At 47.9% G+C, this 275,411-nt stretch overlaps 17 protein-coding genes and 3 non-coding genes across 54 annotated transcripts; 4 read left to right on the forward strand and 16 right to left on the reverse strand.

The window, feature by feature from the left end:
* Window positions 1-783: 783 nt before the first annotated feature.
* On the reverse strand, window positions 784-21,370 carry CS (citrate synthase). The gene is made up of 11 exons (XM_037514994.2): window positions 21,169-21,370; window positions 9,489-9,539; window positions 8,573-8,680; window positions 7,781-7,846; window positions 7,322-7,453; window positions 6,884-7,072; window positions 4,252-4,451; window positions 3,596-3,725; window positions 3,371-3,472; window positions 3,037-3,246; window positions 784-2,436 (listed from the first exon to the last, which is right to left on the reverse strand). Exons 1-11 carry the CDS (start codon window positions 21,208-21,210, stop codon window positions 2,266-2,268), a joined length of 1,401 nt encoding a protein of 466 aa, XP_037370891.1. The 5' UTR covers window positions 21,211-21,370; the 3' UTR covers window positions 784-2,265.
* Window positions 21,371-26,442: 5,072 nt separating this feature from the next.
* CNPY2 (canopy FGF signaling regulator 2) lies at window positions 26,443-30,093 on the reverse strand. Of its 4 annotated transcripts, none has more exons than XM_037514996.1 (6): window positions 29,985-30,093; window positions 29,066-29,178; window positions 28,792-28,907; window positions 27,211-27,414; window positions 26,960-27,056; window positions 26,443-26,613 (listed from the first exon to the last, which is right to left on the reverse strand). In XM_037514996.1, the coding sequence occupies exons 2-6, from the start codon at window positions 29,151-29,153 to the stop codon at window positions 26,570-26,572; spliced, it is 549 nt and encodes a 182-aa protein (XP_037370893.1). In that variant the 5' UTR covers window positions 29,154-29,178; window positions 29,985-30,093; the 3' UTR covers window positions 26,443-26,569. The 4 variants fall into 4 exon arrangements, with proteins under 4 accessions (XP_037370893.1, XP_037370895.1, XP_037370892.1 ...); XM_037514998.2 differs by lacking the exon at window positions 29,985-30,093 and adding an exon at window positions 29,820-29,842; XM_037514995.1 differs by lacking the exon at window positions 29,985-30,093 and adding an exon at window positions 29,744-29,812.
* Window positions 30,094-30,603: 510 nt separating this feature from the next.
* Window positions 30,604-45,588, reverse strand: PAN2 (poly(A) specific ribonuclease subunit PAN2). 8 transcript variants are annotated; one of them, XM_037515004.2, is made up of 26 exons: window positions 45,420-45,588; window positions 44,355-44,754; window positions 41,073-41,242; window positions 40,851-40,971; window positions 40,648-40,725; window positions 40,042-40,309; window positions 39,334-39,676; window positions 39,057-39,153; window positions 38,272-38,391; window positions 37,949-38,068; window positions 37,567-37,695; window positions 36,681-36,880; window positions 36,437-36,570; window positions 36,185-36,291; window positions 35,898-35,996; window positions 35,722-35,795; window positions 35,468-35,615; window positions 35,044-35,187; window positions 34,851-34,910; window positions 34,549-34,639; window positions 33,250-33,407; window positions 33,012-33,155; window positions 32,703-32,882; window positions 32,485-32,578; window positions 31,586-31,783; window positions 30,604-31,237 (listed from the first exon to the last, which is right to left on the reverse strand). In XM_037515004.2, exons 2-26 carry the CDS (start codon window positions 44,634-44,636, stop codon window positions 31,203-31,205), a joined length of 3,594 nt encoding a protein of 1,197 aa, XP_037370901.1. In that variant the 5' UTR covers window positions 44,637-44,754; window positions 45,420-45,588; the 3' UTR covers window positions 30,604-31,202. The 8 variants fall into 8 exon arrangements, with proteins under 8 accessions (XP_037370901.1, XP_054552683.1, XP_037370896.1 ...); XM_054696708.1 differs by having other exon boundaries at window positions 36,425-36,570; XM_037514999.2 differs by having other exon boundaries at window positions 36,437-36,573.
* A 3,973-nt stretch (window positions 45,589-49,561) lies between these two features.
* Window positions 49,562-51,901, forward strand: IL23A (interleukin 23 subunit alpha). The gene is made up of 4 exons (XM_037515444.2): window positions 49,562-50,378; window positions 50,599-50,700; window positions 51,202-51,348; window positions 51,447-51,901. Exons 1-4 carry the CDS (start codon window positions 50,214-50,216, stop codon window positions 51,609-51,611), a joined length of 579 nt encoding a protein of 192 aa, XP_037371341.1. The 5' UTR covers window positions 49,562-50,213; the 3' UTR covers window positions 51,612-51,901.
* A 782-nt stretch (window positions 51,902-52,683) lies between these two features.
* On the reverse strand, window positions 52,684-67,154 carry STAT2 (signal transducer and activator of transcription 2). Of its 2 annotated transcripts, XM_037515005.2 has the most exons (25): window positions 66,959-67,154; window positions 66,623-66,677; window positions 64,358-64,521; window positions 64,048-64,201; window positions 63,623-63,712; window positions 63,365-63,454; window positions 63,211-63,280; window positions 62,696-62,781; window positions 62,414-62,571; window positions 60,704-60,859; window positions 60,504-60,596; window positions 59,981-60,040; window positions 59,024-59,041; window positions 58,723-58,816; window positions 58,540-58,587; window positions 58,374-58,457; window positions 58,113-58,211; window positions 57,882-58,017; window positions 57,708-57,760; window positions 57,518-57,612; window positions 56,771-56,907; window positions 56,443-56,625; window positions 56,162-56,219; window positions 54,505-55,031; window positions 52,684-54,221 (listed from the first exon to the last, which is right to left on the reverse strand). In XM_037515005.2, the coding sequence occupies exons 3-25, from the start codon at window positions 64,486-64,488 to the stop codon at window positions 54,079-54,081; spliced, it is 2,763 nt and encodes a 920-aa protein (XP_037370902.1). In that variant the 5' UTR covers window positions 64,489-64,521; window positions 66,623-66,677; window positions 66,959-67,154; the 3' UTR covers window positions 52,684-54,078. The 2 variants fall into 2 exon arrangements, with proteins under 2 accessions (XP_037370902.1, XP_037370903.1); XM_037515006.2 differs by lacking the exon at window positions 66,623-66,677.
* Window positions 67,155-68,268: 1,114 nt separating this feature from the next.
* On the reverse strand, window positions 68,269-69,490 carry APOF (apolipoprotein F). Its single transcript, XM_037513317.1, has 2 exons — window positions 69,457-69,490; window positions 68,269-69,050 (listed from the first exon to the last, which is right to left on the reverse strand). Exons 1-2 carry the CDS (start codon window positions 69,488-69,490, stop codon window positions 68,269-68,271), a joined length of 816 nt encoding a protein of 271 aa, XP_037369214.1.
* A 4,030-nt stretch (window positions 69,491-73,520) lies between these two features.
* LOC119248487 (apolipoprotein F-like) lies at window positions 73,521-76,061 on the reverse strand. Of its 2 annotated transcripts, none has more exons than XM_054696826.1 (2): window positions 76,044-76,061; window positions 73,521-75,031 (listed from the first exon to the last, which is right to left on the reverse strand). In XM_054696826.1, exon 2 carries the CDS (start codon window positions 75,008-75,010, stop codon window positions 74,246-74,248), a length of 765 nt encoding a protein of 254 aa, XP_054552801.1. In that variant the 5' UTR covers window positions 75,011-75,031; window positions 76,044-76,061; the 3' UTR covers window positions 73,521-74,245. The 2 variants fall into 2 exon arrangements, with proteins under 2 accessions (XP_054552801.1, XP_037371342.1); XM_037515445.2 differs by lacking the exon at window positions 76,044-76,061 and adding an exon at window positions 75,187-75,704.
* Window positions 76,062-76,630: 569 nt separating this feature from the next.
* TIMELESS (timeless circadian regulator) lies at window positions 76,631-95,455 on the reverse strand. Of its 6 annotated transcripts, XM_054696710.1 has the most exons (30): window positions 95,340-95,455; window positions 93,703-93,938; window positions 90,168-90,321; window positions 89,536-89,689; window positions 89,308-89,422; window positions 89,151-89,213; window positions 88,771-88,872; window positions 88,427-88,582; window positions 88,058-88,191; window positions 87,781-87,868; window positions 87,307-87,483; window positions 86,754-86,971; window positions 86,403-86,506; window positions 86,092-86,261; window positions 84,269-84,403; window positions 84,026-84,177; window positions 82,653-82,750; window positions 82,446-82,572; window positions 82,135-82,336; window positions 81,728-81,873; window positions 80,710-80,795; window positions 80,499-80,616; window positions 80,332-80,414; window positions 79,672-79,814; window positions 79,307-79,481; window positions 79,155-79,223; window positions 78,917-79,035; window positions 77,837-78,041; window positions 77,616-77,729; window positions 76,631-77,489 (listed from the first exon to the last, which is right to left on the reverse strand). In XM_054696710.1, the coding sequence occupies exons 3-30, from the start codon at window positions 90,250-90,252 to the stop codon at window positions 77,419-77,421; spliced, it is 3,609 nt and encodes a 1,202-aa protein (XP_054552685.1). In that variant the 5' UTR covers window positions 90,253-90,321; window positions 93,703-93,938; window positions 95,340-95,455; the 3' UTR covers window positions 76,631-77,418. The 6 variants fall into 6 exon arrangements, with proteins under 6 accessions (XP_054552685.1, XP_037370904.1, XP_054552686.1 ...); XM_037515007.2 differs by lacking the exon at window positions 93,703-93,938; XM_054696711.1 differs by lacking the exons at window positions 93,703-93,938; window positions 95,340-95,455 and adding an exon at window positions 94,926-95,154.
* Window positions 95,456-95,913: 458 nt separating this feature from the next.
* On the forward strand, window positions 95,914-96,016 carry LOC119248557 (U6 spliceosomal RNA). The gene has a single exon (XR_005125974.1). It is a non-coding gene; the product is annotated as a U6 spliceosomal RNA (small nuclear RNA).
* Window positions 96,017-101,171: 5,155 nt separating this feature from the next.
* Window positions 101,172-105,461, forward strand: SPRYD4 (SPRY domain containing 4). Its single transcript, XM_037515012.2, has 2 exons — window positions 101,172-101,308; window positions 101,653-105,461. The coding sequence occupies exons 1-2, from the start codon at window positions 101,224-101,226 to the stop codon at window positions 102,189-102,191; spliced, it is 624 nt and encodes a 207-aa protein (XP_037370909.1). The 5' UTR covers window positions 101,172-101,223; the 3' UTR covers window positions 102,192-105,461.
* GLS2 (glutaminase 2) lies at window positions 103,203-118,073 on the reverse strand. Its single transcript, XM_037515010.2, is given in 19 exon segments — window positions 103,203-103,879; window positions 104,018-104,081; window positions 104,657-104,733; window positions 105,218-105,279; window positions 105,991-106,083; window positions 106,930-107,061; window positions 107,703-107,879; window positions 108,090-108,140; window positions 108,287-108,353; window positions 108,826-108,884; window positions 109,154-109,186; window positions 110,763-110,821; window positions 111,042-111,205; window positions 111,291-111,370; window positions 111,885-112,014; window positions 112,582-112,703; window positions 113,140-113,239; window positions 117,893-117,989; window positions 117,992-118,073. Coding segments are annotated over 19 exon segments (1,806 nt in total). The 3' UTR covers window positions 103,203-103,722.
* Window positions 118,074-118,895: 822 nt separating this feature from the next.
* RBMS2 (RNA binding motif single stranded interacting protein 2) lies at window positions 118,896-159,915 on the forward strand. 8 transcript variants are annotated; one of them, XM_037515016.2, is made up of 14 exons: window positions 118,896-119,231; window positions 126,838-126,904; window positions 136,291-136,457; window positions 140,806-140,864; window positions 142,408-142,499; window positions 143,870-144,027; window positions 145,752-145,831; window positions 145,967-146,076; window positions 147,750-147,796; window positions 147,971-148,064; window positions 153,006-153,083; window positions 153,296-153,406; window positions 154,349-154,429; window positions 157,018-159,915. In XM_037515016.2, exons 3-14 carry the CDS (start codon window positions 136,315-136,317, stop codon window positions 157,132-157,134), a joined length of 1,170 nt encoding a protein of 389 aa, XP_037370913.1. In that variant the 5' UTR covers window positions 118,896-119,231; window positions 126,838-126,904; window positions 136,291-136,314; the 3' UTR covers window positions 157,135-159,915. The 8 variants fall into 8 exon arrangements, with proteins under 8 accessions (XP_037370913.1, XP_037370912.1, XP_037370914.1 ...); XM_037515015.2 differs by lacking the exon at window positions 118,896-119,231 and adding an exon at window positions 126,359-126,710; XM_037515017.2 differs by lacking the exon at window positions 118,896-119,231 and adding an exon at window positions 126,359-126,474.
* A 1,894-nt stretch (window positions 159,916-161,809) lies between these two features.
* Window positions 161,810-195,760, reverse strand: BAZ2A (bromodomain adjacent to zinc finger domain 2A). 7 transcript variants are annotated; one of them, XM_037515025.2, is made up of 31 exons: window positions 195,180-195,228; window positions 190,843-190,915; window positions 179,183-179,320; window positions 177,058-177,651; window positions 176,010-176,195; window positions 174,871-175,089; window positions 173,927-174,409; window positions 173,737-173,797; window positions 172,677-172,785; window positions 172,405-172,506; window positions 172,035-172,242; window positions 170,834-170,934; window positions 170,464-170,529; window positions 170,048-170,278; window positions 169,669-169,923; window positions 169,102-169,316; window positions 168,738-168,812; window positions 168,355-168,538; window positions 168,206-168,265; window positions 167,866-168,010; window positions 166,211-166,866; window positions 165,883-166,105; window positions 165,620-165,775; window positions 165,359-165,510; window positions 164,913-165,199; window positions 164,670-164,802; window positions 164,416-164,562; window positions 163,849-164,075; window positions 163,615-163,758; window positions 163,429-163,510; window positions 161,810-162,243 (listed from the first exon to the last, which is right to left on the reverse strand). In XM_037515025.2, the coding sequence occupies exons 3-31, from the start codon at window positions 179,316-179,318 to the stop codon at window positions 162,094-162,096; spliced, it is 5,787 nt and encodes a 1,928-aa protein (XP_037370922.2). In that variant the 5' UTR covers window positions 179,319-179,320; window positions 190,843-190,915; window positions 195,180-195,228; the 3' UTR covers window positions 161,810-162,093. The 7 variants fall into 7 exon arrangements, with proteins under 7 accessions (XP_037370922.2, XP_037370924.2, XP_037370920.2 ...); XM_037515027.2 differs by lacking the exon at window positions 195,180-195,228 and adding an exon at window positions 194,005-194,031; XM_037515023.2 differs by lacking the exon at window positions 190,843-190,915 and having other exon boundaries at window positions 195,180-195,760.
* Window positions 195,761-196,890: 1,130 nt separating this feature from the next.
* On the reverse strand, window positions 196,891-203,020 carry ATP5F1B (ATP synthase F1 subunit beta). The gene is made up of 10 exons (XM_037515028.1): window positions 202,807-203,020; window positions 202,154-202,336; window positions 201,736-201,910; window positions 201,114-201,235; window positions 200,693-200,877; window positions 200,015-200,173; window positions 199,782-199,904; window positions 198,632-198,844; window positions 197,730-197,931; window positions 196,891-197,156 (listed from the first exon to the last, which is right to left on the reverse strand). Exons 1-10 carry the CDS (start codon window positions 202,931-202,933, stop codon window positions 197,059-197,061), a joined length of 1,587 nt encoding a protein of 528 aa, XP_037370925.1. The 5' UTR covers window positions 202,934-203,020; the 3' UTR covers window positions 196,891-197,058.
* On the reverse strand, window positions 200,969-201,039 carry LOC119248505 (small nucleolar RNA SNORD59). Its single transcript, XR_005125937.1, has one exon. It is a non-coding gene; the product is annotated as a small nucleolar RNA SNORD59 (small nucleolar RNA).
* Window positions 202,010-202,083, reverse strand: LOC119248506 (small nucleolar RNA SNORD59). The gene has a single exon (XR_005125938.1). It is a non-coding gene; the product is annotated as a small nucleolar RNA SNORD59 (small nucleolar RNA).
* A 5,799-nt stretch (window positions 203,021-208,819) lies between the features above and the next one.
* On the reverse strand, window positions 208,820-230,631 carry PTGES3 (prostaglandin E synthase 3). 4 transcript variants are annotated; one of them, XM_054696716.1, is made up of 9 exons: window positions 229,542-229,584; window positions 221,125-221,169; window positions 215,482-215,595; window positions 215,267-215,336; window positions 214,702-214,800; window positions 213,283-213,372; window positions 211,078-211,140; window positions 210,011-210,035; window positions 208,820-209,724 (listed from the first exon to the last, which is right to left on the reverse strand). In XM_054696716.1, the coding sequence occupies exons 1-9, from the start codon at window positions 229,550-229,552 to the stop codon at window positions 209,705-209,707; spliced, it is 537 nt and encodes a 178-aa protein (XP_054552691.1). In that variant the 5' UTR covers window positions 229,553-229,584; the 3' UTR covers window positions 208,820-209,704. The 4 variants fall into 4 exon arrangements, with proteins under 4 accessions (XP_054552691.1, XP_037370926.1, XP_054552693.1 ...); XM_037515029.2 differs by lacking the exon at window positions 229,542-229,584 and adding an exon at window positions 222,757-223,633; XM_054696718.1 differs by lacking the exons at window positions 221,125-221,169; window positions 229,542-229,584 and adding an exon at window positions 230,353-230,631.
* A 14,294-nt stretch (window positions 230,632-244,925) lies between these two features.
* Window positions 244,926-256,755, reverse strand: NACA (nascent polypeptide associated complex subunit alpha). The gene is made up of 8 exons (XM_037515032.2): window positions 256,675-256,755; window positions 255,865-255,936; window positions 246,932-247,017; window positions 246,682-246,759; window positions 246,381-246,527; window positions 245,587-245,715; window positions 245,273-245,395; window positions 244,926-245,094 (listed from the first exon to the last, which is right to left on the reverse strand). Exons 2-8 carry the CDS (start codon window positions 255,932-255,934, stop codon window positions 245,080-245,082), a joined length of 648 nt encoding a protein of 215 aa, XP_037370929.1. The 5' UTR covers window positions 255,935-255,936; window positions 256,675-256,755; the 3' UTR covers window positions 244,926-245,079.
* On the reverse strand, window positions 249,184-253,595 carry LOC119248155 (nascent polypeptide-associated complex subunit alpha, muscle-specific form-like; the record flags this gene model as incomplete). Its single annotated transcript, XM_054696832.1, has 3 exons — window positions 249,184-249,235; window positions 249,347-249,485; window positions 250,655-253,595. Coding segments are annotated over 3 exons (3,132 nt in total), but the record flags the coding sequence as incomplete, so codon positions are not given.
* A 3,255-nt stretch (window positions 256,756-260,010) lies between the features above and the next one.
* PRIM1 (DNA primase subunit 1) lies at window positions 260,011-274,931 on the reverse strand. 2 transcript variants are annotated; one of them, XM_037515030.2, is made up of 13 exons: window positions 274,776-274,931; window positions 274,124-274,281; window positions 272,350-272,456; window positions 272,205-272,278; window positions 271,277-271,413; window positions 270,143-270,201; window positions 269,108-269,217; window positions 268,552-268,637; window positions 267,815-267,944; window positions 265,645-265,714; window positions 264,882-264,970; window positions 263,323-263,421; window positions 260,011-261,387 (listed from the first exon to the last, which is right to left on the reverse strand). In XM_037515030.2, exons 1-13 carry the CDS (start codon window positions 274,876-274,878, stop codon window positions 261,368-261,370), a joined length of 1,242 nt encoding a protein of 413 aa, XP_037370927.1. In that variant the 5' UTR covers window positions 274,879-274,931; the 3' UTR covers window positions 260,011-261,367. The 2 variants fall into 2 exon arrangements, with proteins under 2 accessions (XP_037370927.1, XP_037370928.1); XM_037515031.1 differs by lacking the exon at window positions 260,011-261,387 and having other exon boundaries at window positions 263,337-263,374.
* Between the last annotated feature and the right edge of the window lie 480 nt (window positions 274,932-275,411).

Below are 275,411 nucleotides of genomic sequence, written 5' to 3' on the forward strand. Positions count from 1 at the left end.
TGCCAAAGGGGCAAGGAGAAAAGCACTGAACAGAGTTGTACTCTTGGGTTGCACCTTACTCTTCCATTTGGCCTAACTTTTTATAAAATGTCTATAAATTTTGACGATGGCTTAGTATTGTTTCTCTAGGGAGTAATGTAGCAGAGTAGAAGAAAATCATGGCTTCCTTTCCTAGGGGAGCAAGAAAGCCTCTTGGACACAGTGTCCGTGCTAACTATAGTAGCACATTCTGAAAGCCAGGATCTAGTACCCGCTCCCTTGCCTATTTATAGACTTTTTCAGAAGGTCAGTTGGAGCAGAAATCTCAGGATAAAACAATCTGGTGTCAGATCTTCCATATTACTGATGCCCTTAGAATCACCTCTTACTTGGGGGATCTCTTTGTGGGAGGTGCTCCATGAAATACCAGAGCCCTCTGATGGCTCAGCTCCTGAGCTAGCGGTCCTATCCTTTTTGTCCTTGGTATTAAGTTTGTTCCTTTCACCCAGTGGGCTGGACCAGGTTCCTTGGGTTTGTCACATGAACAGTTGTGAGGCCTCAGCTACAGTCTGAGTGTTCTAAGAACAAAATTAGGAAGAATGGGGAGTAAAGGTCAAGGACTTTAAACTTTGAGAAAAGACAAATTTCCGTGGCCAATCTCACAGGGAACCTATCTTCTGAGCAGGGGAAACGAAAGCTAAACCTGCCTGAAGGGATGCAGAAGATTAATTTATACCCACCAAGTCCAGGATCTTGCTATTCAGATTCCTCACCTCGTAACAGAGATTCTTCCAGGTCTTATTTAATAATAGCAAGCCCAACCATTGTTAATAAAAACATTTATTTTGCATTTTATACAGAACAACCTGAAGTCTGCATCATGACTTGACAGTTATCCAGGGGTTTACAGTGTGTCCATCTCAACAGCGTGGTTCTGGGTATTGGGGATCCACACAAACACAGGCAGGGGTTGCGAGGGAGGAAGGGGCACAGCAGGAGTGTATTTCAATCCTTTCTTAAAGAAAAGGCAATAGAGCATTCTGAGTCACTGAAAACCTGTGCAAATTGGGCTTCTAGAACAGACTCTGTACTGTGAGCTCTTGGGGAAGGGTCAGGACAAGGAATTTGCCTTGATAAATAAAGGGACAATTTCTTGTGGCAGGGGATGAAAAGGGAGGTTTATGATTTTTAATGCCCTCAACCCCAGGACCTGCTATTCAAAGGAGACTATGTCTAATCTTAAATTATTTCCCTGCTCAAAAAGAGGTGCAGGTATCCTGGGGCCAGACCGTGAAGATACCATGTTGGTCATTTACCACGTTGGTCATTTCCAAGTCCCTATTCTGTGGCCCACAACATATTAAAAGCGGAAAAGAAAACCAAAAATACACCAGGTCAGAGGGTAGTGGTTTGTGTTCTGTGATGTAAAAAGCTTAGTTCACATTAAGCACTGATAAAGTGATAAAGTCAAGTGACTGGGAAAGATCAAAGGCCAGACAGTGGTATGTACAACCTGCTGAAAGAGGTCTCTGTAGGAACCAAAAGGGGAAAGTCCAGAGCATCCTCAGCTTGAGGTACAGCAGGTATAGATAATCACTAAATGTGTGAGTACTAAAGTAATGAGGAATAGAACACTCCCAGACCTTAACTTGCAGGAAGGATTTAAAAAAGACAAACATTAGGTGCCAATCACAGCAAATGCCATGGCCTTTATGATCACCTGGTAGCATAAAAAGAAAAAGCCAAAGCATGTCCAGCTAATCAACAGGTCTCGATAGGAAGTGTGTGCGCCTGGGAGACGGCAAAGGGGCTTGGTATACAGCTGGCAATCCAACATGATTCCTATGGAAACAAAGGGCAGAATCCCGATTTGCTGACCTATTAAGGGTTGGGCAGAGTAGAACCAAAAGCTCTGACACGACTGCAGATTCTCTGCAACCGGCTTTGACTCAGGGGAGGAAGAGTCAGATTCTCACCCTAGGATGGCGGCGGTGGTGGGGGCGAAGGGGGGGGCCAAACCTAACTCATACCACATGCATTAATTAGTCCTGATCATCCTACAGTTGATGGACAACTCTTACCAGGCAGAGGAAAGGAGCTAGTTAGGGAAGAAGGGGTCAACTTTTTATCTTTTAAGGTCTTAATTTATATTTTAACCTCAAACTTATTATCAGTGCCTCAGATACAATTTAATCTTAAGTATTTAAAGGCCCCATGAAACAAAAAAAGTATTCATTTTTAAGTTCCCTCACTTTCTAGTAGTTAGTTTCCCCTCATTCTCCATTTTTATCCTGACTTAGAGTCCACAAACTTCATCAGCCCCTCTGTGCTCATGGATTTGGGCCTCTCTAGAGGGAAGCCCAGGGCTCGGCTCCAAATGAGCTGCGCCAGGACACCCAGTGCCCGTGACACTCCAAACAGGACTGTGTAGTAATTCATCTCCTTCATGCCATAGTACTGTAAGGTAAGAGAAAAATACTTTGTTAAAGGTCCAAAGGCAGTGGCAGGTCCAAGTCCAGGGCAACAACAACCTTAATTTCAGTTGCCTTAAATAGAAAAGACGGGCCTCCCTGGTGGCGCAGTGGTTGAGCGCTGGGTTGCGAAGCTGCCCACAGCCTCTGCAGTGCCGGTTCGATCCCCGGCTGCTCCCCGGCCACCAGAGGAGGGTCCCACATGGTGCGCAGACCTCTCCTGCCGCCCGCTGCTCCCCTCAGCAGTGTACTTCGGTCCCTCTGCCTGCTCTGCTCCCTGCTCTGGCTCTGGTGAATTCTCTAACCCTCCCGCGCTTCTGACTGTACCCAGTGCTTGTATAAATAAACAAATAAATAAATAAATCTTAAAAAAAAAAAATAGAAAAGACACTGGGAAAAGTATAGCAATTGGGATTCTGAAAAGAGAGCACCTCTTTCTCCCTATCCCCTGGCCCCCCACCATCTAAAAGGTAAGGGAGGAGGTAAGAGAGTTCTTACTGTGACTGGGGAGTTAATTTTGTAAATAGCAGCAGAAAACAACAAGGTTTGAGACAAATTAGAGTGAAAGCATAAAAGGAAGACTCACCTGGAGCAACACCCCACTGTGAGCATCTACATTGGGCCAAGGATTCTTGGCCTTGCCCTGCTCTAAGAGGACATTGGGCACAATCTTGTACAGCTGAGCAACCAGCTTGAACATGGGGTCCTGAGGCAGGTGTTTCAGAGCAAACTCTCGCTGACAGGTGTATCGTGGATCAGTCTTCCTTAACACTGCATGGCCATAGCCTGGGACAACCTGCAAAGAGAGGGGAAAGGTCTGCTGAATCTGCAAGTAAAATTTCTTGTCTCTAAAAATTTTCAGGGTAGAAAAATATTTTGGGTGTTGGCCTTTTGCCTAGTTGCTAAACATTTTTGCTCACCCGTCCTGAGTTAAGTGTGTTCCAGATGTAGTCTCGTAACTTCTCATCTGACACATCTTTGCCAACTTCCTTCTGTAGCTGTGTCAGCCAAACAAGCACTTCCTATGGGTAAGATTTGGGGAATAAAAAGAGTATCGATAAATACACCAGAGGAGAATCCCAAGATCAGAAACAAAGCATAGGAATAAGGAAAACATGGAGCAAGTAAAGGAAAAGTAGTCTTACTTGATTTGCCAGTCCATGTAGGGGCCCTGCCAATCCATTCATGGATGCTGCAAAGGACAGGTAGGGGTCCGAAAGGGCACTGCCTACCAAGTGACTGGTATGGGCACTCACATTGCCACCCTCATGGTCACTGTGGGAGAGTAAGAAAGAGTGAGGGCTACAGGGGGCAGATGATTTGTCACATACTTGCCTAGTTTTGAGCTCATACCAGCCTACAGCCAGTCAGTTATATCTAAGCTTTACAAGAGATGTTCCAATCTCATGACCAGTCCTTGCCACTAATCCACTGAGCTGAAGAGGCTACCGAGCGATGATTCCTGGGGGCCAAGCTCCCTCACGCTCAGCCCAGCTGTAACATTAATGGCCAGAAGAGGGAGCTCCTGGAAAACTGAAGGCCCACCCAATGGAACAACTATCAATAGTACCCTTTTTTCCCCATTTAGAAGCACTATCTTGTTCTTAGTGTGGTTATAGTAACTCGCTAGATCCAACCTCTACTAGATCTCTTTCTTGTGTTATATCATCCCTTACGTTATGTTCCCATCTCCTTGCTGCCTACCACTTGTTCTCAGAAAATGATAACATTACACAGCTTTTCCTAAAATTTCCCACCAAATCTAGTCACTTGGTGGCTATGGTTGTTGGATGTAGCTCACCTGTGGATAGTGAGGTACAAGCGCATGAGCTCAGTGAATTGAGCATCGGTATAGCCTAACATATTGGTGAAATTGTGGGACCAGTCCAGCTTGGAGTCAATGGCCCCAATACTGCTGCCCTCCCTGTAGAGATTCCGGTAGATTTTTGCTGCAACACAAGGTAGCTTTGCAATCAGATCCATACAATCTTCATATATCAACTGATCAGAAGAGGAAAATAGAGAAAAAAAGAAAAGGAATTATTAGCAAAGAAGAATCAAGCAGAGGTGCTGTTTGTCCTCCATGGATCAAGCTTTTTGGGTTGATGGTTAGTTACACCCTGGGTGGTTAAATATAGAATATAGTAACAATAATTAACTGAAAAGTAACTATTACGACCCAAGCACTACACTAAGTGATTTACACACACACTCTCATGTACATTAAAACATTATTCCTAGTTTTTACTGCTTTACAAAGTATGTAACCTCCATTTCACAAATGAGGGAACCGAGGCTCTAAGCATTCAGTCTTAGTAATTATTTCTATCTCCATCTTTTAAAGAAAATTCACCATATATATACTAAGTCAAGAGAAGCTAAGTAACTCACACAAGGTTATTTACTCAGCCAAGCCATCATCTAGCTCAAATAATCATTAACTCATGACCACTCTTACTTCAACTATACCCCTACTTTTCCCTCTTACTTGCCAAGTTATTTTGAGCAAACTCTGGACATTATATACCTCAATATATAATATTTAAGTTTGTATCTCTAAAACAGAAACAAAATGAAGAACCATTATCCCACCTAAAAAGGGAAACAAATGCTACTACTATTAAATATTTACTCAATATTTAAGTTTCTCTGATTATAAAGACTCCACCTCATTTGTCTGAGTCAGGACCAAAAATGGCCTACAAAGCAATTGTCTGATATTTCCCTGAAGCTTCTATTCATCAGTTTAAGTTCCTTCTCTCCTTTCTCACTTGCAAGTTAGGAAAACTGGATCATGTGTTCTGTAAAAATTCCCCTAGATTTCGCTGATTATATAGCTGTGATGTCATTTACCACTCTATTTCTTTTTTTTTTCCTTAAGATTTATTCAATTATACAAGAACTGGGGTATAGGTCAGAGGCGCGGGAGGGTGAGAGAATTCACCAGAGACAGAGCGGGGAGCATAATAGGCAGAAGACACTACTGAGGGGAGCAGTGGGCAAGGCAGGAGAGGTCTGCCACACCATTTGGGTTTCTCCCTGGCCGGCCGGGAATCAAACCCACACTGCAGAGGCTGCAGACAGCTTCACAGCGCGGCGCTCAACCTGGTGCGCCAACGGGGAGACACTGCCCACTCTATTTCTTATAAATGTATAGCTCTATAGGCTTGAGCAGATTATTTGATAAAAAATATCTGCTTGCTTCTCTCTCTTTTTTTAAAAGAGTTATTTATTTATTTATACAAGCACTGGGTACAGTCAGAAGCGCAGGAGGGTGAGAAAATTCACCAGAGCCAGAGCAGAGAACAGAACAGGCAGACTGATGAAATACACTGCTGAGGGGAGCAGCGGGCGGCAGGAGATGTCTGTGCGCCATGTGGGACCCTCCTCTGGTGGCCGGGGAGCAGTCGGGGATCGAACCGGCACTGCAGAACCGGTGCTGCAGAGGCTGCGGGCAGCTTTGCAACCCAGCACTCAACCGCTGCGCCACCGGGGAGGCCCCCTGCTTCTCTTTTTTGTGACGTTAAACAGTTTACTAACTTTTGCATCCCAATTTTATTTTCTGAAAGGAATTTTAAGTTCCCTTAGAGAAGGGACAACATTTTAAGTTTGATTTTAGGAACTTTAAAAAGTTCTGATTTCATCCACAGTTTCAGGTACACAGAAAGCACTGAGTAAATACTTACTGGCTAAGTGTTCCTGTAAGTGACAAGGTTTCAGCAGTACCATTGGAACGAAAAGCAAAATCCGTAACACCTAGCTTAAATGATTTAATCCCTATGAAGTAATCTGTTAGGCAACTACACAATGAATTCTGTCAACACCACCAGACTTCAATGAGAATGCTGCCAAAATTAAAACGTAAAATTGAAGCAAGAAATAACTTAGTGGGCCTCCCTGGTGGCACAAGGGGGTTAAGTCTCAGCACTATGAAGGTACAGCAGCCACTGCAGCACAAGTTCAATCCCTGCCAGGGAGCTGACCCACATGGCTCTGCAGACCTTTTCTGTCTAGACTACTGCTCCCTTCAGCAGTGTATTTCAGTCAATCTGCCTGTTTAACTATCCACTCTGTCTCTGGTGAATCCCCTTACCCCTGCACTTCTGACCTATACCCCAGCTCTTGTATGCATAAATAAATCAATCTAAAAAAAAAAAAAAAAGAGAGAGGGATCTAGGGTGTGACTCAGGGCTAGGGTGTGATTACTCAGAATCTTCTTTAGGTACTCTATTATGAAGTCACATCCTTTTCAGTGTTCCAACAGCTCTGTGTATATAACTTTATTACAGTAAGATTACTGAATTATAGTTTCTTTTTACATGTATATTACTCTGACCAAACCAATAACCTTGGTTTTGGTTTTATTTATCTTTGTAATTCCAAAGTCCTTTGGATGACTATCATATATCAATTACCACACCCAAAATTCCTACCTCCCAATACTTGGATCGGTGGATACCCTCTGCATATGCTCGGGCAAAGTTACTTTCACTGTTGAGGGCTGTAATTGCTGCACTGAGCTGAGACATGGGGTGTAGATTGGTGGGAAAGTTGTCCAGCATGGTGACCACATGGGAAGGCAGAGCTGCCCTCTTTGCCCATTCTTTTGAGAGCCAAGATACCTGTAAAAAAAAGAGACACTGCTTAAAACACTAGAAAGGGAAAAGGGAGAAAAAAGTGACCTTTGAGTAAAAAATTCCAAGAGAATTCAACCCAACCCACTAATACAGCAGAATTCTGATTTCTTCCCATCACTGCACATCACTAGAAAATTCCACCCACAGCCAGATCAGGATTAAGTGTCTAAAAGAGAGAGAGAAGTTAAGTAAGGCTCACCTCTGGCACACAAGCGGGTCCTTATACTTTCTTACCTGCTCCTCTGTTGGGATCTGTCCAGTCACCAGTAGCCAGAACAGGCCCTCAGGCAGGGGCTCTTCCCCTCCTTTAGCTTTGGGCAGCAGTTTCTGGCATTCGGGGATGCTGTAGCCTCGGAAACGGATGCCCTCAAGGGAGAAATAAGAATTACAACCCCTAAATTTATTAGCTTGGACATCACACGATTTACTGGTCCCAGGACCTTATTAGACCTTTCAACAAATTAGAACTTTTAAAGCCTTAAGTTTTCACATAACTTCTTTGTACTTTTAATTTACTAGTTGATATATTAAGAAGATAAACTTATTCTTCAGTTATTCCACATGTGCCTATTTCCCACCCTCCAAAATATGTAGATGCTTTAGTTTTCTTTGCCCTCACTTGTGTAATCCATGGTGTGCACATTACTCAGTAAAACACAGTAACAATTGGTAACTGACATAAGGGTCTCTTACCTCATCAGGGTCAAGAACTGATGTTTCATAGACCAAGCCCTTCATGCCTCTCATGCCACCATACATCTAAAAAAGAGGATGTAACCACAGTCAGAACCATTCAGGCCAGGGCTTGTTAGTGCTTCATGGGTTCTGGAGAGGAAGTTTAATCCTGTTCTTGCAAAACTTCATTGGGTGGAAGATTTCTGAGTTAACTTACTATACTACAGAACACTGTAGCAAGGAAGACTGCTAATGTTGGAAATGAAAAATTTTAATTGAGAAATCACTGTATTTAATATTTCTGTCACTTTGCTTCCTTTTCTTGTTGTATTTTATTCTTTCTCCTTTCCACTCTTACCCCCTCCAACCAAAGGAAACAGAACAGACCTATTACATTGAATGAGATGGAAACCAATGGTAAACAAAGATAAGGAATTATTATCTAAGCTGTTCATACTGTTAGGGCTGGGGAAGAAATCATCCTAAAGCTGTTCTGGAAGATATGTCAGAGCTATGGTTTAACTGGTTAGTCAGAACAGTATCAACTCAAAGATAGAGCGCCCTCACCCAAAAAGCTGAGGGGTTAGAAACAGGAATAGAAACTTCATTCATTCCTCTGAAAGGTGACTTAGGTTAAGCTCCACTATTAAATTTGTAGGAAAGCACAACCTTAATTTCCAATAAATAGCATAAGCGCCAACATTTCCTTATATGGGACAGAATGTTTTAAAGCATCAGTGAGGGCTACAGCACTTCTGTAGAAGCATAGTATAGAGCTACCATTTCTAGCCCAAACCCCACAATCCTTACCATGTCCACAGTGATTTGGCCTACTACTGTCTTGCCATGTTGCTGCCTGAAGGTCTTAATTCTGTTCTGCTCCTTAGGTATCAGGTCAGCCAATACATCTTTCAGATTCTAACAAGAGAAGTAGAGGCAAGTGATGGTAAGAGACTCATTAGATTTCCTGCAAAGTACATTAAGACTGCTTTTTAGATCTTGGCAGTCTGCTAGGAAAGTCTGGTTAACTACTCTGTACAGATAAAGGTAAAATAATTAGGCAGAGAGGGTAATGAGGAGTTTAGTCAAGTTTCAATTTGGAGATGGCAGCTGGTGATGGCTGCATAAAAATGTGAATGGACTTCCTGCCACTGCACTGTACACTTAAAAATGGTAAATTTTGGGCCTCCCTGGTGGCGCAGGCGGTTGAGCGCAGTGCTGTGGAGCTGTCCGCAGTCTCTGCAGTGCCGGTTCAATCCCCGCCGACCTCGGAGCAACCCACATGGCAAGTGGACCTCTCCTGTCTCACCCACTGCTCCCCTTCAGCAGTGTATTTCAGTCCTTCAGCCTGTTCTGTTCTCTGCTGTTTCTGGTGAATCCTCTCATCCTCCCGCACATCTGGCCTGGCCTGTACCCCGGTTTTGTATAAAATAAATCTTAAAAAAAAAAAAGTAATTTTTATGTCATGTATAATTTACTATTTAAAATATTTAAAAAGATTAGACAAAATTATTTGATATTCTCACTTTACTGCATTATAGAGTAAAATTATTTCTTAAAGTAGCTGTAGAATTTTATTATTAACAATAATAGTAACAACAAGGACACCTCCAGGAGATACTCAGGATAACGATGAGGCTAGGCGGCAGCCAACTCCCCCACCCACACTTTGGGTCCCAGGGTCAGGATGTCTCAGTGATTCTCAGTTCCCTTTTCCAAATCTTACTGTGGAAGAAGCACTGGCATGCCGGGCAGCGAGAACAAGACAGGACGCATTCTGCAAAGAACACACAAATCCAAGGAAACAGTTAGACCTCCTTCTTATTTATTAACAGGAGTTACAGTAACTCAGCCCTACTCTTCACCTGAGCTTCTAAGGTCAGTTTAACATCAGAAAGCTACAAAAGATTATGAGCAGTACATGGAAGGAGTTACCAGACTGGACGCAGTAGATTTAACTCTGCTTCTTACATTTATAATCTCATTCAGCATTCCCTAAAGAGAAACTTTTCTCATTGTCTAGGTTCATCATTCAGGCCTGTGTTTTGTCAGGCACAGAGGAAAGATCAGAGAAGCAGTTAAAAATACCCAGTTGGGCCTCCTCAGTGGCACAGCAGGTTGAATATAGCGCTGTAAAGCTGTCCACAGCCTCTGCAGCATGGGTTTGATTCCCAGCTGGCCAGGGAGCTACCCACATGGCACGGCAGACCTCTCCTGTCTTGCCCGCTGCTCCCCTCAGCAGTGTATTTCAGTCAACCTGCTGTTCTGTTTCCCACACTGTCTCTGGTGAATCCTCTCATCCCCTGCCCCCTCCCCACTGATCTGTACCCCAGTTCTTGTATGCATAAATAATCTTTGGAAAAAAAAAAAAAAAAAAGAAGATAAAGTGGGCCTCTCTGATGGTGCCAAGGGGTTGGGACGCAACCTATGAAGCTGACTGCAGCCACTGTGGCACAAGCTCGATCCCTGACCAGGGAGCTACCCGCATGGCGCAGCAGACTTTGCCTGTCTCGCCTGCTGCTCCCCTCGGCAGTGTATTTCAATTAATCTGCCTGTTCTGCTCTGGTGAATCCTCTCACCCCGGCATCTCTGGCCTGCGCCCCAGCTCTTGTATGCATAAATAAATCAATCTTAAAAAAAAAAGATAAAGTGAGATAGTTTCCTCATCTATAAAATGATGCTAATACCCAGCATACATCTCACAGGGTTGTTTTGTGATAATTAAACTCTAATGGATATGAAAGCACTTTGAAAACAAAGATTAAACATACAAACTCATCACAGATCAAATTTACAACTTTTCTCCTTTTATCAAAAGGCCAGAGACCTTCTCCAGTAACTGTTGCAACATTCTCTGGTTGTGCTGAAATCATCTGAACCAATGGTACTATATAAATTCTGAAAATCTCAAGTCTAGGTAGAGTGAGAGTTCAGTAGGGTCTTGAGGGCATTTTAAATTTTACTAATCCTCTTTCTATTGGGGTAGGAAAGAGGATTGAAAAGGTAAAAGAGGGGCTTCCCTGGTGGTGCAAGGGGTTAAGTATCAGCACCATGAAGCTATCTGCAGCTACTGCAGCATAAGTTTGATACCCAGCCAGTGCAGCTGACCTTTCCTGTCTTGCCTGCTGCTCCCCTCAGCAGTGGATTTCAGTAGATCTGCCTGGTCTGCTCCCCACTCTGTCTCTGGTGAATCCTCTCACTCCTCCCACACCTCTGGCCTGTACCCCAGTTCTTCTACTCAAAAATAAAAAATAATAATAATAAAAAAAAAAAGGTTAAGAGACCCTTGAAAAAAGCTTCTCTTACAAAGAAGCTAAACTCAAAGAGCAAAATATAAACAAATATGCCCCCAAAGCAAAGTGGGACTGCTGCAGCTTGCTAACCAGCCTCATTAACTCATTTCTTCTCTCCCTAGAGTCTCCTCTAGCTCACTGAAGATGACTTGGCCACAAGTACAACATGGGGCAGTACAGTCTTTCAGCCTCTTTAGCCTGCATGGTGCAAATGCGAGTCAATCCAGGACTAAAGGAAAAACTTTGCCTTTTCTCATTAGTTGCCAAAATGTGGACAAGGGAAGCCACGTGACTAAGTTCAAGCTATTGTTCTACAGAGCTAGCCTTGGCCAAGCTACTCCATGTTCACGATCCCACAAACTATAATTGAGGCCTCATCACCCAGAGACCATTCTCATGAAGCATAACTTATAGTTGTGGGTTGCTGGTGGTTGTGGTGGCTTGATATTTTTTTTTTTGAAGGCTACAGGGAACAAACATATCAGTTGAGAGAATAAGCTGAAATCTCTCCTTAATAATTTTTCCACTTCTAAGCCATTTTTAAGTTTCTAGAATGGTTGGCTATCTCATTAGCAAGATAAAAGACTGTAAGCACAGATTAAGGTTAAATCTTAGGGAAAAAATACAAGCTCCACACAGAATGAGAGTCTAGTCTACAAGTGCTTTGTAAATACTGACTTCATTAATCTTCATAGCAGTCCTCTAAGGTAGCCGCTATTATGACTCCCATCTTACAGAGAAGGAAACAGGCACAGAAAGGTTAAAGACTTGGCTAGGGTCACACAGCTAGTAAGTACAGATAAGTGTAATAGAAACAGATTCTACGACTAGATACATAGCCAAGCTCTTGACAGACTTTGCCTAGCACATTGGAGAGCTGATGTGCACATGTGATCTAATAAGATGATGAAAATGGAAAAGAACCTCAGCATGGAGGCTTTCCTCTATCAACTGAACATAAATCAAAGTTTATTTTCCCCTTCTAAGAGAGAACTGCTAGAATCAATGAATTGCACTCTCCTTTTACTTCATTTAAGATGAGAAGCAGGGAGGGAACTATAAGGCTTTAAGAATGCAACATCGGGGCCTCCCCGGTGGCGAAGCGGTTGAGCGCTGGGTTGCGAAGCTGCCCGCGGCCTCTGCGGCGCCGGTTCGATCCCTGGCTGCTCCCCGGCCACCGGAGGAGGGTCCCACATGGCGCGCAGACCTCTCCTGCCGCCCGCTGCTCCCCTCAGCAGTGTCCTTCGGTCCTTCTGCCTGCTCTGCTCCCCGCTCTGGCTCTGGTGAATTCTCTCACCCTCCCGCGCTTCTGACTGTACCCAGTGCATGTATAAACAAAACAAACAAACAAACAAACAAATAAAAAAAATGCCTCTATTAAAAAAAAAAAAAAAGAATGCAACATCGGTTGACTCCTGCTTAGTGAGTGATTTTGCAGATCTGTTTACATGAATGACATTTTAAGAGAATAGTTAGGGAAGAGGAAGTTGGAACAAAACTAGCACCGCACTTCCACCATCAGCAAAGTGTTAATTTCCTTCGTAGAGACCTTCTTTGCCATTTAATAAGGAGTCTCAGGAGCAACTTAAACAAAGTGTCCCTAATGTCCATCAGCAACACTTAGTCAGATCTCCAATGTGCAAGGCAAAGTCTGTCAAGAGCTTGGCTATGTATCTAGTCGTAGAATCTGTTTCTATTACACTTATCTGTACTTACTAGCTGTGTGACCCTAGCCAAGTCATTAACCTTTCTGTGCCTGTTTCCTTCTCTGTAAGATGGGAGTCATAATAGCGGCTACCTTAGAGGACTGCTATGAGGATTAATGAAGTCAGTATTTACGAAGCCCTTGAAACCATGCCTGGCACACAGCAAATGCTTCATGTCTGTTATATAATAAATACATCAAATTAAATAGTATGGTGACTTTCCCGTACCCTTCAGTGTCAAGTTTAGTCATATTTTAATCTAACCCTGCAGTTCAGGAGAAACCAGAAGGATTTTAAAGTTAGCAGTTCATTAATATGTTTGCTCAAAAGGCTAAAATATGAAAAATTCTAGTTAGGATAAGTTTACCTAGTAATACAGAAAACAAAGCACTTTTCTGATTTGGAACCAGGAAAAGAAAATCTGGGTTCTAGTCTTGGCCCTCTTACTAAAAATAATTGAGATAGGGCCTCCCCTGGTGGCGCAGGCAGCTGAGTGCCACACTGTGAAGCTCTCCGCAGCCTCTGCAGCGCCGGTTCAATCCCAGCTGGCCAGCGAGGGTCCCACACGGTGCAGCAGACCTCTCCTGTCTCACCCACTGCTTCCCTCAGCAGTGTATTTCGTCAGTCTGCCTGTTCTGTTCCCCACTCTGTCTCTGGTGAGAGTATCTCCTGGCCATCTGGCCTGTACCCCAGTTCTTGTATAAATAAATAAATCTAAAAAAAAAAAAAAAAAAAAAAAAAAAAAAAAAAGACTGCCTAGTCAGCAGCATTAGCGTTATTTGGAGCTTGTCAGAGAGGTGCACAATCTTAGGGCTCACCTTAGACATACTAAGATATAAAGATATATAAGATATAAATCTTAACAAGCCCACTAGATGATTCATATGAACAAGTCAGTCTGAGACACACCCATGGTCTAGGCAAAGGAGCAAGCAATAGGGTAGAACATAAAGTGTTTGGGATGTGAAGTTTTCAATGATCAAATCCTAAATCCAGGTTCAATCACTATACTGCTGTGTTACCTTAGCTATGTGATCTAATATCTATATCACAGTTTTCACATCTCTAAATTGGTAATAATAAAGTCAATTTTTGGGGTAGACCAGTAAACGATGATGAAATAATTTTCATGAAAGCATCAAGAACTGTGCCTTGGGCCTCCCCGGTGGCGCAGCGGTTGAGCGCTGGGTTGCGAGGCTGCCCGCTGCCTCTGCGGCGCCGGTTCGATTCCCGGCTGCTCCCCGGCCACCGGAGGAGGGTCCCACATGGCGTGCAGACCTCTCCTGCCGCCCGCTGCTCCCCTCAGCAGTGTACTTCGGTCCTTCTGCCTGCTCTGCTCCCCGCTCTGGCTCTGGTGAATTCTCTCACCCTCCCGCGCTTCTGACTGTACCCAGTGCATGTACGAACAAACAAATAAATAAATAAATAAAACATGCCTCTATTAAAAAAAAAAAAAAAAACACCTTTAAAAAAAAAAAAAAAGAACTGTGCCTTCTGCATAGCAGAGTTCAATGAATACCTGTTTCTTAGAAATGTGTTAGATCCCAGGAAAGAGAGTCAAGCCAGAGCAGGGGATGAAATAAAGGAAATAAAGCTCCAATTTCCTTTTTTGAGGGTCTATCAACCAAGAGAGAATCTCATGGAGAAGAAACCAATTTAACTAACCATAATCTCTCCCAGAAGAGCAAATAGAGGAGATGGTGGAGGTTTGTCACACCTAAGCCTACACACTTCATTTCATCTACCACCTGGCTGCCAAAGAAAGCTGAATAGTTTTGTACAGTACATTCAAACTACACTTACTGACAGGCAGATTACAAACCTCTGAGTCATTGCTGAACTTCCACCTCCCAGCTCCTCCCCCAACACTGGAGGTGTGGCAACTGGGCTTTTGGCTTCTGGTTGTACACATACACCGCTTGTAGGGTAACCTGAGGGTACAGCAGCTGTCAGGTGAACCTGGGCGTCACCTCACTTAAGAGGCAAGCTCTTTCACTGGGAGAGGGATTCATGGAAAGAAGGATCAGGAGTACAATGTGTCTGAAAGTCAGGATTTTCTACAGATTGCAGGTGAGGTCACAACCACTAAGAGGCCATTTCAAACATCGTTTGCTGCCAACCCTTGCAAGAATTCTTCCACCGAGTTTGCTAATTTTTTTTTTTTTTAAATAAGTGTAACAACTGCATCTCACATTCTCTTTTACTTTTTTTTTAAGATTTATTTATTTATTTATACAAGCACTGGGTACAGTCAGAAGCACAGGAGGGTGAGAGAATTCACCAGAGCCAGAGCAGGGAGCAGAGCAGGCAGAAGGACTGAAGTACGCTGCTGAGGGGAGCAGCGGGCGGCAGGAGAGGTCTGCGCACCATGTGGGACCCTCCGCCGGTGGCCGGGGAGCAGCCGGGAATCAAACCAGTGCTGCAGAGGCTGCGGGCAGCTTCGCAACCCAGCGCTCAACCGCTGCGCCACTGGGGAGGCCCTGAGTTTGCTATTGTTGATAGATGTGGGCTAGGATGGAAAAATAAAATTGAAAGAATTAAAGGGGCAAGGGAGAACAGGACTAATAGCACATGCAAGAATCTCTGCTAGGATTGCCTAGAATACTTAAGAGAGTATTTCTGGAATGGGGTATTGGCCAAATCACTTACCAAGAATTGTTTAGCTTCTTTATAAAAGAGGCTTTTTTCTGAAGGGTCTCTTTCCTGCCTCAATAGAAAGAGGATTTCTCTCCCAAATTCTAGTAATAATAAATTCTATTTGGAGAAACACTTTTATTTTCCTCTCTTAATTAGCATCTTTGGTCCACATCTATAGGGGAAAAGCCAAATTTTCTTTGACCTTCCAACCCAAGCAAATTCAGAATATGCCCTTCCACATTTCCAGGAGCTCCAACATTAAAAGCTTGCAAGTTGGGCTTCCCTGGTGGCACAGGCCTTTGAGCGCCACACTGTGAAGCCCTCCGCAGCCTCTGCAGCGCGGGTTTGATCCCGGCGGGCAGGCGAGCCAGCAAGAATCTCACATGGCGAAGCAGACCTCTCCTGTCTCGCCCGCTGCTCCCCTCTGCAGCATATTTCTTCAGTCTGCCTGTTCCGTTCCCCATTCTGTCTCTGGTGAATCCTCTCACCCTCCTGCGCATCTGGCCTGTACCCCAGTTCTTATATAAAAATAAAAATTAAAAAAAAAAAAGCTTGAAAGAGATGCTTGTGATTTTAATAGAGCCCTTGTCCTTCATCAAGATGAGAGCTTGCCAAGCCAGCAGAACTGGCTTAGTCAATGAACCAAACATAACGCACTAAGAACTGGGAGGAAAAAATCTTGTGCCATGAAGTTTTCCAATGCAGAAGGAAAAGAACATGCATATGGCAAGGACTCCTCTTGCCCTCAAACCAGGTGAGAGTTAAAGTCACTTAACATGTGCATTTCACAATGATAATCGTGGAAATTGGCCAGCACTGTACTGGGTCAGGCCACTTAATAGCCTGACCAGAGTAATATTCAGATATCATTCTCTGACCCCCTTTGTACTTGGGGCAATTTCTTTAATAATTCTACCTGTTGGGGCCTCCCTGGTGGTGCAGGGGTTAAAGTCTCAGCACTATCAAGCTATCACCAGCCACTGGGGTGTAGGTCAGAGGTGGGGCGGAGGCGGTGGGAGGATTCACCAGAGACAGAGTGGGGAACCGAACAGGCAGACTGACTGAAATACACTGCTTAGGGGAGCAGCGGGCGAGTCAAGAGAGGACTGCTGCACCATGTGGGTAGCTCCCTGCCCGGGGATTGAACTCATGCTCCAGTGGCTGCGAATAGCTTCACAGATTGTGTCTTAACTCCTTGTGCCACCAGGGAGGGCCAAAAATAATAATAATAATAATTCTACCTGCCATTTTCCAACAGGCACTTCCCTAAAGGTTCACTGATCATTCAACAAGGAAGACAAAAAAGGCACCAATTCAGCTCCAGAAAAGAATTAAGAGTCCTGATTTTCCTTTCAGTAGAAATTCTTTCCATTCTTTAACAAATATTTGGTAACAATTAATGCATACACTGAGTATATAGTAATTGATAAAGTATACAGAATCTGACTGTCCCCTTATGACTTTCTCAGGAAGTGGAAACTGTTCCCTTACCCCTACTAGTTATCTTTATGTTTTAGCTCCTAATTTTTTTTTTGAAAGATTTTATTTATGCATCCAAGAACTGGGGTATAGGCCAGAGCTGTGGGAGGGGGGAGAGGACTCACCAGAGACAGAGTGGGGAGCAGAACAGGTGGATCTACTGAAATACACTGCTGAGGGGAGCAGCAGGCGAGACAGGAGAGGTCTGCTGCACCATATAGATCAGCTCCCTGGCTGGGGATCGAACTCGTGATGTAGTGGCTGCGTATAGCTTCACAGTGCCGAGACTTAACTGCTTGTGATACCAGGGAGGCTCTTGTAATGTTTTGCTCAAGGATTCAGAAATCTTTTTCTAATGCATTTGGGGAAAAAAGACCATGAATACAAAACTATGGAAAATAGTCTAAAACAGACTGTTGTTTAGAATAGTCACTTATGAAGCCAATTTTTAAAATAATCACTAAATTGAAAATGCTCAAGGTTTCATACACATATTCAATAAACTTGCAAACTAAAAGGTCTGTATGTGGTTTGACTGGCCCATCAGAAAGACAACATCAAGCATGGTCTGTCAACTGAGGGACCTGACAAAGTTCAGGTTTCCAGATTCCATTCCACCTTTACTGAATCAGAATTCTAAGGCAGGATTCACGAATGGGTGATGTTAAAAAGCATCCAGGTGATAAAGCACACTGAACTTAGAGACCTTGAAGAATGACAGCATGTTAAAAAGAAATACAAGGACCTAAGAAATTTGAGGGAAGAATTGAAGAGGATCATAAGAAAAATGTACTGCTAAAGTTACCTCACTACTGGTTTACATTTGACATCATACTCAACTCTATCACTAAAGCACTAAAAATGGCAGAAGGAATTACTGTGTGCTCTGGAAATCCACAAAGTATGGTATCCTGCTTGCTGCTCACCTGGATTCTAAAAACCACAAATGCCAGCTTTCCTATCTAGTTATCGCCCTCATGTCTCCTCACCATATTGTGTGCCCTGCTTCCCCACTCCCATGCAGTCACCTTCTAACACTGTAAAGGTCACTAGGAAGATCAAATACAGTTGTTCCACCACTAGCACATGATGCTTTACCCTTCATTTTTCATTTCTGGTCCCTCTAGTAAGTGTCAAGGAATTGCCATTATTTTGGGTAGGCTGATAATCAAAACAAAGGCTCAGAAATTTGAGTGCTTGTCTTTAAAAGTTTTGGGCTTTAAGCCTAACATTCCACCAAACAAAATGGACAATTTGTAGGACTGCTGTAATAGAATTATGAGTATTAACTATCTTGAAAAACTCTAAAAATAATCTAAAATCAGGGCCTCCCCGGTGAGGCATGTTGAGCGCAGCGCTGTGAAGCTGTCCACAGCCTCTGCAGCATGGGTTTGATTCCCGGCCAGCCAGGGGGATACCCGCATGGCGCAGCAGACCTCTCCTGTCTCCCCGCTGCTCCCCTCAGCAGATTTCAGTCAGTCTGCCTGTTCTGCTTCCCGCTGTCTCTGGTGAATTCTCTCACCCTCCCATGCCTCTGGCCTGTACCCCAGTTCTTCTATAGATAAATAAATCTTAAAAAAAAAAATTCTACAAACACTTTTGGATTGACTTGCTCAAAGTTACTAAACATCCTGCCTGCTTAGACAAGTAATTCTCAGTGGTATAAGAAATAACTCTAACTAGGGCTGCTTAAGTCAGGTTGGCATGAAGAGTCTAGAAATGAACTGGTCCTATTCCAATTCTCAGCCCAGAGCCAAGCCCAGAAAAGACAAAATTTACATTGCAAAGCTAAGGTACCCACAGCTAATACTAAAACCATTGCTTAATATAAATTCATTTGGATAAACAAGAAATCAAACAATTTTATTTTATTTTTTGTTAAGATTTATTTATGCATACAAGAGCTGGGGTGCAGGCCAGGGGTATGGGGTGGTAGAGAGAGGTTTCACCAGAGACAGAGTGGGGAGCAGCACAGGCAGACCTACTGAAATACACTGCTGAGGAGAGCAGTGGGTAAGGCAGGAGAGGTCTGCTGCACCATGTGGGTATCTCCCTGGCCAGCCGGGAATCAAACCCACGCTAGAGAGGCTGCGGACAGCTTCATAGTGCTGAGACTTAACCCCTTGCGCCACCAGGGAGGCTCCGAAATCAAACAATTTTAAAACAAGCTCTGAATTAGTTTCCTTCCAATTCAGGTGTTCCTTTAAATACCTAGGTATGGTGGAACAAGAGAACAATGACATTTGTTTTTCCTACCAAGGTTAAAAAGAATTCTCCCCTCAAAAAGTGAAACTACTTCTGACCTTGAGGATCAAAATGATAAGGGTCAGTCCTTCCAGGACAGAAGATTCTTTTTGTCCTTCTACCTTAACTGCAAAAATAAAACTAAGTACTAATTAAGGGGCTTCCCTGGTGGTGCAGGGAGTTGGGTCTCAGCACTGTGAAGCTATTCTCAGATACTATAGCACAAGTTCAACCCCAGGCCAGGGAGCTACCCATAGGGCGCAGCAGACCTTTCTTGTCTCACCTGCTGCTCCCCTCAGCTGTGTGTTTCAGTCAATCTGCCTGTTCTGCTCCCCACTCTGTCTCTGGTGAATCCTCTCACCCCACCCCCATCTCTGGCCTGCACCCCAGCTCTTGTATGCATAAATAAATCAATTTAAAAAAAGAAAGAAAGAAAGAAAGCTCAAGCAGGTGATAACAATAATGGCAAACTGAAAGGCTTCTTGGAAATTTCCATTCCTGAGTTGATTGGCCTTTGCTAGATTTAAGGGTCAAAAGTCTTCTAATGGCTTCCAACATATAGGTTTCTGGGATCCTCGGTCCCTCTCTGACAGGAAAGTAAGTGAAACAGCAACAAGACTACAATTAAATAGCTTGTCATCCCAAAAGTTTTCTGAACTCATCCAAAGGCTTAAGAAACAAAATAAATTCAAAAGGTAAGTTGTAAAGACTCTTTCAAACTATTGTAGGGTTAGACATCTGGTCATGGTTAGCAGTTCTGGAATGAACTAATTATAGTGTCCCCTATTCTGCCAAAAACACTATCTAGAACTTACTTCATTTCCCAAGAGGCTTCCTTACCCTGTTCCCTGGCAGCAGAAGCAACAGTAAAGTAAGACAAGTATCTCCCCAATGAACAGCCTCCACCTTGCTGCTGGGTGTCTGGAAGAACCCCAATATAAATCGTACAGGGTTCACCTTAGCTGCCAACCACGCAAGCGCACCCACAGCCAGCCAAAACCATCCCTATACTTTCCTTTCCCTAAGTGCCTGCAACTTCAATCTGTCTGCAGAAGAGAAAATATAAATTCTTTGCAGGAGTCAAGGTCACTTATGGGACTGTCCTTCCTTGAATGAGAGGGCTAGGACTCCCTCAGGACAGCAATTCCTCTGTTTAAAAGGCTATATTATCCAGAGAAAAAGTCTTGGCAATCTGAAATTGAAAACACCATCACCTGCAACAAGATTCCTATGATCCAGAAGGCAGTAAAAGTGAAGTAAAGTCCCCAAAGAATGAGGGGAGGCCCTCTGGGTAGATTTAACAGCAAAACTGGGTGAAACAGCAGTCACGTGACCTTGGCCTTACTCTCTCCTGCCCAGTATCTTCATTTATCGGCCCGCAGTTTGAGAGAAATGATCTTTTTGGTGCTTTCTCCACTCGTACATGACAACTATGCAGAAGGTCTCACAGCAGCGCCCCGCCCCACCCAAAGCCTCCTATGTAAAAAGTGCAAGCGTCCCGAGGCCAGCGTGAGCCCCGCTCCTCCGCAGGACTGCTCCGGGCGCGCTCCCCGCGGGGCATTAACCGGGCTCGAGAAATGGAACCGGGCGGTTCTGCGCTGACAAGGCCCGGGCTAGGAGCAGAAGCCGACATCGACGCGGCTGCAGCCCCGGCCGGAGGACGCGCGAGCACAGCCGCTCGCCCGGCCCCTCCTCTCACCCCCGCCCCGGACAGGCGCTGTCCCGAACTCGGGGGAACACATGGTATCCACTGGCGGGCCTTTTCTTTCTTTTTTTTTTTTTTTTATGGCTCGGGGCCACCCGCTCCCCACTCCCCTCCACCCAGACACGTGGCGTGAAGTGGGGTCCGGCCTCCCCCGCAAGACGGGGGCGGGCAGCGCCCCCTCCACGCTCACCCGCCGGCGCCGGAAGGCCGGAGTCGCACATGGGCCGCGGCCGCCCCGCGGGGCCCCTTTAAGGCGCGCGGGGGGGAGGTGACCCCGGCGCCGGAGGCCCGCGGCGCCGCAGCCCCACCCCGGACGGCTCGCTCCCGCGCGGAGCTGCTCACCTTGGCCCCGAGGAGCCGAGCGGCCGCGGTGAGTAAAGCCATGGCGGGCGAACTCGGGGACCTGCTGGGGAGGGAGAAGGGGAGAGAGCTGCGGCAGGAACGGGGAGCCGCCGCCGCGGGACCGGAGGCCGCACCGACGGGCGGACAAGGTTGAAAGGAGGCGGCTGAGGGAAAGCGGAGACGAACCGGCGGCGGCGCCCAGGCGAGGTCCTCAGCGAGGCCCCGCCCCCCGCCCGGAGCCCGCCCCGCTCAGGGGATTCGCCGCGGGCTCGCTGATTGGTGCGGCGCGCCGCGGGGGCGGGACCTGAGCCGTTGACAGCGCGGGCGGCGGGGGGGATTGGACCGCCCGGATTAGGCTAATTAGGGCTGCGGGGGGAGGAGGCGGCGTGTAGGTGGCTGAGTATGTGCCTGAGAACTCACTTAACTTCCTCCTCGGTCCTCTCCCCTCGCCCTGAGCGCGTTTGAGGTTGGTTCTGAGGTATCTGAGGAAAAAGCCCGAGGGCTTCGACCTTTAACGGGCTTGGGGAGCCGACGCCTCACTGTTCAGTCATGGCCTCTGAGCCCTGCCCGCTCGGCTGCCCCCTTGGCGTGCTCTCTTGGAGAATGTCTTTGCTCAATGACTTACTGCTTGGAGAGGTGATAGTATGTCCACACCAGCAGGGATGTCAGTGAGCTGGTTGGTGGGACCTCCACAGAAGCCAGTGTTATGGATACGAGTAGATCCCAATATGTGGAGGGAGAAAGCCCAAGCAGAAGCCTGGTGAGGCATCCCTTTTTGTGGGTTGTTCTGTGTCTAGTGCCAGAAACCCGAGAATTACAAACACCCCCTTCACATGGAGGCTCCAGTGCAGGTCAGAGCCGCAGCACTAGTCTCGCAGCCACTCTAGTCGCACAACCCCCATAGCCAGCACAACCCCTATAGCCAGCCCATCCCACTTCTAGGCAGCCTAAGATCACCCGAAGACCAACTCCCTCCACCCAAACCAGGCATTGGCACCCTCCCTTTTGTCACATTACTCCAGTGTCTCTCAGAGGGCCTCAGGGCCCCTTCTCCTACTTGGCTACCTTTTTTATACTCTTACCCTGGGCTCCCCGGAGAACAAGAAATGAACTATGGCTCTAAAATGAGCTTCCACATCACACCTGACTCACTCCTCTGAGGAGACTAGCCCTCAGCACCTTGCTGCCTCCCTAACCCCACTGTGTCATTGACCCAAGGACAGAGAATGATTCAGGGACCAGGGCACCTTATCCATATAATCCCAAGCCCCAGGTCCTTTGATCTCCTCACATAGTAGTAACAAGGTTCAGAAGGCTCATTGCCACCTAAGCCAGGTCTGGTGAGGCTTAGTTTATTAACCTAGTTGATAGCTTAGACTTGGGAGAAAAAAATCATAATTTTCTCTCCCCAAATTTTCTCATACCCAGCTTCATGCCTATCAACCACTGCTCCTCTGGCTTGAGAGACAGTTAGGTAGGTCTTAGGACGGAACTTCAGAAAGAGAAGCCAAACCAAGCCCCAGAGGAACACTGACTTCAGTTGCCCCCGCGGTGACTTCAAAGTTCCATTGATCAATATTTAGTCCCAATTTAGCACCTCACAGAGGATTTCCTCATAACCCTAGAATAGTTTGACCTGATTTCTTCTCTCTGGTTAATTATCCACAGAGGCTAGCGGGCAGACCAGAAGACTGAACTCTGGTGCCCCACGAGAACAGAGGCATTCTCAGGGTGAGGCTACCCCTGGGATAATTTTTGAGTAGATGGAAGGGTAACCTGTTGTGGATTGGACGGAGGGTAGGGGATAGTACTCTAAGCCCTTTGACACAATGTCTTACAGCCTAATGTCATGAGGACTTTATGGGCTTCTTTTGAAGTTTTCAGTTCTGATCTCCATTAGTGTAAGGCCAATGGGAAAGCCCAGGCTTCAAAGGGACTAAATGGTATATCCCAGGAGCTGGCTTAGAGACTCTTCCTAAAAGTGTGTGTGGAAGGGCTTCTTGGTCACACAAGGGGTTAAGTCTTAGCAAGTGTGAAGCTATAGGCAGCCAGTGAAGCAAGTGTTTGATCCCACCCGTAGACTTTGACCCCTGTTCCCCTCAGCAGTGTGTTTCTGTCAGTCTGCCTGTTCTGCTCTCCACTCTATCTCTGGATCCTTTTACCCCACCTCCCACCCCCACCCCCTGTACCTCTGGCCTACACCCCAGCTTTCATATGCATAAATAAATACATCTTTTTTTTTTTTTTAAGAATTATTTATTTATTTATTTATACAAGCCCTGGGTACAGTCAGAAGTGCGGGAGGGTGAGAGAATTCACCAGAGCCAGAGCAGGGAGCAGAACAGGCCGACTGACGAAATACACTGCTGAGGGGAGTGGCGGGCACAGCAGGAGAGGTCTGCGGCACCATGTGAGACCCTCGCCGGTGGCCAGGGATCTAACCAGCGCTGCAGAGGCTGTGGGCAGCTTTATGGCCCAGCACTCAACCACTGCGCCACCAGGGGAGGCCCATAAATAAATAAATCTTTAAAAAAAATAAAAGGTGGGATCTGGGGAGGCAGGAAGAAAGTTACGGGAGAAGATAAAGCCACTGAGTAAAGCAGTTTACATTCTCCAGATAAACTCTAGGTCTAAACACAACGAAGTGGGCCTCCCAGGTGGCGCAGCGGTTGAGCGCTGGGTTGCGAAGCTGCCCGCGGCCTCTGCGGCGCCGGTTCGATCCCCGGCTGCTCCCCGGCCACCGGAGGAGGGTCCCACATGGCGTGCAGACCTCTCCTGCCGCCCGCTGCTCCCCTCAGCAGTGTACTTCGGTCCTTCTGCCTGCTCTGCTCCCCACTCTGGCTCTGGTGAATTCTCTCACCCTCCCGCGCTTCTGACTGTACCCAGTGCATGTATAAACCAAACAAACAAACAAATAGATAAATAAGACATGCCTCTAGAAAATTAAAAAAAAAAAAAATAAAAAAAAAATAAACACAACGAAGTGCCTGGGAACAGGAGGGGGCAAAAGGAAAGAGAGTTGAATGAACACTGAGGTCGTCTTGACCTTGGGAGGATCTCTTTTAAATGGACAAAGGCAATGGTGCCCCCTGGTGGCTAGAGATAAGTAGAAGAATGCAGCCTAAACTCAAAACTCTTAAATGCCTACATCAGTAAACCAAACATCTGTATTTAATGGGTAATAGCTAAAATTTATTGAACACTTACTAATTACCAGATTATCTAAATGTGGTGATATATTATCTTAATCAATCATCACAACTCTAAGGGATGTGGTTCATAATATCTACAGAGGAGGAAACCAAGATTTAGATAACATATCCTGCTTAGGGCCATTACCTATAAATGGCATTGCTAGAATTGGGACGTAGATTAGCCTCACTCTTAGTACCTTAACTACTAAGCTGTATTGTTTATAGGGGGTGATGACTATGACTAATCAGTTGCAACTCAGGAAGGGAATTTTTGAGACATTGTTAATTGTGTCTTGGGCACATCCATTCAATGTGCAATCCTTATATCTAAAGATATTTTAAAAGATAAAGAATTATAGTCTTATCTGTAAAACTTTTGTGCAACTATATATAAAATACATGATAAATGGTGACTGTCCCAGAATGCACAAAAATAGGAAAGACATTTATATCACCTAAAATAACCAGTAGGGGGCCTCCTTGGTGGAGCAGGGGTTGAAGTCTCAGCGCTATCAAACTATTGCCAGCCACTAAGGCATGGGTTTGTTCCCCAGCCAGGGAGCCAGCTCACATGGTGCAGCAGACCTCTCTTGATCCCCTCAGCAGTGTTTCAGTAGGTCTGCCTGTTCTGCTCCCCACTCTGTCTCTGGTGAGTCCTTTTACCGCCACCCCCACACCGCTAGCTTATACCCCAGTTCTTCTATGCAAATATAAATCAATCTTTGGGGGGGAAAGGACTAAATTTTCACATAATAAAATTTCCTAGTCACATCTGGGCCAAGCTAAACATTGTTTTGGGGAATATTTATTTGAAGTCCTAACATTTTACTGACAAACTCAGTTTGAAGGCACCTAAAGCTAAGGTGTAATCACATATGCATGGTTAAATATATATTCTATAAAAAACCAGGCTAGAAGGCCTCCCTGGGGCTAAGCACAGCACTGTAAAGCTGTCTGCAGCCTCTGCAGCACAAATTCGATCCCCAGCTGGCCAGGGAGCAACCTACATGGCACAGCAGACCTCTCCTGTCTCGCCCACTGCTCTTCTCAGCAGTGTATTTCAGTAGATCTGCCTCTTCTGTTCCCCACTCTGTCTCTGGTGAATCCTCTCACCACCCCCCACCTCTGGCCTGTACCCCAGTTCTTGTGCATAAATAAATCAATCTTAAAAAAAAAAAAAACAGGCTAGAATCATTTGTTATAGGGAGCATCCAGAAAGGTTCAGGTGCTCTTTTGTCTGGGCCGCCAACTAGCCACCCAGACTGAGGAGGACCTGGAAACTTCTGGGCCACTTGAGCCACAGGCACAGTCGCATTAGTGAGCACTGGTTACATTCAGGGGGCCGTGGTAACACTGGTGGCATGTGGCATCACAGGATCAACTTGGACAAATATTACCCTGTGACTTCGGGAAAGTTGGTGTGAGGCATTACCACTCAAAGAAAAATCAAAGCTTCTGCCCAACTGTCAACTCTGATAAACTGTGGACCTAGGTCACTGAGCAGACTCAGGTAAATGCCACCAGTGTTGTTATTAGCATCAGATCCAAAAGTTTCAGCCACCAAAAGTTTCATAGCCTTTCAGTAAATAACTTTCCTTACCTCGTCTCTCCCTATCTGATAAAACCCTTATTTTCCAGCGGAATTACCATATCCATTTTCCCCTTCTTGTCTGTTCTTCTGATCCCTCCATCTGAAAGGGTAGGGAGGGCAGAATAATGCGTGTCTGTTACTTCCTTTAAGACCAAATCTGTCTTACTTTATGTTTCATCTGTGTGAATACAGGTAGTTTCTAGAATTCCATACTAGCATATACTTACTTATACTCCCTTATTTATAAAGGCTCCTCCTTTTTCCAGGTAAGACACTAAACACGTGGCAGTGAACAGGCACTGAATAAATGCTGATGGAGTTGTCAGTGCAGCTGGACTCTCAAGTGGTAGGAGAGTAAAAGCTGCAGGCTCCTCCAGTTTTGCTAACCAATCCCAACCCTTCCCTTCCCTTCCCTTTTCTTTTCCATCTGGAATCCCATATCTTCAAGCCTAATGTGAGAGTAATTCTGGGCATGAAATGACAACACAGTTTGTACTTTTGGTTCCATTTTTTTTCAGTTCATTTCAGTAAAAACATAATATAAAAGGCATTGCCACCCTCTTCCCCTCCTGGGGGTGATCCATCATGTCTGTCAGTCTGGGGGGGCTCCAGTGGTTCATAGCTCATCATGAGATATGTGCAGGGCATGGTCACACAGATCTGCAAACAGTACATAACAATTTGAAGGAAAATACCATTCTCATATGATATATGCCTCTTCAAGACAACGCCCAAAACCAAACTGGCACATAAACCAACCTCCATTTTTCCATAGGCTTTTAAATGACAAAACATTCCCACCCCCTTTCACATGTATCTCAGGTGAGGGAGCCACAAATTCTGAAAGCTGACAAGCAGAGAATGAAGACGAGCCCATGTCCCTAAGCCATGGGTAGTGGAAATCAGCTCTTGAGCGCAGAGCAAAGGTTGGAGGAGGAGGGACACTAGGGAGCGTGCCATGTTTAACAGGACTGTGAGGACAGGAGGTGAAGTGGGAGGAGCTTACCTGTTCGCTTACTACAAAGTTTGTCTTTGACATTGTCAGCCTCTCGAGAAAAGAATTCAATGAGTTCATCCTCATATTCCTCCACAATGCTCTCACACTGTCAACCCAAAGACACAAATGACAGGCAGCAGCAAGAAGAGGCTTCTTGCTTCCACCTCCAGAGAGGACAAGGATGTTAACCCTATTTTCCACTTGGATGCTCCAAAAACTTCTCAAATCTCCACGAACTAGTACTCACTCCCATAACTCACCGCAAATTTGAGTGTGCCACTGATATCTGAATCAATTCGGATGCCCTGTAGGTCCAGTTCATTGGATTCTCCACTCCGGCCTACTACGCGAACGTAGTTCTTGCGGTGGGTAGAAGGATCGATCTGTTCCCCATACTCCTTCATCCGGTCACATACTTCTTCTAGCAGCTCTGTGAGGTGGGCCTCTGAGCGAGCATAAGGCACCTAGAAATGTCCTCAGCCTTGGGTCACATTCTTCTACTTCTGTACATTAGTAATTTTATAGCCTTACTTTTTCTTCAAAATCTAGCTCAATCAACCTATTTTATAAAGCCTTCCCTAATTAAAACAATCCATTTATTTGTATAGTTACAAATATGATCTCATTATACAAGCCTAAGAACTAAAACAGGTGTGCAAATTATAGAGACCTCTTTGATTAATCCTAGCAACTATATGTTCTTTTCCTTTGAGGTCCCTTAATTCTTTTTTTTTTTTTAAGATTTTATTTATACGGCAACTGGGGTACAGGTCAGAGGTGCGGGAAGGTGAGAGAATTCACCAGAGACAGAGCGGGGAGCAGAACAGGCAGATGGACCAAAGACACTGCTGAGGGGAGCAGCAGGCGAGACAGGAGAGGTCTGCCACACCATGTGGGTAGCTCCCTGGCCAGCTGGAATTGAACCCACACTGCAGAGGCTGCGGACAGCTTCACAGTGCGGTGCTCAACCCACTGCGCCACTGGGGGAGGCCCTCCCTTAATTCCTTTTTTTTTTTAATATAGGAACCACTGCTTTATTTATTTATTTATTATTATTTTATTTTTTAAAGATTTATTTATTTATACCAGCACTGGGTCCAGTCAGAAGCGCAGGAGGGTGAGAGAATTCACCAGAGCCAGAGGGTAGAGCAGAACAGGCAGAGTGACGAAGTACACTGCTGAGGGGAGCGGCGGGCGGCAGGAGAGGTCTGTGCGCCATGTGGGACCCTCACCTGGCAGCCGGGGATCGAACCTGCGCTGCAGAGGCTGCGGGCAGCTTCGTAACCCAATGATCAACCGCTGCGCCACCAGGAAGGCCCCCCTCCCTTAATTCTTAATGATATAAGGTAATTTAACTTCTTTGTACTAAAATGAGACTAATACCAGCCCTCAATAGGTGAGCATTAGGGAGGTAGTACAGGTTCCAGGAAAGCAACTAGTAAAGCATTTCACAGGCAGCATAACCTCAATGTTTCTTAATGTATTGCTCACTAGGTACAGCTTTGTATATTTGTGTGTTACACACCCCTCCCCCATGTTTGTATGTATACCACATTGCCAGAATGAAAACATGAGTCATATGGTATTAGGATGTGGAGAAGGGGGTTGAAGGGGGTTCCCTATCTGCTAAGAATTTCCATAGCAGAAACAAAGTATTCAGGAGGTTTGGAGTCAGGAAGCAAGTGCACAGGGTATAAGCCTCCAGCCTCTTCCATATGAGACAGCCCAATCTTAAAGAACTCTTTGGGTCATGTTTTTTAAATTTCTCCTTTGTTTACTAATGTTTTCCTAATTGCTATTAAACCAAGATCCTTCTTAGTTACTTGAGTTTAGTAAGTTACCTCCACCACTGATTGGCTGCCATCTGGATTGATGCGAAAAGATCCCATCTGAATGGTCTTCTTGGGATCCACCTGGGCAATTTCCCACTCTAGTTCATCCACCAGAGCCCTGCAAGCTGGTGCAAGAGGAGAGAAACGGTGGGGGAGGAGGGAGGGAAAGGAATGGACCCAGGGACTGCCATTCTTTATTCTCATGGGCCATGGCTCTGATGCCCTCCCCAGGCTGTCTCCACTGCCCTCCCCCACTTCTTCCCACTTCTCTTTGTGCCTTTACCTCCACAGTGTAGATCCTGGCTCCTCCGAGCCCAGGCAGTTCCCAGCAGAGGCCCCAGAAGCAGGGCCAGCCAACCCCAGCCTTTCATCTTTAGTGTAACGGGGCTGCTCCACCTGGGTTTGGAAGGGAATAAATTATAGGTGTGAGCAGGCGGCTCCATCCTCCACCTCCCATTACCCGGGCTGCCCTATCCGTCCCTCATGCCCAGGCCTACAAAGGCTTCAGTGTGACTCTGGGTCTACTTTCCAGGACATGGCCAGGACACAAAGGGGCGCCTCTGTCCCGAGCCTGAGGACGCGGGCTTCCCCAGGCGGCTCGGAACTTAGGGCTCAGCCCCAGAAACTACGTGGACAGACGAGGCCTTGGATGTTGGTCTTTCAGCGCAGGCTACACAGGGCTCACAGCTCTGTGGCAGCTACGGAACGGAGGCTGGGGTGAGGCGAGGGTGACAGGCGCAGGGGAGCCGGCCCAGAGAGCGGCCGCGGGGCAGCACGGCGGCCGGCCGGCCAGGAGAGCACTCAGCAGCCAGGGCTTGCTGGAGCCGGCGCCGGTGACTGCTGCATCCTCACTTTCGGTCTAAAAGCGATTCCTGTGCGGACCAGCCCCTTTTCTAAGGACCCCGCCACTGCCTGCGCTCGCTTCGCCCCCGACCCTCGGCGCCCCTGGCGTCCGTCCCACCTCCGCTCCCAGGGCCGCCGCGTGGCCCAGGCGCTGCCAGACACCGGACTCGCGCTCGCGCTTCGGACCCCGGCACCTGGCTACGGGGGAGCGGGGCTGTCCCGGCTTCTCCCGAGCGCCTCAGCGCGCCTCAGACCCGGGGTGTCCCGGCGACCGCCTGATCCAGCTCCCCGCGGCCCAGTGGGCGCCTCAGCGGGGATCCGCGGCGCCAGCCCCGCGGGGAAGCGCGACCCCAACCCACCCCTCCGGACGCGCGCGCGAACAGGCAGCTTGGGAGCGACTCCGGGCGGCGAGGACCCCGGTGCATCGCAGAAGGACCCAGACTTGCGTGGCGAGCGGCAGCACGTGACCGCCAGGGTCAGCGAGGCGCAGGAGTGGCCTGAGGCGCGACGGAGCCCGCGCGGGGCTCGGCGGCGGCGCCGCTCGCCCACGTCAGTCTCGGCGGTGGGACCTTCGCAGGCAAAGGTGCGCCGCCGGCCGGCGCGGAGCGCGGGCTCCCGCCCGGGACTACATCTCCCAGGAGGCACCGCGACGCCGCGAAGACCAGGGCAGTGGCTGCAGGTCTGCAGCTGTCCTGGGACCTGTAGTTTGTCCAACTTCCCCTGTACAGAGTTGACAGGAAACCACACTCTCTTGAAATAACCCGACCTTGGGTGCTAGGCAAACTCTGTAAAGCCCTAACGTTGTCCAGGAAAGACAATCATACTGCTCCGCTATCTTTAACTTTGGACTCCAGAGCTTTACGTGTGTGTGTGTGTGTGTGTGTGTTGGTGGGAATGTGAAAGCTTTGATTTTTCCAATTGCAATAGAAAGAACACAAAGGACAGGCGTCTGAATTCAAAGATTTCCCCACAGGTGCAGGTCTCTAATGAGAGAGATAACAGCCCGTACTATTTTTGTTTTTATTTTACAAAACATGCAGTTTAAAACAAAAGTTTAAAAAATAAGAAAACAAAACTTGGGATAGGCGAGTGGATGGAAGACAGATGTGTCCCAGCTGTCTGCGGGAATGAAGCCAGCCACTCTTGTCCAGGACCCAAAGGTCGTTTTGGCAGTGGTGTTGTTGGCCACACTGGTTTGCTGGGATCACCAAGACCCTCCATGCTTGAATTAAATCTTGAATTACTCTTGTCTTTATCACAGTCCAGGACTTCAATCTGTAGTCAGGAGCTTCTAGATATGAATTACCTAGCATATTTATTAAGAATATCAATTATTTTCCACCTGGGTCAATTCAAGCCTGTTTCTGGCACACCACCCTTTGAAGAATGAAAAAGGCTTCTAGACCCTTTGCAACAGCTCTGCTGCGTTTCCAGTTCTATGAATAGCACCATCTGCAGACCCTGAGTGGTCTAATTCTGGAAGTGGGCAGGGTATAGCCAACTTGAAAAGTCATCTCCCAGTTCTTGGGCCACAGAACAATGAGGGAGAGTGACTAGTTCGTCAGGAGAGGGTGAACTCAGAGTGCCAGCACTGGGGAGAAGACAGCTGCATCTGTCAGAGACAAAACCAAGAAATGATGTGTTTAGGTGAGTTCAGGAGATCCCCCCACCCCCGATACTTCTAATGAAGAAAAAATGCAAAAGAAAACAGGGCATGGACCTGCTCCAAACATTTTAGAGTTGAGCACAGAGAGGTCTGGACCAATACAGGGTTTCAATAATAAATAGTAAAATATATTTCAATCAATGTTGGGAGGATTAGATGCTTTGTAAACCATTAAGTTATGGTGATGGTAGTGTTGTTATCCATGTCATTATCATTGTTATGGTAGGTTTAATCTTCATGTACGCTATCAAAACCTACCCAGTACAATTCCCCTTGTCCCAGCCCAGGCCTTACTCTTGGGACTTGTTTGGCCCTCAGGCTCAGGCACCTTCCAGTCCATCTTCCGACCCTTCTCATATAGACCCTTGAGTACTTTGTGGAAAGACTCAAGTTCAGTGCCATTCTTGCTTAGCTCCAGATATTTTCGGTAGAGCTGAAGGGCTGTGCGGGCATCCTCTATACTGTCATGGGTCTCTCCCTGAATCTTCAGATCTGGGGGAAGTAAAAATGGAATAGTTTGGTACCAAACAGAGGGAAGTAAGAACATACCCCACTTACATCTCCAACTTCCAATACACAACAATAAAAAACTCACTTCCTGAAGTTCTATTTACAATAGTAGAGGACATGCAAGTAGCTTAAATGTCCATAATAGATGACTAGATCAAGAAAATGTGGTATACCCACAATATGGAATACTGTTTAGCCCTAAGTTAAAATGCAGCCATCTTCAGTAAATGGAAGGCGTTTAAGGGAATTATGTGTAGTACAGAGAGTCAGAATGATAAAAACAAATAATGCACATTGACACAGCAGACCCTCTGACAAAGTAAAACACAAAAACCAGTGGACGTTAATAAGCACCATGAGTGTTCTCAGATTGGGGAGGGAGAAAGGGACAAAAGGCACAAGGGGGTATAAGGGACAGAGGTAGGGGGAAAAACTCCCATGTAGCCCATGTGAAAAGTCAGAGATACACACACACACACACACACACACACACACACACACACACACACGAACGACTGCCTTTAAGGGGAAGAACCAAACACTATCCCGACTGTACAGTGTGATACTGAAGCTAATTAAATCCATTAGTAACTTACTACTAACTCAGTTCTCCTTAATCCCCTGGGTCCCTCCAAACACTTTTTCCTGCCCTTAATGTGCATCATTAAAGTAGGACAACTCACCCAGAAAGTACCAAGCAAGGAATCGCAGGGAAATCATTCGTTTTCGGGGCATGTGAAACAGGTAGACAGTGTCAAGGACTTGGTCCTTGGGCACCTGGCAAGGATGAAAGAGTGGGACAATGAAGGGAGAGGATCCATAATATCCTGTTCTCCAAAAAAGTATGTAACCCCGAGGGGCCCATTTTCAAAGAAGAGCTTCAAAAGCGCCCTGCCCAAACCATGAGGTTGATGACTCTGAAGTCCTTCTGCAGGCCATGACCCACAAACTTGACTCCAATGTCTATGAGAAAACGAAGCTTTAAGTAGGTAGACTTGAGAGTCGTGAGGTGCTTAGAGGAAATCTTGGCATCAAGGTCTCCCGGCTTTATGCCTGAGTACTGAGTCAGGTAATCAACCACCTGAGGGTAGAGAAAAGGACAGGTTGCCCAGGTAATGAGGTGCAGAGTTCTGCTCTATCTTTCCCCGGATTTTAGAGCACTCTACGTAAGCACAGGGTCTGTCTCACTGGCTCCTTCATATCCTAATACCTGCTCCTGGGTAGAGATGTAGTCATCGATGAAGGGGATACCCTCGTTGGGCCCCTGGCCTCGAACGCAAGTTATTCTCGCTACCGACATCTGGCTTGGTTTGATGGTAGACTTTGTGCCATCACTGCGCAGCTCTGCTTCCTCCTACATAGCAGAGTTAATAAGGAAATCAGAGAGATGCTCATAACTCCAAATATCCTGAGTTCTGTTCCAAAACCCCACCCTTTTGGGGGATTACCTCATTCAGGGTGACAAACTCAGCATCCAGGCCCACCAGGTCCCCAACCTGTGGCATCTCATTGAGCATCAGTGGAATAAAGGTAGTATGTGTTTTCCTTTGCTTCCGCGCTAGTGAGGCTTCAGCCAGCAGCACACTTGCCTCAATAGGGTTCTTGACTGGAAGGAAGATTCCAGGAGACAGACAGCTGGGATAGGGATGTGACAGGGAAGGGAAGCCTAGTGTGGCTGACCAGAGACCAAGTCTACACTGTGATTCCGCAATAGTCAGATATGTGAGTAAAAAGATGATGTCTGATGAGCCAAGCACCTGAGCAAGTAGACGGGACAGGTGGGTCAAGTCAGGATATTATCAAAAAAGTTGCTAAGAAAAAAGGCAACAAAGAGGAAAGAGTAAAATTTTCACCTTGAACTTTGACTTGGAAAACCCAGAAAAATAAGATTACAGAGAAAACTGTGGTTTAACGGTACCAACAAGGTATTAAATAAGGAATTCAGGGCCTCCCCGGTGGCGCAGTGGTTGAGCACTGGGTTGCGAAGCTGCCCGCAGCCTCTGCAGCGCCGGTTCGATCCCCAGCTGCTCCCCGGCCACCGAGGAGGGTCCCACGTGGCGCGCAGACCTCTCCTGCCGCCCGCTGCTCCCCTCAGCAGTGTCTTTCGGTCCTTCTGCCTGCTCTGCTCCCTGCTCTGGCTCTGGTGAATTCTCTCACCCTCCCGCACTTCTGACTGTACCCAGTGCTTGTATAAATAAATAGATAAATCTTTAAAAAAATAATAATAATGACTTTATAAAAATAAATAAATAAATAAATAAATAAATAAATAAGGAATTCATCTTCCAAAGAGCAGCTCCTCACTTGGGAATAAGAATTATTAGCCTCAAAAATCGTAACTTTAGCCATTTTAGTCACTTTCTCCTCCCCCCATCTATTCCACACTACATCCTTAGAATTTAGAGCTCCTTTTTTTTTAGTTTTTTAAAAAAATTATTTTCTTATAAGTACCTTTTTCTTACAGCCTTGTTAATTTTTTGACAGTACAGGATTTCTCCCCTCAGGTGTGATCACCATCGTTCTCCCACCACAAAGCACCCATAGTCCCTTGTGCTCTTTCCCTCGACCCCCATCTTCGTCCTTCCTTCTCCCCCTCCCCTCCCAGATGCCTCAGATCTGTGGTCAGCTGAGGATCTCCAGCTTCTAAATTTAAGACCTGAGGAGCAGAAATCTCTTTTAACATCTTAACAAGCTATTTCCAGATCTCTCCCTAAAGATCAATCCTGGCTCTACTCTGTACCACTTACTGTTCAGGCTGTATTTGGAATTAAGATTCCTTTTGACGTAATAAAGGATAGCAGGCACTTTCCAATTCATGTCGAATTGCACAGCTTCATGCTATAAAAGAAAAAGCACTTAATGGCCTGTGTATGTGCCCTGTTTTCTTTTTCCCAAGTCAGACAGAAGACAGAACTCAGGTGCTATTTTTAACTCTATTAATGCTTTTTACTCTTGAGTATCCCTCCTTCCCTTCTGTGTCTGCCTGGTATTCTCTGGGGCTCTAAGAATGAGGCTAAGAAAAAGGGAAATGGAATGTGTTACAACTAACCTTATCAATAGGTTCGATAAGAAAGTCATTGAAGAGATACCACTGCTGGTGGGTAACACCCTGTGAAATACAGAGAAAGACTGAGGCCAGAGTGATGCTGAACCACTCTGGTTCAGACTCAAGACAAGGACAGATGTGGGACTCCACTGTGGCCCCCACCAGGAGCGTCCCTGCCTTGTACTACCTCACTTACCTCCTTGCGCTGGTGGTAGGTCTCTCCGACTTTGATGTGAGCCACCAGGCTGCCCCCTGTGCGTGAGTCCAGGATGTGTACCACAGTAGCCATCAGGTCATACACATAGACACCATGCTCCTCCTCTGCCCTGGCTGGGCCCCACTGTGAGGGGGGTACCCAGGCTGCTAAGCTCAGTTTAAGGATGGGGTGCGAGGGGGATGGGGGTAGAGGCCAGGGGGTTGGAGTAGGGGATAGGGAGCCGCGGTGGGTTATCTTCATCTTAGCCCATCTGTGGCTTCCAACTCTGAACTGAGTCACTCTAGAAAAGCCAAAAACTTACTCCCGTTCTTTGTGCTACACGAAGTTCCATCTTCCCCCTGCCCTGCTTCTATCCCAACCTTCTTTCCCTTACCCTCCAGCCCTCTCCCAGTTTTTCAACAACCTGAATCTCATCCCCATCAGTCCAATTGCAAACATCCAGCCCTTTGTTCTTGGTCATCTTCATGCGAATGGAGAAAGGCAGCCAGACATTCTTCAATTCCTCAATGGAGGGACACATCAGCATGCCCTCCGGATTCCCGAGTTCCTTCCTATTGAGATAGGAGAATTGGACATTTGCTCTAAGGAGATGGAGCCAGAGACAGAAGGGGCCACTGGTTAGTTCAATCCTTTGAGGACTCCTAAGACAGTACCTACCAATCAGTCAAGGGAAATTCCTTGTTCTTAGAGATTTCCCCACCGTGTTTTTTTATTGCCATCTTGAAGGCAACCTGAACACAAAGAAGAAAATATTCATTTCCTCAGGAACAATCACATGTGGAGGTTAGAAGGAGGAGAAAATGAGAATGTACATCTGAAGTCCTGGTCCTTACCTCAGCTTGCAGTCTCCAGAAATCAGCTTCTTTCAAGCTATTCACTTCACAATTGATAACAAGAATATCTGGCAGATGGCGAATGTTGCGGGTCTGAATCTGAAAAGACACAACCGACAAGAGATGGCAGGGAGCCCACAAGGAAAGACACTCGCACAGGCACAGTAAAACCCAGATCTGCTCCTGTGAATTGGGGTTCTTCCCACTTCCATCTCCGGATGGCAGTGCCGACCTCGCCAATCCAACCATGGCCGAGTCCCAGCATGCCTGGGACTCAGTGCACTCACCGTGGGCTGGTACTTTTCACAGTTGTCACACCAGGCCTGTGTATTCTGCTCCAGGCAGATACTTCTCTTTAGCACCTGAGCAAAGTCACAGTTCTTCCCGGTTTTATCTGAAGGGAAACTGGATGCTTCATTCCAGGTTCTGCCTTATACCCACCGTCAGCCACCACCCCATCCCCCCATCTCTCTTCTGGTGTTACAAGACATGTGGGGGACCCTTCCCAGCCCAGCTCCAGGGTATACCACTGTTGCTACCCTCGGGGTAGGAGAGCGTGAAGAGTAGGGTGGATGAGGCTCGCACAGTCTCGCTGCCACAGCGGCAGAGGCTGCAGTTCTCCATCTCACAGCTGAACAGCTGTCCAATGACAGAGTCCCCCGATGAGCAAAAGCTGCTAAGAGTGGAGAGGGCTGTCTGTGTACACTGGGGGAATCAGCAGACCCATTAAGACACAAGGGACCTATTATGGTGGCTTAAACTATCCATGTCCTGGGCCCATACCTGCCTCCAGCACCTCTGTAAGCCTGGGGTACTTCCAGTTCCTGCATATCCTGATGCAGCTGAGTGAGAATAAAACGATTCCACCTCTGAATAAGCCTGGCCAGATTGCCCTTGCCTGAAGCTTCATCTGAGTCAGCCAGGATCAGACCAAGGGCTGAGGCCTCAGGGATGGTACGGAATGCCCGAAGAAAATTACTGCCCTATGTGGAGGAAAAGGAACATACATTCATTGTTCTAGGACTGTAAAGCACTGATACAAGATTTATGCACCCCTATGTTTACAGCATTACTATAGCCAAGATAAGGCATCAACCTAAATGCCCACTGACAGGCGACTGGATAAAGAAATTGTGGCACATGATATATATCTTCAATGGAATATGCCTCAACTATTAAAGTGGATAAAGCAGGGCACTTGGGGACAGGACAAATGGACCTCGAGGTGCTTATGCTAAGTGAAGTTAAGTCAGAAAGTGAAAGGCAACTATTGGATGGTTTTCTCATTTGGGAAATACAAATAACCAAAGAAAACAAATTGGTGAAACAACAAAAATAACTCTTAGGTTCTGAAAACGATGGTGGTTTCCAGCAGGGAGAGGGATGTGGGAGGAGGGGACAGAGGGGCTAAGTGACAGGGTATTGGCACTGGGGCCTTTGTAGAGGGCAAGTAAAGCATGTGCACATGTTGAGATATGAAGCTGTACCCCCAAATTTTGTAAATGAATGGCAATTCAATAACATTTTGACGGAATAAAATAACTGCTCTGGGATCAAGGAAATGTGCTGGCGAAAAGGGGTTAGCTCTTTTTGGCCATTTGCATAGCGATGTCCACGCCTACTGTCCACTGCCCTTCCCTTTTAATTGTCCCAGGTTTCAGGCACTGACCTGACAAGGATCACCTCGAGAGAGGTCCAACATGTGGAAAAGGAACCCCAGCTCACATGCCAGACAGAACTCCTTCTGGCAAAGATGGTTCTGAATCAGACAGCGAACAGGCTCAAGGAAATAGAGCACCTGGAGGAGAGAGAACTGATGGAGCCCCCTGGGATGGGAGGAGAAGCAGGGAGGGGAGCAAGCTGGTGAACACACAGCAGGATCCAGTGAGTAACTGGGGTTCACAGAGGAGACTAGAAGGTTGTGGGCAAGAAAGAATGGCGGAGGAGGCTATAATAAGGTGGGCTTGCTTTGGATGACATGGAAAAAGAACCGAGGTGGTGGGCCCAAGAAGGCAGTCAGCCATGCAAGATGCAGGAAGAGCCCCCCTTACCTGGATCATGCAATTACAGTAGGCGTTGGGAATGTGGGGCTCTAATCCAGCAAACAGGGTCTTATTGTAGTGTTTGAAGTCAAAGTCTTCCAGCCCTAGCTTGGAGTATTTGATGGTCACCTGAAGTAGAAAGAGTCTGAGCAGGACGAAGATATCTGTAGAGTCCCCTCAATTTTCCAGCCATCATACTTTTTCTGAAACCTCCCTCCTGAGTCCAGGGTGGCAGGTGAAGGATCTTCAACTGAGTCCTTCAATCTTTTCTCAGGTGACTCCCTTCCCAGGCCCAAACTCCCAGAGGTCCCTCCCTTGGTGGCCCCCAGCACCTTTCGATATTTCTTAGAGACCATGTGGAGATGGGGCTCCTCTTCCCGTCCTATTGGTGATTCTGTGATCTGGCTGAAGCTGTCAAATTCACTGTCTGACTCCTTAAGTCGGTAAGGAATCTAGAGTTTTTAAAAATAGGTTAACTGTGTTGGGTTTCTTAATCATCTCTGGTTACTCCCCACCTGTATCCCAACATTGAAATAATTACCAGGTTTGGAACCTTTCACTTTCACGGGGTTTTTAGCATCCACTAAAAACCCATGCTTCCTTTTTGCTGCACAGTCACCCTCCACATCACCAACCACCCACATCTGTCCAGCTGTGATGGTTTTCCCACTAGGCTCCCTGTATTCACTCTGCCCTGCATAGAGCTACCAATCTAAGCTTCCCAGATGCCCCTTTCAGTGCATCACTTCTGCTGCTGCACACTGGTATTCAAGGCTCCACAACTGGGCTCTTTCTAACATTAATCTCTATTTCCCAATCTGAATAGCTGCTCCAGGCAGGCGGATGGAGTCATCGTCCCCTTCAGAGAACATAAATAATTTCTGTTATGGTCAGGTCATATCCTCCACCCACCAAACACTAAACTTCTTCAGAGCAAAACCTATCTAATGTGTCTCTGAATCTTTCCTAACACCTAGCATAGCACCTGCAATTCAGTGGGCCTCAAAAAGTCTTTACTGACTAAAAGGAGAAACTAGTGAGGATCGGTAAAGGAACAAGAGAGGAGAAACAACAGGGGGCTGGAGGTGGGGTCTGGCCCTCTCTTCTGTGAACCCACCTGATTGCGCAGCCTGGTACGGGGGTTGGGCGCATAGCCAATGAAGCCCACTTTTTTCATGGTGCGCAGAATCTCTGCATCTACGGGTGGCGCTCGCCTGTAGTGTGGTACAGTTCTAGGGCTAGAGGGTTGTGGTGTCTGCCCACCTACCCCCAAACCCCATGGGACCAGGAAAAAAAAGAAAATACCGAAGGTCGACAAAAATCAGGAAAGAAGTAGACTCCTGGTCTTTCAGCCCACCCCACTCCCTCTTTTTGGCCCAGAAGGAAGGTATAACCTGGGAGCTGGAGCAGAGTTGGCAGCAGGCCAATCCGAGAGAAGCGTGTCCGTGGTGAGTGGGACAGGGATGAGGGAAAGAGGCAGCAGGTCCTGGCTCCAGTCCAGAGGTGGCAGTGAGTCCACGAGACAGGGCAAAGCAAACTCGGTCTCACGGGAGTAGGGGTTGAAGGAAGGCTCAGGGGAATCAGTCCAGAGGTGGACACAGCCCTCAGAGTCCCCAAAGGCCAGGGCCTGCTTGCTGGCTGACACATCAAATGTCATTAGCAGAGGCCCCACAGGATTCACATGGAAGATGTCTGCTGGGTTGGCCAGGCCCGTGGGCTCACAGAATTGGCACTGTCCTAGAGAGAGGAGGAAGCCCACTGAGTCCTGGGACGTGAAAGGGAGCCCTTTCATGTCCTTTCTACTGAGCCCCCAAACGCACGCCTAGAGAGAGCTCACTAGCCGATGCCTGCCCTGTACTGGGGCCAGCAAAGGCAGATTGAAAGTTGTTTTGCCTGTTCCACCTTTATCCTTTTCTGTGTCCTCCACACCCTGAGAGAAAAATAAAAGCTCTAACTGATGACTAAGCTAAGTGAGGCGCTGAGATTCCACTGAAAGGTTACTTTTCCCCCGGACAAAGAAGTTCCTAGAAGTATATTCCATCTGGGGCCTACTTCCCCTTTGCTCATGGAACGTTCCCCTTCCATCTACATCCCCTTCATACCAGACTGGGAGATGATAGCCAGGCGAGATGTGTACGTAGGGATGAAGCGCAGGAAGGCAGGGTCCACGTGGACCTGCAGCGGTGTGATAGCACGCATCATGCGCAGGTCATACACCTTGAGGAAACGGTCACAGGCCAGGCCCGTGAGGCGGCTGGAGAAGCCACAGGCAGCCAACAGGTTGCCATGTACATCAAAATCTGACAAACTCCCGGAGAAAGCATCGAACTCATGCTCCACTTTAAAAGAACGGAGGTCTCGCAGGGATATCTGGAGAAGGGATAACTGGATTATTTGCCAGCATCGTGGTCACGAAGAGCCGCTGCCATCTACCTCACCCTGTGAGGCCCTACCAAAAGAACTAAAGTTCTGGGATCTGGGGAATAAAAGCACAGAAAAGGCACAAAGAGAAGTCAAGAGCTGGAAGGAATCCCAAAGAGAACTCCTTCACCTTTTGCCTCTGAGGTACCCAGTGACAATAGACAACACCTGGTGGTGAGATAACATCATACTTTAACATGGCTGAATAGGAAGTCAATCCACTCCTCTCAATCCTGCAACCACAGCCCTAGAACTGAGAGAAAGGCAGAGCCCAACCCCTTAGTCACCTTGCCAGATGTGTGGCCACAAAAGAAGAAGCGATTTGTCTGTCTCATGATGGTGACTCCAGGTGTCTCGACTGCATACTGGCGGGGAGAAAACCAGTGAGAATCCCTCTTCCCACACACCGAAGGAACACAAAGGTCACATGCACATCTCTGCCAGGTTCCCCGCCCTGGGACCAACCCCCTCAGGCCCTGCCCCAGACTACCTTCTGAGTCTCCTGGACAGTGTTAAGGTCAATCTCCAATATGTGGCTCTGCAGCCCACCAACAAGCAGAGTGCTGCTGTCCGTCAGCAGGAGACTGTGCATGTCCTCACTCTCATCCAGCCTGTGGGGGAGAGGAAAGGCACAGAGGCCAGTGTTGCAGAAGCTCCCAAGCCCTTGGCTTTCCATTCTGACAGACCAGTCTAGAGCTGTGAAGTCACTTACAGGTAATCAAAGATAATGAGGCCCCCACGAGCCATATACTTGAGGTTGCTCTTCGTGAGAAAAAGGATACCATTCTCCAGGCTCTGGATCTGCCGAATATCATCACTGCCGTTGACTTGAAAGGATGAGTAGCGCTCCAACGCTGGGCCAAAGAATGATGTGGCATGGCCCTGTGGGGGACCAAAAGATGACAGAGACACCCTGAGTGGAGGGGCAAAGCCACCCCAGACAGAGAACAGGGTCTGGATTTTGCTCTGCTTGTTTCTGTCCTTGCCTGGTCCTTCTGGCTTGCAGTGACGAAGGCATAAGGCCAGAGGCCAATCAATCTTAGTGAAAAAGACATGGATACTACTATTTTAATGCTTGTTTAGTGTTTTACAAGATACTTTTGTAAACTCTACCCCATTTTATCCTTAACAATGACCCTGATGAGCAGGTAATGGCTCAGTCGGTTAGAACAGTGTTGAAGGTCACGAATGTGGGTCCAATCCTCCGGTGGCCAGCTGGCTGGCTTACGTTCCACAGTTAAGTCTTAATCTCTCCCAGCCATCTGGGAAATGTGTACTGTGGGTCACAGGCTAGAACAGAGAGAATGTGAAACTCATTCTTCTCTTAGTTCTTAAGCCATTACTCATCCTGGTTTCTCTCCTGACTCTTAGCTCATACCTTCTCCTATGTGTTCTCCTTCTGCTCACTCTTGAAACATGGCTGTTCCCAGCACCACTACTTTGCTTGTTTTTCTAGGTAATCTCACCCATCTTCAAGATTTTGACAATCATAAAGCTTCTGTAGCTGAGACCACTGCCTCAAAATTCAGACTTAAACATTCAAATACCTACTAAAGATCTTCCTCAGATATCCCATGAGAACCTCAAACTCATTACATCCTAAACTGAGTTCACCATGTTTATCCTGTTTTCATTCTTTTTAAGATTTTATTTATTTATACATACAAGAACTGGGGTACAGGCCAGAGTTGTGAGGGGCGGGAGGGTTCACCAGAGACAGAGTGGGGAACAGAACAGGCAGTTCGACTGAAATACACTGCTGAGGGGAGCAGCAGGCAAGACAGGAGAGGTCTGCTGTGCCATGTGGGTAGCTCCCTTGCCAGGGATGGAACTCGTGCTGCAGTGGCTGTGGCAAGCTCCATAGGTTGAGTCTTAACCCCTTGCGCCACCATAGAGGCCCTGTTTTCATTTTCTTTTTTTTTTTTTTTTTTTTAATAGAGGCATGTTTTTTTTATTTATTTGTTTGTTTTGTTTTTTTTGTTTATACATGCACTGGGTACAGTCAGAAGCACGGGAGGGTGAGAGAATTCACCAGAGCCTGAGCGGGAAGCAGAGCAGGCAGAAGGACCGAAGTACACTGCTGAGGGGAGCAGCGGGCGGCAGGAGAGGTCTGCGCGCCATGTGGGACCCTCCTCCGGTGGTAGGGGAGCAGCCGGGGATCGAACCGGCACCGCAGAGGCCGCGGGCAGCTTCGCAACCCAACGCTCAACCGCTGCGCCACCGGGGAGGCCCTGTTTTCATTTTCTTAACTATATTCTTTATAGTATCATGATCGGCTCAGTAGTCAACTTAAGTCTTATTTTACTTCCCAAATCTCTTCTCAAGTATCTCTCTCTATAATGCTTTATTCATTCCATCATATTTTATGCAAAATACTACAAAAGTCTGAGTTCTCACTGTTTAAATCAAGCTCTATTCTGCTACCTCAGTTCTCTACCTAAGATGCAAACTGCTCCTTGCCATACTGGATAAAAACCTTCACTGGCCTGAAGGCTCAAGTCCAAGTCCTTTTAACACAGCATATAAAGTTTTCCACAATGTTCTTCCCCTAGATATTTGCATGGCTCCCTCCCTTTCTTATAGAGAGCCTAAAACAGACATCTGGGTCTGCATCCAGGTTCCTACTCAAATGTGACAACCAGAGAGACCTCCTCCAACCATCTATCTAAAATAGCCAGAGCAAGCTCTGGCACCTATGGATACTCAAAAAAAACAGTGGCTGAATGAAGAAATGTCTAATGTCTTCTTAGCTTCATCTTCCAGTCCAGTAAGCCCTAATTGTTTGTAGTTCTTATACTCTTTAATCACCAGCTAATATCCTGGGGATCTTTCTTTATCCTGTTGCTTTTTACCAAGAAAGTGTTTTCCCCTATTCTCCATCTGATTCCTAATCATCTCTCAAATCATCTCCTAATCATCTCTGAGTAGTTCACGTGTCACCTTCTGGAGGTCATCTGACCTTCCTCTATTTTTCTCCCTAACATGGTACCTATTTTCACACTGGCATTAAGTACCATGAAATTATCTGTCTATATGTCTTTTTTTCCCCTTTCATTGTCCTGTTAAGCCCTTGAGGGCAAAGATTGCGTTCTATTCAGCTCTATTCCTTGTGTCTAGCATAGCAGCGGACACTTCCTACTAAAATGAACACAGGGCCTCCCGAGTGGCACAGCAGGTTGTGTGCCGCGCCATGAGGCTGTCTGCAGCCTCTGCAGCACGGGTTTGATTCCTGGCTGGCCAGGGAGATACCCACATGGTGTAGCAGACCTCTCCTGTCTCACCTGCTTCTCCCCTCAGCAGTGTACCTTGGTCTATCTGCCTGTTCTGCTTCCCACTTTGTCTCTGGTGAATCCTCTCACCCTCCTGTGTCTCTGACCTGCACCCCAGTTTTTGTATAAATAAATAAATCTTTAAAAAAAGAATAAAATAAAATGAATATATTACCCTAAAAATTCATTCTTTCTAATGGGAAAACAATTCACATGGGATGGAATGTAAATTAATAAACCAAGGAGAGGATGTTATTTTCTTACAAAACCTTTGGGTTCCCTAACTGTCAATATGGATACACATTTTTAAAAATTAACATTAGTAACAGTCTGAAGAGAGGTTAAGATCAAAGATAATATAATTCCATGCAAGATATGCAGACACATGCATTTAAACATGCTATAATTACAAAAATGCAAAACAGAGAAGCATCATTAAGAGATTGTATTTAAATGACAATAGACTAATTCATAGGTAGTTAGCACAACTAATCAGAGCATGGAATGGTCAAACTGTAGCAGCGAGATGCCTTTAGAAAAAAATAACACCTGTACAACTCATCCCTGGATCCTATGACTCCCTTTTCCTCCCTCCACTCCCAGCCTCTCGGCTTAAGTTGGAGATCACGCTAACTCTTGTCACCTCAACTCAGTTCCCACTCCCTGCAAAGCAGCTGTCCCTGAGCTAAAACTTTCTAGCCCTTACAAAGGGGTACAGTTCTTACCCCATGGCTTCCCACCCACAGCATCTCCTCGTGCAAGTCAAAGTGGGAGACGGAGACAGGCACGCCCACTTCAGCCACCACACTGTGCAATTCAGAGTAGACACCTTCCATTATGTGCACTGATTCCTGGACGGGCAGAGCCTCCAAAGCCACGCCCTCCGGGTCCAGCTCCACATTCTGTAGCAGACTTGGGTTCAGGTGGGGATCCAGGACAGGGTCCAGGGCAGAATGCATGGCCGGGGCATACTCTGCTAGTCCAGGGTCCAGACCCTCGAAGTTCATGATGATGATGATGGCAGATTAAACCTGAGACTCGCCCTTCCTTGCCACAGCCCCTTTAGAAGCCTGCCCCGACCTTCAGCAGGACAGCACCAGTGAAGGCAAGAAAGGACATCCTGGCCTGCAAAGGTAAAGAGGTAGCTGAGTCAGGGGTGGGCCTGTTAGCGCACAACCCAAGGGGAGGTACTTGTATCGAGTTACTTAGTGTGTTCTAGGTTACCTGGATAGGAAGGCAAAAGACGTGAAAATGCCAAGCAGGGGATAAAACAGGTAGGAAGGGGATGGGCAGTGGGGCAGAGGCGGAAGAAAGGCTCTCCTCTCCTTTTCTCCACTGGGCCATCGTACTCACCACCACCCCACTATCTAACCTAATCCATGACTTCCTGGTCACCTCGTCCAGCTCTGCTCACGTGTCTGGTTCACCCCCGCCCCCGCCACTCCCCGGCCACCAGTGGAAAGAGCAGAAACTGTGGTGTAGGAGTTGAGCAGAGGAGGCCAAGGTGCTTGTCTCCCAGAATTAAGGGGTGGGGGTTGGGAAGTGAGCACAAGAGCAGCGTCCCAGAATCCTCTGCAAAGTTATCCAGGATTCTCCGGGGGAAAATAAGAATGGCCAGATACCCATAAATTGGGGCGGGGTAGGGAAAGGTGATGGAAAAGGCTATTTACCCAGAATCCTCTGGGGGAACCACAGTAATAAATTACCCAGAATTCCCTCCAGGCGGTGGGGAGGGATTAGGGCAAGAGCCAGATGTGTTCCTGGGATGCGTACGGGGATTGGATCATTACCAAGATTTCTCCATGGCGGATATTTTGGAGCGCGTGGAATTAAAACGAGTAGGGGAGGAAAAAGCGCCGTCAACTCCGCGGGAAATTCCAGTTTCCCCAATTCTCCCCCGCGCGTCAGGCTCAACCTAACCCTACGGCGCACGGGACGCGGCTCCCAGCCGCAGCCTCCAATCGGGGAGGGGCTGGGGCACACCTGGGCCAATCAGAGCGAGCCACGTACGGACGCCGCGCTGAGCGGGCGTGTGACGTCAGGCGCTGAGTGAAAACGGGAGTTACGGGGTGCCGCTGAGGACAAGCGGAGTCACGCGCGGCCTCTAGCGGGTGGCCCGGCGGAGCCTGTGTTCTGAGTCGTTCTGTTGCACTGGACACTGAGGAAACACAAGGGGATGCAAGAGGAACCCCAATTTTTTTGTTAAGCCTTCCCTGAGCAAAATGAGCGCGCCCACACTTGGAAACCGAGCCCCAGTGCCTTCTGGAGCTCTAGAAACCGGAATAAGGGGCGCCCCAGGCAAAGCACAGGGGTTCCCGCCCACCCGCCGCCGTCCTCGCGGGGCTGAGTGTTCGCCCCTGTGACCGCCCCGACCGCACAGTCTCCGCCACCCGCCGGCGTGCTCGGCCCTGCCCGGGGTGCGCGCGAGAGAAGGAGCCAGGCCCGCAACTGGGTCCTGTTGGCTGCGTCTTCACGATGCAGCCACCGGAAACGCCCCCCCCCCCCGGATTATGCCGACGCGCAGAGGCCGGGGTGACATCCCCGGGGAGCAGGGCCCCAGAGCTAGCAGAGTCCCCCGGCTCGTGCGGCGGGACGGGACCCCTCAGAGGGCCCTGAGCCCAGCAGGTTGAGACGTCTGCCTCCCCCAAACGTTTACGGATTTAGCGTCGATAGTTGTCCTCAGGGATTCCTGACGTCTAACTCTTTCCATTTGCTTTGGAATGGGCCCAGGTTGGGAGAGATCTCCTGGGCACTTTAGTTTCTAAAGGTCACAAGAGGGTCCCTTGGGTGGAAGGAATTCCTGAAATACAGTTTCAAAGCATTTCTCCCCACGCCCACCCCCTCCATAGGCTTTAATTAAAAAATAAAAAAGACTCCAGAATTTATCTTTACAGTATTTAGAGGGCTCCTGCATTTATTTATAGTCTGCAGTCACGCACTGAGAAAACCACTGACAATCGAGGACAGTCAAAATGATCGGACTTCTGGGCCTCCCCGGTGGCGCAGCGGTTGAGCGCCGGGTTGCGAAGCTGCCCGCAGCCTCTGCAGCGCCGGTTCAATCCCCGGCTGCTCCCCGGCCACCGGAGGAGGGTCCCACATGGCGCGCAGACCTCTCCTGCCGCCCGCTGCTCCCCTCAGCAGTGTACCTCGGTCCCTCTGCCTGCTCTGCTCCCCGCTCTGGCTCTGGTGAATTCTCTCACCCTCCCGCGCTTCTGACTGTACCCAGTGTATGTATAAATAAATAAATAAATTAAAATACATGCCTCTAAAAAAAAAAAAAAAAAATGATCGGACTTCTGGTCTGCTGTTCTGCTCCCCACTCTGTTTCTGGTGAATCCTCTCCCCCCCCTCCCCCGCATCTCTGGCCTGTACCCCAGTTCCCCCGCATCTCTGGCCTGTACCCACTTATGCATAAATAAGTAAATCTTTAAAAAAAAAAATGATCGGGGGCCTCCCCGGTGGCGCAGCGGTTGAGCGCTGGGTTGCGAAGCTGCCCGCAGCCTCTGCGCTGCCGGTTCGATCCCCGGCTGCTCCCCGGCCACCGGAGGAGGGTCCCACATGGCGCGCAGACCCCTCCTGCCGCCCGCTGCTCCCCTCAGCAGTGTACTTCGGTCCTTCTGCCTGCTCTGCTCCCCACTCTGGCTCTGGTGAATTCTCTCACCCTCCTGTGCTTCTGACTGTACCCAGTGCATGTATAAACAAACAAACAAATTAATAAATAAATAAATAAACATGCCTCTATAAAAAAAAAAAAATGATCGGACTTAATAGGTTCCAAGATTTAAAAATCTCACAAAAACATAGGCACTGAGCGACCGGACAGTTTCTATGTTTGGAGAAATGTCCATATTGAGAAACTTGACAGATCCATGAGAAATATGGGCCCTGAGCTATGCAGAGATACCTAGGCTAAATGAGCTGCTTTGTGAAGATGCTCTTAATGTTTCCTCAGTCCAGCGCAATAGAACAATTAAGAACACAAGCTCTGGGGCCTCCGCTGGTGACGCAGTGGTTGAGCGCTGGGCTGCGAAGCTGCCCGCAGCCTCTGTAGCGCAAGTTCGATCCCCCAGCGAGGGTCCCACATGGCGGGCAGACCTCTCCTGCTGCGCCCGCTGCTCCCCTCAGCAGTGTATTTCATCAGTCTGCCTGTTCTGTTCCCTGCTCTGGCTCTGGTGAATTCTCTCACCCTCCGCTGTGCTTGTATAAATAAATAAATAAATATTAAAAAAAAAAAAAAAAAAAAAGAACACAGGCTCTGAATCCAAGTTACCTACAGCGGGATTCTTTCCACTTAGTTCTGTGATCTTGAGCAAGTTACCCATCTCTGCACCTCAGTTTCCTCATTTACAATATGGGGTAACAACAGTACCTCTTTGGGTTCTTTTAAGAATTAAATGGATTAATACAAGAAGAGTATCTAGATCCAGTACTTGGCATAAAGTGAGAGTTGGATAGACACTAGCCGTCATTATTAACCACCTGGGGAAACCTCGCTGGATTTGGAGTCTGGGTTTCCAACTGGAAATGCCTGCTTAGGAGTGTCTTGTGAATGTGATTTGCATAACGGTTGAGACCCAGCTGACGTCAGGGGCTCCTTGCAGCTCCGGGTCAGATCTAGTCCTGGAAGTAATTCCAGCCACCCAACAGTCCCACAATTGTCCCATCAGCCTTGCTTCCTACCCAACTCCTACAGCACCAGGAAGTGAAACAAAGCAGCACCGTCCCGTGCCTCCAACTCACCCTTGTCTCTTTCATTCCATGCCCCAGGCTCTGCTTCCTCCTCCTCTTTTCACCTTTTGCCTCCTGTACTTTCAGGCTCGCAGAGGTAAGACGTGGGTATGAGACATGCACAGAGACACTGCACACCAATGGGCTGAGCTCCCCTAGCCATCCCCATCCTCACCACCAATTTCCTTATTTCACTTATACCCACTGTTGGGAGAGGGAAACCATTTCTCACTCAAACTGAGATAATCTCTCTGATAGTGGAAATGTTTTATCCAAAGGGTGGATTTATCACAGAGTCACAAAATTTGAATCATAAGTTTCTTTGGGCAGTTTTGAGTAGTTGGAAGGGAAGGGAGGCCTCTATTAAGGGTAAATTTCTCAGAGGTAAAGGGTCAGCCTCTGTGGGGAGGCTTTGGAAGCCATCTGTGTGGTCACACATAGCCTCATTATGACGTCCAAATTGTTCTGGGACCCTCCACTGGGGTTGGGGCAGTCCCGGTTTGGACCACCCTCCACTCCCACACCCAGCCTCAACTCTCAGCTGTTTCACTGGATGTTGCATCAGGGAAGATGATGAAATCAGTGTCAGCGGATTTTACCCATGGATGCAACAGGCTGAAGGACAGATCAGGGTCACTGACATTGTACTCCTTCAACTATCCTGAACCAGATTTTCTAGGGGCTGGGTGCTGGGATATCAAAGTTGGATTTCTTTCTTTCTTTCTTTTTTTTTTTTAAAGATTTACTTATTTTATACAAGCACTGGGGTACAGGCCAGAGGCACGAGGGGGTGAGAGAATTCACCAGAGACGGAGCAGGGAGCAGAACAGGCAGAAGGACCGAAATACACTGCTAAGGGGAGCAGTGGGGAGACAGGAGAGGTCTGCCGCGCCATGTGGGTATCTCCCTGGCCAGCTGGGAATCGAACCACGCTGCAGAGGCTGCGGACAGCTTCACAGCGCTGCGCTCAACCAGCTGCACCACCGGGGAGGCCCCAAAGTTGGGTTTCTAAGCTTTGTTTACATTATGTCGCAAAAGAACCACCTCCTGAACTTCACAGAACCCTTAGGGTCACTATAGTTAAGGGATCAGATGGTTCTCAGCAACTACTCTCTCCTAAAACTTTCCTAGCTTCCACAGTGACTCCTGAGGTGGAGGAGAAATGATACATGGCATGCACGTGACTTCCCGGTTCACAAAGTGCCATTGCGTTCCTTCTCTCCCAGTGAAAATCAAACTGTTCTCAACAGAGGAAAAGCAGCTCCCATATTCTTAGCTAGAAGGCATCAGGTGGGAATCAAACTCTGCGGAAATGAACTCACTGAGAGATGAATGCTTCTCTGTTTTGTTTTTTCCTCAGGCAGGAGAAGGTGAAGAAAGAGGCTTGGGACAGGGAGGGTATAGCTTGGAGAGGCAAAAAGATGAGGGAAAGGTTAAGCAGGAAGGATCTTGAGATGAGAGAAACATGTAAATCTCCGGTTACTCCCATCCTCAGCCCCTGTCCCCTTCTACAGTCTTCTCGATTCCCATCCCAAGCCTCTAGCCACAGTAACCACACAACTCATTTCCCCTGGAACCGAGGATGCATACCTGGGCTCCCCAAGGAGGGGATGATGCAGGGAGGGAAATCCCACCTGCTGTGAGTCACCTGCTACTCTAGGGCGGATCTTAAATGCAGGGACCTTAAAAAGGGACTCAGAGGCACGGGAAGAAAAACAACAGGAAGCAGCAAAGACACTCAGCGAACAACTGAGGAAACACAGCCTGACACACACTGAGCAGAGTCCCGCTGAGAGCAAGGGGAAGTGGGCAGAAATTCCACGAGGACGTGCAAGGCACAGCGTCAGAGCAGCGAGATGCTGGGGAGCGGGGCTGTGCTGCTGCTGCTGCTGCTGGTGCCCTGGACAGCTCAGTGCCGGACTGTGCCTGCGGGAGGCAGCCCTGCCTGGGACCGGTGCCAGCAGCTCTCACGGAAGCTCTGCACACTGGCCTGGAGCGCGCACACGCCAATGGGCCATGTGGTAAGTGACAGCCTCTGGACCAAAAGGAGCCGGTCCAGGCTGCCCTCCAAGGCTGCAGCAGAAGGACTTGAGGCCTTAGATGGAAGCTGGGTTGAAGGTCTTCAGGGAACGAGAAAGGGCAGGGAGATGGGTTCCCGGGAGAGTAGGGACTGAGGGTCCAGGTGGGGTTTAACAGTACTGGTCTTATTTTTCACTCTTCCTGCCCCTTCCTCCATTCCAGGATCTGCCAAGAGAAGAAGAAAATGAGGAGAGTACAAGTGATGTCCCTCATATCCAGTGTGGGGATGGCTGTGATCCCCAAGGACTCAGTGACAACAGTCAGGTACTAAGATGTGGCTGAGCCACAAGGAAAAGGCCACTGGAGACATAGCTGGGTGGCCCCTGGGTGAATTAGTAGAAGTTGTCTGTCCTTTCTATTTGGGCTGCAAAATACCAGACTGGGTAGCTAGAAGCAACACTCATTTATTTCTCACAGTTTTGATCAGGGCCCCAGCTTAGTCGGGTGATGGCCCTCTTCCACGTTGCCGACGTCACGTTGTGTTCTCACGTGGCGGTCAGAGCGAGGGAGCTCTAGAGGTCTCTGTTATGAGGGCACCAGTCCCATTCATGAGATTGGTGCTCGACTCTCATGACCCCATCCCCTCCCAAGGACCACACCCCTGATACCATCACCTGGGTGCTCAGGATTTCAACACATGAATTTGTGGGGATGCAAACATTCAGACCGTAGCAGTCTCTGAGTATGGCCAAGAGCTGGGCGGGTCTTCAGTGCATGGAACAGGAAAAGGGTATCCACTTTCTTTCATTGCTTTTCTCTCTCCAGTCCTGCTTGCAAAGGATCCATCAGGGCCTGTTTTTTTATGAAAAGCTGCTGGGCTCAGACATCTTCACAGAGGAAACTTCTTTGCTCCCCAATGGCCCTGTGGGCCAGCTTCATGCCTCCCTGCTGGGCCTCAGGCAGCTCTTGAAGGTAGGAACGAGGGGTCTGGAGGAGGGGGCTTAGATATGAGCAATATGGACCAGGACGTAAGGGATTTAGGCTCCTCTATGTGTTCTGTGTCCTTTCAGCCCGAGGGTCAGCACTGGGAGCCACCTGAGCAGACTCCCAGCCTCAGTCCCAGCCAGCCGTGGCAGCGCCTCCTACTCCGCCTCAAGATTCTTCGCAGCCTGCAGGCCTTTGTGGCAGTAGCTGCTAGGGTCTTTGCCCACGGAGCAGCGACCCTGAGCCCTTAATGCCACAGCTGAAGATGGCACCCAGCTCCCCTGGCTCAGCCATACTGAGCTAACGCTCTCAGCCAGGCACCGCCATGCTAACAATCAGCCCGTTCATTTGCATGGGATTTGCTTATGTTGAAAATCGACCGATACTGACTAACTTATGATGCTGACCTACAACAAGGTCGAGTATTTATTAGATGGGAGGGAAATTTTCGGGTTATTTATCTTCATGACAAGTTTGGGGTGGTGGATTATTTATTATATTTATATTGAATTATGTATGTTTATCAATAAAGACTTATTTATGTGGATGTCTGAGTCTAATTCCTAGACTTGATTGGGAAAAAGCAGCGGAGTGGACAAATTAAGCCAGGGGACTACAACATGCATCCCTTCCTTCTACTTTGCAGGGTTGCAGGGAGGAATACTTCCTCTGTGTATAGAGTAACAGGGATCTTTTCGGTCTTCATCTCTGCCTGGCTGAACAAAGTGAATGGCATTACAAGGGGATTATCAGGATGTGGTGCCTCTCTCTTGCTCCCTGACCAAGGGCATCCTTCCATGTTCTCTTGGCTAAGAGTGTGTTTGGCCAAAGACAGGAGTCCCAGTCACTGCAGGGTCAGAAGTCAGAGCTGTCCTGAGCAGTCAGGACATTCTAAGAAGATGAAGGTCAATTCCCCAGGGTCATGGCATTCTTTAAAGGACATCTGTGGTTCCCTTCAAAAGGGAGTTTGATGAGCCACGGAACTAAACTCCCTTTGCAAGAGAAAGGGAAGAGGTTAGTGATGATTTCCCTTCCCTTTCTCCATCGTTACAATGTTAAAGAGGCTTTGGAGTCAGGCAGACCCCCATTTTCTATCTAGGCTTGGCCTGCTGAGTGACAATGACTAGTTATTTAATTACTCACCCTTTTCTCCAACTAATACATAGCTCACAGTCTTCCATACACATAGATCCAACCCTGGGGAGAATCTAAGCAGCAGGAAAGGCTGTGATTCGATGAGTATATTCCTACATGACTGTTGGTGTCCCAAGGACATTAACTTTGTGAGCAGATAAGTAAAAAAATCCAGAGAGGAAACACTTCCAGCTCAGCAGAAAGTTTATTAGCCATTTCTGTACAGAAGACACTCTTTCTGGACAGGACTGTTTCTGTAACCCAGGCAGAAAACAGCCATATATATAGGCCCCCATTTCATTCACATACAGCGATGGTAGTTGCCTTGGAAATGGCTACGGTGGAGGTTGTTCAGAGTCCTATAATAAACCTCCAAGGTACTAAGTTCAAAACCTTGGTCTCTGTGCAGGTGCGTGCCCAAGGACCAGAAACCCTCCTGTTAGGTAAATAACACATTGTACAAAACAAAGGGGAATGATATCTTCGTAGAGAAATAATCTAAGCCTCAGCGCTTTTCTTTCTCTGTAAAAATACCCAGTTCTATCGTGCTATTATTTACAAAAGATATGGAAACAACAGAGGAAGTGTCATTCCTAATTAAAAAGCAATTCTAAAATCCCAACAACCTTGCCATCCCTGTTCTCCAGAAGCGACATGTCTCCCGAGCACCAGGGAAGAGGAGACTAGTTACTGTACTGAGCATCACAGGCATGTTAGAATGACAGGAGCATTTTAGGGAGAGGAATGGGTGTGGCTAATTTGGGGGCCAAGGGAAGAGTCTGGTAAGAAGAGGAGGTTTCCCTCCTATTTCTTTCAAATGGTAGGAGCTTCACATGGTGGGCAGAGGCAAAAAGCTCTCAGTCCCTGCAGGAAAGAAGACATTTGGGATTTGAGCCAAGAGTAAGGGGAAGAAAAAAATAAAAAGGTTACCCTAGTCATAGGGGACCACAGGAAACTATCTCACCTCTCCGTTTCCTATTGAGGGCCAGTGCTAGTGGGTACTAGTCTTTTTTTTTTTTTAAAGATTTATTTATTTATTTATACAAGCACTGGGTACAGTCAGAAGCACGGGAGGGTGAGAGAATTCACCAGAGCCAGAGCGGGGAACAGAGCAGGCAGACTGACGAAACACACTGCTGAGGGGAGCAGCGGGCGGCAGGAGAGGTCCCATGTGGGACCCTCACCGGTGGGGGGATCGAACCGGCGGTGCAGAGGCTGTGGGCAGCTTTGCAGCCCAGCGCTCAACCACTGCACCACTGGGGAGGCCCGGGTACTAGTTAGTCTTACCAGAAGTCACTGTCCCGAGCACCTAAGTAGCTCCCAACAGTCCTTGCCTGGCCCCCCATAATTCCTGTGTCCCCCAGCACAGCAGACAGCTTCCGGGGTCCTAGTGAGGACTATGGCCCACATGTTTCCTGCATCACTGGTCCTCTTCCTTACCCACATTGTTTTTACTTCTCTCTAAACTCCAGGAAGACCTCCTTAGGTGGGATACATGCCTGATTTCCTATCCTTGGAGAGCAACATCATGACGTAGGGCTAGAAGGGGCAAGGTATATGGAAAGAATAGAGAAAACGCAGTTCTCAGTACTCAAAAGGGACCAACGGTCCTTCTGTGTGGAAGTGGCTGGGATTGAAGGCGTAAGGCTCATCCGCGGTGCTCTGGCCAGTCAACAATGGGTCACCATTCGTTAGGATTTCTTCAATCTTCATAGCGTTCTTGAAGACTGTGTAGTTCAGAGAGAGAAGTCAGGTCCTGATCTCAGGCAAGGAGTCCCCAAACCAGCAGGAAAGTGAAGGTGGATAGTAGCAGAGGCCTGGGCAGGGCCTACAGGAGCTCTTAGGTGGGGAAGGGAAGGGGGAGGGGCAGGGGAAGGTATGTATATTTCTTAATAAAAGGAATCACAGAGAAAAGAGGAGCTGGGAGGTCAATCTTTTCTGAAATGGGTGAAGAAGGGGGTTAGGGAAGGGAATGTGGCCCTTCTCCCCCAGGCCCATCGCATCACTTACTTTCCATTTCTTCAGTGTTCAAGTGCCTCAGATCAGGGGGCAAATCTGGCTCTGTCTCTGGTGTTGATAAAGGCTCTAGAAAAGACTCTGGCATCAGTTCTGCTCCCAGGTGGTTTGGCTCCAGCATTTCTGGTGATCCCACACAGAGTGTGGGCTCCAGCGTGTGCTTCAGTGTTGGGGTCCACAGTTGCTCTAAATCCAGACATTGCCCAGGCTCTGGCCCAGGTGCCAGACCCAGATTCAGGTCTGAAAACTCTGCTTCTGGGTCCGGCTTAAGCTCTGGAGGTTGTGGTAGCTCTAGAATAGACTCTGATGTCAGCTCTGCTCCCAGGTTTGGCTCCGGCATTTCTGGTGATTCCACACAGAGTGTGGGCTCCAGTGTGAGCTTCAGTGTTGGGGTCAATAGTTGCTCTAATTCCAGACATTGCCCTGGCTCTGGCCCTGGTGCCAGCCCCAGATCCAGGTCTGAAAACTCCGCTTCTGGGTCCGGCTTAAGTTCTGGTGGTTGTGGTAGCTCATCCGCTTGTCTGGAAACCCCAAGACAGACAAAAGGGGAAGGGCTTGTTACTTAGGTGAAGTGGGGAATGGTAGAGCAAGCAGAGACTATCTCTCTACTCTGAGAAAACAACAGCGCAGAGAGCTTAAGAGGATGGGTTTTAGAATCAGGCTTGCCAGAGTTTGAATCCTATCATTCACTACCTGGGTGACCTTAGGTAAGTTGCCTAACATCTTTGAGCCTCAGACTCAAATCTGTAAAATGATAACAGCAATACCTAATAAGGGCCTCCCTGGTGGCGCAAGGGGATAGGACGCAGCCCATGAAGCAATCTGCAGCCACTGCAGCACGAGTTCAATCCCCGGCCAGGGAGCTACCCACATGGCACAGCAGACCTCTCCTGTCTCACCCACTGCTCCCCTCAGCAGTGTATTTCAGCCTGTTCTGCTCCCCACTCTGTCTCTGGTGAATCCTTTCACCCCCGCATCTCTGGCTTGCACTCCGGTTCTTATGTGCATAAATAAATAAATCTTTTTAAAAAATATAATACCTAATAATACTTGAGAGAAGGTAGGATGGTTAAAAGCAGGGCTTTGGAATCTGACTGATCTGGATCACTTATTAGCCATCTACCTCAGGCATGCCACATCACTACTCTAAATCTCAGTTTTCTCAGCTGAAAACAGGAGTAATAACAGTACCTGCCTCAGGACTATTATGAGGATTCAATAAATGAGAAAACACAAAGCCCTGAGTCTGGGCCAGAAATGCAATAAACTTTCATCAGATCTGTTATTATTACCTACTCAGATGGATTCTCAGAAATGAAAAAAATGTGTTCAAAAAATAGTGCCACATGTGGCATTACAAGTAGATGCCCAGTAACAGCAGCGAGTGTAACTACTGGGTTGTCTGTTTTTCTTTGAAAAACAGAAAAAACAAGTCATGACTTCTGACAACCCAATAATATTATCAGGAAACTCATGTGGAGACAACCTAAGGAGAATAGCAGAGAGACTAGAAATGCAGAGTAAAAGACTTGGGGGCTGAAGAGTGTGGGTCAGTAGGAGAGAAAGTTGGAGAGACTGGCACTGGGCAGGTGACAGTCATTACATCAGCCAAACAGGGCCAGGGGAGTTGAGAGAAGAGTTTGTAGCTCACCTGTTAGAGACCACAATGAGCCTGTGTTTCAGATACTTCTTTTGTTCCTGGAGATTAACTGTGGGGACATACATAGCAGGCGGGAGGTCAAATACTGGACACGCAGCCTGTGGGGCCTAGAGCAGATGGTCCTTTCATGTCTCCCTACTAACTAGCCGTGTTCCAGACACAATTCCTTTAACTTCTCTGACTCTGCTTTCCCATGTTTGGAAGGAAGGCATTAGCTCCGCAGATGCCCGAGACTCCTGCAATCTATCAGTGACGTATGTCATGCTTCTCACCTTTATCTTGGTAGTAGCGGCCAAAAGCCTCATCTCGGGGGATCTGGGGGTAGAGGAAGCACAGAGGGTTCTCGGGTACATTCTCCTCAGTGAGCAGCTGGTAGTGGCGGATGATTTCGGTCAGCGGCAGTCTCTGTAGCACCTCCTTGGTGTAGGGTTGCACGGAGTAGATGATCACCTCACCTGGAGAGTGGACATAGGGACAGGCAGGTGTGAGGGGAAAGGCTGGGCTGAGATTTCCCTGCTTGGGTTGAAGGATTCAGGATAGAGCAGGGGGAGCCAAGTGCAGAGAGGACAGATGGCGGGGATGGCAGGCAGAGCGGCTGACCATCGTCCTGGTGCTCCACCCACGAGCAGGTGATGCCCCCCTCTGATGTTTCACTGAAGCGCAGCAGGAAGGTGCCCGGGATGGTCTTCTTCAGCAGCCTGCGCTCCTGATTCCGGCTCACAAATCCCATGATGCGTCTGGAGCCCAGAAAGCAGGTGTGAATCCCTCCTGCCTCCCTCGCCCCACCCACCCTTGTATAGGGAGAGAACACTAGCTTTTGGTCCCGGTTCTGCCACTTATAAGCAGTTCCATCTTGACCAAGTCACTTCACTTTACTAACAATATCTGTGTCCAGGGTTAGAAGTGATGTGAAGGCGCAGTGAGGTCACATACATAAAAAGCACCTTGTAGCAGGCAAAGTGCTATACAAAGGAACAGGCAGTGTGGTCAGATAGGCCTGGGTTCAGATTCCAGCTCTGCCCCTGGGATAAGTCCTTCAGCGTCTCCAAGCCTTACTTTCCTCATTCAGAATGAGGGTGGCAACACCCACTACTCAGCATACTTGTAAGGATTCCGTGGGAATCCTTACGAAGGCATGTAGCAGGCTCTGGGGTACATCAGACGCTGAATAAATACCGGCTCTGGCCATTATGGCAAAGGTGAGGGGGTGTGACTGGGCGCCAGTTTTGGGTCTCTCCCCTCACTTGCCACAGGAGGGCGCGCAGAAACCACTCTCAAGCCCAGAAAGGAAGTTGGGCCTGGAACCTGGAGAGGGAGGCAAGGAAGCTGCCCAAAGGCAAGGCTCACCCATCGTTCCAGAGATCCTTCAGGTGGTCGTGTACCAGGTCCAGAATTTTGTCTAGCCATGTCCAGAATGGCAGCTTGCCGGGCAGGCTCTCTCGCTGAAGGGGAATGGAAAGGCAAGAAAGCATGAGGGGGCGCGGGCCAGTATATGGGCTGGCAGCTGGTTGGAGCTGCACAAGACGCAGGGAGTTACCTTAGTGAAGTCAGCCCAGGACAACAATGCATCTTCACTCTTAGAGTTCTTCCCTGTGGGCAGACAGACAGTTCAGATGATAGCAGGAGGCAAGGCCAGGGGTCCTGGGGCAGAAAGGACAGAGGGCAGGGTTGACTAAGGCTGGGGAGAGGCTAAGAGAAAAGGGGGACATACCAAACAGCTTTTCCCTCAGCATGTTCAGCTGCTCTGGGTTGAGACCTCTGCCAACATAGGAGGAGAACTGCCAGCTGAGAGCAGGGCCCAGCAAGCTCCAGGGCGCTTTGGGGGGCCTGGAGAAGAACTGCTGATTCTGCAGGGTGGGAGGCGTGAAGGGCAGACAGGAAACAGTGGTCTCACACCAAGCTTCTACCCTCCCTGCCTTCACCTGTTGGCTCCACCTCCTACCTGGGGTTTTTGGCTGAGCAGATTAAACCAGAGGACTGAGGCCCAGGCAATTGAGAGTTGGTTCATGTTTGAAATAATCACCACGGGGAGGGTGTCCGTCTGGGGAGAGGAGAGGAATCACAGAGGAGGGATGTGATGTTTCTAGCTGCAGACATCAGGTAGAACGCAAGGGGTGATATCCCACCCTGAGAGCTTCTGTTTAACATCTTATGTCTTCTCTTAAATCTACTTCCTCTCTCCCAGCCTTGCATTTTCACTCACTTTCAGATCCCAATTCAGACCCTGGTAGGTGTATTTGACTGTGAAGCTGATAATGTGCAGCTCCTCCATCACACCCAGCAGTCCCTGGAATAGCCAAAGACACAGTGATCAGAGGGCCCTTTGGCAAGTGCCCCCGTTGTCCCTCAATCCTCTGTGCAGGCCTCACCTTATTGCTGCCTTTTCCTGGACCAAATGAACGTTGTTCCACCAGAGTCTGTGAATTGAGGGGGAGGAGAGACAATGCCAGCGTAGGGATTCCAAGGTCCCTGAAATCCCTGTTTTGCCCTCAAGACTTCCCAAGGCTTAGAAACTCCTATCAGCCCCTAGCTTAAGCTGCTACCCTTCTTACCAGGTGGCTGAAGTCCCAAATTAAGCCCTGACTCTGCCCCTTCTGGGGAGTCAAAGTTTTCTGGTTTGAGGTCAGAATGTTGAATTTTCGGAAGCTAAACCAGGAGGAAGAGGATAGGGGAGACAGGAGCAGCGTTATTCTAACAACTTGGCAGGAAGATGGCATTTTAGCCCTCCCTCCTCCCTTTGTCCGTACCCCACCCAACTCAACCTCCTCTTTGTGCACCCATCAGGGTTGCTACACGTGGTTGTGTAGTTCAGGCAGTGCACAAATATTTGCAGCATCCTTGTTGGACACCTACCCTTGTGGCTGGGAATTCCTGAAAAGAAATACAAAAAAAAAAAAAATCAATGGGAAGCAAAACAGTACAGAAGTTAGGAGTTTAGTCTTTAGAATCCAAGAGATTTAGGTTCAAACCCAAATCTTCAGCTCACTAGTAAGCTGACCTTGCACAAGAGACATAATTGCTTCAAGTTTGTTCCCTCATTTGAATGGTGCAATGACACCTAACTCAAGGGGTTTCTATGATAATTACATGCGTACTCGACAGGCTGCATGTCACATAGTAAGTGCTCAAAAAAAGTGGGGGAGCCTCCCTGATGGCACAGGGGATTAAGACGCAACCTACGAAGCTATTTGCAGCCACAGCAGCATGAGTTGGATCCCCAGCCAGGGAGCTGCCCACATGGTGCAGCAGACCTTGCCTGTCTTGCCCACTGCTCCCCTCAGCAGTGTATTTCATCAGTCTGCCTGTTCTGTTCCCCACTCTGTCTATGATGAATCCTCTCATCCCCACACCTCTGGCCTGTACCCCAGTTCTTGTATGCATAAATAAATAAATATAAAAAAGGGGGGGAATGAGCTATTCTTTCTTTTTTTTTTAAAGATTTATTTATACAAGAACCAGGGTGCAGGCCAGATGCACGGGAGGGTGAGAGGATTCACCAGAGACAGAGCAGGGAACAGAACAGGCAGACTGACGAAACACACTGTTGAGGGGAGCAGTGCGCGAGACAGGAGAGGTCTGCTGCACCATGTGGGGCCCCCCCACCGCCGAACCAGCGCTGCAGAGGCTGCGGACAGCTTCAAGGAGCAGCGCTCAAATGCCTGCGCCACCAGGGGAGGCCCATGAGCTATTATTTCTATGAGGTAGAAATGGATGGGTGAGAACAAAGCCCAGGCTCTTGCTGCAGAGGGGGTGTTTCCCTTTGCCCCGCTGGTATGCGTCCTGGCCACCCTTTCACCTGCTTCAACTTACCTGTCAATGAAGACTTCTGCGGTCAGTAACTCATTACCTTCCTGGAGTCTCACCAGCAGCCTGGGGGGAAAGGGTTTGGGTATGAGAAAGTAGTCAATCTCAATCTTCTGAATAGACCCCATCTTTGAAAAAGACGAGAGAAGAGATTAGTAGAGGTAGGTGGATTGAGAGGAAAAAGAAAAGCCAAAAGTGGGGCACAGGTAGTTGGCACAGGTGGTTGAGCGCAGCGCTGTGAAGCTGTCTGCAGCCTCTGCAGTGCGGGTTCGATCCTGGCTGGCTGCGGAGATACCCACATGGCATGGCAGACCTCTCCTGTCTCACCCACTGCTCCCTTCAGCAGTGTATTTCAGTCAGTCTGCCTGTTCTGTTCCCCGCTCTGTCTCTGGTGAATCCTCTCACCCTCCCCCACATCTAGCCTGTACCCTGGTTCTTGTATAAATAAATAAATCTTTAAAAAAAAGTTAGAAAGTGAACAGTACCAGGGTTAGAAAAGGGAAGCAGGAATGAGTTCTGAAGTGCCAACCTGATTCGGACACTGAACTTGTTCCCAGTCTTGAGGATGAGGGGGCGATGGAAAGTTTGGGGCATATAGGGCTGGGTTTCTACCACAAAGGCGCTGAGAAGATAAATGTGAAGAGAATAGCTAGGTTAGCATCTGTGAGAATGATCCCACTTGTTCCTTCCCTCAATCTTTCCCTAGAGCCCCCGTCCTGGCTTTTAGACCTGGGGAGTAGACGCTGTAGCAACTCCGTGACCTGGGCCCACTGCAGCTTCACGCCTTCACCTAGAAGGTCACCTTCGTAGCTTATGGTGCTCAATTCTTTCAGCTCCTTCAGCAGCTGCAACAGGTGGAACAACAGTTTTGCTCCAGCTGTGAACCTGGGTGAGAGAGAAACAATGAGTTTGCTAGAGTCCACAGTCTCCAAGAGTGCCCCTTGATTTATATGGGAAGTCAGAAACTGGGACCAAAAAAACAAACCCAGAAAGTATACGAAAGATTATCCAGCATTTTTCATAAATCCAAGAAAGGACAATCAAAGCCATTTCACATGTAAGACTGGCAAAAGATTTATTAGCATAAGAAAACTAATTTTTATCTGATATTTGACATATACTATTTATTCTATTTGCTTAGCATATATTAATGCATTTAATTAGTAGAGCCACCCTATGAGGGACTTATTATTTCTTTTTTTAAAGATTTATTTATTTATGCATACAAGAACTGGGGTACAGGCCAGAGGTGTAAGGGGTGAGAGGATACACCAGAGAAGAATGGGGAACAGAACAGGCAGATTGACTGAAATACACTGCTGAGGGGAACAGCAGACTAGTCAGGAGAGGTCTGCTGCGCCATGTGGGTCAGCTCCCTGGTCAGGACTGAACTCGTGCTGCAGTGGCTGTGGATAGCTTCATAGTGCTGCTCCTTTACCCCTTGCACCACCAGGGAGGCCCAGGACTTAGTATTATTATCCCCATTTTACAGATGATAAAACTGAGTCACAAAGAGGTTATGTGGGGGCCTCCCTGGTTGTGCAAGGGGTTAAGTGTCAGCACTGTGAAGCTATCCGCAGCTACTGAAGCACAGATTCCATCCCCGGCCAGGGAGGTGACCCACATGGCACAGCAGACCTCTCCTGCCTCACCCGCTGCTCCCCTCAGCAGTGTATTTCAATAGATCTGCCTGTTCTGTGCCCCGACTCTGTCTCTGGTGAATCCTCTCACCCTCCCACACATCTGGCCTGTACCCCGGTTCTTATATAAATAAATAAATCTTTTTTTTAAAAAAAAAAAGTAGCAAGGGTAAATATAAAATATACCCAACAGGTGTCAAATAATATAAACATTATGATTTAATTTTGTTTAATAATAGTAGCTACATTTGGTAGCAAAGTATCAGATGACTTTCTTTGTTTGGTATTCTATCCCTTACAGTTAAAAAAAATATAGAAAATATCTCCCTTGGGTGATTAAAAAGGAGGGAGAAATCTGTTTGTGGATTAATTCCACTACTTTCACCAAAGCAAAGAGGCAGAGTAAGCTCTGGATGCCCTAGGTGGTAAGAATGAAGAGCAAAGTGTAGCTGTGGTCAGACAACAAGCTGGGATCATTCTAGGGAGCAGAGATTAAGGAAGGTGATATGCTTACCTATACGGGGCATTACAGTTTAGAAAGCAAGGAGGGGGAGCTAGCCCTACAGATTGTAAAACTGAGTCACAAAGAGGTTAAGTGACTTGTTCAAGGTCATTCAACTAGAATGACCATATACCATATGTATTCATATCTATACCATATATATATATCTATACCACACACACACACACACACACATATATATATATATACACACACCATCAATATTCAGCCAGAATGACCATATACCATATACAGATGGAGTGAGCATAGGGTGAGGAGGGTGGAAGTGCTTCTCACCACTGCTCCAGCTGTTCCAACGCTGTGTCGTTGTCGTCTGGAGGGGCTCCAATGCAGGCTTTCTGCTGCTGGACTTTCCATTCCTCCAACTTGGGCAGCAGTAGCTCTATTAGGGTAGCTAATCGACCTAGTAGTGCTTTGGAAGCATCTATCACCTCCTAGGAAAGACATCAAATGAGTGCTTGAACACCTCTCATCCTCACCTTCTAAAGGTGGGATGAAGAGTAAGAGGACAGGGCTCTCAGATGCCTCATTTCCCTGCAACTCATCCCTGCTTCCCACCTTTCTCTTTTTGTCCAATTCATTCAGAGTTTGCTGCAGAAGCTGTTGCTGTCTGATGTGATAGGCGTCCGAGGAGGATGTCTTCACTGATCATAAGAGCAGGAGTGAGACAAGTATTCAGAGCCTGGGCTCCTTCCCCTCTTCTTCCTGACCCAGACCCCCCACTAGAGTCAGGTGGGGGAATTTTAGAGGAAGGACAAACCAAGCAAAGTGCAGGCATCTCTGGGCCTCAGAAGGACTCTGAATGTTCATACCTGAACCAGAAGCCCACCTACTCTGCTATGGCAGTTTCCATGCATCTCCTCCAATATTCCCGAGCTATCCCTGAGCCACAGCTCCAGCGTGAACCCTACAGCGTGCCCTGACGCCGCAGCCTTACAGACAGCAGGACTATAGCCAGGGAAGTGGAATCAAAAGTGGCTCCTGCTTACTGGAGCTTTTCCCTTCTGTTTTCTTCCACCCTTGGCCTCCTAGCACATATCTGTCTTTTCTCTACACCTAATGTGCTTCTCTACCTTGAGTCTTATATCTGAAGGAGAAGACATCTTGTTGGTCTTTCAGTTGACTGATGGATTTCACCAGCGTCTGCAAAGGGGATAAGACTGAGATGGTTTCTGTGGGAGGAGGCAGGCTGAGCCCTGCCCTCCCTATTCTTGCCACATTACCAACCTCCATCATAGTCCCTAATTCCTTGATCCGGGATTCAATTTCATGCTGCTGTCTCCCCACAGGTGTTCTGAGGGCTGGCTCTCCTTGCTCCTGAAATAAGAAGCTCTGAGCACATTTCAAATCTGCTTTTTCATTCCTGAAATCCAGACTTGAAATTATACCACAGGATGTGGGAGGATCTTGTTCTGAGATAAATTCCCCAAATCCTTTTCAAGGTCGCTTGCTACTCCAGCAAAATCAACATCAAATTGTTCTCACCTCCTGAGCCCTCTGTGCTTTGATCAAAATTTTTTTTTCTTCATGAAGGAGATTAAAGATCATGCCAGCCAGTTCTGTGGGGCTTTTGGTCTGCAGTAGAGAAAGAGAAAGAATTGCTCAAATTCAACTGCCTTCAATGAACTACTGCCTCCGACACTCCCTATGAGGGACCCCAAAACCTCCCTCTCCTTGGGTTCCTTGTTCCCCTTTTTATCACTGGTCCCCCAAACCCTAGCCTCACCCCACAGGGTCAGGTAGATGTTGCCCTTCCTTTTGCAGTGATCCCTCAAGCCCAGACTCGGACCCTCTGTTCTCAGATCTTCCTCTATCCCTTTGCACCTCCAAGTCTTGTTCCATATGCTAAGCCTTACCCCTTGACATTAAGGTCCCATTCCTACTTTTCTGTTCCTGGTTCCTCCAAGTACCTGAATATCCCGATAGAATTTTCGCAAGTTGTGCTGTAGCAACAAGTTCTCCTGGTCTGAGTTGCAAGGACTATAGTCATAGTTCAGTTGGTCCAGAAAGTGGAAGAAGTGCATGTTGGCTTTAGAACCATCATTGTCCAGTGCAGCTTCCTGCCTGGGGAGCAGGAATGATACAGATTAGAATCTCTGCAGGTTGCTGCTGTCTCGAGGCCTTCAAGGCCTCCCTTTCTGTCCTTAGTATCTCCAGGACCCTGGAGACTCAGAAGGAAGAAACCACTTTCCTCATCCTTTCAACTTCTGAAAGACCCACCAGTTCTGATCCTCAATCCAGGCAGCCAAGTGTTGTCGAACATCCACTGGCAGGAGACTTTCTGAGTAGAGATTGTGCAGCTGTTCCTGAAATGGACTTTCAAGGTTCTGAAGCATTTCCCACTGCGCCATTTGGCATCTGAGTCTGAAGGATGCAGGATGATTCTGTTGGAAATTGTACTGGATTAAATTATCCATAGTCTCATAATTGTTTATTATTACAAATTTATTTTTTCTAATTCACAGGTAAAATAATTAAAGTCCATATGGACCTCACTCCCAATCTTGTTCCCTTCCCCTTCTCTCTAGAAGTAATCAATATTATCAGTTTGGTGCATATTCTTCTAGAACTATTTTTTTTCTTTTTTCCTTTACATAGAAGAACTGAGGTGCAGGCCAGAGGTATGGGTAGGGGGCGGTGAGAGGATTCAGAATGGGGAGCAGAATAGGTGGATCTGCTGAAGTACACTGCTGAGGGGAGCAGCATGGAGACAGGAGAGGTCTGCTGCACCATGTGAGTAGCTCCCTGGCTGGGGACCAAACTCTGGCTGCAGGGGTAATACCGCTGAGACTTAACTGGTAGAGCTCCAACATGAGCACATTTTGGTTTCAATGGTAATTTTCAAATAGATACCAAAGTAGAATGAATAATACAAGGATCATCCCTGTTCCCATCATCCAGCTTCAACAAACATTAATGATATTTCTACTATATCTATTTAAAATAAATAAATTTGGGCCTCCCCGGTGGCGCAGCGGTTGAGCGCTGGGTTGCGAAGCTGCCGGCGACCTCTGCGGCGCCGGTTCGATCCCCGGCTGCTCCCCGGCCACCAGAGGAGGGTCCCACATGGCGCGCAGACCTCTCCTGCCGCCCGCTGCTCCCCTCAGCAGTGTACTTCGGCCCTTCTGCCTGCTCTGCTCCCTGCTCTGGCTCTGGTGAATTCTCTCACCCTCCCGCGCTTCTGACTGTACCCAGTACATGTATAAACAAAGAAACAAACAAATAAATAAATAAAAAACATGCCTCTATAAAAAAAAAAAATAAAAAAAAATAAAATAAATAAATTTATTTTAAATTTGTTTGTGTTTATACCGCTTTATTCTGGAGCATTTAAATGTCAGTTTTGGTCATACATGTTTACATCAGCATAATCCTTGCTTGCCTCAAAGCTTCATCAGGAGCTGAAACCTCCTTGGAGATAAGGCATATCCTAGAAACCACCCCCATGTAGGAAGGAGTTCTATGTAGCTGTTTAAATACTGAGCAAGGGGCCTCCCTAGTGGCACAAGAGATTAAGCACAGCACTATGAAGCTATCCTCAGCCTCTGCAGCATGAGTTCGATCCCTGACAGGCCAGGAAGCTACCTACATGGCACAGCCGACCTCTCCTGTCTGGCCCACTACTCCCCTCAGCAGTGTACTTCAGTCAGTCTGCCTGTTCTGTTCCCCACTCTGTCTCTGGTGAATCCTCTCACCCCTCAAACCTCTGGCCTGTGCATAAATAAATAAATCTTTAAAATAAATAAATAAATACTGAGCAAGGAGTCATCAATCCTTAAAATTGTGACACTTTATACGACCTCAGTCAACCTCTCATTTTTCATGTGTATTATCAATTTCATGAGACACCCAGAAATTTTACTGAAGAATGGTTTTTGTCTGTTACCAAAGTGACTGGGCCGGGCATCTTTCTCCCCGCCAATCCCCGCCCACTGTCATGTGATGTCTGCTTAGGAAATTAAAACTTAGTGTTTTTTTTTTTTCAGCCTGAGCCTAACAGAACATAATAAAAAGACACATGTGAAGTCTAAAAAGGTCACATGATTTTATTACAAATAAAAACAAAGTTTGGGGTGGGAGAGATTTCCACCTGCATGATTAATCATAACATGCCCTTCTGCCGGGAGGGACCAGAGAAGGGTCAGATAAGGGGCTACTATTTTTCATTTTAACCCTGTTAAGGAGTGCTTGACTTTTTAAACTATGTACTTGTGGGTTTTCGTTTTGTTTTGTTTTGTTTTTTAAGATATGAAGAGATCTCAAGGAGTAAGTAATCAGCTGGTATTAAAAAAATCAAGTATCAAGTAAATCCTAAGTATCAATGAAACAATAACGTCTCCCCAAATAAACTGCAAACACTGAGGTTAAGGACTGTAACACAAGCTTTTCTCACTCTCTTAGACACATATTTGGGTTCAACAGGCTTTTCTCAGGGGAACTGAATTTTATGTGCGCCCTCAGGCAAGTCGCTTCACCTTCCCGTACCTGCTGCTTAAGCCAACAAGGGAGGGAATCGCATCTACCTTCGGACGACGTTTTGCTGAGGATCAAAAAGAAGGCAGACCAGGTGAGCGAACAGTTAGCCAGGACCCCGAGTCCGCGGGACAAGCAGGTGTAGGTGTGCGAGGCTGCAGGGAGTTTTGGGGAGACCGGCTTGGGGATGGGGTACAGGAGGGGGGGTGACCCGGGGTGCAGCCGGCGACAGCGCCTACTTCAGCTGGGGAAGGGAGGCTGCCCGCTCCGGGGCGTGCTCCCGGGGCTCCCCGCCCCCCCGGGGGGCTCACACCTCCACCCACACTCCTGTCACCCCAAGTCCCGTACCTGGTTAGGGTCCCAGTCTCGGTCCTCGGGGCGGCTGCGGTCGAGGCTTCCGGTCCCCAGAGGGAGCTGTCCGCCCGGCCTCCCGCCCTTCCCTGGGTGTCGAGGCACCTCTGGGATCCTCCCCTCCGGCGGCGCTGAGGGGGCCCCGGGCCTCGGCCACCAACACTTTCGGTCTGACGCGGGCGCCGGCGGCAGCTCGGAGCCGCCCAGTCCCCGCCCGGGCGCGTCGGCGCCGCCGCAGCTCCGCCCAGGCCGCGGGGCGGGGCCCCGCATTTCCAGCTCAGCGATTGGTGGGAAGGCTCGGGCAAGCCCCACCCCCTGTCCGCCGAGGGCGAATCCGATTAGCGCGCTCGCCCAGGCCCTCAAACAGCTGATTTCCGAGAAACCGCAGCCCAGAAGCAGAACTGAGACTAGCGCGGACCCCAGCGCTGAGGGAGCCCAGAGAGGAGGTGGGACCGGGATTGCGACACTTCTGGGATAGGAGGGGGGGTGGGGAGCTGAAAAATTAATATTAATAATGATAATAATAATACCTAATACTATTGGTGATTTTGTGCTAAGCACCTAATGTGGGTTCATTGTTTTTAATTTCCACAAAATCCCTCAGGTGGAAAATCATTCTCCCCGCTTTAGAAATTTAAAATACTAAGCTTGGAGAAAAACTTGAAGGTACTGGTCAGTGATTGCTGAGGCACTGACAAGGGGAGCCTGGACTCAAAACCAAATCCTCTGACTCCAAATCCCACACTGTAAAGTCCCCACGTTTTAAGGTACTCCCTTCCTCAATAAAAAATCAGAATCTGGATTTGATTCTGCAGCTTGCAGAATATTAGATTTATTCATCTGTGTTTATTACCTCCTTTTATACCCCAAAACTCCCACCCCATGATCTAAAGCATAGTTAGTAAAAGCTTCGAGGTCGAACTCCCTAGCCAGGAACTGAATTTACTAATTCTGACACCAACCGGGGCATGTAGTTATTTCCTCCACATCATTTCTACATTTGAGGTGCCTCCTAAGCCCTCCTGTCTGGTCTCTGACCAAGGGCTATTTGTCTCATTCTCATTTTTTTTTAAAAGATTTTATTTATTTATGCATACAAGAACTTGGGTACAGGCCACAGATGCGGGGAGTGAGAGGATTCACCAGAGACAGAGGGGGGTGCAGAACAGGCGGATCTACTGAAATACACTGCTGAGGGGAGCAGTGGAGAGGCAGGAGAGGTCTGCTGTGCCATGTGGGCTGCTCCCTGGCGGGCCAGGGACCGAACTCTTGCTACAGAGGCTGTGGATTTCTTTATAGTGCAGTGTTTAACCCGCATTCTCATTGTAATACTGGATCAACTTCTGAACCCCAATCTTCACTGCAGGTTTAAGAGCAGCACTGACCCATACTCCCACAGGCCCTCCTGACACTCCAGCCATGCTCATCAGAAGGTCATAACCGAGATCTAAGACCCCATCTTGGCCCCGTTCCTTGGCCTTGTCTGCACAGTTCTGAGACGCATAGTACAAAGCTGTGCCCAGGTTGTAGTAGGTCCCCACCCCTGGCAGCATCCGGACTATGTTGTATACACTCTGCTCCTGCTCCTGCTCGCAGTCATTGATGGAGAGGGAGCGTTGGGCCCTCTCTGGACCTGCCTGTTCCCTGGCCAGCAATTGCAAAGCAGAGGCCAGGGCATCCACTGACACTCCCCTTCTAGTGTTTTTTCCGTTCTGAAGCTCTTGAAGATGTTGGATGAGGATCTGTGTGGCTTTTACACCCCCCTGTTGGTAGAGCTGCTGCTCTAGGGCCCTGACTTCATCCTGGCAGCCAATTTCCTCCAGGGCTATCACCAGTGGCAGGCCTACCAGGAACTTGTGTAGCGGGGCCATGTGGGTGAAGCCAGACAGGGACTTTGGGAGCAAGGTCTGGCAGGACAAAGGGCCTGAGGAAGTTGGCCAGGATCCCAAGGATGATGGAAGGTGCCTCAGGACATTTGTCTGGTTTCCATGTGAAATGGCCTCTACAGGGTGCAGCAGGAGATAGCAAAGCAGCAGCTCAACTGAAATCACCGTGAGTCTGAGACTGCACATTTCTGGCACAGAGTATGCTGGAGAGGGGAGAAACCAAAAACATAAAAACTTTCCCTTACAGCTGTGGTCTAAAAGGAACCCAGAGCTCAGGGGATACCTTGTCCATCACCTCCAAGCTCTGTTTTTTGCAAATAAAGGCTCAAACAGGAAATGCCACCCAGTTGTTTCCACCTGGCTTCCCCTTCTACAAGGCACCAAGGACTTCCTCCCGTTTATTTCCACCCACTTTTAGGGGCCCCAGTTACCACACAGTCCAGTTACTGAGAAGTGAGGCTGCCTTGATAGGTTTGGTTGCTTCTCAATCCTCTTCTGTCCAGTTCACTGTTCCACCAAACAGGAGAAACTTAATTTCCCCACTGATCAGTAAGAGATGTAATCTCTGCAAATATTTGTCCGTTTAACCATTGTCCTCCTGTTACATACCCGACCTCAATCCCTGAGACACTGTCTCTGGCATTTCCTATGCCCTGGCCACCTTTCCACTGTAATTCCTGTAATGGGAGCCAAGAGACCCAGAGTCAGGAGACATGAGTGATGTCTATGATTCTTAGTTTATTTTTCTCTTCAGTTTAAAAATTAAATTGACGGGTCTCCCTGATGGCACAGGGGTTAAAGTCAGCGCTATCAAGCTATTGGCAGCCACTGTAGCATGAGTTCGATCCCTGGCCAGCCGACCTCTCCTGTCTCCCCGCTGCTCCCCTCAGCAGTGGATTTTAGTGGATCTGCCTGTTCTGCTCCCTACTCTGTCTCTGGTGAATTCTCTCACCCCCACACCTCTGGCCTGTACCCCGGTTCTTATATGCATAAATAAATAAAACTTTTTTTGGGCATCCCTGGTGGCACAGCGGTTGAGCGCTGGGCTGCGAAGCTGCCTGCAGCCTCTGCAGCGTTGGTTCCATCCCCAGCCACCAGCGAGGGTCCCGCATGGCGTGCAGACCTCTCCTGCCGCCCGCTGCTCCCCTCAGCAGTGTACTTCGGTCCTTCTGCCTGTTCTGCTCCCCGCTGTGGCTCTGGTGAATTCTCTCGCCGCCCTTCTGACTGTACCCAATGCTTGTATAAATAAATAAATAAAATCTAAAATAAATAAATAAAACTTTTTTTTTTTAAAAAAGGAATTATTAGGATTCACCAGAGACAGAGTGGGGAGCGGAACAGGCAGATCTACTAGAATACACTGCTGAGAGGAGCAGCGGGTGAGGCAGAAGAGGTCTACTGCTTCATGTCGATTAGCTCCCTGGCTGGGGATTGAACTCAGGCCATAGAGGTGATGGTGCGGAGACTTAACCTCTAGGCCACCAGAGAGGCCCCTGAATGACTGTTTTGATTTTTTTGCCCCAACTTCTCCTTTACAACCACCAGAATCATGAGGCAGCCAGAAAACTAATGGCTTGCAGGAACGGTGAAGGACATAGTATTGGCAAATATTTATGTATCTCTTTCCAGTCCAGACTTTGTTCTCCTCACCTTTGCTCCACACTGACAAACAGGCTCTTCCCCTTATTGGCCTTGCTAGCCCTGCCCATATCCCTGCTGCCCTAAGGTTTTCCCTAGACCTATATGTAGGAGAAGAGGAAAAGTTTCCTTTGTATTTTTCTGACATGTGTAGGGGATAAGGCAGAAAGACTGATGAGCTCTGGTGAGGGAACCCAAAACACTTCTTCAATTAAAAGGATACACTGGGGGGGCCTCACTGGTGGTGCAGCAATTGAGCGCTGGGTTGTGAAGCTGCCCGCAGCCTCTGCAGCGCCGGTTCGATCCCCAGCTGCTGGGTGAGGGTCCCACATGGAGCACAGACCTCTCCTGCAGCCCGCTGCTCCCCTCAGCAGTGTACTTTGTCAGTCTGCCTGCTCTGCCCTCTGCTCCGACTCTGGTGAATTCACCTTCCCGGGCTTCTGACTGTACCCAGTGCTTGTATAAATAAAAATAAATAAATATTTAAAAGGATACACTGGGTGAAGTTTCAGGGAAACTGGACAGATTGGTAAATTAAACCAAATCAGTGTAATTTTACTACTCACTTTTCTAATTCCAATGCAAAACACAAAACATGCTCATAAACTGGGCAGTATCTATTTCCAAATCTAACTAAAACTCCAGGTAATTTCCAGAATTTATCTGGGGTTGAGGGGTAACTCTAGTCCAGAAAGTAGGAGAAGATATTTGATGGCTTCTAAAACTGGTATACACTCCTATATATCATTAAGACAAAAAGTTTCGGCCCCCCACCCCACCCCGGTGGCGCAGGAGGTTGAGCGCAACGCTGTGAAGCTGTCTGCAGCCTCTGCAGCACAGGTTCGATCCCTGGCCAGGGAGATAGCCACATGGCGCAGCAGACCTCTCCTGTCTACCTGCTATTCCCCTCAGCAGTGTATTTCAGTCAGTCAGTCTGTTCTGTTTCCCGCTCTGTCTCTGGTGAATCCTCTCACCCTCCAACACCTCTGGAGTGGACCCCAGGTCTTGTAAGCATAAATAAATAAATCTTTAAAAAAAAGAATTGTAAACAGGATGTTGAAAAGATATGTGCATAGCCATGTTTATAGCAACACTATATCCACCTGCCAAGAGGTGGAAACAACGCAGGTGTCCCTCAACAGATGAATGGGTAAATATTCACAGACCCTCGATGTGATGCTCAGTCACAGGAAAGAAGCTTGAACCCATGCTGTCACGTGGCTATACCTTGAGGACATTATGTGAAGTGAAGTCAGTCAGACACAGAAAGACAAATCAGATATAATTCCACTCCACTTACTTGAAGTATATAGAGCAGTCAATTCTAGAAACAGAAAGTAGAAAGTAGAGATCAGGGGGCTGAGGAGGGAGGGAAATGGGGAATTGTTGAAATTCTGAAATACAGAATTTCAATTTTGAAAGATGAAAAGGTCCTGGAGCAGGCCTGCACATATGCTCAACATTACTGAACTGTATACCTAGAATGGTTAAGATGTTCAATGTTTAGCTGTTTCTTTGACCACAACAATAAAAAAAAATTTAAGAAAGGAAGTGAGAAAATGATGTTTTTAGTGATGACATATTTTTAGAATGAAGAAAAAAATTCAGATTGCACGGACTCCCAAGATACCAGAAAAGAGAAGAAAAGACACCCATATGTAATGCCACTAACAAAATACCACAGACTGGGTGACTTAAGAAACAGGAATTTATTCCTCACAGTCTGGAAGGTAAACATCTGGGCTCAAGGTGAGGGAAGACTCATTTCTCCTGAGAACTCTCACTTGGTGGCCCCTCTCACTGTGCCCTCACAGCCTTTTCTCTATGTGCTCGCTCTCATGCTGGCCCTTCCATCTTTCTTCTTCTTTCTTTTTTTTTTTAAAGATTTATTTATTTATGTATACAAGAACTGGGGGACAGGTCGGAGGTGTGGGAGGTGTGAGGATTCACCAGAGACAGAGTTGGGAGCAGAACAGGCAGATCTACTGAAATACACTGCTGAGGGGAGCAGCGGGCAAGTCAGGAGAGGTCTGCTGCACCATGTGGGTAGCTCCCTGGCTGAGGCTCGAACTCGTGCTGCAGTGGCTGCGGGTAGCTTCATAGGTTGCGTCTTAACCTCCTGCAGCACCAGGTAGGCCCCCATTTCTTTTTTTTAAAGATTTATTTATTTATGCACAAACTAGGGTACAGGCCAGAGGTGCCAGGGGTGCTGCAGAGGCTGTGAATAGCTTCACAGTGCTGTGCTTAACCCCTTGTGCCACCAGGGAGGCCCTGCCCTTCCATTTCTTACAAGGACACCAGCCCCATTGGATTAGGGTCCCACTCTTAGGGCCTCATTTAACTTTAATTCTCTCCTCAAAAGCCCTGTTTCCAAAAACAGCCTAACGCGAAGGTTAAGTCTTCAATGTATGAATGTGGGAGGGGACAAGGCGGGGGGCGGAAGGGACAGTTTAGTCCATAACACTTTGACATATCACCGTGCAGTACCAAGAACACAAGTTATGAATAATTTAAAACTTATGTGGAAAGAAAAGGTAAAATCAGTCCCTCAGTTGTACCATCCCCAGGTGTTTAGCAGACACGTGGAATAAGTATTGACAATATTGGATAGGTAGATCTAAAATACACATCATGCAAAAAAATCACCTTAGGCAGTAGTGGTCTAGAATATGTAGAGGTTGTAAAACTCACGGGCTTACAACTGATTCTATTTTAATACACCCCCAGGTTTTAAGCAGAGAATAATCCTCATTCCAGCCACCTGGACTGGTAAGATTTATGTCATCTGATTCTCAGATCTGTGAAGAACTAGCAACCAAAGGGGGGGAAAAAAAAAAAAAGAGAGAGAGAAAACACACACACACACACACACACACACATGAGAGATCAGATAACTGTGATTATGGTATAAAGGCAACTATTTATTTATTTATTCATTTATTTTAAAAAAAGATTTATTTATTTATACAAGCACTGGGTACAGTCAGAAGCGCTGGAGGGTGAGAGAATTCACCAGAGCCAGAGTGGGGAGCAGAACAGGCAGAAGGACCAAAGTGCACTGCTGAAGCTCTCCAGTGGGCGCGGCAGGAGAGGTCTGCACGCCATGTGGGACCCTCACCGGTGGCTGGGGATCAAACTGGTGCTGCAGAGGCTGCGGGCAGCTTCGTGGCCCAGCAATCAACTGCTGCACCACCAGGGAGGCCCAAGGCAACTTTTTAAAAATGAGTGGGGAGCAGAACAAGTGGATCTGCTGAAACACACTGCTGAGGGGAGCAGCGGGGAAACAGGAGAGGTCTGCTGCCCATGTGGATTAGCTCCCTGGCGGAGATTGAACTCAGGCCACAGTGGCTGGTGATAGCTTGGTAGCGCTGAGACTTAACCCCTGTGCCACCAGGGAGGCCCTGAAGGCGACTTTTTATTTCTCTTTTCTGTTTAAAAAATTAACCTAACCAAGCCACAGCACCCAATTGGAGAGTTAAAATGTAAAAGGTAAATGAATGGGGAAGGATTACAATACCTTCATGTCTAGTACATAAAAGATTCAAAATATCTGATAACTGAAAGAGAAATTGGAAGGAGAAATAGATGCTAGTACCTATGAAGAGGGGGCAAAATTAAATCCAGTCACATGCCTTTTACATCAGGATTAAAATAGCAAATATCTGGTCTGAGCTGTCCCCAGCCCTGTGTGTGCCCAGCCCTGCTACCCAGGCCTCTCAGGGACACTGAGAAAGGAAATATGAAGCTCAGGAGGTCCCCTCTATCCTAAATACATTTGCCAGTGTCTCCATAAGCTGTCCATTATAATACGAACCAAAATGGTTACAAAACGCTTGAAAAAGTATAACTGATCCTCTAAAGGGATCGAGACATCCTTCATTTCAGGGCTTGCTATCAGCTTTTTGCATTGCTCTTCCAAAAGCGACCAAGACTCTTCTGTGCACTGCTGGGTGACATTGACGGCAGAATTCTTGAACTCTGTTAACAGCTCACTGGGAGGCAGCTTCTCAGCAAATTCAATCATCAGCTTTGCTGTCTCATAGAGCACCCAGCCGCTTTCAGACTTGCATGCCTCAGGAAGGGCAACGGAGCGCTGGACCCGCCTAAGCTCCCCGGCAGCTACCCCCAGAGCCCTTGGAATGACCTTAGTGTTGCCAACCCCTTCCTCCTTATTGTGTTCTTTAATCTCACGAATGAAGGTGTCAACGGTGTCCTTTTCTCCCATCCTAATAAGCTGAAGTTGCAGAAGGTGAGCCTCAGTTGAGCAGCCAACCTCCTCCAGGGCTCGTTCCAGAGCTAAGGTAGACAGGTACTCAGGCAGAGGGGTGAGAGAGAGGGCTGTGTGCAGGAGATATTGGCATGCCTTGGGATCTGGCAGAGGTATCTGATTGGAGAGCATGTTTGGAGGATGTCCAGTTTCTGTGAAAGATGGCTGGACGTCTGGGGATCCTTCCTGGGCATTTCCTGGAAAGGCCGTCACTGAGGACAGCAAGACGTAGCAAAGGAGCAGCACAACCTGGATCATGGTGGTTTGTCAGGAACAGCTCTGTTGGAGAGACTCTGCTCAGACTGGGAATGGGGAAAGGCTGGGGACAAACACACACCAAGAACTTGCAGAGCTAGTAGTCTTAGCCCTTGGAAAGGTCAATTATGCTGGTCATAGCTTCATTCCCACCCTCCCAGGCTGTGGACAGTCCTTACCTGTTTCAGGAAGAAATAAGCCAGAGGAACAAATGGTCTAAACACGTCTTTGCTGGATGCTTCCAAAATCTAAATGACTTTATCCATTCCACCTTCCCTTTATCCAAGCCACTGTTTGTCTTATGAAAGCAGTGAAGGTCCCAAGATTCACAAATATTTATCCAATTCTTCATTGCTCAGACTTTGTCCTCCTCACCTTTGGTTCATGCTGACACACAGACCTTCTCCCTTTGTGACTAATGCCTTTTTTGCCCCATGTATTGTCACCATAAGGATTTCCCCAGACCTAAACCTAGGTCAACAAAAACTGCCCTATATTTTGGGGAAGCAGGGACATAAAGGCAGGGATGCAAATGACTTTTGGGTAGAAATCCCAAAATGATTCTTATTCAATGGACTTATCAGGTTAAAAATGGGGGAAAAGAACCTATTGGCAAGTCAGACCAAACCAGAGAAATTTCTTGTTTTACCTTGTGAATCCTAGCATAGCACTCAATTAAACACATTCATTGCTATGATGGGACTTTTTTTTTTTTTTTTAAGATTTATTTATTTATTTATACAAGCACTGGGTACAGTCAGAAGCGCGGGAGGGTGAGAGAATTCACCAGAGCCAGAGCAGGGAGCAGAGCAGGCAGAAGGACCGAAGTACACTGCTTAGGGGAGCAGTGGGCGGCAGCAGAGGTCTGTGCGCCATGTGGGACCCTCACCGGTGGCCAGGGATCGAACTGGTGCTGCGCCACCAGGGGAGGCCCTGTGATGGGACTTCTTTCTAAGCCTATACGAAAACTACAGGAACTATATGGCACTGTATAGTTCTATGGTTTTTATTAGATATATAATGTCACGGTATCTACCTTTATGCTATCATACAGAAGACTTTCACTGCCCTAAAAATCTTCGGTAGTTTTGTCTTTCCCCATTGCTTGATGGTTACCTATCAAAATAGGAGGCATCAAAATAACTCCATCAGGGCCTCCCTGGTGGCTCAAGGGACCATTATGATGCAACCTCTGGGGCCTCCCTGGTGGCGCTGTGGTTGAGTGCTGGGTTGTGAAGCTGCCCGCAGCCTCTGCAGGGCCGGTTCGATCCCTGGCTGCTCCTCGGCCACCGGAGGAGGGTCCCACATGGCGCGCAGACCTCTCCTGCCGCCCCCTGCTCCCCTCAGCAGTGTACTTCGGTCCTTCTGTCTGCTCTGCTCCCCGCTCTGGCTCTGGTGAATTCTCTCGCCCTCCCGTGCTTCTGACTGTACCCAGTGCTTGTATAAATAAATAAATAAATCTTAAAAAAAAAAAAAAAAAAAAAAGATGCAACCTTTGGAGCTATCCAGTCACTGCAGCACGAGTCTGATCCCTGTCCCGGAAGCTACCCACATGGTGCAGCAGACCTCTCCTGACTTGCCCACTGCTCCCCTTAGCAGTGTATTTCAGTCAGTCTGCCTGTTCTGTTCCCTGCTCTGTCTCTGGTGAATCCTTTCACCCCCACACCTCTGGCCTGTACCCTAGTTCTTGTATGTATAAATACTTTTGTGTGTCTTCAGTAGCAAAAGCAGAAAAAAGAAGGAAAGGCTAGCAGTCCCTTTTAACTGTAATAGTTAACAATTAGTTCTTCTTCCAAGAACACAGCAGGTAGAGGGCTGGGGTACTTAGACTGGCAAGTCATATCAACATTGACAACTTTTAATTTTACGTGTTTAATTTAATACCAAACACAAATCCAATACATTCACCATCTGGAGAGCGCTGCAGTCCCACCCTATCTTGACTGCAGCAATTTAGATCAACTTAGGGGTGATCACAGAAATGAAAAGGAGGGTGGGGGCATCTGTTGCCTTTAGAAAATGGTGCAAATCCTCACCCACTGTGTCATAAAGGCCCACCATCTCGTGCTGGTAGGCACCTCCCAAGGGGCCAAAAGGAACAGACTTCTGTATTTCACCTACTCCTCTCACTTGCTAAAGAGGGCTAATAACCCAAAGAGACAGTTGCTAGAAGAATAAGTCTTCAGAGAGCTGCTCAGACATACTGAGAAAACTGGGGGAAGTAAGAAGTGACTACAGTGGTGTCCGATGCTGTCACCGAAACTTCCCAGACCCTAAATCCATGGGAAGTCTAGGACTCAAATGGCTTCTGTCCAGTGAGAGGAGTGTCTGGGTCATGCATCACCTCCCAGCTCAAATTTAAATTCTTCATCTAAATATGACTCCGTCTCTGTCCCCAGGCTTCTGGTTTGTCAGTCATTTTCATCTTCATCCTCAATCTGAAACCGTTTCTTCTTCTGGATGCCTGGAGCTCTCAACTCTGCTGCCACAGGTAGGATAGGGGTGAGAAGAGAGAAAGTACCCAAATATGTTAAGGGGGAGAGGCTGGTAGTGCTTATGAAGAGTGCGAGGGGCTGGGAGAAAGGCAGGCCCCAAGCATAGTCCTTACCTTTGCTCCCGTCCCCCTCTTCCTCCTGCTCATCGTCACTGTCCAGCAGGTGTCGCTTCTTGGGAGCCGCTTTCAGCTGGTCTTTCCCAGCAGCAGGCCCTTCCTCTGGGATGACTGGAAGAGGGACTGAATTAGGTCAGAATATTCCCAGAATACCAGCCCTCTAGGTTACCAGGGCTGGCACAGAGAAGTTCTAAACAGGTAAGTGGTGCAACTATTACCTGCTGGGGTTACCAGGCCTGCTTTCTTTTTCCGGGCCACCATGAGTGCCTTGAGGGCTTGTGCTCGGTATTCCTCTGCAGGGCATTGCTCTCCAGGGTCCAGCCCTGGCTGAAGCTCTTCCTCCTCCTCCACTTGACTCAAAGAAGCTGCTACCTGCCGAAGCCGGGTGGGACTCAGCTTGGCAGGAATTCGCCAGAAGGTTTCCTAAAGGGACAAACAAGTTGAAAATGAGAGTAAAGGACTGGCCTCTACTTCACTAGAGTTGCTAATTTAGTAAATAAATTAATGACTTTTGAGCATCTGAGGATCAATCAAACAAGATCCCTGCTCTTGAGGAATCACAATCTAATGGGACAAAGAGCCAACATCCAGGGAATGAACAAATTCTTGTGACCACTTTCACATCAGGGGTTGAAAGAGTGATAAGGATTGAGGTTCTCTGAGGAGGTGACAATCATTTTTGAAGGCTGGATGGAGACTCTCAGGAAGAAGGGTGGTGTATGTTTCACCTTGTGTGAGTAACTGGAGCCTTCCAGTAGAGGGACTGGTATGATCAGTATTTGGAGGATGGAAAATAGTCCAGGAAGACTGTTGTAATGTAGGTGTGTGGGTGGTACGGCTGTGAAGGTACCATGGTTGGCCCACAACTCTGAGGCGATGGACCCTGTTTTACAAACAGCAGGAAACCACCAAGTGCTCTGGACAGGGGAGTGAAACAATCAAAACCATATTTTATTTTATTTTATTTACTTATTTATTTATTTTGTGGGACCCTCGCTGGCAGCTGGGGAACGAACCGGCGCTGCAGAGGCTGCTGGCAGCTTCACAGCCCAGCACTCAACCGCTGTGCCACCAAGGGAGGCCCCAAAACCATATTTTAGAAAGATAACTCATGCAGCTCCTTCCTTTAAGAGGGAGGAGAGGTTGGGAATGAAGACTAGCGGGACAGCTGCTGCAGGAACCTCGACTGAAAATGACAGGCGATGAGGGCAGTGTTAGCAACGGCAAGAGGAGGGGGGCGAGGTAGATTTTGAAACAGCACTATCATTGCCTCAGCTGACATGGTAATTGGTATTTACCTGTCCAGAGGCAGGAGGCCGAACTCCTAGCTTGCGCAACAGCTGCTGGAACTGCTCGTTTTCCATTGCTTCCTCATTTTCTTCGGTCAATGGCACCAAGGGAATTGCCTGGGAGCATCCTAGGATAGGAGAAATAGTCACGTGGTGAAGATATGAAGAAAGACCTCATCTTTTACCCCAAGAACAAGTCTTGGGCAGCCTCTAGGGCCCTAGTCCTAAAATATAACTTTCCACTCACCATCCTCTTCCCGATCATCAGCTGCTCGAATCAGGCAGTTCTGGAGCCACAGGAGGGGAGCAGAAAAGCCTAATGGAAGAAGGGAAACTTACAAAGGGCACGTGTTCCTAACCCTGTGCCTTACAAGGACATGTCTCTAGGCTGAGCCTCACCTTCCTGCCGCAGGCTTTGCCCAAGGCCTCCAGCGGAAAGGACTGAGCCGCCCTGGGCTTGCTCTGCTTCCAAGCCGCCTCCTTTCTCTTCATCCTCTTCACTGTCTTCCTCTGCCAGGTTTTCTTCTTCCAGATCTTCCTGGCAAAAATCTTTCAGGGATTCCCCTCCATCAGGCTAAAATTCAAAGGTCAGGGAAATGGAAAAAGGAGACAAAATGAGGAACCAAGTGGAGGCCTCTGGTCCCTGACCCACCCCGTGAGGGGACCAGGCAGAAAAGCCTGAGGCAGGACGAGTCTGTACAGGCTACTTCTAAGGAGCACGTCAGGGAGTCACCAAGGTGGCGCAGCCAGTGTAGGATTCTTACCAAGTTAGAGGATGCCGACTTCTTCCGGCGTTTCTTGTATAGCTCCCGCCGGTCAGCCACCAGCCCCAGAGCCAGCAGTTTATCCACTATTCGGGCCCGTGAGCGTTTGGCTGTGATATTCTTCATGATGTGACCCAGGATATCTAGAGGGAGGGGAAGTGTGAATACCCAGGAACAACATGAGAAAGGGATGAGGAAAGGACATCAGAAATCTCTGGGAAGAAGCTAGAGCAAGTCATTCAAAAATGACACCACAAATATAGTAAGTGGACAGAAGGGATAGAATTTCCTTGAGTACAAGAGAAGGTAAAGAAAAAAAGGACAGGGCCTCCCCTGGTGGCGCAGCAGTTGAGCGCTGGGTTGCGAAGCTGCCTGTAGCCTCTGCAGCACCGGTTCGATCCCCGGCCACCGGGTGAGGATCCCACATGGCACACAGACCTCTCCTGCCGCCCGCTGCCCTCCTCAGCAGTGTATTTCGTCAGTCTGCCTGCTCTGCTCCCCGCTGTGGCTCTGGTGAATTCTCTCACCCTCCCGCACTTTTGACTGTACCCAGTGCTTGTATAAATAAATAAATAAATCTTAAAAAAATAAAAAAAAAGAAGAAGAAAAGGACAGCCTGACTCTCATCTCAGAGGTTCCCCAAGCTTCCACCTCACTCACCATCTGAGTCCTGGAACTCCTCAAACAGCCGCTGAAGCTCCAGCTCCTGATCCTCTGTCCACAGCACAATTAGGGTTCCTTTCCTGGTTAGGAGTGACAGTGAAAGAGGGGGCCAGGGAGAGAGCAGAGAACTCCCCATCTCAATCACCTCCAAGCACTGTCCCTACCTTTGGAAGTCCTTGACACTGTCAGCCAGCCCCAGCCGTACTAGATGGTGGATGACCTGCTTGCGTGTTCGAGGAACAGCACTCAGGTGTGCCAAGATGGTGTCTACCACATCCTGCCCTGGAGGTGGAGGAGTGAAGTAAGGAGGGGTCTTAGAGTTTAGTTTGCCCTTCTCATAAACTTTCCAAATCTCAAGGCCTTGTAGCATTGTACCTTCCACATCCTTATGGGCAAGGTACAGTTCCTGAAGCTGGGCCTCCTCCTCTGGGCTCCATGCAGGGGCTCTGCGACTTGCTGATCTAAATGGGGAAAGGAATAGGGGAGTATGTAGGTTGTTGGTTCAAAAAGAGGAGCCCAGCAGCGGTTGAGTGCTGGGCTGCAAGGCTGCCACAGCCTCTGCAGCACTGGTTTGATCCCCGGCCACCAGCGGGGTTCCCACATGGTGCGCAGACCTCTCCTGCCGTGCCCGCTGCTCCCCTCAGCAGTGTATTTCATCGGTCTGTCTGTTCTGTTCTCTGCTCTGGCTCTGGTGAGTTCTCTCACCCTCCTGTGCTTCTGACTGTACCCAGTGCTTATATAAATAAATGGATGAATCTTTAAAAAACAACAACAAAAAAAAAACAAAAAAACAAAAAGAGGAGCCTAAAGGCCCTCTCTGGTTAGTTCTATCAGGAAAGGGCAAAGTGGGTAACTCAGAGAAGCCAGGCAGCAGAGACATAGGGTGCTTCCTTCCCCTACCCCTCCTTCCACTTAAGAACCTTAAAGTCTGAGCGTGTTTGGTTGTTGTTTAGGAAAAAAAAGAACCCCAAAGTCAAACTAAGACATTTTCCAGCCTATAGAACCTGACACTGTAGGTGGGGTCCAAGAGTCTTACAGAAAAAGAAATGTGTGGAAGGAGATGAGCTGAGATACTAAGGGAAAGAGAACCATAGGTCTACGCATCCCTGAGCCTTCCCAGCACATTTTGGGGCAGGGCACACACACCCCTTCTCTGCATCCCAACTGAAACCTTATGAAGGCTAGCGAGGGAGAAGGGAACTAGAGTGGACAGAAGATTGAGGCTCCAGTACCAAATCCTTTCTGAGTGATCTTAGACAAAGCATTTCACCTAAGGGACGTATTTTCCCGCCTATGAAAGGGAAAGAAAGGTTGGACTAAACGATGTGCAAGCTCCTCTGGCTTTGACCCTCTGACTAGGTCACTCACCTCCACCGCCCATCCTCCCACTCACCCACTATCCAGGGTGCCATAGCCTTCGGTCATCTCTCGAACCACGGCTGTGTTCTTCCAGAACAGCAACTCCACAAAGGCTTTCTGGTTGACTGCAGTCAATGCAAAAAACTTGCCCAGGATGTATTTGGCAAAAGTCACCAGCTCCTGCGGGCGAGGGAGGCTGTTATGTCTCCAGCCTAAACATACACATAAACCTGGCCCTGTAGGTATTTTTCCTAATCTGTCCCTCCTCCCTAGACTCTCCTGCCCCTCCCCATACAGCTCCCTCAACCTGCCTGCCAACTCCTTACCACTCTCGTCTCTTCACCCTTGACACCACTCAGAACCATTTATCTCCTGAAGCAAAAAGCCTTTTAGCCCAGGACTCTGCTATGCCTCTAGACCTGTTCCCTGGTATCCCCTCACTTTGTAGGCCCCAGCAGCAGGGTCACTTAGCAGACGATTGAAGAGGCAGAAGACTGAGAGCTGGAAAAGCAGGGCCTCCATTTTGAGGTCATAGGCCAGCCGGTGCAGCATCTTGACAATGCAGTGGTTGGTGTGAGCACTGTTCTGCCGGTAGCTCCGCAGCAGCAGCACGTAGGCTCGGACTACAGTTGAGCACGCAAAGCTGCACCAAGACAAGGAGGGAGAGGATGTCAGCACATGAAAGACACTGCTCATCCCCACAGCTCCACAAATCTCCACCACCGGTCCAACTCAGCCGTCACGGCCCACACCGTTTCAGGTAGTCCAGAAAATTGAATTCCTTCTCCGACACCTGGATGGCTTGCAACTCTTCCTGCTCCTCCTCCTCCTCTTCCTCCTCCTCTTCCTCTGCTCCTTGTTCCTCTGGCCCCTGGTGCCCTAAAGGAGTGAGGGTTGCTGCCTTTGTCACTCTGTGCGAGATAACAGCTGGAGGGAGATGTGAAGGGAATGAGACTCACGGGGCAGAGGGGCAGACAGGATTTCTTTCAGCAGCTGAATCTCTTCGTCTGGGGAAATGTCTTGAGAGCCAAACACGTCTCCTTCTGGCCATACCTCCCTGGAGTACAAAAGAAAAGGTTTTAGCTAGAGAGATTTTGATTTACAATTTGAAATGGGAGACTTACTTCAATGATCAGCTGGAAAGAGAAACTGTTATCTCAAAAATAAAGCAAAGACTTTAGGAAAAATTTTCCTTATGCCATGTTACAATGAAAATCACATAAGAACAAAAAGCAGGGCCTCCCTGATGGCACAAGGGGTTAAGTCTCAGCGCTACCAAGCTGTTGCCAGCCACTGCTGCATGAATTCAATTCCTGGCCAGGGAGCTACCCACATGGCACAGCAGATCTCTCCTGTCTCCCCACTGCTCCCCTCAGCAGTGTATTTCAGTCAATCTGCCTTTTCTGCTCCCCACTGTCTCTGGTGAATCCTCTCATCCCCACACCTCTGGCCTGCACCTCTGTTCTTGCATACATACATAAATAAAATAAATTAAAAAAAAAAAGTGATGCAACATATATATATATAAAAAGAACAAAATATAGACAATCTAAATGTTTGGTTGAACAAATGTACATATTCACATGATGGTGTTGTAAAGACATTAACCTGTTATAGAAATACATCTGAGGGCCTCCCTGGTGGTGTAGCAGTTGAGCGCTATGCTGCGAAGCTGTCTGCAGCCTCTGCAGCGCCAGTTCGATTCCCTGCTGGACAGGGAGAACCCCACATGGCACGGCAGACCTCTCCTGCCTCGCCCGCTGCTCCCCTCAGCAGTGTCTTTGGTCCGTCTGCCTGTTCTGCTCCCCGCTCTGGCTCTGGTGAATTCTCTCACCCTCCTGCACTTCTGACCTGTACCCCAGTTCTTGTATAAAATAAGTAAATCTTTAAAAAAAAAAAAAAAAAAGAAATATATCTGATGAGAAATGATGCTCACAATATATTGAAAAGTAGAAAATTACTCTAAGTTAGTATGTGCAATATTTCATTTTTATAAAAGAAGCAATAGATGGTATGTCTACATATAACACAGAGGAGAAAACTGGAAGTTACTCATGAAAATGCTAGTGATGGCTATCTTTGGTAGTAGAATTATCTTTATTTTTCTCCCCAATTGACTGTGTCTTCTAGTATTTCTCAAAAACAAAAACAAACAACAAAAATCCCAATACACCAATCAAAACTCCCCAGGACTCAGGGCTTAGTACAGAGACCCAGAGCTTCTGGATCTAAGAACTTTTGAAGACTGAGAAGGCTGCGCCACAGTGAAAGCCTCATTCTTCCTGCAAAAGCCAGGAGCTGGACCAGGAGGAAGGGTGGGCAGGAGCCTTACCGGGCAGACCTGAGGAGGGCCAGGGCCTGTGGGGCCTGGCCAGTCAGGAGACAGTCTTGAATCCTCACCATGGCTTCTGCCCGCTGCTCTTCCACTGGTACCTCTGAGGCTGCATCAAAGGGAACCATGGAATCCAGGCTGAGGTCAGGATCCTAGAGAGGGATTAAGGCTATGCCAATAAGAGGAGACAAACCCAGATCCACTCAGAGCCTCAAGGAAGACAGGGTTTCTGCAACCACCTACCAGGGCACAGCCCTGCAGCTGCTCCGCCAGGGAGGGCCACAGAGCCTCCAGCTCCTCTGGGCCACGGGGGACATCACCAGGGATCACAGGCTCCTGCAGCACTTTCTTTCTCTTCTTCCTCTTCTTTCGTTTGTTCTATGAAGAAAGATTTATCTAAGGATGGCATGAGAGCTAAGGAGTCACTTTTCCCATCAATGTCTTTTCAGATATCTTCAGATGTCTGCATTAAGTAGACATACTATGTGCTATTCATAGGAAATGGGGAAGCAACAGTGAACAGTTTTTCCCTTGTCCTTGAGGAGACTGCAGTCCAGTGGGGGAGGATTGGTAAATAAAAAAGTAAATTGGGACTCCCTGGTGGTACAAGGAGTTAAGTCTCAGCATTATGAAGCAATCGGCAGCTACTGCAGCACGTTTGATCCCCAGATGGCCAGGGAGCAACCCACATGACACAGCAGACCTCTCCTGTCTTGCCCGCTGCTCCTCTCAGCAGTGTATTTCAGTAGATAAGCTATTCTGCTCCCCACTCTGTCTCTGGTGAATCCTCTCACCCACACCCCAGTTCTTGTATGCATAAATAAATAAATCTTTAAAAAAAAAAAGGTAAATTGCATAATAGCATGGCTAAAACCTAAAAGGTGATTGAGCATAAAATGCCATGGCAAAACAGAAACAGCACTTGATTCATTTCTTGGGGTCAATGATTTCGTGAAAGTGATGATATCGTCAACGTCTATAAATGAATAGATTTGCTATGAGGATATAAAATTCTTTGAAAAGAATTTTGGAAAGGCTTTGTAAAAGGCAAAGCAGTATGCGGACATAACCGGTAATTTTTTTCTCGCCTGAAAAGCAGGCGAGTGAGTCAGTATTCCAGACCTGATCCTTCCAAGACACTGCTGTGAACCAGTCATTGCTACATATAAACAGGATGGGCTGGAAAGCCTTTGAATTTCACGCTCGATTCAAGGAGTTGATACTTCTATGCATCAAAGGTTAGAAGCAAGAATTCTAGATTCCAGCAGATCTGTATTCTAGTACTGACACTCGTCACTTCTAGCAAGACCACTCTTAGCATGTGTCCTACAAGTTGTGAGGACTGCATGGACAGTTTAGCACAGCATCTGACACATATCAAACACTTGCTAAATGATAGCAAATGATAATTATTACTGATAATCCAGTAGAGCCTGAGGATAAAAATACCTTTTAGCAAGGTCTCATTGATACTACTGCTCCTTTTAAGTGAAGTTGTGCAGCAAACAAAATTATAGGATGATTTTTACAAAGCAGAGTTCCTGTGTCTCTAGGACACAAATCCCTTGAATCTATCTTCCTGCCCTAGACTTTTCATTTATTATTACTTCATTTCAGGCTCATATTATAATCCCAACTTTAGGATTCTAGACACAGCCATAACAGCCTGAGTTTATTCCAGCAGTAACTAATACAGGAGATCCTAGATCTTTTAATTTAAGGCTCTTTCTATTTCACTACAATGTTTCTGAAATATAACCAGGAAATATCACAGCATAATCACTAAGTTCTAAAATTATGAATCCCTGGAGTTTATATGCTGAGCCCACAGTAGGTAGTCAATATATTTGTAACTCTGGATGAATTAAGATATCTATGGTACATGATGAGGGATTAATCTAATGGAAGAAAGAAATGTTAGCAGACTCATGTCGGCAACACATACAAAGAAAGCGCTTCATCAGAGCAGTTCTAAGAGATCAGCTTAAGCTGCAGAAAATATGAAGAGAAAGTGCCCCTGCCTTTTACCCCCGCATTTCTTTTCCACATCCTGAGTACACACACACCTGCACCACCAGGTTCCCACGGCTCCGACAGAACCGCTCCAACATCTTGAGGAAGAGGTGGGTGGTTTCCACCAGGTCACGGAGGAAAGAGCGGGGCTGGCACCTCTCATCGAATTTTCGAAAGAGCGCCAGGAACAGCTCTCGGTACTCCATCACATAGAAAATGTTATCTAGGAATAGGGAAAAGGTAAGGGATGGAAGGAGTGGTCGGGAAAGTTTGGGAAAAGGAGAGATGAAGTTTGGGCTGAGAAGAGGAAGATACTGGTCAAGAGATAGGGAAAGCCCAAATCAGAAACAGGTCAGGGTCTCACTCTTGATGATGCGGCTGCTCTCCCGCACGGCCTCCTCTGGGGACATGTCCATCTCATTCACTGTGGCCAGCAGCTCCTGGTAGGCCTTCAGAGCCAGGTGCATACTGCAAGACAAGGGACAGAAGAGTAGTGGAGGATAACTTAGGACACTGGCTCATGGAAACAGTACCAGTCATCCCCACAAAAAAAACAAACAGTGCCACGAAAACCAGAAGATCCAAGGGGTCCTCACTCCCCGGCCTGACCACCTTAACTCTGAACAGGTAGAAAAAAGTACCATCTAGAATTCATGCATCAGATCCCCAGCTCAGCCAAAACGTCTACTCTGACCCCAATTCTCAATCCACTCACCGACGCGCCCAGGAAGCAGCTTCCTTACGGTCAGTCAGCATCATCTCATAATAGTTGGTGAGGTTCTGTTCAATGAAGTGGAAGGTACGGACACTGAGGGTCTCAGAAACCAGGCCTGGCCGGAAGGAGGCAGCTCGATTGAAGGCCATGAAGAAAGCCAAGGCCCACATGTAGTACGTCTCATCGTGCTGCTGAGCCTTCTCCCGAAGTAGGTGATCCTAATGTCCAGGAAGAAAGGGCCACCTGTGACCTCAGGGCTTCCAACTTCACCCCATCTGATGAAAGCAGGGCAGGCCCTGGACACCGCTGTAACAGTCTCTGTCTCTGTCGGGGTCTCCTCTGGTTCTTCCACGTTCCTTTTCCCTTCCTCTGAGGCAGCTTCTGTAGACCTTCTTTCCGTTATGTCAATAACCCACTCCCTCTTAAGAGCGTCGCCATCTCTCACCTCCTTGTCCTCATCCAGGGTCAGTCCCGCATACTCTTCTCCACAGGTGTCCTGAGCACCTGCTCCGGCCCCCATCACCTCTATGTCCTACCCCTCCAAGGCGCTCACCTTCACTGAGCCCATAAGCCGGTTGTAGCAGTTCTCCAGGAACTCAGCACAGAAGTCTTTGAGGAAGAGTCTCACGTTGAAGGCTGAACGGCGCTCAATGGACAGCTCCCGGGCAGCCTGGCGACGCTTTTGTACCCTTCGGGGCTGCTTTCCCAAATCTGAGCTGTAGTTTTGGAGCTGGGGGGTTGGGTTGGCATTAGAGTTCCTCCTAACCACCATTTGCAGCTCTCTCCACATTCCTGGTACTGCGATTTTCTCAGAACAAACTCTTAGGAGGTTTCACCCTTTGGTACTAACTGAAGATACAGGTGAAGACAATATGGCTAATGCTGGAGATGCCATTTTGCCCACTGTCTCCAACATTCTCAGAGGAACGACAGAGAATCTTTACCCCCAGAAATGCTCGCCCTTCTTAGCAAGGCCCCTCCCGCACCCCAACTCCACAACGCCCCACCTGGATGGCAGCAGACTCACATTGTGGAGACCTTTGTGAAAGATGAGGTCCCGCTCCCCAATGGATTTCAGCCCCTGAACAATGTAGGAGCCCCCAAATCGAGAATGCCTGAAGAGGAAAAAATGTAAGTTCAGGGGATTCCTTGATTCTTCGGAAGCTTGATCCCTATTTTTCTTAGCCCATCAGCATGTGTCATAACTGTAAATTACTAGCGAGTCACCATGACCGTAGCGGCCCAAGTCCTCGGCATTCCATTCCACCCAGGACTGGGAACACGGCAGAGCTCTCTGCACTCACCTGTTGCCTCGCTGAAGGGCTCGAGTCTTCCTCTCTGCCATCTCTCGCTGGCGTAGCACCTCCAGTTCTGCTACATCTGCGCTCCGCTCCTGAGCTAAGCGCCCCTGGCCTACTCCTGCCAGCTGCTCGGGGTTCTAGATGGGGAACAGGAAGGGTGAGAGGACAGCCATCCTTTAGTCTGAATTCACACGTACTGGGGACAGAAAGAGTGAATGAAACAGCACTGCTGATGAAACCACAAACTTAAAGCAAGGCTGCTCTACCTGACACCGGCACACCCCCAATAATGCAGCATTGCCAGAGCAATTCAGGCCACACAGCAGAAAAGGACAAGGGTGAAGGGACCGGGCCAGTAAGCCAGGATCTCACCTGGTCACGAAACATCAGGGAGATTATCTCCAGCACATGTAGGCTCCACTGCTGCTCAGCAGGCGAGCTGGCCAGGAAGAGGAGCAGGTCGTCTAGGCCGCTGAGGTGAATGGCCCAGAGAAGCTGATCGTGGATGCTGGCGTCATCATCAATCCTCTGAGCAGTGAGACGTGAGGAGAGGAAGGAAGGTCACCTCCTTCCACTGCCCTTTAGGGTCTCCAAATCACTCCTTGATCGAAGGTCCCTAAAGTCTTTCCCCAGACTTTTCAGAGGACTGAGAAGCCTAAAAAGGGCAGCTGAACCTAATCAAGCACAAGAATTCAAACTACCCAAGACCCTCTCACCTTCTCCTGATCAAGGTCGGCTGGGACATGGAGAATATTTCTGACCAGCAGCAGGATCCGTTCAATCAGCAAGTTGTCTTCCTCCTGCCGTTCCTCCCAGCCCTACTCAGAAGAAGAGTTAGGGGATCAGATCCAGAGACTTCCTATGAGAGGCAGGTGGCATCTAACCTGGCTGGATAACTGAAGCAAGGAGCAAGATTAGAAGAAAGAGTTCGGCAGCCTTGAAGCAGTAGAGACTGTGGATTGGAGTATGTAGCTCCAAGAACTGGGACCATATTTCCAAACTCAGGATGGCCTGACAGGGCCCAGCTGGGGCTCTGTCCGGAGAAGCAAGGCGCTAGCTGTCCTGTGAGACCCTGTAAGGCAGAAGACTCACTCACCAGCTGGAGCAGCTCATACAAGGTTTCGCTGAGGACTCCAAAAGGCTTCTCACTGGCAAAGGCCTAGGAAATAGGGGATGAATCTTAAGTAGCACCCACCTACTCCTTCCCCACTGCCCTCAAATTCTGCCCCAGGGACTCTGAAGGAACACCTCACCTCTTTGTAGGCCTGCAAGTAAGTTAATACTTGCAGAAAATGGTGCCGAAAATTAGGCTCCTTGGGCACAGCACCAAAGCAGAGCAAGGCTGGTTGTGTCAAGTTCACCATCAGCCTGGGGAGAGAGTAAAGGGAGAAGATGTTAAGTTTCCTTATTAGGCACAGACACCAAAACCTATCAGTTCTCACATGAAAGGCTGGGACAGAGAAAAAGTTTAAAAGTCGGACCTGATGACAGCATCAAAGAGAGGCTTGTCCTGGCGGTGCTGGGTCAGGATGGGTAGAAGGTCGCTCTGCAGGATCTGGGCTGCCCCCAGCTGCTGCCGCACATCGCGAGTCTCATCCTCGTGTCTCAAGTAACGAATCAGATCCTTCACACTCTCTTCAGGGACAGAATAACATGTACAAAGAACCCTGGAAGAAGCTCCACCCAGCCTGCATGCTTTCATACCCATGGATTGAGAAATTCAACAGACCCCCTCAATGCAAGCCATTTTTTAAAAATTTTATATATATTTTACATCATTCTTCATTTTTGTATAATGTATGCTTTCTCCTCTCGGGTGTAGATCCCGTGAAATTCCCACCACCAATTCACCCCTGCACCAGCACCATAGTCCCTTGTGCTCTTCCCACCCGTTTTGATCCTTCTCCCTCCTCTTTCCCTGTAGAATGTCTCTGATCTATAGTTGCCTATTGATTTTTATTTTTAATTTATTATAATTACCTTTCCCCCTGCTCCCCGATCCCTTATTTGGATCCTCTGTATTCCTCCTATAAGTGAAACCATCTGATTTTTTTTTTTCTTTCTGGCTATTTCACAATTTTTTTTAAACTTGTGTCCTCAAAAAGGTACTCACCTAAGCAATCTGGTTCCTTGTGGTAAGTGTCTCCCTCCAAGTACCCAAGGGCACTGCATGTGGCTAGAAGTTCACAATTCATCATGTGTAAGTCCGTACATCAGTGGGGCAGCCAGCAGAGAGGTAAGGTCGGTACAGAGAGGACCGACAAGGCCTGCAGAGATAAGGAGATAACAAACAGAGAGCCCTCTCCATGAAAGGGAAAGACAAAAGCACAGGACCCTCATTTTCAGTGTATTTTGAACAAGACTGTCAAACGCTTCACTTTTGTTGGAACCCAAAGTGCCATTCCCAGCCCCAAGGGAGGCTTCACCACAAGGTTCTACCTGATGGAAAGCAAAGGGCCTCCGAGCCCAAGAATTAAGCACCTGCTTCATATTCTATCTTGGGTCCGTAATAATAAAAAGAGTCTTTTTCAAACTCAAGATAACCATCGAGAAAGAAAAGTTCATTAGAGAATGTCATCGATTCTATGACTTTCACTCCAGAGAGCCTGCAGCCTTTTGGAGGAGGGTGGCAGTGATGGTGATGAGTTTCCCTCTCCTTTAAAAATCGTGAGACAAACACTATTAGTGCTGTTACTGGAATTTAGAAAACCCATCTCTGACCACATAATGATGCTACGTAGGATCTGACAGAACCTAGGAGTCCTGAATCTTTTGAGACACAGGGGATGTGTAGAGAAAGGTCTCTCCTGCCTAAAGTTATTCTTAAGTATTGGTAATCTCAGAAGTCAGTAGCTAACAATATGAAGAAAAGGGTAAACAGGAACTGGTTAAACTCCCTGTCACTCTCCAGAAAGGAATCTCTTCCTGCTCCAAAGCCTGTCCCTTTTTATTAAGATTGCTAAGCCTCATCAGATTATCAGTAGGCACAGATCCAGAATCCAGGACGTTTCAGAACCTGCCACTGAAAATGCAGACACACACAAACACATTACATTCACTACCTTGCTCCTGTGAAAGCAAAGATCCTGCGGATTTTCTACCAATCTTGTCCCCTTGGCACATTCAGCTGCACTACCCTCAGCCTTGGCAGGTTCCTCTAAAAAGACCTTCCCCTGCCCCCATACCTGCCTCCACCCTGCTCCCACAGAAAATGGGTAGTGTCTACAGGACTAAGGTTCAATGCCTGATGTTATCTCTCAGCATTTATGTAACTGGTCTAGTTCTCTAAATTGCCTATTATTCCTCCACCCCTCCCAGTGAGACACTCACTGAATGACCAGGAAGACTGAAGGAAGACTTCCCTCCACTCTCCCTTCTCATGGGACCTGGAGACCTGGGCACAGTGTGAGAGATCTGATTCCCCACAGATCCGGCCAGCTTTTTCAGAGACCTCTAGCATGTGTACATATGCTCACACGTAAGCACAAAACCCCAGATGGAAGGGCTTCCCCATCTGTTCTCTCCAAAGAGAAGGGAGACTTTGAGGGGGGAGCACTGCACGGCTTCAAGACACTGAGTCAGCATACCCTCTTCAAAAAAAGACACAGCACCCCATTCTGGCACTAAAAGGTGTGAAATGATCAAGTCTCCACCAGCAGAGAAGTCATGTGCGGATGACTCCCAGAGTTAGCCCCACAGTCTTCCCTGTTACACCCGCCCCCCCCATATCCTATTCTTCTCAGTCAACCAATTCTAAAGATTCAACATTTGTAAAAATTGCCCCAGCAGAACTCAACCCTCTGCTTTCAACACATCAGTTGCCTAAAAGGCATTTACCTAAAAGGTTACCTATAACTGGGATGCCGAATAAGGGAGGTGGGCAGTTCCTCAAAATGTTAAACATACAGTTACTATATGACCCAGCAATTCCACTCTTAGGCACATATCTGAGAGAAACGAAAATTATGTCCAAATGAAAGCTTGTATACGAATGTTCATAGCAGCATTATTTTTTTTTTATTTAAACAAACCTTTACTTCTTTTTTTTTTTTTTAAAGATTTATTTATTTATACAAGCACTGGGTACAGTCAGAAGCGCGGGAGGGTATACCAGAGCCAGAGCGGGGAGCAGAGCAGGCAGAAGGACCGAAGTACACTGCTGAGGGGAGCAGCGGGTGGCAGGAGAGGTCTGCGCTCCGTGTGGGACCCTCCTCCGGTGGCCGGGAAGCAGCCGGGGATCGAACCGGTGCCGCAGAGGCTGCGGGCAGCTTCGCAACCCAGGGCTCAACCGCTGCGCCACCAGGGAGGCCCTAGCAGCATTATTTTTAATAGTAAAATTATGGCGGGCCTCCCTGGTGGTGCAGGGGGTGAAGCACTGCACTGTGAGGCAGTCCGCAGCCTCTGCAGCACGAGTTTGATCCCCGGCCCACCAGGGAGCAATCCACATGGTGCAGCAGACCTCTCCTGTCTCACCCACTGCTCCCTTCATGAACGTATTTCAGTCAGTCTGCCTGTTCTGCTCCTCACTCTGTCTCTGGTGAATCCTCTCACCCCCCGCACCTCTGGCTTGTACTCCAGTTCTTGTATGCATAAATAAATAAATCTTTTTAAAAAAATAGTAAAAAAAAAGTAAAATTATAAAAAAGCCCAAATGTCTTTCAACTGATAAACAAAAAGTGGTATACTTATAGGGCCTCCCAGGTGGCGCAGCGGTTGAGCGCTGGGTTGCGAAGCTGCCCGCGGCCTCTGCGGCGCCGGTTCGATCCCCGGCTGCTCCCCGGCCACCGGAGGAGGGTCCCACATGGCGCGCAGACCTCTCCTGCCGCCCGCTGCTCCCCTCAGCAGTGTACTTCGGTCCTTCTGCCTGCTCTGCTCCCCGCTCTGGCTCTGGTGAATTCTCTCACCCTCCCGCACTTCTGACTGTACCCAGTGCATGTATAAACCAAACAAACAAACAAACAAATAGACATGCCTCTAGAAAATTAAAAAAAAAAAAAAAAAAAAAAAAAGTGGTATACTTATAAAATGGAATATTACTGACCATAAAAAAGAATAGAGTATTGGGCCTCCCCTGTGGCGTAGCGGTTGAGCACTGGGTTGCGAAGATGCCCGCAGCCTCTACAGTGCCGGTTCAATCCCCGGCTGCTCCCCGGCCACCGGAGGAGGGTCCCACACGGCGCGCAGACCTCTCCTGCCACCCGCTGCTCCCCTCAGCAGTGTACTTCGGTCCTTCTGCCTGCTCTGCTCCCCGCTCTGGCTCTGGTGAATTCTCTCACCCTCCTGTGCGTCTGACTGTACCCAGTGCTTGTATAAATAAAAAAAAAAAAAAAAAAAAAAAAAAAAAATAGAGTATTTACTGCTATGTACTACAAAACAGATGAAACTTGAAAACATGTTTCAGAAAGAAGCTAAAAACAAAACGTCACATATATGATCCCATTTATATGAAATGTCCAGACAGAAGGTAGATGAGTGGAGGAAGGAGGAAATGGGGAGCTACTATAGTAGATACATACAGGGTTTCTTTTGAGGGGAGTGAAAATAGTCTCATAATTAGCTAGTGGTAACATCTGCACAACTCTGTGAAAACGTTTGACAGGTGAATCTAACTCAATCCCGTTAACAACTGCACTAAAATGTAAGCATACCGGGCCTCCCTGGTGGCCCAGCGGTTGAGCGCTGGGTTGTGAAGCTGCCCGCAGCCTCTGCAGCGCCGGTTCGATCCCTGGCTGCTCCCGGCAGGAGGGTCCCACATGGCACGCAGACCTCTCCTGCCGCCCGCTGCTCCCCTCAGCAGTGTACTTCGGTCCTTCTGCCTGTTCTGCTCCCCGCTCTGGCTCTGGTGAATTCTCTCGCCCTCCTGTGCTTCTGACTGTACCCAGTGCTTGTATAAATAAATAAATAAATCTTTAAAAAATATATATAAGCATACGATCAGGAATCACTGACCAAACAGTGCCGGTGCTCAATAAATGCTTTCTAATTTGAAGTAGGTAAGTCTTGAAGTTGAGAGAGAAGAGCTCAGGAGTGGAGAGTTGGAGGCATAAGATACAAGATGGTATGTGAAGTTGTGATACGCTTGCTCAAGAGAGGTCTGAGTAAGAAAGCCAGGGTAGACTTCTCTGTGAGCCTGTAAACAATAGCAGAGGACTCCTTCACCTGTTCTGTTTCCCCAGTCTGTGAGTGCCTCAGGGCAGGAGCTTGGTTCTATTCAACTCAGTCCACCGGCTCAGAGCACCGGGCATAGTAAATGTTAGGAGCTCAGTCATCTCTCACTGAGTTGTACTAGCCCCACTGATAACAGAGGCCGGTCCAACACTTCAAGGACACAGCAGAAGATATGACTACTTTGCCCTTGGAGGGCTAGAAATAGCTTTCAGAGGGACGACTGAGCTCAGTCCTGAAAGAGAAGTTCATCTAGCAGAGAGGTGACAAGAATGCCAAGTAAAGGAGCAGCGGGAGCCCAGGTGTTAGGCGTGAAGCAGCACAGTAGAGAGACACTGTCCCCACTCCTCAAGTGCGTAAGATAGGAGAGACAGTAGGGAGCGTTGGAAAATGAGGCTGAGGAAGTCGGGGCGGCCGGTGAAAGGCCATGCTCGCGCGCCAAAGAATTTAAGCCTGACTATGGGTGGCAAAAGAAATTTCAAATTTAATCTGATAAAGGTGATTGTGTGTATCTGTCTCTATTTCTCGCGGGGGCTTCTGACTCCATGTAGGGGATCGACTCAGATGAAACAGCACTTGCTCTCGCTTCCCTTTTCCTGACTTTATTCCCAACCCTCCTGCGGCTGGGGTCACCCCCGCCCCTCCGCGGGGACCAGGGCCCAGGTGGGGGGGGGGGCGGGGAAGACACGGCGGGCTCTAGAGGCACCTCCGCATCTGTGCCAAGGGCAGAGTGACCGGCAGATTCGAGGGAAGGCGTTTAAGGGGCTTCAATGTCCTCTCCAAGTCTCCTCCGAGGGGCGGAAGGAATGAGAACGCCGTTCCACAGACGCCCAGGACTTCAGCCCCCTGGACGCCTGTGACCCCCGAGCTGCTCAACGGTTGTTTCGGATCGGACTGGAGTGGGGAGCTCGAAGAGGAAAAGTCGAGGAGTCTGTCCCGCGTGGAGCCCAAGACCCCGCCCGCCACGCCCCACGCCCCACGCCCCAAGCCCTGGAGCAGCCGCCGCGGGGGGCGCGCGGGCAGGACGCGAGGCGCGCGGGCGGGAACTGCGCGTGCGCAGCGTGAGCGGCCCCGCCCCCTGCCTTTAACCGGGTGGCGGGAAAAGGGGGTCGGCGCCTACCTGGGTGCCCCGCGGGCTCCAAAGGTCGCGCCGGCTTGGAGCTGCCTCGTCCGCACACGCAGCCGCCCGTCCCGCCGGCCCTCAGGATCTCCGCGGAGCCGGACGCCCGCAAACGGGGGGCCGCCGCTTTCCCGCCGCACAGACTCCGCCGACGGGGGACGGGGCGGCGCCGACGGGGGACGGGGCGGGGCCGACGGGGGGCGGGGCGGGGCCGACGGGGACGGGGCGGGGCCGACGGTGGACGGGGCGGGGCCGATGGAGACGGGGCGGGGCCGGCGGGGGACGGGGCGGGCCGGCCCACGGGGCCCGGCAGCGGGGGGGTTGGGCTGAAGTGAGGAGCGGGGGCGCGAGGGCGCACGGTGTCTCACCCGAGCTGACCCCGCCTGGGCTGGAAACCACAGTGCTGGAGCTTTCTGCTGACTGGAGAGGACAGGAATCAAAATCCGATTAGAGGCGCATTTACAAACACCCTCCTCCCCCTCCCCTCCCAAGTGGGCTATTCCAAAGTCCACTGAGGCCGCTGGCCGCGCGGGCGGCGGGGGTTCGGCGCTGCCTGCGGTCGGCTCTAGTGCGTTTGCTTCCGCAGCACAGGCGCTAAAATCGGGAGGATACAGAGAAAATTCGCATGGCCCCCGCGCAAAGATGACGTGCAAATTCACGAAGCAGTCCATATTGAAAAAGAACAAAAGTGATGCAGTGGGGGCGTCTGTGATACTGTTATCCGACAGGGAGGGTGAAGGGCACCCCACGACTCCTGCTCTGAAGAGCTGCTGCCTTGGGCAGCATCCACACAAAACATACTCTAATGCGTAGGGCCTTGAATGGGAAGAAGCATTACTACAGGGCCTCCCTCGTGGCGCAGCGGGTTGCGCGCAGCGCTGTGAAGCTGTCCGCAGCCTCCGCAGCGCGGGTTCAACCCCGGCCGGCCAGGGAGCTACCCACATGGCGCGGCAGACCTCTCCTGTCTCCCCGCTGCTCCCCTCAGCAGTGAATTTCAGTCAGTCTGCCTGTTCTGCTCCCCACTCTGTCTCTGGTGAATCCTGTCACCCTCCCTGGCCTGGATCCCAGCTCTTGTATGAACAAATAAATCTTTTAAAAAAACCAAAAAACTGAATCTCTCCTTTTTCCACTTTACCCACCCGCTGTGCGTTTGCTCCAGGCATCACATTTCCAGATTTCACTTTATTGCGCTCCTATGGGGCTTACGGACCATCTGCCTAGAAGCCCCACTGGGCAGCGTCAGGCAGAAAATTTAAACTGCCTGATTTTTCTAGATTCTAGGCTCACCCACCACTCGGTTAAGTTGTGTGACCCCAAAGAGATGATGCCAGAATGAACAAGAAAACCAGCCAGTGGCTGTAGACAGGTTTGTATGGTTTTGCAGGACAGTTTAAACCCTAGCACTCACTTTTCTCAGAGCTACTGCCCGCACAAGTCCCTGGGGCAAGCACCCTGCGGTAAGCAAGCTACCATTAACTTCCCCAAAATTTTTTGGTAAAATTTTTTGCTACTCTGAGACTAATACCTCCACAAATTCTCTCCCACTCCTGCCCCTTCCAGCAGCCCCTGTCTCCTGATTGACTCCATCTGCCTCTCATGAAGAGTCACTCCCTGACTCCTGGCTCACTCAGAAACCTACAGCCATACATTTGACTGGCGGCAGGGTAAAGGCCAGAAGTGTGGGCCTTCCTGGTGGCCCAAGGGGTTAAGCACAGCACTGTGAGGCTTCCATCCCTAGTAAGTTCAATCCCCAGCGGCCAGGGAGCTGACCCACAAGGAGCAGCAGACCTCTCCTGTCTCCCCACTGCTCCCCTCAGCCGTGTATTTCAGTCAGTCTGCCTGTTTGGCTCCCCACTCTCTCTCGTGAATCCTCTCATCCCCTGCCTACCCACTGCACCTCTGTCCTGTACCCCAGCTCTTGTAAGCATAAATAAATAAATCTTAAAAAAAAAAAAGGCCAAAAATGTAAGGTCTCACTTCCCAGTGCTCACCCCTCAGGGTTGGGAGAGGAAGTATATAGTATGACACCTCCTTCCCTTCCCCACTTCTCATGCTGTGGCTGGAAATTCAAGCACAGCCACATTCATACGCACAATGTACAATCACAGGCACACTGGTGTAAAAGGAAAGATGGGGAGGAAGGGAAGTTTGCACCAATCAGCTCATGAATGCAACTTGAAGGATTTCACACAGCAAAAGGCAAAAGGCAAAAAAAAAAAAAAAATCCATATAAATTAAAAAAATAAAGAAGCGCATGTCCCTCTCCACAATATCTTTCTTCATCAGGGCTGGCTCAACCTCTCCATGTAAACCCAGAAGCTTCTACTCCCTTCATCCAACTGGAACTTTTACATGGTTGGGGTATTTAGTTCGACAGGTTTCTCTGTGCCCTCTGGTTTCCCATGGGAGTCTGTAGGTCTGGCACCCTTAAGAATGGACAGTCTTGGTCCTCCCCGGTGGCGCAGAGGTTGAGCGCTGGGCTGCGAAGCTGCCCGCAGCCTCTGCAGCGCCAGTTCGATTCCTGGCTGCTCCCCCGCCACCAGAGGAGGGTTCTGCATGGCGCGCAGACCTCTCCTGTCTCCCGCTGCTCCCCTCAGCAGTGTACTTCGGTCCTTCTGCCTGCTCTGCTCCCCGCTCTGGCTCTGGTGAATTCTCTCACCCTCCCGCGCTTCTGACTGTACCCAGTGCTTGTATAAAATAAATAAATAAATAAATCTAAAAATATATATATATAAAAAAATAAAGCTTTAAAAAAGAAAAAAGAATGGCCAGTCTTTCGGAAACACTCTTGAACTGGGGGATGAGGAGAAAGTCGTAAAGGAGACCACTCAGGCCCCCTCCAATGATTGGTCCACCCAGTACACCTATAGGAGGAGACAAGTCATGATCAGGCGTAGGGAGGGAACCAAGCCCATCAGTGGAAAACATCTCTTGCACTTGGCACCTACAACTGGGCACTATTTTATTTATTTTATTTTTATTATTATTTAAAAAATATTTATTTATTTATACAAGCACTGGGTACAGTCAGAAGCACGGGAGGGTGAGAGAATTCACCAGAGACAGAGCTGGGAACAGAACAGGCAGACTAACGAAGTACACTGATGAGGGGAGCAGCAGGCGGCAGGAGAGGTCTGCGCCGCCATGTGGGACCCTAACCGGTGGCCGGGGATTGAACCAGCACTGCAGAGACTGCGGGCAGCTTCGTAGCCCAGCGCTAAACCGCGGCGCCACCATGGGAGATCCTACAACTGGGCACTATTTAAGCAGAAATCAGTGTTTTTTGTTTTAAAGCTGTAACCTCTGCTCTACTAACTGCACCTCAAAAACTCTTTCTTTTCTGACTCATCAAATGATTCCTTTATCCTAAACCTTTCTAGCACTTATATATTCTCTCTGTTATCAGTTTGTACTACTTTATATACTGCTCTAAAAATTTTTTTTAAAGATTTATTTATTTTTATATTCTTTTTTTTTTATAGAGGCATGCTTTATTTGTTTGTTTGTTTGTTTTATACATGCACTGGGTACAATCAGAAGCACGGGAGGGTGAGAGAATTCACCAGAGCCAGAGCGGGGAGCAGAGCAGGCAGAAGGACCGAAGTACACTGCTGAGGGGAGCAGCGGGCGGCAGGAGAGGTCTGCGCACCATGTGGGACCCTCCTCTGGTGGCCGGGGAGCAGCCGGGGATCGAACCGGCTCCTCGGGCGCGGGCAGCTTCGCAACCCAGCGCTCAACTGCTGCGCCACCGGGGAGGCCCAAGATTTATTTATTTTTATACAAGAGCTGGGTATAGGCCGGAGTCGTGGGAGGGTGAGAAGATTCACCAGAGACAGACAGAGTGGGGAACAGAGCAGGTGGATCTACTGAAATACACTGCTGAGGGGAGCAGCGGGTGCGACAAGAGAGGTCTGCTGCGCCATGTGGGACTCTCCCTGGCCGGCTGGGAATAGAACTGGCACTGCAGAGGTTGCGGACAGCTTCACAGCGCTGTGCTCAACCCGCTATGCCACTGCGGAGGCCCTCTAAAATTTTTTCAATGGTAAAATACACGCAACATAAAATTTACTATCTAAAGCATTTCAAAGTGTACAGTTAAATAATGTTCAGGATGCTCACACTGTTGTGCAGCCAATCTCCAGAACTATTTCATCTCCCAAAACTGAAACTGTACCAGTTTAACAACTCCCCACTTCTCCTTCTCCACAGCTGCTGTCAACTACATTTTGCATTTTTTCAATTAATGTAATCTTGATACCTTATATAAGTGCAATCATATAGTAGTTGTTCTTTTGTTGCTAGCCAATTTCACTTAACATAATGTCATCAAGTTTTATTCATGTGGTAGCAGGTGTCAGAGTTTCCTTCTGTTTTAAAATTGAATATATTGGGCCTCCCTGGTGGCGCAAGGGGTTAAGACACAGCCTATGAAGCAACCTGCAGCTACCACAGCATGAGTTCGCTCCCCAGCCAGGGAGCTACCCACATGGCTCAGCAGACCTCTCCTGTCTGGCCTGCAGTGCACTTCAGTCAATCTGCCTATTCTGTTCCCCACTCTGTCCCTGGTGAATCCTCTTCACCCCCCGCATCTCTGGCCTGTACCCCAGCTCTTGTATGCATAAATAAAAATTTCTATCACTTCCTACTAAGCATGTTAATGTAAAGAATTAATTTTTTTTAGCAATGAGGCAGATAAATCATCTCTGAATGATGAATTTATCGGCTGGTCAGTCTATAAAAGTGAAATAATACAAGACGTGACAGGTAAGAAGTTATTCCTAAGCAGAAAATCTAACAGTGGTGCGTCTAAGTGATAATGTGAGGAATGTGCAGACTGTTTCTGCCCTTGAGACGAGCATGGAACCAAAGGAGAAATACAACAGAAACACAACTCTGCAACTTTCATTTCAACTGAAACGCAAAGTACTAACCGAGCAAGACTTTTCTAAGGGAAGCATCTCCTCCATGCCATTGCACCTGAGCTTGAAAGGAAAAACAGCGCTCCTTCCACTTAAGAGGCATAGGCCAGGCTGACCCCTGGTGGGCAGAACGAGCCACTACACTCCATGAACGTGTGCCTCTCCCAGTGGTTGCTATTTTTCAAATTGTATTCTAGGTTGTTTCATCAATTCAATTTTACTTAGATGTAAAATTTTGTTTTACAGCTGCGAACACGAAGGCTCAGAGAAGTGATTTGCCCAAAGTCACCCAGAGGAGCTGAGTTCGAATCCAATTCCTTAACTCTAAAATCTATACTTTCTTTTTTTTTTTTTCTTTCCTTTTATAGAGGCATGCTTTATTTATTTGTTTGCTGGTTTGTTTGTTTGTTTGTTTTGTTTATACATGCACTGGGTACAGTCAGAAGCGCGGGAGGGTGAGAGAATTCACCAGAGCCAGAGCGGGGAGCAGAGCAGGCAGAAGGACCGAAGTACACTGCTGAGGGGAGCAGCGGGCGGCAGGAGAGGTCTGCGCGCCATGTGGGACCCTCCTCCGGTGGCCGGGGAGCAGCCGGGGATCGAACCGGCGCCGCAGAGGCCGCGGGCAGCTTCGCAACCCAGCGCTCAACCGCTGCGCCACCGGGGAGGCCCTAAAATCTATACTTTAAACCCCCTCTCTACACGCTCTCTCTAAACGTCATATTCGGTTCAAATCTGAGTAGCGTTCCTCTCAGCAAAACAAAACAAAACAAAACAAAACAAAACTGCAGCAACCGTGGGGGGACCTAGAACACAGTTCACTAAAATGGCGGCTCCCCGCTGGGCGCCGGTTCCCTGACGTCATCACTCCGCGCGACCAACTGTCACTCACCACGTGCGAGAGGAGCGAGCCCGCAGATGGCGGGGTCTCGGGCCGGGGGGCGTGCCCTGTTCTTCCGTGGCACAAGATGGCGCTGCCCTTTGCTCGCTCGCTGTCCCTTTGCCGTTGGGGAGCCAAACAATTGGGGGTTGTTGCCGCGGAAGCCCGCAGAGGTAGGATTATCTCCTTTTACCTTTTAACCTCCAAAATGGCATCGCGTCTGTTACTGCTGGAGCCCGCTCCGTTGAACAACTCCAAGCCCCCTTGGGTCACATTTCCCCTCCCCCGTCGAGGTTAGTCTAGATTCCAAAGCTGGGACGGGATCGGGTTTCCTTAGATCCCTGCACGCCCCCAGTCCGAGGGCTGCCCTGCTAAAACTGCCCCACTTTCTTGCCCCATGATTCGCCCCCGTATCCCCGAGCTGTCCTGCCTGCCGACTTCGTGTGGGAATATGCATGTATCATTCCTTCTAAGGCCCAGCCCCCGGCGTCACCCCGTCTCTTTGCTCTGCCCGCAGGCATCAGTTTCAAACTGGAAGAAAAGACCGCCCATAGCAGCCTGGCCCTCTTCAAAGGTGACACGGGTGTCAAGTATGGCATAGTGGGATTGGAACCCACCAAGTTGGCCCCGAATGTGGAGCGCTTCCGGGAGTGGGCAGTGGTGCTGGCAGACACAGCGGTCTCCAGCGGCAGGCATTACTGGGAGGTGACAGTGAAACGCTCCCAGCAGTTCCGGATAGGAGTGGCCGATGTGGACATATCCCGGGATGGCTGCATCGGTGTTGACGATCGTTCCTGGGTCTTTACCTATGCCCAGCGCAAGTGGCACACCATGTTGGCGAACGAAAGAGCCCCTATTGAGGGCATCGGGCAGCCAGAGAAGGTGGGGCTGTTACTGGAGTATGAGGCCCAAAAGTTGAGCCTCGTGGATGTGAGCCGGGTCGCTGTGGTCCACACGATAAAGACAGATTTCCGGGGTCCAGTGGTGCCTGCCTTTGCCCTTTGGGATGGAGAACTGCTGTCCCACTCGGGGCTTGAGGTGCCCGAGGGCCTCTAGTATGTCCATCATTGGAGTCCCTATCACACTCTTGGCCAGCCATCTGCCAGTATCTGAAACCTTTAAGCTTTGTCCCAAGCAATCTCTAGTTCCCACAGCCCAGCGTCAGGTCCTCTGTGCAATATCTTTGTTATCTTTTTCTCCCCTGCCCTGTGAAAGCTAGGTAAAGCTAACTACCTTCTAGGCTCCCCCAAACTATTGCCAGTTTCCCCAGTTACCATGAATGTACTTTCTCGGACTTGCCTCCTTCAGTCCCTCTGCCTAAGCCTTTCACAGACTTTATCTGGGGTCTTTCGTTTGAATTTACTCATGGCTGCGATCTCTTTTTGCCCACATGTAGCTTCTGTTTGTTCTTGGGGCTCTACTGAATTTCTCCAGAGTAAACCCTTTCTACCTCTGGCTGGAGGAGAGTGGTGCAGTCTGAGCTGGCCCTTTCTCTGTAGCAGAGTCCGGTGTCCGGCTCCCTCAGGAAGTGCTTTACTGTCAGAGCAAGAACAGAGCGCTCCTTCCCCAGTACCTCAATGCCATGCTCTCAGCCCCGCACAGCTGCAGCTCTCCTCACCCCTAGTCCATCTGCCTTAATCTGCACACCTTTGACACCTGGTCAATCCGTTATAATCACTGGGCCAGTTACAACCATGACCAAAGGGGAAGAGACATTTGGGGGGTTTTGTGCTAAAAACTTTATTCTTGAGAAGTTCCAGACTCATTTCTGCTACAGATGGAACTTCCAGGAGGCGGGAGGCCTGAGTTCTTGTTCAACCCATTTTTGGACGTGCTCAGACCTACACCCTCACCCCCTTAGCAGCAGAATAAACTTAACCTATAGCAGTATTTGGGGTTGAGAAAAACCTGGTGGAGTGAGTGATTATATATGTGAAATATGTATGTGAAATATATATTGCTTGAGCTCTGTCTGACCCTGTGGTTCCATCTTATTCAACTTTTATGATGGAGACATAGCTGGATGCCCCTCGGGGAGAAAGAGGACTGGGTTTAGCAAAAATAATAATTTGTGTAATTAAAGTTTATTTGAGCACAAAATACTTTCTCTGTCTATAAAATTGCTGTTAGCAGTAGCACTTCCTGGCCAAGGGGAGGCAGACTTCTCCAGACTACTAAAGCCAGGTGCCTAGCCACCCTTTGTCCCCCTTCCTCTGTGGGTATATACATATGCCTGGTGGCTAGAACCCCTTCACCAGGGCATCTCTATCCGTCACAATGGTTTCTTCAGGGAGAAAAGGGGATCTGGGTGAAGATCTGGGGTGGTTTTGAGTGGGCCAAGCTAGTAAGCTGTACTTTGAAGCAGCCCACAGTCTCCATGGATAGCTCTACTGCAGGAGTCCAGTGAGGCACTTCTCTATACTCTGTCTGCCAAAGGAATGGGGTATTTTGACTCTCAAAGAAAGCACTGGCCTCAGTCCTGGTTCCCACTGAAGCAGTGTAGCTCTCCATAGGGTATTTGGTAGTAATGGGTTACGTGTGTGGCCAGCTGGTGCTTTTTCTAGAGTAGGGACACCGTGCCCCATGCTCACACCATGCTCTCTAAGTTTTCTTTGGACAAGGCCTCAGCCTCTGCCTCAGCCTGAGTCTGGGATAGTGTGTAGGAGTCCTGGTAATCTTGAAGCAGCTTCACCACCTCCAGGTGGTTGAATTGCACAGCGTCATCCATGGGAATGTTGCCCCACCTGCAAGGAACAAGGACCATGATCAGAAAAGAAGACACGGAGGGTGCTGTGGTTATACATGTGACTGGTGGCTGGAGGACAGTAAAAAAGCTGCCCCCCCCTGCAACCCCCACGCCCTATTAGCTTTATACCACTCACCTGTCCTTGACAAAAGGATTCACTTTGCAAGCCTCAATCAGGAATTTAACAACTTCAATGTGTCCTAGGAATAAAGGCAGAAGGAAAATGAGAGGATACGGCCTTGAACATTTTGATATTAGCAGAGTCCTTGGGCAGCTGGAGTCTAAATCAAGGATGGGGTGGGATGGAGGCCTCTTCTAATTTTGCTCCCCACAACAACCAACAATAGTTTGCAGATTGAAGGGCATCTGGACAAAACTAGTTGCTGCTCTTGTAATCTTGTAGGGTAAGGTAAAAGGCATCAGGCTTTTCTGCCCTCCCGCCATTAGGATGGATAACGGAACCCTGCGGTCCTGATGGCGGGCACCTGGAGTAGGGTATGGGCAAGTGTAGATGGGTACACCTGAGCTAAGAGACTGATTTATAAGGGTGGCACAGCAGAGTGCGGTGTGGTGGGGGTGCGGTGTCGAGGGTGGAGTGGAGTGTACCGAGGAGTACAGCGACTACAAACAACAGCGAAGAGCATGTGGCTGCTTGAACCGTTCACAAACCTGCCTGGAATGGGTTGGTTGCTTTACAAATCTTAAGGGCATATACAAAGGGGGTGTTCTGGGTAGAAAACTGGCTTTCAGATCTGCTTCCCCTCTTATCAGATACCTTCAGCTGCAGCAACATGCAGGACCGTGCGGGAGTCATAATCTTTCTGTTCCATGTCCATGGCTGACAAGGCAAACCTGCGGGTAGTGGAAAGCAGCTGGAGTTACCCAGCTCAGCCAAGAACCGAGTCCTTTTGGAAGTGGGGGTCACATGAGATGGGTCACAGAAAAAGTAAAACAGCTTGTGCCAAGATGGGTACACCCTGCACCGTCGGTGTCTGTGCCCACATGAGACTGCTGTTCCCACATGAGACAGGAGCGTGATGCTTCCAGAAACAAGTACCTAGCTGTGGTAGGTGCCTGTACATATCTGTGTCTGTTGGTAATCTGAGTTAGGGTCCACACCTACCCCCTAGGACTCTAATCTTAACATCCAGCTTAATCTTAACAACGGCTACTGTTACATCCTTATTACATGGCAGGCGCTATAGTTTAAAAAGTTCTTTAAATTCCGTCTATGTCCATTCTGACTATAAAGCTGAAGCCCTTAACTATTTTGCCTTGTGACTCCTGTTGAGATCTCTGATTAGGAGTATTTTGGTTTATTTGATCACAGAAGTACCTTCGAAGTGCTGAGACATCCCCACTATAGGCAGCAAATAACAGGTTCACCACAGTCTTGTTCTGGAACACAAATCATACCAACCTGAGATTAACTTTCAACCAGCCCAGCCCAGCTCTGACTTGAGATCTTCCTCCATGGATACTTAGCTAGGGTTATGGAATGTTCTGTTAAAAAGCATTCTCAGGGCCTCCCCGGTAGGGCAGCGGTTGAGCACTGGGTTGCAAGGCTGCCCGCAGCCTCTGCAGCGCCGGTTCGATCCCCAGCTGCTCCCCGGCCCCAGGAGGAGGGTCCCACATGGCGCGCAGCGCAGCCCTCTCCTGCCACCTGCTGCTCCCCTCAGCAGTGGACTTCGGTCCTTCTGCCTGCTCTGCTCCCCGCTCTGGCTCTGGTGGATTCTCTCACCCTCCCGTGCTTCTGACTGTACCCAGTGCTTGTATAAATCATAAATAAATGAATAAATAAATCTTAAAAAAAAAAAAAGCATTCTCAGGGCCTCCCTGATGGCGCAAGGGGTTAAGCACTGCACTATGAAGCAATCCGCAGCCTCTACAGCACAAGTTCGATCCCTGGCTGGCCAGGGAGCAACTCATATGGTGCAGCAGACCTCTCCTGTCTCGCCTGCTGCTCCCCTCAGCAGTGTATTTCAGTCAGTCTGCCTGTTCTGTTCCCCACTGTGTCTCTGGTGAATCCTCTTACCCCCGACACCTCTGGCCTGTATCCAGCTCTTGTATGCATAAATAAATAAATAAAACCACTTGGATATTTCTTACCCGAACTTCTCCCCCTTCACGCCGTGGGTCTAACTTCCGGGCACAGTGCCTCAGGTTGTCATAGTTGTGGAAATTGAATTGAGACACCAACTTCTAGAATTTTAAGGCAAAGAGATTGTTTTCTTGTTTTTGGTAGGAGCTCAAAATTCCTTTCCTTACTCAATTCAAAAATATTAAGGGGGGCCTCCCCAGTGGCGCAGCGGTTGAGCGCTGGGTTGCGAAGCTGCCCGCAGCCTCTGCAGCGCAGGTTCGATCCCCGGCTGCTCCCCGGCCACTGGCGGAGGGTCCCACATGGCGCGCAGACCTCTCCTGCCGCCCGCTGCTCCCCTCAGCAGTGTACTTCAGTCCTTCTGTCTCCTCTGTTCCCTGCTCTGGCTCTGGTGAATTCTCTCACCCTCCCGCGCTTCTGACTGTACCCAGTGCATGTATAAATAAATAAATCTTTAAAAAAAAAAAAATATTAAGGGGCCTCCCGGTGGTGCAGCGGTTGAGCGCTGGGTTGCGAAGCTGCCCGCAGCCTCTGCAGTGCCGGTTCGATCCCCAGCTGCTCCCCGGCCACCGGAGGAGGGTCCTTTAAGGGCCTCCCCGGTGGCGCAGCGGTTGAGCGCTGGGTTGCGAGGCTGCCCGCGGCCTCTGCGGCGCCGGTTCGATTCCAGGCTGCTCCCCAGCCACCGGAGGAGGGTCCCACATGGTGCGCAGACCTCTCCTGCCGCCCGCTGCTCCCCTCAGCAGTGTGCTTCGGTCCTTCTGCCTGCTCTGCTCCCTGCTCTGGCTTTGGTGAATTCTCTCACCCTCCCGCGCTTCTGACTGTACCCAGTGCATGTATAAACAAAACAAACGAACAAATAAATAAATAAATAAATAAAACATGCCTCTATAAAAGAAAAAAAAAATTTAAAAAAAAAAAAAATATTAAGCACCATATTCAAAGCAACTTACCTGGCAGAAGCTGATACCCCTATGGCTGTTCCCCAGCTTGTCCAGTGGAGGTGACAGACACATCATCCCCATGACATTGGGTACCACCAGGAGTATGGCTCCCGACACAGCTGACTTGGCTGGCAGGCCCACCTAGGTGATAAAGATGAAACAGGATGAGCAAGAGCTATCCCAAGAGTAGTCTAACAAGATAGCTCAACCACATGACTGCATTGGGAAGGTCACGGCCATCTTAACTTTTTGGCTTGTTAATTAGCTTCTATTATCTCCCTCTGGTTCCCTTTCAAATTAGAACTTCAGCAAGGAAGTATTTATTATCTAGTCTGTGCCTAATGCTACACTAGATTCAGGACAAAGTGATTTAATTTACATTCTGGTGTTAGGAGGTAGACAATAACAGGTAAACAAAAAGATAAAAGTAAATTACAGCTCTTGGTAACAGAGAAGAAAGGTGCTGGGATAGAGAATATAGGTGGAGGGCACCCATTTGCGATGGAGTGGTCAGAAAAGCCTCTCTTTGGAAGTGACATCCATGCTGAGACTCGAGGTGCGGCAGCTGCGTGACGGGTGGCAGAAGCGCAGTTCAAGATCTGCAGCATCATGTGTCTGAGGAACTTGCTTTTAACTCTCTTACGGATTCTCAGCTAATCTAGCCGGGAATTAGTGAGTGAGAGGCAGGAGCAAGCTTCCACCTGTCTACCTTCAGAGACTCAGTGTCCTCTCCTCTTGCACTGGGCTTGTAGCAAATGGGCGGCAGGACCAGAAGCACTCACGTGGAAGGCAAACTGGCCGGAGAAGTCGTACATGCCGCAGGAGTGCATGAGGCTGAGGGTGTTGCGCACTGCTTCAGCGCTCAGCACGCTCTCGCCTGTGATGGGGCAGATCCCGCCATTGGCCAGGGTGGCTGCCATGACACTGCCTGATTCACAGGTAACCTCCACGGAGCACAGCTGTGGAGACAAGGCAGAGGTGCGGGTGCGGTGTGGACCTGAACACTGTGTTGTTGGGTGTGCAGCAACTTCTTGGCATCCTGAGTTTTCCACGAGTTCCCATGGTGTTTCTGAAGGACACCAGCACCACTGAAGAGGACTGCGGGTTAGAGCACGGAGGCAGTGTGTCTGGCTCCCTTAGCCCTGAGCAGAACAGCAGTATTCGCTTACCTGGAAGTAGAGATCGAGGGCAGCCATCATGTCCACCCCCTTGGGAAAGCACTGCAAGGAAGAGGGGAGAGCATTTCTTTTCAGGTGTCCGCAGTTTCTGTCACCCTGCCAGGACCTCGTCAAAGGCCCCAACCCAATTTCCCTTCCACCAGACACAGGATTCCCAGGGTCTTTCTCTGCCGGTCTCTCCCAGTTACCTTCTTTTCCTTTAGATAATAGCCGATGGCATAATTCCGATCCCCTGTTTCCTTTTCTGACTGGAATCTGAAGCAAACACCATTTTAGTACTTGATGTGAGGAGGGTAGGTGTGAGTGGAGAGACAGCTCCATCACACAGGTCAAACTAAATCAGCACCTTAACAACTGTCACGGTAATACTGGAGGAAACTTTGGAACCTGCGTGAGCACTGGGCATAGCTTTTTGCAAAGTGTGAAAAACAAAACAAACCCCAAAACTGTCTAGTCATCAATCCTAACAAAAGGGGTGGTTTCTGGCTTTGAGAGGGTTGGCAAGATGGGATCTAGGTGCAAACCCTACACACTGGCTTTCTCACTTACTAATATACAGAAAGGGAATAAATTCTTTTACAAAGTAAGTGCCAATGAAGGGACTCAGAGGAAGCTGGAAGGCCAAGGTTCCCCTGGAATTTCTTCCTCTTAAGAGTCTGTTATCTCTCCCTCCATCTCACACACGACCTGATAGTGCATTCGGCCAATCCTGTGAACAGGGCCTTACGTGGCATTGCTGAAACCCATGAATTCATTCCCAGCCATTTTGTTCAGATACTGCAATACCTAGAAGAGAAGAAGGGATTTGGGAGGTACCATGTGAGTGGGGGCCCCTGCCAATACCTACTGGGCTAACTACCCTTCTGAATGCCTCAGTCCTTATCCGGGCAGGGACTTCAGGAGGTTTTCCTCGCTAAGGCCCACAGATTCCATGCCCCCAGAAAGAAGGCTTCTACTATGGGTGGTACACTGGGGTTAGAACTCCCTGGGGCACCTGGAGAGGACAACTTGCCAGAGAGAAAAGCAGCCAGGGGCTGAGTAGCAAGGGAACTTACAAAATCAAACTTCTCTGCTTTGTTACAGTCCATCTGCAGAGAGAGAGAGAGAGAAAGATTTCAGTATTACCACCCTTGGAGGGTGACAGGGGAGGATTAGAAGGATCTATGTGAGTTCAAGTATTACACTGGTTTTGCTACTGGAATGTTCTGTTTTACAGTGACTTTAAAAAAAACAAAACCACAACTGGGACCTTTTTGTTTCCATGTATATCTAGTATAACCTTAAAAACTAAGTCACTTAGGGCCTCCCTGGTGGTGCAGGGGTTAAAGTCTCAGTGCTATTAAGCTATCGTCAGCCACTGTGGCCTGAGTTTGGCCTGAGTTCGATCCCCAAGCAGGGAGGTGACCCACATGGTGCAGCAGACCTCTCCTGTCTCACCCGCTGCTCCCCTCAGCAGTGGATCTCAGCAGATCTGCCTGTTCTGCTTCCCACTGTTTCTGGTGAATCCTCTCACCCGCCTCTCCCCCCACCTCTGGCCTATACCCCAGTTCTTGTATGCATAAATAAATAAAAATAAATCTTAAAAAAAACCCGCAACTTAGTCATTTAGATTATCAGGTAATGAGTACAGAAAGTGTCACCCTATGGATAAGCCTCACCCATCCGAGTCTCACTCCCACTTCCATTCTCAATCCCAACCCTCTCCCCTGACTCCCACTGTCATTTTCCTACACCAATCCTGTTCCCAAGCCCCACCTCTATTCCTGATCCCATTCCTCATCTGCCAAGCCAGAAGCCTTACTCTGTCCAATCCCTCACTCACAGCCACCTCCAAGACTGAGTGACTGACAAGAATGGGATCAGAGTCTCACATATAATATTCGATTATATAAATTTTATTGATAACTGAATTGTTAGTCCAGAGTCAAGTCCAGTGGGGCCTGCTTAGATGGAGTGGGATGAGACAGGTGCCATATAGGGGGTTTTAGATAAAGCTACTCCAGAGCAAAGGGAGACTGAATCTGGTCTCCCTGCCCTCCCCCGCGACCCCACCCCCCACACAATGCTCCCTGCATGTGTCAACTACAGAGTCAACACCATAGGGACTCTGACACCTGAATCCCTGGGGGCAGGGTTTCTAACACCACCTTCCCCGGGAGGGGCTGTGATTGGCTCCAGAGTGTCGCTGCCCACACTGCTCTCTGGTTCTTGCTCAAGCCCAGGAGACCCACAGCTGACGTCTGGCCTGACACCTTTGCTCAAGGCCAAATCGTAGTTCCAGGTGACGTGAACAGCTGCCTTGGCCTGGCCATTCACCCTTCCTTCCTGGTGAACCTCACCCAGAAATGGCCAATCAGTGTCTAATAGTCCCGTCCTCCCCCTGTGTCTGGCACTTGGCCCTTGGTCCTAGGCAGGGGTCAGAACCTGCTCATTTCTCTAAGGGCCAGGAAACCCTGGGCTTCGGATTCACAGGTTGGGGCAGGGGTACAGTTCCTTTTACTTACATCCTCAGCACAAAATATAGTCCCTGCTGTGCCCTCATGTGCTTTCTGGGGACCCTCAAAGGAATCAAGGGTCTTCGTGGAGAGGTGGGCAGACATGACGGATATAGGAACAAGGGAATTTAGAGAACTGTATTTTAGAGAAGACTAAGGTGGCACTGACCTTGATCAGGGAGCTCACGACAATGGCACCAGCATTGACCATGGGGTTATGGGGGATTCCTGGGGAAATAGAAACCACCAGAGTCTGATCAGCCACTGGGCAAAACTTCCTTTAAAAGGCTGTCCACTCTGCGGGCTAGACAACAACTGTTTCTTTGTGGGGAGGAGAGAATGACATGGCCAATCAGGAGGGCAGAGAATCAAACAAAAAAAGGCCAGAGGAGTAGAGATGAGGAGAGCGGGGCAGCTATGAGTCTGTTTTGAGCCCTACTGTGCTCACCTTCCTCATTGAGGGAAAGCTTGTTGTAGCGCAGGCCGCTGGGCTCCTTGCCCACAAACTTGTGCACATAGTCAGTGCCTAGGGTGCTTATGGAGATGGCATAGGTTAGGGGCTTCACACAGGATTGCAGGCAGAAGGGGATCTTTGTGTGGCCCACAGAGTGCCTGGAGGCAGACAGATGCCATGAAAGGGATCGGCCTTCATTCTGCACTGAGGCCCTGCCGCCCCTCCTCTCACCCAGCATCTCACCGCTGACCATCCACGGTGCACAGGGAGACACCCCACAGGTCTGGATTTGCCTTGGCCAGCTGAGGGATGTAGGCTGCTACCTGGGCATGACGGGGAGAGAAAACAGACACAGTGGAAATAAGGATATGGAGTGAGGGAACGGAGCTGAGGCTCAGAGTCAAGAGAACCTTTTAGATAAAAGTTAAAATTCTGTCTTCTGTGGGACAACATGGGTCCCTCTCCTACCTGTTGTTCCCAGAGACACCCAAGCCTTAAGTCCTAGAAGGCCTTATCTTTCTGGAGCCCCACTCCTAAACAGGTGGCAGTAAGCCCTTGGAAGGCAAAAAGAGAATTCTGGGGTCCGCTTTCCTTTGTGGGGCTCAGGCTCAGTTACGCTATGGGCCTCTTTCTATTGGCTCTTCATGCTCACTGTCCCCAGAAAAGCCTGATTCCCTTGCCTGCTCTAGAAATCATACATATAGAAATACATAAAGCCCTTGTCCCCATTTTTAGAGATTTTGATCATCATTGGACACCCAGCCCCAGGAAATCTCCAAGAAGCAAAGTCTATCTGGCCCAGAGCCCTTGCCCCTCCCTTAGCCCCCCGGCCCTCACTTTGCCTCCAGTGAGCTCTTTGGCATCCTCAAAGATGCGATCCACATGGCCCGTGAACTCCTCAAAATCAGGAATGACAAACTTCTTTCGGAATGCCTGGGTCAGGAGCACAATGTTGCTGCTCACACACCTGGATCCCGGACACGATTGGGTTAGGGGGCTGGAGAGATGCAGTTGTGACTCACTCCGGAGACGTGGAAGTTGGGAATAAAGAAGGTGTGAGTGGTCATCAGGTTTGGGACCAACAGCTATGTGACCTTTGGCATGTCACCTTATCTTTCTGGGTCTTAAGTTTCTTTGCCTCGAAAGTGAGGGGTTGTAATGATGTTGAGAGATATCCCAAGACACAGTGTCTTGGGATATGAGAAAAAAAAAAATATCTGAATCATGTATAGTAGGTCACTTTCATATTTAAAGAAATCCTAGATCATACAAGTACATTCACTTATACTCTCATATCTGTAAATGCACAGGATATTATCTACATGATACCCATTAATCTGTTCATTAATCTGTTTACAATGTTTTCTTCTGGAAGAAAGGACTGGGACTGGGGAGAGAGGGAAAGGAGAACATGTATTTCTATATTAATGAAGGGGGTGAACTGGACAATCCCCAAGGTCCCCTCCCCGCTATTATATAGTCTATATGCCCAGAACAGCTTGGAGAGCGCTGCCCTTGTTTCTGGGGCCCTCACTTTTGGAAGAGCTCTCGATCCAAGAGGCCCCCGCTGCTGGATTCTCGAACCATGTGGCGCATCTGGCTCAGGCAGTCCCGCAGTCGAGGGTCTGATGTCTGCAGTCCCGTGGCCTTCAGGGCCTTTAGGGAAAAGGAAACGCCTGGTAAAGTCAGCTACAAGAATAGTCACTAATTCTAATAATCTTTCCCAGTGGACAACAATTAGCTCGACCTCAACTACCACTATAGGTGGAACACGGGGGTTTGGAGACAAGAAAGGAGGGAAAGGAGTAGCTCTGAAGGCTACTAGGGGCTTCCTGCCCTTTTTCATAAAGGCAACTGGTTTCTGAACCCCTTGGGTCAAAGCTCCAAACCAAGAAGATGGTGTGACAGAAGGTTTCATCTTTTTACCCTGGGCAGGGATGAGATGGTCTCAACAGCCCAGGCATCTTATCAGCTACTATTCTTCATCCCTCATAACAATCCCCTTGCTGCCCTGCGCTTTTCCTTCCCTCCCCAGCCCATTTGCCAGAGATCCTACTGGATTAGTGCTTTGGGTTGGTAGAGCACAACTTACAGTAGTGAACTTGTGGATAGGGATTCGTTCCTGTCCCTCAGCAATAGTGTAGAAGAGAAGATCACCCAGGCGGGACAGCATGCCACTCTCTGATGCATCACTGTTTGGGGGTAGAGATGGGGAGGAGGGCAAAAGCCTGAGAACTCTCCCTGCTTCTCCTCCTGGGACATGGGCTGATCATAAGTAGGCAGTGTCCTCACTCTGCCTTCTCCTGGAAGCATCTCGCTCTATCCCTGTAGTTCCAACTTTTCTTCTGTCCTGAGAAGTCTTAAACCTTACTCTCTAGCTTTCTTTTGTTTGTAACAGTCAGACCTTCATTTCTAGCTGCCTTCTAGATACTTCCATTTCTAAATGTCCCATCAGTATCACAAACTCATTATGTCCAAACCTGAGATCATCTCATCTCCCTCCCTCTGCTCCTCTTCTGTTTCCCATCTGAGTTCGTAGCGTTACCACTCACCAGCGTGCCAAGCTGGAAATGTGGAATCACTTGATTAATTTCCGTACTTTATATCCAGGCTCAGGTGGTAACCAACACTTGATGAATCTACCTCTACAGTGTCTCCCAAACCCACTTCATTTTCCCCTCTTCCCTGTGCCAGTATGGTGTGGTTTTAGAAAGAACCAGAACTTTCTTAGTAGCTATATGATCTTAATATGTGTAGTAAGTGGTGAGGTTATTATATATTGTTGAACCTGCTTCCTCAACTGTATAATAAGGGTGGTAATTTCTGCTTCAGATAGATGATGTGAGGCTTAATTAAAATAACATCCTATGAAAAGATCTCTCACAGAGTAGATGTTCAGTAAATCATGCTTCTTTACCATCACTCCTTGTTATCTATCTTAACTGCCAGTACACTCTTGATTTCCAATCCATCTCCTCATTGTGTCAATTATCTTCTTCAAACTCAAACATCATTCTTCTACTTAAAAACCTTTGGTAGCAGGCCTCCCCGGTGGTGCAGCGGTTGAGCGCTGGGTTGCGAAGCTGCCCGCAGCCTCTGCAGCACCGGTTCAATCCTCGCCTGCTCCCCGGCCACCGGAGGAGGGTCCCACATGGCGTGCAGACCTCTCCTGCCGCCCGCTGCTCCCCTCTGCAGTGCACTTCAGTCTGCCTGCTCTGCTCCCCGCTCTGGCTCTGGTGAATTCTCTCACCCTCCCGCGCTTCTGACTGTACCCAGTGCTTGTATAAATAAATAAAAATAAATCTTAAAAAAAAAAAAGTCTTAAAAAAAAAACAAAAAACCTTTGGTAGCTTCCCAGTGTCTACAGACTAAGTTCTTATTTCTTCTCATGGCATTCAAAGTTCTTTAAAATCTGCCTACATTCCTTTCCTATTCTTTACCATGTCCCACACTCAAGCTACGGCAGGGAAAGGCGGCTCTCCAAATGGGCTAGGCTCTGTCAGCTTTCTTGGCCTTTGATTATACTGCAACTTCTGCATGGAATGACCCTCTTCTCCTTCACCTGGCACAGTCCTGCTCATTCTGCAAGGCCCAGATCAAATGTTACTAACTCTGTGAAGGCTTCCCCAAATCTCCACATTTTGCTTATGCTGCAAATGTGACATAATACATCATCTTGTTGACAGAAGAACATCCTTTACTCCTTTGTGTTTGATATATCTCTAGCTTCCTAACATCAAGCAGTCCCTAACACATAGTGGGTCTTCAATAAAGAATTATCAAGTTACATTGCTAGGAAGGTCCCTGGTCCACACAGTATACCTATCTCTCACTGGCTTATAGCACCTAAAATTTAGGTATTAAAAACTTCTTGGTCCTCAGGAGTTCTCCTATTAACATGTTAACAGTTTTAGAGAAATTGTTTTTCTCCAAACATGACAGCTATTTGACATTAAGCCCCTTCAAAACCATTTGTACCAATAATTTGGTTTCCAGGAATCTATTCTACAGGAGTAGCCAGATACCTACAAAGTAACATATTAAAAATTATTCATTGCATTGTTAGTAAGATTGGAAACAACCTAAGGTGCAAACAACCTAAGGTGGAAACAACAGGGAATTTGGGTAGGTAAATTATGGTATATTTGTATAATGGAATACTATGCAGTATAAAAAAGGGAAATGAGGTAGTGCTCTAGGTATTGATATAGCATGATCTCTAAGATGTACTATCAACCAAAAGAAGCAAGTTTTAGAGCTATATTTACAGTACAGTACTATTTATGTTTGAAAAGAAAAAAAATATATGTTTGCTTATTCAGACACAAAATGCTTCTGGACACAAACTGCTTCTGGAAGTAGACTGACTTATCTCCCTCTAAGGAGATGGTATGAGTACTAGGCAAAAGGAGGGAGAGATACTTTCCACTGTATATCTTTTGGTATATTTTGAATTTTGAACCATATGACTATATATTGAATATGATATACATGAATATATGTTATTGAAACATTGCTTTAAAAAATAAAAAGCTCTCCCAATTAGTCCCAAAGCCCTCAAGATGCTTGGCATAAACTAGGTTTGTGTATGTTTTGAGTCAGAGGGACACCAGGAGAAGGGAGAGTTTTCTTGTTTCTGAGGAAATTCAATGATCACAATGAGGTTAGAGCCTATAGTGAGGAGGGGATCCATGTGGTGACAGGAAGGGAGAGAAAAGCTGTTTGAGGGAAAACTCAAGAAGGAAAGTACGTGGGACATGTTGAGGACCAGTCCTTGTGCCTGGAGGCTGAGGAAACACAGTAAATAATACCACACTACTTAAAAATAATTGCATACCCTTTAACCCAGATATGGATTGATCTACAATGTAATGTTGAGGAGGGGGGAAAGCAAAGTGTATTGTATGACCCATTTGTATAAAAAAGGGAAAATAACACCAACCTGTATTTGCTGATATATGCATAAAGCATCTCTAGAAAGTTATACAGATATCAATGACAAATGTCTCTAGGGAACAAAATTTCCTAGAATACCCTAAGAAATAACTGAACAATGATTGAAGTCTGGTTAAGCAAATGATTATGTCATTCAACGGAATCTTAACATAGCAAAATGGCAGCCACCAAAACGGCAACACACACACATTCAATGACATCAAAAGCTGCTCACAAATGAAAAAGGCGGATTATCAAAGACATGACTATGAACCCATTTTTGTTAAATGTCATATATATACACACACATATGGGGAATATATAGGGACATAGGCCAAAATTAAGTGGTTATCTCTAGTATTGGGATCTTTGTTGTTTTTTTTTTTCTCAGTACGCTTTTTCTTTCATAATCAAAAACAATAAAGGTGAAGATTAAAAAGCAAATAACCCGAAGAGGGTATTTTCTTCTTGCTGCCCGCCTGTCCCTCCAAACCCCTTCCTCCTCAAGGTGTTCAACTCCCAGAGCCCAAGCCCTCAATGCCCTACTCTTTCTGCCCAAGGAACACCAGTCCAACGCTGTTACAAGAGCTTCCTCAAGCACTGGCAGTCACGGCAAGAGGAACGCGTTTCCTAAAAACACTCCCACTGCTGGATGCCTGAACATGGAAATGTGTGTCTTCCAGGGGCCCCTCTTTCTCCCCATCCCACAGAAGGTAGGAGGGTGAGGGAAGTTAAAACTTCGTTCTAGCCCACTAACATTTCTCCTATGGCAATTATTTGGGAGAAGCTGGGGTGGAGAGTACAAAACAAGAGGGGGCTTCTTCTTTAAAGTTTCAGTGTTCCGCGTCTCCTTGAGAAGAGGGTGATGGAAAAGTACAGCATGATTATTATTAACAATAAATAAATGATATTGTGTTGGCCTGTTAGCTGTCAGGCAGGGACTCCAGTGGTGGTGAGGTACTGCTGTGTCTGTACGGTGTGGTGTGCGTGTCTTCTTGAATGTCATTAGTAGATGTCAATGGCAGGGGTGATGGTTCATTTCCTGTTTCTGCTATGATAAAGCAGGGACTGTTGGACAGTGTCTATCTCGGCTTCTGGGTTGGGGGGTAAATTTTCTGCTCAGCTGCATCTGCCACTGGAAGAAAAGAGACTCAGCCACCATGTGTCCTGGGTGTTGGGGGAGAGAGATGCAGCCTCTCCTGCAAAGTAAGAGGCCGAGGGAAGGGAACCCTTTAAATCAGGGAGCCTGAGCAGCACAAATACCGGCTCTGGTTTAGAAAATCGTCGTCTAATGTCTTCCCCATCACCATAAGGCATTTTCCTCATTCGACAACAAGTTGGAAAACCCAGATGATGGAACCCAGGATGACGGAACCCAGATAACGCACACACCCAAGACATACGCAAGCGACACACGACATACGTGAGCACCAATAATACACGCGCATCACACACCACGCGCGGAGGACACGCACAGGCAGACCCGCCACACACAGACCGAGAACGGCAGGGCTCGAATCGGGAGGGGGTCCCGCCGCCACGCAGCCCCCAGAACGCACGGGAGAACGGGGGGGGGGCGGGGAGGGTGGGCGCGCACTGCGCCCCGCATTCAGACACGTGCACCAACAACACCGCGCGCCCGGCCGCGGCCCGGCGAGGTACGCACCTTGGACAGGGACCATCCCGAGGACCGACCTGCCCAAACGCCCTCCCGGGCGGGCGGCACGTTACCGCCCGAGCGCGGCGGACCCAAAGCCCCAAATCTAAAGGAAAAGGCATCGCAGGCTAGTGAGCGAAGAGAGGAGAAGGGAGCTGAGGAGCGCTCCCGGGGGAAGGGAACTCGAGAGCCAGCGAGGACCACCGCGGGAGTGGGAGCACGCCGGGCCCCTGCCCCGTCCCGCGAGCCTTACTGATCCGGGCGCTGCGGCTGGTGGCTGCGCGGCGTCTCCCGGCCCCGCGCCGCGGCCTCATTGAGGTGGTGCCGGACGCCCCCGCCCAGGAGGGGCTCCGGCTCAGGTGACCCCAGCCTCCCCGCCGGCAAAGACTGCGGGCCCCGCTCAGCGCATCCTGCAGAGCCCTCATGGAGCGCATCCCCCGCGCGCCCGCACCGCCGGAGCGCCCAGCGCGTCTGAGGGAGGCTGCGGGCGGGCGGAGGACTGCAGACGCGGCTGGGTGGGGGAGCTCCGCGGAGGGAAGGGCCGGGAAGGTGGCGGGGCGGGGCCGGGGGTGGGCTGGGCAGGAGGAGGGCCGCCCTGTGAGGAGCGGCCACGGCCGGGGGCACACGGTTCTCGGGGCCAGCGCGGGGCAGCGGCGCCGGCCGAGGGTCCGAAGACGAGGCGGAGGGGTCCGGTGGGGGTGGGTGGTGGAAGAGGGCGGTGGTTCGACAGGATGGACAGCCCCCAGGTCCAATCACCGAGGAGACAAAAAGCTTGGGGGCGGAGAAACGATGAGACCACCCAATGAGAGCCAGGTGGGCCGTCGCCAAAGTCTGCGGATTCCTCCGCGCCCGACCCCTCACGTGCCGCAGTGCGCGTTAACGCGGTGGGCGGGAAAGCCAAGGCCGGGAGGTCTCGAAGCCGGGCGCGCCCTCGGGGGCGCGGTGGCGTCAGAACGATGGCGTTCCGGCGGAGCGGGGCGAGCGCTGGCGCTCTCCCCTCAGATAAGCCCGAGGCCTGGTCAGGAGGCCGCTCTGCGACCTTCGGCTTTCGAAGGCCTGAGGCGCCGTCCAGGCCAGACGCGCCCCTAGTCGGCGGTGTTGGTGGTGCCGGTGCTGGTGCCGGTACTGGTGTTGGTGCCGGTGCTGGTGAGTGGAGAGTCGCTTACCCAGAAAATATCCCCACCAGAAACAGCCCCGCGCCCGAGCGTGGCCCCGGGCAACATGGCGGCCGATGCCGGGTCCCGCGGCGCCTGTGTGTGTGGCGGCCGCGCTGAACTGGGCCTCTCAACACGGAGGCCTGAACGTTCCTGCGAACCGTGACGTGCTCCCAAATGTTGGGCTCTTTTAATGGCTTGCGCCTGTGTTACTCACAGGCAGAAGTGATGTACAAAAAGATTTTTGAAAACTAAGCACATTCAGGAATTTGATTTTTTGCAACCGTGAGGAAAGGCGCGTGCCCGCAGCCCCTCGCAGCGAGTTTCCTAGGCCCGCCGGTGCCGGCAAGTGCGCCGGCCGTGTAGTTGCTGCTAGTCCCGGGGCGAAGAGGAGGAAACGAAGACTTCTGTGAATAAGATAACCCGATAACCCGGCTGGTAAGTTCCAGAGGCCGCAATCAGACTCCGGTGTCGGTCACAAAACTCTCACTAACGAGGCTCTCCCCCAGGTGAACCACTGAGTTGCGTTCCAGGGAATGACCCCGTCCCTAAAGGGGGCGCTTTGTCTGGGAGCACAGGTAGAATACGGAGTTAGGCCCAGGCCGGCTGTAGATAACAAAATAACCACTTTTCCTCTTTACATTGAAATGAACATCTTGGGTAACCGTGGGAAAGTAAATATCAGAACCACATTCGGTTGTGTTCTGCGGAAAGGCCATTCTCCTTTGCCTTAGTTAGGGTTGGAGGGTTTATTTGGTCTGAAAACGAGATGCAGTGACCTTTATTTTGCTTTTTTGTTTGTTTTTCCTTTCTGTAGTCCTGCCCTAGCTGTTGTCAGTGGAGCCCTCTTCAGGGGACTTTAGTTTGCCCCTGGGCTGCCTCATGCACAGCTTTGCCCCTGACTTTTTTTTTTTTTTTAAGATTTATTTATTTATGCATACAAGAACCAGGGTGTAAGCCAGAGGTGTTTGGGGTGAAAGAATTCCTGAGCGAGAATGAGGAACAGAACAGGCAGATGTACTGAAATCCACTGCTGAGGGGAGCAGCAGGCGAAACAGGAGAGGTCTGCTGCGCTATGTGGTTGCTGCCTGTCCTACAGGGGATTGAACTAGTGCTGCAGCGGCTGGTGACAGCTTGATAGCGCCGTCTTTAACCCCTGCGCCACTAGGGGGGGCCCTGCCCCTGACTTCTTTAAGAAAGTTCTGGGTCTTAGCACTTAGTGTAAACTCAAGTCGGAGTTCGTTTTTTTCAAATATAACAGGAAAATTTCATTCTTGTTTAATAGGGATGTTATTTTTCTGAAGATTTTTGAGCTTGTTCATGAGGAAAATACTATCAGGGCATTTCTAAAAGGAAGTTACTAACCAGAAGTTATTTGCCGCCTTTTATTTTCTACCCCTGACTTTTTGGGGGGTAGGGAGAGGTCAGATTACATCTTATTTTATTGAATAATGGGTCAATTAATTACTGAGGTTACTGTGTACAGACTAGAGAGGGAAGGAGCTTTATTTCTGTCTCTTCCTCAGTCTCAATTCCTTCTTGGTCTGGAGCAGTTCCTCACCAGTGCTTTGGTGCTTCCTTGGTCTTAGACCAGTGGGCCTCAGCTTGGTCAGCCAGGAGCTTCTTGCCAGCCTTGTGTGCTTTCAGGTACAGGCAGTGGTATTGTGGCAGTCAGTCTTCTTAGATTCACAGTATCTTCTGAACACCCAGGGCAGAATTCTCATCCTTTTCAACTAGGTTACCTTCTTGGACATCCAAGAAAGTACCCTTTAGCTTACCTATGCCCATATGCCTGCCCTTCTGGCAGCCAAGATGTTTTTCCAGAATGGAGTTGGGAATGGACAGTCACAGACTTCTGGGTTTGATTTGTTTCTGGGTTTGATTTGATTCTGTCTTTGATTTGTTGACAGGAGTTGGCATTGACAATTTCATTGGTCTTGCTGGAATTCTACCAGGCCTTTTATTTTTTTTTTTGAAGGTTTTTTTTTTTAAAGATTTATTTATCTATTTATACAAGTACGGAGTACAGTCAGAAGCGCGGGAGGGTGAGAGAATTCACCAGAGCCAGAGCGGGGAGCAGAGCAGGCAGAAGGACCGAAGTACACTGCTGAGGGGAGCAGTGGGCGGCAGGAGAGGTCTGCGCGCCATGTGGGACCCCCCTCTGGTGGCCGGGGAGCAGTCGGGGATTGAACCAGAGCCGCAGAGGCTGCGTGCAGTTTCGCAACCCAGCGCTCAACTGCTGCGCCACCGGGGAGGCCCTCTACCAGGCCTTTTTGCCACAGTGGAGGAGGGCACTTTAAGCCCTCTTTTGAAGCCTGGACATATTCATGGCTGCCTACCCCTGCTTTTTTTGAATTTATTTATAATAAGTTCCCTACTCTCTCCCTACACTCCCATTATAAGAACTGATTGGGTCATGTATGAAATTACCTGTGGAAGGGGAGTTTCTTTGATAGTGAACTAGCCCCCAGTTGCACTTTGACCTTTGGATTGATTTCCTCCACTACAATATTGCTGCCTTTGCATGAGGGTGGAGCATGAACCAGTGACTTGGGAGGCTCACGTGGATGGTAAGAACAAGGTCACCCAGTAGTGTTGTCTGTACCACATCACTGGCAAGCACAGTATCCGTGATGAGACTGAAGGGGAAAAGATTCAGTGGATATTACAGAGACCCAAAAGTCATTTGATTTGACTATCATGATTATCCCTAAGGGATAGGACAAGATACTTATGCCCATTTTGTTTTTTGAAGGGGAAACTTTGAAAGATTGAGATTTTCCATTTTAACACAGCAAATGGTAGAACTAAGTTTAAATTTCAAATACTAGGTCTCCCAGACCTCCCCAGTGGCGCAGTGGGTTGAGCGCTGCACTGTGAAGCTGTCCGCAGCCTCTGCAGCGCAGGTTTGATTCCAGGCCAGCCAGGGAGAAACCCACATGGCATGGCAGACCTCTCCTGCCTCACCTGCTGCTCCCGTCAGCAGTGTCTTTGGTCCGTCTGCCTATTCTGCTTCCCTCTCTCTCTGGTGAATTCTCTCACCCTTCTGAGCCTCTGACCTGTACCCCAGTTCTTATATAAATGAATAAATCTTAAAAAAAATATTGGGGGCCTCCCCTGGTGGCACAGCAGTTGAGCTGGGCTGCGAAGCTGCAGTTTGATCCCCGGGGCCACTGGCGAGGGTCCCACATGGCACAACTGCCGCAACTGCCGCCCGTGTCCACTGCTCCCCTCAGCAGTGTATTTCGTCACTCTGCCTGTTCTGTTCCCCGCTTTGGTGAATTCTCTCACCCTCCCGCGGTTCTGACTGTGCCCAGTGCTTGTATGAATAAATAAGTCTTTAAAAAAAAAAAAAGACCTTTAAAAAAAATATATATATAGGGTATACCTATAAACAAATTTTATGCTGTTTTCCTGGTATCAGTAGTTGCTAAAGGACGCACCACCTATTTTACCCAGGAGGTGGTGGTGTTCTCTTAATATTCATTGAGAATTCATTTGGAGAGGAAGTGAAAATTCCTTCCCCCCCACCCAAAGATTTATTTATTTATACATATAAGCACTGGGTACAGTCAGAAGTGTGGGAGGATGAGAGAATTCACCAGAGCCAGAGCGGGGAGCAGAACAGGCAGACTGACGAAATACACTGCTGAGGGGAGCAGTGGGTGCTACAGGAGAGGTCTGCTGCGCCATGTGGAATTCTTGCCAGCAGGCAGGCAGGCAGGCTGGGATCGAACCTGTGCTGCAGAGGCTGCAGACAGTTTCACAGTGCGGTGCTCAACTGCCTGCACCACCAGGGAGGCCCTATTCCTACTTTCTAATGAGTTAGGACAAGGAGTTGACAAGACAACATCAAACTTTCCTAATTTGTAGTTTTATTTTATTTTTTTTTACTGTGTGTGTTTTTTTAAGATTTTATTTAATTATTTATACAAGCACTGGGTACAGTCAGAAGCACAGGAGGGTGAGAGAATTCACCAGAGCCAGAGCGGAGAGCAGAAGCAGAACGGGCAGACTGACAAAGTACACTGCTGAGGGGAGCAGGGTAGCAGCAGGCGGCAGGAGAAGTCTGCGCGCCATGTGGGACCCTCACCGGGCAGGCTGGGATCGAACCGGCGCTGCGGAGGCTGCGGGCAGCTTCGCAACCCAGCGTTCAACCGCTGCGCCACCAGGGAGGCCCATCTAATTTGTAGTTTTAGACCAATTTTATCATTCTATCCTACATCGGAGGGGATAGGGCTAAGTTTTTCTTTGTCATTTGATGTACCATCTTAAGATTTCCTTCCTAAGGAAGCTGATGTGTTGAACTCTTATTTTTACTTCTAAGACATTACCTCATTTCTTTACCATGAAATAAATTCAACTTTTTAAAATTCTCTTTTCATTACTTTGTCTGATGGGCACAAAAATTTTAATCAGTGGGAGGAAAGAGCCACAGAGAATATTAATAGCTGGGGAAAAAAGAAAAATTCTTGGCCCTACTCTACCTGGTTCAGATCTATGAACAGTAGTTAGAGCTCCACTACCAAACTGGTCCTCTTTTACTGTTTTTAGACACATGTACCGCATCTGTCTGTATCCAGTGAATGGCTGGCATTCATCACATCTGCAGGTAACACTTTTTTTTAGTTCTCCACCCTGATATGGAAGGGCTAGTAGTGATGTGCAAGCATCTTTCAATATACAGATCACAGTTCAACTAGCTCATATTCATTTATCTGAGACACTTATTTAAGTGTTGTTTTTCTGGAGAAATCACAAATGAGTCTATATCGAATCAGAGTTATAAATGTCTTTCTTTAAGAGACATTCAAAATAGATCTTATTTTTCTTTCTCAAATGGTGCTGGGTCTATGAGAACCAAGAATTTGAGAGGTACTTACTAAATCTAGAAAAACAGGCCAGATAAAGGGCAAAGCAGATAGGAGGGGACAAAGTAAATACACTGAAAGGACCTGGATTCTTCCTCTTCTCAGGTAATGCCTGGATCTAACCATTGGACTTCATTACTTTCTCCACCTCTTCCGCAAAATTCCGTAACTTCCTTTAAAAATGTCCTTACCAGGGGCCTCCCCCGTGGCGCAGCGGTTGAGCACTGGGTTGCGAAGCTGCCCACAGCCTCTGCTGTGCCGGTTCGATCCCCGGCTGCTCCCCGGCCACCTGAGGAGGGTCCCACATGGCGCGCAGACTTCTCCTGCCGCCCGCTGCTCCCCTCAGCAGTGTACTTCGGTCCTTCTGCCTGCTCTGCTCCCTGCTCTGGCTCTGGTGAATTCTCTCACCCTCCTGCGCTTCTGACTGTACCCAGAGCTTGTATAAATAAATAATAAATAAATAAATAAATAATAAATAAATAAATCTTTAAAAAAAAAAAAAAAAAAAATGTCCTTACCAGACTGAAGGCTGCAGTTTCTAGTCTTGTAGTGTTCTGTGAAATAATTCACCTTTGGCATCATATCACAAATCTGGATCAATTTAATTTTGTGGCTCCAAACTTACAGAAAGACCCAAAAAACCTAAGTTTTCGTATTAATTCATTTAAAGTGAAATTTATTTAGGTATTTAACGTTTTATCTCCCTTTTATCTGATATTGTCTACTTGTAGAGAAGAGAAATGATGTTAAGTCTTAGAATACATGAAAATCCTACTTTTCTTTGAGATCTATTTCTAAGAGTAGAGTACCCTAGAGAAATGGAAATTGGAGTGTCTTATACTGCTGTGCTTTGATTGTGTATTACTTTTTTCTAGAGATAAGAGATGTTCCATAAATTTCTAGGAAGTTGAAAGTTAGAAAAAAAATTCCAAATATTGTTTGCTTATGCAAAATAGAGAAAATAAGAAATTGGATTGGGTGATTCAGAAACTTTTCATTCACTGTGTAGTTTAGCCTGACTAGTCCTAGTATAATCTTTTGAATGTAAATGAGATATTAATTCTTGGAAATGTTCACTTCAGATCATCAAATCTAGGTTCTGTAAACCCAGAGCCACACTTGCTGGGAGAGAATAGGGTAATGGAGTTAACATACATTGAATGTTTACCCACTGCCAGGTACCTTCCTAAGGGTTTTGTATGCATTGCCTTATTTTCTTTCACTACAAATTTAGGAAGTAGATACTATTTATTTATTCTGTTTTGCAGATTAGAAAAGGCTCAGATACATGTGGTAATTCTTTTTTTTTTAAAGATTTATTTATGCATACAAGAACTGGGGTATGGGGGCGGGGGGAGGTGAGAGGATTCACCAGAGACAGTGGGGAACAGAACAGGCAGCTTAACTGAAATACATTGCTGAGGGGAGCAGTGGGTGAGTCAGGAGAGGTCTGCTGGGCCCTGTGGGATCGAACTCCTGCTGCAGAAGCTGTGGGTAGCTTCGTAGATTGTGTCTCCTTGCGCCACCAGGGAGGACCCAGTGTTCTTCAACTTCTCAGTGATGGGATTGAAACAAAACTTAGATTTGATTTCCAAAGGCTAATGAAGTAGGTATTATTTCCATTTTTTAAATGATTCTAAAGTCAGATAAATGGTAACTGACCTAAACTACATAAATATTAACTAACAATGTCAGAATTTGAATTCCTATCTGGTTCTCTCTAAAGCAATGGTTTTAACTATTTTATTTTATTTTATTTTAATTTTATAGAGGCATATTTATTTATTTATTTAATTGTTTGTTTTGTTTATACATGCACTGGGTACAGTCAGAAGCGCGGGAGGGTGAGAGAATTCTCCAGAGCCAGAGCAGGGAGCAGAGCAGGCAGAAGGACTGAAGTACACTGCTGAGGGGAGCAGCGGGCGGCAGGAGAGGTCTGCACGCCATGTGGGACCCTCGGAGCTGCAGAGGCTGCGGGCAGGTTCGCAACCCAGCGCTCAACCGCTGCACCACCGGGGAGGCCCGGTTTTAACTATTTTAAATTCTAAGATATCATTGAGCATCAAGGAATGTAGTAGGGATAGCAACACATTGAGAGTATTTGAATTTTTTTTTTAAAGATTTATTTATTTATTTATACAAGCACTGGGTACAGTCAGAAGCGCGGGAGGGTGAGAGAATTCACCAGAGCCAGAGCGGGGAGCAGAGCAGGCAGAAGGACCGAAGTACACTGCTGAGGGGAGCAGCAGGCAGCAGGAGAGGGGGCCGGGGAGCAGCCGGGAATCCAACCGGGGCTGCCGAGGCTGCGGGCAGCTTCACAACCCAGCGCTCAACCACTGCACCACCAGGGAGGCCCGAATATTTGAATTTTTAAAAAATTCAATTAGGTTGACTTCCATTATAAATTTCATTATAAACCAGACCTTAAATATTAAGGTTTTTGTACCACAGTGTTAGTCTAAAGGTCTAAATGGCCAGGGTAGCTTGGCATATAATGAATGAGAATCTCTGAGGGCAGAAAAGGGACTTAAAAACATACGGTATCACTGAGAAATGCCTCTACTGATTTATTTACTGAATTTGGTTCCTGTGCTTCCAGTCTCAGTTGAATTCCCACAGCGAGGCTGTTGCCACCCTTCCTGTGTCCCTTGAGCTCAGCAGGCACTTCCTGTTCTATTGGAAATGAAAGTTAGAGTTGGGGGTGTGGCATGTTTGTGTTTTTACTCTGAAGAATGTTAATAGTCTCTGTCCCCTTATGTAGCAAAAAACGCGACAGGAAAACTAGAATACAGACCAGACTTCTTTTAAGGGTGAGTTTGGCTTAGTGTAGTAGCAAAGCAGAAAGGGTTAATCCATGTCTTAAGAGAATATAGAAGACAGCAGCAAGGTGGCTTCAGGAAGGGATTCGAAGGCTTTCTTTCTACCTCCCTGTTCCACTTGGATTGATAGGAGTTACTGGGTTATCGTTCTTATGTTTGCTTTTCTACGAATTTCTTTTCTTTGTTAAAGACGACTTTCATGGGATATTTCTTTGAAACTATTAGAGGTGAGTGTTGTTGCAACTGTGCTTAAGTTCTTGACTCTTAAGTTTATGTTTTTCTTTCCTAAGAATTTTATAGTTTTTTTCTCAGTGAAGCATATGCTTTTTAAATGGTTTCTTTTCCCCTCTACAGCTCAGAGACAACTTCAGCAGCTATCTCAACTCTGTGAACTTCAATTTAGGCATAAATTCCACGTTTGGTGAGTAACTAATTGTTTCAACTTCATGAACTTTGAAGATTCGGAAATAGGGGGATAAAGAATCAAATGAGAAAATAAGATAGCTACAATTATTGAAGAAACCACCAGGCAATTATATTTTAATACGGCTGGAAACAAAACAACTAAGAAGCCCCAAGTTTCAGGACATTATCAGGTTGGGTAATTCCTCTTAGGAATGAGGTCAAACCTGGAGGAATCTGAAAAGGAGTGAGAAGCATCCGCCCATCAGCTTGACCCAAGGAAAATGGAACTATGCGAGGATCTGAATCTAGTTATTTCTCACACTCTGGTTTGTCTTGCTCTTCAGTGAGCTGTTACGTTTGTTCTTTCTCCACGCTTTGTGGTCGGTGTCAGTGTCACGTGGGGAGTCCTAAGCTCATCTCACATACTCTTTCCAGTGTGCTTCTCTTAACATGTTTTCCAGGGCGGTTTCTCATGACCTCTTTACATCAAGCATAAATCTTCTTATGGCTGGGTGTGTGTGTGTGTGTGTGTGTGTGTGTGTGTGTGTGTGTGTGTGTGTGTGTGTGTGTGTGTGTGTGTGTGTGTGTAACATCTTGGGCATTAGGACCCAGTGGAAGTACCTCAGTCAGACTCTGGGTTGACTTCTCTCAGTGACGCAAACAGCAGCCCCAGCTCCTTCTCCACCTACCCCCTTTCCTTTTGCTCCTTTCTCCCTTCCTCCCCACCCCTTCCCCTTCCCTCTCTCTCTTCTCTCTCAGCTCCCTAACTTTAAAGAAAAATGCTGCTATCAGTGACTTCCAGGCCTGGGATTTCGACTTTTGGCTATAACCAGAACAAGAAGGTAGGGAAAAGTGTGTTTTTAGAAGCCAGTTACTTCCTTTTCTGGGGATCTGGGAGTACCCTTGGCTTTACCATTCTTCTTAAGAGGGACTTGGATTCCTCTTTAGCTCAGCACCTCTCCCTTTTCTACCACTTCTTTCTGCAGCTTTTCTCACCTGGCTTTGAAGTTACAAGAATTTATAGTCCAGGTATGCTATGCCTGAGAAGGCAGGGGAATTAAAAACAAACCAAACTTACAAGTTTATATCTTTGTGAAGTTAGTTTTACTTCCTGCTGATATGTCCAGTCTCCACAGGGATAATATATCGCCTTAAACTATAACCCTCAGCCTACCCCCTCCCAGGTTATTTTATCTTTTTTTATTAATATCCCCCACCCCATCATTCCTCCCACCTGCGCAACCATCATTATCAGATAGCAGAAATATAGCCAGTGAAATCACAACAAACTCAAGAACTGGGTACACTCTTCTGGATTAGAGAGAGACCCTCCAGCACCTGGCCCATAGTGACGGAGTTTAAAGAGATGATATGCCTTGAAATTAGGCTGAAAACTGTGATTGGGTTCTGCTTCTGTGCCAGAGTTCGGAGCTCTACAGACACCAGGCTCTGCAGGACTCTTTATGATTAACCCAGCCTAGGCTGCTGGAGAGCTGTGCTGTGCTTGCGTGCTTGGGCATTCTGGGAGCGCTGGATGGCCATGGCACAGTCTGCCACGTAATATCTTGAGACAATTTCTTGGATTTCAGGGTACATAGGAGGAACTTATTACTGTAGCTGAAAGAACTTTTACTCCTTCTCTTGGTGGTATTATGACTGTCCTTTAAGTAATAAAAAAAAAAAAGTGCCATAAACATTTAGGGATCTTTTGCTTATCTGATGGAGTGTTGGGTCGTAGGGTGCTTCTTTATCTTATACCTGAAGAGACTAATACAGGCAGATTTAAACAAAGTGTCTAATCAAGGCAGTGGGTAAATGTTTAGACACCCCCTCCCAAATAAATAAATGTTTAGACCCAAAATGGTTAGTTTATTGGTGTTAGTTCACATGGCATTCATTCTGTTTATCTTCTTAAGAAATATCCATCTAGAGCCTCCCTGGTAGCGCAAGGGCTTAAGACACAATCTATGAAGCAATCCGCAGCCACTGCAGCACGAGTTTGATCCCCGGCCTGCCAGGGAGCTACTCACATGGCGTAGCAGACCTCTCCTGACTTGCCAGCTGCTCCCCTCACCAGTGTATTTCAGTATTCCGCCTGTTCTGTTCTCCACTCTGTCTCTGGTGAATCCTTTCACCTACCCCCTACCCCACACCTCTGGTCTGTACCCCAGTTCTTGTATACATAAATAAATCTTTAAAAAACAAAGCAATATTCATCTATACATATTTGTTGGTTATCAGTATGTACATACATACATATATATGATTGTGATAGAGGGATATTTCATATATCTTTATTCTTCTCAAATCTTACATAGTACTTTATGAAACTTTCCTTCCTAATTTTTTTCTCTCAGGTTACTGAGGTACATTAAAATAAGTAAAATGAATTCCAGAAATTAATTTTTTAACAAAAAATAAATCTTTTCCTATTTGAGATTTCACATATTATCTAAAACCTACCCTTTTCTTAGCTCTCTAGTCCCTTTCCCCCTTGTAGTATAGGGAAACATTTAACCAGCTCCTAATCTACAATGTAATAGGGGGCAAAAGTTTGGTTATGGATTTGGAGTCAAATTTCTTATCTCTGCCTGGTAATTAGTAAGGTTTGAGAAGCAATTCAGGCAATATTGGTGGAATGGGTGTGTATGTGTGAGAGGTGTGTGATTATTAACATATGTGCCAAGAATTCCTTGGGTTCTTACAGGTCAGTGTTATGACGACATCATTGTGTGACTGTGTATGTGATTCCTTATATAAGTATATAGATTTGTGAAAATTTGTTGGTTTTTTTTTTAAGATTTATTTATTTATTTATACAAGCACTGGGTACAGTCAGAAGCGCAGGAGGGTGAGAGAATTCACCAGAGCCAGAGCGGGGAGCAGAACAGGCAGACTGGCGAAATACAATGCTGAGGGGAGCAGCAGGTAGCAGGAGAGGTCTGCGTGCCTTGTGGAACCCTCGCCAGCCGGCCGGGGATCGAACCAGTGCTGCAGAGGCTGTGGGCAGCTTTGCAGCCCAGCGCTCAACCACTACACCACCAGGGGAGGCCCAAAATTCGGTATATTTAAAATAAAGTGTTACCATGTTTCTCTTTTATCTTGTCATGTAGAACTTAATTTCTCAAAGTATAAGTATCTGCTGATTAAGTGGGGAATTTTGTTTTTTTTTTTTTTTTTTTTAGAAATTTATTTTATTTATTTAATAGAGGCATGTTTTATTATTTATTTATTTGTTTGGTTTTTTTTTGTTTATACATGCACTGGGTACAGTCAGAAGTGCAGGAGGGTGAGAGAATTCACCAGAGCCAGAGCGGGGAGCAGAGCAGGCAGAAGGACCGAAGTACACTGCTGAGGGGAGCAGCGGGCGGCAGGAGAGGTCTGCGCGCCATGCGGGACCCTCCTCCGGTGGCCGGGGAGCAGCCGGGGATCAAACTGGCGCCGCAGAGGCTGCGGGCAGCTTCGCAACCCAGCGCTCAATCGCTGCGCCACCGGGGAGGCCCTAAGTGGGGAATTTTGTATCATGATTTGCTGTTGTCACCACCTCTAGAGTTTGTAATAAAAATAATTGCCAGTAAATTTGAAATAATACTGGAACAGTGCAAAAGACTCTTAAAAGAGTGCTCAACAAGGCTCAAACAGTGTCCAATGAGTGCTGCGGGACACTGCCTGAGGTAGAGGACAGGTCACTGTCAGTGGGTTCTCACCCAAGCATACAACTGCAGTAACAGTTTATTTAGCAAACAAGAGATTGGGAAAAGGGAAGAGTTTTTGAAGCCACAAATGGTTGACTGTCTCACCCCAGGTAGTGTACACAGTGTCTAGAAGTCCCAAATAAAGACTGCTCGTGGAGGATGAGGTAACAAATGCAGCAGTCCGCAGCAGCAGTCTGAGGGCTGGACTGGAAGCCAAACCAGACAGTGACAGACTCAACAGCACCAAAAGGTGGTACTGGAGAACCAGAGGTTATGCTCAGCATAATCTGAAGCTGTTAGAAATACTGGGCTGAGCACCCCACGGTGCTCCTTGCAGGTGATGTCAGAGGCAGGGCCAGACGCAGGTGCACACCTCTGTGGAGGTGTGGAGGCCTAGAAGTCTATGAGTCTGTGAAGGTCTTGGGACTCCCAGAGGTCCACTGCTCGATGAGTCTCTCATCAGAGGCTCGGTGCAGAATCCTTCATTGAAGGTGGTCTGATAAATGCTGCCTCTTCAAAGGCCAGCAGCAGAATGGATCCTTCTCTTTTGGAGGCTGGGAGCAGAATGAATCAAGCTGGCTTTTGCTCTGCCTTTAGTCCCTTCAGGGTGTCCCACCCTACAAGGCTGATTGGACCATTTTCAGTCTTAAGCATCTGATTGGACCATTTAGCACCAACCAACTCATTTTTCATTTTTCAATCCAAATAAGTAACAAAATGAGTTTGAACCTGATCGGTCAATTTATTTTTATTTATTTATTTATTTATTTAAAGATTTATTTATTTATTTATTTTTTATAGAGGCATGTTTTTTTTTTAATTTATTTGTTTGTTTGTTTTTTTTTGTTTGTTTGTTTATACATGCACTGGGTACAGTCAGAAGTGCAGGAGGGTGAGAGAATTCACCAGAGCCAGAGCAGGGAGCAGAGCAGGCAAACTGAAGTACACTGCTGAGGGGAGCAGCGGGCGGCAGGAGAGGTCTGCGCGCCATGTGGGACCCTCCTCCGGTGGCCAGGGAGCAGCCGGGGATTGAACCGGCGCTGCAGAGGCTGCGGGCAGCTTCACAACCCAGCGCTCAACCGCTGCGCCACCGGGGAGGCCCCTGATCGGTCAATTTAAATGGTCCTGATTGGACCATTTGTGAATCCTAGTGCTGGATATGGAAGGGGGAAAAGCCCAGTCCTGCCTGTACTCAGGTCAAGGCAGGCTGGTGGGCCTGTTGGCGCTAGGAAACCATGGCCAGAACCATCCTTTCTGGGGCTGGAGGAGGGGGACAGTCCACAGGAGGTGGGCTGAGGATGCTGCCTCAGCCCCCAAAAAATTCTTTCCCTGCGGCCTGGGAGGGGGCGGGTTGGGGGGGCCGGTAACAAGTTTAGTTGAGTTATTTATACCACTACTGTTGTGACTTGCTTGTTTGAAAGTGTATTAATTTTTTTTTACCTGACTTTAAATAGGGTTATTTTATTTTGAAACATATCTTTATACATTACCATCAAGGAAGTTGTTTCCTTAGTGAACAACTACCTAATGCCCAGTAAAGGCAGATTCTTTCCCAGGTTGTAGTTTTGAATATCCATTCCCTTCTTTTGAATTAAGGTAGTCCTAGAAGGAGGACCATGTGACTTTCATAGAGAGAAACCACAAAATAATGTGGAAAAATTTTTAAAAATTCATTTTAGTGGCCTTCAGTTTTCTTTGTTATTAAAAAAAGACTGAAGGGCCTCCCTGGTGACCCAGGCAGTTGAGCACCGCACTGTGAAGCTGTTGGCAGCCTCTGCAGAGCGGGTTCCATCCCTGCCGGCTGGCGAGAATCCCACATGGCGCAGCAGACCTCTCCTGCCTGCTCCCCTCAGCAGTGTATTTTGGTCCGTCTGCCTGTTCTGTTCCCCACTCTGTCTCTGGTGGATCCTCTCACCCTCCCGCGCATCTGGCCTGTACCCCGGTTCTTGTATAAATAAATAAATCTTAAAAAAAAAAAAAGACTGAAGTAAAAAGATCAGAGTTATCAGGCCTCAACACTGTTTTGTCAATTGTCAGTGTTTGAAAGAGTGGAGAGATTTGAGTGTAGGTGAGTTTTGAGTGTAGTTGAGATTCCTCAGTGGAGAGATTTGAGTGTAGATGAGATTGAAAGAGGAAATGTTTGGGACTAAAGGAATTTCAGACTTGTAAAGCACCTAAGGATGCCTTCCCTGAGCTCATCTTCCTGGCATGTGTTGTTACAGTTTAACTTCTCAGAGTCTCAACAGCCATTTCCTTTGGGAAAAAAGGCAAAGGGACTGTGCCTTACTTGGGATGATTTGCCTCCCCTGACCTATTTTGCATAAAACCAATTTCCTCTTGATTTTAACATATTGAAGACCAGTGATGGGTGGAAGGGAATGATGAAGGAATTGGTGGGTATTGCCAAATCTTCACTCTTGAGAAAGTTGATTTGCCTGAGATTTTCAGATTTACTCAGAAAAGAAGTGGGAAGCAATACTGTAATCATGTATAGTATTTTTGTGTGTTTACTACATTTTCACTAGTTTCCATCGAGTCAAATACAGTAGAATAAACTTTTAAGTCTAGCATCTCTTGACTGGGAGCTGCTGTTCAGTTACAAGTAATAAAGTTAACTCATTTGGCTAAAGTTAGTAGTAATTTCTTTCCATTGATTCCATCTTTCCTTTTTTAGCACTATACAATAATTTATGACCTCATTATAAGATTATCTTTTCTACTATAATAAATATCTCACATGGTCTCTTTTTTATTTTATTTTACATATTTTTACATCATTTTTCATTTTTGTACATTGTATGCATTTTCTTTTTTTTTAAATAAATTTTATTTTTATATTCCCCATACAATTGCAACCCCCTTATTTTGACCCCAATCCCTCCCCTCCTTGCCCCCACCTCCCATAGAGTATCTCCGGTTCATAGTTTTTTGTTGATTTTGATTTTCACTTTCTTATAGTTATTCATTTTCCTGGTCCCTTATTTAAGTTTTCTAGATTCCTGCTATGAGTGAGACCATCCGGTATTTTTCTTCTTCTTTCTGGCTTATTTCGCTGAGCATGATCCCTTCCAGCGCCATCCATGGTGCTGCAAATTGCATGTGTTTATGTTTTTTGAATGCTGAGTAATATTCCATCACATGGTCTCTTGCCTGTTTCTCGACCTGCTGTCCCTTAACCCCAAGTCAGTTGGTACCTGCTGCCAGGACAGTCTTCCAATATCCCAGCAGTCTATTGCAGAACATTTCTTGTATAAAAAAACTTTTGATGTTGTATATCACCTGCTAAACGAGGTCCAGATCCCTAGCCCACTACTCATTATTTATCTAGGATTTCCTCATCTTCCTCACCTTCCTACCCCAAAGATTCCATTACATTTACTCTGCCCTAGCTAATCATTCCGTAAACAGGAAAATATAAATAAGAAGCAAGACAAGGGGAAACATAATAAGAGGCCTGTTGGAATTAAAATGCAGATGTACAAACTATAGTATTTTATCCTGGAGAATAGGGACTGAAGAATAATCATTAATTTTGTCAGTATAGGGGGCCTCTCTGGTGGCCTAGGGGTTAAGTCTTAGCACTATCACCCCTACGACCTGTGTTCCATCCCCAGCCAGGGAGCTGACCTACATAGGGCACAGCCTCTCCTTTCTCTCCTACTGCTCCTGTTAGCAGTGTATTTCAGTAGATCTGCCTGTTCTGCTCCCTACTCTATCTCTGGTGAATCCTCTTACTCCCTGCACCTCTGGCCAACACCCCAATCCTTCTACGCAAAAAAATAAGTAAATAAAATCTTTTTTTAAAAAAGCAAAACTGTGATAATGGTTGCACAGCTCTGTGATCTAAATACTATTGAATTTATACCTTAAGTGGGTTAATAAGTGTAAAATTATATCTCAATAAAGTTAAACAATTGATGGGAGCAGAGAAATGAGATAAAAGCTAGAAGATAAGGAAGATGTTGAGAAATTTTTCTTAAAGATGGATGTAAAATGTAAGGAGAATCATGAGGAGTTACTTGATATTTACTTCCATATATATATATTCATATTCCCCCCAATCTATGATCCTTTTGTTGTTGTGTATTTTGTATTTTGATCCTTTTTGTTGTTACCTTTTGGGATGGCCTCTTTGTGAATTTGTTCACTACATCCAAGTTTATGTAACTGTTCCAGCATGCTAGATAGCCCCTGGGGCTCAGGCATGATTGCTACCCTTCAAGAGCTCACAGTCAAAACTGTTCCTTTGAATTAGACTAAAATGTTACTTCTATAAAGTTTCTCTTATCCCTCCACCTCCCAAACCCAAAGGAGGACTTCTGTTTCTGAGCTTCAGTCATATTTTGTATTTCATATTTGGTATTTATAGAATTTTGCATTGTATTGAAATCATCTAGGTGACTGTCTTACTTTCATTATTGGAGTGTAAACCACAGAGTGCTATGCACTGTTACCTGCCTCTATTTTGTTTTTAGTACTGTACCTTGGTCATTCGTTTTTATAATCAGGAAGTGTTAGACTGCCAATTTTGTTACTTTTTCAATATTTTATTTGGGGTATCTTGAGATTCCAAATTAATATTAGGATGGGCTTTAAAAATTTTATATAGGGCCTCCCCGGTGGCGCAGCGGTTGAGCGCTGGGTTGCGAAGGTGCCCGCAGCCTCTGCAGCGCCGGTTCGATCCCCAGCTGCTCCCCAGCCACCGGAGGAGGGTTCCACATGGCGCGCAGACCTCTCCTGCCGCCCGCTGCTTCCCTCGGCAGTGTACTTCGGTCCTTCTGCCTGCTCTGCTCCCCGCTCTGGCTCTGGTGAATTCTCTCACCCTCCTGCGCTTCTGACTGTACCCAGTGCTTGTATAAATAAATAAATAAATCTTAAAAAAAAAAATTCCATGGGGGCCTCCCCGGTGGCGCAGCGGTTGAGCGCTGGGTTGCGAGGCTGCCCGCGGCCTCTGCGGAGTCGGTTCGATCCCCGGCTGCTCCCCGGCCACCAGAGGAGGGTCCCACATGGCACGCAGACCTCTCCTGCCGCCCGCTGCTCCCCTCAGCAGTGTACTTCGGTCCTTCTGCCTGCTCTGCTCCCCGCTCTGACTCTGGTGAATTCTTTCACCCTCCCGCGCTTCTGACTGTACCCAGTGCATGTATAAACAAAACAAACAAACAAACCAGCAAACAAATAAATAAAGCATGCCTCTATTAAAAAAAAAAATAAAAAAAATAAAAAAAAAATTCCATGATAATAAAAGATAGATAGAACAGTTATATGTATTTTTTATTCCATGGCAGAGAGGAATTCCTTCATTTATTTTTTAAAACTCTCCTATTGAGGGGCCTCCCCAGTGGCGCAGCGGTTGAGCGCTGGGTTGCAAAGCTGCCCACAGCCTCTGCAGCGCTGGTTCAATCCCTGGCCGCCAGGCGAGGGTCCCACATGGCATGCAGACCTCTCCTGCCGCCCGCTGCTCCCTTCAGCAGTGTACTTCATCAATCTGCCTGCTCTGCTCTCCCCTCTGGCTCTGGTGAATTCTCTCACCCTCCCGTGCTTCTGACTGTACCCAGTGCTTGTATAAATAAATAAATAAATCTTTATTCATTGATGTCTTTGCTGCTAAAGTTTGGAATAATTTTTTCCTAGAGGCCAACATTTTTCTCAGTCTTCAATATTTATATGTATAATCTCTCTGATCTTTTGTTTCTCATGTCTTCTGCAGACATATGTGCCACTGACTCAACAGATGGCACCACCTAGTCCAAACAGCAGTACCCCTAACAGCAGCAGTGGGAGCAATGGAAGTGACCAGCTGAGCAAAACCAACCTCTACATCCGGGGATTACAACCAGGCACTACTGACCAGGACCTTGTCAAGTTGTGTCAGTCGTAAGTTGGGATACACGTGGGTAAGCTTCCAGGGACAGTATAAGTTTGGTAATACTGACTTCATGCCAGATACTCTTATCCTGAAATGCAATGTTGTTTTGCTTCTGCCCAATAGTCACAATGTTTCTCAGCAAATTTCTTAAATAAATAATGCATGCTACTGTTACATAAAACCTTTATGGGATGCACTGAGGGTAGCCAGGGTAGGACTGGCCTTTGAAGCCCAGTATAGGAGGCCCCTGATACCTGAAAGTTGAACATTCCTATTTGGTAGGATTCATAGGTTATTTTTTGGGCCTGGGAACACTAAAAAAGTTTTTCCGTATAAAATTGGTGGTAAAAATAAGTTGAACAAATAAGATCATTCAACTTTCGCGTGGGGAAAACGTTCATATAACTTTGTTTCTAGCATCCACCTAAGGCTAATGTAAGGGTCTTAGTGGAAAGATTTCTGTCCTTACACATTGAATAAAAATGTTCAGTATCTTTAAAGATACTGATTAAAAGGCAGTGACGGCTGATAGCATGGGTAGGAGAATGTGGCATTAGCCAATTGAGTTGTACCCTTAGGACAGTTTCTGCTGCTAGAGATATTTCCAGTGAACCAGAGTTGCCCTCAAATTAGTGGCTAAAGAACAAATAAAGTAGAGAAAGAGGCTGTCCCTCTGCATCTACCCCCTAAAGATCTTGGGGTTCTTTAGACTTAGGGTACATTTGAGTCACCAAGTGGAGAAAAGTACCATGGAAATTAGCCCAGTTAGGATTGTTGGAAAACTGCAAACATGTGGAGATGCCAGCTTAATTCCATTTAGCAGAAAAAATATGTTTCAAAAACGTATTTGGGGGAATGATTAGAGGAAGGAGTCTGAAGGGGGGAGGTGGGGATGGGCACATTAATGAGCAGGGGACAAAGTTGAGTTTGGGTAATTGAATGGTAGAAAGATAAAAATAGGAACCTTAGACTGTATAGATTATCTTTTAAAACTTTTTATTGAAATATAACAAGCAGATATAAAAAGCATACAGATCATAAGTGTACTGCCACAGTGTATGTACATTTACTTTTCACAAAATAAATGTATCCTTGTAATCAAATCAAGAAATAGAGCATTACTGGCTCTTCAGAAGCCCAACTCTCAGTTCCACCCCCATCAAAAGTATCCACTACTTAGCATCTAAGTAGTAGGTTGGTGTGGCTTGTGTGAGCATCATGTGAGTGTAATCATACAGCATGTAACCTTTCAAGTCTGATTTCTTTTACTCAGTGTTATTCGCAGGTTCATCCACATTGTTGCATAAAATGCAAAACTTTGTTCTTCTGGCTTTATAGAATTCTACCATAGAAATATACCACAGTTCATTTACCCATTTTACTGTTGTTTCCATTTTGTGACTATTGTGACTGTGAAGAGTGCTGCTGTGAACTTGTACTTCTTTGTGCACGTATGTGCATTGTATGTCGTACCTGGGAGTAAAATTGCTGAGTCACTGATAACATTTGTCAATTTCTGTAAATACTACTAAACAATTTTCTGAGGTGGAAAGACTAATTCAAATTAGACTCCTACAGCAGTATAAGTTCTGCCAGTTCCAGATCCTGGAGAGGCAGAACAATACTCCCAAAATGGAGTATGATGTGTCAGAGGTTCTCTGTGAATCCTTCACTCTTCTGAAGTAGTGATTTACTTTATGCAAATCATATGAGTTTTTACGAGCACCATATTGCACAAGCTGAATCTGTGTAAAGCTGGTTCCTTTACCCCAGCTACCTTGCTAGAAATGTATTTAACTTTGGGTATTTAGTTTGAAACTAGTAAAATCGGCAGTGGAGCCTGGGAATTAGAAGAATTATTGGCTTAGGAGGGAAAAGTGTACCTTATTAGTCTAGTTCCTTGATTTCTGCACTCTGTGTTTCTTGTACTAAATATAATATGGTACAAAAATCCTTTCTTACCACAAGACAGAATTCAGTGCTAATTCACTATACTTTTAGGGTTTCATTTTGCCCTTCCCAACACTTGCCTTATCTTTTGCTGTGTCTGGGAATAGTCAGAATCAGTATGTAAGATGGTAGTCAGGAGCCCAAAATGGAACTTTGGAGAAGCAGTAATGAGGCAGGGAAAGAATAGGTGCTAAATGAGTTGCCGTGAAAGGGAGGCCAAGTGGGAGCGACCTTCATAGATGATGTGAGCAGAGTTAAACCTTTCTAGAAAGGGAGTATTCGTGTATAGAACCCTTCCTGCCTTTGTCCCGGTTGTCTCTCTGGGTGGTAGGAGAAATTGCTAGAAACTAAGACCTGGTAGGTGGGAGGGAGAGGTGTGGAGTCTGGGACTAGAACTCCTGCTTCTTTTGGAGGGGTCCTTTTGAGAAGAAAGCAGCAGCAACCCAGCTGTTGGCAGCTGCAATGGAAAATCCGAGCTCAAAGTCTCACACCACAGCAGACTCCACCATAGGGCCTCGATAGGGACAGCAGCACGTGTGTCCTCTGTACTCCAGTCTCATGCATTCATCCCCTCGCCGACAACTGGGAAAGAATCCGAGTATTTAGTCCTAGCAGGGTAGGATCACCACGTCCATCCCATCCCCATTTTGGTGTGTGCTTTTCCCAGCCTCCAGGGCATTGCTTGGCTTATTCTGCTTAATCCATTGTGTCATAGAAGCCGCGCTGAAAAGGTTAGTGGGAGGCTGCCACGGAGCTAAACAAACACATCAATTATCATATGTTCTTTAAGTATGAGAGGAAAAATAGGGGGAAAAAGCTTATTTGGGGTATTTGTCTCAAATTTAGTCCTTGCCAAATGTTTTCAGTTAAATTTGGACTTCTGACTTTGCTAGCGATTTCTGCTCTGTCTCTTTAGTGTTTTCCCTGCCCTGGACTTCACACTAGTGGAACTCCTCTGACATAACTTGCTGGCCTGTGATACCACACTGCCGGGGTTTAGGGAGCTCCAGATGACTCTGCTGCCAAAGTATAATTTTCAAAAAGTTGAAAAATAGATTCTCATACAAATGTAGGATGAATACATGCCAAAAATTTGTTTTACTCATTGATGAGGGGACCAGCAGGATGGTAAAATGAGCCCAAAGAGCATTTGAAGGACTGAGTATTTAGAGGTGCTAAAGAAAGAATATGAAAATAAGATTGTTTAGTTACATACAAAACTGATTTATATGCTACTGGACAACAAAATAGTAACCTTTGGGGTTATCTTTTCTACTGGACAGAAATCATTTGCATTTCTGCTAGATAAAATTCTACAAGTTAATAGGCATCTTCACAAAGTCTGGGCCCTGATCAGTGGTAAACAAAAAGTCAAACAAAGAAACAGCCCCCTAAAAAATGATATGTACCGTGAACGGGCCTTTTAGATAATGCTCCAGAATATGCAATACTCATTTTACCTTATTGTTAAGCTTTGGATAATTTTCTTAGCACTGCTGTTGTATCTTTTCTGGTGCCCACTCTAAATCTTAACACACTCAAATCTTAACAATGAGAAATACAAGTCCTAGAATACAATAAAGCAAAAACGGAGCTCCAGTGGTGCAGTGGGTTAGTGTGCAGTACTTACATTGAATACAGTAAAGGCAGAGAGTCATTGCGGTCGATTAAGCTGAGATCCCTTGGATATAACAACAATTATAACATTTGGAATAGTTAAGAATTTTCAAGTGTTTGCAATGTGGTAAATATTAGTGCTTAAAATTCAAGAACTCATTTCATATTCCCAATGATCTTCTCCATTTTATAGTTGATGAGACTGAGGCACAGATAGGTTTAAATTATTTGTGGAAGATTATTTGTAACGCATAGTTAAAGAGTTGCAGAGCAAGGATTTGTACAGAAGCTGTTTGGTTCTGGTTGACCTGCCAGGAGAGGGGTGGGGAAAAGAAAAGTGTTAGAAAAGAGAAATATCTGCAGATTTTTCATAGGAGGAATGGTGTTTGTCTGGAAGAAGATAAGTAATATCAAGAATTATTTTCAGTCCTCATGGAATTTTAGCCAGACCTCTGCCCGTGTGCTCTGCTATGTGGACATCGCCAAACTTCTTTTCCAAAAAGACGGTATTCGCTTTCCAACTTGTGTCTGAGTCTTAGTTGGGGAGTAAAAGGGAAAAACGTGTCGATATTGTAAAGTCTAAAGTTCCTTTATTTGGAGATACCTTTGGGGGGTAGGTTTATATGAGAAGCATGACATTCCTATTCATTTATTGTTTTTATTAAGATTTGATTAGGAATAGTCCTAGTGGGATTAGAGAAAGAACGTGTATTCATCCAGATAGCTCAATCTCTGCCCTGTTTAAGTCACTGCCCCCAGATTATCACTTTGCATTTTCCTCTCCCTTAGATATGGCAAGATTGTGTCTACTAAGGCCATACTGGACAAGACCACAAACAAATGCAAAGGTGAGAGAACAGATATCCTGGCTGATGGAAGGTAACTGTGAGTGAGGCATTCCTTGCCTCTGCCTTTTACTGCTGAAAGTTCCCAGTACCAGGGCCAGGGGAGTGTCTCTGAGGTTTTCAGGTTAAAAAGACTAGTAGATATTTTGGTTCTTTGGAGGTCAGATAGCTTTAGCTAATAATATTTTGGGGACCCATAGCTTGATGCCTGTACTGAGTTCTTTTGAGTCCCTTGGACTTACTGTAGACTTACTTCTCATGTTTCCCTGAGGATGCTGGGTTCAGGTAGGTGAGATCATTTCTACTTATCAAAGCATTGTGAATGCTTTTTAGTGGTGGTACTTGTATGACTTCGTAGGTGTTACTTTGTGAGTTTTGCTCTGTTTCTTTTTTTTTTATTATTGATTTATTTATATATACAAGTACTGGGCTACAGGCCAGAGGTGTGGGGGTGGGAGGATTCACCAGAGACAGAGTGGGGAACAGAACAGGCCAGGGATCGAACTCATGCTGCAGAAGCTGCTGATTGCTTCACAGTGCTTTGCTTAGCCCCTTTCGCTACCAGGGAGGTCCAGGATGGGTAATTTTGTTAGGGCTTTGACAGTTCTCGGTGGGGATGAAAGAGTGGAAGGAAGGGAAAGGGGCGTAGGCTGGGTGGGTGAGGGATTTCTTCCAGCAGATGGCTGGTTACCTGTAATGGAGAGGGCACGCAGGTATGCCCCACTTTTCAGAGGTTTACTTTCAAAGGTTTACATTTCACTTTATATGAAAGACCTGCTTTAGTACTTGTTTTCATTAACTGAAGGAAATCTGAAGAAGAGTTTTGCTTTTATGAGAAAAGGCAAAAAGCTAATGTAGCATACAGTGTTTGTTTCACAGCAGCTGTTCCAGAGACGGTATGCAGTGGGGCTGAGAGTGGACCACCAGCTTCTTCCCCAGGAGCTAATTTATACGGGCTGTGTATTTATCATAGCGTCCCTAGTTTACCATATGTTAGTGTTATTTTAGGTTTTGTGTGTGACTTGCTATGACTGGAGAGGCTGTCTTCGGGATCTGGGAACCCTTTCCCCCAGTTTCCCCATATAAATGAATGGTAATTGTGTCTTTGCTTTGCGTCCTTTAGGCTTATAGAAGTTGTATAAGAATGCTCAAATAGTGGGGAAAACTTGCACTTTGCACATGCCTACCATTTCTGGGGTGTGGCTAGAAAAGAGGAAGAGGTCCTGTTAGAAATATGGAAGGGGGGGCTGTGAATTATTAGAAAAATCTGGTTCCTGAAACCTCACATTTCTTAAGCAGGAGGAAGAAAGGCAAGGACACCTTAAGGACCTCATTGCTTTGGGCCTTAGCTGTTAAGTTCCGCAATCTCACGGGATTTGAGGAACACATGGATTACTACCTGAATCCTCCTAATTTCTCTTTCTCCCTACCATGTCTGTTAACATGGATCGTAATACTTTCTGTCTCCTGAAAATCCTGAACCTTCTGCCTTCCTTCACCTCCCCCTGGTCCCCAACATACCAGTGACGCTGTTTCCCTGTTTCAGGCTACGGCTTTGTGGACTTTGACAGTCCTTCCGCAGCGCAGAAGGCTGTAACAGCACTGAAAGCCAGTGGTGTGCAGGCACAGATGGCAAAGGTGAGCATTCTACCCTGTGTCTGTTCCTCTGAGGGGTTGTAGCTAACACCAGAGGTTCAGTTCCAAGATTTCCAGAGGGTTTCAGAGCCTTGAAGTTGAGGGGCAAGGGCTGCCTGCATTACTTCTTGCTATATCTGCCCAAAGACAGTCGGCGCCAGGGTCCTACAGACTACCCCCTGCCTGCCTGCTCCGAATACCAGTAAGATGGCATTCATAACCTGTGGCAGGTGGTTTTGTGAGTTCTGTTCTTCTTCAGGTATCTTAAGGTTCAAGATGCTTCTTCCCTTCCTCCTGCTGTGTCCCCCTTCCCTACCAGGCAGCTTGTGGTGGTTTTGCAACATTTTCTGAAGAAGCATTTGTGCAACTTAGAAGTTCAGAACAGTGTTTCCCACCTCTTAACAGTGTTGCCTGTCGGGGAGGAAGGTTTCCAGGGGCTGGGGAAAGGGAAACCACTACAAGTGAGGAACCTGTCCCTTCTCAGACTTGTCTGAGCTTTTATTTTCATCTAGACTTCTAGAAAACACGCTTTTCTCTTTCTTCTCCTCTTACATGAGATTGTCCCCTTGCCTCTCTGAAGTCATAAATTCTCCATGTAGAGCAAAACAAGGCAGGCCTGCAAGGCACCTTTCTCTGTAAGTATGAAGGATAAAGAAAGTCCTGAGGGGAAAGGCAGGAGAATTAGGATCCCCTGTCTAGGGCAGAATAACTACTTTAAGTCTTTAAAATATGGCTATGGGAAGTTATTGCCGTTTTGCACCTTCTGCCCACAGGAAGGGCTCTTCAACCTCTTCTTTCTGGACAAAAGCTCTCTGGTAGTGGAGCCTTCAGAGTTCCAAGACTAGCGCTTTCAAGACTCCGTGATAACCCATGAGCAGACATCTGACCTTGGTGCGGCCCGTAGCACATTGCTTTCCCTTTCCCCTTACCCCCTCTTCCTGCTTCTCTTCCATCATTGAATAGGCATTTCTTAATTCCTCAGAGGAGTCTGCTGCAGCCGGAAGAGGGGGAGGAAGATTACTCAAAACAGTTCCAGGGAATGAAGGCAGTCCAAGAGAATCCATCCTCTGGGAGAGGCTCTTGGGAAGGGGGGAGTGCTGCTTTGCCTGGTTCTTAAAGAGACAGCAGAATACCACTGGTGACTTTTTTATTGGCTTATATAGTACCAGAAATATTAAATCTGATTTTTTTAACCCTGAACTCAATATACATGGTAGTGGGACTAGGTGTCAGAAATAGTTGATGATATTCTCTGTTATGTGAAATCCTTCCTACTATTGCTTTTCTGAGATGTAATTTTGTGGATGAGGGCTGCTTAGAGTGGGAGAAGGGTAAGAGATGTGAGCTTCATTTTCTCACTTTTATTTCCATAGCAACAAGAACAGGACCCCACAAATTTATACATATCAAACCTCCCGCTGTCGATGGATGAACAAGAACTGGAGAGGATGCTGAAGCCCTTTGGCCAGGTTATCTCCACACGAATCCTTCGTGACGCCGGCGGGACCAGCAGAGGAGTTGGCTTTGCAAGGTGAGGGATGCCAAGAATGGGAAATCATGAGGTCAATAAAGAAGATCACTAAGGACGTCACCAAGAAATCTGTCTTCCCCATTCCCAGGACCCAAAGTATTAGCTAAAGTACTTGATAATAAATTAAAAGTTCATTTTTATGGGTCACAATGCTCACAAGCCCATTTGCCCTCAAGTCTTTATTCTTCTCCTACTTCTTCCTGCTGCTCTAGCTTTTGTTCCTGTGATCTAGACCCAACTAGAGCAAAATAATTCCTGCCTTCTCAGTGGTTACTGAATAGTTTCTTATCCTGTTATCTCATTTAATCTTTATAAAACCCTATGAAACAAATATTAACTGGCCATTTTATAGATAAGTTAACCAAAGTCCCCAAAACGAAGTGGGTGGTAGAGCAGAGCCCTAATCATTCTGGCTCAAAGATTAGTAGGCTGAGGTGTATGATCTTGTCTGCTTTTTCAGATATGGGAAGAAACCTAGATTCTCGACCACCTTGCCACAAACAGCCCATGTAGTGTCAGACCTTTATGAACATTGGTTTACTTTGTGAATGGAGGTTGACTTAGAAGAGTGGATTTCTTAGGGTATTCCTTAGAACTGCAGAATTTTCAAGAATACCTTCCCTTAGCTCTCTTAAAATAACTCTGCTTTTTTTTGAAGATTTATTTATTTATTTATACAAGCACTGGGTATAGTCAGAAGCACAGGAGGGTGAGAGAATTCACCAGAGCCAGAGCGGGGAGCAGAACAGGCAGACTGATGAAATACACTGCTGAGGAGAGCAGCGGGAATGGCAGGAGAGATCTGCGTACCATATGGGACCCTTACCGGCAGCTGGGGATCAAACCAGTGCTGCAGAGGCTGCGGGCAGCTTTGCAGCCCAGCTCTCAACTGCTGCACCACTGGGGAGGCCCAAAATGACTCTGCTTTTATTTAAGATTTTGTTCAAAAGAGATTCTCTTGCCTTTTTTTTTTTTTTTTTTTTTTTTTTTTCAGGTTTGAAAAACAGCTGGGCTAATTGCGCCAAGAATACCTCCTTATCTGGAGAGTTTCTGATCTTGAGAACAGGACTAGGTTCCTAGGCAGCTCAATCTTGGTAGCACAACCACTGTCAACCCTAAGTATCACAAAAGGGGAGTCACAAGGCCTGTGGTCATCAAACTTTTTGCTCCCATGCTGTTGGTTTTTTAAAAGACCATCATTGGGCCTCCCCGGTGGCGCAGTGGTTGAGCGCTGGGTTGTGAAGCTGCCCGCAGCCTCTGCAGCACCAGTTCGATCCCCGGCTGCTCCCTGGCCACCGGAGGAGGGTCCCGCATGGTGCGCAGACCTCTCCTGCTGCCCGCTGCTCCCCTCAGCAGTGTACTTCGGTCCTTCTGCCTGTTCTGCATCCTGCTCTGATTCTGGTGAGTTCTTTCACCCTCCCGCGCTTCTGACTGTGCCCAGTGCTTGTATAAATACATAAATAAATAAATAAAAATTATAAAAAAAAAAAAGACCATCATTATTCCTCTGAGGACCCCCTACAGGAGCCAACTGAGAAAACCCTCATTCAAAGCCAGATTGTCTCTTTAAGATACATTGCGTTTATGTAGAAGAAACTCTGTGTTCCTATAGTCATAACTTTTTGGAGCATTTGTGGGGCTGGGAAGATACAGCTTTCTCTTTGAATGTTGGGAGAGCACAGATCCTGGAGAAGCTAAAACCTAACCCCTCTCGTGCTCCTTAGGATGGAGTCTACAGAGAAGTGTGAAGCCATTATTACCCACTTTAATGGAAAATATGTTAAGACACCCCCTGGAATACCAGGTAAGGCATCTGGGTATCAGGCTGAAAGGGCCCAGGTTGTTACTTCCAATGAAAATTCTGGAGGAATGTTACATGAGTGTGCTTGGGCTGGCAGAGGAGGACTCAGCTGCCACTCTGCTTTCTCTCTCTTGGCAGTCCCGCCTGATCCCTTGCTGTGCAAGTTTGCTGATGGTGGCCCGAAGAAGCGGCAGACCCAAGGAAAATTTGTGCCAAGTGGACGAGCCTGGACAAGGAATGGAGACATGGTAAGAGGACATCTGAGAAGACAGCAGTTCTAAAGATGTTAAAGTAGAAAGTACGCTTCAGCTGAGGTTGGTGTCCAGAGGTGTTCAGAATGGTTCCACCTTTGACACGCTGTCGTAGCCATCCCACAAGACAGCCTGTACCAAAACTTGCCTATCCTGAACCCCTGGTGATAAAATTATTTACCTTTATGCCAAGAAGGTTGGGAAAGCACCGAAACTGCCTATGGTGTGTGCCCAGGCCAACTCCGAGGAATTCATCCCGTGAGACCTAAAGTTCCATTGAGGGGCCTCCCCGGTGGCGCAGCGGTTAAGCGCTGGGTTGTGAAGCTGCCCGCGGCTTCTGCAGCGCCGGTTCGATCCCCGGCTGCTCCCCGGCCACCGGAGGAGGGTCCCACATGGCGCGCAGACCTCTCCTGCCGCCCGCTGCTCCCCTCAGCAGTGTACTTCGGTCCTTCTGCCTGCTCTGCTCCCCGCTCTGGCTCTGGTGAATTCTCTCACCCTCCCGCGCTTCTGACTGTACCCAGTGCATGTGTAAACAGAACAAACAAACAAACAAATAAATAAATAAATAAATAAACATGCCTCTAAAAAAAAAATAAAAAAAAATAAAGTTCCATTGAAGTTGTCAAAAATGAGAAAAATGTGACCAGGGCCTGTCCTGGCTCCGTGTGTGCTAAATGTGTCTATCCCAGGGTCACACATGCTTTTCTTTTTTTTTTAATTTCTTTTTTATTTATACAAGAGCTGGGGTACAGGCCAGAGGTGCAGGAGGGTGAGAGGATTCACCAGAGACAGAGTGGGGAGCAGAACAGGCAGACAGACTGAAAGCACTGCTGAGGGAAGCAGTGGGCATGACAGGAGGGGTCTGCCGCACCATGTGGGAATCTCCCTGACTGGCTGGGAATCGAACCCGTGCTGCAGAGGCTGTGGACAGCTTCACAGCACTGTGCTCAACCCGCTGCGCCAGTGGGAGGCCCTCAAATATGCTTTTCTTATTGGGGAACAAAAAATTGTAAAAGTATGGCGGGCACAAGCACACAGTTAGAAAGCTAAATAAAAAATGAAGGTTTTTTGAGTAACGAAAAAGTCAAAAGGGTAAAAAAGTTAATTAATTTGAAAGGAAATTATCGTGGTCTGTTTTCTGTGAGGGCAGGTAGCAAGCTATGGTGTGTAACCAAGAAGTGCTTAACTTGCTGTTCAGTGTGGGTCTTGAGTGGGATTTCATAGCCTGCACAACCAGAAAAACTCTGGGACAGGGGTCTCCCTGATGGTGTAAGGGGTTAAGTCCCAGCACTATGAAGCTATCTCCAGCCACTACAGCATTAGTTCCATCCCCGGCCAGGGAGCTTCCCACATGGCGCAACAGACCTCTCTCTCTTGTCTCCCCACTGCTACCCTCAGCAGGGTATTTCAGTGGATCCGCCTGTGCTGCTCCCCACTTTGTCTCTGGTGAATCCTCTCACCCCCTCCACACACACACCTCTGGCCTGTACCCAGCTCTTGTATGCATAAATGAATCAATCTTTAAAAAAGAAAAGAAAAAGAAAAACCCTGGGACAGCTGTTGTGGGACTTGTCCAGACTTCAGCAAACACACCCCTAGCCTTAACAGTCTGAGTGTGCTTCTGTTCTCACCCAAGGACTCACAATACGAACACTGTTCTTTCTTTATAGAGTGGTATGGCCTTGACCTATGACCCCACCACAGCTCTTCAGAATGGGTAAGGGTGTTTTATATGATCAGGTTACAAGGAAATGACAAAGCCTGTGTCTAGACTCTCAGATGTGTCATTCTAATCTTTAAACAGTGGCTAGTGAGACGTGGCCTTACTTATCGGGCAGCTTTTCCCTTGTGCATCTCTGTCACTCCTTACTGATGAGGATCCTTCCTGCAGGTTTTACCCAGCTCTGTATAACAGCTCCCCCAACAGGATGCTGGCTCAGTCTGCATTCTTCCCCTGTCTCCCATCGCCCGTGTCTTCGTATCAGGTATGTTCATGCCCCAAAAGAGCTTTGTGGTTTTCCCTATCTTTTGGTGTTAGGTTTTAGGTGAAAGAATTTAAGACTAGAAACTGCTTGTTTTTGTACATATTATACTCAAATAATTTCACTTGAAAGCATACCATGTGATCACATTGTGCATGTATAGACTGTTAAGTAGCTTACCTAACTCTGTCCCCCGCACACAAGAGGAGGCACATGTTCATTTCTTACTATTTTTTATTTTCTTCATTTGTGTATACACACATGTGTAGGGCTTGGGGAGTCATTTATCTTGCAAAAATTTGACCATATTGAATATATCTTTTACACTTCATTCATCTCACTTAACAGTATTTTCTTGAACCAGATTCCAAAGTGTGTTTCTTAATCAGCGGTATCAGCAACATCTGGGAAATTTTAGAAACACAAATCCTTTGTATCTACCCCAGATGTATTGAATGGGGCGAGCTGGGGTTGGGTCATGGCGATCTGAGTTCACAGATCTGAGTCCTTCATGATGCAGCTAGTATGGGTGGCCTCTGCCCTCATTTATATTTCATGCCTCAGATATACCAGAATTCTTCAGCTATACCCCAATGAAGGACATTCAGTTGTATTTTTTTTTTTTTTAGTATTTATTTATTTATACAAGAACCGGGGTACAGGCCAGATGCGCGGGAGGGTGAGAGGATTCATCAGAGATAGAGCGGGCAACAGAATAGGCAGACTGACGAAGTACACTGCTGAGGGGAGCAGCTGGTGAGACAGGAGAGTTCTGCTGCACCATGTGGAACCCTCGCTGGTCAGCCAGGATCAAACTGGCGCTGCAGAGGCTGTGGACAGCTTTAGCGCTCAACAGCGCTGTGCCACCAGGGGAGGCCCCAGTTGTATTTCTTTTTCCTGCTACAAATAATTCTCCAGTGAACATCTGTGTGTCTAGATCCTTATATATGATATATATCCCTGTATATGATACATATTTCTATATATGATATATATTTTTATATATGATATATATGAGTGCTTTGGTATCTGGGGGCTGCAGTCTGAGGAATAGGATAGTTAGGGTGAAAAATATATGGACTTTCAGTTTTCCACTAGTGATGTTGGAGAGGAATGGACACATTTCCTTCCAACATAGGTGAATTTGCTGTTTTAAAATTTTTCCTATCGTTACACTTACGGTGGGTGTAAAGGACACAATACACATTGTTTGTTTAATTTGCTTTTCCCTGACTGAGGATGAGTCGAAGCATCTTTTTTTTTTTTTTTTTTAAGATTATTTATTTATTTATTTATACAAGCACTGGGTACAGTCAGAAGCACGGGAGGGTGAGAGAATTCACCAGAGCCAGAGCGGGGAGCAGAGCAGGCAGAAGGACCGAAATACACTGCTGAGGGGAGCAGCAGGCGCTACCACCATGTGGGACCCTCCTCCAGTGACCAGGGAGCAGCTGGGGATCGAACCGGCGCTGCAGAGTCTGCGGGCAGCTTCGCAACCCAGCGCTCAACTGCTGTGCCACCGGGGAGGCCCCGAAGCATCTTTTTATGTTGCAACATTTTGTTTTTTCCTCCATTCACTTTGGGCATCAAAATTACTTGGAGGACTTACTAAATCTAGGTTATGGGCACCCTCCCGAGGATTCCTGATTCAGTTCGTCGAGGGGGAATTTGTATTTCTAACTAGTTTACAGATGCTGGTTCTGCTAATACCGCTGGTCCAGAGACCGTACTTTGGAAATCACTAGGTTTGCCATACAAAAAAGTTTAGAATTTGTATATAATAAATTTGTCTGCTTTTCCATTTATACACTGCTCCCCTCAGCAGTGTATTTCAGTGGATCTGCCTGTTCTGCTCCCCACTCTGTCTCTGGTGAATTCTATCACCCTTTACACCTCTGGCCTATACCCCAGTTCTTATATGTATAAATAAAAAATAAATCTTTAAAAAAATAAAAAGGAATGTCTTTTCACTCAAGCTATGTTTCCTTTAATGTCTTCAGTACTTACTTTATGTCCTTCACTAAAATTTAAGTTGATTTTATGTAGGTCTTATGATTTTCTTGTTAAATATAGTCCTAGGTGTTCTGTAATTTTATTTATTTATTATATTTTTATTTTATTTTATTTTAATTCTTAATTTGTGTGTATATGTATATTTTTAAAGATTAATTTATTTATTTATACAAGCACTGGGTACAGTCAGAAGCATGGGAGGGTGAGAGAATTCACCAGAGCCAGAGCGGGGAGCAGAGCAGGCAAAAGGACTGAAGTACACTGCTGAGGGGAGCAGCGGGTGGCAGGAGAGGTCTGCGCGCCATGTGGGACCCTCCTCTGGGGGCCGGGGAACAGCCGGGGATTGAACCGACGCTGCAGAGCTGTGGGCAGCTTCGCAACCCAGCGCTCAACCGCTGCGCCACCAGGGAGGCCCTATTATATTTTTAGAGATTTATTTATTTATGCAAACAAGAGCTGGGTACGGGCCAGAGGTGTGGGGGGTGAGAGGATTCACCAGAGACAGAGTGGGGAGCAGAACAGGCAGATTGACTGAAATACACTGCTGAGGGGAGCAGTGGGCAAGTCAGGAGAGGTCTGCTGCGCCATGTGGGTAGCTCCCTTGCCTGCCGGGGATCAAACTCTTGCTGCAGAGCTTGCTGATAGCTTCGTAGTGCTGTGCTTAACCTCTTGTGCCCCCAGGGAGGCCCTGTTCTGTAATTTTAATAAGCATTTCTAGGTGCTTATTGATAGACTAAAGAAAAGCTATTAATTTATGTTCATCTATCTTGTAAGCAGGTAACTTACCAAATTCTCTTTTTACTACTATTTTTTCAGTTCTTAGGTTTTCTGGGTATGCAGTTACATCATTAGTGAAAAATAATTTTGTTCTTATCTAATTGTATTCATTTGGTCCTGCTATAAGACAGGTTACAGTAATTGCAGTGGTTTTAATGTTTCTTTGTTTAAGTTAACATTAGTAAATAGCCTCTGGTGTGTGTAAGCCATTTCTTTCTAGTCCCTAGGTTATTTGCTGATTTAAAATAAATAAATGGCTGCTGAATTCATCTAATTCATCTAATATACCCTGGTTTCTCTTTAATTTTGACTTAAGTTTACAAAATTTCTCATCTTGCATACTTAACATTTTTGCGGAATAAACCTGCTTCTTTATTGGGGTGCATTTCCAGCTTCTCATTGCTAATTTTTTTTTTTTTTCAGTTAAAAATTGAGATGCAGGGGCCTCCCCTGGTGGCGCAAGAGGTTGAGCGCCACACTGTGAAGCTGCCTGCAGCCTCTGCAGCGCTGGTTCCATCCTGGCTGGCCTGCGAGGCTCCCACATGGCGCGGCAGACATCTCCTGTCACGCCCACTGCTCCCCTCAGCAGTGTATTTTGTCAGTCTTCCTGTTCTGTTCCTTGCTTTGTCTCTGGTGAATCCTCTCACCCTCCCGCACATCTGGCCTGTACCCGGGTTCTTGGATCAATCAATCAATCAATCTTTGAAAAAAGTTGAGATGCAATAAAATTCATCTTAAATTCTCTAAGTCAGTAGTTTTTCATATACTTACAAAGTTATGCATCTGTCACTCCTTTCAGAACATTTTTATCATCTGAGGAAGATACTCATTTAGTAGTCATTCCTGTTCTCCCTTACTCCCAAGCCTCTGGAAGTGACTAATGTACTTTCTGCGTCTGTCTATCAGCCTGTTACATATAAATGGAAGCATACAATACATGTCTTCCTGTCACTGAGCATGTTTTCAAGGAGTATCCATCTTGTAACACGGATGAGTACAGATTTCCCCTACTATCCAAATGTGGAATGTTCTTATTTGGTTTGATTTGATAAGTTGTTTTTTTGGTCTGATAATACTCAAAAATTTCTAATATACGGTAATGATAATAGAATTTGGTAGGCATAATCTACCAAATAAAAGTAATGGGAACATTCTACTTTCAGATAATAGGAGAAACCTATACTTCCATTTATACACTGTTTTGTTTATCTAACCATATTCCATTTATGTTTATACATTTATCAGTTAATGGCCATATGAGTTATTTGTACCTTTGGCTATTGTGAATAATGCTGTTATTAACATTTGTGTGCAATTTTTGTGTGACCATGTGTTCTCATTTTTCTAAGGTATATTCCTAGGAGTTGGAATTGTTGGGTTACACATGGTAACTCTATGCTTAACTTTTTGAGGAACTGCCAAAATGTTTTTCAAAGCTGCTGCAATTTTCATTCCCACCCGCAGTACACATACTTGCTACTTAACCCTGTTAATGATAGCCTTCCTAATGGGTGTGACATTTGTGGTTTTGATTTGCATTTCCCTAGTGCCTGATACGTGCTTATTGGCCATGTGTATATCTTTTTAGAGAAATAACTGTTCAAATCCTTTGCCCACTTTTAAATTGGGTTTTTTTGGTTGAGGGGCAAAAGTTGCTATTATTTTTAAAAACAGTTTACTCTTGGGCCTCCCCGGTGGCGCAGCGGTTGAGCGCTGGGTTGTGAAGCTGCCCGCAGCCTCTGCAGCACCGGTTCGATCCCCGGCTGCTCCCCGGCCACCGGAGGAGGGTCCCACATGGCGCGTAGACCTCTCCTGCCGCCCGCTGCTCCCCTCAGCAGTGTACTTCGGTCCTTCTGCCTGCTCTGCTCCCCGCTCTGGCTCTGGTGAATTCTCTCACCCTCCCGTGCTTCTGACTGTACCCAGTGCTTGTATAAATAAATAAATAAATAAATAAATAAATAAATAAATAAATAAATAAATAAATAAATAAATCTTTAAAAAAAAACAACTATATAAAAAAAAGTTTACTCTTAATATTTCTGTTTTCTGAGGGGGGCTCCAACCTTTTAGGGTTTTGCTGAACATTATTATATAATTAGGAAAAACAATAGTTTCTAGGCAATTAACAATTTTGTTTATTTTTGCTTGCATTAGAGAGTAACTCAGACATCTCCTCTACAAGTACCTAGCCCGTCTTGGATGCACCACCATTCATACCTCACGCAGCATTCAGTGAGTGTTTGGAAGTGTGCAAAAGCCAAAGAGGCAATTTGATACTGATGTGCAGAGTGCCTAACCCTGTTGCATAGCTGGATCTCTGCTCACCTATCATGTCCTCGCATTTAAAAAATGTCTGTCTTCAGCTGTTCTGTTAGCCTTGAGTCACTGCTTCTTGCAGCCTCTCAGGATATTGCAACTAACTCTGTCCTTGTTGCTGCCTCTAGGGTTCCGTTCTGACACCAGGGATGGATCACCCCATTTCTCTCCAGCCTCCCTCAATGATGGGACCTCTTACCCAGCAGCTGGGCCACCTCGCCCTCAGCAGCACAGGAATGGTAAAGCAGGAGCTCTTTGATCATAAACACTCACCAAGCAAGGAGTCCCTGTACAGTACTCAGCATAAGTGCTTTTGAATGAGGATTGAATCATTTCAGTCTACGAGGGCACACTTGGAGCAAAAAGATAGTAATCCATGAGACAGGAATACAGCCATTCTACTCCTTAACCCACTCCTTAACTGACTCCTCCTATGAAACTAAGTGGATAGTGTTTTTATCTCCATATCAGCTTATCTAGGAGATCATATAATTATCTTAGAAATTCTTACCAAAATATAACAAGAAGAATGTATGAAACTCATTAGATTTCTTGTAGAACTTCTGTGTTCTCATTTACGTGGATGAGCTTATAGGCAGAGAAAGCAGGAAGAGTCGAAGACCAGAGAGAGGAGGAAAGGAAGTCATGTGGGTAGAAATCTCAAAGCCGGTGGACTTTAGAACCATCTGAAGTGTCTTTATTTTAATTTTTTTTTATTTTGTGATGTGCTTTTTTTTTTTTTTAATAGAGGCATGTTTTATTTATTTATTTGTTTGTTTGTTTGTTTTGTTTATACATGCACTGGGTACAGTCAGAAGCGCGGGAGGGTGAGAGAATTCACCAGAGCCAGAGCGGGGAGCAGAGCAGGCAGAAGGACCGAAGTACACTGCTGAGGGGAGCAGCGGGCGGCAGGAGAGGTCTGCGCGCCATGTGGGACCCTCCTCTGGTGGCCGGGGAGCTGCCGGGGATCAAACCGGCGCTGCAGAGGCCGCGGGCAGCTTCGCAACCCAGCGCTCAACCACTGCGCCACCGGGGAGGCCCTTTTGTGATGTGCTTTTAAAAAGCACAAGTAACATCCCAGGGAAGAACATAGGCATCTGTTTTTTTTTTTTTTTAAGCTTCCAGGTGCTTTAAAGGTAGCAAGACCAGTGCTCTAACCCTACTGCTGTCTTTTATCCTAGTTCATGCCAACAGCTTCAGCTATGCAAGGAGCGTACCTCTCCCAGTGTAGCCCTGTGCCTTCTTCCAGTGTTTCAGTTGAGGTAAGAATTTTATAATCTCTTTGGATTGAGAATAGGAAAGTGAACAGAGGCAGGTTTTCCCTGCCCAAGATCTTCCTCTCACACTGATGCTGATCCTGGCAGGTGTGTGAATAAAGTAGGGAGGAAAGACTTGGTCTGTGTTGCTGAAGGAGACCCTTCCTTGCACTTGGCTGGCCAGGAATTAATTTCAGGGTTCTGTCTCGTTTGGGCTAGTGTGTCTTTGGAAGAGGACAGGCTGCTCCACATGTAGGGAAGTGATGTGGTGTGTGCCAGTGTGTGGCCTCAGCAGTGGTGCTGGGGAGTGAGTAGGTGGGGAGGGCGCGCGCTCGGGTGGTTTAGGGTCAGCTGCTTTAGCTGGAGGTGAGAAAGTCTTGCACAAGGTGACTCTTGCCTTGGCCACGGAACAGGAGAGCAGCAGCCAGCAAAATCAAGTGACAGTGGATGCTCCCTCAGACCGTGGGGTCTGTTCTTTCCAGTTCAACAAGTAATAGTGGTAAGAGCCACGTGCTAGGGGCAGGGTGTGCTGAGCAGTCTGAGGTCAGCCCGGTGCTTGTGTCTGCTGTCTCTTCCCCTCCTTTGCTGACTCATGCCCTCTTCAGGGTCCCGCTCCCTCCCTTTGTTGTGTAGAAGTGAATTATTGAAGATGCCAGACTCCAGAGGGCTCACCAGGAATATAGACCGCCTGTGGACCTCACGGAGGACTAACATTTGGCCGTCATTTTCCACAGTCCTGGGCCTGGAGAAAGAAATCTCTACACTTGTGCCCTCTGCTGTTCCTCCATTGCTGATAGAGCCGGGGGGCGGGGGGACCAGAACTTCTTATTTTGCGAAGAAAATTTTGTTGTTTATAACCATGAAACTCTCTTTTCTCTTCCTACTCCAAGGAAACGGGGGGTGTAAAACAGTTTTTGATATATTGGAATGATTTTGGGAGGCTAAACATTTTATCATTTCTTCTCTTAAAGAAAGAGCAAGGCCTGGTGCTAGAACATTGAGGGTCCTACTGTGCACCCTTCTTTCTCTCTGAGTTTAGTTAAGGACTTATCGGGGGGTGTGTGTGTAATGTCAGCCCCCACCCCCAGGAAATCTGAAAACTTTAAAATTTTTGTTTTATAAAGCTCTTAGCTCACATACCCTGTCTTTTCCTCACACATGTTAAGCTGTCTTTCTCTTACCAGGATTGTTCTTTTCTTTTTTCCATACAGCAGATCCTGCCTACTTTCTGTCTTATAATTTTTAATTTTGTCTTTTTTTTAAAAGATTTATTTATTTATGCATATAAGAACTAGGGTGTAGGCCAGACTTGCAGGGGGTGAGAGGATTCACCAGAGACAGAGTGAGGAGGAGAACAGGCAGATCCACTGAAATCCACTGCTGAGGGGAGCAGCGGGGAGACAGGAGAGGTCTGCTCTGCCATGTGGGTAGCTCCCTGGTCGGGGATCGAACTCGTGCTGCAGAGGCTGCAGACAGCTTCATAGTACTGAGACTTAACCCCTTGCGCCACCAGGGAGGCCCAATTTTGTCTCTTTTTTTAAATTATTATTTATTTATTTATTTATACAAGCACTGGGTACAGTCAGAAGCGCAGGAGGGTGAGAGAATTCACCAGAGCCAGAGCGGGGAGCAGAGCAGGCAGAAGGACCGAAGTACACTGCTGAGGGGAGCAGCGGGCGGCAGGAGAGGTCTGTGCGCCATGTGGGACCCTCCTCCGGTGGCCGGGGAGCAACCGGGGATCAAACTGGCGCTTCAGAGGCCGTGGGCAGCTTCGCAACCCAGTGCTCAACCGCTGCGCCACCGGGGAGGCCCAATTTTGTCTCTTTTTAAAGTAAAATTTCATAGGGAGTTTTTGGCAGGCTGAAAAGGAACAAGGTAGAATGCCAAGCAGGCAATGGAGGTGGCTTTTCCTCCCCCTGCCTTGCCACATTCTGGGAGAAAAGACTAGCTTATGGCTGCAGGAAGCAGAGATGTGACCTAGGTTCATTCAAGAGATGCTTCCTCAGTCTTTGGAAGCCATCCTTGAGCCAAATTTGAATGAAGGCTAAGTCTTCCCTGGCAAGGTCCAGAAGAATGGACTGACTCCTGACTAACTCTTCTCGCTACCAGGACCAGTCCCTCGGAGGAAGTATCTTTGCTCTGACAGCTTTCAGGAGCACCTGCTTTCTTGCTTCCCGGAGAATCTTTCCTTGCCCCGCTTCTCAGGGCCCCTCTCGTCCGCCTCCCGCTGCTGTGCTCGGAGTCTTCACAGTTGTGACCCCGTTGAGCCCACTCGAGCCCTTTCCCCCACTGTGGAAGATCCGCTGCTTCGCCTCCAGGCCAGGGGTTCTCAAGAAGGTAGTTCTGCCCCCAGAGGCTATTTGGTGCACTCTGGAAGCATTATTGATTGTCAGGCTGGGGCTGTGCTGGCATCTAGTGGCAAGAGATGGCAGATGCCGCTCCGCACCCCCCAGCGCACACGACAGCGCCGGTTCCCCCACGGCCTCCAAGTGTCAGGAGCGTCAAGGTTAAGAAGCCTTGGTTTAGACTGTGATTTAATTTTTTTTTTAATTTTCTTCCTTTTAAAAAGTTTTTTTTTCTTCTTTTTGATGTAGACAATGTTATCTCTGCTTCCTGTACCAGAGGACTTGGTAAATTTCCACCCCCACCCTGGACATGCAGTGCCACCCTGGATATGCGGTGACGTCATACAACAGAACAGAAGTACTTGAATTTTCCCCAGGTTTTGAGCTTTGAAATCTCCGCATACAGCAAGATCTGTCCTGGAAAGGCTTGTACTGTCGTGTGCATGCCACACGCGGCGCACGCACATTCAGAGGGCTCAAGGTGAAGACTGTTCCGTGTGTGTGCTGTGCAGGGGAGAAGACAAAGCTCCATAGCTGTCTGGGGTGACCTGCCCCGCCCCAGTGTATTTGGGCTCCTTTGTCAGGGAACCAGGACATCAAAGATAATTTTCCTTCTTGTGGAAGGTCAGCAGGGAGCTGGGAGAGAAGACAATAAATCCAATTCCATTGCCTTTGCAAGGTCGCGAGTCCTGTTAGAAATTCTGTATTTGCTCTTTGACGACTCCTGTAAGACCTGAGCATGCCCGAGGAAACTTAACAGGAGGAAGGCTGTGCCCAGCTTCTCCTCATGACCTCCCTTCTGTGCTGGAAGGAGAGCGCTCTACTCCCCATCCCCCGCCCGTCAGACAGAAAGCCTGATGATGGCCCGCGGAGACACTGCCTTCTTCAGGCCAGGTGAAAGGAAAGGAAAGAGATGGTGGGGGATGAGGAGGGGATGCAGGGGAGACACTGTAATAATTGTTGTTGTGCCCAGAGTTCGGGCCCAGCTTTTCCTGCCCCACTGCAGGGCTTCCAGTAGAGAGACCCAGCTCTCCGCGCTCTAGATGATCCTCTCGCGTGTCCTGGGGATCAGGGATGGGCGTGCGATGGGCGGGATGAAAAGTGTAAATGACACAGTTGCACTGTCAGTTCTCTTGTTGGTGCTTCCAGCCTCAGGGCTTTTCCTGTGCAAAACAGCCCCAAGCCCCGTAACCTTCTAGAGGGGCTGGCCGGGCAGGAAGCGGTTGTTTCTGAGTCTCCAGCCTTCAGTCAAGAAAGTGTCCCATAGATTTCTTATTGCTGACCTTGAAGAAAAAGAGAACAAATCTGGAATCCTCTCCATTTGGCTGAGAGTGGTTGGGGCTAGCCTTTCTGTTAGGTTGGGTGCGGCGGGGCCTGTCACGAGCAGGCTTCGATCTCCTGACTGCCGTTTCTCTGCCTTCCACACGTCTGATTTTGTCTGTTTTCTCTGTATTTTTACAGTTTAAGTGGCTGTGATTTTGCTTTGTTTTGTTTTAAATTCTGAAGTTACCTTTTTGTGTGTGTGCTTTTTGTGAATCTTCGTGAGTATTTCCAGTTTGGGCAGGTTTGGGCTTGGGCTGCGGTGGGGAACGGAGTTACTTTGTGGTGGTTTCTGGCTGTTGCTTCTGGGTTATGTTCATGATATTTTCCCTTTAGTTGTTATCCCATTTCTAACCACTCATAACGTGGGTGAGTGACGGGAAAAAGGAGGAAGAATGAGGGTTACTGTTCCCAGGAAGTAGCCAACGGGAGGCAGTGGTGACAGGGCAGTAAGGGGGGGGGGGAGGTCTTCCCTCTCAGCGCCCTAGGACCCCTCGAGCAGCCTCGTGTTTCCTGAATATCTTCGGGTAGCCTCGACCGTGTTCTGTGTCCTTCACATCTCACCCCCGCGCATGGCAGGGGCTCAGAGCTTTCTTAGAACAGTTCAGTACTTCGTGTTTTTCTGTTTTTAGTCAAATAGACCACCCCAAAGTCCCTCCTCAGGTGGCATCATCCTTTACGAGGCCCAGAGCCTGCCTGTCCCATCTCCTGCCAGCGTTGGTCCTGCTCTTCTCATCCTCTTGAGATCATACTCCGACTCCGGGATGAGGAGAGTGCTCTTAACCAAAGAATTTGAAGAGTGGGTCGGACTAGGAAGCCTGGTGGTGCTGAAGAGGTCAGCAATGGGCAGGGCGGCGGGAGGGATTGCCCTGAGGGTGGAGATTAGACTTTGCTGCTCCTTTCCTGCCTGGAGCCACCTCAGCCTTGTTTCCTTTTTCCTAACTTAACTCACCAGTGACCTCATACACTCCCTGGCGCCTGCGGTGCAGTCTCTGCTGCTTCACTGTCAGCACTTGGGGCCTGCAAATGGGTGGTTTCTTGGTACCATGAAGGTGCTTGAGAGGCCTTGCTGGAGTGGTGCAGGGATCCCTAACTGTGGGGATCTGCTTCTAGGAAAAGAATCCTTGCCCCGCACTTGAGCTTGTGCGCCACCTTCTGGCACGCTGGCAGCGTTGCACGCATGAGGCTCTGCTTTGACCTTACCCAAGGGCGAGAAACCTGGGTTCTGGAGCAGGCTCAGACTTGTTCCCAGGCTCTGCTAGACCAACTTCGGAGAAGAGGGTGATGTGATAGAGCTGCTCTTGCAGACCTGGGTCTTAACTCTTGTGCCCTTTTCAGATTATCCTTGATTCCCCTGGAAGCCTCTCCACTTCCGCGCTACCTATGTTTCAGGTCCTTCCAAGCATGAGTAGACCCCTCCTGTGTACTCAGCTTCCTTTGGTAAGAGGGTTTTCCTTCAGTGGCAAAGGCTGGCCTGTGAGCTCTATCACCCTTCTGATCTTTGCAGATTCAGCTGCATCTTTCTCAGAGTGCCCCCCCCCCACACACACACTGTAGAAATGAAAAAGCTAGGCAGTTACCACAGCTTTTCCCCGGCTTGTATCTATTTGTTTGGAATAAACCTTCATTCTCTAAGCGTAGCCTAGAACATCCTTGTCCTTGTTCCAGCTCTGCCTTCCTCACAATTGCACTAGTTCTGCAAGGGCACGTACACCTGGTTACTTTCCTTTATTGTCTTTCCCTTCTTGTGGGTAGGAAGTTGGGGGCTAGAAAGGGGAGGAGTCATGATCAAATGCAAAAACTCTTCTGGTTATTTCTATTTCTGGAATGTGTGCTTTGGAATACTTCCTTCACTAATCGTCCAAAACACTTCTCTCACTAAGCACCCAAGAATCATGCGAGCGCCTCTGTTAGGTCTTGCTCTGGTAGGCCGGACATGGAGGACGTTGACCGCCTTGGCTACCCTGCCTGGAGCCGCCCGCAGGCACGCCCGTTCTGGAGCAGAGCTAAGGACTGGAGGCTGCGCGCGGGCTAGCGGCTGCCCGGAGAAGGTAGGCGAGCGTCGAGGTTTTCCTAGGGCTGCAAAGCAGATGTTTTCTCTACCTCGTTCCTGTTAAGGGGGTTCACGAGAACAGAACTTCCAGCGGGGGGGGGGGTAGGGGGCAGGGGTGTGTGTGCATATGTTCGTGGGCTAAGATTTCCCAGCTCGAGGGAAGTCCTCACCCCATTACCGGTGCTCCTGTCCCCCAACACCCATCCCTTTTGGGTGGCGAGCGCCCTCTTGCGTTACTGAACGCCCTGCGCAGGAAAAGTCTGTGCCAGTGCCACCCCGGCGGCTGATCTTCCGACCCTTGGTGTTCTCGTGCTCCTTCCCTGCAACAGGGGATTTGCCTTGGAAACTTTATGACGTAAAACACCGAGGCCACCTCCCAGCGTCTCACTGGTGGGAGGAACCAGCGAGCTGGAGACAGGCCCAGGCTGCGGTGACAGGTGGCAGCTTAGGAAGCCAAGGCCGCCTAAGACAGGTGCTGGGCGCGCTGCGCCCTGCTCTGCGCCGGCGCCTGGCCGGGAGCCGCCTCTCATCCTCGCGCAGCGGGCCTGAGGCGGGAATTTGGCTCCGCGGACCTCGCACAGGCCAAGGCCATGCTTTGGAGGGTCAGGGATGAGCGGGTGCTGCTCCCCCAGCAACACCTAGGCCCCCTCCCCACGCCGGCCTGTGTGAGCGCTCACACTGGAGGAAGATAAAAATGCACAGTCTTTTGAATCTCTATCAAATGTGGTTTTTATTCAACTGACAAGCACTTTTCTACAGCTGCACTTGTGGGACATCACATGGCAAAAACAGTTTTTTTTCCTCTAGATTTTTTTTCCTTTTTTAAACCTTATTAAAAATGAGATTGGTCCTAAAAATATAGAAAGAAATAAATTTAAATTCACAAAAAACTGTACATTATCAAAAAGTCACTAAAACACCACATTTGGTTATATAAAAAGTCAAGTCCCTTTTGTTGTACAAGGAGCACGGGAACTTGTGGGTGTTGACGGTGGTTTCTTCCTGCTGCCAGACGGCGGGGGGGGGAGAGGCGGGAACGAGGGGCAGGGTGGGTCACCTGCCTCGTAGCTCAAGGGGCGGTGAAGATGAGGAAAGAAAAGTGAGAAATGGCCCCTTGGATCACGCCCTGCACCCACCCCCCTCGGCCCCCACTCCTTCCAACTGAGGTCAGGCCTCCACCCCACGCCGCGAGCCTGGTCCCAAGGGCAGGAGATGGCGCCGGGAGAGGAACACAAAGCAGGGGTAGGCGCATCTCACCTCCCCCGGCCCAGCTCACCTGCGACAATAAAATTAATCTCTAGTACGCTTTATGCAGGGGCGCCGGCGGGGAGAAGAGGCGCCCCCAGCTATGACGGTCCCAAACGTCTAACACAAAGTTTGTTACAGCGCAGTTATTTAGATAAAATATAAATATTTATGCATAATATAAAGTCAATTCAAATATTCTTCAATCCACCTCTTATTTAAAAGCAAAACAAAAATCTCAAATAAAATTAAAAGTTTTGAGGTTTATCTGACAGAAAAGGCGACTTTAGAAATAGGCTACGGGGGAGGGGGCAGAAAGGAATAGGAAAGGGGCCTCCCCAGGACCGACGCCGCCCCGCCCCCTTCAGTGGCTCTTCAGTGCTGCCAGGGACGGGGAGGCTCCACCTCCCGCCTCGCCTGGCAACCCCCCCCCCACCCCCCGGAACATTTCTTGGGCGTCTCTGCGCTCTGCTCTGCTCGGGCCGCCAGCAGCCGCCTCCCAGTGCAAGTACCCGTATCTCTGGCGGGAGGGCTCTGCTGGGCAAGAAAGCAGGGGGCAGGAGCCCATGGCTCGAGCAGGGCGCAGGGCGTTAGCAGCTCTCCTCGCCCTCGCCCGCCCGTGTGGGGGCTGAACCCGGGCCGTCCCAGGCGGGGCGGTGGTGGCCCCAGAGCCCCTCCCCCTGCTCCCTCGCGCTCCGGGGCCTCTGCTACTGGGAAAGGGAAGGAAAGCGCCGCTGCATCCACAGGGGCGCCCGGGACAGGAGAAGATCCAGTTCTGGCCTCTCCCTTCCCAAGCTCAACGCCCGAAGCTGCTGAAAGGCGAGGCTCCTGCTGAAGGATTGCACAGTTTGAAGAGGCTGGAACAGAAATGACCGGGAGAGACGGGGGGAGACACAGCCTGGTACCCAGAAAAACTGTTCCTGCGGTTTCCCACCGACAACATGGGATCGTTTACAACAACGGGAGAGGTGGGCCTAGCAACAAGTACTCGGGGGAACTGGATGCCACCGAACAAGAGGGGCGCCATCACAGCGGCCTTGCACGCACACACACATACACGCGTTCACACACACACACACACACATACACACACACCTCTCTGAGGCCAGTCGATTGTTCCCTGGCCTCCATCTTGGGGTGCGCCCAAACTCAGCAGTAGTTGTCCCTGAGGAGTTCCCAAGAGGGAGGTTTGGGTGAGAGGTGGGGAAGGAGGCCGGGGGCCCAGGGCGCCTCCCTGCCCTCCCCAGCTCCTGAGTTTCAAAGAAGGCCAGAAACTCAGCTTGTGAGGAGCATCCACCGCTATACAAGGGCGAGCTGCGGGCAGGAAGAGGACAGCGAGAGAGACAGGGACCTCGTCATTTTTTTTCCCCGGAGGGGAAAAGAGATCGGGGGAAAGAAGAAAGGAGGGGGAACCCGTACAAGAGAGTTTACATCGTCGGATGCGAGGACGGCGGCGGGGCGGGAGGGGGGGGGGCGAGAAGCAGGGGAGGGACTGAACATGGAAGCAGCATGTTCAGGGCCCGGTGTCCGGCTCGACACACCTGGGAGTTAAGTCCACTTGACTGGCCGTCGCCGCGGGGCCGCGCACAGTACAGAGTGTTTCTCGGTTTCGCACATTCACTAGGACTATTGCTATTGGTAACCGGCCCCGGGGCGGGGGCGCGCAGGGGGGGCGGGGGAGCGGGGAGGAGGGAGGCGGCTCCTCGCCGCTGCCTCGTTTTCAATTAGAAAATGAAACAAAGGAAAAAACTTTTTTGGCTTTCAGTCCAAAAGGGCCTCCTCTCGGCCCCCTCCCGCGAGGCGCCGAGGAGAGGACGGGGTCGCCGCCCGGGCCAGGGATGGGGCTTTCCAGGCCCGCGCCTGGCCCGGGGCGGCGTCAGCAGGCGAGGACGGCAGGTTATTTTGCTCATGGAGAGGCGGGGGCGGGAGACGCCGCGGAGACACCCGCCTCCCCGGCCTCACAGACTGGCCTGTTTTCCCTGATAAAACTCCTCCCAGCGGCTCTCGAAGAAGCGGCGCATGATGTGCCCGGCCTTGCCCACCTCGGAGTCGTCTTCGTTGAAGGTCTGGCAGTTGTCGAAGACCAGGAGCGCGTCCGCCGCGAACTCCTCCGAGCTGGTGTACCTGGGGGTGGGGGGTGGGGGTGGGACGGCGCCGTGAGGGCGGGGTGGGGGCGGGGAGGGCAGGGGGGCCGGCCAAGGAGCGGGGAGCCGCTGGCGTCCACTTACCCTCCCCGGAGCAGCCGCTCCCGCATGGTGGAAAAATCCATAGGGTTTTTGATGATGCGCCGGTAGCCGCTCACCAAACGCGGGTTCACGGGCTCCAGAAAGGGCCAGGCCGCGTCGTGGGACTCCATCTCCATCAAGATGATCCTGTCGCGACACGACGGCGGGGGCTGCATCCCGGGAGCCAGACACGCGGCCCCCTTCCCGGAGCGCCCGCCGTCCCCCAGATTCACTCACTCGCAAAAGGTGAGATCACTGTGGTGGCTGCGCATGGAGAGCCGCCGGCGCTTGGAGGGGGACAGCCCCTCTTCTGAGTACCGGGGCACCGCGGGGCTCTCTCGGCCCCTGGACAGGACCCGGCGCCGGCGGCCGTCCCCCTGCGGGAAGCTCAGCGCGCAGCTGCTTCTCCGCTTCTGGCCGCGCTTTGGGCAACCCGGCTTCTGGGTGAACTCCCCCTCCGCCTGCTGGGAACCGGGAAGGGGCGACATCAGCCGGGGAGACTCTGCCCTCCCGCCGCCGCCGGCTCCTCCTCGCAACTGAGGCTTCCACCCATAAGCCAGCAGGAGAAATGACTCATGAAACCCAACCAAGGCGGGGCAAAGAGAAGGCTCGTCGCCCCGCTTTACGGGGGAGAGGCGCCGAGGAGAGAGTCCAAGCGACCCGTGCCGAGGAGCAGCAGAACCCAGGCCTCGCCGCTCTTTGCGAGGGGCCTGAGGGCCGAGCGGGGCCTCTGCAGCACGGGCGGCTCGAGAGGCAGGACGAAACCCCTCGTTCCCGTCAGGGGTGGGGAGGAGCGCGCCTTACTTGGGCCAGACACACAGCACAGAACCAGTCTCCCTCGGGGACAGCCTCCATCTTGGGCCGATGGCAGTAGATGTGGCAGCCACGGTCACACCCGTCGCAGAGCAGAAGGAACTCGTCGTTGTCGCCCTTCCGGCAGACGAGACAGGTCTGGACCAAGGTTAGGAGGAGGCGACGTGAGTCCTTGAGCCTCTGCCTGCCGCGACCACCACCCCCCCAGCCCCGGCTCCGGCTTCCCGAGCTCTGCAGCCTCTTACCACTTTGTTGACGGATTTCTCCCAGGCAATGGACCTCTCCAGCTGGCCCAGGCACAGGCACACCTGGGCTGCGCTCCTGCACCGCTCCAGCGTCTGGCGCCAGGCCCGAATTCGAGGGGTGATCTCATAGGATCTGGAGGGAAAAAGTGGTGACCTTCGGATAAGGAGCAGGATCCATCCCAGAAGGGAGTGATCCCTTCTCCCAGAGACCAAGAACGGTGCTGGTGGCGAAGGGGCACTCACATCTCCGTCGCAGGGCACTGGGCACTCGTGGGCGTGCTGAGCAGGGCCTTCTCCAGCACCACCTCGTGAGCTGGCCAGAGAGGCTCCCGCAGGTACCGCCGCTCCACATTCTGCTCCAGGGCAGCCAGTCGGATCACGGCCAGGTCTAGAGGGTTGGTCGTTTGACGCTGGGGTGCCAGCCCGTCCCTGCTTCTCCCTCTCCAGGGGATCTCCTCCTGGGAGTCCGGGAGATGCTCACAGTAGGACAAGTCTTCACGGGTGGAGTCTGGACTAGGACACGTCCAGCCCTGCAGGTGGGAGAGAGGAATAAAACGCACCGTAAAGGAAGTGAATGAAGCATAGAAATGTAGGTGACCCACTTAGGGTCACAGGAAGATTTTTCTAGCAGGATACCAGAAGTTACGCCCCTCCCCTCAGTAACTTCCCAAGGGCCAGCCCCAGTGTACCCGAATCTGCAGGTCAGACAGGATGACCCGCTGTTCTAGCTCCTCGACCCACTGAAGCACCGCCAGGTCTGTCTCGTATGTCTTCTCTCTGGAGGACCAGCTCAGAGCCTCTTCCTGAAGGGCAGGTGGCCGACTTGGCTCAAAGATGGGATCTGAGAAGACAGAAGACAGAGGGGAAGGCCCTGCAGCCCAGAGCAGCAAGTGGACAGCGATCCCCAGCTCTTGCAGCTCAGGCTGGGTCAAGGGATGAACTGAGCTTACCAGTTGAAGGCCGCAGGCAAACTTCCTGTAGGAAATCCCTGTGCTTACTGAGGTGCTTGTGAAGTGCCTTCTCCCGAATGCCTCGGGGATGCAGGGCCTTGAGCACAGCCTCTAATGTCTCAGGATCTCGGATCCACCACCAACCTGAGCGCATCTCTGTAAACAGAATTTATGTACCTGGGATAAGGCGTGGGAAGCAGCTGCAATCACAGGGCTCACACGTGATGCCATAGCTACCCCCTCTCTACCCCACAGTCCCTCACCAGGGGGCACAGGCTGGGCTGTCATCTGGGTGAGGTAACGCTGCTCCATCTGTTTGAAGAACTTGCTGGGGGGTCTTCCTCTTCGCTTTGGCTGTCCTGGCCCTGTGGAACTCGGTGTTGTTTCTCCAGACTCTCCTGCTCGCCTCTTAGGTGCCACCCCCGGCAAGGGAGAAGAAGAGGGAGGCACGGGAGTTCGGGGGTTGGCAGCGCTGGGTCTGTTCACCTGTGAATGAGACGAGACCCAGGGGGGTGAGGGTTGGTCACTGCAACGACCCACGGCCAGCCACTGAAGCCCGCGGCAAGATGAAATCAAGCGCAGGCCACGTACTGGCTTGGAAGAGGCAGGCAGGGGGGCGGAGGGCGTGGTCTGGTCTTCTGTGACCGCAGGGGGTGGTGTCGGGACAGCATTGCAGGGCGTCTGGGCTGAGAAGGTGAACCAGGGAGCTTGCAGATCAGGGCTGGATTCTGCCTCGTCAGGCTCCGGCTCCTCCGGCGGCTGTGACGGGACCATGTCCAGTTTTCCGGGGCTGCTGTCAGGGGTGAGCACTGAGCTACTCAGTAAGGAGCCATGGCTCTGCGTCTGGCTCAGCCAAGACAGGAAGGCTGACTGACTGAGGTCATGCTGGCTCTGACCCAGAGATAAAGGGGAGCCCTCCGGCTCCAGGAACCCATTATGGGGCTGAGGCTGCAGTTGGGGCTGAGCATGGGGCTGGGGCTGAGCCTGAATGTGAGGGCCAGGCTGAGTCTCCAGCTGAGGCTGGGCCTGAGGCTCTTCTGAATCCTGGCCCCTGACGGGGGGGTTAAGGTGCCTAGATTGCAAAGACCCAGGTTTAGTTTTCCGAGGTCGGCCTCGGGCCCGGGCAGGAGAACTGGCCGAGGTGCTGGAGCTAGCCGACTCCCTCTTCCGAGAGAAAGAGGCTGTGCTGGGTGTCGGGTGGGCTGCCGCTTTCACGTCAGGTTCTGGCTTTGTCACGGCCTCAGGAACTGTAAAGGGAAATGAAGAGCTTAAGACCTGCTGATCCATATGGGAAACAAGGGGGTACAGGCAAGATGCGTACTTTTTCTCTTGGACGTAACCTCCCTCCCTTTTTTTTTTTTAAAAAAAGATTTATTTATTTATTTATACAAGCACTGGGTAGAGTCAGAAGCGCGGGAGGGTGAGAGGATTCACCAGAGCCAGAGCGGGGAGCAGAGCAGGCAGAAGGACCGAAGTACACTGCTGAGGGGAGCAGCGGGCGGCAGGAGAGGTCTGCGCGCCATGTGGGACCCTGCTCCGGTGGCCGGGGAGCAGCCGGGGATTGAACCGGCGCCACAGAGGCCGCGGGCAGCTTCGCAACCCAGCGCTCAACTGCTGCGCCACTGGGGAGGCCCCCTTTTTTATTTTTATTAAGATTTATTTAATTTATTTATGCAGACAAGTGCTGGGGCGTAGGCCAGAGGTATGGGGGTGAGAGGATTCACCAGAGACAGAGCGGGGAGCTGACTGAAATCCACTGCAGAGGGGAGCAGCGGGCGAGTCAGGAGAGGTCTGCTGCGCCATGTGGGTTGCTCCCTGGCTGGGGATCGAACTCGTGCTGCAGAGGCCGCGGACAGCTTCATGGTGCTGAGACTTAACCCCCTGCGCCACCAGGAAGGGCCACCCCCCCCCTTTTTAGATTCCCCTGGAACAGCGAGCTGTATAGTATGAACAGTGTCTGGGAAACGCTGGTCTCCCACGGCAGCAGCGGCAGCCCAGGCTAGTGTCTGTTAAGAAGCAGAGTCACTTTAATTCTCCCAGCCGTCCCATGAAGCGCACGCACGACGACTTCCTCGGTCTCACACACGCCGCCAGAGCGCCAGAGCGGCCGGGCGGGCCTCTGCGCTCGGCCCCAGCGCGCTGCTCCCGTTCTCCTGCCGCGAGGGAAGCCAGCACGGCCGGGAGAGCACAGGGCATTTTTAAACTTGTTACAAAGGACGCGATCCTGGCGCCCACCATACACCTACCGAAGCTCCCCTCTGTTCCTTCCACGAACACACCAGCCAGGCAGGGCAGCACCCAGTAGCGGCGTCTGTAGCGATCCTGACCCAGGGAGACAGCCCGCAGCATTTGGGATGAATGAAGCAGCTTTTTCCGAAAGAAAAGCTGGCGCTGGGCGAGCAAGAGAAGCAAATTAACCTAAAGGGACGGCGGCGGCGCCCTCCAGTGGGCGGGAGGACGGCCGCTCTCGCTGCCTGCCCGCCCCCCCTTCCCCGCCCACCCCCCCATCCCCCCCACCCGGACCCAGCCCAAAGGCTCCGGCCCGCGCCCGCCGCCAGCGCCCAGCTCCCGGGAGGCCGGCAGTACCTTGCTAAGTTTTTCTATTTGGCGCTCGAGCTCGGGGATGCTGGAGGCGGCGGCATCCACCTAGGCAAGCGCACACGGAGGCAAAGGGCACGATCAAACCCGGGAGAAGACCGGCGTCCGCTCCCGCGTCCCTGGGCCGGGCCCGGTACCTCTCCGTCCCTGCGGCCCCTGCGGCCGGCGGCGGCGGCGGCGGCCTCCTCCTCGTCCTCCTCCTCCTCCACGCCGCTGGTCTCCTCCATGATGCGAGAGCTGCGCCTCCGCCCCAGGCCTTCCTCTGGCCCTTGCAGCTCTACCTCAGGCCTCCCAGTTCGCTTCGCCAAGACAGTTTTCAGTCTTGAAACAGACAAGAGACGAGGGAATCGACGGCGAGGAACGTGACACTGGCACGAAAGGAAGACCTGGGGGCCCCGCCGTCCTGAGCCCGGGGGAGGAGCCCCGCCCCAGGGGAAGTGAAGGCGCGGAGCTTCGGGCAGCAGCAGTGGCCGTTTCACCCCCTCTCCGTCCCTCTGCGCTGCGCAGGCGCGGCCCCTACCTCCGGAGCCGGCCTTCAACAATCCACTTGTTTTTCCGGTAGCTGGACATGCTCTCCAGAGTCTTGTCGATCTCACTGCAGGAGAACAGGGAACGGGACTCTGAGGTGTAAGTGACACGCACACAAAAGGGAGGTTCAAGGATGAAAGGGCTGCAGCTGAACCGAGTTTCAGCCTAGAGCTGAAGGAACGGCAGAGGAAGGCTTAGGGTCTTCCCCTGGGAAGGCGGTGAGACTCAGCCCCCAGCCACGCCGGCGTCTCCGGAGTCTAGCAGAGGGCACGTTACTGGCCTTCTGGACAGCTACCCGCTCCCCTCATCCGCTGGGACCAAGGCAGAAAACCACCACTCCCACCCCAGCTCCTCACTTGATGATGAGGGTGGAGCTGTTGAGCTCATGGACCAGGAAGGCCAGGACAGCAGCCTTCTGCTGGGGTGGCTGGGCCTGAAAGGGCTGCGTGCGCAGGCGGTCACACAGGGCGGGCTCCACTCCGTATGCCATGAGGAAGCAACGCAGGATCTCAGACACGTTGTCTCTCGTCAGTGGGATCTCCGACACCTTCTCCCCCAAGATCTTTAAGGACTGTTTGGAGGAGAGCATCATGGAGTCAGGGGACTAAGGGACAAGAAGTTGGGCGAACCCAGAAGAGGAAAACACAGTGGGACGGCACTATGGGGCGAAGACAGGAAAAGAAAAGAATGGAAGTTGCTAGGACAAGACAAAGGAAGGTGGAAAAAAAAAGAACACAACATGAAGAGGCAAGTCAAGAAAAAGAAACAGAAGGGGAAAAAAACCAACCACCCTACGAAACAATCTCCCGCCACCGGCCCTGACCACTTTCCAGGGCTTTGGGTATTGCACGTGAGGAGACAGCACAGCTGAGACAGAAGCGTGAGGTGCCAGGCTTTGGCCGCCTGCCTGGGAGGGAGCTCACCTGGCAGTAGGAGGGCAGGCCCGGGTCATAGAGCGCAGCCTTCAGCAGCCGCACCAGCAGATCTTGCACTTCGCCCAAGCTATCGCCTTGACACAGGAGTCCCTCCTGCAGGACCCCCAGGCTAGGCACGTCTTTGGCAGGGTCAAAGCCCAGCACCTTGCCGAAGCTGTGCAGGAACTCCACGATGGTCAGGCAGTCTGAGAAGGTCCCACTGGGAAGGATCAGACCTGGGATGTGTGGGAACTCAGGCAGGGGCTGCAGAAACAGAGCGCGAGGGGTTCTGTCAGCAGACGAGATAGCCAGGCGGGTCCTCCTTCAGGAGAAAGGTCTTTGCAAGTGGCCCCGAAGGACCCAGGACCTGTCACGCCCCCCTCGCTACCTGGTGGTCAGTCAGACACATGTCCTCCGTGGGCTTCTTCATCTCTTCCAAGATCATCTGCTGCCGCTGGCGCTCCTCTAAGCGCCTCTGCGCGGCCAGAGTTTTGTCTTTACAGGCTGTCTTCGCTTTGGCCGCCTCCTCCTTTTCCTTCACTCTCACCTTCTCTTTCTTCTCCTTCTTCACCTTGTCCTTCGATTTTTCCGGCTTTGTCTTCACCTTCTCCTTCTCAGCCTGCCCACACCAAGGGAGAGGAACCAAGAGCATCATGAAGATTCCAGTCACCATCGTTCCCGGTCCGGTCCGCATCCTCCCAACCTCAGGGCCCAGAAACACGACTCTAAAGACAGACCGACGCACACAGCTGGCAAAATCAGTTTGGAGACCTCGAAGTCACACCTGCGCGTACATGCACCTACCTTGGATTTCTTCTTTGCTTCTTTCTGCTTTAAGCTCTTGTTTTCTTGTTTCCGCTTGTTTCTGGCCTGTAAACCATAAGGGAAGTCATTTCTCCTCAAACTCTGAAAGCATCTCTGCCTGGGCTAGGATTCAAACACAGACAAGGGCGCTGGGGAGGAGAGGCGAGAGACGGAGTGAGGGGTTGGCAATGGATCCACTCTCATCCTGGAGATGCCCCCAGTTTTTTTTTTTTTCCTCCAAATCAAACCCCAAAACTTTCCAAGCGCGCCCGAAGGCGTGTGCCACGCCGGGACAAGCAGGCGCGGGGAGGAAGGACGGAGCAGGTTATCGGCCAAGTTAACCCGCGCGGTCATCGCTGCCGCCTCTCACCTGCCCCTGGAGAGCAGTCGGACACTCTCCCCGCTGTGCCTTCTGCTTCATCTTCTTCTTGATTTTACTCATCTTGGCTTTATCCTCCTCATTCAGTGTTTCTGTAAGGGCAGAAAGGAAAAGGAAGGGAAGGAGGCAGGTCAACGCCCGGCCTCAGAGCGGCGCGGCTGTCGCAAAGCCAAGGTCTCCCCGAGCAGCTCCGGAAGCATCTGAAGTTTTCCTTAAGTGAAGATAATACAGCGCCGGGGTGGGAGGGATAGGGAGGAACTCCTACCGGGGCAGCAAGAGGAACTCGGGTCGTCTGTCCTGCCTAGAATCATCCTGGTACAGACCCGGCTGCTGTAGAAGGGGCCTCAGAGGCCACCATGGCAAAGCAGCCCCGTGGCCCGCCTCTCCCCCAGGGCACCTGCCGAGAGCACAAGCTACAGACGGGTCCAACGCTGCCCCTGCTCCTGCGCAGCCACTACATGTCTCGCTGCGCGGAAAGACTGACATGTTTCCCCTGGGGAAAAACTAAGCGTGATTTTGCAAACAACAGTGCTTTACATTTGCTGTTTCTGATGATGACGGCACGATTCCGTTCTGGCCCAGGACGGGACCACCACGCTGTGTGTCTCTCTGTGAGAGACGGAGAGTAGCCGCAGATGAGCCACTGGAGGCTTCTACGAATATGCTAAGCGACTCGCTGCAGGTCTGACAGTCAGAAAGTGGCAGAGCTGCAGCTCTGAGTATGAGTGAGAAGACGCCCAATTTTTTCCAAGTCTTTATGCTGTATCGGGGAAAGCGCAACATGTACAGGAAGAAACTGGCCAGCTCCTGCTTATCCCACTAGAACAGTGACCGTTATCTCCTGGCTTCAGATGTGAACGCTGGACCTCTGTGGTGATGGTAACGCGTGCACCACCAAAACCAGCAAGATAAGGAACAGAGAGACGGTGGGACGAAGACGAAGACACGGCCCTCACCTCTGGGCTACTCGATTACATTTGGGGACAGCCCAGGGCTCCACTAGCAAGAGCAACTCAAGGAGGAAAGCGGCGGTTTAAGAAGTGCCAAGAAGCAAGCACCGGGACCCTGATGCTGCCACCCAGGAAGGAGAAGGGGATTCAGATTCCTTCTGGCCACATCGTGTCAGCTGTGCTCCGGGTTCCCCAAATATAATTAAGACACTGAGCAGAGTCCCAAAGAAACACCACTGTACCTTGGGCCTCCAGTTTCTTTAGGAGGCGATTTTCTGTCTTATTCATTTCAGTGATTTTGACCTTGGGGGGCCGACCGCGGCCCCGTTTCACTTTGGGGACTTCCTTGGTCTTAGCCTTCTCTGTGTTTCGAGGTCGGCCTCGTTTCCCAGTGATTGCCTGAATCCTGGACGGGATCTCCTCTGCGGAGAGCTGGACCCACTGCAAGCCCTAGGGCAGGGAGGAAGACTTCAGTACAGCAAGGAGTCAGTGCAAGCAGCAGGCCCTCTGAACTACTCCACACCCCAAACCTTCAAATCCCACAAGAGGAAGCTGCAGCTTATCCACAAACCCTTTCTCAGGAACAAAAACATTTAACCCTTGGGGCTGCACCTCTGGTGTATCTCTCTCTTCAAAGAAATCTCCAACAGGCATACGCGGGCTGAAGCTGAAGTGCTCCCGGCGGACACTGTGCCCCACGTTGCGGCTCAGGTACTAAGAGGAAGAGGCAAAGCGGCATTAATGCCATCGGTCCTACCATGCTGCTGACCACCAACAGCACAAGCAGCACAGGCCCTAGACCAGAACAACGCCAGCGTGTGATCACTGGACCCAAGAAAGGAGACTACGAGTCCCTAAAACAAGTCCATGAAAGCTGCATTTACCTTGATCACTTCTGGGAACTGTTTCATTCTCTTCCCACAGGGGCCATAATACCAGGTCTCCCCCTGCCAGCGGTGGCTGCCCTTCTTGATGCGCACCTCTCTCCGCCACCTGCCAGAGAAGCACATGGGCCCTGCCGCCAGGTCACACCCCTACCCACTCTCAAGCCAGCCAGGAGCCACGCCCAGTAAGCAAACGAATTTCCCCAGGACTCTCCCACTAGAACTGCATGCAGATGCAAATTCTGCATGAGACGCATGCTTGGCCAGAAAACAGGCCTGAGATTCACACACCCAATGGGCCCGGGAGTTGGACCCATCACTTCAAGTCAGTGAGACAGCAGTCAGAAATCCCTTCTCTAATGCCAGTCGGGACAACTGCTGCATTTCCAGTGAGGAGGACAGGCAGGAGAGGGCAGGGGGAGGCAAACAGAAGAGTAAATTTGCTGCTGCCTCCATGAAAGGACTTAGTAGGTCAGGTTTTAGTAACTGTTCTGAGCAACAGATTACTCTAAGACTAAGTCCTATGTTTCTTTCTCTCAAAACTTTAAGCAGAACTCAGAGTAGCCTACAGGGGCGGGGAAAATCAGCAACGCAGTCATTCCCGTAAGGCCCTTGGTGTCAGCTGTCTAGTTCCTTCCAGTCATGTACTGTTACTGTCCTTGCCTCTTCAAAGAAAATTGTTTAAAAACAAACAAAAAACCAACAATTCACTGGGACTAAGCCATGCCCCTCTTCACGGCTATGCATTGCAGGACACATTTCTGATCACACAGGACAAGCCAGCTGTTCTGGATCCGGGCCCTAGGATCACCAGCTGGGTTTGAAGAGGTGATAGCTGCAGCCCCTTGAGCAGGACGAGGTGGTCACAGACGAGGACAGAGGAGGTGAGGAGAGGCAGACCCTGAGAGGCAGGCAGGCCTGGAAATCCCATCTGAGAAGCGCAACTGTCCTTGAACCTGTTCTGCCTAGCCTGGTCTTCCCCATTTTAGATTGAGGGGTTCCCCTCCAACACTCCTGAAACTTGTGCAGGTCAACGCATGTAACAAACCAAAGCATTTACCCATGTTGGAGAGGAAGACGAACTTCTTCTGGGGTAGCAATACGTCTCCTCAGGACATCACCTTGGATGAATGAAGACAGGGGACACCAAGTTAAATGTTCAAGCCAAACATTGAGCAATAGGCAGGCGAACAGGGTAGGGAAGGGCTAAGTGCCACAGAGAAAGAAACTCCCTGGAATGGGGCACTCACCACCACCAGAAGCAAGGACTCCTGCTCCAGGGATCTCTTCGAGGCCAGCAGTGGTTTCAGGAAAGGGGCTGCCATCCTTTTTTGCTGCGGAGACTGCTGGGAAGACAGCTGCTGGGGAACCTGCAGGGGTTGCTTTGGGGGAGGTCACCGGGGAGGCCGTCAAGGAGACTTCTGCGGAGACTGGCAAGAGGGCTGCTGAGGAATTTGGAGAGGCCGCTGGAAAGGCTGCTGGGGAGACAGCTACAGAGATGTCCGGGGAGGCTGCTGGAGAAACTGCTGGGGAAACTTCTGGAGAGATTTCTGGGGAGGCTGCTGGAGAGACTGCCGGGGAGGCTGCTGGAGAGACTGCCGGGGAGGCCGCAGGATGTAGCTGAATAGATGACTGGGCAGGGGCTGGCTGGGTCAGAGGTGGTGGGAAGTCGGAAGTCTGAGTCTCCATTTCCTGTTCTTCATCACTACCGTTATTCAGGTCAAAGCTGTTATCTAGAATCCAAAGGGACAGGATGGGGAAAGGAAATATTGTGTCATATAGAACAAGAGGATCTATTCAGTTAAACCTGGACTAAGTGAAGCAGAGTCACAAGGACTTTTCCCTAGGGTTGGAGAAAGAGAAGTGGCCTCTGGCTGTCCTCCCTGACCATTCTGAAGGCTGAAGGGCAGAGCCGCTGCTGTCATTGTTGTGAAGAAGTACCTTTTACCTGGAGTCAGTCAAGCCTCTGGCTTCCTTTTTCCTGCAAACTCCAAATGTCACAAGTTCTTCTGGACACAGGGAAGAAGCCAGAGTGTAACAGCCCAGGCATTTCTTACTCCCACCGTCCCACAGCCCCTCGGCTCCCAGCAAGGTGCTCGCACAGATTTCCCGCCCTAAGACCCTAAATATGGAACCTGTTCTCGCACCCTTCCCCAGGCCAAGGACTTTCCTTGTTCTAACTTTCCTGACTTACCTTGCAGGACAGTGTCCCCAAGGACAGGTGGTGAGGTGGGGCTGGCAAAGATAGAGGCTGACGTTTGACTGTCATCTGCCAGGAGACTAAAGGCGGTGGTGTTATTGAGGGAAGGGCAATCGAGGGCAGAGATCACAGGGCTGTCCTCAAGAGGCAGCTTGTCCTCTGCACCCATCAGCTCCGCGTCGTCTATACCGTAGAGCCCTCCACTCACTGGCTCTTTAAAGGGTGGAAAAATCAAAAAGCAAAATTTAAGAAACACTCTCTGAACACATCCACTCTACTTCCCATAGCATAAAGGTGCTTTCTAATCTAAACTTTCTAAACTTTCCCGCCCTCTCCCTGAAACAGCAGTCACCAGGCTACAGGCACTGAAGAAGCTTCAAGTGGAAAGGATGGGAAAGGAACTGGCTCTTTAACCACCCACAGGCCAATACAAAATTCTAGCATCTATCATAAAATAGGCCTTTCGGGCCTCCACGGTGGGGCAACCAGTTAAGGCACAACCACTTAAGACATAACCTATGAAGCTATCCGCAGCCTCTGCAGCACGACTTTGATCTCCAATCGGCCAGGGAGCTACCCATCTGGTGCAGCAGACCTCTCCTGTCTGGCCTGCTGCTCCCCTCAACAGTGTGCTTCGGTCAATCTGCCCGTTCTGCTTCCCACTCTGTCTCTGGTGAAGCCTCTCACCCCCCCACCCCCACCTCTGACCTGTACCCCAGCTCTTGTATGCGTAAATAAATAAATCTTCAAAAGAAATAAAATAAAATAGGCCTTTCTTGTTATTTCAGTGGGGTAAAAGGTAATTGTTCACTGGCAAACGTTTTCTTTCGAAGTTAGTGAGGATCCAAATAGCCCAAGTGTGTGGTAATAAGTCCTATTCAGTGAATAATTACAGCCCAAGGCTCTTGGCCAAGAGGAACACTAGGAGAGAATCGGGAAATGAACCAATTCAGCTCAGAGTGCAGTGGGCCCCCGTCAGGCCAGTGGCATGAAACTGTGGCCTGCCACAGCATTTTCTGAAGACCCCCAGGCCCCACATTCCCAAATACTTTCCCTGGTTTACTATCACTAGGTGGTAGACGCTGGCTAGCTTCTGCAAGGACAGGCTGAAAGAAGTCAGTCTCCAAGCCCACCTGGCGCCAGAGTATTGAAGGGCTCCAGCGACACTTCGCTGAGGATTGGTGTGTCTTCCAGCTGGTCAGGGAGATGTGAAGGGTCATCTAAGCAGCTCACGGTGGGGTCAGGGACCAGGACTGAGACTTCTTGGTGCAATGATTCCACGGAAGGGACAGAACCATTGTAGCCACACATCTTCAGTTCTAGGAAACCCCAGGAGAGGGTGGAAAGCAAAATCAGTGTCCTCAACTGGTTCACTTAGCTACAACAGGCAGTCAGTCTTTGCTAGAGAGATGTTCATTCAACATTTAGGGGCGCCAGTTCTGTGTTGGGGACCGATCATACCAAGATACTCTGAGCGAGCAGAGGTGTGCCGGTAAAATCCTACAGCAGGAAAAGAAAGGGGACAGAAGACTAGAGTCTGAGACAAGAACTCAACACGTTCTCAGGTATTTCATCCATCCAATGGGAGGAGGTGTGAAACAGAGAAAAATGTGGTGGCTTTACAGGGCAGTCACCCCTATACGTAGAATCAAGAGCAAACTAATTTTTATTTTGAGGGAAAAGATGAGCGGGACTGTCACGTGTACCAACGTGCTACGTACTAACACCACCAGAGAGGAAGCTGTTAGTAGACAAGCAATGCCATGCTCTCCCTTCTTCCTTCATGCACCCATCACCACGAGGCCTCAACCCAATTTAGCCACCAGTCTGGCCCTGCCAAAGTCAAACTGGCCTCAGTGCTCCCTGCTAATAATGCCCCAACCCCTTCCTGTATTTTGGAAAAAGCCCTTTTTGATGCAGGGTGTCTGGGGCAGTTTCAGGCTCGCCCACCTGCCCTCTCCAGGCCAGCAGCTCTGCATGAGCTTGAAATAATTTGCACTCCCACTCGGAGCTGGTGTTGCTGCCACAAAAACACCAGCCACTTGGCTCTGCTAATCACCAACATGCAAATCAGTCTCGACTGCAGAGAGCTGGAAAGACAAGTTTTCCTCACCTCAAAACGCCACTGCCCCCACAGCCCCTTTAACCCTCTCCCAACCCAGCTCATGAACCCAGTTATACCTGGCTGCTCTTCTTCCAGCTCCAGGCTGCCTACCAAGCCAGTGCCATTCTCTGCCACAACTGAAGTCAGCTCCTTTTCTGATGCCTCATCTGGATGGATACCACTGCCTACCCCCTGGGAGGGTGCAAAGGTCTGGATGCTGGATCCCAACATAGGAGAAGTCTGTGGAGAGGTGAAAAAACTAGGGGGTCCATTGGGCATCACCTCAAAATTCTGGTCAGGAAAGGAATCATATAGTTCCTGTGAGTCGAAGTTAAGCCCCATGGGACTCTGGGTACCGTTGGCCCAGAACTCTTGGCTCCCAGCCCGAAGGTTAGTGTTGTGGCTTGGGGATGAAGCTTGTCGGCTGCCCCCAAGGATGCCGTTGAGTGGGTACTGTCCCCCTGAAAACTGGGAGAGAAGGGGTGGGTCCTTGAGGTTGCTGCCAGGATTGGCAGATGGGTACTGTGAGTAGTTCCAGAGACAGTCGTAGGCCACGCTGGGGTGATGGAGGTGTGAGGTGCTGGAGGAGTGGGGAGCAGAATTCAAAATCCCTGAAGTAGTAGTGTGAGATACAGTAGATAAGCCGTTAACATTCACATCCCCATTCAAACCTGGCAGAGAAGGAGGGAGAAGGGTCAGTTACAGACGTGTATGCAAGTCATTCCACCAACTCCACCGAAGGACCAGCACTGACTAGAAAAAGGGAAGGTGAAGAGGAGGGGATTCCCCCTCTGCTCTATTTATAGCTTTTCAGTCTCCAGGGAACACCAGACCCAGAGGCTCCGAGATGCAGGCTTAGCAACTACTGCTAAGGCGGCTGTGCAGGGGCCGGGGAGCTCTCCTGGACTGCAAGAGCGGCCAGCCTCTGGCTGCGGCTGCTGCACGGGGCTTCTAATATTTTTACTGCAGTTGCTTGCAGACTCCCTGCAGTGACTTGCTTTCTTTCCCACCCTCGCTCCCTAGAGGAATTCTTCCTTCCCCTAGAGGAATTCTTCCTTCGGAGCAGCGTGATTGAATTCTCCAACCCCCCACCCCACCCCCAACCCTTCCTTCCCTAGTGCCTGTCTGGCCCCGCGGTGGCACCCGAACCAGAAGGGACAGCTTCCACCTCACTGGCACATGCAGATCCAGCACTTTGTGTTGGGCTAAGAATAGACTTTGCAGTCACCACAGCGTAAGATCCCAGCTCAGAAGGCTGGACTCGGCCCCTCCTCCTAGGCGCTGGAGGGAAACCTCTGCATAACCAGTGCTGCAGACTGTAGTTCTCAACCCAGTGGCAACCTCTGGACTGGAGGACAGGCAAATAGAAAGATCCTAAGGATACTAAGAAAGCTGGGGGGTAGGGGGAGCATCCTCCAGGACATAAGGAGCTTCTATCTGCAAGTCCCTTCTGGAAGATAGCAGTGCGGCAGTGTTTTTCTGCTGCCAAAGAAGTAGGAAAGCATCTGGACTTCTTTCTACTTCCAAGCATCAAGTACCTGAAACCCAGGCAAGAGAGGTACTTGGCAAAGTCACGTTACAGAGCAACTGAGAAGCCAAATCCAGAAAGGACCCAACCCTGGCAGCAATGCCTCTGCCTGGAATTACAGATACTTCTGGGGAACCGAGCAAGCACTGCCACTCTCCTGGTCCCTATCTTCTGTCTTCAAGGACATGAGGCGGCACAGGCACTTCAAACATGTGCCCTCTTCTCTGCTGCACAAACTAACATCCCAACCCTCACCCAGTTCTAGTCCCAGTTCCAAACCCTTAAAAAACGACTTTTCAGAGGAACAGCCTGTTATCGCTCTCACGGGCACAACCTGGTTATTGGAGGTGGCAGCCGCCCGCGACTCTCTCTGGCAGTAGCCAGGAACAGGGCTGAGAGAAGAGCAGGCCAAGACGAAAAAGCCATGATGTTTTCCTAACACCTTCCTGCCTTAAATCAAGACTAAAGTCTTATTTCATCGACCTCTAAAACGTGTTCTTCACAGCTTCTCTCCGGCAGCTGGACTACTTAGTGCTTTCTCCCTCCCCGCCTGGCGCAGAGAGACAGTTGTTGTGAGACAGCAGCCCAGAGGAAGCCAAATTTTGTCCCATCTTGTCCTGTGCTAAAGGAACGGTGCCCAGTCCCTCCCCAGGCCGTGCGGCCCTCACACTCACTTTTCCCTTGCTGGGGGAAGTTCATGGGAGACCCGTTAGTGTAGAGGCCCTCCCCTGAGGAGGGAGAGGGTTTCAGTCCTGAGGCAGCAGGTGCAGGGGGAAGGCCAGTAAAGTTAAAATGGTCGTTTGCCTCCATTTCTGTAGGAGGGGAGAGAGAGGGGGGAAAAAATACTGGCGGTTAAATGCAGTTATATTACCTGGAACCTTCTACCATGGGAATGCCCCCCTCCCCTCCACCTATTTACTTACCCTTTTTCTACCTAAGTAGAGGGAAGGGAAGAGGTTGAAAAGAGAAGAGGAACGCCTAACCTAGGCAACAACTAAACGAAACCCTTTAAAGACTGCCCGGTAACAAGAGAGTAAAAAGAGTTAGTGAGAAAAACCAAAACACAAGCCTGGAAGAGTCTTCTCCCAGTGCTGGCCCCATCATCCTAACTCCCAGCCCAGGACCCTCCTCTGACAGCCAGATGCCCATAAAGATGCCCTTTATCGTGACAATGAACATTCTCCATCCTTTTGTTTTTTATCCTCAAGGCCAGGCCAGAGTCCACTGCCAAGGTCCACAGGAGGGTCTCAAAGCCATCTTTTCTGACAGGCAACCAAGGAGATCAGGGGGGCTGGCAGAAAAGATTGTTCGATGCATATACTGCTTGCTTTTATTACTATACTTTAGTTAAATGATCTTGACATTATCCTAACCACAACCCTAGACATCTGAAGAAGACACAGCTTCCCTTTCATGAGGAACACCATGTTCTCCAGGACCACAGCTCAGAAAAATGGCAAAGGTGGAAAAGAGATTATATAAGAGGATGTCCCAAAGCATGTCGCCCTAGCGTGCCCACTATGGTTACCTCCTACTGTTTTGCTTTTGCGGCTAAGATATGAAAGGACCCAGAGAGAACAGCTGTAGACTCATGTTTATAAAACGCAGGGGCTCGCGGCGGCCGAGGCATGGATAGTGTGGCTGAGTTTTTTACTCTCCCCTGCACATGAGATTACAGACTACTAGGAAGGATGAGAAGTGAAGCCCCTGATCAGGATAAATTTAACTTTGATAGAGCAAAGAGAAGGAAGGTAGGAAACAGAAGCCTGAATTATTGATGAAGCCTGCCAATTCAGTCAGACACCTGATGGACCAGAGCATAACCAGTAGAGACATCATGTCTTAATACAGGAAAAAAGCTCCTTGGGTAACTGTTTTTTAGAAAGACTAGAAGAATTCAAGCAAGATGATCTCTTTATCAAGTTCATAAGATAAAACAATACACACCAAAATAATGTTCTAAATAATTTATTTTTTTAAAAAAACCGTAAGTAGAGCTTTTTAAAGAATAAATTAGTTAACACATGAGCATTTCCCAAGGTTTGTAAGTTATGTTCCGGAATACGCTACATAATGCAAATTACAGCATAGGCGCATACGTGGCTCCAGCGTAATACTGCACACGAAATATAAACTTTGTATAGCACATAGCATGGCACCTGTAAGATTTCTCAAAGCTAAATAATTGTCTCTAACTCCATCAATTTTGTTTTTTAAATATTTATATTTATACAAGAGCTGGGGTACAGGTCAGACGCGCGGGAGGGTGAGAGGATTCACCGGAGACAGAGCGGGGAGCAGAACAGGCAGATGGACCGAAGACACTGCTGAGGGGAGCAGCGGGGGAGACAGGAGAGGTCTGCCGCGCCATGTGGGAATCTCCCTGGCCGGCCAGAAATCAAACCCGCGCTAGAGGCTGCAGTCAGCTTCACAGCAATGCACTCAACCCGCTGTGTCACCAGGGAGGCCCCCTATCTCCATCAATTTTAACCGAAATTTAAAAAAATAAAAAATAAAAGCAATTTATACTTTATTCAGCTAAGGGGGAAGTTTTAAAGATTGGCTTATTTTCCACATAGGATTTCCCATCTTCACTCTAAAACAAGCAGCAGTGGGCCTCCCTGGCGGCACAAGGGGTTAAGTCTCAGCACTATGCAGCCTCTGCAGCACAAGTTCGATCCCTGGCCAGGGAGCTGACCCACATGGCACAGCAGACCTCTCCTGTCTCCCCGCTGCTCCCCTCAGCAGTGTATTTCAGTGGATCCACCGGTTCTGCGCCCCACTCTGTCTCTGGTGAATCCTCTCACCCCCTGCACCTCTGGCCTGTATCCCAGTTCTTGTATGCATAAATAAATAAATCTTTTAAAAAATAAAGTACAATAAACAGCAGATCTAAATAAACCTGCTTCAATGAAAAAAACCAAGTTCCTATAGAAAAAGACCTCAGGGTCCTCCAGAAACTCCTCAGCAATACAGGGTCTGAAAGTAAGTATCACCGACATATTAAGAGTCTTCCTTAAATGAAAGACATCAAGAAGGCAAGCTCAGGGCCTCCCTGGTGGCGCAAGGGGTTAAGATGTAACCTATGAAGCAGTCCACAGCCTCTGCAGCATTGAGTTCCATCCCCAGCTGGCCACGGAGCTACCACATGGAGCAGCAGACTCTCCTTACTGGCCCGCTGCTCCCCTCAGTAGTGTACTTCGGTAAATCTGTGTACTTCGGTTCCCCACTCTGGTGACTCCTCTCACCCCTCCACACACACCTCTGGCCTGTACCCCAGCTCTTATATGCATAAATAAATCAATCCTCAAAAAAAAAAAAGGCAAGGGCCTCCCCTGGTGGCGCAGCTGTTGAGCGCTGGGTTGCGAGGCTGCCCGCAGCCTCTGCAGCGCCAGTTCGATCCCCGGCCACCGACAAGGATTCCACAAAAAAAAAAAAAAAAGGCAAGCTCATTCCCTCATTCTCTAGGTAAGGTTCCTTTCAAAGCTTACAGCACAGAGCAAAGAGGATATTCAGGAATTCGCTTTAGAATGCTTAGAAATGCGATGCCTGGAGAGCCAGTCACATCTGATCCCCACTTTCATGCACAGACATACCTCCCTGGCATGTGTGTAGCACATGCACCTTCTCTCCCAGGTGTTCTAAAACTATATCCTCCCGCTCAGCCGCAGGCCCTAGGTCATTTTTCCATTCTCTATTTGAGTCCCTGAGGAAACTAGTGACCTCTCTGCCACTCTGGGGAAGTACATCATTTCCTGTCTCATAAATTACATTCTATTTATTAGACTAAATGGATGGCTCACAGAAATCGGGTAAGTAAAAGGAATAGGATTTATCTAGTACCTAAGGTTTTTCCTCCAACTTGCTTTATTGAAGGGTCACCAGGACCACAATCACTTCATTTACAAGAAGCGTCTTATATACGTAAAATATTCTTTATGCTATGTAGTGAGACCAGCACAACACAGTGGCCTCTAGGTTCAAACCCCAGTTCTACCACCACTAGCTGTGTAACCTTGGAAAAGCTACTTAACGTCACTGAGTTTTATCATTAGAAGTCTTAGTATGTAGGGCCTCCCTGGTGGCACAAGGGGTTAAGCACCACACCATGAAGCAATCCGCAGCCTCTGCTGCATGAGTTCGATCCCGGCTGGCCAGGGAGCAACCCACATGGCGCTGCAGATCTCTCCTGTCTCACCCGCTGCTCCCCTCAGCAGTGTATTTCAGTCAGTCTGCCTGTTCTGCTCCCCATTCTGTCTCTGGTGAATCCTCTCACCCCCGCATCTCTGGCCTGTACCCCAGCTCTTGTATGCATAAATAAATAAATCTCTCTTCAAAAAAAAAAAGACTCAACCTATGAAGCAGTCTGCAGCCACTGCAGCACGAGTTTGATCCCCGGCCATGGAGCTACCCACATGGTGAGGCAGACCTCTCTGTCTCCCTGCTGCTCCTCTCAGCAGTGTTCCAGTCAGTCTGCCTGTTCTGTTCCCTACTCCGTCTCTGGTGAGTCCTCTCACCCCCTGCACCTCTGGCCTGTACCCCAGTTCTTGTATGCATAAATAAATGAATCTTAAAAGAAAAAAAAGAAGTCCTAGTACCTCCAGGGCTTATGAGGATAAAATGAGAAAAATTATATAAAGGACCTAGCATAGCACACTGCTTATCGTCCAGCAGGCACTCAGTAAATGTTAGTTATTCCCCTGAATCATATACAATTTTGTAAACCAATGTTAACTCAACAAAAGGAATAAAACTGTTAGCTATTACTATTAGATAAAGAGTAAAGACTGCCTAGTTCTCAAAAAGAAAATCAGGTCCAAGAGGTCAATATAGAACATTAAAAAAAAAAAAAATTACCGGTCTGGGAAATACTGTAAAATTAGGAATGGTCCTCAGCCAGGCTGCTTTACATGCGACCTGACTCTTAATTTCAGATGTCCCTTTAATATGGGATCACAGCAAGGGAAGGCAAAGGACATGTGGAGAGCTCCTCTCGGCAGTAAACCCAGCGTTTTCGCAACAAAGCCTGAAGGTAAATTACGCCTTCCCATCTAGAGCTAGTAACATCAGTGAAGCAAAGCCGAGTTTCCCTTTGAACCAATAGGATTTTGGCCAAACGAGGAAAGAAATCAGTGAGCGCCAACCCCGGAACAGCAGCGAGCTCTGCAACCAGGAAGTACCAGCAGGCCCACGCCCAGCCCGGTCCCAGTAGTATGTAAATGGATCTCTTAAGAGCCTTTATGCTCCATTGTAAGAGCTGAGGGACACTGCCCCTTAAGCTTGAGGCAGGAAAGCCTGTGCCACATGGTCAAACAGCCTGCTTTTCTCTCAAGCACAACCGAAGAATTACTCTCCACAGACCTGTGACATGCTTTTAACATAAAAGAGCTGACGAGGTGGTGTTGAAATAAATATTACAGATTTCAACACTGCTGCAGGTGCCCTGACCAGCCCTAATACTCAGACCTCTGGGCGACGACCCCTAAAACACACGACACATGGTCCCTGCAGTTCTCTGGTGTGGTCTGCTCACTCAGGGTCCGCCAGACTCCTGAGCGCTTTCCAACTTCTTCAGAAGCAATGCGCGATCTCAAATGTTTCTTTACCAAAGAGTATGTCGGTTTTGCTCTGTAGCGTATCACTATGTTTTAGCTCTGTAATTTGAATGTTACGAGGCTATTTCTAAACTCTACATACCTCTGGATTCACCAAAGCTGAAGATCCCCCAATACGGCAGTTCCTAACGAAGGGTGGTTTCACCTCTGGGGGACATTTAATCACAGGAAAATGTTTGACATGTATATGCTACTGGCATGCTTCTAAATGATCCTGCACACACAAAGACAGCTACCACCACAGAAAATTATCTGGCCCAAGGTATCACTAGTGCCCAGACTGAAAAACCCCGCTCTACTACAAAAGTCCCCCATTTCCTACCCCTTAACTCTGGGGATGGTTCAAAAATTTTCACTATTCCCAGTTTCTGTTGCTGCAAATCAGGATATTTTGACTGTTCTATCTAAAAGCCCCAATCCCTGGCACACTCCCTCCCTCCACTAATAGAGTACCCAGTGCCAAGCAACAAAACCCACAGACCTTCTTACCCAGTGAAGAAGCCCATTCTGACAGCCCTAGCAACAACCTTCCCTTGGATCTCTGACTCAGGCTACAGCAGAAATTGACTGAAATTTCTCTTTTCTCTCAAAATGTCCTTTCCTTACCCCCATTTTCCTAGTCATGACAGAAGCAGGACAAAGACCACGAAAGAAGAAAGATTATACTAAGAAGGCTCTATTCAAAGATAATTGCATGGTTCAGGCTGCTCAGGAGAAGACAAACCTGACTATTCTCTGTCCTTATTTCTTCTAAATGACATAAGTTTGGGGCCTCCCTGGTGGTGCAAGGGATTAAGACGCAACCTATGAAGCTAACCGCAGCTTCTGCAGCAGGAGTTCGATCCCTGGCCGGCCAGGGAGCAACCCATATAGCACAGCAGACCTCTCCTGGCTCGCCCGCTGCTCCCCTCAGCAGTGTATTTCAGTCAGTCTGCCTGTTCTGTTCCCCACTGTCTCTGGTGAATCCTCTCACCCCCCAAACCTCTGGCCTATACCCCAGCTCTTGTAGGCATAAATAAATCTTTAAAAAATAAAATAAAATGACAGGTTTTACAGCATCAATCAAATATTGAGTTCTACTATTATGTATCCAGCACCCAATTTAGTACTAAGTACATAAAAGAACCAAAGGAAATATCATCTGTTGAACCCAAAGATTATACAAATGAAAAAATTTCTCTTCTGCTACTACCAGTTTACTCATCCAATAAAGGCTGTAGTTTTTTTTTATTATTATTTTTTATTTATTTATACAAGCACTGGGTACAATCAGAAGCGCTGGAGGGTGAGAGAATTCACCAGAGCCAGAGCGGGGAGCAGAGCAGGCAGACTGATGAAGTACACTGCTGAGGGGAGCAGCGGGCGGCAGGAGAGGAGAGGTCTGCACGCCATGTGGGACCCTCGCCCAGAGGCCAGGGATTGAACCGGCGCTGCAGAGGCTGCCAGCAGCTTCGCAACCCAGCACTCAACCGCTGCGCCACCGGGGAGGCCCAAGGCTGTAGTGTTTTTTTTGGTTTGTTTTTTAAGTTATTTTATTTTTTTTAAAGATTTATTTATTTATTTACACAAGCACTGGGTACAGTCAGAAGCACGGGAGGGTGAGAGAATTCACCACAGACAGAGAGGGGAGCAAAACAGGCAGACCGACTAAGTAAGTAAGTACACTGCTGAGGGGAGCAGCTGGCAGCAGGAGAGGTCTGCGCGCCATGTGGGAGGGACCCTTGCCAGTGGCCAGGGATCGAACCAGCTCTGCAGGGGCTGCGGGCAGCCTCGCAACCCAGCGCTCAACCGCTGCGCCACCGGGGAGAACCAAAGGCTGTAGTTTTTGCTTCTGCTATACATACTCAGAGAACCAAAAGTCTAGCTTCATTCTTCATAGAGATAACAATGTCTAGAAAGAAGAAAGGTCCCAAATCTTGGTATGTTTTAGATAGCTGTCCCCTGGAAAAAAATGAGATCTAGAAACACGTAAATATTGAGAACATAAAAAGACAATAAATTTAAACTTAAAATAAGCAAAAGGTTCTGTGCTTGATTTAAGAGGACATTCAAGGGCCTCCCTGGTGGCGCGGGGGTTAAGACGCAACCCATGAAGCGCGAGGCACCCTCCGCAGCCTCTGCAGCTTGAGTTCGATTCCCGAGGGCTGGCCAGGGAGCAACCCACATGGTGCAGCAGACCTCTCCTGTCTCACCTGCTGCTCCCCTCAGCAGTGGATTTCAGTCAATCCACCTGTTCTGCTCCCCACTCTGTCTCTGGTGACTCCTCTCACCACCCCCCCAACACCTCTGGCCCATACCCCAGCTCTTGTATGAATAAATAAATCTTAAAAAAAAAAAACCAAACAAACAGGAGGGCCTCCCCGGTGGCGAAGCGGTTGAGCGCTGGGTTGTGAAGCTGCCCGCAGCCTCTGCAGCGCTGGTTCAATCCCCGGCTGCCGGGCAAGGGTTCCACATGGTGTGCAGACCTCTCCTGCCACCCGCTGCTCCCCTCAGCAGTGTATTTCATCAGTCTGCCTGTTCTGCTCTCCGCTCTGACTCTGGTGAATTCTCTCACCCTCCTGCGCTTCTGACTGTACCCAATGCTTGTATAAATAAATAAATAAATCTATAAAAAAACAAACGAACAAACAAACAGGTCATGCAAGGCACACAAGTTTTAAAATACTGACTGACTGGATAAATGAACCACAACATTGTACGCTAGGTTTTCCGCCATATGTATGTCTCCAGTCACTTCACTGTGAGGGCTGGAAATGCCTCTGAAATTGCAGGACACTAAAAGCCACACTGCAGAGGTTTTAACTAAGTTATTTCCCTCTTTCAGCTGTTTCTAAAAATTTGACTCAACTCCACTCTTTCCTTTAAGAAAATATCCCTATTCCCAAAAAAACCTGCAAGTGAACATGATGTATGGTAAGGTTATATTATCTTTTTGGTCTATAAAATGGCCCCCTTAATAATTCTCTATAGGGCCTCCCTGGTGGCGCAGTGGGTTGAGCACCGTGCTGTGAAGCTGTCCGCAGCCTCTACAGCATGGGTTCGATTCTCGGCCAGCCAGGGAGAAACCCATATGGTGCAGCAGACATCTCCTGCCCTGCCCACTGCTCCCCTCAGCAGTGTCTTTGGTCCGCCTGCCTGTTCTGCTCCCCGCTCTGTCTCTGGTGAATCCTCTCACCCTCCCGCACCTCTAACCTGTACCCCAGTTTTTGTATAAATAAATAAATCTTTAAAAAAATTATTCTCTATAATTAAGAGGTCAAAACACTAAGTAACATAGTAATACAATGTTACTTTTACTGCCAATGACCAATTTAAGAACACTCTCCAGAGCTCAGATTCTAAGACAGGTATTTTATAAATTTCAAAATTATGCAGACAAACTGGTGAAACAATGACCCTCTGATTCATGTGCAACAATGCTGAGAAGTACTGCTCTTACAGTATGAGGCATATGAGGACATCCACATCCCAAGAAACAAATCAGGAAGATTACTTGCTCCAGAAAATAACTCAAGAGTTTTTATACTTCATTCATTGTCTTAAAACATAAAACCTGTGGTATCACTGCCTCATTGTACACATCTCACACAAGCTCAAATATCACACCAGTCATTGTACTAACTTCCATATTATTTTAGCAGTAAGAGAATACAGCAGACATCTTCAGAAGTGATAAGGCCAACAGCAGCCAGTCAATAACCCTAACAAGCCTTGCTTCTCTCTTGGCAACACCTGATTCCAGAACCACCAGACGGCAAGATGAGCCTCTCAGGGCATTCTAGATTTCTGAGTGGCTATAAGCGACTGGCTCTAAGGTCAATCCACATAGTTCTCTCTATACCTCAAGTTTTCCCCCTTCAGGAGAAGCTTTAAAAAAAAAAAAAAAAAAAATTAGTCGCTATTTAAGAAATTCACTTCTCAAATAGGAAAAGTCATTTTACAAGAAGGTCATGAAAGGTGAACTTCAGTCAACTTTCTGATCAAACTATCTACTTTCTCCTTTCTTCACTGTTTTAACTCTTAACAGGAGAAATCAATTTATTATGTCAGGTCCCAATTCAGGTAAGCAAAGGTTGAAGAAAGGGGAACTTAAAATCAGTGTTGAATCAAGCCTATCAAAAAGCAATTCAAAGGAACCAACCAGTCAAGCAGAGGAGCAAGAAAAGGGACAATTACAACAGATGGGATTTGTTTTTACACTTTCCAGAATATCAACCCAACAGCTCCAGTGAAAAGAGCAATGACAATAACAATGATATTAATGCTGTCACACAATCATGTCTACTCCTATCCTGTATATTTAATCTAGGAGTCTGCAATTCAAGTGGAAGCTTGTGACTTTTTACAGATTATTTAAATAGCAGATTTAAGCAGTTTTCAAGTTAATCCAAGTGACTAAGGCCATCTCTCAAAATATAAAATCCCGCAGCCCACTTATTTCCACCTAAATCCAGTGTCTAACACAGTGCCTGGGGCCACAGTACCTACCGTCCATCATAGTATGCTCTAATAGAACTCTGGAATTATCTAGTGAGGAAATCTGGAATTATCTAGTGGGATTAAGAGAAAATCTGGATATTTAAATTCGCACAGAACAGGGGAAGAGCCTACCACTCTTAAACAAGGGTAATAAAAGAAAATGAAAAGACAGAAGAGTGAATCATATGCTAATTAGTTGGCTCTGCGGGAAGGTGGACCCTACATCCCCGGGACTATCCTTAATCCAGCGTGACCCCTGACCAACAAGTCCACTAGCTTCACTCTGCAAACCAGTTCCAACCTCAACACGTAAATCCTATTCAGTTAAATCTTCCAGCCTCTCAGATTCTACCTTTCCTCACCTCCCAAGCTCAGGCGCTCCACAAAAACTATCACAGGTAAGAAAATACTAAGCAGGACCCCCCACTCCCAACCATTCCAGGCCACAAAAGAGCCTCTAGGTTGAGGGAATTTGCCTCCTTGTATTCAGAGGGCGGCGCTGCTGGCAGGTACGGAGTTTGCTTCTCCATGACCTCTAGCTCAAGGAAGAAAGGGGAAAAAATCCAGACCGGGAGACAGAGATGTTCTACAGGGAGGATCAGGGTCAGGAATCAACTGCGGCGCCTACTTCCCACAAATTAAGTTCACCAGAAGAAAAAAAAAAAGTAGAACGACAGGACTCTCACCCCACATGGCTGGCAGGATCCAAGCCTGCCCAGAAGGCCTCAGAAAATGAAACCAAATCTGATTAAAATGGACATTTCAAAACAACGAGACGCAGCCGCACACGCACAGCTGCCATTTCCCGGCCGCTTCCTGCGGGCGGCGGGGAGGAGCCGCGCGCGGAGGGAGGGGGCGCGCCCGCCGCCCCTCAGGACGGCCGCTCGCCCTCCGGGAAGCCCACAAAGGCGCCGCGGCGCTGCCGTCCCCGGAAAGCGGGAACAGCAGGGGAAAGGGGTGCCGTGAGCTCCTATTTTTCCGCCAAGGAAATGGGGATCCCCCTCGTAAGACACCCCTCTTGAAAAGGAACCCCCCTTTATCTTCCCCGCGGCCCCTCAGCCAGCGCCGGCGCGGACGCCTCAGCACAGCCCCGTCACCCCGCGCAGGAGCGGGGTCCGCCGGCGCCCGCCGCCCCCCCCGGCTCGCCACCCCCGCCGCAGCCGGAGACACCCCGGAACCCCGCCAGCCTCACGCACCGCTGCCAGCCCCGGCCCCCACACGCCGTGCGCTCAGCCGCCCAGGGAACCCCTCTTCCACCCTCCCCCTCGGGCACCGCACCCCACCCCCACCCAGGAGGGGGAGCCCCGCCCGGGGATTCCACCCGGCCCCCGCCGGCGTCCGCCAGCAGCCGGGCGGCGCCCCCGCCGCCCCCTCGCCGCCGCCCGGAGCCGCCGCGGCGCCCCGGCCCCGCCGCCCCCCGGTCCGCAGCAGACCCGCGGGGCCCCCGCCGGCCCCGGCCCCCGCCCGCCCCTGACTGGAGCGCGCCCGCGTCCGCTCCCCGACTCGGAAGCTCCGGGCGGCCGCGGCGCGACTCTTCCCCGAGGGACGCGTCGGCGGGGCGCGGGCTCCCCCCTCGGGCCCGGCCGCGGGCCCACAGACCTGAGGCGGCGGCGTCCGGCCGGGCTCGGGGCCGGTCTCCCCGGCAGACGCGCAGTTCACATGGCCGCGCTCCGGGCGCCGGGGGCGGGGGCCGCGGGGGACGGGGTCTGGGGTCCGGGAGGGGGGAGGGGGACGCGGCTCATCCGCGGGGCCCGAGCGGAGCCAACATGGCCGGCGGGGGAGGAGGGAGCCGAAGCCGGAGGGGGCGGGGAAGCCCGGCCGGGGAAGCCGCCCTCCCGGGCCCGCGCCGCCGGGTCCTAGCGCCGGGCCCCGCGCCCCGGATCTGGGTCCTAGCGCCGCCGCGCGCCCGGCCCGCGGGGCCGCGTCCTGCGCTCGAGCCCATTGTGGGCGGCGGGCCCGGTCCCCGAGCGCGCCGAGGGCGTGGCGCCGCCCCAAGGTTAACCTGCAAGGCTGGGCCGCCCCTCCCGGCCGCGGCGGGCGCCCGCTCCCCAAGGGGGTGAGAGGGAGGAGGGCGGGGGGCAAGGGGAGCGGGGCGGGAGGGGAGTCGTTTCGGGCGACTATTTTCCAGGCCGGGCGGTGGGAAACCACGTGTGGAAGCAGAACGGCTCGTCGGAGAAGTTCGGCCTTGGCAAGGGGTGCAGGGAAGGAGGGGAGACCTGCCGCGTCTGCGGCCCACTCACCTCCGTCCCGAGGGGCTGCCGGATCACCACCTCCCCGGCGACATCTGCCAGGCCCTGGGAGTCGGGAAGATTCCTGCGCGGGGGCGGGGAAAGGAGGCTCGAGTGGCGCGGGGCTCAGACGGGGAAGACCCGAGTCCGCCCTAAGCCTGGTCAGCAGGGCCGGGGGCGAGGGGGGCGTAAAGGACCCCGAGTGTCCACCTGCTTTCTTAGTTGAAATACTTCTGATAAAACTGTGGCGCAATCTGCGAAGAGGAAAGGAAGCTCCAGCGAGGTCTCGAGCTTGGCTGTCATCTAAAATGTCCATTGCAGGGCCCCGGGAAGCAGGACAGTGTCATATGACCTCAGAATTTAGAGAATCTCTAGTTCAACCGTCTCTCATTTGTCGGATGAAGAATTTAAGGCTCAGAGAGGTGACGCGACTTGTTCAAGGTCAAACAGCAGATAAAATGTGACTAGAAACTAGGCTTTAAAATGACTGCCCACTTAACTCAATGCAATGTGATGCAGTTCTGCAATTCCTAAACTATGCAAAACCCAGGCTGAGTATTCTGGAAGAGTAACAGAGTGGGGATGATGAAACTCTGGCAGGCTGGAGGTCAACATTTAAATACCTTTTCCTCTGGGGGTCCTGGCAGGAAAGATATCTGAAAACTGGGTGGGGACAGGGCAAAGCAGGGCAGGGCCAAACACCATCAGTGTAGACCAGATTTCCTTACACCCCTGAGGAGTGGGCTCTGCCCAGGTTTGGGAGGCTCCACTTCTCCCCATGACGGTTGAGAGAAACTAAGAAAAAGCAAGCTTCATCAAAGCCTAAAGTGTGTGGGTTAGAAAAAGAGGGTAAGTCAGAGGGATTTCTATCCCTCCCCTAATGAAAGTAGATTACCAGAGGGACGGCGTAGGCAGAGAGAAATCAAAACCCTTCTCTCTGACTAAAAGCAGAGTCATAGGTCATCTTGAAGAAAAAAGTAAAGACCCTAACAGGTCCTAACAGGGGGTCCCCCCCCCAGAGGGGTCCATCCTTCTGGGGAAAGCAGGACCTAGCAAACTTTTGCTAAGAAATGCCCTCGACCCCTCCTGCCCCATCCAAAACAAAATTAAAGGCTGGTGAAGAGCTCAAGGCCCGACCCTGGCTCCCGAAGGGCCGGAGAGGAGCCTGCGATCTCCGCCCCCCGCCCCTTTCCTTTTCCAGGGCAGAGGAGGGAGAATCTTCTACCGCCCGCCCCCAAGCCCGAGACGGGCCAGTCGGAGCCCGGGCCGGGGCGGAGCCTGCGCCCGTCAGACGGGCGCGGCCCGCCCCCCGCACACACCCACACACACCCCCCGGCTCCGCGCCGCTCCGGAAGAGCCGGTTACTCCTGTGCCCCACTGGCGGCCCCCACCCCTTCCGAGCCCCGGGCCTAGTCTCCGGGGCAACCCCTCGGAGTGGCTCGGTCGGGAGCGGCTGGGAAGAGGGCGGAGGAGAGCGGCGGGCCACGGGGGCCAGAAGAGAAGTGGGCCGGGAGCCGATCTCCCCACCTGGTGCAGAGACTGAGACCATCAGCAAGACCGAGACCCGCCTCACCCCGTCTAATCGCGGGTCGCCCTCGCCGTGTGAGGAAGGACGAGGGTGGGGCGCCTATGCCCGACAGCGGGGTGTTTACTTCTCGCCAGGGGCCACCCCAGGCAGCAGCTGTGCTGCTCACCCCATCCAGACTGACCCCCTGTGTCCCCAAACATCCCTCAGGCCCATCAGATGTGGCCAAAGGGGCAAATGGTCGCTTCTTCCAGAAACTTGGGAGAAGAGCCCCTAGGGAACATCTGAGTCTCCTTCAGGCTCAGGTTCAGGGGAGGAAACTAGTCCCTGCTCCCCTTCCCACCCCCTGTGTTCCAGAGGGGTCTGCAGCCCCCCCCCCCAGCCTGACTCCACCCTGGAGCAGAGGACTCGGGCTGGGAGGGAGACGGGGATTCCGCGCTTCCGTCCCCCTCCCTCCCTCCCTCTCCTCCTCCAGAGACGCCCGGATTTCAACCCCGAAAACCAGGCCGACCACCCAGTGCCCCCCCCACGCCCAGCTCCTTCCCAGCCCCTAGAACAAGACTCAGGAGCGTTGCAGCAAATCCAGACACTCCTGTGCATCGATTCTGGAGTGGGGGTGAGCACGAGCGCACGGGGGGCAGAGCCAGGGGTGCCCCTGGAGCCGGAGGGAGGGGGATTTCCCGTGGGGGTGGGTGACTGTGGAAGACTCCCTGCCCCTCCGCGGCAGCACGTTCCTACCGTTACGCGGGCCGACAAGGAGACGGCCCTGGACGCTGGGCCCCCTGCGGCGCAGCCCGCGCCAGCTCGGGGCAGCTGTCTCCTCCCCCCTACATTTTGGGGAGACCAGGTTTTCTTGGAGCACATCACAGCCCCCCTCTCTCCAGACCGCCGTGCGTCCCCTGAGGGCACAGCTCAGTCCAGCGCCACACGCCGCCCAGAGCGCCCCAAGGCGGTCTCCAGAGGACATGGAGGACGCCCCAACTTCTTCAGGAGTGGGGGCGCCGTGCGCCCCGGAGTCGCGAGGGCCGACTTTCCCACGCTTCCCCGCCACCGCAGACTCGGGCCCGAGCGCGCCCCGCCCGCCAACAGCCTCTGACGCCCGGAATCACAGGATTCTGGGCGGCTCTCCCCAGTTTTCTGACTCCGGGGGGAGGGGCGCTCCGCGGCCGCCCGGCTCGCCCCGGCCGGGAGGAGGCCTCGCCCACCCGGACTCGGCGGGCGGGGGCCGGGGCGCCCCGCACACTCGGGAGAGGTGGGGTGCGGGCCACGGAGCTTTCGGGGGAACTTAGTTGAACTCGATCCCGGGGCGGCCTCGGCGGGGGCGGCCGGGGCCGGCGCGGCGGTTGCTCCCGCCCGGCGGGTGAGGGCGGCGTGGGAAAGCGCCGGCGCCGGGGGGGGGGGGGGCCGGGGGCGAAGCCCGGCGCGGGAGAGCCTGCCCCGGCGCGGGGGGCGCGGGGGCGCGGGGGCGCCGGGCCCGGGACGGGGGGCGCGGGAGAGGCCGGCCGCGGCGGCGCAGCCCCGGGCCCCGCCGCAGAGGTCGGGGGGACGCGGCGCGCGGGGAGGGGGCGCTCCGCGGGGGGGCCCGGCCGCGGCGGGGCGGGGGGCGGGGGCGGCCGCCGGGGCTCCGGGCCGGGGCGGGCCGGGCTCACCTGGAGCAGGGCCGGCCGCGGGCGGCGGCGGCGGCGCAGGTGGCCGAGCCGGGCGGCGGCGCCTCCTCCCCCAGCCCGGCCGCGGGGGGGCGGGGAGACGCGCTTAAAGGGGCAGGAGCCGCGGGCGAGGGCGGCCGGGCGGGCGCGCGGCCGCCGGGGCCCGCGGGGGCGGGGGCGGCGGCGTCTCCGGGGGGCGCGGGCCGGGCGGGCGCCCCGACGGGGCGAGCGCCGTCCCGGGGGGCGGAAACTTCCGCGGGGAAGGGGTCGGCGCGGAGGGCCCGCGCCCCGGGGCGTCGGGGAGGCCGCCTCACAAAGAGCGCCGGGGAGGCCGTGGGAGCCGCCGCGACGGCCCGGAGCCGCGGGGTGCGAGAGGGGGCGCGAGGCCGAGCTCGCAGGGGGGCAACGTGCAGCGCCCCCCGGGGAGCGGGTTACCTGCGTCTCGGCGCCGCGGGGCCGCATCCCCTCGGGGGCCCTGCGGGAGGGCGCAGCCTCCCCGGCCCGCGCTAAGTTTCAAGGAAGCCACGAGGCCGGAGACCTCCCGGGCCCTCGGCCCCAGCCCTGCCCCGTGCGGCGTCCTCGCGGCCGGGGGGCGGGGGCCGCCGCCAGCCTTCCCGGCGGGGCTGCTGCGGGACGGCGAGAGTCGCTCGACTCGGGTTCAGCTCTCCCCCAGCCACCACCACCCTTGCAGCAACCTCTGGGGCAACAGGAAGCAGCTGCTCGGTGCAGCCCCCACCTGGTGGTGGGTCAGGGTGGGGGAGGAGAGAAGACAAGGGACTTGAAAGGCCCGGGAGAAAACTGGGGAGAAGCGGCTCCTTCAGAGCCCTCCAAGGCCACCGAAAGTGGGCTCTCCCCTTGCAGGGACGCCCGCCCGGACGGCAGTGTTACTGGGATCGCCGCAGCTGAAGTGGGGAGCTGCTTAAGGGGCTGGGGTGGGGGTTGGGGGAAGAGCCCATACTTGAGGGTAGAGTCTCGGGCCCTTCCTAAGAGCTGGCCAGTGCTTGTGACCCCTCAGGCGGCAGCCTCACCAGCTGAGCCCAGAGCCCCGACCATCCTGTTTCCCCCTCCTTCACCCCCCAAAAGAGCAAAGGTTAGGCCCCACCCCTGCTGAGTCAGCCTGGAAGGGAGGGAGAGAGGTATCCCTCAGGCCTTCCCCGGGGGCTGGTCCTCATACTTACCCATGTCAGGCTGGCGGGGCTCCAGGGCTGGGACCACCCAGCACCTCGCTGTCCTTGGTTCCCCCTTCACGTGAAGCCTGGTGTTAGATCCTCCCAAATTATGAGCTGGGAACTAGCACGAATCAAAAAGCCAATGTATGCTTCCTGCGAACCACAGCCTGAACTGCTGTAGGGTGATGTCCCTGTGTGACAGACTGGGGTGGGGAGGGAGGAGGGAAGGGCGGGGCTTTCTCTGGGTGGAGAGGGAGGAGGAGGCGAGGACAGGGCCGAACCAGGAGAAATATGGAGGAAGGTTAGATCTGTGTTGACACTCCAGTGGCGTGGCAGGAGAGTGGTAAAGAGGGAAGGAAATTAGTAGTTGCAGCCAGTGAGAAGGTTCTCGATGAATGTTAGTGCTGAGAGACGTAAACGGGGGGGAGGGGCGTGGAGGGATGCAAACGACCTTTAGGATCACAGTTGGCAGGTCTGCTTCTTGGTGACACGAGAAAACAGAAAGAGCTGGTCTATACCCAGGGCACTACTGCTCCAGCTTCTTACGCATTCCAGTTAGGCCCTAGAGGAAGCGCCCCCGCCCCCATAATTCAGCATTTCCCCCAATCCCAGCTTTTCTGGGAGCAAACTACCTGGCACAGGCGGCTCAGAGGCTCCACCTTCTGTCCAGATCATGACACAGGAGAGACTGGTGCCAAGGACGTCATAGGCAGATGGGAGGAAACTTAGAGGCCCCTGCCCCACCCCTGGCGCCTCTCCCAAGGCCCCTCCCCAACCTTAAGCCCCCAAGGGCCTCTCAATTGGGATGTTTGTTCCCGCCCAGCTTCTACCCAATTTGAATGCCTCAGGGGTGGAGCTTATAGATGCAGGCTCCTCCTCAGGACAAAAGCCCCAGCTGGTTTGTAAACAGTCATTAGCCGAGAACCACATCCCAGCAAATGGCCTTCATGGATTTCAAAATGGTGAGATCAGTGTTCTTGCAGCCTCCAGTGCGACCACTAGACGGCAGCAGGGGACGGGTCTGGGCCCACAGAACCCTGAAGGGACAGCGAATCTGACCTTGCACTTTGAAAGTCACGTTTCAAATTGAAATGGTGGGTGTACTTGGGTACTCCTTACCTCTGCCTTTTTAGTGCGCTGAACTATCATTTAATCCACTTAGTTCAGAGATCCAAGCCCAGAAATCCTGCAAGTTGTATCTCCCTTACATTGTCTGTCCCCTCATTTCCACAAGGGATCTTAGTAGAGCTCAGATCAAACCTCATAGTACTTTATACCCTTGCATAGCCTCAAGGAGTCACAGGTCTAGATTTGGCCAAGTGGCTAGCAACATTTTCTAAAAAAAACGTGAGGCCTAAGAGAAGCCCTTTACCTCAACTTTTGCATCAATTGATATTAATTCTTCAGAATATACACTACTTCCTAAGAATTTAATTCACTGATTAATCACTCCCTTTTCTTGATAGCAGGAATTTCTAAACCCAACCCATCCTCCCCAATATACTCTTCTACAAAAATCAATTTGCTTTCCTCAAAGGGCTGAAGCTGAGGCCCTACATTTAAGATCATTATTCACAGGAAACCCCTCAAAAGACCCACAACTGTCCACAAGACAATGGCTCTTTTATGAGAAACCCATTTCAAAAATATGACCTAATTTGTGCTGATTCTTTCCGTTACTTTAAGACAATTGCTGTCAGAACCAAAAAAACAGACAGAATCTGAGGGATGTATGTTTTATTGGAATCCTTAAATACTCTTCAGACAGAACAGCGTCTTCAATCAAGGCTCTCTCGTGGCCTATAGAGAAAACCAAACTTTCAGATTAGGGACAAGGAGAGAAACAGCATGTGGAGGATGAGTGCTTCGAGTTTGCCAGAGAAGCCCTTCACGAATGCTCTTCAGCCAGTTTATCTGCCTTTGCCACAGCTTCTTCAATGGGTCCCACCATATAGAAGGCCTGTTCTGGGAGATGATCATATTCACCTACATGGGGAGGGAAAAAAAAAAAACCAACTGGTGAGAAGTACGGGGATTATCAACTTTCCAGTGTATATTACCTCACCACTTGAGGGCACTAGTCAGAATATGATGAATCTGTCCTCTAAAAAAAGGGTAAACTTTCTCCACAAATTAAATTTGTAAAGGCATGACACAATATGGATTAAGAATAAACTGAAAGTCACACAACCTGGATTCAAAATTCTTGCTCTGTATTATGATACTGAGGCCAGTTAATTTCAACTTTTCTATGCTTCCAAGTTTCCTCATTTATAAAACAATGCCTTCCTCATAAGGACGTTGTAATTCACTTTGAAGAAAGTATTCAGTTTGAGTGTGGGATGTCAGAAGAATCAAATAATAGAAGTCCCACTCTCAGGAATATCTTGAGACAAAACTGATGGTAGAGTTTTCTATTTTAAAATTATACACTTAAACACAATATACTGACCTATTGCTTGATGATTGTTGGAATGGAAACATGGCACAGTAAGCATTCAAAAGATTTCATTCAGCTTCTCTGCCATTTTATGTTCAGCTTTATACTCAAAATCTCACCTGCCAAAATCTGCTGGAATCCTTTAATGGTTTCCTTCAGGGGAACCAGCTTCCCCATATGACCTGTGAAGACTTCAGCCACCTGGAATGGCTGAGACAAGAAACGTTGTATTTTCCTTGCACGGGACACAGTCAATTTGTCTTCCTCAGACAGTTCATCCATACCCAGGATAGCAATGATGTCCTGAAGGGATTTGTAGTCCTATGAGAAAACAAGATTAAGAGATCTCAGCACATATTCACGTTCCTTTTTTTTTTTAAAGATTTATTTATGCATACAACTGGGGTACAGGCCAGAGGTTTGGGGGCAGGGGGTGAGAGAATTCACCAAAGACTTAGCGGGGAACAGAACAGACAGATCAGCCGAAATACACTGCTGAGGGGAGCAGCGGGCAAATCAGGAGAGGTCTGCTGCGCCATGTGGGTAGCTCCCAGGCGGGGGCTCAAACTATGTTTACAGTGGCTGCAGACAGCTTCAAAGGTTGTGTCTTAACTCCTTGTGCCACCAAGGAGGCCCCATTCCTTTAATTTGGACAAAAATATAAGGGCAAATAACGCCTTACGTTTGCAGGGAGCTTTGTACAAAGTACTGTAGCACCTCACCAATGTCCTAGGTGAAACTAGTGGGAGAAAAGTTAAAAACTGAGGGGTCACAAGGATCCTCAGCTAAGATCCATGCCTTTTGCCCTCTATTCTTAATCTGGGGCTGAGAAAAAAATGGATTCCAAAGACTAAGTACCCAGAAACCTAAGAGAGCTCATTAGCACTCACTAAAAACTGTTCTCCATGCTTTCCTTGCGCCAAAGCAAATCACGTTAAGTCACTAGGAAAGAACTGGCCCTGATAAAGTCCCAATTCCCTTATTCTGACTCAGGGTCACCAATCTGCCCTGCAATACTCACCTGCAGGATCTTCTGCACCCCCCGGGCAACGTCGTAATGCTCATTGCCAACAATGTTGGGATCCATGATTCGAGAGGTGGAGTCTAGAGGATCCACAGCTGGATAGATGCCCAGCTCAGCAATAGCACGGGACAGCACAGTGGTAGCATCCAAATGGGCAAATGTAGTGGCAGGAGCAGGGTCAGTCAAGTCATCAGCAGGCACATAAATAGCCTAAAGTGAGTGAAGAACCCCAAGAAAACCCAAAAAATATAGTAATTCTACTTAAACCATTCCTTCTTCTGACCTCTCTCATCGCCCCATTCCATCTTAGCATTCAAAATGAGTACACCTCAAAAGAGCCTCCTTACCACCCACAATAGCTGGTAAGCTTATAATCAACTGATCCCTCTAAACTGTGATGAAAAAATTTTCATTTTCATTCCTTTGTTCTTCATCCTACATTTTATGGTAGTGATAACCACTTTTAAGAATTGAAAAAGGAAAAAAAACCTTGCACCACTGCAATTGTGCACTATGCAAATGAATATACAAGTCATTACACCTCAGACATATTTTTAAAGAAAGTTTTACTAGTACTTTTTTTTTTTAAAGATTTATTTATTTATTTATACAAGCACTGGGTACAGTCAGAAGTGCGGGAGGGTGAGAGAATTCACCAGAGCCACTGCGGGGAGCACAGCAGGCAGAAGGACCGAAGTGCACTACTGAGGGGAGCAGCGGGCAGCAGGAGAGGTCTGCGCGCCATGTGGGGCCCTCCTTTGGAGGCCCAGGAGCAGCCGAGGATTGAACCCCGGCGCTGCCGAGGCTGCGGGCAGCTTCGCAACCCAGGGCTCAACTGCTGCGCCACCAGGGAGGCCACCTAGTACATTTTTTTTTTTTCCCCACCTAGTACATTTTTAATGCTTATTTTCATGCAGCTCCAGACTCCATCTCAGGGTTGAAAATTCTACTTTGTGGACTACATTTACACATATACCTCAAATTACTTTAGATGAGGTGTTTCTTATTGTTTTAGGGGGGCTTTAACGTACAGAATTTTAAACGTTATTTCAGGGAACTCGCAAACCAATCAAGTCTTTGAAAATTAAGTAACTAGGTTTCATACCTCTCTGTAGAGTTAGACCTTCATCCATTTAATTGTTCTTACCTGTACAGAGGTGATAGATCCCTTTTTGGTGGTGGTGATTCTTTCCTGCATGGTACCCATATCAGTGGCCAGGGTAGGCTGATATCCTACAGCAGATGGGATTCTGCCCAATAAAGCAGACACCTGAAAAATTTTTTAAGAAATAAAGGTCTTAGAAGTCTGTATCTTTAGCTTCATCTGTATCATTCCATAGAAAGGTCAAATGAACCAGGTTCTCTCAAGCCTTCTCTTACCTCCGAGCCAGCCTGGGTGAAGCGGAAGATGTTATCAATAAACAGTAGCACATCTTGACCTTCTTGGTCTCGGAAGTATTCAGCCACAGTCAGTCCAGTCAGAGCTACCCGGGCACGAGCACCGGGTGGTTCATTCATCTGCCCGTACACCAGCGCTACCTGCAATAATTACCCACATCAGAAAACCTGGGAGAGAAGTATGTCAGTCATACCCAAGGGCTCCAAATCAGACAAAGCATCCATAAAAACTTCCTTCTCAGAAGGTGTCAGTTTCTAATCTCTAAAACTTCTTTTTCCATTTTAGAGACACAGTTCAAAACACAAGATAATTTCTTATATTACTGAGGTGAAATTCCTGTAGTATGAACTTAGTTAACAGTACAAAACACGAAACAGTGCCCCTAATTAGCTTACCTGACACACATGAACTACCACCACCCCCAATTAGCTTTCAAATGGGACTATTTACCAAAAAAATTTTGAAAATGTATTTTAACATTAAGGAGGAAAGGAATATGCCGTTAGTTTTCTAACACTTGAGTGGAAGCACTGACAAAAATTTCCTTTATAGGTTCTAGCACACTAAAATGAAAATGCAAAACATGTCTTTGGCTAGCAATGCAGTCAACAATTTTCTGGGACAACTACTAAATGGACATCAGTCAGTTAAGTGCTCACCTTGGAGGTAGCATCTTTTAAGTTGATGACACCAGATTCAATCATTTCATGGTATAAATCATTGCCTTCTCGGGTCCTCTCACCAACACCAGCAAATACAGAGTAACCACCATGGGCTTTGGCGACATTGTTGATTAACTCCATGATCAATACAGTCTTGCCAACTCCAGCACCACCAAAGAGCCCTGGGAGAGGGTAAGAGTAAAGAATTATATTTAGGACTTTTGCATTCCCAAATAAGCAAACTTTCAAAGAAAAACAGTTTCCTTCCCTTTTCCATCTCAGAATGGCATCTGGCTTCAGCAAACTCAGAAGAACGAAAGTCAGAAGCTACTCATCAATGAGGGAGAACTCACTACCCACCCATGACTCTTTCCTCCCCACATTAGGTTTGGAAAATAGGTACCCAACACTAACATACCAATTTTGCCACCCTTGGCATAGGGAGCCAGCAGATCCACAACCTTGATACCAGTAACCAAAATTTCCTGTTCAACACTCATCTCTATGAACTCAGGAGCCTCAGCATGAATAGGAGCAAATCTGTAATGGTAGAAGGCGGTCGGTATCTATTCATGTTAATGAAAGTTTCCAATCCACTCTCAAGTTTAATCCTTTACTCAGTCTTATCTCTTGTCATACAGCATCTAGACAAATTGTCACTAAGTATCTAGCACAACATTCTACAATAAAGAGGATTGCATTATCTCAGGAAACAATAATCCCATTCCCTAACAACAGTCATAAAGACGTCTTTCATTGAGCCCTAAACTGAAAGCACTGGAAACCCCACAATCTCTAAATCATTGGTATTCAAACTCAAATAACTTGGTTTCTGTCAGTCAACTTATATAGCTTTGTCTTTAAAAAAAAAAAAAAAAAAAGGTTACATGTGATTTTAATAATTGATGTTGGCGTTTCAAGTATTTTTTACAGGAAAATTCGCTATACTAGAAGTGTCAACATATAAAGCTGCAAAAAAAAAAAAAAAAAAAAAAAAAAGCAGTTCATTTGTAAATTGATGCAACAAAAGGGATACTTACTGTTTGGTTTTGATGGGCCCTCTCTCATCAATAGGCTCTCCAATAACATTCATGATTCTGCCCAAGGTCTCCGGACCAACAGGGATTTTGATTGGTGCACCAGAATCCAGGACTTTCTGGCCTCTAACCAAGCCTTCTGTACCATCCATGGCAATGGTCCTTACAGTGCTCTCACCTGTCAGATAAAGGCATTGCAGGGCTGTACATCAGGACAAGTGGGCTTCATATTTAATTATGTTCATTCCAGGGTAGCTGGCAGGAATGACCAAGACTCCTTTCTCAGGACCTAAACGTGGCTTCACCAAATTCAGAAGAACGAAAGTCATTTTGATAGAATCATCATAGAAGGGAGATGGCCTGGTTTGGGGGCTATTTGGAGTAAACACGCGCTTTCCTATTCCTAACGAATTGTACTTACCCAGATGCTGGGCCACCTCCAAAACCAGCCTGGTGTCTCTGCCTTGCACTTCCAGGGCGTTCAGGATGGGTGGAAGTCCCTCGTCAAACTGGACGTCCACCACCGCACCGATGACCGCCACGATGCGGCCGGTGGCGGCGCCTGCCTTCGGCGCAGGAGCTGTTTGGGCGGCATAGTCTCTGGCTGACAGACAAAAAGAGATTGGAAGGGGCTCAGGTGAGGACAGTGAAAGGTCATTGGAAACCCGCACTTAACCCACAAGGATTGGTGAATTCAGCCCAGGCCCAACCTCCTTCCGCTTGCACGGAAGGCGTGTCCAGACCGAAGGCCGCGCAGCAGCAAAGCCCCTGCACAATCTTCCCATCCCCACGCACAAAACCCCATTAGTCGGGAGCTCGGTCCCCCTCTTCCACGGAAAGGTCAATGCACCTGCCCGCGCTTTTCCGTCTCTTTCCCAAAATGGACCGGATGAGGTCGAAGAAAGCTCCTAGAGGCGAGCCCTCGTTCTCGCCCTCCCGCCGCTAACGGCCAGGGCCCCGGCCCAGCGCCCTCTCAGCACCGCGGACCCCGCAGGCCCGCGCCACAACCGACCCCGGGCTCAAGGTCACGGGGAGGCAGAACTGAAGCCCCAGCTCCTAGACGAAGGCACTTACCAGGCTGGACCGCTGCTGGGGCCGCCCGCAGTAAGAGCTGAGCTTGGGGCAGAGGCGCTGACGGGCCGAGTCCCCGCAAGGCCCCGGAGGCCGAAGCGGCAGCCACTCGACCCACAAGACCCAACATGGCGGAGTCCGGGCGGAGACTGAGCGCCGCAGCAGTGGGGCTGCCAACTCCCCAGCAGCTGGGGCGGGGCGTACTCCGCAGTACGCATGTTCACTGGACAAATTTGCTGCTCATCATTCCCATCGTTGCCCCTATAGGTTGGTAATCTCTCACCTTCTCAACCATTGGTCAAAAATAGTGCTAATCTGAATTCCTGTTTCTCATTGGACGTTGACAGAGGGGCAACCCTCAAAACTTCGAAACATAATTGGACAACAGGGCTGTCAATTGGCGAGCGTACTTGGAGGAACTACGTTTAAGAAGGGGGCTGAGTTCCGGTCGGGAAGCACGTGGGCTGTCTTTGGCTGTCCTTGGGCCCTCTCCTTTGATAGGACCTTGAGCGGGGTGACAGTCTCTGGGGCGGGTGTTAGGGAAGTGCTGGAGTCCTGAAATGCCACCGACAGTGACCTTGGTGAAGTCCAGGGCCTTTTCTAGTCAAAACACGGCTTTCCTTTCGCAGCAGAGAGGTTGGAAACTTCCAGGCACCTCAGCTAGTCAGGGATCTGGACAGAATCTGTATCACTTAGTGAAATGAAAGAAACATGTAACCAGTCCATTAACAGACTGGAAACAGGACAATAAGATTTAAGATCTTCCTTCTAAATAAAGGCAGATAAAGACAGATAATGCAATCAAGTATCATGGGCCCCAGTTGGAATAAGGTAAAAAGTGGGTGCACAAAGGAGCAGATAAATTTAGGTCACTTAGAAATGTAGAGGAATTGCCTCAAAATGGAGGAAGCTGATAGGCCTCAGTTGTGAAATGTGAGAAATTGGGTAATGAGGAAAGAAGAAAATTCCAAACACGTTTCCATGGATACAGCATGTTCCTTTTGTGGAACTGCAGGTGAGGAAGGAAAACAGAGGGTAGTAAAGAGATGAATTTTGAATGAGAAGCAGGAGGAAAATCTGACAGGAGTGGAAAGTAGGCAGAGGTAGGTGTATGGAAGCCTTTCTCCAGTATGGAAAGCCATAGAATGAACAGGCTTTTTTTTTGTTTTAAAGAATTATTTATTGCGTATAGGAACTGGGGGTGTAGGCCAGAGGTGTGGGAGGTGAGAGGAGTGGGTAACAGAACAGGCAGAAATACCGAAATCCATTGTTGAGGGCCAGACAGGAGAGGTCTGCTGCGATATGTGGGTAGCTCCCTGGCTGGGGATCAAACTTGTGCTGCAGAGGCTGCGGGTAGCTTCATAGTGCTGCAACTTACCTTCTTGTGCCACCAAGGAAGCCCAAATAAATAAACCTTATTAAAAAAAAGAAATCCTGTCACTTAAAACAACATGGGTGAAGCTTGAGGGCACTGTAGTGAAAGAAGTCAGATAAAAGCAAATACTATGACCTCACTTATATCTGGAATCTGAGAAAGCTGACCTGGGCTTTTGCCACAACAGCCACTCAAGAGCAGCAGCCATAGCTCTGTACTAGCTCAAGGCCGCAGACTTGGTGACCCAAGGACACGAGCAGCTGAGACACAGCTGCAGCTGCTGTTACCTCACCAAACACACAAAGTTCATGTGGGATATGATCAGAGAGGTGTGCAGCTTTGTCCATGGAGCTGGTTGTTCAAGGTCTCCAATAGTGTCCCTTAGGTTCATCAAAGGGTGGGACACACTTTCATGCCAAGAAGAGAGAGTGTAACAGGGTGGTCCCCTTGGGCTACCCCTCTCCCTGTCCTATAACAAGAGGACTGAGCAAAGTCCTGGCTGCCATGAAGAAGGCAGCCATCAAAAGACTGAGACTCTGGTCTTCTGTGCCTAAAATCATTTCAGAAAATACATATGTACATATATAAGCGCCCCCATGGAAGCAGTAGAATGGTGGTTGCCAGTTGTAGGGTGGAGGAAATGGGGAGATGTTGGTCAAAGGGCACAAACTTCCAGTTTTAAGCTCTGGAGACATAATGTATAGCATGGTGACTCAGGTTAGTATTACTGAATTCTATGTTTGAAAGTTAGTAAGAGTCTACCTTGAAGTTCTCACCACACAGGAAATTGTAACTCTGCTGATGTATTAACTAACCCTACTTTAATAACATTTCCCAAAATATACATATATAAAATCAGGTACAACCTATATAATGTTCTATGTGAACTATAGATATTTCCCAATAAAGTTCAGAAATAAAGGACCCTATCCAATCCAATTTATTCACCTCAAGCATTTGTCAAATAGAGTCTGTTTGGTGCAATGCCCTCAGAAAACTAATCAAAGGCAATTTTTTTTTGGATTTTACATGATTTTCTAGGATCAGTTCCTTTAAAAAAAAAAAAAAAGAAAAATGGAACCAAAATACTCTTTTAGCCTCAAACCATAATTTGTCAGTCCATTATTTCCTATCTATGGCCTCAATAGTTTCGTGCCTGAAACACCAAGCTCTGAACTCCAACCCCTCCACACTTTGCAGCAAGATTGACTCTCACTTGAGAATGTTTTCTGTCATCAATTTTGGTCTTGGCCAGAACTTTGACCAATCAGATTTATACTGACACATAATCCAAGTATAAAAACAGATTTTCACATAAATTTTCCAGCTAACTGAAGCCTATCACTTTTTGAAATGCATCACCTTTGTCCTCTTAGCATATTATCAAGTTATTTTTTATCTTGGACATTAAATGCTTTAATTAAATGCTTTTATTTTTTTAATTGATTTTTTGTCTTTTTTTTTTTTAGATTTATTTATTTATTTATACAAGCACTGGGTACAGTCAGAAGCGCGGGAGGGCGAGAGAATTCACCAGAGCCAGAGCGGAGAGCAGAGCAGGCAGAAGGACTGAAGTACACTGCTGAGGGGAGCAGTGGGTGGCAGGAGAGGGCTGCGCGCCTTGTGAGACCCTCACCCCGTGGCCGGGGATCAAACCGGAGCTGCAGAGGCTGCGGGCAGCTTCGCAACCCAGCCCTCAATCGCTGCGCTACCAGGGAGGCCCTAAATGCTTTTATTTTAGCAATGATGCTAAATGCTTTTAATATTATTGAGCTGGAGGTATAGAGCTATTTCCTCATTGTATTCAAACTGTGATCTTTTCATTTTTCCAACTCCTTTGTTGTCGTTTGCCTCAGCAACCTTCAATCTTCATGATCAGATAACTTGCTAAACTTTATAATAGCTTAAAATGAAGTAATTTTAGTTTGTGTTGATAGGTCTTAATGGTTTTTTCTGAACAAATGTCATCTATTTTTTAATATATTTTGTAAAGATTTATTTATGCACCCAAGAACTGGGGTGTAGATCAGAGGTGCCGCAAGCTATTGTAAATTAATCACCTTTCCCCCTCCTTGGAGGTAACCAGTTAAAATGCTGAATATAGCACCTTTATCATCACTTATCAAAATAGACCAACTATTAGATGTTATTTCCCACTCAAAAACTCACCCAAATGCTCCTCTTTCCAGTAACTATTTTTAAAGCAATAATAACTATACTTCAGAACTGAGATACAGTAACAAATAGTTCTTAAGTTTTGGCATGTTGATTGTTCATCTTTTGGTTGGAAATACTGGCTAGAAAGATCAGATACCGGGACCTCCCCTGGTGTTGCAGCAGTTGAGCGCTGGGTTGCGAGGCTGCCCCCAGCCTCTGCAGTGCCGGTTCGTGCCTTGGCCAACGGAGAGGGTCCCACAAAAAAAAAAAAAAAAAAAAAAAAAAAATCAGATACCATGTTCAAGGCTTGGTTACCCGATAAACACTAATGAAATCTTGGGGGCCTCCCTGGTGGTGCAAGGGGTTAAGCACCACACTGAAGCTATCCACAGCCTCTGCAGCACAAGTTCGATCCCCGGCCAGCCAGGGAGCAACCCACATGGCACAGCAGACCTCTCCTGTCTCACCCACTGCTCCCCTCAGCAGCGTATTTCAGTGTCCCTGTTCTGTTCCCCACTCAGTCTCTGGTGAATCCTCTCATCACCCATCTCTGGCCTGTACCCCAGCTCTTGGTATGCATAAATCAATCTTAAAAAAAAGATCCATCAAGCTGTACTTTCTTAATGCTATAGCTAAGCAACTAACAGTGAGCCAAGGAATCCCTTAACTTTCAGATTTTTCAAGAGAACAAATCTAAAAACTGAAAGGCTTTTGGATTTTTTAATTTACCCTTGAAGCTAAGAACTACACTATTTATGTCATACTGATACCTGACATGCTCCAGAGAAAGGAGACTAAGTTAAAATAATTAAAAAAAAGGGCCTCCCTGGTGGCGCAGCGGTTGAGCGCTGGGTTGCGAAGCTGCCCGCAGCCTCTGCAGCGCTGGTTCGATTCCCGGCTGCTCCCGGCCACCAGAGGAGGGTCCCACATGGCGCGCAGACCTCTCCTGCCGCCCGCTGCTCCCCTCAGCAGTGTACTTTGGTCCTTCTGCCTGCTCTGCTCCCCGCTCTGGCTCTGGTGAATTCTCTCACCCTCCCGCGCTTCTGACTGTACCCAGTGCATGTAGAAACAAAACAAACGAACAAACAAACAAATAAATAAATAAATAAAACATGCCTCTAAAAAAAAAAAAAAAAAAAAATTAAAAAAAAACACAAAAATACAGTACAGATCAAATACACTCAAGTGAAAAAAAATCTAAGGTTGTTAAGAAACTGCATTCCCTTAACAGAACCAGAAGTCACATTATACTCCTGTAACATGAGTTGAACGCCAAGTGTTATGTCATCCAAGGTCCCGGGAAAATAGGGCTAAGATTTTTCTAGTTGTAGCATTTCAAGAAAAAAATGTTTTTAAAAGATTTTTATTTATACAAGAACTGGGGTACAGGCCAGAGGCATGGGTGAGAGACTTCAGAGACAGAGTGGGGAGCAGAACAGGCAGAATGAGTGAAATGCACTGCTGAGGGGAGCAGTGGGCGCAACAAATGTCTGCTGTGCCAAGTGGGTAGCTCCCTGGCTGGGGCTCGAACTCGTGCTGCAGAGGCTACAGACAGCTTCACAGCGCTGTGCTCAACCCACTGCGCCACCAGGGAGGCCCTTCAAGAAAATGTTTTTAGGGCCTCCCCCGTGGCGCAGCGGTTGAGTGCTGGCTTGCGAAGCTGCCTGCAGCCTCTGCAGCGCCGATTCGATCCCTGGCCGCCAGGCGAGGGTCCCACATGAGGCGCAGACCTCTCCTGCCGCCCGCTGCTCCCCTCAGCAGTGTATTTCGTCCGTCTGCCTGTGCTGCTCCCTGCTCTGGCTCTGGTGAATTCTCTCACCCTCCCGCACTTCTGACTGTACCCAGTGCTTGTCTAAATAAATAAATAAATCTTAAAAAAAAAAAAAAAAAAAAGAAAAAGAAAATGTTTTTAACAATCATTCTGAACAATCATAAACGTAACAGGGGAAGGGAAAAGTTTTCCCTTTTAAGTCCCCACAATACCCTTTGCATTATTATTGTACTTCCCATCTGTCCAGTGTGTGTTCAATATTTGTCTCCTCTTGTCTCACCTGTAAGATTCCTTGAGCACAGTAATCACTTGAGGGATTAATCTTATGTATCATGTATCCTCACCACTGGAACACAGGTCCTTAATTTCTAAAAGGTGCTGAAATATGAAGTATTTCTATGCTATGACAAATACACAGAAGCTAAAGGAAATAAAAACTGCAAAGATGCAGAAGCTCCAAGATTTAGAGGAGGACAACACATTCAGTTTTATTTCAATCAAATCACAACACTTCTTTTCCAACTGCTGCAAAGTGCATCTACAATGTTCTTATTACAGATCCACTTTTAAAAGGTTTCTTGTGACATTACAGCAAGCCTCTTCGCCCTGCAAACAGGATTACCAAATTCTTGCTCAAGTAAAAATAAACTCCATTCCAGTAAATGGTAATACATGAAATTACAGTAAACCAGACACTTAGAAGGACAGCCAAGAAATCTTCCAACAGTTTATTAGAAAGAATGTAGACATTAAAAAAAAAGTCCCCACTGTCATGAACAAAAAATTGAGGTTTTTCAGCCCTCATACAAGCTGAATCAAAAAGAAATAAAAAACCCAATAGTGTATTAACATTTTTTTTCCACTCATTTGCCATACTGACAGTGCAAATACAAATTTGGTCTAAATGTACAGACTCTCAAGCAACGATATATAGCCTTTCTTCGTCCTCCATGCTAAGAGATGTAAAAGTTTAAGGGTCAAACAATACCAAATGTACAGGCTTCAAAAACCATCTAAGTTAGGGCATTCACTAGTTTTAGCTAAGATACATCTGGAACACTGACAAGTGATCACTTAAGTACAAGAATGTGAAATAAATTTTTTAAAATAAAACTTTAGTGGAACAATCCTGAAGGATACATCAGAGGAACAATGGGTTATTAGTTTATGGTATCACCCAATTTATTTCAGCCATTTTGAGTCCATGTTCTAAAATCTAAAATTTAGTTATCTTTCCCTAAGCCTGAACTTCCCTATCATCATGTCAGTTATCTATGTTATGAAGTAAAGGAGACTTAGGCGAAATGTTTTTTATCACAACTGCTGTACCAATTGCCTAGAACCGCAACAGTGTCATGTAAATCTGGGAAATGTTCATGCATAAGGTTATTGCCTTAGCTGACTTAAAATTGCCCCATACAATGGTACATATCAACCCTTAGTGAAGCCTTTTAAAAAACAAACATGTTGAAAAATGGGTTAAAGGAGGCAAATACAGCATCTGCCTTTAGAGCTATCAACTCAGGAATTCTCTCAATCATGAAATCTTGCAGAGAAGTTATTTTTCTTTCTTAAATTCCGGTGATGACAATACTCCTTTACTCCAGATCTGGCATTTCTGAAAGGATTTTGAAAAGGTTAGTATGAAGTACAAGGAAATGAATAATCGACAAATTTCAAAGTTTTAAAAGAAAAAGCACCAACAATAGTTAAATAGATTCCTAGCAAATTAACTGTTTTTTAAATATGTATCTCAAATCATTTCAATTTCTGCTTTGGCTATTTATTAGAGGTCATAAAGAAATCGCTTTTCTTTCAATACTTGTAAAGAAGTTCTCTCATTTGAGATTTTGATTTCTGTTGTAAAACATCACTGTATAAATACTTTTTACAAAGACACTTACTTTCATCATCACTGTCTTGTGAATCCTGCAGAAAGAAAAATCAAAAAAGTTACCAAGTTGAGCAAACAATCCTCTGCTAACAGTTTGCCTTAAAAAACTGAAGCATTCTACCTTTTTTATAAAACATTTATGGTTTATTTATTTATACATACATACATACATACATACATACATATAAGCACTGGATACAGACAGAAGCATGGGAGGGTGAGAGAATTCACCAGAGCCAGACAGAGCAGGGAGCAGAGCAGGCAGAAGGACCGAAGTACACTGCTGAGGGGAGCAGCGGGCGGCAGGAGAGGTCTGCACGCCACGTGGGACCCTCCTCCGGTGGCTGGAGAGCAGCCGGGGATCGAACCGGTGCTGCAGAGGCTGCGGGCAGCTTCGCAACCCAGTGCTCAACCGCTGCACCACCGGGGAAGCCCTGAAGCATTCTACTTTTGATTAACGTAGTAGAGATGTAGTTTTATGGAGTTTATGAATTTTAATCATGAACTTAAGAACAGGTTTACTTAAGAAGATAACCACAAGTGCAGCTGAGTATCTTTCTGTAAGAAATTTATCTTTTGGTAGAAATTGAACCCGCTCTTTAAATCCCGTCCTATCAATCAGACTGGGTGTCTTGGTATAAATGGTTTCTCTGTTCTCTTAGTTTTCAATGGAAGATGAAAATGACCATTAGACTGTCAAGAGACAATGAACTCTAAACCTAGATGTTGAATTTTCAAGTAAGTACTTTGTATAATTTGCCAAAAATAGTCCCTAAATTACTGAATAAGGCATGAGATGTCTGCGCAATGATTCTTTTGATATTTGATGCCTGTAAGAATGGTACATGTGAAACCAGAGTTCCCTAGTAGATACCCATTCTTCCAAAAATATATTTTAAATATCTCTTACCATTTTTAGGAAAAAACAAAACAGAACAAAAAACAAAACACAAACCAATTAACAACCAAAAAACCAAGTGGCGAAAAAAGCAATCCTGAATCTATATAAAACAACCTGTTCATACATTTTTTTTTCTTACTATTTAAGTGAACAGAGAAAATAATTTATAGACTTACATCATCTGCTCCATCTACTTCTGGTAAATCTACATCCTCATCACCACCCATGTTGTTCATCATCTGTTTGAAGTATAAAAATTAATTTTGAAAATGATGTTAAATTAAGCCCTAATTATTAGGTTACACACTCCAGAATAACCTTTCATTTATTTCCATCAATGAAGAAAGCAAAATAAACATTAAATACCTTCCTTTCTGGGAAAGGTAAGATTACAGGTAATTACATAAACTCCTGAAAACTCTTAGGGAAATTAAGACTAAGCTGTGCCATCAAAAAGTTATTTGAAATTAATCCAGCAAGATGTCTGTGATACAGAAAATAAAACACCAAAACCTGAACAGCACTTACCTATGGTGATTAAGGAAAAGAATGGGATTCGTTTGTTGCTGTCAAGTTTTATTATCTTAAGTGGCATCTATATTATGGTATTCTCATAATAGTTTTATGTATTGTGAAGACCTTATAAAGTCCGTTGAGATGATTAGTTTGTACAAAGGGCTTGAATATGGAATAAAGGCCAAAAATCATCAATTAAATGAGAAAGAAAAAATAATATAATTCTTGAAAGAAAAGGGATTCACTGTGGCAAATATCTCTATATTTGTGAGCACCCTTGTTTACACACAATACACTAGAACTAGCAATAGTGCGTACTTGTACTTACATCAAGTACTAATTTCCCATCCGTAGTTGTTTCTGATCAGAAAGCTATATGACTTAAAGAGGTAAAAATACAAAGACCAAGCAACTATTATCAGATGGAGAGGGTCTTATCTCCCATTTACAACTTCTCTGCAATGTGTAACTTTTTAAAATTGATAATTTTACTTAATAACAATGCAAGACTTTGTAAACAGAAATCAAAGACTTTGAAAACATATGATTACCTGGACTTTAAAATAAAAGGGGCCCTAAAAGGAAATTAATCAAATACTGGTATAAAAATTGTGGGCAACCTAGCTTGGATTAGTAGTGGGTAGAGTTTCCCTGTCTCTGATGACACTCTTTACACTGGCTAAGTTCCTTTTTTTTTTTTTTTTTTTTAAAGATTTATTTTTTATTTATACGATAACCAAGGTACAGGCCAGATGCGCAGGATGGTGAGAGGATTCACCAGAGACGGAGCGGGGAACAGAACAGGCAGGCTGATGAAATATACTGCTGAGGGGAGCAGCAGGAGAGACAGGAGAGGTCTGCTCGCCATGTGGGTTGCTCCAAGGCCGGCAGAGATCGAACCGGCATTGCAGAGGCTGTGGACAGCTTCACAGTCTGCACTCAACCACCTGTGCCATCAGGGAGGCCCTGGCTAAGTTTCTTTGATCAGGAAAAATGATGGAGGTGCCCAGCACAATGCCAGGCACAAAGGATACAAGGCAACAGAAACAGAATTGAGTATGTCCAAGAACTACTCAGGAAGTAAAACAGAATAACAAAGACAGCAGTTAATGGTAGTTATTACTGAGGTGGTGAGCTGTATGACTCTAATTACCACAGGGAGGGAATAGCAGTCATGAGGAGATTCATATGAATACTGTATCTTCCCTTTCCTCTTTTGAAATCAACCTGCCAGAGTCATGGTAAATAAGCAGCTGCTTACAGGACACTGGAAACTTACTCATTTTAACTATTATTTTTCAAAGTTATATATACAAAGCCCAGTTACAGTTTCAAATCACAATGAGAAATAGATCATTTAAATGTATCTTCAACTTATAACTGAATATTCTCTTTTAGCTAAAGTGTGATCAATTACTTTTTCCCTATAGCAATACATATCTGGGTGCCATCTTGGAAAATCAGAATTACTTAAATCCTTACCTTGATTTTGCTAATTAAAACATTCCTAACACACCAGTCATTGTGCATATCTCACCATGGTTCTTCTGATATATATATATATATATTACTTGGCTCCGTAAGCCAATTAATTGTACTCATGCTCACAAAAAAATCTGTTCCACTGCTGGAATAAACTAGCTATTTTACGTAACTTTGGAATATGGATTCTTAAAAAATCATAAAAAATATCAAACTTCAGGATTAAATGACCATTAAGACCTTATTTGGTTGTACTGAAAAATGACCTTGAAAGCAAAATAATGCATGTCTTATAAACCACTAGCATCTTTAAAACTAAATTAAATTGACTACATAGAAATGTACTGGGAGGGAGGTGGAAGAATGCATTTAAAAGACCTTACCTCAGAGAAGCGATCAAAATTAGACATGTCTTCATCTGAATCATCTTCCCAGTCTTTCCAATTATTGAAGTCCACACTAAGCCAATTAAGCTATAGACCAATGAAAACATGACTATGTTAACTTGTACTCATTGGCATGCACCTTAAGACTACATTTTTTGAACTATGTGTTCAAACTCAGCAGTGAGGCATGGAATTAGCCCAGAAAATAGACTAGAAAAATTAAAGTGACATGAATGAAATGCAGTAATATTTCTCAAACATTCTTTCATGGGGCCTCCCTGGTGGCACAGTGGTTGAGCGCTGGGTTGTGAAGCTGCCCGCAGCCTCTGCAGCACCAGTTCGATCCCCAGCTGCTCCCCAGCCACCGGAGGAGGGTCCCACATGGCGCGCAGACCTCTCCTGCTGCCCACTGCTCCCCTCAGCAGTGTACTTCGGTCCTTCTGCCTGCTCTGCTCCCCGCTCTGGCTCTGGTGAATTCTCTCATCCTCCCGCACTTCTGATTGTACCCAGTGATTGTATAAATAAATAAATAAATCTTTAAAAAAAAAAATTCTTTTAGTAAAACGAAACAAATATATTTAATACAAGAATTCATTGGTAAAACTTTTTTTTAAAAAAAAAAAAGATTTATTTATTCACATAAGCACTGGGTACAGTGTCAGAAGCGCGGGAGGGTGAGAGAATTCACCAGAGCCAGAGCAGGGAACAGAACAGACAGACTGACGAAATACACTGCGAGGGGAGCAGCGGGGGGCAGGAGAAGTCTGCACGCCATGTGGGACCCTCCTCCGGTGGGCAGGGATCGAACCGGCACAGCAGAGGCTTCGGGCAGCTTCGCAACCCAGCGCTCAACCACCGGGGAGGCATCCCAATGGTAAAACTATTTTGATATTTTTAAGTGGCACCAAAATACATCTTCATGTGATATCTGAGTACTTTAGAAAGGCTTCTAAGGAAAATCTTTCTTGATGCAAAAGACTGAAAGAGTGATCCTAATTTTGACATTTCAGGGTTTTTTTGGTTTGTTTTTGTCTTTAATTTTTCGTAGAGAACTGGGGTACAGGCCAGAGGTGCGGGGGCAGGGGTGAGCGGATTCACCACACACTAAGTAGGGAGCAACAGGCATGACAGGAGAGATCTGCCGCACCATATGTGGGTTAGCTCTCTGGCTGGGGATCGAACTCAGGCCATAGAGGTGATAGCCGTGACTTAACCCCTAGGCCACCAGGGAAGCTGTCATTTTTAATTAAAACCCAGTAAACCTTGAAGTAGAGAAAAACCACTGAATATACAAAGATTTAAGACTATGTAGCTATGAAACATAAACACCATATATTCCTTATACCAAACAAATGTATATTTTATTACTTAAGATAAATATAATAAACTTTCAAAAAAAAAAAAAAAGAAACCAACCTTTGCCCTTTCTTTTGTTAACCTTGGCCACGACTGGCCAGATTCTCCTTTTCGTAAACAACATAAAATTGACCTGTCCGTTCTTTTATGCTTGGAATCCTAAAGACAAAAGCAAAAGCACTATCATACCATTTATCTCTTCAGTAATCACTGCAGGACAGACAGTAGCTTGTCATTCCTCCTCCCCAATTTCTTCCCTTTTAGTTTCTCTAACTTCTGAAACATCCCCTAGACATGTTGCTAAAAAATTCATTATCTAAACAACTGCCAAAAAAAAAACCCCCCATTCCCATTACATGGTAATCAGGTAACATAAAACAGTATAATGAGTGTAAATTTAGATTAAGACAGGTCTCAAGAGTACTGCCTTACATCCAAACAGTGAAAGCAAGAAAAAAAGAGTATGGCATAAAGTGGTTAGAAGGGGAAAATACTGCAAAATATAAATATACCTTGCTGGCCTCTACTGTTAAGAAAAACAGAGTTAGTGCTTATTAAAAAGAGTACAAAGTGTGTCCACTTTCTCATGATTTTAAATAAAGATTAAAGCATCAGTATTACTTACATTTGGATCAATACAGTGAAAAAGATCAATTTCATTTAAATGTTTAAAATTATCACTTCCTCCAAGACAACTGCATTAAAAAAAAAAAAAAAAAAAAAAAAGGTGAGCGTCTTCAAAGAGGTAAGCAACAATAATTTCAAAAACAGAAAAAATATATGCCAAAATTGAGTTGGCGGAAATAATCTTTTAACCAATGATATAAAATGGTACTTTACCTGAATGTAAGTTTGGATTTTTCAAAATTTACATTAACATCTTTACTGTCTTCAACACAAAATTCAATGAAGACATAGTCCCTTCGATCGTACCACTTTGCAGAAGCAGGCTGCCTATAAAGAGAGAAATTCAGACAAAATTAACCTGGAATTCATGAACTGAGTATTTACATTGCCTCCAAAGTTCAGAATGTAAGCAGCACATTTCTCTACTCCGCTGAAACATTATTTTGATGCACTTTATTAAGTTATAAAAGGAAATTACATTTTTTACTCTAACAAGTGAATTCTAAGTTAAAAGACAATGGTATTGAGGGCCCCCCGGTGGTGCAGCGGGTTGAGCACAGAGCTGTGAAGCCGTCCGCAGTCTCTTCAGTGAGGGTTCTATTCCCGGCCGCCCAGGGAAAAACACACATGGCACAGCAGACCTCTCCTGCCTCGCCCGCTGCTCCCCTCAGCAGTGTCTTTTGTCCGTCTGCCTGTTCTGCTCCCCGCTCTGTCTCTGGTGAATTCTCTCACCTTCCCGCACCTCTGACCTGTACCCCAGCTCTTGTGTAAATAAATCTTTAAAAAAAAAAAAAAATCACGATTTAAAAAAAAAAAGACAATGGTATTGTTTTCATAATAGAAAGGATTTAAGGGCCTCCCTGGTGGCACAGGGTTTATTAAAGTCTCAGCGTTATTAAGCTATCGACAACCACTGCAGCTTGAGTTCAATCCCCGCCAGCCAGGAAGCAACCCACATGGCATAGCAGACCTCACCTGCATCTCAGCAATGTTTTAGTCAGTCTGCCTGTTCTGTTCCCTTCTCTGTCGCAGGTGAATCCTCTCACCCTCCCCACCCAACGCCTCTGGCCTATACCCCAGCTCTTGTATGCATAAATAAATCTTAAAAAAAAAAAAAAAAAAAAAAAAGTATGAGAAATGATAGTATCCACCCTCCAAAATATTCTTATCTGCAGCTTATTTCTGAGTACATAAACCAACAGTTTATCCCCCCGGTTAAACAAATCTTCCTGACAAACTTTAGGATTTTAAATCATGACACTAGAAAAAAGGAACTAAACTACTTTATAGTCTCATCTTTTGTCTACACGTGTCCAATGTGGTTTACCAAAAGACCTACTTCAAAAATCTTTCTTTGTAGGAAAGGTACCCACTCAGGTCCAATGTGAATATGGAAGAGTGTTATTTCTATTTGGGGCATATCTATACTGGTTATGACATTCGTCTGCAATGATTGTAAGATATTCAGATTCTCTAACTCCCAGTACCAAAACTAAAAAGCAGCCCAATCCTTGCAAAGTCGGGTGGACGAAAGCATTCTGCAAGGTAGCCAGTAAAGAGTACAGTGGGTACTTTATATGAATCAGAAAAATGCAGAAATGAACTTGTCAAATACCAGTGAGAGCTAGGAATAAAACTACTGATGCAATGAAGTGAGTCAGAAAGATCAAACGAAATGCCAAGTTGAATTCATAATGAACAGGCTGAAAGAAAAAAAACAAAAGTACAGAAAACTCAGGACTAAAGTCAAAACATCCATCTTATCCCTCGTCCTCCTTACAGACAAAGGAGTTAGGGAAAAAAAAAAAAGGTGCACAAATTACAATAGGATGCACACATAGCAGGTATTTCTTAAAAATCTCATTGTCTACTACCATTCCTTTAAGTGCGCCCCCTTTGGAGGAGCCTCCCTGGTGGCACAAGAGGTTAAGCATCAGCGCTGTAAAGGCACTATGAAGCTGTCCGCAGCTGCTGCAGGCAGCACTGAGTTTGATCCTCACCAGGGAGCTATTCACATGGTGCAGCAGACCTCTCCTGTCTTGCCGGCTGCTCCCCTAAGAGTGTATTTCAGTCAATCCACCTGTTCTGCTCCTCAATCTGTCTCTGGTGAATCCTCTCACCCACCGTACCTCTGGTCTATACCCCAGCTCTTGCATACATAAAATAAAAAAATAAATCTTTGGTGGGGGAGGGGCAGGGAAAGGAAGGACTAGAGTCAAAATAAGGGGGGAGGTGCAATTGCATGGGGAATATAACCAAAACGAAAATGCATACATTGTGCAAAGATGAAAAAAGATGTAAGAATTATATAAAATAAAATATTTAAATAAAAAAAATTAAATCTTTGAAAACCCCCTTCGGAGACTTAGAACTTATTTACATAAGGTCACTCAAATGAAAGGTGATTAGAAACAGCTCCTATACTATTCTCTGAAAAACATTAGATGTTCTGGATGCTAAATTACATCTCAATGCAACTTTCATTGACAAATATGTAAACCATGAAAATTCTGTTTGTAAAAACGAATGAATTGTGGACATAAAATGGTCATGCCATGGGTAACAGCACTTAGCACAATTTATGTAATAACTAATGACAAAGGGGCCTCCCCGGTGGCACAGTGGTTGAGCGCTGGGTTGCGAAGCTGCCCGCGGCCTCTGCGGCGCCGGTTCGATCCCCGGCAGCTCCCCGGCCACCGGAGGAGGGTCCCACAGGGCGCGCAGACCTCTCCTGCCACCCGCTGCTCCCCTCAGCAGTGTACTTCGGTCCTTCTGCCTGCTCTGCTCCCCGCTCTGGCTCTGGTGAATTCTCTCACCCTCCCGCGCTTCTGACTGTACCCAGTGCATGTATAAACAAAAACAAACAGACAGACAAACAAATAAATAAATAAAAAATAAAACATGCTTCTAAAAAAAAAAAAAAATAACTAATGACAAAGGTTCACAGCTAGTGATAGAAAAAATAAACTTTTCTGGGCCTCCCCGGTGGCGCAGCGGTTGAGCGCTGGGTTGCGAAGCTGCCCGTGTCCTTTGCGGCGCCGGTTCGATCCCCGGCTGCTCCCCGGCCACCAGAGGAGGGTCCCACGTGGCGCGCAGACCTCTCCTGCCGCCCGCTGCTCCCCTCAGCAGTGTACTTCGGTCCTTCTGCCTGCTCTGCTCCCTGCTCTGGCTCTGGTGAATTCTCTCACCCTCCCGCGCTTCTGACTGTACCCAGTGCATGTATAAACAAAAAAAAAAAAAAAAAAAAAAAAAAAAAAAAAAAAAAGAAAAAATAAACTTTTCTTAGAAGTAATAAAATCTTTGTAATATATTTAGACATATTTCTTAAACATTTTCATATGCATAAAAATTCTAGGAATTGATGTCCAAAAGAAATATAGTAACCTTGGGCCTCCCTGGTGGTGCAAGGGGTTAAGTTTCAGCACTATGAAGCTATCAGCAGCCACTGCAGTACAAGTTTGACCCCAGCCAAGGGCTACCCACATGGCGCAGCAGACCTCTCCTGTCTCGCCCGCTGTTCCCCTCAGTAGTGGATTTCAATCAATCTACCTGTTCTGCTCCCCACTCTGTCTCTGGTGAATCCTCTCACCCCTTGCACCTCTGGCTTATATCCCAGCTCTTGTATGAATAAAATAAATCAATCTTAAACAAAAATTATTTATGGCAGTTTCTAAAGTCTAAGCATTAGAAAAATGACCAAACGCTAGGCATCTATTGACAGATTTAAAAACAAAACAAAATTTTTAAATACCCCTGAAGAAGAAACCTAACCAAATTATCTCCAAACTATGTAATCACAACTTTTAACACTAAAATATAGCTAATAGGGCCTCCCCTGGTGGCGCAGCAGTTGAGCACTGGGCTGCGAAGCTGCCCGCAGCCTCTGCAGCGCGCCAGTTCAATCCCCAGTCACTGGCGAGGGTCCCACATGGCGCGGACTTCTCCTGCCGCCCGCTGCTCCCCCCAGCAGTGTATTTTGTCAGTCTGCCTGTTCTGTTCTCCCGCGCTTCTGACTGTACCCAGTGCTTGTATAAATGAATAAATAAAATCTTTTAAAAAAAATTTTTTTAAATAATAAAATAAAATATAGCTAATAAACAATTTAGGGGTTTTATGACTATGTAGCAACTGGTCACACATTATTTCTAGTTCATTTTCTTGCCAAAAGATTATTCTCCACGTGGTAGCATGCAGTCTAATTGAAAGTATTTATTGACTTAGTAATCAGAGCTTTTTTTTTTGTGGGACCCTTGCCGGCAGCCGGGGAACGAACCAGCGCTGCAGAGGCTGCCCGCAGCCTCACAGCCCAGCGCTCAACCGCTGCGCCACCAGGGGAGGCCCAGTAATCAGAACTTTTTATAAATCATTTAAAAAAAAAAAAAAAAGGCTATTTTTTGTTCTGCGTAGAACTGGGTGTAGGCCAGAGGGGGGTGTGTGGGGGTGGAAGGGGCCGTGAGAGGATTAACCCGGGACAGAGTCGGGAGCAGAACAGGCAGATCTCCTGAAATAAACTGCTAAGGGGAATGGAAGGAGAGAGAGGAGAGGCCTGCTATCCCATTCGTGGGGTAGCTCCCTGGCTGGGGGATTGAACTCAGGCCACACAGGTGATAGCCCTGAGACTTAACTCCTAGGCCCCCAATAATTAAACTTTAAATGACTGTCTTCATAGATCTTCCAAGTGATGCAATCAGATAGTGGTTTTTTCCTTTCTTTGTGGATGGAAAACGATTTTTTTTTTTTTTTTGGTTTGGGTGAGTGAACGAGTAGGTGTCCAGTCTCAGAACTTCTGCAACTGTTTTTTGGTGCTGGCAGCCTTGGTCACCTTGAGCACACTGAAACATGCAATCTTGCTCAGGGTCCACCATTCCCCCATTGTGACAATGCCACTAATATGATGTCCCTGAAGTAGGATGACAGGTGCCCTACCTGTCGCCCTTCTCAAACCAGCTGTACTTTCAGATGTAGTGGAGGTAGTTTCAGCAGGTAACAATAGTCCTCAGCATCTTCTTGGTCACCAAGCCAGACACTCTGCTCTGGGATGGAGACATTAGTGATAAAGGGGCATTTCTTGTCAATGGAGATGCCCTCATCTTTCCGTCCACGTGGTAAAAACACAACGGGGGCAATTTCCTCATCCACCCCAGTACCAAACTACTACTCTTATTAAAAGGAACCAGAATTCCTATAGAGAAAATAGCTGATCTCAGGGTTGAGGTGAGAAACAGAGCTGAGCTTAGGGCATCTTGTGCAAACAAATGAAGATACTGAAAACAATGAAATCCATCAAAACAGGATGCAATAGTCAGGGTCTTTCCCGTTAGCCAAAGACAATTTCAGCATGTCTTACCCGCTGCTCCCCTCAACAGTATATTTCAGTAGATCTGCCTGTTCTGCTCCCCACTGTCTCTGGTGAACCCTCTACCCACCCCCTCCCAAACCTCTGGCCTAGACCCCAGTTCTTGCATACATAAATCAATCTTTTAAAAAAATGGGCTGAAATACATAAACATAAAAACTGAGCTTATACGGATTTAAAAAACAAAAACACCCATAATTCTTTATCACCAAAAGATGCCACAGTCCCAGCTCTTTTCAAATTAGCAATAAAAATGGTTTTTCCCTTTCTTCCCTTTATGAACCTTTTTTCGTAACTGAGTATAACTAGTTCATGAAGAAAACGTCTTTCTACAATTTAAGCTCTGGGACACTAGGAAGAAAGAATCACCATTTTGCAACCCCTATACTGAACAGATTTGGCAGTGACTGTCTATTTATGGATGTAATAGTTAACAATGACTCCAAGTAGCTGAAATTATAATCACTCATAGCACCATGAAAAGAAAACCAGATATATACCTCCTGATGATACATGTTACACTCCACAGTAAATGTAATTCCAGTCTATAGGAAATAGAACAAAGAAGAACAAGTGATGTTACAACACATATCCAGACACCTTCCTAAATTAATGGCAGGAAAAGGAGAGGATTTAGAATTTAAGTATAATTTGTAAACCTGATCTACATCTTGATTCAAACAAACTAAAGATAAGAAAGGTTACTAAAACTGGTGACACACATATCATGGGCACATTAGGTATGGAAATTGTTAGTTTTGTAAGCTGTGAAATATTTTAATGAAAATAAAATCCACATGAGATAAAACCTCTAGTATATGAGGTTGGGGTCTGCTTTCCTATAGTTCAGAAATGGAAAAAGGGACCAGATACACAATTTGACCAATGCCTGCTAAGAGCTGAAATCTGGGATGGGAAAGAGGAATTATAACCATAATACTTTCAGAAATGATACTAAATGGTTTTGAGAAATATTTTCTTTCTCTGGAGCAACCCAGTCCATTTGTGAAATAGTTATTTAAAAAATCAATCTTTTCCATTCAATTAAGACAGACAAGAATGAAAACTGCTAAACCACCGCTCACAAAGTCTGGCTATGATAGTCCAACTGTCATTCTAAAATCTCAAACTGTTGCTTTGGTAAGGAGTACACACTTACTATAGGTATATAGATTAGAGATATTACTTAATTTTGTTTTTGTTTATATCCAAAGGGGCAGGTTTATTACAAAAGGGGAGAGGAGGGTAGAGGACACTTGCACAGACACAAGCAGGCAGAAAGAGCTGCCCCTAGAAGGGACATGTTTGCTAAAAGAGAGGCCTGTGCAGTCACAGTGGAGCTTGGGACGAGAGCTGCCTCTGCTGCTTTGCAAAGGGAGAACATTAGTGAAGAGAAATACCTGCAAGTTACAGGTGGGCAGGAGAAGAAAATCCATGGGAGGAAGTGGGGGAGGGAGCTAGATAAACTATAAAGTAAGAATTACCTTACACCGGTTACATTTGAGACTGAAGCCTGGGTACTTTAGACAACCCAGTTCTTTGGATTTTCCTTCAACTCTACAACACTGTGGATTCAGCCTGTGCCCAAAGCCTGCCTTGGCCCTCAAAGCATGTAAGTCTAAGGACTCCTCACGAAGGCCTGCAATTTACAGATCTGATGAGAATTATGCGTCCTTGCAAAAGTCCTCTGCTGAGACTGTATCTTTTCAATTCCTTCCTCTAAGGATCTGCTTATGTAGAACAGCCTTGATTCTTCCACCATTTCCAAAGTATAAAGGGACATTTCTTGTCAATGGAGATGCCCCACTCCACTCTCCACTTCGGGACAGACTAGCACAGGGAAGATGAGGAGGCCCCAGTCAAGTAACAGAAGAGCAGCTAAGTGTACTCAATGACAGATTTCAGAGACAAAAATACCCGTTTCCAACAGATAATGGTTGAAACGGAGTAATGTACATGGAGACTCATTATCGTATTCTACCTTCAGTATCTGAAAAGAGGCCTAAGAAATGAAAAACAACTTAGCGACATGATTCTTCTCCCATTACTTTTTACAAACAGCTACTTCAATACACTCTGGTAAAAGCTTTTATAGTCACATTTAACGTGGAGATTTTAACAGTACTGCTCACCTTGTAAGAGACAGGTTGCATGTGAGAGCCTGCCGCAATGGAGGACACACGATGGTGAGCCTGTCATTACGATGATGATTGAACAAAAACCAAGTGTACAAGCTCCTCAAAAGTCTGTTCATATTAAGGACATCATAACCAGGGGAAAACCTTTCCTCAAATTTAGAGTTGGCATTTTATCACTGAATTGAGTCGCCTTCCAAATACATGTTGAAGTCCTAACCTACATCACCTCCAAATGTGACTATTTCTGGAGAGGGTCTTTAGAGGTAATTAAAACGAAACTTCAGAATGCGCTACAACCAGATACTACTGGTGTCCTCTGAGAAATCACAACACAGTTACATAGGGAAGACCCTGGTGAAGATGGCATCTGCAAGGCACGGACACGAGACCTCAAAAGAAACTAATCCGGCTAACATCTTGATACCAGACCAACACTCTCCAGAACTGTGAGGAAAAAAAAAAGTCTCACCCACCCTGGTACTTTCTTTGTCACAGCAGTACTAGAATAATTTTCCAGATAATAAAAGCAAAATTAAATGATCTAAATCAGGGGTTGACTCAGGAGCCAAAAATCTTTTTCTTTTTTGAATTTATAATAAGTTGTAAAAATTAGGGCCTCCCCTAGTGGCACAGAGGTTGGGCGCTGGGCTGCACACAGCCTCTGCGGCGCTGGTTCGATCCCCGGCCACCGGCGAGAGTCCCGCGTGGTGCGCAGACCTCTCCTGTCGCACCCGTTGCTCCCCTCAGCAGTGTATTTCATCAATCTGCCTGTTCTGCTCCCCGCTCTGGCTCTGGTGGGTTTTCTCACCCTCCCGTGCTTCTGACCGTACCCAGTGCTTGTATAAATAAATGAATAAATCTTAAAAAAAAAAAAAAGTTTTAAAAATTAAAATGTGCAGCCTCCCTGGAGGCACATTGAAACGCAGCCTATGAAGCTGTCCGCAGCCACTGCAGCACGAGTTCCATCCCTGGCCAGTCAGGGAGCAACCCCCATGGCACAGCAGACCTCTCCTGACTCGCCCGCCCGCTGCTCCCCTCAGCAGTGTGTTTCAGTCTGCCTGTTCTGTCCCCCACTCTGTCTCTGGTGAATCCTACCGGCCCCGGACGCACCTCTGGCCTGTACCCCAGTTCTTGTAATGCATAAATAAATCTTTAAAAAAAAATTAGTTTATTCTGTAACTGAATAGTCAAACAGCAATATTAATTACAGCTATCATCCCTTTAGAACTTTGGGACTCTTGTGTATGTGTGAGGAAATTCCATATATAATAAAATTCCACCACATATGGCTTGTCTATATGGAGCACTACTTATAGTCAAAGCTCCAACATCTTCTTTTTCTCTCAGAATCCCCAAAGTTCAGGAATGTCCATGAGCAGGTACACCAAACCATCATGTAGCAAGACAAAAAGTCCACACATCGGATTTTAATAAAATACATGCTTTAGATGAATCTCATGGGATATATATGGATATGCATACATATATAAAATATGTTCATCCTATAGACTTTGACATCATTTTGATGTTTTCCTCACAAATCTTTACTATTTTTCTGTCATGGTGGTATGCAGCCAGATTGGAAATTTCTTTATAAAAAAAGCTCATGATATACAAGTGTGACATTTTTAATACTTGAATTCTTATTCTAACCATTGGTAAAAACAAGGATATTACCATTTGGTCATAAAATAGGTTCTCAACGCATACAGACAAATGTACTACAGAAAATGGTAATAATGACCATTTGAAAATACTCTCAGGAAAGAGCAACACAAGGGTATGCTAATTAACAATCTATAATTAGACAAATTATTTTAAAATGAGTTTATCTTCAATTAATGGCTTCACATAGAAATTAACCAAACAAATGGGGAAAAAGCTTAATTTTGAGAGGAAAGTCAATTTATTTTGATTTTAAAGGGAGAGGGAAGAGTAGGCTCAATTATAGAGGAATCCATGATAAACTTCCACAGTTAAGATCAGTGTGACCAAGACCTAATGAATCAGCTAAACATTCTCAAAATAAGGGGCTCACAAACAAGTCAAATATACTTTGAGGGTATATATTTGGTGTTACTTCTTTTCCAGCAAATGTGAAACTTAAGAAAATCAGGCATTTGACTTCTAGATGGCTCTTACTAACTTACCTTTCAACTACTCACCATCAATCTACTGTTCAACTCATATGAGATAAAGCTAACGTGTCATATGATAGAGCAGTATACAAAGACCAAAGATCCAGTTATTTTCAAGCCTCATTTTCAAGCACCACCATGTATCCAAGCCAATACATTATTCAATAAGTAATTGCTGAACATGGTGTCAGAATTGTGTTGGAAACAGCAGTCAACAAAAAGAGAAAAACCCCTGCCCTTAAGCTTACATTCAAGTGAGATAAAACTGTTTCCCAAGAAATACGTGTGTGTGAGTGTGTAGTAAGATTTTGTGGTAAAGAGATCATCAGATTCATTACTAGCTACATGTTATTCTTAATGCATCAACAGGCAATACATAGTAGTCTCTGGTTATTAGTACTTTGAAAGGTAACATCTTTATATTTAAACTTGCAAGATACTAATAAACAACCTCACATTTGCTATTCAGAAGTAATTAATAATACTCCCATTATGAGTTCTTAATGAAGTTTGCTTTTGTGTGAATTAAAGATCGCTTTGAATTCTAAAAGAACAATAGAAAATCAAAAAACTAGCTTTTTACTAGAGTTTTTTTTTTTAAAGATTTATTTTTATTTATATAAGAGTTGGGGTACAATCCAGAATTGTGGAAGGGTGAGAGGATTCACCAGAGATAGAGCGGGGAGCAGAACTGGCCAGACAGGGGCCTCCCCTGGTGGCGCAGGCGGTTGAGCGCCGCGCTGTGAAGCTGCCCGCAGCCTCTGCAGCGCTTGTTGGATCCTGGCCAGCCCACAGGGTGAAGCAGACCTCTCCTGTCTCGCCCGCTGCTCCCCTCAGCAGTGTATTTTGTCAGTCTGCCTGTTCTGGTCCCTGCTCTATCTCTGGTGAATCCTCTCACCCTCCGGCGCATCTGGCCTGTACCCCGCTTTTGTATAAATAAATCAATCTTTTTTAAAAAATAACATAAATAAATAAATAAATAAATAAAATCATCGAGGGCGGGGCCTCCCTGGTGGCGCAAGGGGTTGCATTGAGATGCAACCTATGAAGCTGTCCGCAGCCTCTGAAGCACAAGTTCGATCCCCAGCCAGCCAGGGAGCAACTTACATGGCGCAACAGAATTCTCCTGACTCAACGCTGCTCCCCATAGCAGTGTACTTCGGTCAATCTGCCTATTCTGTTCCCCACTCTGTCTCTGGTGAATCCTCTTAAACCTCCCCACCCCCGCATCTCTGGCCTGTACCCCAGCTCTTGTATGCACAAATCTTTTTAAAATAAATAAATAATAAATAAAATCATCAAAAGCCTTGCCTATAAATGTTTAAACAATCTCATATATATGTATTATTTGCAGATCTGTTTCAGTTGTACTTCACAAAACTTTCTGAGAAACTGATCTGAACACACATGCTTGCCTTGATTCCCAAACTATGTGCCAAGGTGCATCCAAGAGGAAGTTATAATATTCTAAATTTGAAAGAAATTTCGTTATACTCAACTTTTTTTAAGCTACCAAGTGGGTCAGTTTGAAAAGCAGATTGCCTTACAGCCCTCTCCATTAAGTGTCATTTCCGAAAAACCAGACTTTTGGTGATTGCTATGATAAAAAAACCATCAAGGAGTTCAGATGAAAGTCCCAATCTGATTTCAAAGTCCAAGAAACTACACTGTGTCCAAAAATACATACACATTTTCCTTTTAATTTATGTGTATTCATTATTCAGAGCTGTTAAGATGAAATACTTGTTTGTACCAAACCACTTAATAAAGAGAACTGCTTTTGGTGTAACATTTAAAAAAAACCCAAAACAACACACCAATACAACTAAGAAACCAAGAGGTGAACTAAGGTCTGTGAACCCTTTGCTAGTTCAACTGGCAATTCCCACTCTAAAATATAGAAGGGGGGGGAATCCCTGGTGGCACGAGGGGTTAAGACACAACCTATGAAGCTATCTGCAGTCACTGCAGCACGAGTTCCATACCCAGCCAGGAAGCTGACCCACAGGGAGCAGCAGACCTCTCCTGATTGTCACTGCTCCCCTCAGCAGTATATTTCAGTCAATCCACCTGTTCTGCTCCCCACTCTGTCTCTGGTGAATCCTCCCACCCCCCCAATACCCCTGGCCTGTACCCCAGTTCTGTATGCATAAATAAATCTTTAAAAAAAAAAAAACCCACAAAACTCTCCTTATCTCCATCACAAAGTTTTGAGTCTCAGGGCTCCATTTACCATAAGTCAAAAAGATTAGTTAAGATTAGGTAATAAACAACTACAAAGACATGGTTACTTGGAAACTTATTCTCCCTTTTTGTTAAGTATAAAAAATAAAACTCTGGATTCCTGGGTTCCAGTCCTATTTGGCACAGCTCTTTATACTAATTAGGGTTGTATGGTATCTAAAGAACTAAATTAGTAGTATTTTTTAAATTTTATTTATTGATGCATACAAGAACTGGGGTGTAGGCCAGAGGTGTGGGGACATAAGAGGATTCACCAGAGACAGAGTAGGGAGTGAAACAGGCAGATCCACTGAAATACACTGCTGAGGGGAGCAGTTGGTGAGACAGGAGAGGTCTGCTGCGCCATGTGGGTCAGCTTCCTGGCTGGTTTGGAACACGTGCTGCAGTGGCTGCTGATAGCCTGATAATGCGACTTAACCCATTGCGCCACCAGGGAGGCCCTAAATTAGTACTATTTTAAAAAATTCAAAACACATACTACAACACACTTTGTACAGCAAAATACACTACACAATTCTCAATTTAAGAACTCAGATTAAAAAACACAATCTGGTGCCAGCCTCCCTGGTGGCGCAAGGGGTTAAGCACAGCACTGTGAAGCTATCTGCAGCCTCTACAGCACCCGCAGGCGGTCAGGGAGCTACCCACATGGTGCGGGAGACCTCTCCTGTCTTGCCTGCTGCTCCCCACGCTCTCTGGTGAATCCTCTCACCTTTCAGCACCTCTGGCCTACACCCCCCCCACCTTATATGCATAACTAAATAAAATGCTTTTTAAAAAAATAGTAAAAGGCTGATTTCTAAACAGCTGATCTCACAAAAAAAAAACTTCGTGAAAATCATTAGCCACCTAGACCCCAAATAACATAGCTTTTAGATTTTAAAACAGAAAATACAATTAAACATTAGAATTTTAATTGACAATAAATACTGGTCTGCACTCAAGTGATTTGTCACTTCCAGTTTCTACTGCCTTCCAGTTAAAGTCTAACTAAGCATTAAAAAGAAAGGGGGGGGGGAGGGAAGAAAATCTAGTTGCCAGGTTACAACGGTTAGGAAATCAACACTGAACAAAGGCCATCATCAGTTACTCTTCTTAACTTACAGAAATTAACCATATATACTATATTCACTACTACAACTGTTTCAGAGGCTAAAACTTATTTTCTATAGTGTTGAGTGATGGCAAAGTAAAAGACTAAGCAATGTTAGAGATAATCCCTGCAGTTTCTGGGCAACTTACTAAGTAAAAATAATGACTTCGACTTGCCCAAAATTAACCAGAATATTTTACTTTATTGTTAATAGGCACAACTTAGAATTAGACCAACTACCAAAACAAACAAAAGGGCAGAGTAGCATCTCACTGGGAAAATGGGGGCTTCAAGGAAGTTCTCAAGGAAGTTGAGACACTGAGAACTTTTATGTAAAACAGTAGACAAAACTTTTAAAACTTGACTGAAAATTTATCTGAGAAACCATTACCGAAGAGCATTCAAATTAGAAAAAGAAGACTCTAAGATCCTTAAGAAATAAAGAATAAAATGTCTCTCCACGTCTGAAAAAAAGGGTATTAGGGTAGACATCAAGAAATGAACCCTTATCAACCATGCTTCCTCGAACTGGATGACCTATTAAAAGTTTCTTCCAAGTCAAATAAATGCCTCATATTTATCTTATACATTTATTCAGATCCCTAGTTCAGTTAAGGCCCTGTGAAGAATTAGCAAAATGGGAAATGTTGAATATTTTTCAAAGCATGAGATTCATCCAGGCTCTGCAAAACACTGAAATAAAATGTAGCAATCTTGTAACTAAGACGGCCTGCTTTTTGGAATATTGTTACACATTTCATCCGATTTTTGAAACTATTAACATTTCTCACCCACTTCATATGACCCCGAGAAAGTGTCCACCTCAAACCATTTCAAACATGGTTTTTCTTTGTGAAAAGATTATTTTGCTGGGTTACATCTATTACCCGAGGGCTCATTTTCTCTCATGTTTTCAGACTGACAATCCTGCTACATTATTTGGAATAAACAGATTTCAAAGGGAAAAAGCAAAAGCCACATAAACTTTATTAGGTACCACTTTTTTGGAGGGGGAAGGGGTTCAGTCCTTTCCCAAATTCTAACACATCCCCTTCACGCTAGCGCGGGCGCTGCTCTTCCGGCTGCTCTTTGTCACCAGCGGCTACGAAGTCTCCTTCACTCACCCACTCCACGCCGGGCCCAGCACACGCGGTCGGCATCACCGCCTCCCCGAGCGAGCCCTTTCTGAAGTCCACTGCTTTTCACAGGGATCAAGATGTTCGTTCTCCGATTGCTCTCCCTATACAACGTTTCAGGGCTCAGTCCCCAAACACCCCGAAGCGGGCAGTGCCCAGGCGTCTTACCCCGTTGCCATCGCCAAGGTCTGCCTTCACCAAGACACAAGCAGGGAGACCGGAGAACCCGCAGCCTCCTCCGAGACAAATCTCAACACCCCGATTTCTCCTCCTCAACCCCCGCTCGGACAACGAGCCCTCGTTTTCCCGCAGCCGCAGGTCCCGTCCGCAAGTACCTCTGCGCGCGACACGTGCGCGCACCGGCGCGGCCCCAACTCCCCGCTCGGGGGCCCCGCCGCGGCGGCCGGCCTACCGCACCCCAGAAATCACGACATCCAAGGGGGAAGTAAGTTGTGGCGGCGGCGTGGCCGCCGTCCTCCAGGTGCCCGAGGGGCTGCGCTCGCGGGAGGGCCGCGCGGGCCCCGCACCCCCGCGGCACCCTCCTCAGGTGCCCGGAGCCGGGGCCGGCCCGACGGCGGAGCTGCACCACCAGCCCGCCCCGGACGCGGGGCGGCCGCGCAGGGGGTCCACGCCTCCGGGGCGCCCGCGTGGCCCCCAGCCCCCCGGAGGTGAGGGCCTCCGGCGAGCGGCGGGGAGTTGGGGGGCCCCAGACCGCCCGGGGGGCGAGCGACACTTCCAGCCCGGGAGGCCGCCGGGCGGCTCGGAGGCGGGGGACGCGGACTCCGGGAGGGAAAATGCCCTCCGGCCGCCAACGGCAACCGGAACAGGGTCCCGGCCCTCCCGCCCGGCCGAGGACGGCCGCCGCCGGGGGAGACGCCGCGGGGCCGCCGGGGGGAGGGGGAGCGCGGCCGCCTCCCGGCAGCCCCGGCGCCGCCGCGGCCTCCCCCGGACGACCTTCCCCGGCCGGCGTCGCACTCACATTGTGAACGGGGCAGGGGGCCGGGCGAGCGGGTGGGCGGGCCTCGCGGGCGGCAGCGGCTGGGGCGCGAGTCCTCTCCGGCGGCGACTCCGGCGTTTTCTCCGGGTCGCGGCCTCTTCCCGTTTCCCTCAGGCGACGGCGGCGGCGGCGGGCTGGACAGGCCCCAGAATGCACCGCGCGCGGAGAGCGGCGGCTCCGGCGGGGAAGGAGGAAAGTGTAGGAAAAGGGGCGCGCGGACGGAGAATGAACGTGCGTGCGTGCGAGCGAGGGGTGGCGAGGCCGGGCGGCGGCTGGTGACGCAGCAAAATGCCCGGGCCCGGCCGCCGCGCGTGCGCACTCTTTGTTTTCGGGCTCCTGCGCGGCTTTCTAGAGATATCTACGGAAAGGGCGGAGCCTCCAGAGCCTTCGCGAGGCTTCGGGCGCCGGCCCCGCCCGCCGCCCGTCCCCCACCCCGCGCCGGCTCGTTCCCGCCTCTGCTCCCGCGCGCCCCCCGCGCCTCAGAGAGCCGTTGGCCGCCAACCGCCGGCCGCGCGCCCGGCCGTCTCCGGAGAAACGGCCGCGCGGGCTGCCGAGGCGGAGGGTCGGGCCCGGCCGCGCCCGAGGAGGCAGCGCGGCCCCCGAGGACACCGCCCACCGCGAAAATTTCAAAAGCTCGTGCTTCTCCCTGCGGAGAAGGGCCGACTTCCGACCGGGGCTGGGGCCCCTCGCCGCTCCCGAAGGCCGGAGGCCCCGTCCAGGGGCGGCGGGAATCCGAGGCCGAGGAGGAGCGGGGCCGTGGCGGGGCGCGCCCCGCTTGCAGAAGCTGGCGTCGCCGAGACACCGAGGGTTTGAAGGCGTCTCCGAGGCCCGGAGTGGAGAGACGGGGACGCGCGGCGTGGCCGGGCCCGAGCGTTGCGGGCGGGGGTTCCCGCTTGTCTCTGCCCTGCGTCGGGCGCTGGCGCTGGTGTCAGGCGCCGGGCTGGGCTCCAGCGGGGACCAGCCGTCCCCGCCCGCTCTGGGAGGCTGCCGAGCGGCGAGGCAGAGGAGAAATGCACCCCGCGCCGCCAGTTAGAGCAGACGCTTGTGGGCAGTGCCCGGGGATGTTTTAGGGAGATGACTGGGGGGTCAGAGTCGGCAGAAGGACTTGGCGCCGGGCTGTGCAAGACTCACTGAGAGGAACCTGTGGACAGAGGCCCAACGCGCAGATTCCATGAAAAAGAGAAATGAACGCCCAGTTTGTAAATACTGAGATCCCACGGGGTCCGGTGCCTGCTGGGAAAAACACAGTAAACAAAAGGAGGGACAAAGTAATGGCGCGAAAACGGAGGAGAGGTTAATATTGGCCGAATTAGGACAACCCTGGTTAAGGAAAGTTAGCCAGCACTTGGAACTAAGACAAGGATGGAACGATGGCCTTTCGCTTCATACCGGGCATGGTTTAACCTGCCTGCTCATGGTTTAACGAAACTCCAGAAATACAGGTTTCTGGGAACACTCAATTATTTCCATATAAGTTAATGATAATATGGGGCTTCCCTGGTGGCGCAAGGGGTTAAGACTCAGCACTGTGAAGCTGTCCACCGCCACTGGGCATCTTAGATACCCCGGCCAGGGAGCTACCCACATGGCGCATCAAACCTCTCCTGCCTCGCCCCCTGCTCCCCTCAGCGGTGTATTTCAGTCAGTCTGCTTGTTCTGCTCCCCTCTCTGTCTCTGGGGAATCCTCTCACCCCCTCATACCTCTGGCCTGCACCCCAGGTTTCTATGCAAAAATATTTTTTAAAAAGGCAGGATTCTTGATAGGTTGACAGAGCAAGTATATCTAGGTCAGGGGTTGAAATTCAATTACCAAAGGTCAAATAAGGCCATAAGCTTCCTATTGCAAGGTCGGATCTCTGCTAGTGTACCAAGAAATCAACCATAGAAAATAGGTAAACAAAATGAAAGTGGCTGTTAAAGAGAAAGCAAAGTATGCAGATTTAAAATTCTTATATTCACCTATTTAAAGATAATCTTTTCCGGGGCCTACCGGGTAGCACAGGAAGTTGAGCGCGGCACTGTGAAGCTGTCCACAGCCTCTGCAGCACTGGTTCGATCCCAGCTGGCTGGGGAGAAACCCACATGGCACAGCAGACCTCTCCTGCTGCACCCGCTGCTCCCCTCAGCAGTGCTTTCGGTCCATCTGTCTGTTCTGTTCCCCGTTCTTTCTCTGGTGAATACGCTCACCCTCGCACACATCTGGCCTGTAGCCCGGTTCTTGTATAAATAAATCTTTAAAGATTTATTTATTTATTTGTACAAGAGCCGGGGTACAGGCCAGAGTCGCAGGAGGGTGAGCGGATTCACCAGAGACAGAGTGGGGAGCAGAACAGGCAGACGGACAGGAGAGGTGAGACAGGAGAGGTCTGCTGCGCCATGTGAGATTCTCCCTGGCCGGCGGGGAATCAAACCGGCACTGTGGAGGCTGCAGGCAGCTTTACAGAGGGGTGCTCAATCCGCTGCGCAACCGGAGAGGCCCTAAATAAATCTTTAAAAAAAAAAAAAAAGTATTCTTTTCCAAACATGTAAAAATCATTATCTCAAAGACCAATCAAAAATTGGCGGCCTCGAGCCTCCCCTGGTGGCGCATGCGGTTGAGCGCCATGCTGTGAAGCTGTCTGCAGCCTCTGCAGCACCAGTTCGATCCCGGCCAGCCAGGGAGGGTCCCACATGGCACGGTACACCTCTCCTGTCTCCCCGCTGCTCTCCTCATCAATGTATTTTGTCAGTCTGCTTGTTCTGCTCCCTGCTTTGTCTCTGGTGAATCCTCTCACCCTCCCGTGAATCTGGCCTGTATCCCGGTTCTTGTATAAATAATACCTAAATAAATAAATAAACAAAAAAATGAATAAATTGGCGGCCTTCCTGGTGGCGCAAGGGATTAAGGCTCAGCACTATGAAGCTATCCGCAGCCACTGCAGCACCAGTTCCATCCCCGGCCAGGCAGCAACCCACATGGCGCAGCAGACCTCCCGACTCGCCCGCTCTCCCCTCAGCAGTGTATTTCAGTTAAGTTGCCTGTTCTGTTCCCATCTCTGTCTCTGGTGAATCCTCTCACCGCCCACACCTCTGGCCTGTACCCCAGTACTTGTATGCATAAATAAATCTTAAACAAAAAAAAGATGCAGCACTTTGAAGCTATCCACAGTCACTGCAGCATAAGTTCGATTCCTGACCAGGGAGCTACCCACATGGTGCAGCAGACCTCTCCTGTCTCCCTGCTGCTCCCCTCAGCTGTGTATTTCAGTTGATCTTCCTGTTCTGTTCCCCACTCTGTCTGATGAATCCTTTCACCGCCCCCCCCCGCACCTCTGGCCTGTACCCCAGTTCTTGTATGCATAAATACATCTTTAAAAAAAAATTGGCAGCCTGCTGAACTTGGTCTTCAGGAAGGTATTTGCCAACCCCTGGCCAAGGTAGCCCAGAGTGTAGGGAATAATGTAAAATAGAGTTTAGAAGGTAGGTCACAACCAAATAATGGTGGCACTGAATGTCTGGCTAATTGTTTTCTTTTGTTTTCAACTTATTTCTCTGACAATGGGAACTGTTGAAGTTTTTTTGAAGGGAAGTAACATTCTTCTACTCTGGAAAGATTAATTTGGTAACAACTTACAATATGAACTGAATGTAGAGGAACTGAAGAAGACAGCATTTAGAAAACTGCAACCCCAACTAACAGGCAGTTTCCCTTATCAAGAGAAGTGCTATGGGAAAAATGCCCTTTCATACAAGAAAGTTTGGAAAATCAGACTCATTGCATCCTAATTCATAGTTTACTATCACTGTTGGTTTATTTACTTCCTGTATCTTTCTCTGCTAAACATATTTCAAGGGATTCCATATATTACTGTAGCTCTGGAAATGGCCTCTCACCCAGAAGTTTCACAATTTTTTTTAAGATTTATTTATGCATACAAGAACTGGGGTACAGGGCCTCCCTGGTGGCGCAGGTAGTTGAGCGCCGCACTGTGAAGCTGTCTGCAGCCTCTGCAGCGCCGGTTCGATCCCAGCCAGCTGGTGAGAATCCCACATGGTGAAGTAGACCTCTCCTGTCTCGCCCGCTACTCCCCTCAGCAGTGTATTTCAGTCAGTCTGCCTGTTCTGTTCTCTGCTCTGTCTCTGATGAATCCTCTCATCCTCCTGTGTATCTGGCCTGTACCCTGGTTCTTGTATAAATAAATAAATTAAAAAAAAAAAAAAGAACCAGGGTACAGGCCAGAGGCGGGGGTGGTGGTGGAGAGGATTCACCAGAGACAGAGCAGGGAACAGAACAGGCAGATCGATGGAAGTACACTGCTGAGGGGAGCAGCGGGCTACCCAGGAAAGGTCTGCTGCGCCATGTGGGAAGCTCCCCGGCCAGGGATTGAACCTGCACTTCAGTGGCTGCAGACAGCTTCACAGGTTGTGTCTTAACCCATTGCACCACCAGGGAGAACCCTCACAATTTTTTTTTTTTAAGGATTTATTTATACAAGCACTGGGTATAGTCATAAGCGCGGGAGGATGAGAGAATTCACCAGAGCCAGAGTGGGGAGCAGAGCAGGCAGAAGGACCGAAGTACACTGCAGAGGGGAGCAGCGGGCGGCAGGAGAGGTCTGCGCACCATGTGGGACCCTCCTCTGGTGGCCAGGGAGCAGCCGGGGATCGAACTGGTGCAGCAGAGGCTGCGGGCAGCTTCGTAACCCAGCGCTCAACTGCTGTGCCACTGGGGAGGCCCACAAATTTTTTTTCCAAGAAGATTTACTTTATGGGCCTCCCCGGTGGCATAAGGGGTTAAGGCACAACCTATGAAGCTAGAAATAAATCTTTTAAGATTTCCTTTTTAAAGATTTATTTATCCATACATACAAGAACCGAGGTACAGGACAGATTCATGGGAGGGTGAGAGGATTCACCAGAGACAGAGCAGGGAACAGAACAGGCAGACTGACTGAAATACACTGCTGAGGGGAGCAGTGGGCATGACAGGAGAGGTCCGCCGCACCATGTGGGACCCTCACTGGACGGCCGGGATCGAACTGGTGCTGTAGAGGCTGTGGACAGCTTCACAGCGCTGTGCTCAACCACCTGAGCCACCAGGAGAGGCCCTTAAGATTTTTTTTTTTAAGATTTATTTATGCATACAAGAACTGGGGTACAGGCCAGAGATGTGGGGTGTGAAAGGATTCACCGGAGGCAGGGTGGGGAACAGAACAGGCAGATAGACTGAAATACACTGCTGAGAGGAGCAGCAGGTGAGTCAGGAGAGGTCTGATGTGTCATGTGGGTATCTCCCTGGCCAGCCTGGGATCAAACTCCTGCTGCAGAGACTGCAGATAGCTTCATAGTGCTGTGCTTAACCCCTTGCGCCACTAGGGAGGCCCTCTTTTTTAGTTTTAACAGGTGGGAATAATCCAGTTGATGAAGGTGTTTTCTAAAAAGAAATTAGAGGGCCTCCCTGGTGGCGCAAGGGGTTAAGACACAACCGATGAAGCTATCCGCAGCCACTGCAGCAAGATTTTGATCCCTGGCCAGGGAGCTACCCACATGGTACAGCAGACCTCTCCTGTCTTGCCTCTGCTCCCCTCAGCAGTGTATTTCAGTCAATCTGCCCGTTCTGCTCCCCACTCTGTCTCTGGTGAATCCTCTCAACCCCCGTACCTCTGGCCTGTACCCCAGTTCTTGTATGCATAAATAAATATTAAAAAAGAAGAAATTAGAGGTTTTTTTGTGTTTGTGAGGTTAATAAAGGAGGCAAAGTGGTAAGAATCTGTTCTAGGTATAGGGAATACCAAATTGGTGATAAAGTTTAAGGAGGACACTATGACCTAGCTAAATATAAACATCAAATAGAACAACGAATTACTTGATGTTCTCTGATACAAATTACTTGATGTTCCCACAGTCTACCCTAGCAGTCTGGTCTGGCAGTAATGGAAAGAATTAAAAACAACTGTGTCTTTTTTTTTTAAAAAGATTGATTTATTTATGCATACAAGAACTGGGGTACAGGCCAGAGGTGCGGGGAGGGGTGAAAGGATTCACCAGAGACAGTAGGGAACAGAACAGGCAAACTGACTGAAATACACTGCTGAGGGGAGCAGCGGGTGAGACAGGAGAGGTCTGCTGCACCACCTGGGTCACCTCCCTGGCCGGGGATCGAACTCATGCTGCAGTGGCTGGTGATAGCTTCACAGTGCTGTGTCTTAACCCCTTGCGTCACCAGGGAGACCCCCATAGATCATCTTGAAAAGAAATACTTTATCACTTGATGAAAACAAGCCTCTTTATGGATTACAATGATTACGCAAAAAAGACCCAAGTTGAAAATTTTAACTTTACTAAATGCTTGAGTTGATATTGGTTATTTTAACAAAGTTTTCGTAATATTACAGAATAAAATAAATAATGTGTTATAGACTTACAGAATCAAGATTTTCTTTGTTAGAGGAAAAGAGATAAAACTGAAGATGCTAGGGGCCTCCCTGGTGGTGCAGGGGTTGGGACGCAACCTATGAAGCAATCTGTAGCCACTACAGCATGAGTTGGATTCCTGGCCGGCCAGGGAGAAACCCACATGGCGGGACAGACCTCTCTTGTCTCACCCGCTGCTCCCCTCAGCAGTGTACTTCAGTTCATCTGCCTGTTCTGTTCCCCGCTCTGGTGAATCCTCTCACACCCTGCATCTCTGGCCTGTACTCCAATTCTTGTATAAAAATAAATAAATCTTAAAAAAAAAAACAAAAAAACCCTGAAGATGCTAAGTGAAAATTTTAGTTTCCTTTTTTTTTTTTTTTAAGATTTATTTATTAATGCACACATGAACTGGAGTACAGGCCAGAGGTGTGGGGGTGAGAGTACTCACCAGAGACAGAGTGGGGAACAGAACAGGCAGATTGACTGAAATGCACTGCTGAGGGGAGCAGCTGGTGAGACAGGAGAGGTCTGCTGTGCCATGTGGGTCAGCTCCCTGGCCGGGGATGGAACTCGTGCTGCAGAGGCTTTGGATAGCTTCACAGTGCTGTGCATAGCTCCTTGCGCCACTGGGGAGGCCCCGAACAATTTAGTTTTCTATTATTTTTCCCCTTTGAAAGGAATCAGGTTCTTTTTGAGAAGTGGTTGAAACTAAATCTGGGGCAAGGAAGGCAAAAGGTATGCATGGACGTCTTGTTTGTGCATGAAAGCAAGGAAGATTATAGTTAGAAGGTTAGGCTTTTGCTTCTAGCCATCAAAAAAAAAAAAAACAGAGCAAAGCAGCAACCCCACTGCCCACCTGTGACTATGCAGGTGCCTCTTTTCACCAACTCTCTCCCTCTGCAGGGCAGCAGCCCCCTGCCTGCCCGTGACCTGTCAAGTCCACCCGCCTGCAACCACATAGACCTCTTTTAGCAAACCTGTCCCTTTCAGGGCAGCTCTTCCTGCCCGCTTGTGTCTATGCAAATGTCTTTAACTATTTTATCCCTTCCCCAATAAACTTGCCCTTAAAAAAAAAAAAAAAAAAAAAGAACAACAACAAAACCCAAAACTGGCACAGAATAATCCTCTTTGTGTAAAAGACTAGAAATTGGAAAAACGGTATCAAGCATTTTCTTTCAGATATTGCACACAGGCATTAAAAAAAGAACTTGAATCCTCTTGGCTTTGTGCCTGGAGGTATTTTGTGGACCCCAGCTAAGGGAGGTGGGATCCAAGCAGAACACTGTAGTCTGATTGAGCTGAGAAGACAGACTAGACTTTGTGGAGGCACTCAGGAGGAATTTGCTGCATGGGTTGCTGATGAGGAAGATGTTATGCAGGAAAAGTGCCAGAACTGCTCTGGCCAAGATGAAGCAACAGTAATCTGATCTAATCTAACTTAAAAAACTGGAAAAACTGGGGGCCTCCCCTGGTGGCGCAGGCGGTTGAGCGCAGCCCTGTGAAGTTGTCCGTAGCCTCTGCAGCGCTGGTTCGATCCCGGCCGGCTGGCGAGAATCCCACATGGCGCGGCAGACCTCTCCTGTCTCGCCCTCAGCAGTGTATTTTGGTCCGTTTGCCTGTTCTGTTCCCCACTCTGTCTCTGGTGAATCCTCTCCCCACCACCCCTGCCCCGCATCTTTGGCCTGTACGCCAGCTCTTGTATGCATAAATAAATAAATCTTTCAGTATTGATGCAATGCCAATATTTTATCTATTCTTTAAAATATTTTTTTTTTTTAAAGATTTATTTTTATTTATTTATACAAGCACTGGGTACAGTCAGAAGCGCGGGAGGGTGAGAGAATTCACCAGAGCCAGAGCGGGGGGCAGAGCAGGCAGAAGGACCGAAGTACACTGCTGAGGGGAGCAGCGGGCGGCAGGAGAGGTCTGCGCGCCATGTGGGACCCTCCTCCGGTGGCCGGGGAGCAGCCGGGGATCGAACCGGCACTGCAGAGGCAGTGGGCAGCTTCGCAACCCAGCGCTCAACCACTGCGCCACCGGGGAGGCCCTCTTTAAAATATTTGAACCCTATTATGGGCCATACCGGGAAGGCGAAAACTCCATTTCCACATATGGCTCTCATGCAGGAGTAGCAAACCCAATCTTTAGTAGCCAGACATGTGAATAGTTACCAGGCAAGAAAATACAGACAAGGGCCTCCCTGGTGGCACAGCGGTTGAGCGCTGGGTTGCGAAGCTGCCCACAGCCTCTGCAGCGCAGGTTCGATCCCCAGCTGCTCCCCGGCCACCAGAGGAGGGTCCCACATGGCGCGCAGCGCAGCCCTCTCCTGCCACCTGCTGCTCCCCTCAGCAGTGTACTTCGGTCCTTCTGCCTGCTCTGCTCCCCGCTCTGGCTCTGGTGAATTCTCTCACCCTCCCGCGCTTCTGACTGTACCCAGTGCTTGTATAAATAAATAAATAAATCTTAAAAAAAAAAAATACAGACTAAGGTAAACTAGGAAGTCTAAGTGTAGTAACATAACAATAAAACCAAGATACTACATTTAAACATCTTCATATTTCTGTAGGCTGAATTTGTTTATATATATTTTACATCATTGTTCATTTTTGTACAATGTTTGCTCTTTTTTTTAAGATTTATTTTTATTTATTTATACAAGCACTGGGTACAGTCAGAAGAGCGGGAGGGTGAGAGAATTCACCAGAGCCAGAGCGGGGAGCAGAGCAGGCAGAAGGACCGAAGTACACTGCTGAGGAGAGCGGAGAGGTCTCCGCGCCATGTGGGACCCTCCTCCGGTGGCTGGGGAGCAGCCCGGGGGTCGAACCGGCGCTGCAGAGGCTGCGGGCAGCTTCGCAACCCAGCGCTCAACCGCTGCGCCACCTGGGAGGCCCTATAGGCTGAATTTGGCTCATCATTATCACAACTAGATAAAGGCAAGAATAAGGTATGACTGAATAAAGTGGCTGCTTTATTCAGTAAGGTTTTCAGTGGGAGAGGGTTTTAGAACCAATATTTCTTTATTTATGCATGCAAGCAAGCACTGGGTACAGTCAGAAGGGCGAGAGGGTGAGAGAATTCACCAGAGCAGAGCAGAGCCAGAGCAGGGAGCAGAACAGACAGATTGACGAAAGGCACTGCTGAGGGGAGCAGCGGGCAGCAGGAGAGGTCTACGTGCCATGTGGGACCCTCGCCTAGGTGACCGGGGATCAAACCGGCGCTGCAGAGGTTGTGGGCAGCTTTGCAGCCCGGTGCTTAACCGCTGGGCCACTGGAGAGGCCCTAGAGCCAATCCACTTTATGGAGGCAAATGTAGAGGAATTCTTAGTGGAGGACAGAACATTTGGGAGACTAGACCAAGAGCCTATCCAGGTGTTCTCGATTAAGGCAGTGGTACTAAGAATGAGGTGAGGGGGGATATGAAAATATTTGGAAAGAAAACTTGCAAGGGATGACTGAAGAAGGCAGTCTATAACATTAGAGGACGATGCTGAGGCTTCTTAGATTTTTTGTTTAATTTTTATTTATACAAGAGCTGGGGTACAGGCCAGAGTCGTGGGAGGGTGAGAGGATTCACCACAGACAGAGCAGGGAGCAGAACAGGCAGACAGACCGAAATACAGTGCTGAGGGGAGCAGTGGGCAAGACAGGAGAGGTCTGCCTCGCCAAGTGGGATTCTCCCTGGCCTGCCGGGAATAGAACCGGAGCTGTGGAGGCTGCAGACAGCTTCACAGCCTGGCACTCAACCTGCTGAGCCATCGGGGAGGCCCTGATGCTGAGGCTTCTTAAAAACAAAAAAGGTAAAATTTAACAAAATTTACCATCTTAACCATCTTTCAAGTGTAGAGTTCAAGGGATTGTGTTTACATTGTTATGCAATGATCGCCACCATTCACTTCAACTAAACACCATTTTCATCTTCAACTGAAATTCTGGACCCATTAAACAATAATCCCCCTTTTTCTCTCCCCCGCCCCCAGCCCTTAGAAACCACCATTCCATTTTGTCTCTATGAATTTTATCTAGGTACCTCACATAAGTGCAATCATAACAGTATTTTTTCCGCCTGGCTTATTTTACTTAGCATGTTAAGGTTTGTCTTTGTAGCCTATGTCACAACTTCCTTTAATATTCTGTTGTGTGCGCATGTGTGTATATATATTTCATGTATACACATTGTTCATTCATTCGTGAGGGACATCTAAGTTTCTTCAATCTTTTAGTTATTGTAATGCTGCAGGAGTGTACAGATGTCTTGTTGAGGCTCTGATTTCAATTATTTTCAGCATATGCCCAGAAGTATAATTGCTAGATCAAATGGTAATTCAATTTATTTTGTAAGAACTGCAGTCATTTTTTATTCCTATTAACATTGCACAAGGGTTCAAATATCTTCACATCTTTGTCAACTTATTTTGGTTGACAGCAATTCTGAGGGAGGTGTGTGTGGGTGTGAGATGCTATCTCATTGTAGTTGATTTCTATTTATAATTAAAAAAATTTATGTATGCATACAAGAACTGGGGCACAGGTCAGAGGTGTGGGGGGTGAGAAGATTCACCAGAGACAGAGTAGGGAACAGAAAAGGCAGATTGGCAGAAATACACTGCTGAGGGAGCAGTGGGTGAGGCAGGAGAAGTCTGCTGTGCCATGTGGGCAGCTCCCTGGTGAGGATTGAACTCATGCCGCAGTGGCTGCTGAAAGCGCCATAGGTTGCGTGTTAACTGCTTGCACCTTCAGGGAGGCCCCTTGATTTATTTTTTCTTCTTTTTGGTGGGACCCTCCCTGGTGGCTGGGGATTGAACTGGAGCTGCAGAGGCTGCCTCACAACCCAGTGCTCAACCGCTGTGCCACCAGGAGAGGCCCTTTATTTTTATTTTCTTAGTGATCTTGAACATCTTGTGTACTCATTTGCCATTTGAATGTGTTTTTTGGAGAAATGTCTATTCAAGTGCTTTGCCTTTTTTAATCTTTGATTGTTGTGTCCTTTTTTTTTTATTAAATCAAGCACCTACTGGATGTGTTTGAATGCTAGTGGGATTTTTTAAAAATTTATTTATTTATTTATACGTTCGGTACAGTCAGAAGCGCAGGAAGGTGAGAGAATTCACCAGAGCCAGAGTGGGGAGCAGAGCAGGCAGACTGAAGAAGTACATTGCTGAGGGGAACAGCGGGCGCGGCAGGAGAGGTCTGCGCGCCATGTGGGACCCTCACCCGGTGTCCGCGGAGTGAACTGGTGCTGCAGAGGCTGCTGGCAGCTTAGCAACCCAGCGCTCAACCGCTGCGCCACCAGGGAGGCCCGATTGTTGTGTCCTTTGATTTAAAAAAATCCAATTTAGGGCATTCCTGGTGGCCCAGCAGTTGAGCGCTGGGTTGCGAAGATGCCTGCAGCCTCTGCAGCACCGGTTCAATCCCCGGCTGCTCCCGGCCACCAGAGGAGGGTCCCACATGGTGCGCAGACCTCTCCTGCCGCCCACTGCTCCCCTCAGCAGTATACTTCGGTCCTTCTGCCTGCTCTGCTCCCCGCTCTGGCTCTGGTGAATTTTCTTGCCCTCCTGCGCTTCTGGCTGTGCCCAGTGCTTGTATAAATAGATGAATAAAAATGGATAAATCTTTACAAAAAAAATTCAATTTAGGGCCTCCCTGGTGGTGCAGGGGTTAAGCACCGCACCGTGAAGTAATCCACAGCCTCTACAGCACAAGTTCGAACCCTGGCCAGCCAGGGAGAAACCCACATGGCGAGGCAAACCTCCCCTGTCTCGCCTCCTGCTCCCCTCAGCAGTGTATTTGTCAGTCTACTTGTTCTGTTCCCCACTGTCTTTGGTGGATCCTCTCACCCCCTGCATCTCTGGCCTGTACCCCAGCTCTTGTATGCATAAATATTTGAAAAAAATCCAATTTAACTGATTTTCCTTTTGCTGCCTTGCTTTTGTTGTGATTTAATTATTACCAAAATGAGTGACAGAGCTTTCCATTTTTTTTAAAAGATTTATTTTTATCCAAGAATTGGGGTACAGGCCAGAGGCATGGGAGGGTGAGGGGATTCACCAGAGACAGAGTGGGGAGCAGAACAGGCAGATGGACTGAAAGCACTGCTGAGGGGAGCAGTGGGGAGACAGGAGAGGTCTGCCATGCTATATGGGTTATCTCCCTGGCCAGAGGGGAATAGAACCCGTGCTGCAGACAGCTCCACAGCATAGTGCTCAACCCACTGCACCACCGGGGAGGCCCAAGTTTCAGATTTATGCATACAAGAACTGGGATACAGGCCAGAGGTGCTGAGGGTGAGAGGATTCACCAGAGACAGAGTGGGAAACAGAACAGGCAGACTGACCAAAATACACTGCAGCAGTGGGGAGACAGGAGAGGTCTGCTGCACCATGTGGGTAGCTCGTGCTGCAGAGAACTTCATAGCGCTGTGCTTAACCCCATGTGCCAGCAGGGAGGCCCTCTCCTGAGAGTTTTAAGGTCATATATAAGGGTCCAATTTTATTCTTTGCATGTGGATGTTAGTTTTTCCCAACACCATTTGTTAGGACCAGGTTCCTTTTTTTTTTTTTGAAGATTTATTTTTAGGGCCTCCCTGGTGGCGCAGGTGGTTGAGCACAGCGCTATGAAGCTGCCCGCAGCCTCTGCAGTGCCGGTTCGATCCCCGTCAGCCTTGGAGCAACCCACATGGAGAACAGACCTCTCCTGTTTCCCCCGCTGCTCCCCTCAGCAGTGTACTTCGGTCTGTCTGCCTGTTCTGTTCCCTGCTCTGTCTCTGGTGAATCCTCTCACGCTCCTGCACATCTGGCCTGCCCCCCGGCTCTTATATAAATAAAATAAATCTTTTAAAAAAAATTTTATTTTAAAACGAGAACTGGGGTACAGGCCAGATGCGCGGGAGGTTGAGAGGATTCACCGTTGACAGAGCGGGGAACAGAACAGGCAGACTGAAGAAATACACTGTTGAGGGGAGCAGTAGGCAAGTCAGGAGAGATCTGCTGTGCCATGTGGGATTCTCGCTGGCCTGCCAGGATCGAACCAGCGCTGCAGAGGCTGCGGACAGCTTCACAGTGCGGCGCACAACTACCTATGCCACCAAGGAGGCCCCAGGTTCCTTTTTAAATGATCAAATGAACAGCTGGGTCATCTATTAGCTGTTAACTGGAAATAAACATGGGAAAATTTTCACAGGGTGGATAATTGAACTTGGGTATCTTGGAACTGAAGATGGAGATTTAAGAAAAATGAGAATGGTATTAAGAAAACTAATTTGAAGAAGGCAAGAGAGGGGGGGCCTCCCTGGTGGCACAGCAGGTTGAGCCCCGCACTGTGAAGCTGTCCGCAGCCTCTCAGCACGGGTTTGATTCCCGGCCTGCCAGGGAGCAACCCACAGGGTGCACCAGACCTCTCCTGTCTTGACCGCTGCTCGCCTCAGCAGTGTCCTCGGTCTGTCTGCCTCTTCTGCTCCCTTCTCTCTCTGGTGAATTCTCTCACCATCCCGTGCCTCTGACCTGTACTCCAGTTCTTATATAAACAAATAATCTTAAAAAAAAAAAAAAAAAAAAAAAAAAAAAAAAAAAAAAGAAGTGGCTATCTTTTGGACAAGTCATTTAACCTCTTTGGTCTTTAATTTTAGCTCACATCTAAGTAACACCCTCTCTCATAGAGATCAGGAAGACTGAATTCAGGGCCTCCCTACCATGAGTAGGCGCAGCAGACTTCTCCTATCTTTCCTGCTGCTCCTCAGCAGTGTATTTTGGGAAGTCTGCCTGTTCTTTTCCTCACTTCGTCTCTGGGGAATCCTCTCACCACCAACCCCCGCCCGCACCTCTGGCCTGTACCTCAGTTTTTGTATGCATAAATAAAAATCTTTAGGGGAGAAAAAAAAAAAAAAGACTGAATTCAGTGACATCTAAACTTTAGTTGCAAAAAGATTTCCACAAAGTTAAACTTTACTCTTCTTGGGACTTCTATATAGTGATCTGTATTGAGAAAGATTGCAGGATAGAGAAGGGCTATCTATTAGGTCCCAATAGATGACTTTTTATGAGAGATAAAAAAGCTGAGATTTTAAGCGGGGAATCTGTGGCACTATAACTTTTTTCAACTAAACTCTTAAGAGTAATTTATGAATGTGTTCTCCTTTTTAGAGGCCTTCATGGTTTTTTTCTGGGAAGAGACCAGGGAACTGCTGAGTTCATCCAACAAGAAGCATAACTTTATTAATGATAGAAACAGTACAAATTTCAAACCAAGCTGCAATCACTCTCTTGAAACACCAAAGGAAAAAAAAAAAAAAAAAAGAAAAAAAGTCCCCCTTTTCAGATGATTACATTGTTAATTCCTGTAAGAGAAAAAGAGATCCTCATCAGTAGTTTTAGACAAATGGAGAGAATTCAGGTCATGAAAATAATCTGAAGCAACTCAGAACAGGCTTTAAGCATGAGACTTCTTAACTGGTTGATAGTCAGTATAACTTGGTCAGGCAAAGGGAGTCAAAGGATAAAGATCTGGACACTCACCATAATAGCATTTACAATATCATTACTGTTGTTCTTCAGGGCTCGTACTGCCTTTGCTCTTGACACATTTGCTTGTGACATGACCAATTCTATGTCCTTAACTTCCACACCTGTTTCATCAACCTAAGAGAGGGGAAAAAACACACGACAAAGTAAAGGCAAGAGCAACTTTTGCTTTTCTTTGAAGTCAGGAGTCTTGTCAATCTAGTACTTAAAACACAGGGTTCAAGAGGCTAAAGACAACATAATCTTCCTACTAACACAAATATTACTATCTGGAGGGGATTAAAAATATAAAAGATTTCCTTGTATACCTCTTCCTCTTCACTCTCCTCTTGTACAGTTGGAGTCTGTGTGTTTTCTTGAATGTTTGAGACAGCTTCACCTTGAACTTTGAATTTTTCGGCAGCTGCCAGCTGTGCTTGTTGAGATAAATCCTCAATCTGTAGGGCAGAGAAAACAGACTCATGTGAGCGGGTCAGTCAGCAGCAGATGAATCATTTTACTTCTTCCAAAATCTCACTCTAAACTCACTTCAGATTAATTTACTACATAGCTTTAAACTGTTTGCCCTTTCTTTTTTAAAGATCTATTTATTTATGTATTTATGTGTTTATTTATTTATACATACATACAAGCACTGGGTACAGTCAGAAGAACGGGAGGGTGAGAGAATTCACCAGAGCCAGAGCGGGGAGCAGGGCAGGCAGAAGAGGCCTGTGCACCATGTGGGACCCTCACCCGGAGGCCGGGGATCTAACTGGCGCTGCAGAGGTTGCAGGCAGCTTTGAACCCAGCGCTCAATCACTGCGCCACTGGGGAGGCCCAAACTGTTTGCCCTTTCTATCTTTGGAGGAAGAAAAGTAGCATAGGTCTAAAGCAGTGGTTTTCCACCAGGGATGGATACGATTTTGCGTCAGCACCCCCCAGGACAACCGTCAATCTCCGCAGATTTTTTTTTGGTTACTACACTAGATATAATTCTGCTAAGTATCTGGGATACATAGGACGGCTCTTCTACAATGAAGAATCATCTGACCCAAAATGTCAACAATGCTGAGGTTGAGAAACCCTGGGTTAGACCAACTATCAAGAAAAGTTTACCTACCTTTGCTTCCCCAAAAACTATGTAGGTATCGGAAGCTGGGCTCTTGTAGACATCTGGTTTTGTGATGACAAAGAGGATATTCTTAGATTTCCGGATAGTGACTCTAGTAACCCCTGTAACCTGTCGAAGACCCAGTTTGGACATAGCCTGAAGAATAGAAAAGAACATGTTTTCAACTTCTTTACAACTACTGGATTTTCTGCTGAACGTGACTATGCCTACCGTTAGTGCCACTGTAACTGTGCTCGCTAAAGCTGGCTTAACAGCAACGCTCATGCTTGTTTATAACGTAAAATCTCACCTTGCGTGCCTTCTTTTCACTCCGGCTCTGTTTTGCTTTACTGACTGGCTCTTCATCGATTTCAGCTGCCGCTGCCAGCTATTGAGATAAGAATTTTGAGTAAACTGGAATGAAGACCAGGACAACAGTTTCGCGTGGTTCCCACTTTATAAAGGTTCACAGCTTCAAACACATGGTAAGCTTCTCTGGCCACCACAGCTTACCACTGCTTCCTTGACCCAAGTGCTTATCCCAGTAAGAGAACACCAACCTGCGCTTGCTGTGTGGTTGCCTGTGTGGAATCCTGTTCCTCGAGTTCTGGTACTGATTCATCACTATCAGATTCTGTTCCAGAGCCTAAGATGACAGATAACTTTCATTATTTTATAGATTATACGGAGGAGACAAGACACGTCCTGCCTGAACTAGAGAGAGGTTACTGGTTTATATTAGCACTCACAAAGCTAAATGTAAACCAAATGACTCAGGTGAAGCTAGTTTGACTGCCCCCAACTCAGTCACAAACTAGTGTGTACACATCCATTAAAGACCCAGCCCCAGAAATGAAAGGTAATTACTAGAAACTTCTGAAACTTCCTTTCACTCAAGCTTTTCATTTCTTGGCATCAGCAAACACCAGAATGACCTATGAAACTCCAAATTCTACTCAATAGCCCAACCATCCCAGAAAAGTTCTGGCAGACAAAGAGTCTCTAGAAAAACCTAAGTGAGAAAAAAGATAAGGCCATATTGTGGAGGTACCCCAGGGAAGGTGTTTTCCCCTCATCTTTTAGACTGGGTTGGGGAGGCCAGAAGCAGTTGTGTACACACATTTGATCTTATTCTCAAACCACATTAACAAAGTAATTTGATCTAATCAACAAGGCTTTAAGATCTTCTTTTTGTTCATAGCCTTAAGATTCTTAGTAATGCCGACCTAGAATTCTCATAGTCTCTCTACTACATACTGTCCTGTGACCTCTCCTAATTCTTCCAAACATAATTCACATATTTTAAGTTTCCTTAAATTGAAAGGCCAAGCATCAATCAAGACTACTGAGGAAAAAAATGCATATACCTGCACCATTCTCAGGCTAGGAAAAATAGATCTAAGAAAAGGGTGTCCTTGGGCAACTGGTCATTACTAAGTCAAAGGAATGAAAAATTCAAATTGCTTCGGATTTGCCATTATTTATATAGCAACTTCCAGGCCCAGGGACAGGTTAGTGATGTGGAGAGATCAGAGCATATTAAAGGTCTAGTAGCTCTTGGTTTTCAATGTCAGATCAGTTAGGTTAAGCAACAACAACAAAAACAGACCCAGGGTTAGTCTGGACCATGTTACACAAGATGATACACAAGACTCTCTGAGGTGATGAAAACCAAGATTCTGTTTCACATTTAAAATGGTCTATGTTCTACATCCAAACACAAGCATGAATACTGGAGAAGGTGGCGCATCCTAGGGTTAGTATTGGTGGGTGGCCCCCAGGAGGAGTGTGGGCAACACACCATGCACACAGCAAACCAAGGCAAATACCCTTGTTGTTCTTCAGAACAGGTTGCTTGGCAGAGGGGGTTGGGACAGGGATCCCAGCAGGTTTGGGGGTGGGCATGTTGACGAGGACCGACTGGAAAGGCACGCCCCCAGAGATTGGTTCCGGGGGAATCAGAGGCGGCAGCTCATCCTCATCAGTAGGGGCTAGGGGCTTACAGTGTGATTCCAGCACCAGCCCAGTTGAGGACGGCAGACACTGCTGTTTAGGAAGCAGAGGGGGAACTGGGGAGGGTGCAAGAGGCAGAGAGGCTGAGGGAGTGGGTGCTGGAGAGACAGATGTTGAGCTGGCATTAGGCAGGACCTCAGAGGCAGCTGTTGATAGAGGGGCAGCTGCCTCAGACTCAGGATGAACGGCCAAGGGACAGCCCTTTGGGGAATGAGAAGAATCCTTGCCTTTCACGGGAGCAACAGGGATGGTTTTTGTAGCCTTTGAAGAGCCTTTGGGAGGTGACACTGTCAGTTGGGGGGCTGGAGTTGCTGGAGAAAGGGGTTCTTTAGCACCACTCTTAGCTGAGGGATCTGAAGTAGCTGACCTCTTCTTGGCCTGTGGACCTTTTTGAGTGGCTGCTGTGACGACTGGTGCACTTTCAGAAGCTGAGGCAGCAAGTACTGTTTTGAGCGCCTTGGGGTCTTTTTTTACTGGGAGTCCTTTAGCTACCTGAGGGGTTGCAGACCCCAGAGGGCACGTAACTGAAACTGGGGAAGGAGGGGAGTTTTGGGGGGATGCAACTGTTGGGCTCTCTTTGGGGGTTAGAGTTGCTGGAGCCCCTTTGGAGGAGGGAGTTGCTGAGGCTTTTGTGGGGGCTGGAGCTGTTAGGTCTCCCTTGGAGGAAGAAGTAAGAGCTGAGGGTGATAGGGTAGCTTGGGTTCTTTTGGGAGAGGGTGGAGGAGTTTTTGAAGGGGTGGGGGCCACTGGAGACTCTTTGAGGCAGGGAGGAGTCACAGCTGGCGGATTGGAGGCCTCTTTAGAGGATGAGGTTGATGGGCCCCTTTTGGGGGATGGGGTAGCTGGCATCCCTTTGGGAGAGAGAGGAGCAGCAGTCGAGGGAGTACGGGCCCCTTTGGAGGATGGGGTAGCTGGTGTTCCTTTAGGAGAGGATGGAGTCACAGCCGGGGGAGTGGGGGCACCTTTGGGGGATGGAGTAACTGGGGTCCCTTTGGAAGAGGGTGGAGCTACAGATGAGGGAGTGGGTGTTCCTTTGGGAGAGGATGGAGCTGCAGTTGGGGGAGTGGGAGCACCTTTGGGGGATGGGGTAGTAGCTGGGGTCTGTTTGGGAGAGGGAGGAGGAGCACCTAAGGGATCAGAGGTCCCTTTGGGAGTCTGGGCAGCTGCGGTCCCTTTGGGGGTCTGAGCAGCTGGGGTCCCTTTGGGGGATGGGGCAGCTGAGATCCCTTTGGGAGAGGAAGGTAAGGCAGCTGAGGGGTCAGAGGCCCCTTTGGGGGATCGGGTAGCTGGGGTCCCTTTGGGAGATGGGGCAGCTGGGGTTCCTTTGGGAGAGGGAGGAGTGGCAACTGAGGGGTCAGAGACCCCTTTGGGGGATCGGGTAGCTGGGGTCCCTTTGGGAGAGGGAGGAGTGGCAGCTGAGGGGTCAGAGGCCCCTTTGGAGGATTGGGTAGCTGGAGTCCCTTTTGGGGATGAGGCAGCTGGGGTCCCTTTGGGAGAGGGAGGAGAGGCAGCTGAGGGAGCAGAGGTCCCTTTGGGGGATGGGGCAGCTGGGGTCCCTTTGGGAGAGGGAGGAGAGGCAGCTGAGGGATCAGAGGCTCCTTTGGGGGACTGGGTAGCTGGTATCCCTTTGGGGGATGGGGCAGTTGGGAGCCCTTTGGGAGACAGGGTAGCTGGGGGAGCAGGAGCAGGGGCCCCTTTGGGGGGTGGGGTAGCTGGCATCCCTTTGGGAGAGAGAGGAGTGGCAGCTGAGGGGTCAGAGGCCCCTTTGGGAGATGGGGTAGCAGGGGCCCCTTTGGGAGAGGGAGGACTGGCAGTCTGGGTAATGGTGGCACCTTTAGGGGAGGGGGTAGCTGGGGCCTCTGTGGGGGATGGTGTAGCTGAAGTCCCTTTGGGAGAGGAAGCAGCAGCAGCCTGGGGAATGGGGGCACCCTTTGGGGATGGGGTAGCTGGGGCAACTTTGGGAGAGGGAGGAGCAGCAGTTTGGGGAACAGGGCCCCCTTTTGGAGATGGGGTAGCTGGGGTTCCTTTGGGAGAGGGCGGAGCAGCAGTTTGGGGAACAGGGCCCCCTTTTGGGGATGGGGCAGCTGGGGTTCCTTTGGGAGAGGGAGGAGCAGCAGTTTGGGGAGCAGGGCCCTCTTTTGGGGATGGGGCAGCTGGGGTTCCTTTGGGAGAGGGCAGAGCAGCAGTTTGGGGAACAGGGCCCCCTTTTGGGGATGGGGCAGCTGGGGTTCCTTTGGGAGAGGGAGGAGCAGTAGTTTGGGGAACAGGGCCCCCTTTTGGGGATGGGGCAGCTGGGGTTCCTTTGGGAGAGGGAGGAGCAGCAGTTTGGGGAACAGGGCCCCCTTTTGGGGATGGGGCAGCTGGGGTTCCTTTGGGAGAGGGAGGAGCAGTAGTTTGGGGAACAAGGCCCCCTTTTGGGGATGGGGCAGCTGGGGTTCCTTTGGGAGAGGGAGTAGTTTGGGGGGCAGGGCCCCCTTTCAGAGGTGGAGGGGTGGTAACTGGGGGAGCAGGGCTCCCTGTGGGTGATGGGGTAGCTGGGGTCCCTTTTGGAGAGAGACACTGCTTCTTGGCTGGTGATCCTTTAGAGACTTGAAAAGAAAGATTGGTCTCTGGAAGATCAGAAGTTTCCACTGGAGAAGCAGGGGATGAGAGAGTTCCAGCAAGAGTGTTGGGGACAGCAGGTACACTTTTAGATTCAGAAGGAGTTGAACCCTTCTTGGCTGGAAGTCTTTTAGTCTGAGAAGACACACTATTTCCCAAAGGAGATGGAGAGTCAGCGAAGCAAGTGCCTTTGGAAGATGCACCAGAGTCCTCACTAGAGTGTCCTTCAGGAGAGGAAGCCAGAGGCGCCAGTCCTGAAGGAGGAGAAATTCCAGGACTTGTCTTTGCTCCCTGAGGAGGACCAGCTGGAGGAAGAGGGGGCTCAGACTTCACCACAGTAGCTGGAGAAGCAGCAACATTCCAGGGTGACAAAGTTGTAAGGCTATTCTCAGAGGTTGGAGGAATCAAAGGTAAAGTTGTACTAGTGGAAGTGCACTCTCTGGCCAGGTGGCTTTTAGGAGCTAAAGAGACAGCTCCTTCTAGAAAAGGGCTGGGTGCAGCTGTAGGAGTGGAAGCATGATTGGCAGCTGCAGAAGCCAACCCAGCAGTGGCAGCACTTTCAAATGGAAATGGAGCCATGGCTGGGGTAGAGAGAGAACTTTTAAGAACACCAGTGGGGTCTGGGCTTACATATGGATCTGTCCTGATTACAGATGTTGGGGAGGTAACATCTGCGAGAGAGGGAGCAGCACTGGCTGGCTTAACTATAGGGAGAGTTTCTACAAGGCCCTTCTTTGCTAACACGGCTTCAGGAGGAGAGAGCTCCAGAGATGATGTATTTTGGGGAGAGGGGGGATGTTTAGCGGTTGCCAGGGCTAGTGGCAGTAAAGTAGGTTCTTTCTTGGTAGGGGTTCCTGCCTGGGTGGGTGAAATAGGGGCTCCCACAGGAGATGCAGGTACAGCTTGTGCATCTTTCTGTGTTGGGAACTTCACCAACACTGAAGCAGGGAGACTTTTGGAATCCTCAGGGGATGGCAGGGGAGAGACTGACAGGCCCAGAGTAGGTGTTATTTGAGGAGTAGGTAGCTCTTTGGCAGTCACAGGCGCCAAAACCAAGGCAGCATGAGAAGTGGAGTCCTTACTGTTTATGAGACCTGATGAAATTGGAGGAGAGACACAAGGAGCTACTGTAGAGGGGTTAGTCATCACAAGTGGGGTGGTTCCAACAGAAGAAACAGGAATTTCTGTCAGGCTAGAACTACCTGAAGTAGCAGGAATCTGGGCCACCGAAGACTTATGTGTGGCATTAGGAGAACCTTTGATGAGAGAGGCTGTAGGAGACAATGATGAAGTGTCAGCTACATCCAAGGAACCAGAAGGGCTGTTGGTGGCTACGCTAGTGATAGCAGAGGAGCCTTTGTCAACAGAGAGAGCCAGAGGGGAAGCCGGAGCCCCCACTGCAACAGTAGCCACAGCAGCAGGAACCACATTTCTGGAAGGAAAGGGAGGAATTACAGATCTCTGAGAAGGGTGTGAGGCCCCAGAGGCCCGCACGGAAGAATGATCTACAGAAACAGTATTCACTGTAGGATCTGACCAGGCCAAAGAGCCAAGAGAACTCTGACGCAGCGATGCAGAATGAGAGTCCAGAGAAGTGAGAAAAGCCGGAGGGGCGCCGGGAGTTACAGGACTAGGCTGGACTGAAAGAGACAAGGCAGCAGGTGGGCTAAGGGGTCCCTGAAGACTGAGGCTTACAGGATTTTGTGGAGAAGTCAGAGCTGAGGAAGCAGGGATGCCTTTGACCTGAGGGGACGTGATGGCGAGAGGGGTGGTGGGTGGGGTCTGAAAACAGGAGGACATTCCAGATTGAACAGAGGCTACAGGAGACACAAAATGGGAAGGAACAGCACTGACTATACCTGGAGGCATGGGGGTACCTTTTGGATTAGGGTCTACTTGAGAGGAAACTTCAACAGGAGAGGGCTTTGGTTCTGAGGAAGCAGTGGGAGCTGCCAGAGATTTCATGGCCCCTGGGTTAGCTACAGTGACTGAAGGTGAACCGAGAGGGCGAGGTGGAAAAGCAGCACTCTTCTGGACTGAGTGGGGAGCCAAGGCTGCCAGAGACAAGGGCGCTGAAGAGGAATGGGCACCTTTCAGTGTTGGAGCTATCATGGGAGAGGCCAGAGCTAAAGCAGCTGGGGAGATGGGAGGCCCTATTAGGTTCGGCAGGAAAACTGGGGTATCAGGGATAGCCCCCAAAGGAACGGTTGTCTCAGAGGAAGACTGGGGAAAAGGTCTTTCAAAAGGGGTTACTGAGGCAATGGGAGAAGGAGAAAGGAAAGGGGAAGGCTGGCAAGGGGTCGGTAGGGGGCACTGAGGGGGCGGTGCCAGCGGGTAAGGAGTGGGGGGAAGGGTAGGTTCAGGCTGCCCTAAGGCAGCAGTAACACTCAAGGCTGAAGACACAGGGAGCACAGCTGGAGGAGAAAAGCAAAAAAGGGAATAAAGAAGGAAAGGGAAGGAAAAAAAACAAAGGTGAGTTACGCAGCCCAACTTGGTACAACATGCCTCACAGGAAACACTGCAATTTTTAATCTGAGGATGACAGTCACCACGCAGGATTAGACAAAGGTGACAGGCAAGAGCAACCTTCCCCAAATACACTCCAGTTGGTCATGTAAGACTACCTCCCTTTTCTTATCTCCCACATTTCCCAAGTTCTACCAAAATAAATTAACTATTTTAGGGTGGAAATAAGCCTCCGAGCAGCAGCCTTTCAGGCTCTAAATAGAGATCACAGGCCCAGGAGCAGAAACAGCAGTTTCCTACCCTTCCCAGTCGTGCCCCCGCCAGCCCTATTCCTAAATCTTTCTCACAGGAAAAACAACTGCAGGACAGCGCCTGTCCTCTGCAGTCCACTCAGGAGCTTCAACAGACGCACACTGAGAACTGAAACAAGGAAGGTAGCGAGTGGGGAGAATGATGGAAAATCAGAGCTGAATGAGGGGAGGTGGGGAAAAAAAAAGTCTTTATATGCTCAGGCTTCCACTCGGTCAGGCAAACTCTGTTTGAAAAAAGTCTTAGGAAGGGCTCTCTCATCTAATTCAATTCTTCCCAAAGCTGAAACTCTTCAGAATTTAATAATGAGTATTAAACACGAACACATTTCGTCTCCCCTATGCTCCGTTTACTTACCCAAAACCAACCAACCAAAAAACCCAACCACAAATTGGCTGGACTCCATGGACTTTACAGGCCTTCCTATGTAATGTCAGCTCTTCAGACATCAATCTGAAGATTAATTAGAACTTCAGAAGAGCGCTTAGTCACAAGGGTAGGGACTCTATTATGAAACTGTAACCCAACTTGTTAAACCAGACTGGTCTATTTTGGAAGCAAGGAACTGAAGTGGAGAGACTACACTAGATACCCACCCTTTAATCTGGATAAGTATGTCATCCTGCCAAAATAGACCAATATTTGGCACTACTGTAAAGCTAAGCAAAAGCTTTTCTGAATGATGGAAAAATACCATACTTGCTATTCAGGAGATAACACAGGATTAGATCAACAAATGTTCAACACCCAGAAAGGAGTATTAAAAAAAAGCCCACACAACATCTAAATTCACATTTTTCTCAACCGCTAATTTTGAAATTCTTAAGAATCCTACTACAGAAGAGACAGGTGGCTCAACCAGTTTTTTTCCTGGAAAGTTGGTAGGTCAAAATCTTAAGACTACAGTACAAATCACTTGCTTTAAACACCATAACCAACTCCCTGAGTTTCACATTCATCCTAATAATTAGTTTTGAAGTGGGAAGCTAAATTTGCCTTAATTTCAGCCTCCAAATTTATAAAATCAAATCATTCAAAAAGACTCGTTAAGGTCTTGTTTAGCACTGAAATTATAAGATGTGTAGAGACGAGTCTTTTATTTTTTCCTTTCCTTAAGTCCCCTGTAGTTGGAGGGTTTCATATAGCTCATTCCCCAGCTCAGGGGCCTCCCTCTTATTTTTTTTCTAGCAGCTGTACTAATCCCTTCAGCTGCTAAAACCAGACAGGTGGAGACAGAGAATCTCAATGCTTTAATTATAAACAACGCTATTTTAATTCCAAGAGACAGAAATTGCCCTTAACTGGCAGGTGGAGCTTAAAAACAAAATGACAAAAAACCCCAATGAATTTACTACTAAAAAAAGAATGAAGATGGCGCTGAGTAAGAAGAGTCTCTTCCATTTAGTTCTGCACAACTGACTCAGCAAGCAGACTATCTCCAAAATTTCCTTTCCTTACCTCAAGTTACTGGAGAAGTCTTTGAACCAGAATTCAAAACTTGCCTTTACACTGTGTCCTACATGCATTCACTGCAAAGCTGAAGAGCAAAGGCGTCCATCCTGGGCTCTGAGGAGCGTGCTACAGCATGACTCCAGCACCACCATCTCAGCCCCAGTCCACAAAACCAGTCAACCTAGGAGGCCCCGAGGCCCCGTCGGAGGGCACATCTACCAGCAGCGCGTCTCATCCAGACATGTGACAAGGCACAGCGCCAAGCTCTGCCATCTAAAGCCTTGAGGCAACTCGCTGGCCGGACCTTTGGGAAAGCTCAGGTCTCCGCGGCCTGCCAGGGCGTCACTCAGCTCCGAGAGGCAGAATCACAGCCCTTCCCAGTCCCGGTTTTCTTCCTCGAGCTGGGGCTTTCACAGCACAACCCCACACTGCACCAAGCAGCCTTCCCTGCCCCCACACTGAAAGGCCATTGTTTTTACTCCACGCCCGCCCGCATGAACGCCCTCCCCGAGGACAGCAGCTCGCCTGGACTCTCCTCCCCGGGCAAGCTCCGGCCGCATCTCCTTTCCGGAGCTGACTCCGCGCACCGCAGCGCACCCTTCCCGAGGCGGACACTCCGGCCCTCAGGCGAGGAGGGCCCAGGCCCACCTACCTGTCTCGGCCTGGGGCTGGGGCAGCTCCTGCTCGGTAGCAGGGACGGTTTCTGTGGCTTCGCCGGGCATTTCTGAAGGAAAGGAAGAGAAGGGAGGCCTGAATTGGCTGCGATCTGTTTAGGAAAACAAATCAGTCGAGAATTTTTAAAAATTCTGGGGACGACGGTTATGAAAACATCCCGAGAGTGTGCGGGACGGCCCCCCAAAGTAGCTGGGGACGGGCGAGTAGCGACTTCGGGGCTCTCCTCACGCAAACCGCCGCCGCGGCGCCCGCCGCCCGCACGGCGTCCTCGGCCCGGGAGCCGGGCCCGGTCGGGCTCCCCCGGGCCCCGGGGGGCCGCAGGGCCTCCTCTCCCACCGCCCGCGCCGCCCAGGCGGGGCCTCTGGGACCCCCGTCTGCGGACTTTCGGGGACCGGGAGGGGACAGGGAGCCAGGAGCCACATCCCTCGCGCGTCACAATCCGAGCAGTGTGAGGGCGCCAAGGCCGTGACCCCGCAACCGCCTCTGGCTCCCAGCGAAGCCCTTGCCCCCAACGACAGACGCCCCCCGCCCCGCCCCTCACACCGCGACCCCCCACCCCGGCGCAGGACCCCGGCCCGGCCCGCCGCCCTTCGGCTCCGCGGCCAGGACACCCAGTGCAGAGCCCATTTTGTCCCGCGGCGGCCCCAAGGCCACACTCCTCAGGGCCGGGCAGGAACCCGACAGGCGCGCAAAGCCTCCCCTATCCTCAGCTCCCCGTCCCCGGGGCGGCTTGGCTCGCCCAATAGGCAGATGGACGCGGATAGAGAGCAGCGGCGGAGACACTTACTGTGAGGGGAACGCGGAACCAAGATGGCGGCAGAGAGAGAGCGACCGAGAGCGTGACCCGCGCCTGTTGCAGAGAGAAGCCCGGCGGACGGGGCGGGGCCGGGATTCGATTCCGGGTCAGGAGCTGGCGCCAGGCGCTTCCTCCAGCGGGTGACTCGTCCCTGCTCCCCGCGGGGGTGACGACGAGGCTAAATAAGGCTAAGAATGCGGAGCCGGGCGCGCAGGCCCGGCAGGAATTCTCTCCTTGGGTGGCCGGTCCCTGCCGTCTCCCAAGTCGAGGCCTCTTTAAACCCCGAGAGAAACTGGTGAGAGAAGCAACTTGCTGTGCCCGCGGTCAGCGAAGAAGCCACAGCGCTTATTTTAGCGACTTCCCTTTCTCAAATGCAGAAAAATAAGGCATTAAATAATATCGACTGCCACTGAGCAGCCACACCAGTGGGAAGTAGCAGTGACCTAGGTTCACCCTCAGTTATTTTTGGAATGCATAATTTGGCCCAACTTTGAAATTATTTAATGTCTATAGATTCCCTTCTCCACGAAAAAGAACACAAACAGTTCTTTCTGCCTGCTATTGGGGCACTTTTTGGATAGCCTTCAACATGCTGTTTTATTCTACGGTTCCAGGACACCGTGTTAAGAGCCCATGCTTTAACCAGTAGGATTCTTGACAATGTAAAATCAGTGTTTTTGTTAATGAAAGGTCAAGACCCCCCTACACTCTCAGCCCTACAAATGGACTAAATAAATCTATACCTGGATCACCTAATTATCTGACACTATTTGATCTAATGGCTTTAAGACAATTGAGGCTGCCTTTAAGAGAAGTCGCGAGGGCCTCCCCGGTGGCTCAGCGGTTGAGCACTGGGTTGCAAAGCTGCCCGCAGCCTCTGCAGTGCAGGTTCAATCCCCGGCTGCTCCCCAGCCACCGGAGGAGGGTCCCACATGGCGCGCAGACCTCTCCTGCCGCCTGCTGCTCCCCTCAGCAGTGTACTTCGGTCCCTCTGCCTGCTCTGCTCCCCGCTCTGGCTCTGGTGAATTCTCTCACCCTCCCGCGCTTCTGACTGTACCCAGTGCATGTATAAACAAAACAAACAAACCAGCAAACAAATAAAGCATGCCTCTATAAAAAAAAAAAAAAAAAAAAAGAGAAGTCGCGAACTTTTAAAATGCTCTGAAAGGGCCTCCCCGGTGGTGCAGCGGTTGAGCGCTGGGTTGCGAAGCTGCCCACAGCCTCTGCAGCGCCAGTTCGATCCCCGGCTGCTCCCCGGCCACCAGAGGAGGGTCCCACATGGTGCGCAGACCTCTCCTGCCGCCCGTTGCTCCCCTCAGCAGTGTACTTCAGTCCTTCTGCCTGCTCTGCTCCCCACTCTGGCTCTGGTGAATTCTCTCACCCTCCCATGCTTCTGACTGTACCCAGTGCATGTATAAACAAACAAATAAATAAAAATAAATCTTTAAAAAAAAAAATGCTCTGAAAGCCATTTTCAAATTTGAGGATTAGTATCGGTGAATTAGGAATAAAAAAATAGTGGCATTTACCAGGAGTGAGAAATTCTGAAATTTTCTTCAGACAGTAGAGATGATATTGTGGAGTAATTAACATGAACCTGAAGCCTGGCTCCTTTGTCTGAAGGAGGGAATAGGTTCTTCATAGGATTGTTAGGGAGATTAAAATTGTAGATAGAATTAATTTCTAAGTAAGTAAATGATCTGGAAGATTTTTCAATGCAGTCTACCGACATCAGAAGAAAAGGTCAGAGCTTCCCTGGTGGCACAGGGGTTTGAGTCTCAGTGCTATCAAGTTATTGCCAGCCACTGCAGCATGAGTTCTATGCCCCGCTGCCTGTTTTGCTTCCCACTCTGTCTCTGGTGGATCCTCTCACTACCTCTTGCCAACACTCCAGTTTTTTTTTTTTTGTTTTGCCTTTTTTAAAGATCTATCTATCTGTCTATCTATCTATCTATCTATCTATCTATCTATCTATCTATCTATTATTTCTGCGCGCCATGTGGGACCCTCCTCCAGTGGCCGGGGAGCAGCCGGGGATCGAACCGGCACTGCAGAGGCTGCGGGCAGCTTCGCAACCCAGCGCTCAACCGCTGCGCCACCGGGAGGCCCCTCTTTTTTTTTTTAAAGATTTTATTTATGCATACAAGAACTGGGGTATAGGCCAGAAGTGTGGGCAGTGAGAGGATTCACCAGAGACAAGAGTGGGGAACAGAAAAGGCAGACTGACTGAAGTACACTGCTGAGGGGAGCAGTGGGCTAGTCAGGAGAGGTCTGCTGCACCATGTGGGGCACTGGGGATCGAACTCAAGCTGTAATGGCTGTGGATAGCTTCATAGTGCTGCGTCTTAACACCTTGCACCACCAGGGAGGCCCAACCAGGGAGGCCCGTATACTCCAGTTCTTGTATGCATAAATAAGTAGTTAATCTTTAAAAAAAAAATAAAAGTCAACATGAAGTGGTGTGAACCAATACTTCTGAAACATACAGTGTTGTAAACTAATTTATAAAAGCAAACAAAAAAAAAAACCCAACCAAAAAGCCAGCAATAGCCAATTATCTCCTTAGGTAGATAAACTACATTTTGACCATTCTCCTTTCTTATCAAGCCCACCAACTTTTCTAACTCTTGTTAATGATTAGGCAAAGGAGGGTTTTTTCCCTCTATAAATTTCAAAAGATAGGAGATGGAAACCAGTTGTGTGTCCTTAGTTTCTATAATTCTCCTATATGGATGAATTGGCAAATCAAAGAATAGGGAAATCAGTACTCTTTGAGCATGTTTTTTGCTATTTTCAAGAACTATGTACTGTTTTACACGAACATGGTATGTTCTATAATTAATTTTATGGGCTAGTGTACCAGCTTTTATCAAAGAGCTTCAAAGTTAAAGCATTAAGATATATTGAAATGCTAGACATTTATGAAACTATACTGGGAGTTTAAAACATTTCTTGTTGAAAGCATACCAGTCTGTCCACTCTTCACATGGGCTTATTATTTTTAATTTATACAATAGCTGGGGTAAGGCCAGAGGTGCGGGAGGGTAAGATTCACCAGACAGAGTGGGCAACAGAATAGGCAGACAGACCGAAAACTGCTGAGGGGAATAGCGGGCGAGACGAGAGAAGTCTGCTGCGCCATGTGGAGATTCGAATCTCCCTGGCTGGCCGGGCATTGAACCTGCGCTTCAGAAGCTGCGGACAGCTTCACAGTGCTGTGCTCAGCCCGCTGTGCCACCGGGGAGGCCCTTAAGCTATTTCTTTATTGACCAACTATTTTCCAAATCTGAAAAGTAAACAATGTGTAATAAACAGCAGCTCAAACAACAAGGAATTTTACACAATAGTCTTTATTTATTTTTTTTTTTTTAAAAGATTTATTTATTTTATTTATACAAGCACTGGGTACAGTCAGAAGGGCGGGAGGGTGAGAGAATTCACCAGAGCCAGAGCCGGGAGCAGAGCAGGCAGAAGGACCCAAGTACACTGCTGAGGGGAGCAGCGGGCGGCAGGAGAGGTCTGCGCGCCACGTGGGACCCTCCTCCGGTGGCCGGGGAGCAGCCGGGGATCAAACCGGCGTTGCAGAGGCTGTGGGCAGCTTCGCAACCCAGCGCTCAACCGCTGTGCCACCGGGGAGGCCCTACACAATAGTCTTTAATATTTTTTAAAAAATTAGAAAAGAAATGCAAGGCATTTCAGTGTGTTGACTGCATTATACAATGTGTTATATAAGCCAAAAAATAAAAAAATTAATAAGACTATAAAGAAAACAGTGGTAAAGCACCAGCGTCTCAATGTTACAGAAAACAAAATGTAAGCCAGAAATGTTTTGTTTAGATTGGTGGTAAAACCCAGCAAAAGAAAGAATTCAGAATCTGTCACACAAAGTCAAATATGGAAGAAATGAAACTTTAAATTATATAGATATATAGAAGCCCAAGTGTTTTGACAAGTACAAAAGGTTTTATGTTGGTGAAGTTGGTTATTTTTTTCTAAGTTGCTTTTTAATGGTAGATTAATCCAGATTGTTCCATGAGGGAAGAAGTTAGCTATAATTGCAATAGTTATAAATAAATATTCCCTATTGTAATTGAGTAACTCATGTATTTTGAGTTGAAGTTTTGGTGGCTTTAGATGCCCAGTTTAAAATGAGTTTTAAAATGGGTAGTGAGTGGGGTATGGCCTGACCAACAAATCTGTCAGCAAGAAAATTAGGAAGTGAATTCCTGACTATATACTCTAGATAAAACAACTTAAGTGGCCAAGACTTAAAGACAAAGCCCTCATTTGCCTAGAATATTCACTCCAGACATATGGAGGATGTATCCAGTGAACTGAGATTAAAGTCTTGGACATACTAATGCTCATTTACTTATATATACATGGCAACTGGTAGAACTGAATTTTTGTATCAGAAGTCTTAGAATTATCTTTGTATAATATTAACTTTTACAAATTTGTCTAAAATCCACTTATTCCTCTCTTTAGTCCTCTTTTCAGAAAGCCTGGCATGTTCCTTTGGTCTCAGAAGTCTTTTCAACCTAATTATTTTTTAAGAAAAGAAGGAAATTTGCTTTATTATAACACATACATTGTTCTGCCATTGTATTAAATGGTCTTGAAGTACTTGATTCTTGGTTGAAGACAGAAGAGATCCACTTTAGTTTGATGGGAGTTTTTATCTTCAGAAGTCTTTTTGTAAATCTAAAATAGAATAGATTTATCAAATAACTATAAAGGAAAAGAAAGCCCATTTGCTTTCACATTCTGATTTGCTTATTACTTCCATTAAATTTACATCATGCATAAATGAGAAATACTTTCACATTTACTATAACTTTTAGGCTGAGCTAGTTCACAGCAAGAATACAAATAACTCAATATGGCCAGCTGGAATGGCTGCTTCATTCATTGGAAATGCTTTCCAAGTTCAGAATCATCACTGTTCATTCAGTAAGTACATGTTTGAGTTTCTACTAAGAGTAGAGCATTATCTTAAACACTATTTTTTTTTATTAAAGATTTATTTATTTATGCATACACGAGCTGAGGTACAGGCCAGAGATGTGGCAGGTGAGAGGATTCACCAGAGACAGAGTGGGGAGCAGAACAGGCAGAAATACTGACTGAAATACACTGCTGAGGGGAGTAGCAGGTAAGAGAGGAAAGGTCTGCGGCGCCATGTGGGTCAGCTCCCTGGCTGGGGATCGAACTCATGCTGTAGTGGCTAGTGATCGCTTCACAGTGCTGAGACTCAACCCCTTGTGCCACCAGGGAGGCCCCACTACTTTTTAACCATTATTGGGGGGGTAAAAAAAAAGAAGTAGGAGGGGAATTTCTTTTTCTATAGCATTACAAGTTTTTCAGGGTATCTATCAATCTCTTGAATATCCACTGCTGAATTTTTTCTTTTTGGCTCGCACATGTGCTCAGGTCTCTCTTATTCAAAGCACTCTTCCTTTGACACTGCTGTCTCCTTACTTCCATATAGCTCCTGTATCCAACAGGATTTTATCAGTTCCCTACTGCATTTGACACTTGGTAATCTCCTTGAAACTTTTCCTTCCTCTGGCTTTTGACAATTTCTTTCTTGTCTTCACTTCTAAATTATTACCAAGTTTCTAGGATTGTCCAGCATTTGTACCTATTAGAGATGTCCAGTGTTATTGTCCTAATGGTAATAGCCCACTTGGCCTCTTGGACTCTATCTCTTACCTCTCCACAGATATAATGTTGCTAGATTTAGCTTTATAGGTAAATCATGGCACCTCCTTCCTCAAAAACTTTTAATAGCTTTCCTGTCGCTACTGAATCCCAAACTTTTAGACTGAAACTAAAGGCCTATCCTCTGGCTTCAATCTGCAGCTTCTATCACCTCCTGACACATTTTTTCTAGATTAGCTATACTACTTGATGGCCACCAGAGGGATCTGATGCTTTTCTGTTTCTATGTCTTTGCTCCCTCTGTCCCTCTCCTTTTTTCCACTCCTGTAGTCTCATCTCATCCAATCTGTGTGTGTGGAAATGCCACACATAACCTCAAAGCATAGTACTTGGCACTAGGGATCAGAATTAATGTGGCAGCTCACTGAAAGGAGTTCAAATAGTACCCTTCTCATATGAGATCTTTTCAGATTCTCTCAATCAGATAAGGTTTCTTTCTTAGCATCTTGTACTTTGTTTTCTATCAGTCAGTACTTTTTTTTAATTTAAAAAATATTTTATTTTATATAATTCTTACATCATTTTTCATTTTTGCACAATGTATGCATTTTCATTTTGGTTCTATTCTCCATATAATTGCACCCCCCCTTATTTTGACCGTAGTCACCCCACCAACCCGTGCGTCTCTGGTTTATAGTTGCTTGTTGAAGTTAGTACTTCTTAAGGGCAAGGAGGTATGGAATTCATCTTTGTTTCCCCCATCGAACCTGACACGTAGAGGTATTTAATGATTTTGTGTTGAGTGGAATTAAGAGACTTCAGTTTTCAAAGCGATAAGGATAGTAAGATAAATCAATAACATTTTTGGGAGAGGGCAAAGATTATAGCTCTAAAAAAAAATTTGCTCATTTGCTGGATGGTTTAAGCTATCCACATTAAGATCTAAACAGAAGAAAGGGAAAGGTATAGTCTTACCACTCTTCTTGAGAAGTTCTCCTTTTCGGGATTTATCCAGGTTTTCAAGAAACTGTTCAAAAATTTTTACAAAAGGAGCTAGACTGGTCTTCTTATAATCTAAATTATGAAGACCAAGTATTATCATTACCATTTTGGCAGCAAGAAAAACATGAAAGTATAACCTTAAGTCTCTTATATGAATTCTCTAGAACAGCGCTGTCTTACAGAAATACGAGAAACATAATTTTAAACAATCTAGCAGACATATTAAAAATGTGAAATTAATATACTTTAATACAGTATATCTAAAATATTTCCACATGTAATAGAAATATTTTACATTTGAAATCTAGTATTTTTTTACTTAAAGTACATTTTTAAAAAAAAAAAAAAAGATTTATTTATTTATTTATTTATTTATACAAGCACTGGGTCGAGTCAGAAGTGCAGGAGGGTGAGAGAATTCACCAGAGCCAGAGCGGGGAGCAGAGCAGGCAGAAGGACCGAAGTACACTGCTGAGGGAAGCAGCGGGCGGCAGGAGAGGTCTGCACGCCATGTGGGACCCTCCTCCGGTGGCCGGGGAGCAGCCGGGGATCTAACCGGCGCTGCAGAGGCTGCGGGCAGCTTCGCAACCCAGCGCTCAACCAATGCGCCACCGGGGAGGCCCGGTATCAAGAAATTCTTAAGTGAATTTGAAAAGTAAGTCCTATATGTAGTAATAGAAAACAATGTATAATTAAAGGCCAGAGAGGCATATGGATAACTATGAGTCCAAAGAATTGATCAATCAATGTTGACTGAGGTGGATATGATATGAACTGGGTCTTAGAACAGATACAATTAAATAGTTAGAGTACAGTTAGAAAGTTAGAGAGTAGGGAAGTCCCAGGATTTGGGAAGAAGAAGGGAAGAAGAAATGGTACTGATATGAAAAAGGGCACAGGGTAAAAATCACAGAAACTAAAGTTATAATAAGGAACTTAAATAGCACTAGTCCAATCTTCTACCACTTATTAAGTATCCCTGACTGATTGAGGGTACCAGCGTATGAATACTTGAAGTGATGGGTAGTTTTTTTTTAAGACCTATTTTATTTATTTATGCATACAAGAGCTGGGGTGTAGGCCAGAGGTGGTGGTGCGGGGGGTGGGTGGGTAAGAGGATTCACTAGAGATAGAGTGGGGAGTAGAATGGGCAGATCTACTGAAATCCACTGCTGAGGGAAGCAATGGGTGAGACAGGAGAGGTCTGCTGCACCATGTGGGTAGCTCCCTGGCTGGGGATTGAACTCGTGCTGCAGTGGCTGATGATAGCTTGATAGCAGAGACCCAACCCCTTGCACTACCAGGGAGGCCCTAGAAAGTATTTTTTAACTCAAATTTGATTCAACAGTATCATTTATGCAATTCATGAACAAAGGACAGAAACATTACTATAACATTATGTTACTGAGCTGCTTTCAGGATAAACACTGATCCATTTTGGGCTGAATCTAAGGAGAATTAATTATTGGAGTGCAGAGGATCTCTATTATAAAGAACCTATGTTCAAGTAAGTCTTTGACATATTAACCTACCTCTGGTTCTATGTTTGACATCAGATTCAGCTTTGTCCTCTTTTTCCTCTTCATTAGCAGAAATGACATCCAACTCTTGACAGATAGAGCTACAAATAATAGAATGAGGGAATTTTAAAGCTGGGTGTATGACTACTACAAGATTTCCTGTGAAAAAAAGTATGTGTCCCACTAAATCTGGGATATTTAATTTATTTATTAAAGATTTTATTTATTTTTGTGTACAAAAGAGGTGCAAGCCATAGGTGCAGGGGGATTCACCAGAGATAAAATGGGGAGCAGAACAGGCGGACTGACTGAAATACACTACTGAAGGGAGCAACGGGGAGACAGGAGAGGTTTGCTGCACCAGGTTTGGGTCACCTCCCTGGCTGGGGATTGAATTCAGGCTGTTTTGGTGGCTCTTTTCAGTGGTAGCACTGAGACTTAATCCCTAGGCCACCAAGGAGGCCCAAATTTGGGATATTTTAAAAACCATAATCTCGTCAAATTTTCCATGCACATTAGCATATGAAACTGGGAAATCTTGCAGTAAAGAACTCAATCTGTGTAGGTAAGCATTTCCCAAACTTATTAAAATCTTTTTCTTGCATAATAGCAGCTGAAAGTCTTGTGTTCTGTGGAACTCACTTAGGTAAATTTTCTATTAAGGTAACATCATAGAGTCTCAGAGTAGCTGCCTCTCTGGAAGGAATCTAATCCAACCTGCCTAAAATTCAGAACAACAATTAGAAACAAATATCTGGAATGATCTGAAACATACCTTATGGTTGGAACAGTAAATGGGTCAAACTGATCCACTTTCTGTAAATCGATTGGCACAGAAATGCGACCTGTAAGAACCAAAATTTACAAACTGATGACTGTGGGATAGAAATCATAGACTATCTCCTATGAGTTATTTTCTGCTAAAATGCTAATCTAAGGCATATGAAAGGGATCAGATTTATCTGTTAAGAACAATATTAAAAATATAAATTAAAGGCGTCACTGGTGGCACAAGGGTTAAGACGCAACCTACAAAGCTCACCGCAGCCACTGCAGCACAAGTTCGATTCTCAGCCAGGGAGGTGACCCACATGGCACAGCAGAACTCTCCTGACTCACCCACTGCTCCCCTCAGCAGTGTATTTCAGTCGATATATCTGTTCTGTTCCCCACTCTGTCTCTGGTGAATCCTCTCACCCCCCCAAAACTCTGGCCTGTACCCCGGTTCTTGTATGTATAAATAAATCTTTAAAAAATATATAAATTAAAAAATATATAAAAGTATTTTTACTTTAACTGTGCCTTTTACTTCTTTTAAAAAACACCAAAGAGAACCTCCCTGGTGGTGCAAGGGGTTAAGATGCAACCTATGAATCTATCTGTCGCCACTACAGCATGAGTTGAGTTCAATCCCCGGCCAGGTAGTTATCCACATGGTGCAGCAGACCTCTCCTGACTCACCAGCCTCTCCCCTCAACAGTGTATTTCAGTCACTCCACCTGTTCTGTGCCCCCCTCTGTCTCTGGTGAATCCTCTCACCCTCCACCCCTCTGGCCTGTACCCAGTTCTTCTATGTAAAAATAAAATCTTAAAAAAAAAAAATTAATGGAAGCCAGTCAGTTTTGACCTCAATATATTACTTCTCTTAAGCAGTCTCTTTATGTTGAGATTCTATTTTTTTAAAAAAGATTTATTTATTTATGCATATAAGAACTGGGGTGTGTAGTCCAGTGGCGTGGGAGTGAGAGGATTCACCAGAGACAGAGTGGAAAGCAGAACAGGCAGATCCACTGAAATACACAGCTGAGGGAAGCCGTGGGAAAGACAGGAAAGGCCTGCTGCACCATGTGGGTAGCTCCCTGGCCAGGGATGCTTTGCTGCGGGAGGCCCATCGCAGTGGTAGTGCTTAGGCCACCAGGGAGGCCTTATTATAGATTATTAAAGCAAACTAGGCAATTTGAAAGAATTGACTGCGTGACAGATACTCTTCTAAGTACTTTACATTTTAGATCTTCAAAATAACTAATTGAGTTAACTACTATTATCATCTCCATTTCGCAGATGAGAACAGCAAGCCAGAGAGTAATTTGCCTAATATCCCACAGTGAGTAGGTGGCATGTTGATCCTAAAAAGGACAACTGTATATTTCTCTATTATGTCTCCTGGTTGGAAAGAGCAGGGTTTATGCTGATATAGCGAAGTTTATTTTAAAGTCAGTTTCAGCCCATCAAATCTTAACTAAGGGAAATGTAAAGGAGGAAAGCTAAAACTATTGAAAGTGAGCTGAGAGAGGCAACATAGTAGGAATACTATAGTTCTTTGAGTTGTGTTTTTTTAAAAGATTTTTTTAAAAAAATTTATTTTTATACAAGAACCGGGGTACAGACCAGATGCGTGGGAGGGTGAGAGGATTCTGTTCCCCACAGAGTGGGGAACAGAACAGGAAGACTGATGAAATACACTGCTGAGGGGAGCAGCAGGCGAGACAGGAGAGGTCTGCTTCGCCATGTGGGCTTCTCGATGAATGGCCGGGGTGGAATCCGTGCTGCAGAGGCTGCAGACAGCTTCACAGTGCCGCGCTCAACCACCTGTGCCACCAGGGAGGCCCAGTTCTTTGAGTTTTAAGAACTGAATTTTATTCCTAGCCCTGACACATTTAAGATTGTGGACAAGTCACTTTTACTTCCTAGGCTACTGAGCCGTTGTCTTATGATTTCTAAGTTCTTCTCCAACTCTAATTTTAACACTGAACCCCAGAAACCTAACTGAAAATTATTTACATTGTGAACTCATCTGGTAGCTACTAATCAACAATGAAAACACAGGTATTTGTGGACCTTTGATAACTCTTGATATCGTATTTTCACACCTAGTGACACGCTTGTTAAAACAAAAAGTAATGTTCATTTTTCTTTTTGTTTTCCCTACTTTCTTTACGTAGTACCTGTTTTAGGGTGAACACTAAATGGGCTCTTCAGTAAATGATTGATTCCTTTACTAACATTGACATCCAACCGTGGAAAACAGTACTGCAGCATGATCTCCTCGAGCCATTTGTCATTTTTGATGTTACTCTAAAAGCAGATGCAAAGTATGAAGATCAGTAGGAATTTCTGAGGTTTCATTAAAAGAGGTTAAAAAAAAAATCAAAAATCTTTAACTTACTAAGCAAAACCAGAATTTAATTAAGAATTGAATTAGTACAGCTCTTGTCCCAAGATTGCCTGCCTATGTCTCTGCAGGCATTTCTTTTCACAATTTCACAAACCTTTTCCTTTCAAAAGCAACAGCTCTCTGCTCTCCTTTTCCTAACAAACCTGTACTTTTAAAAATGTGAACAAAAAAAACCTGCATTATTATATTTATAATACAGATTTTTTTTTTTAAAAAAAGATTTATTTATTTATACAAGCACTGGGTACAGTCAGAAGCACGGGAGGGTGAGAGAATTCACCAGAGCCAGAGCGGGGAGTACAGCAGGCAGAAGGACCGAAGTACACTGCTGAGGGGAGCAGCGGGCGGCAGGAGAGGTCTGTGCGCCATGTGGGACCCTCCTCCGGTGGCCGGGGAGCAGCCGGGGATCGAACCGGCGCTGCAGAGGCTACAGGCAGCTTCGCAACCCAGCGCTCAACTGCTGCGCCACCGGGGAGGCCCTGTAATACAGATTTTAATGTAATATACCTTATGCATGCTGGCTTTCAAACACTCCCAACGCTGAAGTGAACTGTGATGCTTTTGAAACTCCTGCTGAAGTTCTTCATGAACTGGTAATAGGTCATTAAGGAACACACTCATTTAGGGCACATCAACAAATAACTTACTTTCATTATATTAACCACAAAGATATCTAAAGTGTATGAGAAAGCGGTTATGTTTTCTAAAATATAAATATTAAATACATATTCCCAAATAACTACCCTGTAAAAGACAAAAAGAATGCCAAAATAATTTCACATTTTAAAATAAAAGTTTCCTCTGGTCTGCATGTTTTGATTAAAATGATTTGGATTCTTTAAATAGCCATTCTAGGAGGATCGACTTCCAAAATGAGGACATTTATTTATGAAATGACCTAACTTCTTATTGCATTAGAGATGAAATACAAAAATGTAGAAACAGATGTTTTATATAAAAGATTGTGTAAAAAATACTATGACATTATGCATGTATTCTGCCAGCATATTCTTATATAGTTAGTATAACTTGCTCACATACAAATGGGCTTAGGAAAGGATATTTTCAGGAACAAGGGCTAAAATCTTATCCCAACTTGCTTTATTTTCAAGAATATCTTGATCAACCAAGGCATATTTTTCAAAGTATTTTTTTATTATGTCTATAGATTTTCTGTAGAAATAACGGTAACAAAGTTTCAACACTATTAGCAACATATACACCACAGTTTTTGTTGCCATTCCAGAACCTCACACTTTTCACTGAATTTCTAGGTCTTAATTAGATAAACGTGAATAATACCCCTTTGTAAGTTAGGGTTATGAGAAATACTTGAGACATTCTAGGTGGAATGAATCTAGCATAGTACATACCTTAGAATACAAGAAATGTTTACTTCTTAAATACCATAACTTAGAAAGTTAATAGCACCATAATAGGTAACAAGGATAGAAAGCAACAAAGCCAATACAATATAATAATATATCAGTTGTAGAATGTGGGTCTATTTTTCTACTCTGAATTGCCTCTTTTAACACCTCATCAATTATATTGCTTAGCAATTTGTAAATAGACTTCATAGCTACCATTATATTTAATCTCTGCCATAGCTCTGGAATAGGTGAGAAGTTGTTCTTCTCATCATACAGATAAGGAAACAGAGACTCCAGTATTTTATCAAGGCGATCCTAAGTGACACTTACTCCTGGCAATGCTTTTTCGCTAGCCTAGAGCAGTAGTCAGTTCAGTGGAAAGGGTATGAGTTTTTTTGAGTTTTGGAGCTGGCAGACTGGGACACGAATCCTGAATTTAACAATTACTTGTGTGATGCCAAGCAAATTATACTCTTTCCAAATCTCACCTTCCTCATCTGTATATGGAGAGACCACCATGTTTCTTGTGAGGCTGTTATGAAGACCAATGGAAGCATTGTAAAACACCTATTATGAATACTGCAGCACAAAGTAGGTACACAGTTCACTCTAGCTACTATCATTCTAAAACACTACCTCAGCTGAAAAAAATTGATAACAAGATGATTCTAAAAATATGTGGAGGTAAATCAGACACAACTGCATGAATTTTTTCCCCAACAGACCTGACAAAAGGGTGCATTTTCTCACTTAGGTGAACTTTCTTCTTAACATCTTGACCACCCTGAAAAATAAACCGTCAAAAAAGAACTTCACGTATCTTACATAACCTAAATAAAATGATTCTAAAATTTCTTTGTTTTTTTTTTTTTACAAAGATTTTTTTTTATTTATTTATACAATAGCTGGGGGGGACAGGCCAGAGGTACAGGAGGGTGAGAGGATTCAGCAGAGACAGAGTGGGGAACAGAATAGGCAGACAGACCAAAAGCACTGCTGAGGGGAGCAGCAGGTGCAACAGGAGAGGTCTGCTGTGCCATGTGGGAATCTTCCTGGCTGGCTAGGAATCTAACCTGTGCTGCAGAAGCTGTGGACAGCTTCACAGAGCTGCGCTCAACTTGCTGCGCCACTGGGGAGGCCCTCTTTAACTTGTTTTAAAGATACTGATTACATTCTGTCAAAGTACAGAAGCTTGGGTGTTATAAATATGTTATTTATATGTTGTTATTATTTTATATGTTATTTTATATGTTGGGTGTTATTTTATATGTTAGGTTACTTTATAAATACCTGCAACTTCCTGGGTTATCTTTACTTGTCATAACTGAACTAGAAAAGTAAGCTAATATTATTTTTGCCACAAAGGAGGGGCACTTATAAATATATATTTATATATATTTATATATTTATATAGCAAAATATAAAAGATCTTACAAATGTAGCTACTATGATTTTAACTGATCTACTGGTAAGATCATCTGCTCTGGAATGTGGATGCTATAAGAAAGTTTATTACTAAGGGCCTCCCTGGTGGTGCAAGGGGTTAAAACGCAACCTATGAAGCTATCCGCAGCCACTGCAGCAGGAGTTTGAGCCAGTTCAGGGAGCTACCCACAGGGCGCAGCAGACCTCTCCTGTCTCGCCCGTTGCTCCCCTCAGCAGTGTGTTTCAGTCGATCTGCCTGCTCTGTTCCCCACTCTGTCTCTGGTGAAGCCTCTCACCCCTCTGCACCTCTGGCCTGTACTCCAGTTCTTGTATATATAAATAAATCTTCCAAAAAAAAAAAAAAGTTTATTACTAAATATACCAAGATAGGTAACATCTAGCACAGATGTAAATTACCTTCAAGAATATCTTACCTTTATAAGACTCAAGTACTCAACTATCCCAGAACGTACTGCGGATGACAGTTTTCTAACTGAGTCATCACAGACCCAACAATGAACACCTCTCCTTCCAGAATATACCCAGAGACGGTGCTTAAATCCAAAGTCCTCTGAGGAGGGGAGAAAGAGTAAGTTTTAAAACAAATCTATAAACTCTTAGTTCCTGCTTATTCTTAGTTTCATTTTTTACCAATTATCCCCAGCTACTAAACTATTCATAGTTTCCAGTGTCTCACATTCTTTTGTTTTCATGTCTTTACCCAACCTGGTCTCTCTGTCAATTTCTTCATCCCACAGCACTTCCATTTCTTTCCCTGACCAACTGCCATTTATCTTTAAAGACCCAGCATAGGAATACTAAACCGTGCCTGGCACATAATAAGCCACTATATGAGTTAGCCATTATCATCATCATCATCATCATCTGTTCACCGCCTCTTCTAGGCAGCATTCTCTGATCCAATCTCTTCTCATTCCTGTATGTATACCTGCTGTTCTATATTCCCATGGCACCCTCTAATCCTGTATCCTCCCATTCCTGGTGTTCTATAGTCCCATGGCACCCCACATATATTACTCATCACAATGAAATCATTAACTTTCTTGTCTCCTTAGACTGTATTACCTATTTGAGGTTGGATTGTTACCTTTCCCATTTTCCTCATCTAGGACAATACCTTGACTCAATGGATAACTGAATTGGACCAAAAATTCACTGGCTTGACCAACAGTCTTGCAAGGATTCTAACCACAATTTTAATCTTTTATTTTTCTATCATATACTTTGAGGAAACATGTTAGAAATTGATGAGATTTAATTATAAAATGGTACAGGCAGACTGCTATTCAGAGGAAAACAGATTCTTGCCCCTGACCCCATTCACACAGTGCTGATACTTGCCCTTCAATGCTCGGTCGATGATGCGGATGGCCATCGTCATGAGGGTCCAGCACTTGGAACATATGTCTGCGGAACTGGAGCACAGTCATCATTACTCGCTCACAATGATATCACCCACCCGACCTGCAAGGCAGGCGACACTTACTTACAACATCTCCTCACATCATCGTAGTCGGTCATGTCGATGTCAAACACCAGTTCTTTTTCCTGAGCCTGGAAAGCTCCTAGCTTCACTGTATTGTGTTGACTGGGCTACAAGTACAAAATATCAGTCAGTATTTTATAAGCGCTGCCGTGGTGCCAATATGCTTATTTTCTACCTACAAGGGAAAAGTGATCAAAGAAAAGCAAAAAAACCACCCCATATACTGTCAGTTAAGGCTCATTCATTTAGCTCCTACACATTCAGAATTGAGGAATTTAACCTTTATTTACTTAAGACAGTTTGATAAATACATATTGCCATTTTTTTTCCCAATTCTATTGAGACATCAATGACACAACATTGTGTAATAAATATTTGATCAACAGAAATCATAATAAAACTATTTTTAGGTTATAAGCATATATAAAAAGAATTAATGTCCAATTTTAAGATGTTTCAAACTTTTAATTGTTACTGTCCATGTATACATATGAAATTTGTATACAAATTTTGAGATCTTCAAAAAGATCTCAAGTATTTCAACTGAGCCTTTTGCTCAAGCTGTAAGTAGCCTTTTTTCTTTTTTAAAGAGTTATTTATTTATTTATGCATACAAGAACTGGGGTACAGGCCAGAGGTGTTGGGGGTGAGAGGATTCACCAGAGACAGAGTGGGGAACAGAACAGGCGGATTGGCTGTGATACACTGCTGAGGGGAGCAGTGGGCAATTCAGCTGTGCCATGTGGGTATCTCCCTGGCTGGGGATCGAACTCGTGTTGCAGTGGCTGCGGACAGCTTCATAGGTTGTGTCTTAACCCTTTGCGCCACCAGGGAGGCCAGTAGCCTTTTTTCTTTTAGAGTTACCAAGGATTCTTTTTTTTTTTTTTTTAAAGATTGATTTATTTATTTATACAAGCACTGGATACAGTCAGAAGCACAGGAGGGTGAGAGAATTCACCAGAGCCAGAGCGGGGAACAGAACAGGCAGACTGATGAAGTACACTGCTGAGGGGAGCAGTGGGCGAGGCAGGAGAGGTCTGTCACGCCATGTGGGACCCTCGCCAGCCAGCCAGCTGGGATCGAAACAGCGCTGCAGAGGCTACAGGCAGCTTCGCAGCCCAGCGCTTAGCCGCTGTGCCACCAGGGGAGGCCCTGTAAGTAGCCTTTGTGAGGCCATGTTCTACTAGGTAAAAGAATGTGGACTGCATGCAGATACTTATTTGTTCCCTCCAAACCTATGTAAGTCTTTTGTCTATACCCTCCCATTGCTACCCCAGGCAGGAGACTTCTCTGAGGAATGTGATCAGGAGTGTCAGGCATTGTTACAGGCTCCAGGGCAGTTCAGTGACCAATGATGTCTGTTAGTGTAGTTTTCATTCCATTATTTTAGGGTAATTCAGATTAGAGATGCTGTTGCTGTAGTACTGGTTGGACTTTAGATGTGATTATATAATAATACAGAGAAAGAGATGCTACTGGAAGGCTATCAGTGTGAGAAAAAGAGAGAATTCAAGGATAACTCCAATACAGGGAAATAGGCAATTCTCTCTCTTAAACCACCTTCACTTTTTCATTTAGTCTGTTAGCCATAGACTCAATTTTCTTTTTGGCCTAGTGAGAATGTAAGAACAAAAATATTACAATGTATTGTACTTGCATAAACAGTTAAAGTGTGGCCCTTTGACTAAACTCTAGCAATGTTATCTCAAAATGCTGGGGGCACCAATCCATTCTTGATTTAAAAAACACAATATACAAAAACCCAGTTTCTTACTCTGTGGGAATATACAGCGCCTATATCAATCTTGTATGGATTCATTTTCTGCATCTCCTTTTCCAGCTCGCTCTGGCTGTTGAAGGATTGGTAGCGAATGTAAATATCATCTTTCAAGGTGAATGAAAATTCACGGTGTTGAAAGTAATTCTTTATCACTGCAAAACAAATGGACATTTAAAAGTGAGTTTGGTGTTCTAGGCAGCTCTGGGCCTTCTAACATCAACCAATGAGAGGGCACTTCCAAGGAGCCTTCTGTGCTCAACACTGTGCTACAAGGAAAACAAAACAAGACCTATTTCTGATTTGCAGGCATTTGGAAAGTATTTTCACTATGTCAGGCCGCGCCCCCAGGAGCAGATCTGCAACGATCCTGCACAGCATCTCCCTCGGCACCGCGCAAGGCAGCCGGCGCTGAACCAGTCTGAGCAAGCGGTGGGTCGTGGCGGGAACACGGCCTTTCACCGCTGGGCCGCCGGCGGCTCATTACATCCTCTCTCGGGCCCTCTGGACCTGGAGGCGGCGGGACCGGCACCAGGTACAGCCGAAGGCGCGCGGCCCGGTGCCCGGCGCGCGGGAGCCGCTGCTCGCCGTCAGGCTGAGGCTACCTCCCGCGGGCCCCGCCACACTCCCGCCCCGCCCGCCCCGTCACCTCCGCCATAGTTGAGCCAGCGGTAGTACTGGGCGTAGGGAAAGAGCCTCCGGTAATAAAGCCTAAGCAGCTCGGGCAGCTCGGCAGGGTCAAACACCGCCATTGCGCGCGGGACCCGACCCGGACTGGACAACAGCAAAAACTGGCGGGAACCGCGGCGCTGCGTAGCCGCGTCGTCGCGCAGGCGCGTAGTGGCGTCGCCGACCGCCGGGGCAGCCGGGAATTGTAGTTCCCACTGGGGTTGGGGGGCCGCCTCGGAGCCCCTGGGCTCGGGCCTCTCCCACGCTGCCCGCAGCTCGGGAGACCGTCCCCATTCTAGGAAGATCTGCTGAAAGGCGAGTTCTTGAGAATATTGATTTAGGTGAAATAGATAAGGTAAAGAAGATGTTGTTTGCTCAACTTGATGAGTATTTTAGGAATACCACATTTAAACAATGTAAACTGACGTTTTAAAGAAGGGCTTGGAGGGCCTCCCTGATGGCGCAAGGGGTTAAAGTCTCACCGCTCTGAATCTGCCGCCAGCCTCTGCAGCATGAATTCGATCCCTGGCCAGGGGGCTAACCCACATGGCGCAGCAGACCTCTCCTGCCGCCCGCTGCTCCCCTCAGCAGTGTATTTCATCAGTCTGCCTGTTCT

The sequence above is a fragment of the Talpa occidentalis genome, unplaced genomic scaffold (assembly GCF_014898055.3).
Source record: "Talpa occidentalis isolate TD23 unplaced genomic scaffold, MPIMG_talOcc4v2.1 talOcc4.16, whole genome shotgun sequence".
Taxonomy (NCBI): Eukaryota; Metazoa; Chordata; class Mammalia; order Eulipotyphla; family Talpidae; genus Talpa; species Talpa occidentalis.

What these genes read in the sequence shown, in the direction of transcription:
- PAN2 (XM_054696704.1), bottom strand. Translation starts at nt 44,636, where the DNA reads ATGAACTTCGAGGGTCTGGACCCTGGACTAGCAGAGTATGCCCCGGCC. An exon ending in TCTCTAAGAAATATCGAAAG is followed by an intron (nt 38,069 to 38,271) that starts GTGCTGGGGGCC and finishes TTTCTACTTCAG; the next exon opens with GTGACCATCAAATACTCCAA. An exon ending in ACTGTAATTGCATGATCCAG is followed by an intron (nt 37,696 to 37,948) that starts GTAAGGGGGGCT and finishes TCTCTCCTCCAG; the next exon opens with GTGCTCTATTTCCTTGAGCC.
- BAZ2A (XM_054696714.1), bottom strand. Translation starts at nt 191,146, where the DNA reads ATGGACATTTTAGATGACAGCCAAGCTCGAGACCTCGCTGGAGCTTCC. An exon ending in AAGCAAAGAAGAAATCCAAG is followed by an intron (nt 170,279 to 170,463) that starts GTAGGTGCATGT and finishes TGGTGTGGGCAG; the next exon opens with GCTGAGAAGGAGAAGGTGAA. An exon ending in AGCTCCACCCTCATCATCAA is followed by an intron (nt 168,813 to 169,101) that starts GTGAGGAGCTGG and finishes GTTCTCCTGCAG; the next exon opens with TGAGATCGACAAGACTCTGG.
- PRIM1 (XM_037515030.2), bottom strand. Translation starts at nt 274,878, where the DNA reads ATGGCGGTGTTTGACCCTGCCGAGCTGCCCGAGCTGCTTAGGCTTTAT. An exon ending in AAAATGCACCCTTTTGTCAG is followed by an intron (nt 269,218 to 270,142) that starts GTCTGTTGGGGA and finishes TTATTTCTACAG; the next exon opens with AAAATCTATAGACATAATAA. An exon ending in AGAACTTCTCAAGAAGAGTG is followed by an intron (nt 261,388 to 263,322) that starts GTAAGACTATAC and finishes ATTCTATTTTAG; the next exon opens with ATTTACAAAAAGACTTCTGA.
- SPRYD4 (XM_037515012.2), top strand. Translation starts at nt 101,224, where the DNA reads ATGGCGCTGCCCTTTGCTCGCTCGCTGTCCCTTTGCCGTTGGGGAGCC. An exon ending in TGCCGCGGAAGCCCGCAGAG is followed by an intron (nt 101,309 to 101,652) that starts GTAGGATTATCT and finishes CTCTGCCCGCAG; the next exon opens with GCATCAGTTTCAAACTGGAA.
- LOC119248487 (XM_054696826.1), bottom strand. Translation starts at nt 75,010, where the DNA reads ATGATCCAGGTTGTGCTGCTCCTTTGCTACGTCTTGCTGTCCTCAGTG.
- RBMS2 (XM_037515013.2), top strand. Translation starts at nt 127,668, where the DNA reads ATGCTGCTATCAGTGACTTCCAGGCCTGGGATTTCGACTTTTGGCTAT. An exon ending in CTTGTCAAGTTGTGTCAGTC is followed by an intron (nt 136,458 to 140,805) that starts GTAAGTTGGGAT and finishes CCTCTCCCTTAG; the next exon opens with ATATGGCAAGATTGTGTCTA. An exon ending in TGCAGGCACAGATGGCAAAG is followed by an intron (nt 142,500 to 143,869) that starts GTGAGCATTCTA and finishes TTATTTCCATAG; the next exon opens with CAACAAGAACAGGACCCCAC.
- STAT2 (XM_037515006.2), bottom strand. Translation starts at nt 64,488, where the DNA reads ATGGCGCAGTGGGAAATGCTTCAGAACCTTGAAAGTCCATTTCAGGAA. An exon ending in CTTCAGATATAAGACTCAAG is followed by an intron (nt 62,782 to 63,210) that starts GTAGAGAAGCAC and finishes TCTTATGATCAG; the next exon opens with TGAAGACATCCTCCTCGGAC. An exon ending in AATTGGACAAAAAGAGAAAG is followed by an intron (nt 62,572 to 62,695) that starts GTGGGAAGCAGG and finishes TGTCTTTCCTAG; the next exon opens with GAGGTGATAGATGCTTCCAA.
- CS (XM_037514994.2), bottom strand. Translation starts at nt 21,210, where the DNA reads ATGGCTTTACTCACCGCGGCCGCTCGGCTCCTCGGGGCCAAG. An exon ending in AGATCCCAACAGAGGAGCAG is followed by an intron (nt 7,073 to 7,321) that starts GTAAGAAAGTAT and finishes TTTTTTTTACAG; the next exon opens with GTATCTTGGCTCTCAAAAGA. An exon ending in ACAGTGGGGTGTTGCTCCAG is followed by an intron (nt 2,437 to 3,036) that starts GTGAGTCTTCCT and finishes CTTACCTTACAG; the next exon opens with TACTATGGCATGAAGGAGAT.
- ATP5F1B (XM_037515028.1), bottom strand. Translation starts at nt 202,933, where the DNA reads ATGTTGGGTCTTGTGGGTCGAGTGGCTGCCGCTTCGGCCTCCGGGGCC. An exon ending in TAAAAGATGCTACCTCCAAG is followed by an intron (nt 200,174 to 200,692) that starts GTGAGCACTTAA and finishes TAATTATTGCAG; the next exon opens with GTAGCGCTGGTGTACGGGCA. An exon ending in ATTCCAGCAGATTTTGGCAG is followed by an intron (nt 197,157 to 197,729) that starts GTGAGATTTTGA and finishes CTCCCCATGTAG; the next exon opens with GTGAATATGATCATCTCCCA.
- IL23A (XM_037515444.2), top strand. Translation starts at nt 50,214, where the DNA reads ATGCTGGGGAGCGGGGCTGTGCTGCTGCTGCTGCTGCTGGTGCCCTGG. An exon ending in ACACGCCAATGGGCCATGTG is followed by an intron (nt 50,379 to 50,598) that starts GTAAGTGACAGC and finishes CCTCCATTCCAG; the next exon opens with GATCTGCCAAGAGAAGAAGA. An exon ending in GCCTCAGGCAGCTCTTGAAG is followed by an intron (nt 51,349 to 51,446) that starts GTAGGAACGAGG and finishes GTGTCCTTTCAG; the next exon opens with CCCGAGGGTCAGCACTGGGA.
- NACA (XM_037515032.2), bottom strand. Translation starts at nt 255,934, where the DNA reads ATGCCCGGCGAAGCCACAGAAACCGTCCCTGCTACCGAGCAGGAGCTG. An exon ending in CCAGCCCCAGGCCGAGACAG is followed by an intron (nt 247,018 to 255,864) that starts GTAGGTGGGCCT and finishes CTGTCATCTTAG; the next exon opens with GCTCTGGAACAGAATCTGAT. An exon ending in AGGAGAGTGAAGAGGAAGAG is followed by an intron (nt 245,396 to 245,586) that starts GTATACAAGGAA and finishes CCCCTCTCTTAG; the next exon opens with GTTGATGAAACAGGTGTGGA.
- CNPY2 (XM_037514996.1), bottom strand. Translation starts at nt 29,153, where the DNA reads ATGAAAGGCTGGGGTTGGCTGGCCCTGCTTCTGGGGCCTCTGCTGGGA. An exon ending in GCAGCCAATCAGTGGTGGAG is followed by an intron (nt 27,415 to 28,791) that starts GTAACTTACTAA and finishes GGACATTTCTAG; the next exon opens with GTGCCTTATGCTCGCTCAGA. An exon ending in GTGGCACACTCAAATTTGCG is followed by an intron (nt 27,057 to 27,210) that starts GTGAGTTATGGG and finishes TTGGGTTGACAG; the next exon opens with TGTGAGAGCATTGTGGAGGA.
- APOF (XM_037513317.1), bottom strand. Translation starts at nt 69,490, where the DNA reads ATGCCAGAGACAGTGTCTCAGGGATTGAGGTCGG. An exon ending in GTCTCAGGGATTGAGGTCGG is followed by an intron (nt 69,051 to 69,456) that starts GTATGTAACAGG and finishes TCCCCTCTCCAG; the next exon opens with CATACTCTGTGCCAGAAATG.
- PTGES3 (XM_037515029.2), bottom strand. Translation starts at nt 222,878, where the DNA reads ATGAACAGACTTTTGAGGAGCTTGTACACTTGGTTTTTGTTCAATCAT. An exon ending in AAGTAGATGGAGCAGATGAT is followed by an intron (nt 210,036 to 211,077) that starts GTAAGTCTATAA and finishes TTCTTTCTGCAG; the next exon opens with GATTCACAAGACAGTGATGA. An exon ending in ACAAGACAGTGATGATGAAA is followed by an intron (nt 209,725 to 210,010) that starts GTAAGTGTCTTT and finishes AAATCCTTTCAG; the next exon opens with AAATGCCAGATCTGGAGTAA.
- TIMELESS (XM_037515007.2), bottom strand. Translation starts at nt 90,252, where the DNA reads ATGATGAATTGTGAACTTCTAGCCACATGCAGTGCCCTTGGGTACTTG. An exon ending in GGAGTTCCAGGACTCAGATG is followed by an intron (nt 79,815 to 80,331) that starts GTGAGTGAGGTG and finishes CCCTCCCTCTAG; the next exon opens with ATATCCTGGGTCACATCATG. An exon ending in AGGCCTGGTAACCCCAGCAG is followed by an intron (nt 77,730 to 77,836) that starts GTAATAGTTGCA and finishes TCCCTCTTCCAG; the next exon opens with TCATCCCAGAGGAAGGGCCT.